The sequence below is a fragment of the Oryctolagus cuniculus genome, chromosome 6 (assembly GCF_051225735.1).
Source record: "Oryctolagus cuniculus isolate XC-2025 breed Fujian yellow rabbit chromosome 6, ASM5122573v1, whole genome shotgun sequence".
NCBI lineage: Eukaryota > Metazoa > Chordata > Mammalia > Lagomorpha > Leporidae > Oryctolagus > Oryctolagus cuniculus.
In genome coordinates this window covers 107,025,885-107,314,242 of record NC_142872.1, presented here as the reverse complement: position 1 = coordinate 107,314,242, position 288,358 = coordinate 107,025,885, and the positions used below count along the sequence as shown (strand labels likewise).

General features: G+C 42.9%; 1 protein-coding gene, 1 long non-coding RNA gene, 1 other non-coding gene and 1 pseudogene across 9 annotated transcripts; 2 read left to right on the top strand and 2 right to left on the bottom strand.

Moving 5' to 3' along the window:
• Positions 1 to 32,604: 32,604 nt before the first annotated feature.
• Positions 32,605 to 46,644, bottom strand: LOC108176579 (uncharacterized). 3 transcript variants are annotated; one of them, XR_011389490.2, is made up of 5 exons: positions 46,281 to 46,636; positions 39,295 to 39,454; positions 38,109 to 38,228; positions 36,971 to 37,056; positions 32,612 to 32,871 (listed from the first exon to the last, which is right to left on the bottom strand). It is a non-coding gene; the product is annotated as an uncharacterized LOC108176579 (long non-coding RNA). The 3 variants fall into 3 exon arrangements; XR_016234939.1 differs by lacking the exon at positions 38,109 to 38,228 and having other exon boundaries at positions 32,605 to 32,871; positions 46,281 to 46,644; XR_001793230.4 differs by lacking the exons at positions 32,612 to 32,871; positions 36,971 to 37,056 and having other exon boundaries at positions 37,168 to 38,228; positions 46,281 to 46,574.
• A 38,204-nt stretch (positions 46,645 to 84,848) lies between these two features.
• LOC100345487 (platelet-activating factor acetylhydrolase IB subunit alpha2-like) lies at positions 84,849 to 85,530 on the top strand (annotated as a pseudogene).
• Positions 85,531 to 100,957: 15,427 nt separating this feature from the next.
• On the top strand, positions 100,958 to 275,577 carry PAG1 (phosphoprotein membrane anchor with glycosphingolipid microdomains 1). 5 transcript variants are annotated; one of them, XM_089335461.1, is made up of 10 exons: positions 100,962 to 101,451; positions 162,098 to 162,167; positions 173,028 to 173,151; positions 204,075 to 204,170; positions 254,879 to 255,086; positions 256,587 to 256,638; positions 258,888 to 258,984; positions 260,248 to 260,852; positions 264,789 to 264,848; positions 266,752 to 275,577. In XM_089335461.1, the coding sequence occupies exons 5-10, from the start codon at positions 254,962 to 254,964 to the stop codon at positions 267,118 to 267,120; spliced, it is 1,308 nt and encodes a 435-aa protein (XP_089191587.1). In that variant the 5' UTR covers positions 100,962 to 101,451; positions 162,098 to 162,167; positions 173,028 to 173,151; positions 204,075 to 204,170; positions 254,879 to 254,961; the 3' UTR covers positions 267,121 to 275,577. The 5 variants fall into 5 exon arrangements, with proteins under 5 accessions (XP_089191589.1, XP_089191587.1, XP_089191588.1 ...); XM_089335462.1 differs by lacking the exon at positions 162,098 to 162,167; XM_089335460.1 differs by lacking the exon at positions 173,028 to 173,151.
• On the bottom strand, positions 107,450 to 107,577 carry LOC127490867 (small nucleolar RNA SNORA51). Its single transcript, XR_011390013.2, has one exon. It is a non-coding gene; the product is annotated as a small nucleolar RNA SNORA51 (small nucleolar RNA).
• Positions 275,578 to 288,358: the final 12,781 nt, after the last annotated feature.

Here is a 288,358-nt window from a genome sequence, read left to right as displayed (position 1 = left end):
GCCTCTAATGGAACATCTCTCTATCTCTCTGGCTTTCTCCTCTTCTCTCTCTCTGTCACTCTACCCTTCAAATAAATACATCTTTCAAAAAATATGTGATCAGTAAATATACTTTCAGAGTCAGCACTGTGGTATAGTGGGTAAAACCGCTGCCTGCAGTGCTGGCATTCCATATGAGTGCCAGTTCGAGTCCCAGTTGCTCCACTTCCAATCCCATTCTCTGCTATGGCCTGGGAAAGCAGTAGAAGATGACCCAAGTCCTTGGGCTCCTGCGTCCACATGGGAGACCTGGAGGAAGCCCCTCACTCCTGGCTCCGGATTAGCACAGCTCTGACCATTGCAGCCATATGGGGAGTGAACCAGTGGTTGGAAGACTTCTCTCTCTCTCCCCCTTCTCTGCCATTCAAAAAATGAATACATCTTTTTTAAAAAGCAAATATATTTCCTAATGAATTAATATTTTAAAATTAATCCAAGTGGGTTCAATTTATTTGAACCATAGAAATTTTGTAGCATAGTTTTTTGGTTTAAAACAAAATCTAGAGTGGAATTAATTATAATAGTTCAACATAGTCTCAATATTTCCTTTCAAAATCAAGTCCAAATGATTGTGTGAAAGAAATTGGAAGAGAGAGAAAACCCTATTCCATTTCTGGACTCTTTGAGTGTCTGAATCAGAGCAGGATTTTATTTTTACCTGTTTTTGTGGGGAAGGGTTGTTTTTAGTTAAAGTATTTTTTCAATTGCTTCAACTCCAAAATACACACTCTACAGAGAAATTTAAAAATTCTGTAGGTAGATTTTCTTATTTGTTTTCCTGCTAATAAGAATAAATTTAGAGCCGGCGCCGCGGCTCACTAGGCTAATCCTCCGCCTTGCGGCGCCGGCACACCGGGTTCTAGTCCCGGTCGGGGCGCCAGATTCTGTCCCGGTTGCCCCTCTTCCAGGCCAGCTCTCTGCTGTGGCCAGGGAGTGCAGTGGAGGATGGCCCAAGTCCTTGAGCCCTGCACCCCATGGGAGACCAGGATAAGTACCTGGCTCCTGCCATCGGATCAGCGTGGTGCACTGGCCGCAGCGCGCTGGCCGCAGCGGCCATTGGAATCTGAACCAATGGCAAAAGGAAGACCTTTCTCTCTGTCTCTCTCTCTCTCACTGTCCAGTCTGCCTGTCAAAAAATAAAGAAAGAAAGAAAGAAAGAAAGAATAAATTTAGAATGATCTGCAAAATTTGGACTGTTTTACACTGAGATCTGTCCTTGTCAGTAAGTTCCCTTCTAGACTTGGTCATTCTGAGAGAACCCAAAGCTATGAACCTAACTGACCATATCTGAAAACCAAAGAGAAAAAAAATCACATTTTTCATTTTGTGATTCTTTTGTTGTATCTTTCCCTCAAAAGTGTAGTGGGCATTAAAACAAAACAAGCATTTCCAACAGATAAAACTAAAGAGGGGTATTTGAAGTAATAAGCTGTGGCAGCCATAGGTGAAAAAGTGGTTAGGATGTAAAAATGTTTTCAGAGAAAATGACCTATTTTTCAAAATATTTTCAGAAAATTGTACATGCTCTCCAGATATAAGCCACAGTGATTGTTAGGAACAATGCCCTAAACAAATCGTTGGAACCTTAATTTTGTTTATGATACTTAGTGAACACTAATAAAATCAGAAAGGATTAATAGTTATATTTTTTGTTCTTGGGATAAAAATAACACTTTGAAATTTACTTTATTTGAATTAAAATATTTATGAAGTATATAAAGCTCAGAATGTATAAAATTTGTAAGATATAGTTGCATATCATAAAGCATGAAATATGTAAACACATTTGGTAAATTTCAGAGAGAAGATAAATTCTGGAGATAGGGCTTTCCTTGCAAGAAGACTTTACTGTAATAACTTAGAGGAGCAATAGTTATTATGAGGATGTGTTACCTGCTATCTTTCAAATCATCAATTTATGTAGTAGGTTCAAATTTAGGCTGAAGAAAAGTGTCCATCAAATCCATCCTCCCTCTCCCCAAATGCTGAGTATCTCACACTACAACCACAAGGCCACCAAGGAAAGCCACCCAGCTTACCTGCAGAGCCCCTTTAGGGTTCAAGACCTGGTTTGGGAGTCCTTGATGAAGGACTAAATTGAACGGGCAACAAATGAAAACATGCAATCTGTTAATGAGATAAAGGACTATGCCTTACCAATTCTAAGGCACAGCCTGATTTTGTGGTACATATGTGGGTTTTGTGGCTTCTTTCAAGAGAGACAATCTCTCTAAGACCTCCTCTAAGCCCAAGTAGCTTTTTCTTTTTTTATGATTAGTCATATTTTTAAAATTTATATAAAAAGAACAGATTTCAAGTATTTCAGATATACAGTTTTAAGCACATAATGATACTTCCCTCCCTCCCTTCCACTCACCTTTCTTCTTTTTTTCTTTGAATTTTTGTGATAACATACATTCAATTTACTTTATAATCACAGGCCTATGCCTCCACTAACTAAAGAATTCAATAAGTAGAAAGCAGAAAGACCACTAGCCCAAAGGAGTGTAGATAAGCAGCCCACATGCTTCTATGTTCCATATGGAATAGAATCAAGGAAGAGGAACTGTGCCCAAACGGTTGAATGCGCGAACCCTGACCTCTGGGATCCCCTCTTGGGATGGATTTCTACTTCCACATGAAGAGTTTCGTTCTTTCTCTAACTCACACTCATATTCTAGACCCAATTCCACTACCACTGAAAATGAGAATTCTGTTGTATTTCCCCACGTTAGTCCAGTTCCTATTAGTAATATCTAACATATCTAAGACTAGGGAATGTATAAAGAAGAGATGCTTATTCAGTTCAAAGTTTGGGGGTCCAAAAGCATGGCCTGGGGTCCTGGAGAGAGCCTTTGACTCCATCATAATGCGGTGGATGGCATCATGGGGGTGGGGGGTGGGAGTGTGCAAGAGAGAGACCACAGGGTGAGACAGGAAGTGTGAGGGATTCAGGAACCAGGCTTATTCTTTTTATAACTCGTCCTTGCAGGAATAGACTGGGGTCCCAGGAGACCTACAGTAATCATTTCCAAGGGCAGTGTTTCCAGGGACTTAGCCACCCTCCACTAGGGCCCCACTTCTTAAACATCCCAGCGCTTCCACACCACCACATTGGGGACCAACATGAACCTATGGGGGGCACACTCAAACCAGAGCCAAACCATAGTACCCCCAACACAAACACACAAGCAGAGATGTAGATCAGCACTAGAATTCTGGGTGTTCCCAGAAGGCCAAAGTCAGTCTTCTATCCTAAAGAGCAATAAGCAATATTTCAGATTCCCATGAGGCCTTCAGAGATCATATCCTTGTCCTCATTACTGTGCCTTATCTTTATTTTCCTGTCAGCTGAGATAACCTAAAATTGGAATAAGCCCAACCAGCATGAGTTGACATGCTTCAACAATTTTTCTTTCTTCATGTCGTTTCAAACATTTCCTGATTTTTTTCACTGGATTTTTTCTTTCTTTATAAATAAAATTATGGTCCCAGTTGATCAATGTTTTAATCTTTTCATTTCACCTTCTACTCATGTGCACATTTAATTTTTCAGTGAACCAATAACATAGATTGACTTTTATGGTCCATAAATTGTACCTATTTTTTTCAGTGTACTATGGACTTAAAGCTTTATTTCTCACTCTTTCTGCATTTATTTCCTCCTACTTCAAACCTACCCACTGGCAACCTAATCTTTTCCCGTTTATGCAATTGTTTTCAAATATCTATGTGTCTATACTTATATATACAAACACTGATTTTCAAAACCATGTATATATATAAATATATACACACAGTGGCATAATTCCAAAAGCATTTCTCTGCATCTTAATTTCATCACTGAATAATGGAAATTTATCTTGATAGTAATAACTTTTACTTTTTTCCCATAATTGCATAAAAATTCATGCGTAGGTATAACACAGTATATGCAAGTATTTTCCTATTGATGAGAATTCACGTCCTGGCCTATTTATTGTTTTATTGTGTATTCTACAAACAATTCTGTAGGAAGAGATTTTCTGAGCAGATATTCTAGGTATCAAAACTTTGGTTTCTATGTGGTAAATTCACAGAAATAGAATTTCTGGGTTGAAGAGTAGTATCTGGAAATAGCCAGATTGTTTCCTCCAAAAAGGGTGTTACAATTCATGTTTCTGCCAGAAGTCTATAAGAATCCTGTTTTATCCAAATACTGATATGCACTAGGGGTTAGTAATTTTAAATTTTTCCTTATATTGGAAAATAATTAGTATTTCACAGCTAAAATCATCTTAACACATGTATATTGTTCAAATCACTTTGGTTTTTTTCAATGAATCTATGAAAATTTATAAGTTTTACTCATTCATATAATTTGGTCATGTTTTTTCTTGCAAATGAATAGAAGCCCCTTACATGCAATAAAATTATTATCTTATCAATGGTAATCAAATATTCTTTCTCAATAGCTTTCATTTTTGCTGTTAACATGCATTTTGCCAAATAAAATTTATTATTTATTTATTTATTTATTTATTTATTTTGGACAGGCAGAGTGGACAGTGAGAGAGAGACAGAGAAAAAGGTCTTCCTTTGCTGTTGGTTCACCCTCCAATGGCCGCCGCGGCAGGCGCTGCTGCCGGCACACTGCGCTGATCCGAAGGCAGGAGCCAGGTGCTTCTCCTGGTCTCCCATGGGGTGCAGGGCCCACTACACTCCTGGGCCATAGCAGAGAGCTGGCCTGGAAGAGGAGCAACCGGGACAGAATCCGGCGCCCAGACTGGGACTAGAACCGGTTGTGCCGGTGCCGCAAGGCGGAGGATTAGCCTGTTGAGCCACGGCGCCGGTCTGCCAAATAACATTTTAAAATTTTTGTGTCATCAAAATATTTTCCTCTTTCATTATTACTTTTCCAGATTTCCTGCCTTATTTCAATGTATCTATCTCAATTTTCCAAAAAGTTTCATTGTTTTATTATTTTAAATATTTAATCCATACAGATTGTATCCTTTCAGATACATCTAAGAATGATTCATACTCACATTTTAATTGGATTAGAATGAAACTTATATCGATCATTTGTTGTAATTGACAACCTAACAAATGTTGAAACTTCCCATTCAGATTTGAGGTGAATATTTTCATTTATTCAGTTTTATTTTATGTAATTAATGAGAGAAACATGTAATTTGCTCATATAAACCTTTCTTTCTTATTATATTTTTGCCAAAGTTATTTAAAATTCTGTTTGTATTGTAATTGAGTTTTCTATTATGCTTTCAAACTTAAAATTAAAGATAATCTCTTTCTCTGTCATCCTGCCTTTCAAATAAATAAAACAAATGTTTAAAATAATGAGCTGATAACCTTTCCATAATGCTTTATTGTCTAGAACCAACAATAAAATATGTGAATATTCTGTTCAAGTCCTGAAATAATTAATCATTTGTGAATTTTCATTATGATAATTTTTCCAATTTTATCACAATATTAATCTTCTTGACATCTGTGTTCCTTTTAAGTCAATTTGTGTAACTAACAGCTTACTCAAAAACCATCTGTTTCATTGATATTTCAATATATTATTATCAAATAGTCTTACTACTTTTCTATAATTGAGCCAATCAACTAGTAGTCTTGATTTATAAAGAAGCAGATTACCAATTTACTTATTAACTTGAACAATCTGTGGCTTCCATTTATCAACTTTTATCTTTACTGACTCCTCCTCAAAGCTTCTTAAGTTGGACACTCAACTCCATGTTTGCTAAACTGCTCAGATCAAGTAGTTTGGAAATATTGAATATTATATTGCCTCTTTCAGCCTCACAGGACTCCTTATTACGTTAATGATATGAGGAATCACCAACTAATAGTAAGTATTATTTTTAACACAGCATTTTCCAAATTACTTTTGCCCTAGGAGTACCCTCTGTGATATACTGTTCACGTGCTGTGACATGGTGTGAGGTAGTACATGAGTTTAGGAAATTCTACCTTCAGGTCATTTGAATCCCTCTTTACTTGTCTGTTAATGAAAGCTTTCAAGGCTGGGAGTTTGACTCTGGATACCTCTTTGAGTGCAGCTCATATGTATTACTATTTAATGCTTTCCATTGTCAGCTTCTTGAATTCTTTGATCCAAGAATATATCAGGGAGATTTTTAAAAAAATTTATTTATGTATTTTCATTTTATTTGAAAGGAAGAGAGAGAAGGGGAGAGAAAGAGAAAGAGAGAGAGAGAGAGAGAGAGAGAGAGAGAGAGAAAGACTCAACAACCAGGGCTGGGCTAGGCCAAAGCCAGGAGCTGGCAATTCAAGCCACATTCCCCTCATGGGTAGCAGAGGTCCAAGTACCTGAGCTGTCATCTGCTGCCTCCCAGGTGCACATTAGCAGGAAGGCACATGCAGAATAAGAGCTGGGACTCAAGTCCAGGCACTTTGGTGTGAGTTGCAGGCGTCCCAAGCAGTGACTTAACCGCTGTCCAAAATGCTCACCCTCTATCAGGGAGTTTTCGACATTCATACAATCTGATTTGGATTTATACTTTTGTTATTAATAAATGTTTTTAGTGCTTATATAGTCTATATTATTTTCACTATGGAGAACTTAGTGTAGCTTTTCATGACTTAATAGGTGATCAATTTTTTAAAAAATATTGTAGGAAAATATTTTTTCTTTGTAAAGTATAATGATTGTTCAAGTGCCTGGTAATAATAATAGCAGAATTAAAAAGGAGGGAATGTCCAATATGGGAAGCAGTCCACACAGCAGACTCCTAGAATGACATTCGCTGTAAATAACACTCTGACCTCAGAATCAACCCTTAAGGCTTCCTAATCGGGTTGAAAGACCTGTGAGAGCCTTTCAGGCTGGAAAGCCAAGACTCTATGGCAAAAAAAATATCCTACATGGAGAATCTCTGTAAAACCTCACTGGAAAGAAGGGGCCATCAAAGAAGGATGTACTTTTCTCTGAAGGGAGGAGAGAACTTCCACTTTGCTTATGACCTTGTCCAAATACTGATGGAGTTTGTGGCAGCTCATGGCAAGAGCCTCGGGTGATCACTGATGTCAAAAATAGGAGTGTTAATTGTTAAATGATCAACAGAAGTCACTGTGCACTTACTCCCCATGTAGGACCTCTGTCCTTAATGAGTTGTACTATGAGAATTAATTGCAAAACTTGTTTATATGTTGTGTGTGGGTGGGGTGCAAACTGTTGAAATCTGCACTTGAGTAGGCCTTCTGTATATAAAGTTAAACTAAAAACGAACCATAATGAAGAATGGGATGGGAGAGAGAGTAGGCGATAGGACAGGAGTGGGGGTGGAGGGCGGGTATGAGGGAAAGAACCACTGCATTCCTAAAGTTGTACCTATGGAAAATACATTCATTGAATAAAAGCTTTTAAAAAAAGAAAAATAAGTATAATGATTGTTTATATTATATACATATAGCGAGACCAGAAGGAGGCACTTGGCTCCTGGCTTCGGATCGGTGCAGCTCTGGTAGTAGTGGCCATTTTGGGGGGGGGTGAACCAATGGAAGGAAGATCTTTCTCTCTGTCTCTTTCTCTCTCACTGTCTATAACTCTACCTGTCAAATAAATAATAAAATAAAATTAATTATATACACATAGCTCAGTAAACCAACAGTATTAAAATCCCATGTTATTTTTTATATTCACCTACATAGTGAGTGAAATGGATTGAAGAAGAAATACAGTAGAACTGTATTCCTTATATTTCTATCATAGGATTTTCTCATATATTTCAATATGGCAAAAATAATTATTTACAAATATCATTTTTTAATTTGACAGATAGAGTTAGACAGTGAGAGAGAGAGACAGAGAGAAAGATCTTCCTTCCGTTGGTTCACCCCCCAAATGGCTGCTGTGGCCGTAGCTATGCTGATCCGAAGCCAGGAGCCAGGTGCTTCTCCTGGTCTCCCATGTGGGTGCAGGGGCCCAAGCACTTGGGCCATCCTCCACTGCACTCCTGGCCACAGCAGAGAGCTGGACTGGAAGAGGAGCAACCGGGACTAGAACCCGGTGCCCATATGGGATGCCGGCGCCGCAGGTGGATTAACTAAGTGAGCCACGGTGCCAGCTACAAATATCATTTTTCCATCTCCCTCATCTCAGCCTGCCATCATTCTCTGTGTCCTCAGCCCCTTTCAATTTTTAAAATATGTTTATATGTTTGATTCACCACTGTATCTTCAGCATCTTGAACGATATATGGCACATGGTGTGCAATAAACAAATGTTTAATAAATAATTTAAACTTTATGTCGAACAAAAATGGCCCTCTGCTCACTTTCATGCTGATTTGATGTCTTTATGCTAGTATTTTTTTCCTTGCTATCTTCTTACCTCCTGCTTTTATTCTAAATGAGTAGCTTTATTTTAGATCCTTTCATTATGAAATTTATTTGTAAACAGGATAGTCCAATTAAGTCAATTGATGTAATCTGGAAATAATTTTAATAGTCATTTAATCTTTAATTATCACAACCAAAAGCTTTCACATTATTTTTAGTCTAATTCTGTATTATTGCCACTAGCTACTTTAAAACTTTTAAGAACATACTTAACCATGTTTTCCTCATTATCAACTTCAAAAGTAAAATTTTTCTTTGATCAGCACACAGAACATCTTGCCTCATTCTACTGCTCTCTTCCTTATCTGCAGTATTAATGTGTGATTCTAGGCTAGTTTCTTCTTGCAATTAATTGTTCTGTATTATTATCTTCTCCTTAATAACTTTCGCTATTTTGTACTTGGTTATTTTCTTGGCCTGTGTGGTGAGAAATAGACATTTCATGATAAAATGCTCCCAAGAAGAAAATCTATAGGCAAAAATAAAAAAGGCAACACTCCCTTTTTCTGTAACTCTGCCTTTCTAATAAATAAAAAATAAATATTAAATCTATTTTTTTTAAAGACAGAAAGGTAACACATGCTGGTGAGAGCTTGGGAACTCAGGGAGATATAAGACAAGAGAGCTAGGGCTTGGTTGAAATACAACTATCCATTTGCAGAAAGTAGACACTATGGAACAAAGAGAAGATGTGGGAACCCCTAGTGGTTATGGTGATCTGAGTGTAGGTATTCGCCACTCAAATGTCACTTGGCTATCCTCGCAAAGTGAAGGAATATTGGTCAAGAACTGCCCCCTACACACAGCAGCCAAAGCCTAGCCAGGGAGTGTTTACTCTGAGGACACAGAGGCCATGTCTGGATATTCCAGCTAAGAATGTGCTATGATTGGAATATGGGTTTGATGTGTCCCCCAAAGGGTCAGAAAGTGGAAGCTTGGTCACCAGGGTGGCCATGCAGAGAGGTGGTGGGACCTTTGAAAGGTAGGTCCTAGTGGGTGGGAACTAGGTCACAGGGAGCATCCCCTATGGCCTCACGGCCTCTTGGCCTCACTGGTTTCATAGGGCGAGTAATTGTCACCAGAGTGAGTGTCACAATGCAAGGCCACCCCACACATACGCTTGATCTCTTTAGCATTCAGCTGCTTCCTCTCTGCTTCCCCCACTGTGTTGTGAGCCTGTCAAGACTGCTTGCTCCAGAGCCTACATAGGGCCGCCTGGTCTTGGAATCTGAGCCTCCAAAACTGTGAGCTACACAAAACTCTTTTCTTTATAAAGCACCCAGCCTAGGGCGTTTTGATACAGCAACAGAAGATGGACTAATAGGGAATGCACACTAGTTGTTACATTGCATGTCAAAAGTGAAACAACATGCAGCAAACACACTGTGCAATGCTGCGGACTCCTTTCTGTGGCCAGGTTATACATGACTCCACTGAGACCTAGGCACACACCAGATAGACCTCTACCAGCCCTGAGCCCCATCGGGAGGAAGACAGAGCTATCCCAAAAGACAAGACCCAAATGCCTTGTCCCCAGACTCACACTTCCAGCTTGGGAGAGAATTCTTTGACTTATCTAGGTAGTTCTGAGGAGGGAGACCTGCACTGGGCAGCCTACCTCAGGACAGAGACCCAGCCATCTGAGCTTACGACTGTTTCATCCTAGTATGCTGAGAAATTTGGAAGTAAATTTTATTTCCAGGATCCACAAAGAGTTCTTAGAGGGAAAATGGAGCAGCATGATTTATTGACATATTAATCTGTTAAATTAATAGACTATGTTTATATGAGAAAACTTCACTAGATAAAAGTTGCTTGATGATGATAATAATTTGTGATTAGGCCTAAGGAGCCCAACACAAATCTGGCATAGAGAAACCGAAAGATAGAGTGGGCTGGCTTTCTAGAATCTTTCAAAGGCTGCTTTCTGGAGAATCGATTGTGAAGAGTTTGATGTCAGCCTTATGTTGTGTGAAACTGAGTTTTCTCTCAGATTTGCGATGTGGAAAGATGCTAGTTTTGTCCCCCGGGGACATGATTAACATCAGGCTCTATTAGAAGCTTGTGCCCAATCAGGCTATTATATCCCAATGGAGGCATGATGAGGCATTTCCATACCCCATGCCACTCTTCTCCTGACATCATGTCAATACAAATCTTCCTGCATTCTTCCCTTAACTCAGTTAAGCCCTGGGTTGACATTAGGATAATTGACCTAGAAATTATAGATAATAGCAGCAAGAAGAGGCTTTAACAGGCTGGACAGCATTATTCAGTCTTTTGCTCTAATGCCCTTTTCATACTATTATTTCCCTCTACTTATTCTATTTGCCACCCATTGTCGAAGCACGGAGGCATCTGAGATGGCTATGCAGCACCCTTTTGCTCTAAAGACAAGCCGTCTTTAAAATGTCATCATTCCTTACAGTAACCTTCAAGGTCAGTTACTAATGACTTCGTGTTCCAAGAGGAAATGGAGACGGGGTAAGTGCCTGTCCTCTGCCAAATCGGATACACAGCTGGGGTCAGAACTCCTGCACTGCCGGCTCTCAGTCCTTTCAATTCTCATTGCTGCCAGGACTATTCATAAGGTGAAATGCGCTGTGTGGTTGCAGGGCTATAGTGTAACGTTCAGAAATGGGCACGCTTCTCATCCCTGGGTGGCCCATCAATGGGGTTTGGCTTTTCAACTCTGCTACACACTAAGGTTTACATCAGGAAAGGGTCCAAGGCACTACATGGGATTACAACTAGAAGCTTTTTGTCTGGAAGCATTCAAAATCAGCATCAATGTGGAAAAAACTCAGAAAGTACACTTCTCACCATATGTGGCACAGAATAACCTGGTTAATGAACGTGGAACCTGTCCCATTGGCATGTAAGTACCTTTGGCCATAGTCCCAACAAATCCTAGTGACTATCCAAGGTCAAGTTTTGTCAGCACTTGGTTGGAAGTCATCCTGAGAACACCCCAGGTGTGGCAAGAGCTATGTTGATGATTCATGAGTTGGCGGTCTCCCTTCTGAGTCAATAATTAACCCCAGCACGCTATTATCAGCATTCTGGCATTCTGAAAGCTCCTGTAATTTGCATAGCTTAAAAATTAAGCTCAGACTAAACCATTGGTCTTAAAGGTGGTCAGGAGAAAGCAATGAATCTGTTTGTAACTACAGGTCAGACTTGGTTACACAGGTTTTTTTTTGTTTTTTTGTTTTTTTTTTGCCAAGTTCTCTATGATTTTTCCGTAGAGAATTTTTTTAGCTTTGATCTCTCTACTAAGTTATTACTTCCTTGGAGAAGTTAGTGCAGACATTACAGCTGTAAAGTAGCCTCTTTGTGAGTGTGATGGGATAGCTTTCTCACAATGAATTGCTTGGGCTTCTCAAGGGAAAGAAAGCCACGTGTGCCTCATTAGCAAAAGGGCAATGAGGATCTGACACCATGGTCTCGGAGTGGCCCCAGAGACTTCTCCCCTGGGAGAGGCGCATTTCTGAAGAAATAGCAGCCACAGATACATATGCCGTTTGACACTGGCCCTTTTAGCTTGTGTTCAGTATGTCGATGCTTACATTTCTTAATGATACCGTCTTTTTATTGAACCATCAGTTCTTGAGTTTAGGACGACATTCTCATCACTCTGTCTGCTGAGGGTTGAATGGAGCAGTTGTATTGCGTAACAACAGTGAACACAGATGGATTTGTTCCTGGTTCATTGTCCAGATAAGATATTCCAGGTTAACATGTTCGTGGTGGCAAGATTTTCAGGCAGCTAGAGAAAAATCACTTTCAATAAAGTTTGGGGAGGAAAAGAGACCATTAGGCTGATCTAAAAGAAGAATTAGGAGAGTATAACTGATATAGAAATACTAGCCCTGTTTAGCTATATCCTTTATTTATTTTCTTATAAACAATTTTTTGTTATTAAAGATTTATTTGTTTATTTAAAAGGCAGAGTTACAAAGAGACAGAGGCAGAGGGAGAGAGAGAGATAGAAAGAGGGAGAGGGAGAGAGAGAGGTCTTCCATTTGCTGGTTCACTCCTCAAATGGCCGCAATGGCCGGAGCTGCACTGACCTGAAGCCAGGATCCAAGAGCTTCCTCCAGGTCTCCCATGCCAGTGCAGGGGCCCAAGCACTTGATCCATCTTGTACTACTTTCCCAGGCCGTAGCAAAGAGCTGGATTGGAAGTGGAGCAGCCGGGTCTCGAACTGGCGCCCATATGGAATGCTGGCACTTCAGGCAGTGGCTTTACCTGCTACGCCACAGTGCTGGCCCCATAAACCTATTTTTTATTCCATTTTTTATGAGCTTCTTCTTTTTAAAGATGTATTTATTTATTTGAAAAACAACAGAGAGAGGGAGAAACAGAGAGCAAGAAAGATGGAGAGAGATCTTCAATCCTCTGATTCACTTCCCAAATGTCTACAATAGGTGGAGCTACCAAGTCAAAGCCAGGAGCCAGGAACTCCACCTGGGTTTCCCATATGGTATCAGGGGCCCGAATATCATCTGCTGCCTTCCCAGGTACATTACGAGACAGCTGGATCAGAAGTAGAGGAGCCAGGACTGAAAGGGCACTCACATATAGGATACAACATCTCAAGCAGTAGTTTAACCTGCTACACTACAACACCTGCCTCACTATCTTTCTTTTAAAGGTTTATTTATTTATTTTAAAAACAGAGAAAGAGACAGAGAGAGAGAGAGAGAGAAAATCTTCCATTCACTGTTTCACTTACCCAAGCCAAGGCTGGACCAGGCCAAAGGCAGGAGCCAGGAGCTGCATCCAGGTCTCTCACATGGGTGGCAGGGACACAAGTACTTGAGCCATTATCTGCTGCTTCCCAGGGTGTTCATTAGCAGGAAGCTGGATTGGAAGTAGAGGGGGACTCGATCCCAGGCACTCCAACATGAGATGCTGGTGGCAGCCTAATGCTCTACCCTAATGGCCACCCAAATAGTATCTTTTCATGGAGCAACTAGGATCTGACAGAACTTGGAAACTGCTAAACTAAAAGACCATTCTGAAGCCAAAATTGTAAAAATATTCTCTACTTTTAAAAGCTCAATAACTTTTGCAATAAAAAAGCATTCATTTTTAATACTGGAAGGGGTCTTCGAGGTTCAGAGTTGAGCTTTCATGTGAAAAATCTGAGGTTTTGATTGCCCCTTCATCAAGATAGACCCTGGGAAACCATGAGGAGGCACAGTTTTTGGATTTCTCTACCTTCAATCATTCTCATGCTTCTTTTAAAGAAAGGAAGTAAGATGTTCAAATGCAAAGAGCATCTGTTAGTTTCTATGGCTGCTATAACACATCAACATGACTCTGAGGCTGAAAACTCACACAATTTTTCCATCGCATTTCTGCAAGTCAGAAATCTCAAGTGGGTTTTATGGGCCAAAGTCAAGGTGTTTGTAGGCCTTCCTTCTTTTTGGAGGCTCTGGAATAGCATCTGCTTCCTTGACTTTTTGGGATTTTCTCAAGGCCAGCTGTATCCACTGGCTGTGACCTCTCCCTCCATCGTCAAAGAGCATCACTGACCATGTCCAGCATCGTATCTCTATGCTTTGCCCTTTATGTCTTTCTCTCTCTTACATAGATCCGTTGATGGCATCAGACCCACTCAACCAAACTGTCCTTAATGTAATTACATCTGTGCAGTGTTCATTTTACCATTTAATAAACTCAGAGGTTCTGAGATTTGATGTGACTCCCTTTGTGTGGCCATTTATCCAGCCAACTACAGCACAGTACTTTAGGGGCTATTTATTCCTATGCCATCTCTGTAATTTGCAATTATTAAAGGAGTCACTTAAATTTCCCAGAATAAGCTTCTGACTCCTGCCTTCAGATTGGCTCAGCTCCAGCCATTGTGGCTATTTGAAGAGTGAACAAGCAGATAGAAGACTTCTCTCTCTCTCCCTGTCTCTACCTCTCTCTGCAACTCTGTGTTTCAAATAAATAAAATAAATCTTTTAAAAAAATTTCCTTTGTCTCAGATTCACAATCCATAAAGTAAGGGGCTTACACTAAATGACTTTAAAAATCCCTTCCTAGGCCAAAATTCTATTTCTAGGTTACCATGAATATCACATAAAATAACATCAAAGTATGAGCATAATGTTGGAGGTGATATTTTTCCTTAAGAATGTTTTACTAATTTTAACTCCTGGGTCTCTTAGTTTTGCACAAGCATTTAAGTGTTCCTTCTCACCTGCCAGAGCAGCATTCTGTTTCCCACCATATATAATTATTTTGTCCTTTCTTAATGACATTGTTCCTTATTCTTATACAATACTTCCTCTATTTTCCATTGCTTCTCCTCACCCTTCCCACTCACACTGTCACACCTCCTAACTCTCCTGCCAAAAAAATAAATGAAACAATAAAGGAAAAAAAGAAGAAAATTTGTACAACAACTAGCGTGCTGTGGCTTTTAAAGAAAGTCTCCATGGTTTTTTTCATTTATTTTTCAATAATTATGGAAGTAGAATCGAAGGCCTCCTTATCATCACCAGCTGTTACCTATTCCCTCCTCATGCTCTGCATCTCATAAGATGATATATCTCCGCTGACTCAATGATTCAAACCTTCTAGCAAAATTTGGTTTTCATAAAAATAACAGCTGTGAAAAATATTAGTATTTGCATCTACATGTTTCCCTCCCAGGAAGTTACTGAAAATTAGATGACATCCTGTAGTATCTTAAAAAGATTGGAAACTTGGGGCTGGCATTGTCACACAGAGGGTTAGGCCACTTGCCACATGGCCATCCCATATGAAAGCACCAGTTCAAGTCCCAGCTTCTATGCTTCTAATCTAGCTCCCTGCTAATGTGCCTGGGGAAGATGGCTCAAGTGCTTGGGCCCCTGGCATCCATGTGCAACATGCGGATGGAGCCCTAGGCTCCTGGCTTTGACCTGGACCAGCCCTGACCATTGCAGCTATTTGGGAAGTGAACCAGCAGATGAAAGATTCTCTCTCTCTCCCTCTCTTTTTCTCATGCTCTCCCCCTCCCTCTCCCCCGGCCTTCCAAATAATAAATCTTTAAAAATATATTTGAGGCCGGCGCCGCAGCTCAATAGGCTAATCCTCCGCCTGCGGCGCTGGCACACTGGGTTCTAGTCCCAGTCAGGGAGCCGGATTCTGTCCCGGTTGCTCCTCTTTGCTGTGGCCCGGGAGTGCAGTGGAGGATGGCCCAGGTCCTTGGGCCCTGCACCCACGTGGGAGACCAGGAGGAAGCACCTGGCTCCTGGCTTCGGATCAGCGCAGTGCGCCGGCCGCAGTGCGCCGGCCGCAGCGCGCCGGCCCCAGCGGCCATTGTGGGGTGAACCAACGGAAAAGGAAGACCTTTCTCTCTGTCTCTCTCTCTCTCACTGTCCACTCTGCCTGTCAAAAAAATTTTTTTGAAACTAGACTAGAAATGAATCCTTGATTTAACACAAGAAGATGAAGGAAATGGACCTGGTTACTATTTTAACTCTAGGTAGCAGAGCACCCAGTGTCCAAAGAAGCTGGAGATCAGAGATATGAGATGGACATCCAAAATGATAGTTTCTCCTGGAAGGGGCCTGATGGCCAGGTGCTAGGCAATAGGCAGAGTGTGAGGTCAATTGCAAGGTAGTTTCTGTCCTGGCATGCCCTGTGTAGTGGGAAGGGTAGAGGCAAGACATGCTCCCCAGGTGGCAGATACCAGGTCAGGCACAAGCTAGCTGCTGTTCTCCTGTGTTTCCCCTTCCTAACAGTAATCATACCTGTGTAGCGAGTGAAAAAAGCAAGGGATGACTCTTTTGTTCTCACCTCTCACCGACCTGATGAGACTGTTAATATATTTCTTCTTGGGACTGATCTGGGAGGTGAAAGTAGGTGATAGAAAAGCAAAGACTGACTTTCAGAACTAGCCCTTCTTCTGAGAACTGAGATCCTTTCTTTGGAGATGTGCATGTTAATTCTAAACCCTAAACATCACAGCCCCTGGAGAAGCCAGGAGTATTAAAGGGTCATCCAAGATTAAATAAAGGATGCATGCGGCAATATCCTGTAAGAAAGAAATGAGCTTATGTTGAGTGAATAATTTTTTGAATGCAGTTTTCTTAGCCCCTGCTATTGTTTGAATGGGTCTCCTTCAAAATTCAGGCTTGGCCAATGTGATAGTATTTAGAGGGAGGGCCTTTAATACGTGATTGGACCATGAGAGCTGGTTCTTCATCAGTGGGATAAAGGCCCTTACAAAAGAGCTCCAGGCAGCATCCTGCCAACTTGCTAGCTTGCCCTTTGCTTTCTACCATGTGAGGGCACAGGAAAAAGCCCAGCATCAAACCAAAAGCCAGGGCCTTGGTCTTGGACTTCCCAGTCTCCAGAACTGTGAAAAATAAATATCTGCTCTTTATAAATCACGTAGTCTCAATCATCTTAACTATAATAGCACTAACTGGACTAAGATTCTGTTACTAGTATATACCATTCCCAGTAACAAAAACTATCCCAGTTATTTCAAAATTAACAGGAGCTAAAATGGGCTAATTTCTCTGGCTTCCACCAGTACCTACTGAAAATACATGCCAATTAATGTCTAACACAAGGCAGCCTATCATGTGGTTATAGACTCCCGAGGGAACAGAATTAAACCATCAAACCCATTTTCTAAGTCTAGGGTGAAAGGTTAATGGATTTACTAAAATGCTAAACAAATTCAAAGCCATATTCCTTAGAGGGAGAGATAAAGGAAAACCTCAAATGCCAGTCTTTCCAATTTTTTTCTCTATTCTGTAAATCTTCTAAATAATGTCAAAAGAACAACAGAAAAACTGTCAAGGCTAAAATATTAAATAATGATTCCTTTGTTACTTCCTTCCCCTGAGAATTTCCTAGATTTCCTAGCAAAGTTGAGTTTCTCTTTCTCTTGGAAGACATAAAAGAATAAGTCAGCAGCAAATGTTATTTGCACTTTTCAGAAGGTAGAGATGAGACTTTCAAAAACAACTAATGTGTCCAGCTTGTCACAATGATAGAGAGGAAAATGACACCCAGAACCAAGAATCCAGCTATGTTACTCATTGCTGGGATCATCCTTTCTTTCTGAGGGTTAAAATATAATATTGTAGTTTAATATATGAAAGTTATATTCTTTGAGCAAAATCTAAGCTCAATTAAAGATGGTGTGGTAGGGTACTTTGTTGCTTAAACACACTCATTTTTTTCCTACCTACCTACCTACCTCCATAGGAGGAGTGTTCCACCCTGTCTTTAGACTTTGGACTTGCCCACACAGCTTTCTTTGGCCAGTGATCTGTTGACAGATATGACATCAGAAGAAGCTTGCAGTGTGTGCACAGCTGTCCTCTATGAAAAGGATCCCTCTGCATTCTTGTCTGCCCCAGAGTAAAGACCAGAAGCAAACCTGCAGCTCAAAGCAGAGCCACTCAGCTGAGTCCAGCCCAGATCAGGCAACTCATGCCAACCAACAGATGCATGAAAAATAAGCACAAACTGCTGGGTGGCACAACAACGTGGGTGTGTTATGGTGACACAGTAGGAACTGACCAAACAGATGAGAACAATGTGGTCTACAGTCTGGAGTCTGAAGACGGTTGATTTCCTCTTAGCTCTGCTTCCTAAGCTGTGTTCCCTAATTTTTAAAGAATTCTCTTTTATTTTTTATACTCTTCAAGAGTTTTATGCATTTTGATTAACATGTAATAATTATACATCTTTATGGGTTACAGTGTGATATTTCAGGACATTTGTAGAGTGCATCCCAATAAAATCACAGGGATTAGCCTTGCAATTTGAAGCCTTTGAGCTTCTCTCTCTCTCTCAGCCCTTCTGTACTGTGGAACACTGGAACATACTTCTCCTATCTAACTATTGCTTTTCCTCTCTTGAACTCATAAGCTTAATTCCCCCAGTTCCCAACCCTTTCTCTAATTTTGCAACTAAAGTTTCCAGCCATCTTTGCTACTGCTCCCATATTCACAACTGAAATTGTTATTTCACTATGTCCGTGTTGCTTGGCTTTTCCTGTTGGAGGAGCAGAGGAAATACCCATTCTCCAGAGTATACTATTTAGATTTCAAACTGAAAGCACTAGAGGAATAGCAAATGCAAAATGGACTCTTTCTGAACCTCTCTTATCTGTCTAAAGATACATCCTCCAAAAAGAACCCAACTGTCATGAATCCACTCCCCCACAATCTTCTAAGGGCCCATTCATCTTCCCAGAGATCAGGTTCTCTCCATAAGTTTCCGACAACCTTCTCCTCTTTTCTTTACAAAGAAGTATATCAGCTTCTAGATCTCACAGGACTTTGGGGTACTCTCTTTTCCTTCATGCAATGCCCTTGTCACATAATAAATCTGTACTCCTTTTCTCCTGTTAATCTGCCTGCTGTCAGTTTATTGCATAGACTCAGTTATTGAACCCTCGGAGGATTGGGGAAAGTCTTCCCTCCTCTACCCTGCTGTTGCACACAGCAATCTGTGAAATTCCCAGGGATGTAAGTGAATCTGAAGTATTTACAGATGTGGTGTCTGCATATTTTTGCTCTTCTATTCTATTTAGAGGAAAAGAGCTCTAAGGTCACTATTTGTTCATGATGCTTTATCACTGTGAAAATCTTATTGCCATGTCACATTTAGAAATTATTTTTATATTACAGAATCTGGATAGAATTCCAAATGAATGAAACTGATAGCATATAATAAGCTTTATTATGTTAGAAAACCACTAATGTAGGTATTCATTGATAAAATGTATTTGGGGATGTAATTTAGACTTTCAAATTGCACAGTGCTCAGTTTTAGCACTGCTGACATTTGATGCCAAATAACTCTCTGTTGCCCTGTGCATTGTAAAATGTTTGGCAACATCCCTAACCTCTACTCAGTAGGTAACAGTAGTACCACAGTTGCAACACCCAAAAATATTCCTTAACATTTCCAAATTCCCATAGTCAAAACTAGTCCAACTGAGAGCCACTGATGGTGTTTTAATTTATTACATTGGAAAGTGCTCCATTTCCCCCTTTTCTTCTTAGTGACTCTGTGAGTTTGCCTGATCTTTGTTTCCTTCTCAATATTTACAAATAGCTCTCAGATTAGAAAACATGCATCTCATGGCACTGAAGTTCAGTTATAATGTAATGAAAATGTCAAAGCAACATTTCTGAAGATAAATTTTTAGTATGTAGGGATCCATGAACACATCATGGGTTATCCTAAATTTTTATTTATTGATTGATTGATTTTAAAATTTTATTAAATAAATTTAAATTTCCAAAGTACAACTTTTGGATTATAGCAGCTTTTCCCCCATAATCTCTTTCCCACCTGCAAACATTCCATTTCCCACTCCCTCTCCCATCCCATTCTTCATCAAGATTAATTTTCAATTATCGTTATATACAGAAGATCAATTTAGTATATACTAAGGAAAGATTTCAACAGTTTGCACCCACACAAAAAAACTCAAAGTATAAAGCACTCATTGAGTACTAGTTATACTGTTAATTCACATAGTACCATACAATAAGGACAGAGATCCTACATGGGGAGTAAGTGCACAGTGACTCCTGTTGTTGATTTAACAATTGACACTCTTATTTATGATGTCAGTAATCACCCTAGGCTCTTGTCATGAGCTGCCAAGGCTATGAAAGCCTTTTGAGTTCGTGAACTCCGATCTTATTTAGACAAGGCCATAGTCAAAGTGGAAGTTCTCTCCTCCCTTAAGAGAAAGGTACCTCCTTCTTTGATGGTCCATTCTTCCTGCTGGGATCTCACTCGCAGAAATCTTTCATTTTTTCATTTAGGTGTGTGTGTGTGTGTGTGTGTGTGTGTGTGTTTCCAGAGTGTCTTGGCTTTCCATGCCTAAAATACTCTCATGGGCTCTTCAGCCAAATCTGAATGCCTTAAGGGCTGATTCTGAGGCCAGAGTGCTGTTTAGGACATCTGCCATTCTATGAGTCTGCTGTGTATCCCACTTCTCATGTTGGATCATTCTCTCCTTTTTAATTCTATCAGTTAGTATTAGCAGACACTAGCCTTGTTTATGTGATCCCTTTGACTCTTAATCCTATCATTATGATCAATTGTGAACTGAAACTGATCACCTGGACTAGTGAGATGGCATTGGTACATACTGCCCTGATGGGATTGAATTGGAATCCCCTGGAATGTTTGTTTGTTTCTTTTTTTTTTTTTTTTTTTTTTTTGGACAGGCAGAGTTAGACAGTGAGAGAGAGAGACAGAGAGAAAGATCTTCCTTCTGTTGCTTCACCCCCCAAATGGCCGCTACAGCCGGTGCACTGCGCTGATCCGAAGCCAGGAGCCAGGCGCTTCCTCCTGGTCTCCATGCAGGTGCAGGGCCCAAGCACTTGGGCCATCCTCCACTGCACTCCTGGGCCACAGCAGAGCGCTGGACTGGAAGAGGAGCAACCGGGACAGAATCCGGCACCCCAACTGGAACTAGAACCTGGGGTGCCAGCGCCGCAGGCAAAGGATTAGCCTAGTAAGCTGCGTTGCCAGTCCCCCTGGAATGTTTCTAACTCTATCATTAGGGGTAGGTCCGATCAAGCATGTGCCAAACTGTACATCTCCTCCCTCTCCTATTCAGAGATCATTTTTCAGTTAAATTTAAACACTTAAGAATAATTGTGTATTAATTAAAGACTTCAACCAATGGTATTAAGTAGAACAAAAAAATACTAAAAGGAATAAAGTAGTAAGTTGTTCCTCAACAGTCAGGACAAGGGCTGATCAAGTCATTGTTTCTCATAGTGTCTCATAAATTTTTGCTTCCCATGTTATATATTAAAGCCAAAATAGTACACATTAAAACTAGTCTGGATCCACACATAGCCTTATTACGTAGATCTAGACATTATAATGACATTCATTAAGAAGATTTTACCTATATCTCATTGTTACCAATTATGTAGAATAAGGAGTGGGACATTTCTCTTGATTTGTGGAAGTTTTGTACTCTGAAAGAGCTACCACTAGTCTGATTTTTATAATTAGACAGTATAAGATTTCTTGCATGTAAACACCATAATCATATTTTGCTTTCAACAAAGAACCATCTGTTTCCTAAGGGATGCACTTCCAGGCATGCAATATTTCATTTAGATATTATGGTGTTGTTATATTTTCCTTGCTATGTGAGCCTCAGTCAATGCAAGTGTAAAGTCTACAAGCGATGTGCTACAATGAGGTAGACTCCCTTTCTTATGTTAGTTTTGAGACTGTGTGTCAATATTTTATGCATAGGATGACATACAAAATATGATAGCATTTGGAACAGTTCATCCTAGAGCCAACTACACTGGCAGATGGTGAGCGCCCTTCACAGGCAACATTCGAGCAGAGGCTACAAGGTCACAACGTTTGCTTGGAGTGGGCAGTTGGCCAATCTAATCTCCACATTCCCTCTGAGCCGAGCACTCCATTATTCTTCTTTCTAAAACCGTAATTTCCACCAATTAACCCTTGGACTAGTCTTGGAAAGTAAATGTTACAAAAGATAATGCCTAATATTTACCACATACATTATCTCATTTATCCTCCATAAAGTCCCATAAATCAGATATCATAATCTTGGTCTTGTGAATGGAGTAAATGAGGCTTAGAAAAACAAAGTACAGAGTGGGTATCTGACGCAGTGGTTAAGATGTCTGTATCCTGTATCAGAGTGCTTGGGTTGGAGTCTTGGCTCCATTCACCATTGCAGCTTGCTGCTAATGTGCGTCCTGGATGGTAGTGGCTGATGGTCCAAATATCTGGGTAGGAGCCACCCATGTAGGAGACCCAGATGGAGTTCCAGGTTCCTGGTTTTGGCATGGTTCAACACTGGCTCTTGCAGGCATTTGGGTAGTAGACCAGCAGATGGGAAAATCTCTCTCTTGCTCTCTCTGTCTCTCAATATCCCTGTCTTTATGCCTTTCCAATAAAAATTAATTTTTTAAAAAAATGAAATCTATGGTACATCCTTCCAACTCAGTGTCAAAGCAGAGATGCAAGCCCAGGTCGAGTTGAATACACAGTCTCTACAGTGATCAGAGTACATGATAAATCTTTAGCCAAGCCATAATATAACAGCCACATATTTTTGCCACAAGAAGTACATCTTCATTAAAATTTTGTGGCTTTCATAATCATGACAAAGTTTTATACTAAACAAAACACCGATTAGGCAAATAAGAGAACAATATTAATAAGAGTATCCTGCTATAAATGTTCTCTAGTTCTTAATTGTATTGGTTCAGAAATATAATTAAATTTTCTACATACACAGAAAATCCTTTCAACTAAAAGGGAATAACAAAGCCATATAATTTTAATTTCATAATTTCTTTTAAAACTGCATATACCAATTTAGTGAAATGTGCATGTTTGTGTGCGTGTGGTTTTAAGAAGTACATTTTTATTCCTAGATTTCATATATTTATGCTGTTCGTTTTCCCATGTTCAGAAAGTTATAAAGAAACATAATTTAAAATAGATCAAAAATCTTGTTTATTGTACAAGTATTTTTCCTGATGGAAGTCAAAATACTATAAAATGAGATGGCTTGTTATATAAATGTATATTACTTGAGAGCAAGATGAGGAAATGTAATGTTAAATGCATGCACCCAAAATGCTGTTTCTGTATAGAAATAATGAAATGTCAGGATCAAGAGAAATCCCATAAATCACTATTATTTATTTCTGTTTTAGTTTATTACACGAAATGCATGAAGCTATGGATTGGAGACCTTTTCTCCTATTAAGTCCACAATTGACTAAATCAACACAATTCTACCCTGTTATTTAAAAAAATGTCATCCTACCTAAATTATGTGATTTCATTTTAGGCATTATTTGACCTTTCCTTTGCTCATATTTTTTATTTATCCTGTCAAGTGTTTGAAAGCTGGTTTGACTTATAATAGTATTTTCCTATGGCAAACAGAATTAAGCAAAAAAAAAAAAATCCCTTCAGAACACTTTATTCTGTTTATATCTCAAACAATATTCAAGAAGGCTTAACAAAATGATGTAAAATAATCTGATGATGCTTAAAAGAAATAAAAAATCAGAAACAAAAATGGTAATATAAAGAGGGAAAACCTTACAATGTGGTTTACATAAGAAGTAAATTTTTATGTAAAATTGGTTGACCGATTAGTCCATTTAGTCCCTACTTAGGGGACATGTAGTGGCTACTACTTCTGAAGATTATGAACAAAAATCTGCAACTCCAGACAAACATGCTCAACTGGTTTCATTTCACTAGGTCAGTTCTCTGTGCACACAAAATCTTTCTGGAAGGACTCCTGTATACAGGCAGTATTGAAGTGACAATGGATACCCTTTCTTCATGCATCTCCTCTGTTCTACCCAAAGCATCACATAGTAAATTTGGTCACATTTGAAGCTGAATTCCATTCAACCAGTAGACACTTATTCTATGTGATTTCATTTCTCCCTGCACATGTACTCTTATGCTTCTGTGAATGAAAGTTTTCTGAGGGCAAGGACAAGGTAATTGATTGCTTTATATTGCTCACAATACCAATCCCACCACCCACAGCTCCTTTTTAAAAAAATCTTATTATAAAAGCAGTCTGTAGGAAGAAGCAACCATTGCCCATCTTTCTAGTATGTGTCCTACTCCAAATCTACTTATTTTAGGGACCCTCCATCCAAATTCCCAAACCTATATTTATAATAAAACCTTGAAAGGAGAGTTGAAAGAAGTTAGTATCAGTCGAATTGTGTCCCTCCCCAAGTTCATATGTTGAGGTCTTTATCCCTTATAGCTTAGCCCTTACTTAGAGGTAGGCAACGTCCCTCACACCTTCAGGAAGCACAAACCCCACTGATACCTGGATCTTGGCTTTGCAGCCTCGAGTTCTGAGAAAGTCAACCTGGTGTGGGTGTGCTTTATTACAGCAGCTCTAAGAAAAAACATAGGAGAATTTGTTTGTTCGCTTCTTAACTTGAAGCAATCGGGTATTCTTTGAGAATGCCTGAACACATTGAAAGAATTATATAGCAGAAGAAAAGCTGAAGTGCATTCCCAGTGGTGAGTTAGAGAGAAGTTTGCAGTGCAAATTCTACAGAAAGCAGAGGACCACGGTGGAGCAGCGTGCAGGGACACCACCCTCGGTTCCTGTAGTTGGGAGCTGGAGGAGACACTAGCTTCTGAATGCTGGGTGAGAGCAGACTGCAGCAGCCTGGCTCACTGGTGATATTGTTTGAGAAAGAACCTTGCAGACCACACTGACTCTGAGTGTGGCCTGGAGCCCTAGCAGGTGGCAAGGTACCCACCTAATCCAGTGAAGGAAAAACACACTTCTTACTCCCGATTCCCCAACAAGTGCACCTGGCAACCAGTAGTAGTGGGGCAGGGAACTATCCTGACACCATTAGAGGCTGCAGTAGTTCTCATGAACACACAACCAGGGGATTTTATCAGAGGGAAGAATCCACATTCCCCATTGCTTTTGAGTCAGGCTGGGATGGTTGGCAGGGGTTTGGGCACCCATTTAGGACTCTGAGGTACTCCCATCCCCTCAACCCAATACAGGCTCCAGAGCTCAAATTGCCAAGGTGTGGCACCCACAGGCAGCTGGCTCTGGGAACATCTCTGCTCTCTCCATGGACAGGACAGGCTTGCAGGGCTAGGAGTGGATCCTCTGTACCCCATGACTATGAAAGCCTTCTGTGATGTAACATGGGAATTCTGTGACCATAGAATATGTGATGTAGCTGGGTCTCTGAGCAATCACAGTGTCTGGCATGAGAAGCTCAGAGCTCCCTGACTGCCTGGGGTAGGTCATTTCAGAGAGTTCCATGCTCACACTGAAGACCACACATTTTGTGTGGCTCATGAGCTTTCATGGCTGGGCGTTGTAGCCACTATGCGCTAACCCTGGGCATTGATCATCAGGGAACAGAGGAGGTGACGTCATGATTACACTTACAAGTGTGATTATAACCTCCCCTATTGTTGACAATAGAGGAAATCTACCACACCCAACTTGGGTGTCACCCTGGATTCTCACCCCACACTTCAGCACCAACCAGAGTTCCCTGCCCACATCCAGCACAAACTTCTGGATACCCACTGAAGGATCGGACACTCCACTAAGCCACAGAGGCATACTTCAAAGATAAAACTCATCAGAAAAGAAAATCAACAAGTGTTTCCACAAATACCTAAAAATAAATGCAAAAACACAAGAAACGAGAACAAGGAAGACAATTCCCCAAAAGGAACACAACACCTCAATACTATAATGTGAAGATGAAGAGATTAATAAAATACCTGAAAATTAATTCTAAATAATGATGATAAAATTATTCATAAACACAGAGAAACAAATTCATGAGAAAAAATCCATACAGGATATGGATGAAAAAATTTTGCAGAGACATTGAGATATTGAAATCAAACTGGAATATGAGAAATGAAGAACTCAATATGTCATATAGAAAATACAGTGGAAAGCCTCAACAACAGACCTGGTGAAGCAGAAGAAAAAGATACAAGCTAGAAGACAAAGCCTTAGAAAGAAATATCTCAGTCAGACATAAAAAAAGAAAAGAAAAGAAATCAGAAAAACTGAAAAGAGTGTATGAGATTTACGGATGCTATCAAACAACCAGACATATGTGTCTTAGGAGATCCTGAAGGCATGGAAAAAGAGGATGGATTAGAGGGCCTATTCAGTGAAATAATAGCAGAAAACTTCTCAAATTTGATGAAAGAAAAGGATATTCAAATATAGGAAGCACATAGAATTCCTACTAGATGTGATCAAAAATATCTTCACCATAATACAGTGTAGTCAAATTTTCAATAGTAAAATATGAAGAAAATATTCTTTTTTTTTTTTTTTTTTTGACAGGCAGAGTGGACAGTGAGAGAGACAGAGAGAGAAAGGTCTTCCTTTTGCCGTTGGTTCACCCTCCAATGGCCGCCGCTGCAGCCGGCGCATCGCGCTGATCCGATGGCAGGAGCCAGGATCCAGGTGCTTTTTCCTGGTCTCCCATGGGGTGCAGGGCCCAAGCACTTGGGCCATCCTCCACTGCACTCCCTGGCCATAGCAGAGAGCTGGCCTGGAAGAGGGGCAACCGGGACAGAATCCGGCGCCCCGACCGGGACTAGAACCCGGTGTGCCGGCGCCGCAAGGTGGAGGATTAGCCTATTGAGCCACGGCGCCGGCCCAGAAAATATTCTAAAATATGCATGAAAGAAACAGAGAACAAAAATCATAATTATGAAAGAATGTTAAGGCAGAAAATCTCCTAATAAAGGCACAAAAGGCAGAAAAATCTCCTAATAAAGGCACAAAGGAAACCCAAAGAAATCAATAGGAATATTTAAAGAAAATTGTAGGATAAAATCATTACTTATCAATAATAATATTGAATGTAAATGGCTTAAATTTTTCAGCTAAAAGACACAGATTGGTTGAGTGTATAAGAACACAAGATCCAACTATTTGCTGGCTACACGAAACACACCTCACCAAAATACATATATATATACACACACAGACTGAATGTGAAAGGATGGAAAAAGATATTCCTCAGTAACAGAAAGCAAAAATGAGCAAATGTAGCCACTGTAATATCAGTCAAAATGGATTTTACACAAAAAGAAACTGTTAAAAAAGACAAACAAGGGCATTATGTAATGAATAAGGAAAAGAAGACACACAAAAAAGGCTACTTCACTTCCAATCCAGCTCTGTTATGGCATGGGAAAGCAGTAAAAGATGGTCCAAGTGCTTGGATCCCTGCACTCACGTGGGAGACCCGGAAGAAGCTCCTGGCTCCTGGCTTCAGTTTTGTCCAGCTCTGGCCATTGCAGCCATTTGGGGAGTGAACCAGTAGATGGAACACTTTCTCTGTCTCTGCCTCTCTCTCTCTCTCTCTCTCTCTTTCTCTCTCTCCCCCTCCCTCTGTAACTGCTCTTTTCAAATAAATAAATAAATAAATAAATCATTTTAAAAAATGATGCTAAGGGCTGACAATGTGGCATGGCGGGCAAAGCCTCTGCCTGCAGTGCCAGCATCCCTTATGGGCACTGGTTAGAGTCCTGGCTGCTCCACTTCCAATCCAGCTCTCTGCTATGGCCTGATAAAGCAGTGGAAGATGGTCCAAGTCCTTGGGCCCCTGAACGTGCATGGGAGAACCTGAAGAAGCTCAAAGCTCCTGGCTTTGGATCAGTGCAGCTCTGACCATTGCAAACATGTGGGGAGTCAACCAGTGGATAGAAGACTTCCCTCTCTCTGCCTCTGTAACTCTGCATTTCAAATAATTTTCTTTTAAAAAGATGCTAAAATTTATATCAAAACACAAGAGAAACCAAATAGCTAAAGCAACGTTAAACAACAAAAACAAAGCTGGAAGCATCACAATACCAGATTTCAAGACATACTACAAGGAAGTTGCAATCAAAACAGTCTGTTAACTTGCACAAAAACAGATGTTTAAACCAATGGATCATAATAGAAATCAATCCATGCATCTACAACCAACTAATCTTTGACAAAGGAGCTAAAAATCAATCCCTGGAGCAAAGGACAGTCTCTTCATTGACTGGTACTTGGAAAATTGGATCTCCACATGCATAAGTAATAAACAAGACCATACTTTATGGTGGCATAGCAGGTAAAGCTGCTGCCTGCAGTGCCTGCAACCTATATGGGCGCCAGTTTGAGTCCCGGCTGCTACACTTCCAATCCAACTCTCTGCTATGTCTTGGGAAATCAGTGGAAGTTGGCCAAAGTCCTTGGGCCCCTGCATCTGTGTGGGAGACCTGGAGGAAGCTCCTGGCTCCTGGCTTCAGATCAGCAAGCTCCTGCTATTGTGGCCATCTGGGGAATGAATCAGCAGATGGAAGACCTCTTTCTCTCTCCCTTCCTCTCTTTCTCTCTGCCTCTCTGTAACTCTGCCTTTCAAATAAATAAGTAAATCTAAAAAAAAAAAAAACACTACCATAAACTTCATACAAAAATCAACTCAAAGTGGATTAAGGATCTAGATCCAACACCTGATACCATCAGATTCATAGAAGGGAACATTGAGAAAACTCTTCAAGACATTAGCACTGGCAAAAACTTCTTAGAAAAGACCCCAGAAGCACAGACATAAAAGCAAAAATAGACAAATGGATTACATCAAGCTAAGAAGCTTCTGCACTGCAAAGGAAACACTCAACAAAGTTAAGAAGCAATAAGCAGAATGAGAGAAAATATTTGCACACTATACAATTGATAAAGGATTAATATCCTGACTCTGTTAAGAGCTCAAGAGACTCAACAACAAAACAAACAATCCAGTTAAGAAATAGGCAAGAGACTTAAACAGGAATTTTTCAAAAGGTAAAATTCTAATTGACAATAAACACATTAAAAAATTCTCAGGATCACTAGCAATTAGGGATGTGCAAATCAAAACCGCAATGAGGTTTCACTTCACCCTAGTCAGAATGTGGGGAAAAGGTAGCCTAATCCACTGTTGGTGGGAATGTAAGCTAGTATAGCCATTGTGAAAGACAGTTCGGGGATTCCTCAGAAATCTGAAAATCGTTCTACCATATGTCCCAGCCATCCCACTCTTGGAAATTTACCTAAATTATGAAATCAGTATATGAAAGTTTTATCTGTATCTCATGTTCAATGCAGCTCAATTCACAATAGCTAAGATATGGAATCAATCCAGATGCCCATCAGCTGATGACTGGATAAATAAAATGTGGTATACTATGGAATATTATTCAACCATAAAAAGAATACAATCCCTTCTCTTGCAACAAAATGGATGCAATTGGAAACCATTATACTTAGTGATATAAGACAGTACCAAAAAGACAAATATCAAATGTTTTCTCTGATCTGTGGTTACTAATAGAGTATAAAAATATAATGTATATGAATGAAATTGGCATTTTGAGATTTGATTATTATTTACAGCCCTTGTCTCTACTTTTGAGGAATGGTGTTTTTTGCTTCCTGCTATTTGTTGAATTATTTTCTTAGTGGATGACTAAGCTTGGGATTATAAAATAAAGTATGTCATTGTATAAATTAAAAGAATAAAGAAGGAAAGAGGAGGGAATGTAGGAGGGTGTGAGAATGAATTGGAAAGAATCACTATGCTCCTAAATCTGTATACATTAAATATATAAAATTTGTTTAGTTTATAAAAATTTAAAAATTGGAAAAGAATTTTATATTTTGTATTTATATATAGCGAACTGTTCATACTATAAACACAGTGGGAACCAGTATCCACATTTAGCTCCAATTCACTAATCAAGGATCGTAACCTTTAACCAGTATTTCCAAGAGAATAGTATATGCTCTGGTAGAGTCTGAATTTTTGTAAAATTTATAGTTTCATCATATCCAATGGCAATGTTTTATTGAGATTGTACTAGGTGCCTATTACTCTTCCAAACATTTCATCCACGTTAAGCCATTAAATCCCCACAGTCAAGTGAGGCAGCAAATGTTATTACCTCAGTAACTAGCTGCTCTGTGTGGTAGCTTTTCCTTATTCACCATTTATTACTAACCAGACAAAGCTATAGTCTTCTCTTATATATTTGTCTAAAGAACGTTAAAGAATTAATGTTTAGTAGCTCCTTTTCTTAAAAAATCTTTCACTTCTCAAGTTATTCTCCAAGGTGCTGGATATCAACATATTAACATTAACATAATTTGTGAAAGTTTTGCAGGCAGCTTGCTATCACCTGTGGAGCACCTATGTCAGAGTGATCAACTATTTGTTCACAATTCTGGTTCTGAGGTCCTATTACCAGCCTAAATGAATTTGTTCCTGTGGATGGAACCCTGAAAACTGTATTTGTAAACAAACTTCTTAGGCAATTATTCTACTCATTCAAATTTGAGAATTGTGCCTATTTTGAAACTGTCATCATTGTTTTCACTAAATATTAGTCTAATTAATTCACTAATGGAGACCTTAGCTACTTATACCTAAAGAGACTGTAAAAACAATAAAAGGATAAACATAAAATTACAATTAAATTTTAACAACCAATGCCTCTTTAAAGCAGATACAGACATGCTGTTAAGAAGACAAGGAAAGCAAGCATTAATGCTCAACAAATGAGCCTGAAAACATCACTAATCCATCTGCTTTACATTAAATGTCTCATTAAGAAGGACAGTTTTGGCATATAGTTACTGACCCTGTGGATTTCTCCAATTATTTCATAATACTGCAATCCAAGTTACAACTTCCAGGGCTTGTATTGACAATGAAATCTAATGGACTGGAAAGAAGACAAGAATTCATTATAAAAGATATATTATTCTCGTTATCTCACGATATTTTCCATCAATTTGATTTCTTAGAAGTTGATCAACTTTTATAAAAAAGCCTAGATTTGTCTTAAATTCCTGACTGTCTGCAGGAAGAGGCATGCTGTGGGGGCAACCTCCCAGGGATAATCCTTACTTCCTGGTTTCCATACATTTATTCAGTCCCCTCCCCATATTGTAGCAGTAGGATATTGCAGAAATGATAGAATGATATTTCTTAGGTTAGGTCATAGAAGACATTGTTGTTTTTCTCCTGTTTTCTTGGATGATTTACCCTGGAAGAAGCCCACTACCTTGCTACAAGCACTTACGTGGCATAAGGAGAGACCCATGTGAGGAATAACCATGACCTAATACCAACAGCCAGCATCAACGTTCAGCAATTTCAAGTGTGTGATCCATCTTGGAAGCAAAGCCTCCAGCCCCACACAATCTTTCCAGTAACTCCAGCCTCAGCTGCCCCCTTGTTTGCAACCTCATGGAATACCCTGAACCAGAGCCATGTGGCTAACCCACTCCTGAATTCCTAATCCAAAGAAACTGTGTGATAGAGCAGATGTTTATTTTTGGCTTTGAATATTTATCATGTAGCAATACATGTAAATTAATACAGATATAATTGTGACAATTCCAAGGATGCTTGGAAAATGCTGGACAAGCGCTTGGCACTATTAAGTCATTTTTCCCCCACTTAACCCTCCAAATCCTGGTTCCATTTTCACTTTTCTACTATTTTTTCAGATAACTCTCTCAGGTTCCTTGTCCTTGTTCCTTCTCTGATCTGTTTATGCAGGTTCATTGTGCAGAATCTTTTCATTTCATTGGTATATCCACCCCATCTCAAATCATCTCTTCCATGGGAAAAGTTTTCAAATCTTTTTCTCAGGCCCTGGTTGTCTCCCCTGGGCTACAGTACACAAGTGGTAATTTAATATGTGTATTTCATTGCTCAGAGTCAATGTATCTGCAACTGGATTTATCTTGTCTTTAAAATTGATTGTCCTGAGTTCACATCTGTGAGTAGGATGAGTCTTCTCCCCAACCATCAGACTACTAATTCTCTAACTCTTCAATCATTTTCTCCTGACTTCCACATCCTATCTTTAAATTCTGGAAATTGATGATTCATAACATCTTGAAAATCCCCTGCTGCTTTTCACTTCCATTGCCTCCCTCACAGCCAGATTCTTGGGAAATGATTGACCATCATATCTACTCTTATCGACTTCAACATCTCTTCCTGTATCCAGCCTACACATGACTATCAAAGTTGTCTTTCCAGATACTTCTTTCATAGTTTTCTTTTTTTATTTTTTTGACAGGTAGAATTATAGACAGTGAGAGAGAGAGACAGAGAGAAAGGTCTTCCTTCCGTTGGTTCACCCTCCAAATGGCCACTATGGCCAGTACTGCACTGATCCAAAGCCAGGAGCCAGGTTCTTCCTCCCGGTCTCCCATGCAGGTGCAGGGGCCCAACCACCTGGGCCATCTTCCACTGCCCTCCCAGGCCACAGAAGAGAGCTGGACTGGAAGAGGAGCAACCAGGACTGGAACCCGGCGCCCATATGGGATGCCAGCGCAGCAAGCAGAGGATTAACCAAGTGAGCTACGGCGCCAGACCCCACAATTTTCTTTCACTCAGAAATTTTCAATAGAAATTCCTTTTCCTTAATTTTACCTTTCCCCACCCATTCTCCTGTTGTTGCATTATTTTAATACTCCTCAACTGAACTGGGATTTTACTATCATCCTAATATGCCAGACACACTTCCTCTCCCCTCCCCCTTGTTCAATATTCCCTACTCACTAATGACCTCATCACTCTGTATACATCCATAATATGCAAATCCTTGTCATGCTTCACAACTGAACTCAAGCCTCATATTTTTTTATAAAGATTTATTTATTATTTATTTGAAAGAGTCACACAAAAGAAGAGGCAGAGAGAGGTCTTCCATCCATTGGTTCACTCCCCAGTTGGCCACAATGGCCAGAGCTGAGCGGATCCAAAGCCAGGAGCCAGGAGCTTCTTCCAGGTCTCCAACATGGGTGCAGGGGCCCAAGGACTTGGGCCATCATCTACTGCTTTCCCAGGCCAAAGTGGAGAGCTGGATCGGAAGTGGAACAGCCAAGACTCAAACCTGTGCCAATATAGGATGCTGGCACTGTAGGAGGTGGCTTTATCTGCTACACCACAGCATTGGCCCCAAGCCTCATATTTCTAACAGATTTTCCCTGACCTCTATGGGCTCACAAAATGTTTCCAGCATATATATTCAAAAAGTACAATGAATAGAAAGGCAGTATCAATCTGGAATTAAGAAATTATTTATAAAATTTCTCTCAACTACTATTATACTTGCTGCTTCTTGCATTCATTTGATGATAAATAACATAGATATTTGTACTTTCAGTCAATGAAGATCTAACTCAACAGGAAGCAGCTGAAATAGAACGACTTTAGTGGAAACCTCTGGAAATGTTTTAACTCCATCTGTAATTTAGTAAATGTTGATCATTAATAAACCATCCTACTCAAATATATGCCTAGATGATTAGGTCAGAGTAAACTTACTGTAACTGAGAACAACAAATGACACTACTTTCACATATTTCATTTGCTTACCTTTTTCAATGTTGTCATAAGGCTAGATTGATTAGATTCTATTCTCTGTATAACATCTTATTAATAAGAGTGAATACTATCTTTATCTTAAAATTAAAATTATTTTTTGTCTCTAAAATCTCTTAAATGCAAGCCCTAAGGGCCAAGCCCACATAATGGTACTTCCCTCCCAGCACCAATGTAGCATTATGTGCTAAACCCTTAGAGCACCACGCAAAACTATTTCTGATTCATCCAATCCCCAAATTCACAACAGCATTGTAAAATGTTTTCTTGTATATAAGTCTCTTCTTTGTGCATAAATTGCTTGCCTCTTGAAGTCAGAAACTAGATTCAGAAGTGAGCATTGCAGTACAGTGTGTTAAGCTGCCATTTGGGACACCTGCACCCACATCAGAGAGCCGGTTCAAGTCTAAGCTTCTCCACTTCTGATCCAGCTCCATGCTAATGCACCTGGGAAAGCAGAGGAAGACAGCTCAAATCCTTGGGCCTCTGCACCAATGTGGGAGAACTGGTTGGAATTCCAGGCTCCTGGCCTTGACCAGAACCATCCCCAGTCATCGCAGCCATTTGGAGAATGACCGGAAGGTCTCTCTCTCTCTCTCTCTCTCTCTCTCTCTCTCTCCGTCTCCCTCTTTCCCTTTCTGTAACTCGGCCTTTAAAATTAGTTAATTAATTAATTAATTAATCTTAAAAAACTTTATTCTTTAAAAATCTTAATTCCAATTTTCTGTGAATTTTTTTAAAATATACTTGAACATTGCTGATGGAATTTCAAGGAGGAAACATCACATGGAAATTGGATATGAATCTAGAGAAAATAAGAGATGAAATGACCATCATAATAGTTAGTTCCACGGGCTATATGAGATCATCCAGCGTGATGTCATGCTGTCTCAGGCATAGGAAAATTTGATCACGTAAACCAATATTTAAGACATGAGTAGACAAAAAAAATTAGTGAAGGACATGTAAAGGAGCAGCCAGTGATGATTCAAGCAAATCCATTAATCATCTAAGAAGTCAAGGATGACCTTGGTGAAAGCTATTTGTACTTTGGGAGAATTAGTGTAGAAGCCAGATAATATGGATTGAGATGGGATGAGAAAGTACAGGGAAAAACACAATAAATTGACACATGTCTGAAAATATTTTCATATGACTACAAGCAAAAGACAGAGTAGAAACTGCGAGGTTTTTTTTCCCCAAAAGATGGAAAAGATGCCAGTATCTTTACAACAAGGTTTTTTTTTTTTGTTTTTTTTTTTTTTTTTTAACTTTTATTTAATGAATATACGTTTCCAAAGTACGAAAAATGGATTACTATGGCTTCCCCCCCATACCGTCCCTCCCACCCACAACCCTCCCCTTTCCCACTCCCTCTCCCCTTCCATTCACATCAAGATTCATTTTCGATTATCTTAATATACAGAAGATCAGCTTAGTATACATTAAGTAAGGATTTCAACAGTTTGCTCCCACACAGAAACATAAAGTGAAAAATAATAGATGATTTTTTTTAATGATGATGAAATCAGATCAGACCTATTGTCATTACAACAAGGTTTTTAAAAAGTCAGATGTTTCAGTGATGATGTAAGGTCCCTGAGGAAATAGTAGGGGAAATGATTAAGCAACAGGATGAAGGTATCAACTTTTTTCAGGAGGAGCTGCAAAGTCACTGAGCATGGATTGCAGAGGGGAAGAACAGGTATCAGAGCAGCTGATTTGGTGGAAATGAAGAAACACAATCTGTAATAAATCGTCAAGTGGGAGCAAGAAAGGGAAGTCATTTCTGCATAAGATCCTCTATTTTTCCTATCAAGTTACGTATCATATATCTTCCAACAGTGGACATACAGAAAGAGCTAGGGAAGTGGGAAAGAACAGGGAGTAGAAGAGAGTGTCTTTGATAGTTTAAATGTGTCCAAAAATTCTTTGCAATTCTTTGTGAAAGCTGGATTCTGTTTTCCCAGTCTTGAAATGAGCTTACCTTATGACTTGCTTTGACCAATAGGATGTGGCAGAAATAAATATGACTAGCAAGTGCAAGAAATCTGGATTCAATTTGTACTCATGTAATAAAACATGTGGGCATGAAATAGAGAAATGTAGGATCTCCTTTTGCAATTTAGTGACATTAAGTGAGTTCTTCTCTTTCTGAAAATGATCCAAAAAGCAGAAAGGAGTACAAGGGCATAAGAAACAAAACACCTGAAACTCAACTTGAGGTGGGCATTTGGCACAGTAAAGATGCCCCTTGGAACACCTGCATCCCATATCAGAGAGTCTGAGTTCCACTCAAGCCCCACTTCTGCTTCCAGCTTTCTGCTGATGTGCCTCCTGGGTGGAAACAGGTGATGGCCAAAATACTAGGGATTCTGTACCCACTTGGGAAACCCAGATTGAGTTCCTGCCTCCTCCCCTCAGGCTATCCCAGCCCTTCTGACTATTGCGAGCATTTGAGGATGCTCGCAGATGAAAAATCTCTCTCTCTCTCTCTCTCTCTCTCTCTCTCTCTCTGTCTCTCAAAGCTAGTCTTCTTTATGGCTTCTATTTCTGATTTTTCTTGACCATTCTTATTTTTTACATTTCCATTTGAACTTTATCATCAACTTAAATGATTCCAAAATAAAAACCGTTGATATTTTTATTGAAACTCATTTTTAATGATGCTGATTTTTCTCACCCAAGAAATGCTATACCTTTCCACTTATTTCAGTATTGTCTTTTTCAATAGTATTTAAAAATGTTCTTTATGTAGATCTTGCCCATTTCCCATACTTATCCCTAACCATTTTGTTTGTGTTGTTGAATTGTAAGTAGAGTTTTCTATTCCATTTATCACATTATAAAGTTCATTTCTGTAGATTGTGTAAGCACAGACGAAGTTCTCTTACTTTCACTGGCTTCTTTGAGTTTCTGTCATCAAATTTATCCAGTGTCTATGTGGAATCTTAGCTTTGCTGGGCTTAATATGTCAAGAGCTACAACAATCATTTGCACTGAAGAATTTTGCTATCTTCTATAAAAGCATATAGCAATTTAGGAGTATAAGTGGTGTGAGGTTGCTGTTGATAAGTTTGTTTTTCTTCAATATTGAAAGCAATATATTCAGCTGTTTTTTGTTAATCCATGGGTATCTTGGGAAAGCATTTACTATAATTTTTATTTTGATTGTTTTAAAGATTTATTTTTTTATTTGAAAGTCAGAGTTACAGAGGGAGAGACAAGCAGAGAGTTCTTCCATCTACTTATTCACTTTCCAGATGGCTGTAATGGCCAGGGCTGAAGCCAGGAGCCAGGAATTTCATCCAGATATCCCATATGAATAGAAGGGACCCAAGCACTTGGGTCACCCTCTGCTGCTTTTCCCAGGCCATTAGCAGGGATCAGGAAGCAGACAGGACATGAACCAGCTCCCATGTGGTACATTGGCATTGCAAGGCTTTCCTATGCCACAATGCCAGTATCCAATAATTTTTATTTTATCAAAAAAAAGAAATACGTGACTTTTATCTTTAAAACATTTCTGGAATATGTCTTTCCTCTTACTATGAAACATTCAATTCATTGCCCACCTGTGCTTCACACTGTAGCAAATGCTTGTGGAGCAGCATGGGATCAGAAGTTACTGGAAGCCATAAATGTGAATGTTGAAGGAAGCCTGAAAAAATCAAGCAATTATCATTGCTCAGACACGAAGTGAATAGGTGAATTGACACTAGCATACATACATAAATCACAATAGCCAGACACCAAGTAAATAGACAATAACTGGCAGGGGAGGGATATTTAATAGAAGATGGGAAAAATCAATTGCAGAAAGACAAGATGGAAATGTTACACGTAACTCATGAAAAATTAGAAGCAAATTGTCAAACTAAAAAGGGAGAAGTTATTGGAAATGATGACGGGCTATATGCAGTGATTTAAAAAACTGTGATCCTTATATAGAAACATTGTAAAATACAGTATTTATACAGTATTCTAAAGGAATAAAATCATAATTATTATTCTAATAAAAATAGCTAGAAATGCAGAACTATGAAGACAATACAAAAGATCAGTGATTACGGTGGTGGAGGGAAGGGGAGAATGAATAGGCAGAAAATTGGGGATTTTAGGAGCTGTGAAACTACCCTGAATAAAACCATCATGGTGGATACATGTCATCATACATTGTCCAAACCCACAGAAGATGCAACACCAAGGGTGAACCCATGTAAACTATGGGACTTTGGGTGATAGTGATGTGTAAGTATAAATTCATCAATTGTGACAAACCCATTGTAATGAGAATGTTGATAAGGGCACAACTATGCATGTGTGAAACAAGAAATATATAGGAAGCCTCTGTACCTTCATCTCAATTTTTCTGTGAATCTAAATCTGCTCTCAAAAGGTAATGTCTTTGTTTTTAAAAACTCAACAACACATCAACAAAAGTTACAAAAGAATATTGAGAAATATATATTACAGAGTTAGGCTTATGTTATGACTAAGAAAATATCCTTTTCATTGATTTGGTAAGTTCACATTCTGTTAACAAGTTATTAGTTTAGTGAGGCTGGGGCTGTGCTGTGGTAGTTTAAGCCTCTGCCTGTGGCACCAGTTGGCCACCAGTTGGAGTCCTGGCTGCTACATTTCCAATCCAGCTCCCTGCTAATGGCATCAGAAAGCAATGGAAGAGGGCCCAAGTGCTTGGGCCCCTGCTACCCATGTGAGAGACCCAGAAAATCTCCTGGATCCTGGCTTCGGATCAGTCCAGCTTCAGATGTTGCAGCCATTTGGGGAGTGAACCAGCAGATGGAAGACAGCTCTCTCTTTCTTTTCCACCTATCAAATAAATATTTTTAAAATATATGAATTTAGGAGAAATGGCAAAGTGATGGCTATGAGAAGACCAGCATTTACTCTAGTCAAGAAATGTTATAAGCCTCCTGTTATCAAAATAAAGGCATTTTCTGCTCTTCACTGTTGGACAAAGATATTCTGTGAGATAACCTCTGCCAAGAAGATCTCTGCAGCTTAGCTGGGGGAACTGTGCTTGAAATGAGTGCCGGAGAAAGGCTCTGTTTTCTGCACTTGCAACAGGTAACAACAAATTAAGATGGAAAAAAAAATACATAAGAGCAGCTCCACTGGTGAGTCTCGGTAGAGTTCTTCATTTGTGCAGCTCTATTCCATGCATTGAACACTGTTGACATCCCTGCCCCTGGCCTTTAAATGCCAGTTGTCCCCAGTAACTGTGTTATACAAAAACATTTAATTACATTTCAAATGCCCCCATATTAATTGACAAATGGAGATACATTAACTTAGAGCCTTTCAAAAATCCTAAGTGCTTTGATGTATTCTATTCAACTTCTCGACGTTGCAAACTACAGAAAAATAATGATGTTACCATGTATATCTGAAGCCCTTAGACAGTGTTGACTGTCTTTCTTGCATCCTCCATAACAGATCAATCAGCACAGCCTGAATATTCTAGCTTTAAGGTGACATGAAGTCCTAGCACTTCTGTCCTTCCCTACCACACCATGTCACCTGGACCATTGCAGTAGCCTCCTGTTACAGACCAAATGAATGTGACTCCTAAAATGCTCAAGTTCAAGCCCTAACCCCTGTTGTAGAGGTATTTGGAGATGGAGACTCTGGGAAGTAAATAGGATTCAAGGTGTTCCTGAGGGTGGGGAATAGGTACAATGCTCTTCTAAGAAGAGACACAGAGAGCTTGCACCTGTTCTCTCTGTCTCCCCACCCACCCACCCCCTGCCAACATTGCTTTCCCACTCTTCTCTCTTTCTCCCACCGCTACCCTCCATCCCCATGCACACCAACCAGGAAGAGGCCCTGTGAGTTACCTACAAGGGAAGAGAAGAAGGCTCTGCAGGAAGTTTACCTTGCTGACACCTGGGTATGATATCCTCGGCCTCCACAACTGTGAGAAACAAGAATCTGTTGTTGAAGCCATCCAGGCTGTGGTATTTCGTTTCCGAAGTTCAAGTAGACTGTCCCCTTTGCTTTGTACAAACCGTTCTCAGTGTAGTGGTGAGAACGACCTGGTAAAGATGTAAATCAGATTATAAAACAGGTCTTGAAAAAGCTCATAGAGGGGCCAGCGCTGTGGAGCAGCAGGTAAAGCTGCCACATGCAGCACTGGCATCCCTTGTGGCACCAGCTCGAGTTCCGGCTGATCCACTTCTGATTCAGCTCCCACACAGGACACCCAGATGTATCTCCTGGCTCCTGGCTTCAGCCTGGCTCAGCCCTGGCCGCTGCGGCCATTTGGAGAGTGAACCAGCAAGTGGAGGCTCTCTCTCACTATCTCTCTCTCTCTCTCTGCCTCCATTTCTCATTCTCTTTAACACTTTCAAATAAATAAATAAATGCTTAAAAGGAAAAAAAAAAGTTCTTAGAAGAGGGCCTAGCTGTTAAGATACATGAGTTAAGACGCTCTAGTTTCATACCAGGGTTTAGTGCCTGGCTCCAGCTCCTGACTCCAACTTCCTACTAATGCAGCTCCTGGGATACAGTGAGCAATGGAGCAAGTACTTGGGTCTCTGACACCCATGTGGGAGAACCAAACAGAGTTCCTGGCTCCTGGCTTCAGCATGGTCCAGCCCTAGCTATTGTGGGCACTGGGAGAGTGGACCAGTGGATGGGAGTTGACTTGCTTTCTCTGTTTGCCTGTACAGAAAATAAACAAGATCATTTTTTAAGTTCAAGGAAAATGCATATTATGAAAAAATTATGTGTGAACTTCAAAAGATTTTCAGCAAAATAAACTTTTTAAATTCCAGGAACAAATGAAGTATCCTCATCTCATTTTGTCCTCAGAGCACCCCAGTGACTTCTCATGAGAGTTAAAACCAAAGTCCTTGGAGGGCTGGTGCTGTAGCGCAGCAGGTTAACGCCCTGGCCTGAAGCACCAGCATCCCATATGGTTGCCAGTTCAAGTCCCAGCTGCTCCACTTCCAATCCAGCTCTCTGCTGTGGCCTGGAAAAACAGAAGAAGATGGACAAAGTCCTTGGGCCCCTGCACTTGTGTGGGGGACCTGGAAGAAGCTCCTGGCTCCTGGTTTTGGAATGGCACAGCTCCGGCCATTGCAGCAAATTGGGGAGTGAACCATCGGATGGAAGACCTCTCTCTCTCTCTTTCTCTCTGCCTCTCCTCTCTTTGTGTAACTCTGACTTTCAAATAAATAAATAAATCTTAAAAAAAAAAGTGCTTGGGGCTGGTGCAGTGTGGCACCAGCATCCCATATGGGCGCCAGTTCGAGTTCCAGCCACTCCACTTCTGATCCAGCTCCCTGATAATGCACCTGGGAAAGCAGTGGAAGGTGGCCCAAGTGCTTAGGCTCCTGCACCCAACGTGGGAGACCTGGAAGAGGCTCCCAGCTCCTGGCCTCGGATTGGCCCAGCTCTAGCCATTGCAGCCATTTGGGAAGTGAAAGAGCCAATGGAAGACTTTCTCTCTCTCTCTCTCTCTCTCTCTCTCTCAATCTCTCCCCCCATCTCTCTTTGCCTCTACCTCACTATAACTCTGTCTTTCAAATAAATAAATCTAAAAAAAAAAAAAAAAAAAGAGTCCTTACATGGCTCTTTCTGAGCTGGACCCTGTGAGCTCTATGGCACGGCCCTTGTCTCCTTCCTCCAGTCCTCTCCTTCCACTATGGCCTGCTGCTCCTCAGGTGAGCCAGCTCTGCTCTCTCCCCAGTGCCTTTGCACAGTCTGCTGATGAGCTCCTCCACACTCACTCCCTCACTCAGACGTCCATGGTTGCTTTGGCTAGTGTCAATGCTACCTCCTCCCGCATGTCGGCATCCTGTCTCCTTTCCTTAGTTTACTTTTCTCCTTGTCTGCACTGCTTTTTAAACCCATGATATGTTTTGCTTATTTGCCATGGTTATTGTGCGCTTACCTCCCCATGAGAATGTCAGCACTTTCTTCCCCAGGATGTTCACATCTGTTCACCCCACATCTGAAACAGTGCTCCTCAACCTTTTCTTATTATTTCTCATCTAAGAGTTGGCTGAAATATTTTTTTTACTAATAATCCCTCATGAAATTTTATCTCTCCCTCTCTCTCTATACACACACACACATATTTATATATACACACATACACAAACATATCTGTTTATGTTTGGAGGGCCATTGCAATATCTAAAATGTTTTTCCCTCAATAATCAATATTTGCCTCCTTGGCATAATATCACCAGATTGAGAATATACGATCTACACTAAAGCTTTGCATGTAGTAAACATGGTAAGTAACTATATGTTGGATGAAGAAATGATTTGATTCAAACATATACATCAAAGTTATCAAACTAAAAACCATTTTAACTTATGCCATGTAAAATCATTTTATGGAAATGTCCCAATGTTTTTCCTGTTGCTTCTGTTTAACATAAGAGAATTTTGAGATTGCAAGGTGAGCTGCTAAAGATTGTTAACATAATACAGCTATTTGATTGTATGAATCCTAATTTTCTTACTATTAAGTAACCAGAATAAAACACAGTGATATATTTTACTTTGAGGCTAAGAATAAGACCACCACATTCATCTATATACTCTGATTTTAAGCTGTACATTAATTGAAATAGCCTTGGTATCTTAAAAATTAAACCCTACAAATTCAGTTTTATGATATATATGAAATTTGTGTGAGAGATTTGCTTAAAAACGTTAAGAATTCATGCCTCTAACTGCTGAATCCCGGCCATAAGAGGGACTGTGATCATTTGCCTTTATAGCTCTACTGCTTTGTTGAGTATTTGGCACACAATATGCGTTTAGTACAGACTGAATGAATAAAGGCCAACTGTATTCAGGAGGAGTCTGTGAAGAACCTAGAACAAGAATAAAAACCTTTGCAGCATGCACTGAATTTGCACAGGGCAAATACTTTTCAGTTAAGATAGCATCAGGAAGAAATATTATAGTTATACACTGGAGAACAGAGAGAATCATATTGAATATATATACATGAATATATATATATATACATGTATATGAATCCAATTATGAAAAGACTTGAAAACAAATCTCGGAAGTTTGCACTAAAAACTGAAAGCAAAAAAGAAGCCATTATAAGAATTTATGAAGTAGAAGGACCTCTTGAAAATTGTCTTTCAGGAAACACACCTGACAACAGTACAAAAGACAAATTAGGAAGAGGAGAGAATGCGAGACTGCAGATTAGCCAGCCAACTCTCAGCAATTGCATGCGGATTAAAAGGATGCAATTGTAGTGGGGAAATGGCAAGACAGAGGCTGCTTTCAAAGGCAACAAGACAGAGCATTTTCTCACTAAGAGTCATTGACTGCCAGTAACAGGAACCATCAACAACAAGGAAAAATATTGACTCCCATTGCTGGCTATCCATAGACAGAACATCCTTTGGGGCAGCTGAAATCCAATTTTAATAATTCCATTTCCTTGAGAATCATGTGGCTCAGCACTGCTCCATTTGCTGGTCTCATTCTCAGGTGGTACTGACATAATGACTTCAGTCCCATCAAATCCATCTATGAATGCAACCTGAGAAACACAAGGAGAGAGAGACCTCCAGAGATATCCAGAGAGAATAGCAGAGAACAGTTTCTTCTGAATCACCAACAAATGGATGCCTTGAATCTCAGTGACCTGAACTGGTTTGTATGCCAATTGCTGAACCATTGTGGTAAGAAGAATGAGTTGCCCCTTAGTCTATTCTAATACTTCCCTAGACTTGGAAGGGAGTTCAACTTCTTCCAAGCCACATGAGTGCCTAGGAGAAGATTCAACATTATACCAAAAGTGGTATTTCTTTAAGAGAAGAAGAATGTTGAGTGCACAGCCAACAATGTCTTCCATAATAGTAAGCAATGAAAAAAATGTTAAAGATGAGTTCAAGGTTTCTAGCTATTGAACAATATGACAGGTAAGAGATACCTGTTGCATGGTGAGAGTTGAGCTTATGTGATTTTGAGAGAGGATTGTGAAGAGTGGCCCTGGGACTCAGGGATTCAGAACTAAAATCAGAAAATTAGATGCCATCCATATAGAAGTGAATGAGCTCAACCAACAAGTGAGTAGAGGAAAAGGACGGATGGTGAGTCTTGTCCTCAGACTGGAGGGAACAGGAATGTTAAGAGCGCAAAGAAAACAAAGAGCTGTTGGATGGCTGAAGAAGTAGTAAATGTTATATAATCAGAATTCAATGTCAAATTCACACGGGATCGTGCAGAAAGAGGGCTGACCAAGCCAGGTTTGGGACTTAAAAGGAAGGATGAGTATGTGAAGAAGGTGTTAAAAGATTCATGAAAGATTTCCAAACAGCAACAAAGGTTAAATGGAAATTCTCAGTGTAAATCTGCCACAGACCTGGTCAACCTGGCCCTTCGCTCGATCACTGAGGTTGTGTTAGTGGATTAGGACAAAGATAACTGTCGAGAGAATTGAGAGTCCTGATCAAGCAAGATTTAACATTCGCCCATGGAATTTAGAGTGCAGAGGGAATCCTCAGCCACAGGGTGTTCATGGACTGCCACTCAGTCTTTGGTTCTGTTACTTGGATTTACAATACAATACAGCAGACTTATTAACTTTGTATCTTAGTTTGAGTTCTCTTGAAAGCAGAGTCTAAAATAGGGGCTGAGGTACAGGTAGTTTATTCATGAGGCAAGGCTAGGAAGAAGAGAGAAAGAGTGGGGTACAAGATAAGGAAGGGATAAACACGAATCAAACAGACATTAGAGGTTTGGTTAGCTATGGTAGATGGTTTTCTGTAGTTGCCAGCTGCCCCTTCGAGCTCATGTGGTAGTGTCTCTCTGTTTTCCCATTCTGAAGCTCTCTTGAAAGCCCCAGCAACAGGCTCAGCCTGGGATTGCAGGAGGCCAAAAACCCTTGACCAGTGTGAGAAGGCAGTAAGCCCGTTGGTGCCAGCTGTGCCCATGGCTTACCACAGTACAAAACCAAGATTCAGTCCCTCTGGGGACGCACAGAAGCATTGTGGTAGAATGCCCACATGATGGCCCCATCTAAGAGCAAGGAGGTAGAAGGCTGTCTGAAGGTTACCCTCACCTCCAGGTGATAACCTCACACAAGCTCAGGCTGCACCTGCACAGGTGTTTCAGAGAAAGCCCTCAGGCCAAAAGCAAAGCCCTATTACACAGTGTTTTCACTGAGACCCTAGCAATCACACCCCATGGTCCCCACAGCTGTCCAACACAGCTGTCTGGCACAGCTGCTCTGAAATCCGTAGCCCAAAGGGTTGTGATGTGGGCATCACACACAGCTGCTGCACAACCATTCCTCATCCCCAGTACTGTTGATGCTTTGGACCGGATCCCTCTCTGTTGGGAGTGGGGGGAGTGGGGAGGCTGCCTTGTGCCTTGGAAGAAGTGAAGTCCCATCCCTGGCCTTCCCTCACTGTGTGCCAGCTGCCCCCAGCCCACTGTGACAAGGAAAACTCTTCCAAGCATTGCCAAATGGCCCCAAGGAGGTGAAATCGCCCTCAGTTGAGAACCGCTGCAGAGCACTGAATAACCTTGGGCAAGTTTGCTTCACTTCCCTAAATCTCATCTGTGAAACGAGGGTAATAAAATCCTGACCTCATAGGCTTTGAGGGAAGATGAAGTGAAATGGTGAACATTAAGCACTTAGCAGAACAGTGGACACTTAGAACATAGTATACGTTTAATAACAACAGTAATAATAGTAAAAGCAGTACTGTAGAAAATCTCTAATCGTGCTATACATTTAGGGTTAGATTCAAGGTTTAATTTTCCCTTCTTTGACTAAAAAATTAGTAATAAGGTACTCAGTCCTAATACGAATTTCAGCAAATGGATCAGAGGCTGAATCTCAATATGGATAAATCAAAGTTAAAAAGTGTGACATCAGTCCCTTTTGATCTTCTTTCATTACCAAACACCAATTAATGCTCTCCAGTTAAAAATGACCACGTGCTATTTTGTTGTAGCTAAGTGAATGTGGGGTGTGAAGTAGATTTTTTTAAAAAACTCTGCTTAAAAAAATGAATAGAAAATTAAAATATTGTATTTCCAGAATAATCTTGCAGTTTATACTTCAGTATTTTACAAAATACAAATTAAAAATGCATATTTTCTAAGACAATTTTTTGGACATCATCTGCAGTCTCAGAGTGAAAGCCATGAATATTTCAGATTTATTAGCATAAACTGAATACCAGCATGCAAACACTGAAAGGAATTTAAGGCAATTGTTAATGATTCATTACATAGAGTAATTAGATTTTTGTATGATTGGAGCAAACGCATTAGCAAAAACAATTATGCACTGATACAATGAAAAACCACTCTCAGGGAAAAAGCCATTAGTGTAATAAAAAGGACATTTTGCAGGGCTCCTCCTGTAGTTTCTTAGACTCAATCACAAACAGCTGTTGCCATCTGCCAGGGAGAGCCCTCAGCAGAACAAACGTGACAAACCTGTGCCAGACCCTGATCTGTCTAAAAGGCCTACCCAGAACTCCCAGAGACCAGGCATCTGCAAGAGAAGACAGCAAATGAATCTCCAGTGAGACTGGTTTACATCATTCTTAAAGGAGGACTGCACAGGGAAAAAAAAAAATCAAACAAGATAAGTAGAGAAATATGTCTGAGACAAATTGCTTTTGTGGCTTCTGCTTCCATCTCTTTGAAACTTTTAAAGGGTATATGCTTTTGACCACAATGGAATCACTGTTCAAACTTACTTCATTACATTGTACCTGCTTTTTAATGTGTCTTCTTTGCGCTCTTCAAGAGCCAGTGCCAAAACACAGTCACCCTCATAGCCTCAGGACTGAGCAAGCATGCAAATAATGAATGAGTGAACCAGTAAGTCAGCATGGCAGTTGTCCAGCTTACCGTGACTGCGTACCAGACCCCTAGATCAGTGAAGAACTTAAAATATCAGTCTCAGTCTTCATATATCTTAAGTACTGCATCTCAGAAGCAGCCAACCTCCCCGTCACGTCTGAGCCTTCCTAGAATAGACGCATTCTGAGGCAGCAGGAAATGAGGCAGCCATGTGACCCAGGCCAGCTCTTCACCTCCACTCCCACCCCCAAAAGAAAAGAAGTTGGGCAATCTTCCAGATCATTGAAACAGAAAAAGATGTTTGCCAGAAATCTCCAAGTAAGTCAAGCAGAGTGCTTTTTTTTTTTTTTTCCTGTCTTATGCTTGAATTAGTAATATAATTGCCTCGGTTCTCCCTTCATCTATTCAGGTTCAGACATAGCTTCAGATAAAATAATTTGAGGCAGAGAGTCCCAGGGGAATAAAAGAGAAGCCCAGAGACAAAGGAGGAACCTTGAAAATTAGCTCAAGTGTGTCAGAAACCCCCTGAACGCATCCAGGTGGCAGTCTGGAAATTATGAAGCGAAACTGGATCTACACAAATGATTAGGAAATGCTTATTTGAATTTTACAAACAAGAGTGTTAGCTACTTTCACAACGCGAAGCATTTGGCTTCAACTTATCAATATTTCAAAAGTGAATCCATGGAGATCAATCGTTTCTATTTCATTTCTTGGATGTTGACAGCAAAGAAGTTTTTCAATAAGAATTCCGTTTGGAAAAACTTGAAAGCAATCCTGGTAAAGATGACATACATGGTTTTAGCCACCAAACTTAAAGAGTAATATTGTCTCCCAGGAAATGATTGAGTCAGGAATACTCACATCCAATATAGTAGAGTCGCACACTGATGTTATCTCTAATGGTCTGGCTCTGAGATGGTGCTAGACAGCTAGTGAGAGCAAGTGCCTTCTCTGACTTCCATTACTGGCCTCTGTTCTGTTTCATCCAAGACAGCACACTCACCACTGCCCTAGTTGTGTTTATAGCCGGCCTTGAGCTTCAGCTCAGGATTGATCGCAAGGGAGCTCTCAAATCTGACAGAAAAATAGGCAGACACCCAACAAATTAAAATGAAATTATCTGTGAAAAAGCTTTGTAAACTGCAATACCCCATGCAAATCGGAGTTATGACAGCAGAAAAGTCTCCCCAGAGCTATTTTTTCTTCTCTTAACAAAATGATGTGCTTAATTCTGAGAATAAAACTCATTGAATCTTTTAACCCAGTTTTTTCTTTTTGATTTTGGAAGCTTGTCTATACTAGATCTCTTGCCTCTCCTTGCTTTGATTGGATTCAAGAGACCACTGGGATGGCCTGACTTCTAGAACTCTTTGATTCTAAGGAAGATAGGATTACTCTACCTGCATTACAGGACTCACCATGGAAACCACAGAACAGGAACAAAATGAGGAAGAGCAAAGCAAATCAAAATCACAGTGACTCTTGCACATAAGTAGTTAAAATGACAGTAAGGTTCCTCTGCTTACCTGGTATTCCATAATGAGTCTTGAAAAGAACCCACAGACTTATTTTGAGTCATATTTGGGGTACAAAGTGAAATGACCTTGTTATGCTGAAAAATAATTTTATTAGCTATAGATTTAATTCTCTTTTTTCCAGACCTAAAACACAGTGATTTGAAAAGCTGATACAAATTTTACAATAAAATAGGTTAACACTCAAGCATTTTTAGGAGTTCAATCAATTAAACTATTTGAGCGACACTAACAACCAAATTGTTAGTAATATTCTTGGCTACAAGTTTTTTTCATTCTCCAGGAAATAATTTTTTCATTCCGTGTTAGCTGCCTGTGGAGAGGAAAAAGTGTGTTTTTAGATGTCTCATCAGGTTATATAACTTTAATGTTAATATTTATTTCAAACTGGTCTCTAACCTTTTAATTGTGTCTGCTTTTAGTTTTTTTTTTTTTAAACTTTTATTTAATGCATATAATTTTCCAAAGTACGACTTATGGATTACAATGGCTTCCCCCCCATACCGTCCCTCCCACCCACAACCCTCCCCTTTCCCACTCCCTCTCCCCTTCCACTCACATCAAGATTCATTTTCGATTATCTTAATATACAGAAGATCAGCTTAGTATACATTAAGTATGGATTTTAACAGTTTGCTCCCACACAGAAACATAAAGTGAAAAATAATAGATGATTTTTTTTAAATGATGATGAAATCAGAGCAGACCTATTGTCATGTTTAATCCCAGTGAGAGTCAAGTTGGGAATTGATAATTTCTTTTTTTTTTTTTTTTTTACAGAGGAAAAGTTTGAGCATGTCACCAATAGATCGATATTAAGACTGTTAAAATATTTAAACTTATGGGGCCGGCGCTGCGGTGTAGCAGGTAAAGCCGCTGCCTGCAGTGCTGGCATCCCATTTGGGTGCCAGCTTGAGTCCCAGCTGCTCCACTTCTGATCTGGCTCTCTGCTATGACCTAGGAAAGCAGTAGAAGATGGCCCAAGTCCTTGGGCCTCTGCACCCACATGGGAGACCTGGAAGAAGCTCCTGGCTTTGGATAGGCCCAACACTGGCCATTGCAGCCGGTAGGAAGTGAACCAGTGGATGAAAGACCTCCCCCACCTCTGCCTTTCAAATAAATAAATAAATCTTTAAAAAAATATTTAAACTTGTTTTAATAAAACTTGTTTTAGGGGCCGGCGCTATGGTGCAACAGGTTAACGCCCTGGCCTAAAGTGCTGGCATCCCATATGGGCGCTGGTTCATGTCCCGGATGCTCTACTTCCAACCCAGCTCTCTGCTGCGGCTTGGGTCCTTGGGCCCCTGCATCCACATGGGAGACCTGGAAGAAGCTCCTGGTTCCTGGCTTCAGATTGGCACAACTCCGGCCATTGTGGCCAATTGGGGAGTGAACCATCGGATGGAAGACTTCTCTCTCTCTGCCTCTCCTCTCTCTGTGTAACTCTTTCAAATAAATAAATCTCTAAAAAATAAAACTTGTTTTAATAATAATATTTCATCCTAAGAAACTGTAATTGCCCTGTGTCCAAGATATCGTCATAATTACACTAGATGGACTTAACACTAATGCACACATACAGCCTTTGCTTCATTGTATGTGTTTTTCGAGCCCTTGGGCTTTCACACTCCTTAAATTTCTTCCAGATACCTGTATTGCCATCCTGAGTCCCACCCGGGAGATTCTCATATTTTGAACACATTACTACATCGTTTGCAGCAATTTTTTCTCATGAAAATCATTTTTCCTAAATAGAACCTAATCCAATTCAATTTGAATGCAATTTAGTGAGTTAATCAAATTTTCTTGACTAAAATTTTACAGATATAAGCATTTTATGAAGTGAATGGTTCATTATTACACACTTAAATTTCTTTATTCAGAAATTAGGGTCACAAGATTGCTCTACTAATGTAGAGCAAAAATTGGTGATATCCATTTTCATTCTTACCAAGTTTATCTTTTTATTTTAAATAAACAAGAAGATCAAAGAATTCATCATTGTATTGCAACTGGTGCTACAATTTTAGAAAAAGAAAATGTTCACCAATATTTCTTAAAGAAATACATTCAAAATAAGTATTAAGGAGGACCAGAATTAGAAACCTAATGTCTTATTTGTTGCTGCTGTTATTTAAAGTACTTTACATCACAGTTAATAAAATAAATGTACTGAAAAGCATTTACATGTATATATTATACATGCAACAGAAAATAGTATAAGAAAATTATATTTGAAATGATTCCAAGTGCTCACATGTACACACACATACACACACACACACACTCCACAGTATCTGTGATTCTTTTCCAGGACCTAGCTAAGATGGATAGTAGGCAGGGATTCCTACAACTACTTATTAAGTGCAAAGGATTGAAATATTTTCCAGTCACATGTGACTTAACCACACATGGTCCAACTTTCTGATGCATACTCTAAAAACATGTAATGCTCTTTTAAAATCAAATAAAAACAATTTTTAGGATTGTGCAGATATCACAATATTTGTCATACAAAGTCATATGCATCCCACACCCTTTTTTATTACTGTGGTTAACCAAGAGTTAGAAGGTGTTATATTTTTGACCACATATCTGATTAAATGCAGTTGGACATATTAGAGGACAGTTCAATTCATGCTTTTTAATACTTAGCTTTTTTCATTTAGCCAATCATTTTTTCTTTAAGCTTTTAGTACAGCTGATAGAGGGGAGAAGAGAGAAGGGTGGCCTTCAATGCTACTCTCATCAGGAGAGGAAGGAAATACACTCACTCTTTCAAACACTCACGTGTACCTATTCTTAGGTTAGATTCTAACTAATTGAACCACGTTAAAAATTAATCTTCTCTCCTCATTAGGAAAGTGAAAATTTTAGACAAATGATTGGAGAAAAGATTTATGTGCATATTTAGCTCTTTAATTATTTATGTCCATCATTGCCAGGAAAGCTGTAAGTCAGAGAAGATGAGGTTTGGTGCCTTGTGACAGCCGTGGGACATTTTCAACCTGGGATGGGTTATTATAAAGCAAAAGTATTGCCCAACCCCTTTATCATAAGCAATTTCCCAGGGCAAAGGGAAACCACCTTCCTAAGGACAGACTGTGGATTTCACATACTTTTGCTACAGCTGGTTTCATAATTTATTACACCAGCTTAGTTCCTAACACACCAAATATTTCCCTCTCTTGTTGCTAACAAACCTCTGCCGATAGGAGAACCACCAAGGGAAATCCCCACCTTTCTCAATGTCATCTGCTCCTCACCTTCCCCTTCTTGAAGACTTTGCCAACACTTCAAATTTCAGCATCCGTGGGAGACCTCAGACAGCCACCCACCTCTAACCTCATGCTTTTTAAGGTACAGTTAATAAGTGGCCACTCGGGTTCAAAATCACCCCTTGTGCACAAGAGTCACAAGATTAGGAACTGAATGACCCGTACCAGCTTTTTCTCTCCCCTCAAAAAGCCTTTCAGGACTTCAGTAAGAATGTTAAAGGCAAGTGAGGAAATCCAGAGTGGAAGGACCAGCCAGGGATTAAAAAGCAGAAGTACAAAATCTGGATTGGGAAGATTGGAGCTGCTGGCAGTCACGTGACCAAGTGCTCACCTGTCCTTGAGTAAATGGTGATAAGAAAAGGGCACAAAGATTAATCACTCCTGATCGCAAAGTGCAGCCAAACACGTGTGCAATTGCTCCCCCTCTCCCTTCCTCCACTTTCCTGCTCCAGAGTGGAAGCCTCAGAGAGAAAGGAGGGGCAGGGGACAGGACTCAGCACGGCGGTGCCTCCTTCTCCTCTCTGCCCATCGCTCCTGTTCCTGTCTGTTTCCCCTGAACAACTCCCTGTCTTTTCTGTAAGGCTGAAAGAATTGGAGCATTTTCTGGGGGAGCTTACCTATCTCGCAGGATCTCTAAGACTGTCTCCTCATCGTAACAATAAGAAGCAATGTGGTGATTATTTGTAAACAGGGACTTAAACTTGGTTGCTTCCCGGGGCTTCATAACACTCCCTCCAGTTGCCCTCCAGGATTTCACTTGATTTTTGTAAGGATGATGGTTGTTATTCATCAGAACAGAGGCATATGATCTACCATATTCACTATCCTCTGGAAAAAAATAGTGGAATGACCTATGTATCACTCAAAATTGTTGCCCTGTAGAGGAATGCAGAGGAGGAATCGTTCAGTATCAAGGCTCTGAACCTAACCAAGCAGGAGACTTGTGCCAGAGAATTCTGAAGGCTGCCTGATCAACCGCAGGACTCTGCCCCTAATTATCCTGACTCATTGGTTGTTCATTCTGACAGGCATTTTTGACACAAAAGCAACACATCAGAGACAAGATTGAATGTGCAGATTCTGGTCCTTTAAATCTAAAATATTAACAGAGCAACCAATCTAGGGGGAGGGGAGGGGAGGAGGAGGGATGATACCCAGCTGCACAATTGCGTGTTGTAATCACTGCTGTTATGTTCTGTGCTTTATATTCAATAGTTCTCTGATAGTTCTGTGTGCTGAGTGCTGCATATTGATTTAGAGAAAAGTAACTGAGTTTCTGAATACATAAGGCCTTTCTGGTAGAGTTAGAACAATTCACCCCCCGTTTTGCTTCTTTTCTGGTTAATTTTCTAACTTCAAATTTCATGTGACTCACTTATTTTAACTCAATTTTTCTTTTAATTTGTTAGGCAGATTATTTGATAAGGTAAGCGTGTCAAACACATCATATTAGAAAGGAATGTCTTCCTAGTAAGAGTCCAATTCAGCCACTTAGACTTAAATGTCTGTCACAGTGTGCTGAGTAGTTGTGGAGATCTTCCTACCTAGACACCTAGGAGGTAGAGAGAGCAGTGATTTTGTTAAAAAGGTGGCACTCTCATTCCATGCGAAGCTCTTTAGTTCTTGGAAACCTCAGCGCTCACTGATGAGAGACTTCTGGTTGAAGAGGTACCCCCAGTAAACGAGCATCCATACTGTCCACTGTGCCTGTCCCCTTGATGGTTTTACCTTGTGCCAGACATGAGCTGGGTGGTGGGTAGTGGGTGCATTCCCTTCCCACTCAGAGGGCTAAAGAGCAGGGAGCACCTGTCTTGGGAGCCTCTGCTCTTGTTGGGCCAACTCCACTTAAGCCCCGCCCTTCCAAACTGGGAGGATGCAATGAACTAGTGGATGGTGGCTCCCATTTATCAAGGGTCAAATATTCCAGGCGTGATGTTGGAGACTTGGTAGGCTCATAAGCAGCTCATTTACTCCTTAGATAACCCAGCAAAGTAGATTTTTTAAAAATTTTAGATTTATTGAGGTATTTAAAAGACAGACAGAGAAAGAAAGAGATTTTCCATCAGCTGATTCACTCCCCAAATGGCCACAACTGCTGGGACTGGGCCAGGCTGAGGCCAAGAGCCAGAAGCTTCTTCTGGGTCTCCCACACAGGTGCAGGGACCCAAGCACTTGGACCATCTTCTGTTGCTTTCCCAGGCGCATTAGCAGGGAGCTAGATCAGCAGTGGGACAGCTGGGACTCGAAACGGTGCCTATATGGGATGGTGACACTAGAGGCAGAGGCTTAACCTGCTACACCACAGCACTGGCCCTATTGGATTTTATTATTACAATGGCCCCTCAGTATCCATGGGGGATGGTTCTAGGACCCTCCATGGACACCAAAAATCCATGGATGCTCAAGTTCCTTAAATTAAGAAAGCATAGTATTTGCATATTAGCTATGACATGCTTTAAATCATCTCTGTCCAGATTACTGAGAAAACTTAATTCAATATAAATGCTACATAAATAGATGTTACAGTGTATTGTTTAAGGAATAATACTGCCAAGAAAAAATACATGTACACGTTCAGGACAGAGGCGATTTTTAAAAATTCATATTCTTCACTCTGGGTTGAGTCTATGGATGTGCAGTTCATGGATATGGAGGGATGACTGCATTCTCATTTTAGAGATCAGGATACTAAAGCATAGGAAGTTAGTTATTGGCCTAACCTCTCACAGCCTGAAAAAACTAACGTTGCTATTTACTGTGGTCTTGACCAGGCATAGCCAGAACACTGCTCTTGATGGCTCACCAGGCTGCTCCTGGTGTGCTGTAATATGCTGAGAAGAAAGCTGGTATCTCGTGGAGTGAGCCCAGGCTGTGTGCTCGGAAGACCTGCTCTCAAACCCTTGCTCGCCTTGTCCTGTATGAGATCCTTGTGCCAAATGGTTCCTTCACCCCTGCTGATTAAAAACAGGGGAAACTAAACTCATCACAAAGATCACTATGAGAATTAAATCTGTTTTTTAAACAGAGTACTTGGTATATTTTTAGTGCTCAATTAATGTTTGCTGTGTCTGATTCTTGGCTTGCTTCCTTCTATGAGTGAAAATATATGTGTATATTTGGTACAGCTTCACATTAAATAGCAACTTGATAACATCTCACATTGAATTTCTCCACTTTTCTCATATCTTGCATGTAGATACTCAGTACATTTGCTTCCAACTTCAGAGCTCACATTCTCAGCCAAATATGCATCCACAGGTTGAGATAAATGAAAGCATGTGGCCCGGGGCCCCCGCAGCAGGAAACTGGTGACAGTTGTTGAACTGAATCTAGGGTTTGGCAGTGAACTATGCTACACCCATTTCCTGATCCAACCTCCTCATTCAGACTGGCTTCCTGCTATTGGCTGTGTGGGGTTCCTCCTACTTATAGCCCGCTGCACTTCACTGCACCCACCTCAGAAGGAGAAGGTATTGCTGGCAGTGTAGTCTGGGTGGGAAGATAAGTGGTACAAGGTGACAGGAGGAGGAGGAAGAGTCAGGGAGCGAGAGGAGGTGTGTGAGCTTGGCTTTCTGTAAGGGGTGGCTGCCCTGTGGACATGACAGGGTGAGATGTGCTTGTGTGATGTGGAGTAGAGGTGCCATGAGCATCTCTCCAGCCTTTGCAACTCTAGAAAAAGTCACACTGAAATAGCAGGTCACTGGACCTTTGCAAACGCTGTGCAGGAAATGCTTTGCTCCAGGCTCCCCTTCAGGGGTCTCCTTCTTGAGAACTGTCTCTGACTTTCCTTTTTAAATGGTCACCATCACTTCCATGATATTGTGCCATCTTCTTAGCACCTATCATGACTACAGTTTATTTGACATACGAGCTTTCTGCTTTGTCTTCCCTTTGTAGAAGGCAAGCTCCTTACTACCATCTCCTCAATGTCCAGAATAATGGATGACTCAATTCATATTTCTTTCTTTGTTTAAAGATTTATTTATTCATTTGAAAGAGTTACAGAGAGGCAGAGAGAGAGAGAGAGGGAGAAAGAAAGAAAGTCTTCCATCCGCTGTTTCACTCCCCAGATGGTGCAACAGCTGAGATGGGCCGATCCAAAGCCAGGAACCAGCAGCTTCTTCCTGGTCTCCCACCAGGTGTTGGGGCCCAAGGACTTGGGCCATTTTCTATTGCTTTCCCAGGCTATAGCAGAGAGCTGGTCTGTGGGGAGCAACTCGGACTAGACTGTTACTGGAATTAAGACTTATTCTATGCATCTGCTCTCCCACAATATGGCGCTGAGAAGGGAGTAAACAGCTTCTACGCAGCTGCCTCTCTCCAACTTGAGTGATGACCAGCAGGAGCTGATCCTGCTCCTGATTGGAGGAGAGCAGCATACTTGGCGTGTGGGTAGCAGAGTTGGGATTGGTGGAAGAGGACTATAAAGGAGGAGAGAGACAACATGCACCAGGAACATCTAAGGGGAACACCTGAGGAACATCTGAGCAGCCCCCGAGAGAGCCGGCTGGCGGTGTGCCGCTCCCCCGCGGAAGTGGGGAAAGTGGCAGGGGGAACCGCCCTTCCACGGAGGTGGAAGGGTCGGTAGCCAACCCGGGGAGAACCAGCAGCAAACCCGGGGAGGGCCGAGCAGACAAAAGAACAGCGCAGGGTCCTGTGTTGTTCCTCTGTGAAGAGGAGGAGCGACACTGGTCAATCCATATTTCTCAAGGAATGAATATTGCCAGCGACATTTGATCCCCTTTTAACCTTGTAATCACCTCCTTATTCTAGAAGCTCTTCACTCAGAAGTCCCATTTTTTAAAAAGATTTATTTATTTATTTATTTATTTATTAGAAAGGCAGTTATAGAGAGAGAAAGGGAGAGAATCTTCTACCCACTGGTTCATTCCTCAAATGGCCGCAACAACCAGGGCTGGGTCAGGTCAAAGCCAGGAGACAGGAGCTTCATCTGGGTCTCCCACATGGATGTCAGGGGTCCAAGCACTTGAGTCATCTTCCTCTGCTTTCCCAGGTGCATTATCAGGGAGCTGTATCAGAAGTGGAGCAGCCGGACTCGAACTGGTGCTCATATGGGATGCCAGCACTGCAGGTGGTGGCTTACTCCACTATGTCACAACAGTGGTCCCAGTTGTCACATCTTTATTCACAGTCAAAATTTGAGCTAAAAATTCCCCTTTCAGGTCTCAAAAGAGCCCAGATATTCCCTACTTCATGGATTTTGCGTGCTATTCCCCCTGGCTGGAACATTAACCACTTGTCAATCAATTCAAGCTCAGAAACTCAGAGACAGGTTCAGATAGGTTTGAATTAGTGTTCCAAAAAAGACAGGAAAAGTGAGAGTTTATATGGACTGAATGTTGAGAAGGAACAGGAGCTATGTGAGATACAGAAGATAAGGGAAAAGATGTACAAACAGAATGGAAGTGTCCAGAAAGCAAGAGTCTGATAACCTCTTTTTTTTTTTTAAGATTTATTGATTCGTTTGAAAGAGTTACAGAGAAGGAGAAGCAGAGGCAGAGAGAAAGAGAGAGAGAGAGAGGGAGGGAGAGAGAGATCATCTAGATCATCTACCTGCTGGTTCACACCCCACATGGCCTTAAGGGCTGGAGCCATGCCGATCTGAAGCCAGGAACCAGGAGCCTCATCTGGGTCACCCATGTGGGTCTAGGGGCCCAAGTACTTGGGCCATGTTCCACTGCTTTCCCAAGCACATTAGCTGGGAGCTGGGTCAGAAGTGGAGCAGTCAGGACTTGAACTGGTGCCCATATGGGATGCCAGCATCGCAGGTGGTTGCCTCACCTGCTATGCCACAATGCCAGTCCTGTAAATGAATTATTGAATCAATGGATAGACCAATGGCCTTAAGTCAGTTGGTCCATGTTTATTTTTGGAAGCAAATCTTTTTAAGATGTCTGTCTGTCTTCTTTCTTTCATCTTTATTTGAGCAGAGTATCAGAAAGAGAGAGAGAGAGAGAGATTAATCACTATCTTCCATCAGGTAGTTCACTCCATAAATAATCACAATGGCCAGGGCTGGGCCAGGCTGAAGCCAGGAGCCAAGAATTCCATCCTAGTCTCCAACATGGGAGGCAGGGGACCATGTACTTGGCCCACCTTCCACTGCCTTCCCAGGTGCATTCATAGGAAGCCAGATTGAAGCAGTGCAGTCAGGAATCAAACTGGCACGTTGATATGGGATGCTGTTGTCACAGACAGTAGCTTAACCCACTGCACCACACCACCAGCCTCCGTGAGGCAAATTTGTTTAAGATTTATTTGAAAGGCAAAGTGAGAAGCAGGGAGAGGGAGAGGGAGAGGGAGAGGGAGAGGGAGAGGGAGAGAGAGAGAGAGAGAGAGAGAGAGAATCTTCCATCTGCTGGTTCACTTCTCAAATGGCCACAACAGCCAGGGTTGGGCCAGACCAAAGTCAAGAGCCTTGACCTTCATCCATGTCTCCTATGCCAGTGGCAAGGGGCCCAAGCACTTGGGCCATCTTCTATTGCTTTCCCAGGCTCATTAGCAGGGAGGTGTTTTGGAATTGCAGCATCCAGGACTGGAACTGGAGTTCTGATAGGGGATACTGGTGTTGCAGGCAGCAGTTTAACCCACTGGGCCACAACACCTGCCACTAGGAGGCAAATTTTATTCACAAATTTGTTAGTAGCTTTAATTTCTTGCCTCTTTCAGTTTCTATATAGATATGTTTTTGTTAACGGACAAGTTAATGTTTTACTTTCCCATGAGGCCTCCCCAATCTTGCAGCCGCTGTCCTATTTTCCTTCACCACAGCCTTCTTCAAGGATTCACAGTGTCTTCTGAGCACTTACTGGTGCCAAGTGCTGATTGAAAAGATGCACTGGATATGGTCCCTGACTTCATGGAGGTCTGAAGTTCTGTCACAGACTTTTAGACTTTACTATAAATCAAATGTGTCAAATGAATATATGAATGACATTAATTATGGTTTTGTTGACATCCCAACTCCTCCTTATTTTGGAGGTAAACATGAATTCACAGATTCTTCCCATAATCTTCTTGGGAAGCCTCAAGAAAGGCCATCCTGGTGCCAGCTCTGTGGTGCAGTAGGTTAATCCTCCGCCTGAAGCGCCAGCATCCCATATAGGTGCCGGTTCTAGTCCCAGCTGCTCCTCTTCCCATCCAGCTCTCTGCAGTGGCCTGGGAAAGCAGTACAAGATGGCCTAAGCCCTTGGGTCCCTGTACCCATATGGGAGACCTGGAGGAAGCTCCAGGATCCTGGCTTCAGAACGGTGCAGCTCCGGCAATTGCGGCCATTTGCAGAGTGAACCAGTAGATGCAAGACCTTTCTTTCTGTCTCTCCCTCTCACTATCTGTAATTCTACCTCTCAAATAAATAATATTTGAAAAGAAAAGAAAAGTCATCCTTCCAGAAGAATCAAGAGAGCAATAGATGCCCCATTCAGATGTGCTGAGAAATGAAGTGGCTTCCCAGCACCTCCTAGGATGGATTTGCTCTCTACTAATTCATTATGTGGACGTGAACTTCCTGAAAACCACACCCTCTGTATTCAAAGGTAACATGGAAACATTTCTTTTTAAGCTGAAGTAAAAGGATTTGAATTAGTTATCATAAGACATGTCTTCCTTTCATTGGCTTCAATAACTCTATTGCTCTCTTTCTCTCTGGTTTCTCAAGATCACACTTGACAGCATTGTAATTGTGGCTTCACTCACTTGAAACCAAATTTAAAATTAAATTCAGGGTTTTTTTTTTATTTTGTTTTTGCTTCATTCATGACTTCCAATCCTGGAAAATCATTTGGTGTAGGTCATATAAAAACAAGTAACTGACCAGCACTATGGCTCACTAGGCCAATCCTCCACCTGCGGCGCGGGCACGCCGGGTTCTAGTCCCAGGTGGGGCTCTGGATTCTGTCCCGGTTGCTCCTCTTCCAGTCCAGCTCTCTGCTGTGGCCCTGGAAGGCAGTGGAGGATGGCCCAAGTGCTTAGGCCCTGCACCCCATGGGAGACCAGGAGGAAGCACCTGGCTCCTAGCTTCGGATCTGTGCAGCATGCCAGCTGTAGCGGCCATTTGGTGGGTAAATCAACGGAAGGAAGACCTTTCTCTCTGTCTCTCTGTCTCTCACTGTCTATGTCTCTCTCTGTCTCTCTTTCTCACAGTCTACCTCTGCCTGGCAAAAAAAAAAGTAACTAAAATGTGGAAAATATAGTCTATCTATTGGCTGTTTTGTTTACATGATGCTCTACCCAAGTTCAAACAATTTTCTTCTGTATTTGATAAATGGAGTCTTTGTTTTGGCAGTGTCTGGACATAATCAAGGTGATACCCATTTTCTGTATCATTTCTAAGCTTTAGTCTTTCCAAAGCTGTTTTATCAACCACAACTACAAGCTTAATAGAACTGTCTTCTCTAGCGTCTTCTCTTTTCTGCTATGTCTATCTTAGCCACAATAATCAAATTCCAGTGCCATGTGTATAATCACTGGGCCAGTCCTCTTCATTTTGTTCATTGACTCGAAGTTCCAAAGAACAGACTTTAGGAAGCTCACCACCCTTCTTCATCTTCTCCAGCCTCCTCGTTGTATTTTCTACTCAACCAAGCGAATCACCCTCTGCCATTGACTCACCACTTCAGCTTCAAATAAAGCTGCTTCCCAGCAACTCTGACCAACTTGCTTGGTATTTTATTATATTAAAATGAGATTCCTGAAGACCACATCCTTTTTACTCAAATGTAAATGATTCAAAAGCCTCTTTATTAAATCTAGGATCAGGTCCTATCAGTTCTACCGCCATTATACCTAAGCTCCACGAACTTCTTGCCATCCTCACCACTACAGCTTTAATCGGAGCTGTGATCATATCTCCCCTGCTTCTCCATAACAGACCCCTCAAAGAGGCCTTCCTGAGCCTTGTCTCTAGGTCGTCTTGTGCACGGTAACCACAGGCAACTGTGCAAATATACTTTCCAAAACAGAAATCAGAACACGCCACTCATCTTCTTGAAATGATCTAGTGGCTTCCCTTTAAGACCACAATAAATTTCAAACCTCCTCCCCTGCCCTGCAATGCCCTACGTGGGGTGACGCTTCCCACCCCTCTGCTTCTGGCTTTGTCTACTTACTGTAGGCAGACAGACCCTCTTGGCCCTTCAGAAACACCAAGCTCTCAGTCCCTGTGTCTTAATCCATTGATGCCATTTGGTAACAAAATATCTGCAACTGGATGATTTATTAGAAACCAAAAAGTTATTCCTCACAGTTCTGGAGACTGGGAAGTCGAAGATGCAGGCGATGGCAGGTGCAGTTGTCTCGGCTCTTCGTTCTCAGATGGCAAAAGGGGGATAGGCAAGAGAGACGTGTCCTGCTGCACAAAGCCTCTCTTGCAAGGACCAAATCCCATTCTCAAGGGAATTTTCATGACCTAATCCCTTCTATAAGGTTCTGCCACTTCACACCATCACATTGGCCATCAATTCCAGCATCTGAATTTGGGAAGAGACAAATTCAAACCAAAGCAGCCTGTGGCTTGCCCTCTCTTCACATGATTTCCTCCTTTTCATGACCTAGGTTTCAATTCAAATGTCACCTTCTCAGAGAGGCTTCTCTCACCACCCTTGTCAAGCAAAACACCCTCGTCACACTCTGTAATGCATCCACTGCGGTGACAGTCTCAGCACTCATCAGTGGGAGCGACCATACTGCATTATCTTTCTCTCCCTGCTTGCAGTTTAAGCTGCTTAAGGTCTGGCTCACTGTGAGTACATTCACCATTCATTATCTCTCTAGCTAGCGCCGGATACAGAACCTAGCAAACAGTTGCCATTCCTTGCATTCATCCAACAAATACTGAGTTAGCAATATGTTACCCACTGTCCTAGACACTAGATAAAAGAAGGAGTAGAATCGAAAGGGTCCATAATATATCTGGGGTGGGGACGTTTTTGCATGTGCTTACAAAATTAATAAGCAAGTAAATATTACTATACCAAGGTATAATGTGTGTGCTTAAAAATAAAGCAGGAAGTGTGGGCATTTGGCACAGCAGGGATGCTGCACTTAGGACATCTGCATTCCAAATCAGGGGGCCTGGCTTTGAGTCCCAGCTCTGCTCTTGAGTATAGCTTCCTGCTAATAGGAGGTAGCATGTGGTAGCTCAAGTACTTGGGGCCCTGCTACCCATGTGGGTGACCTACATTGAATTTCTTGCTCCTGGCTTTGGCCAGGCCTAACCTGGCTGTTGCAAATATTTGTATAGTGAAATAGCAGACAGGAAATTGTACTCTCTCTCTCTCTCTCTCTCTCTCTTTCTCTCTCTCTCCCTTCCTCCCTCTCTCTCTCTTTCTCTCTCTCTGTGTGTGTGTGTTTCTAGCTCTCTGCCTCTTAAATAATACTGTTTTAAAAAAAGATCATGAGGGGCCGGCATTGTGGCATAGCAGGTTGAGCCACTGCCTGTGAGACCAGCATTCCCTGTGTGCCAGTTCAACTTCTGATCCAGCTCCCTGCTAATGCACCTGGGAAATCAGTGGAAGATGACTCACGTGGGAGATCCAAGTGAATGAAGCTCCTGGTTCCTGGTTTTGGTCTGACCCAGCCCTTGCCTTTCTTAGAGAAGTGTACAGTCAGTGCTACATTTGGTATTTCTTAGCATCAATACATGGAAGAAATACTCCATAAGTGCTGTGTGTTTTTAATTTACTAATCCAGCCTCTGAACCTCACTAAACTGAGGTGAAGGTGTGCCCTGCTTTCCAGCAGGCCCCAGGGTAGGGCTTCTGCTAGGTTGACTTTCATGTGACATACACTGTGTGTATGCACATAAAGCAGACATGTGGTACATGTTACGCACTAACTGGGTCCCTTTGTCCCACAGCAAACAGTGACAGAACAGATATTGGGCACCCAGCCACACATCAGGACCAAGTCCAATTTTCCTGCAGAAACAGTGCCATGCATTTGAAATCCTTCTCCACAATGACATTAACATACATGCCTAGATAAGCAAAGGCAACATCCTTTTCTTTTTCAGTTCCTCTAATGTATTTCAATATTAGAAGCAATAAAAAGCTACAAGCCAATTTTTATTTTAAAAGAACTCATTCCCAGGTTTCATCTATGATATGGCTAAGGAAACTACAGATAGAGAAAATAATGAAATTGGACACTATGGCCATATGAGAGATATTAAAATAAAATTAACTTTTTCTTGGGGAATTTGAATGGTGAGAAAAGCATCAAGAGAGCAAACACTTCAGTACCAGCCAAGCAGGCTATTTCTTTCTGAAGGATACCACATGTGCGCCTATGAACAAAGGAAACACAAAATGCCTATTTCTTTACTAAAAGCCAGAGTGTATAACAAGAATGACTACCATCAGAGGACGGAGAAGAGGAAGAGATGACTGTTGTACATTACACAGAATTTCAAAGCACATGTGGTTTCCTGCTAGAAACTTAATTTCTAGTCCTGCCTTCAGAACCGTGTAAGCTGGGCTGTCATCAACTTCCTGGGCCCCTCTCCGACAGTATACACATAGAATGCCACAAGAAAATGTTCATCAGCCACAATATGCCATTTGTGTTTCAAGTCATCAGGTAAGAGAAAGGAAGACTACACCTGCAGTTCAGTCTCTATTATGTAGAGATCTTGACTTTCTTTCATCCTGCAGGGCATCTGAGAGCTATTGTGTGGGGCGCCAGAGGCCTTTGGATGGAGCACCATTGGCCAAGTATAACATCAACACCTGGAGAAGGTCTACATTTTGTGAAACAGCTAGGGAAAAAAATCAATGCAAGAATGCAGACTACGTGAGAGTTTGCATGCAATGATTGCAATCATTGTTTCAGGCAACAAAAGAGCTACCATCTCATAAGGCCTGGAAATATATGTTTTGCATGCCAGTCCCAACAAATCATGCTTTTGCAGGCTCATAAATAGAGTCCTTTGGAATGCACAATGAATAAAGCTTCCATTACTCACCCATTTTTGATCAGCCATTGTACACAGTCTACATCTTGTTTGCTACGCCTATGAAAAGAAGTTATTAATGATGAACAATATTGTCAAGAATTTTTCCATATATTTGGGATTTTAATTAGTACAGGTGTTTGGAGAAAAAAGATCTTCTCAGATGTAGTCAATTATCTCTGCTATTCTGTAAATCAGATACAGATGCACACTTGCAGAATAAATTGCATCAGATCAGGTTGGAATGTTTTGACAGCAAAATATAGCAAAAGGTTAGACTGGTTAGTATAAAGCAGGAGTGCATAACAAGTGATTTAGGAATGGCAGCAGAGGCACAACCTTGAATTACAACGAAGAGAAAGAGCTGGCTATTAAAAATATACAGTGGTTAATAAAACTACATTTGATTAGAGTAAGATTTGGGGGATTACTTCTAATGGATCACAGATAATCGTTCTAATGCAGCCAAGCAGAGTTTTTTATTTTGATGTATAATACCCACTTGCTCATGGACCTCCAGGCACATGATCAACAGCCCAACAGAATTCAAGTAAATAAAATAGTCAAGACAGCTGGTGTCCACTTACATCAGGAAAATCCTGATTTAACAGATGGGCTTTCTATAACTCCCTGAGAAACTACAGGTTTGGATTTTTCTGAATCAAAAGAAAGCAACATTCCAGAGCTTTATATGTTTTATAGAACTCCATGACTTTGTCATTAACTCAAAACAACTTATTTTCACCATAAACAGATGTTAAATGTTTAAGGATATAGATATGGCTATCCTCATTGGGCATTATGAATGGTATATATGTTTAGGAACATTGCACAAAAATATGCAATTTTTATGCATCAGTTAAAATAAAGTTTAAAAGACAACCCTGATAATTCTCAATATTAAGAATAAGACATCTTTCCTTTAGTGGTTTTTTTTTTTTTTTTAGATTTCTTTATTTACATGAAGAACAGAGTTTACAGAGAAAGAGAGGGAGAGACAGACAGAAAAAGATCTTTCAGCCACTTCGCTTTTGATCCAGCTCTCTTGCTAATGCATCTGGGAAGCAGCAGACAATGGCCCAAGTATTTGAGGCCCTGATACTCATGTGGAAGACCCAGATCGAATTTCTGGCTCATGGCTTTGGTCTGGTCCAGCCTGGATTGCTTAAGAGTAGACCAGTAGCAGATGGAAGATCTCTCTCTCTCTCTCTCTCCCTCCCTCTGTCTATCTCCCTCTCTCTGTCACTCTGCTTTTTAAATAAATAAATATACATCCTTAGTCTCTTGCTTGTATCCCATGTTGGAGTTTTGGTTAGAATCCCAGCTGCTCTGCTTTGGATTCAGTTATTTGCTAATGTGCCTGGAAAGGTTGCAGAATATGACCCAAGTACTTGGGCCCATGGGAGACTTGGGTGGAATTCCAGGCTCTTGGCTTCAGCTTGGCCTTACCCTAACTGTTGCAGTTATTTGTGGAGTGAACCAATGGAAGGAAGATCTCTGCGTGTGTGTGTCCATCTGTCTATCTGTCTCTTTGTCACTCTAACTTTCAAATAAATAAACCATTTGAAAAAAGGATTAGAAATAGTGCTTTGAAAAGTTGTTTTACCATCATTCAGGCATTACCATTTCCTTCCATTGGCCTTGATCATGAAATATTTCTGAGACAATTTTATAGAGGTGTCAAAGTAACTCTTTCCCAAACACTCTTCATCCCTACTTCCTATATTACCTGCTATATACATGAGGGAAACTACAGATATGTGGAAAACATGGTTAAGAGAAGAAATACATTATGATAACATATTTAAGAAACATTTATATTAAGGTCAATAAAAATGAAAAGTGTCCACTGGAAAATGTTTATCTTCGATAACTCAAAACAGAGAAGACACATGAGCTAAAAAATTTCCCCACTATCCAAATTTTAAAAAATGTTAAGGTAAATGATAACCATTTGGCACAACATATAAAGAAGAGCTCTGGTGATACTTACTGGTGAATGTATAAATTGGTACAACCTCTTATTGTCAATACGTATCAAAATTTATATCTATGCATATGTGTATAAAAATATAATCTTGTAGCATCGCTTCTGTCAGAAGAAAAATGCACAAATATAAAAAGGTGTCACTGTTTTGAAGGATTGCTGTAATATATTTAATATAAAAGGTTACAGAAAACTATTTGTGTTTTTTTTTAAACTTTTATTTAATGAATGTAAATTTCCAAAGTACAGCTTATGGATTACAATGGCTTCCCCCCCATAACTTCCCTCCTACCCGCAACCCTCCCCTTTCCCACTCCCTCTCCCCTTCCATTCACATCAAGATTCATTTTCAATTCTCTTTATATACAGAAGATCAGTTTAGCATATATTAAGTAAAGATTTCAACAGTTTGCACCCACATAGAAACACAAAGTGAAAAATACTGTTTGAGTACTAGTTATAGCATTAAATCACAATGTACAGCACATTAAAGACAGAGATCCTACATGAGGAGTAAGTGCTCAGTGACTCCTGTTGTTGACTTAACAAATTGACACTCTTGTTTATGGCATCAGTAATCACCCTAGGCTCTTGTCATGAGTTGTCAAGGCTATGGAAGCCTCCTGAGTTCACCGACTCTGATCATATTTAGACAAGGTCGTAGTCAAAGTGGAAGTTCTCTCCTCCCTTCAGAGAAAGGTACCTCCTTCTTTGATGACCTGTTCTTTCCACTGGGATCTCACTCGTGGAGATCTTTCATTTAGGTCATTTTTTTTTTTTTCCAGAGTGTCTTGGCTTTCCATGCCTGAAATACTCTCATGGGCTTTTCAGCCAGATCAAAACTATTTGTAAGATGATTTACTCAAATAAAAGGTATATGTACACTAAACAAAAATTATATATATTTATATACAAGATACAAAAACTAAAGCAGTAACAGCACTTACCTTTCAGGATGGTGTTTGTGTGAAGAATTACATTATTTTTACATTCCAGAATTAAGTTTAATTTTAACTTCTGTTGTATGTTTACATTTTCAAATTAAATGAATACATATACAAACCATATTATGTCTTTGAGAAATATACATCACAGGTTTTAGGATCAGACAGGTGCCTGAACAAATTAGATTTCTTAACCCTGTGTTTCCTCAATTATAAAATAAAGGTGAGAATACTTCTTACCCCATGAAGTTATAAGGATTAATGAGATAACATAGGACAATTCATAAAAATGATTAGTATAGTAACTGGTGCATAAAAAGTACAATACTATTAGGTATTAATATTACTTTTGCATTCAAAGTCCTGATGTATCTAGTCTGTCCAATAAATCTTTTTTTTTTTTTTTGACAGGCAGAGTTAGACAATGAGAGAGACAGAGAGAAAGGTCTTCCTTTTCCGTTGGTTCACCCCCAAAGTGGCCGCCACGGCCGGCGCTCTGCACTGATCCAAAGCCAGGAGCCAGGTGCTTCCTCCTGGTCTCCCATGCGGGTGCAGGGCCCAAGCACTTGGGCCATCCTCCACTGCCCTCCGGGGCCACAGCAGAGAGCTGGCCTGGAAGAGGGGCAACCAGGACAGAACCGGTGCCCCAACTGGGACTAGAACCCTGAGTACCGACGCCGCAGGCAGAGGATTAGCCTAGTGAGCCGTGGCGCCGGACTCCAATAAATCTGAATTTCTGCCAGTTTCTAAACCAAGCAGAGTCCTTGTCTCCTTGTTGGCTCTTGTTTCCTTGTTTACATTTGCTCTTACATTCTCTGTGCCTCTCCACGCAAAAAGCTGTGTTTTTTTACCTTTGCGACTTCACTGGCAAACTCTTGCCTGGGACGCCATTGATTTAGATGGAAAGCAGTCCAAACCCTTTGATCATACATGTCAGCGTGTCAGCTCATCTCACTGGAATTCCATTCAGGCCAGAACTCAAAACCATGTCACCCCTTGTTACCTCTATCTGCCCTTTGCCTCCTAACTGATTTCCAATTCTTGCTTTTTTCTGGAAATGAGCCTGGATGTCCCACTATCTCTTAGGTGAAGGTTTTCTCTAGTGATGCCTATAATGTGGACAAATGGTCACCTTTTAAAAATTGCACAGGGCTGGCGCCGTGGCTCAATAAGCTAATCCTCCTCCTGCGGCACCGGCACACCGGGTTCTAGTCCCGGTCGGGGCCCTGGATTCTGTCCCGGTTGCTCCTCTTCCAGTCCAGCTCTCTGCTGTGGCCCAGGAGGGCAGTGGAGGATGGCCCAGGTTCTTGGGCCCTGCACCCGCATGGGAGACCAGGAGGAAACACCTGGCTCCTGGCTTCGGATCAGCGCGGTGCGCCAGCCACAGCGCACCAGCCGCAGCAGCCACTGGGGGGTGAACCAACATAAAAAGGAAAACCTTTCTCTCTGTCTCTCTCTCTCACTGTCCACTCTGCCTGTCCAAAAAAAAAAAAAAATTGCACAGAAATCCTCAATGTGACCACAGAAAGATCATGCAAAGGTACCATGATGGACCCAGCTATTTGCAAATGATAAGGGAGGAGATGGATTCCATTCTGGAAAATATTTCCAAGTTTTGAATATGTTCCTTAAAATCTTTAATGGGGCAATGTCACTGTTAATTGGAACACGAAAGTAAATTCTCCCATTTTTTGCTTCCCACTCTCGCAGTCTTAGGAGTTCCCTGACTCCGCTTGTAGACACTCTGTGCTGATGAAAGAAGAACCAAGTCGGGGGGTATGAAGAGCAAGAGTGTTTTAAAAAATAACTATTTATTTATCTGAAAGAGTGATAAGGGAAGAGAGAGAGAATCTTTCATCTGGAAGTTCACTTCCAGATACCTGAAACTCCTGGGGCGAGGAAGTCCATCCACACTTCCCACACGAGTGGCACAAACACAAGTACTTGGACCATCATTGCCTCCCAGGTACATTAGAAGCTGGATCAGAAGCATAGAGTAAGCAGGACTTGAACCGGCACTCCTACATGGGATGCAGGTGTCCCACACTGCGGCTTAGCCTGCTACACCACAAGGCACGGCCCCTGAGAAGCAAGTGCAGTTTTCAACACAGCCCTAATTCTTTGTGCGCCTGAACAAAGAATATGCTCTGTGACTGATTATTCTTCCAAGATTTGTCTCCGACGCCCATGGTCTTGTTAATTTCCTTAGAACCTGTAACTGGGCGAAGTGCAGGCAAACACACATATCCCCTCACTGTAGCAGAGAAGAATCTCCAGGTGTAGGGAAAGAGTTCCTCTGATTGCAATAAAAAGCCAGAAAATCAGAGTCATAAGACGATGCTGTCAGTAGTTTCTGTCCCTTAAGACCTTTAAAGGTAATAATCACTCCACCTTCCATTTCAGGAGCGTCTGAAGGTTTGGAAAGTGCTTTCACACCTATTATTTCATTCAAGAAGAAGAAATGCATATTCGATCAGGGCCATTCCTGAGAGAAAATAAAATGTCAAGTAAATGAAAACCATTCCTAGATTGAATAATTCAGAAAGCAGCTCTATCAAAATAGTGAACCACTTTATGGGAAACAGAGGAGTCAAAAAATAAAATAAAATCACCATCACTGGAATAAAGATGAAATCCATGGGACTGATCACTTTTTTTTATTATGTTCCTGATTCAGGGATTGTAATTTGTTCCATATGTCAAAATTGCAAATAAGATGATAAATAGCTATCCCAGCTCTTGGGTGCCCTGTGGAATTTCAATGCTTTGCCAACTATACCACCACATATATTTATGTGTACAAACACATATGAATGCACACAACAATATCTGGAAGTGCAGGCAACTCAATGACTTTCGTTTGCCCTCTGGTTCTATATGCATGTTGCCTGCCCCCACTTTTTTTCTGTTTACCTCCTGTTCTAGCCAGCCCAGTGTCACCTCTATGCTCCCCATCTTATTCTCTACAGAAAAGATAATCTTTCTGCTCCCGAGAACTTTCCTCAGCTGCTCGGACCTACAATCTATTTTCCTGATTTTCTGGTCTGCATTTGTTCCTTCAACAACGATTCACTGAGAACCAATTCTGCACATGGCTTTACGCCAGCCACTGGGAACAGAGATGAAAATGACCCACAAGAGCTCTCCTATCAAAGGTGGTTGCATTTTGGACAGACAATAAACACAAGTTTGCAAGTTAGTAAGTTAGTTTTTGAAAGGCAGAGCAACAGAAGGAGGGAGACTTTCCATCTACTGGTTCAATTGTCAAATGCCTGAATCAGGGCTGAGCCAGGCCAAAACCAGGAGCCCAAAACTGCATCCAGTCTCCTACATGGGTGGCTGAGACCCAGTACCTTTTACCAGCACCTTTTACCTTCCAGGGGACACAAAGCAGGAAGGAGGATCTGAAGTATGGATGAAACTAGATCCAACACACTCTAGAATGGGATGTGGGCATCCCAAGCAGCAGGTTAACCCACCGCTCCAATAAACACATTTTAGACACTGCTAAGAACTGTGAAGCTCTATAATAAGCTGACTTGAGAAGGTGACAGACAGGGTACTGATGCCATGGATTGGAGGGTCACCACAAAGGAGGCGGCATCTGAGCTGAGGCCCAAATGAAAAGAAGGAGCCAGCTGTACCAAGAAAATGCTCCTGGTCGAATAAACAGCATTGTTAGTGGCCCTAGGAAGCTACTGAGTGCGGCAGTTTCTAAGAACAGAGGGACAGATGGTGTGAGTAGAAGGGGGTGAGCAAAGAGACAGCCAGACTGAGACAGAGGTGAGAAGCAGGCAAGTGTAGATCCTGTAAGGATATTTCCTCCTACTCCCAGTGTAACCAGAATCCAGGGGAGCCTTCGGGTTGTAGAGTGGGCAAGACATGGTTTGTGGTTTTTGAAAGATCTCTCTGGCTGGTGGACAGAGAAAAGACCACCGGATACAGCGAGGGAGATCAATGAGGAAGTTATCTCAGGTTCAGGAGAGACCAGCAAGCTTTGGCTTGTGTGTTGAAGATGGGAGACCAGCTAATAGGTTTGGGGTCTATTTTGTACATTGGGCCTGAAGGACTTACGGGTAGATTAAATGTATATGGAGAAAAAACCTCAAATTTAAATTTAACTCTGCCACAATTAAACTATTTGTAATGTGTTTATACATATATTCCCAACTAAATTATAATCACTTTGCAACCAGGAATTAGTTATATCTTACCTTTAAAAAAAGATTTAAAAAAAAAAAGATTTATTTATTTGAGAGGCAGAGTTAGAGACAGAGAGGAAGAGACACAGAGAGAAGTCTTCCATTTGCTGATTCACTCCCCTAATTGGCTGCAATGGGCTGATCCGAAGCCAGAAACCAGGAACTTCATCTGGGTCTCCCAAATGGGTTCAGAAGCCCAAGCCCTTGGGCCATCTTCCACTGCCTTCCCAGGCCATTAGCAAGGAGCTGGATCAGAAGTGGAGCAGCCAGGACTCAAATCGGCGCCCTTATGGGAGGCCAGCGCCACAGGCAAAGTCTTAACCTACTATGCCACAGGGCCGGCCCCCTTACCTTTAAAAAAAAAAAAAACTTATTTACAGAAATGAAGATGATCCTTTGTAAAAATGGGAATACAAAAAAAGACTTGTTAACTTGAATTACATTAAAAATGCCTGCTTTTATTGCGGGGCCAAGAGTAGTCCAATCCAACGGATCAAAGCAAGGAGTCTCCCGTGTTTTCTGCATCCTGTCATCTGCATCTTCATCTCCTGCTACTACTTTATGGCCGCTGTAATTCTCTGTAATTTCTTGGCAATCACCTCCTGGTGATCAGATTTCTGCTTCTGTGCGAGCACCCACTTCCTCCATCACCACTCACCGCACCCGGTTTTGTGCCACTCACTCTAGCCACTTACTCCACACCTACTCTCTGCCAAGCCCTCTGCTAGGTGAGGGGACCCACAGGTAAACAGGAGCTGGCGTGAGAAATCTCACAGTCTGGTCTTCACATAAGCACTAGGTGGGGGGATTCTGGACAGTAAGAATGCATATAAGAAAGAGAGGGAAGAATTGCCCAGGAACAAACACACTTGTTTCCTTTAGAGCTGAGCTCTTGGAGGGTTGCATGACGAAGATCCACCTGCTTTCCTGTGCCTTATCTCTTCCAGTCTTCTGGCTACTATGTTTCCAGTTCCAGGAAAAGGACATCTGCAGTCTCTCCTTGAGAAGCAAAGAAGATGCAGGGAGCCTGTATGCAGGAATGTCGTTGAAGCTCCTGTGGTGTTCCATTTCATAGCCCACCCATTTCCCTCCCAAACAAATGTGCTTTCCTGCAGTTAGTGTAAACTACTTTCTACTTTCAATACACACTCATCAACTGACCATGATTGGAGTTGGCACTGTGGCACAGTAGGTTAAGCATCTACTTGCAGTGCCGGCATCCCATATGGGTGCTGGTTCGAGTCCCAGCTGTTCCACTTCTGATCCAGCTCCCTGCTGCTGTTGCAGTCATTTGGGGGAGTGAACCAGCAGTCAGAAAGGCCTCTCTGTCTCTCCCTCTCTGTGTCTGTAACTATGCCTCTCATGTAAATAATTGACCATGATCATCTACAAGACCTAAAAGGGTCCTGAAGATAGAGTTGCCGTCTTCTAAATCTTTTGAAGAAAAAAACATAAAGCAAAATAAAATGAGGGGCCGGCGCCATGGCTCACTTGGTTAATCCTCCGCCTGCGGTGCCAGCATCCCATATGGGCGCCGGGTTCTAGTCCCGGTTGCTCCTCTTCCAGTCCAGCCCTCTTCTGTGGCCCGGGATGGCAGTGGAGGATGGCCCAAGTGCTTGGGCCTCTGTACCCGCATGAGAGACCAGGAGGAAGCATCTGGCCCCTGGCTTCGGATTGGTGTAGCTATGGCCATGACAGCCACTTGGGGGGGGGGGGTGAACCAACGGAGAAAGGAAGACCTTTCTCTCTGTCTCTCTCTCACTGTCTAACTCTGTCAAATAAATAAAAATGAATGAAAAAAAATGAAATGAAATCCACGTCAAATAGATATGTGTATAATATGGTATTGACACTCAAAGGAAAAGTGATGCCTGCTGAATAAATGGCTGGAGGAAGATTCCTCAAAGGACAAGGTGTGTCCTTGCGTATCGACAAGAGAGCAGTATTGTAAGAGGCGGCGAGGCAGAATATGGAGGTGCAGGACTTAGCTGGAGCAGAAGTTCAGGGCCACGGCATCCCATGGGACCTCCAGGGTGGGATGTGAAGTGGCCACTGGAGAGCAGGAGTCAGGGAGAAACACACTGAGCACGGGTGCTGTAGATCCCCTTTTAGGGTTTCAGAACCCTCCGTGCCCCTTGGAACATTGTCCTGTCCTCAACGAGGAGCTCTCAGGGCTTTCGGAGAGGGGAGCTGCTTGACCTGATTGAGAAAAGGGAGATAAGGCAGGCACGCTCCCCTCGGCGGCGGTCCTTTCAAGATCCCGGGAGGGAGAACTGACTGGGTCTCCGGCAGGGGCCTGCGTGGTTCTCCGACCAAAGCCACCCTGTGTGACTACCAGGGAACTTCTTCGGTGGGAAACTTGCGTGTCTTCGGGGCTTCTCGCGGGCCAGGCTGAGGCTTCTCAGAACCGCACTGCCATGGGGCCTCTCTGCACCCATCCTTTCTCCTTCTGCTCCCAGTGGCTTCGGGGGCCATTTCTTCTCCTGCTCCCTCTCCTCAGATCCTCTGCAGATAATTCCCCAAATAGGCCTCATTCCTGCTGGGCACCAGCATTCCAGAGGATCAGGACCAACAGCTGGGAAAGCAGGAAAGATGATCATCCCTGACCTACTTTAGGGAAACAGCCGGGGCAGCGCACAGGGACTGCGCAGTACCAACAGGGCACGAGGGGAACGTGTGCGGGAAGAGAAAGAAGCGCTTTCTATGACAACAGAAAGAACAGATTTTGTTTGATCACGTCCAGTACTCTTCAGGGCAAAGGCATTGTACTCTTTGAAAGCGCTCAATCATCAGGGTGCTTTGCCGTGGATGGTGGGCAGGATTGTGGGTAAATACTGTGCTTGCGTCATTGCTGTCTGCGGTTTTGTTTCCTTCTGTGACTGTGTGGATGTGTTTACAGTACTTTAGCGTGGGATAGACCTGGTAACACATACCAAGCATTTGTAATGGAAAGCTTGAAATACTGATGCCCTCTTATTGCTGTCAATAGTAACGTGAAATAGCACTAAATGATCAAAAATTTCTAGTAAAACCATTTAATCATATACTGTGGGACATATTTGGGAAAATATGTTAGATTTATTATCTTTTTACTACTATTTCTACATAAGAAATCATAAGCTTTTTTATAATAGTGTTTTTTTTAAATACAGAGATTTATTTAGGAAGATAATATTTCCCTGTTATCCCCCCAAAAATGTCTTTAATGTTTAGAAGGATATTAATTATAACACAATAAGTCATGCCCATAATTTCCAAATGCGCTCTTTTAAGTTTTTTGTTTCTAAAGATTTTATTTAGTTATTTGAGAGGTAGAGTTACAGACCATAAGAGGGAGAGACAGAGAGAGAGGTCTTCCTTCCACAGATGGCTGGAGCTGCGCCGATCGGAAGCCAGCAGCCAGGAGCTTCTTCCTGGTCTCCCATGTGGGTGCAGAGGCCCAAGCACTTGGGTCATCCTCCACTGCTTTCCCAGGCCATAGCAGAGAGCTGGATTGGAAGAGGAGCAGCCAGGACTAGAACTGGCACCCATATGGGATGCCAGCACAGCAGGCAGAGGATTAACCTACTGTGCCACAGCGTTGGCCCCTCTCTTTAAGTTTTTAACAGGTTATTTTTAACATTTAACTTTTGTAAGATTTTTAGTGGATTTTGTATTCTGATATTCTATGCTCCTGTTTATTTCTCTACTGAACATAAATATATCAATGTATCACAATGAGCAAATATGAATTTATAGATAAACTAAATATGGAATACTTCTCAGTAATTCTTAGTTATTCTGATTGGGCAAAAAATGTTTTCTAAATACTGATTTCTTAAAAGAGTTATAGAGAGAGGGAGAGACAGAGAGAGACAAAGAGATCTTCCATTCTCTGGTTTATACCTAGAGTGGCCGAAATATCCCAAGTTAGACAGAGACAAAGTCAGGAGCCAGGCGCTTCATCTGGGTCTCCCATCATGGGTGTACTTGGGCACTTGGGCCATCTTCCCCTGCCCTTCCCAGGCCATTAGCACGGAGCTGGATCAGAAGCAGAGCATCTGGGACTTGAACTGGTGACCATATGAGATGCTGGTGTCACAGGCAGCAGCTTCACTCACCACATCAGAACATTGGCTGCAGATGAAAATTATTCTATATTTAACAAGAATTATGTACAGTCACAAGAACAATGGCATATTTGAGCTGACCCTATGATAAAATTAAACATGTGGTTGTCAGGGCTGTGGCACAGTGGGTAAAGCTGCTGCCTGCAGTGCTGGCATCCCATATGGGCACCAGTTCAAGTCCCAGATGCTCCACTTCCAATTCAGCTCTCTGCTATGGTCTGGGAAGGCAGTAGAAGACGGCCCAAGTCCTTGGGCCCCTGCACCCACATGGGAGACCTGGAGGAAGTTCCTGGCTCCTGGCTTCAGATCAGCTCAGCTCCAGCTGTTGCAGCCAGTGGGGAGTGAATAAGCAGATGGAAGACCTCTCTCTCTCTCTGCTTCTCCTTCTCTCTGTGTGTAACTCTGAGCTTCAAATAAATAAATAGATCTTTAAAAAAAATAAACGTGAATGTCAATGTGGAATTTTTTAACTAAAGAGTTTACTCATCTCATGATTCTTTCTAAGCTGCGGCATGTAAACTGATTTCATAGCTTTTTTTTATCTGCACATCCTGTGAAAAGCTTTTGTTTACAACATTCTGTTTGAAGTCAAGGGAAGCATCGCAGATGAAAGAGATAGTACAATCTTGTCCTCTCACAGTATGAAGTAAATAAGGAAAGTTGTTCATTTGATCAGTCGCTGTCACTCTACTATAACTTTCCATCCAGTCCTGAATTCTGGAATTATGTGGGAAAGAAAAGTCGCTACTAAAGAGCTTCATAAACCATATGGAAAATCGGGTGGTTGCCTTGGTGTACCAAGAAGGAGTTCACATTCCTCGGCACAGTGCACAAGGCCCTGCAAAAGCTAGTCCATGAGGAGGTAGCTGTCTTGGCTCCTACGGTCTCCACCCCTCTTCTTCTTGGCTATGAGAGCCTTGATCTGTTTGGAAATCTGTAAGTGCACTTCTGAGCAATGGTCCTGTCGAGAGTAGGCCAGTTATGGGAATCTGTTCTGCACACTTTCAGCTTCTGCAGCTCGTAGTTCCCAGTAAAATAACATAAATATGGTGTGGGGACTTCTGGGAAAGCTTTAGCCTCCCTGATCCCGGGGACTGGTGGACTGGCCTCCCCCTTCCTCCTCCTTGTTGACTTGAATGCAGATGTGAGACTAGAAACACAGACAGCCATTTTGTCACCTTGACAGAAATGCCAAGAGAACAGAGGACTCTGGCCCTGCACCAGTTAGCCGATGAACCAAGGTTTCTCCTTGTAGACTTTCTATTTGAGGAAAAATAATCCCCTGCTTGTTTAATCCAGGGTTACCTCCTTTTTGCCTGCAGTAGAAAATACACTTTTCTTTCTTTTTTCTTTTTTTTTCAAAAATTTATTTATTTATTTGAAAGGTAGAGTTATAGAGGGAGGGGACAGAGATCTTTCATCTGCTAGTTCACTCCCCAAATGGCCATAAAGGCCAGGGCTGGGCCAGGTCAAACCAGGAGCTTCATCAGGTCTCCCACATGGGTGATAGGGGTCCAAACACTTGGGCCATCTTCTGCTGCTTCCCAATCCATTAGCAGGGAGCTGGATAGGAAGTGGAAAAGCCAGGACACGAACTGGTGACTGTAGGGGATGCTGATGTCACAGGCAAAGGATTAACGCGCCGCGCCACAAGCCCAGGCCTGAAAGCACTCTTAACAGAAACAGAGATCACTCTTTCTCAAACTCATTTCCTGCACCCTGTTCATCAAGTTACAAAATGCTACTCACCACCGTGCAGACCTACTGGGCTATTTACTGACTGGCACAACAACTCTCTCCCTCCCAAATTCTGCTCACCAAAATGACTCAGCTTAAAGGGAAAATGTTCCCCAACAAATCGCCACTGCCCTTTGCCCATTTCCTTTAAACAACAAGGTGGCAAGATCTTTCAGAAAAAGACTCCTGTTCTTTAAACCACCCAACATCATGACACTGCTCCCCGTAGCTATACTCCACAATACTGGAGTGAAGCTAATGTGTTGTCTTTGCTAAGTCTTACATTTTTTAGACTACTTAATGAGATACTTTGTCCTCATCTTGGACTTTCCATTGATGAGTTTTCCTTTGGTTCTAAGTGAAGTCAAACTCTCCCTCCACCTGGCACACCTAGATTACGTGAAAGATAAGGCTGTCTTCTTAAAGGACAATTTTGTGATAACAATTAAAATGTTAAACATGTAAAATTGGTGATCCAGCAGTTTCAACTCTACCGAGTTATCCCTGCAATCTCACAAGGGGCCAGAGATATCTGTGTCTACCTGTTGATTAAAGCATTGTCTATAATAGCAAAAATATGTCTATTAATAAGAGACAGGTTAAATAAATTATAGCACATGCATTTTCAAACAGAATACCGTGCCACAGTTGACAAGAAAAAGCTATATCATAACATAAATGGTCAAAATACATCACTAAGGAAAGTAATGCAGTTATTAAAAATTATACTGGGGTTGGCGCTGTGGCAGTGGGTAAAGACACTGTCTGCAATGCCAGCATCCCATTTGGGTGCCAGTTTGAGTCCCAGCTGCTCTACTTCTGATTCAGCTCTCTGCTTTGGCCTGGGAAAGCAGTGGAAGATGGCCCAAGTGCTTAGGCCTCTGCTTCCATGTAGGAGACCCCAAGGAAGCTCCTGGCACCTGGCTTTGGACTGGCCCAGCTTCAGCAGTTGCAGCCATTTGGGGAATGAACCAGCGGATGGAAGAACTCTCTCTTTCTGCCTCTGTCTCTCTATAACTCTCCCTCTCCAATAAATAAATGAATCTTTTTTAAAAAATATATTCGCTCATATATCCAGTTTCTGTAAGAAAATTCATATACATTGAAAAAAATAAAGATGAATAAATCTGTTTAAAAACATTAGTTACTTCTGAGGTTGAGATTTTTATTCTCTGAGATTGAGAGTCCTTCGTTACATGGATTTCTATAATCCATATGTGGATAATACTTATCATCAGAAACCTATTACTAAAGAGACAGATTTTCTCTAGTACATGTTTCCAGAACAGGTAGGAGGCCAGGATCCTCTGCAGGGCTACTGCCTCTTTGTAGAAATAATGGAATGCAGAGACAAACTGACAGGCAGGATAGTGAGGGACTGGAAGTGGGGCAGTAGGACTGGAAATTCAAGAATGGATATCTGATAAGAACCATCCCAAAAGGGACCAAGATGCGTTGTGTGGTAGAGAGCTCCCCATTCATCCAACTGTGCAAGCAAGAGACCCAGGAGACTTCCTTTCCCCCTGTCTCTCCCTCCTTGCCCCACGATGCCTCAGACTCAGACGCTCCTCTGTTTCTCCTGTCACCATCCAAGTAACCCATCTTCCTGATGAGCTATTAGCGTAGCTGACTAATTGGTGTTCTTGTTCAACTGTGGTAGACAGAAGTTCAGCCCTCGTGACCTCAGCCCCCTGATGTCACACCTGTGAATAATTTATGTTACGTGGCCAAAGGGGTTTTCAGACACCAGTTGAATACTAATCGGTTTCACTTTAAAAATAGGGAGGGTATCCTCTACTACCCAAGTGAGCCCAGTGTAAGCACATGAACGGGTAGAAGCTGAGCTTTCTCCCAGCCACAGGCAGCAGAGGAAGTGAGAGAGAGGCAGCGGAAGAGGAAGTCTGAAGAATCAGAAGCATGAGTAGGCCTTGACCCAGAGTTGCTGGCTTAGTCATGGGAGAGGCAGCCTGGAAAGCGGGAGTAGATGAATTCTTCCAACAACCAGGGGCTTGACATGAGAACTGCAGCTTCGGACAATATCTTGCCCTCCACCTTGGGAGACGCTACACGGAGAACCCTGCTGAGCCATGCTGTGCCCAGAACTCTGGCCTACAGAAACCCTGAGGTTTGCAGTAATCTGCTTTAGCAGCCATGGAAAACTCATACATGAACCCTTCCCCATCCCTGGTCAGTTCTTGCAACCACTGGGAGAGTTGAGCAACCTTTGTCTTGCAGGGCGTTCAGCTGCCATGAACTTCTCCAGCCTCATCTTCCTGTCCAAGTCCCCACCTCTGCAATTCAGCCACTCTGGCTTTGTTTCACTTGCTCTTTCTACTGTGCTCTCTCCTGCCTCAGGGCCTTTGCACCTGCAGTGCCCTCTGCCTCAAATTTTCTTCTCCTCTTTCTTTACCTCTGGACATTACTACTTATCCTTTGGATTTAAATACCTGTACCTCCCTCTCAAAGAAGTTTTCCTGAGCTCTCTGACTAAGCCAAACATGGAAATTCTAGGCCTCCTGCCAAGCAGTTCTTATGTTTGCATTGGACTGTGTGATTCCCTGATAACAGACAGGTTCTCACACTATGCTATAAGCTCCACAGGGACAGGGAGTGCGTTTGTCTTTCCTCGCCATTTTATAAACCATTTCTATCAAAAGAAGATTTCAAAAAATGTGGAAAATGCATATTACAAAAAATACACATGGATTTCAAAACTTTTTGCACCAAAATGATCTTTTAGTTCCACTTTTTCACATGCTATTTGAAGTATCCTCATAGATTGTGTGAAACATAATCACTTTTTTTAAATTCAAGCCCCAGTAGTTTTTTTTTTTTTTTTTGATATCTTATTTATTTATTTGAAAGACAGAGTTACATAGAGGCTTAGGCACTCAGAGAGAAAGAAAGGTCTTCCATCTGCTGGTTCAGGCCATAGATGGCCACAATGGCCAGAGCTGCACTGATCTGAAGCCAGGAGTCAGGAGCTTCTTCCAGGTCTCTCACATGGGCACAGGGGTCCAAGAACTTGGGCCATCTTCTACTGCTTTCCCAGGCCATAGCAGAGAGCTGGATTGGAAGTGGAGCAGCCAGGACTCGAACTGGTGCCCATATGGGATGCCGGCGCTGCAGGTGGAGGCCTTGCCTGCTACACCACAGTGCCGGCCCCCATAACCACTTTTTAATAATATTTGCTGGCTAATTGGACCATGAGTCACGCTGACTCAGTTGAATCAATGAATTGGTGTTCTAAGAAAGAACAGATGAGGAAGTACCAACCACCAGCAGAAGGTTCATTAAATGACCACATGTTATCCAAGTTCTTAAAAAAAAAACATAGATTCATTTTTATTTATTTGAAAAGCAGAATGACACAGAGAGAGGGATGACACACACAAAGAGATAGAGAAAGAGAGAGAGAGAGAGAGAGATATCTCCCATCTTCCCACTGGTTCTCTCCCCAAATGGCCCCAATGGCCAGGGCTTGGTCAGGTGGAATCCAGGAGCCAGGAACTCCATCCAGGTCAGCCACGTGGGTGGCAGGGTCCCAGGTACTTGGACCATCTTCTGCTGTCTTCCCAGGTGCGTTAGCATGGAGCTGGATTGGAAGCACATTGGCCAAAATTTGAACCAGCTGACATCACAGGCAGCCATTTACTCAATCTGCTGCACCACAACCCAGGCCCCAAGTTATCCCAGTTCTCAGATCCATAGTGCCAAGTATACTAGCCTATGCAGGGTTTGATAACAGAGAAACTTGGTTTTTCTAATTAAAGCAGTTGCCAAAACATCACTGAATCACCAATAGGACTCATCTGACCAAATAAACGTAACACATGTTCAATGGATAATGATCAAGTTCAAGACACTGTATGATGAATCCCAAGGAATATAAACTCATTCTTGATTATTAATATCATCCCATTTATGTACTGTTTCACATTTTATTGTATATATGTGTACATATATACAATAATATCCCTTACTCCTCACAAAAACTACATTAAATACTTAGCGTAACTATTTTTCCTTTTTTTTTTTAATTTATTTGTTTTGACAGGCAGAGTTAGATAGTGAGAGAGAGAGACAGAGAGAAAGGCCTTCCTTTTCCGTTGGTTCACCCCCAAAATGGCTGCTGCGGCTGGTGCGCTGTGCTGATCCGAAGCCAGGAGCCTGGTGCCTCCTCCTGGTCTCCCATGCAGGTGCAGGGCCCAAGCACTTGGGCCATCTTCCACTGCCTTCCCGGGCCACAGCAGAGAGCTGGACTGGAAGAGGAGCAACCAGGACAGAATCCGGTGCCCCAACCAGGACTAGAACCCGGGGTGCCGGCGCCATAGGCAGAGGATTAGCCTATTAAGCCGCGGCGCCAGTGACCACCAGTCTTCCTGCCCAACGTTCGGAAAGTTTCAATAGCATCCTGGATTTTCTACTTAGAAACTAAGCCTCACGCTTCCCTTCAAGCCTTGCCCACTCCCTGGTCACCAGCACCAGTGGACTCTGTAGTCTGGCCAAGCATCCCTGACCCTGGGTAGTTTCCACACACATCTGCCAGTGCACCCTCCAAAGATGAGAAGAGGAAACATCGAATGCTTGCCCACCCACCAAGATCTAGTGGATAGGATCCTCACTCTTCACACACACACACACACACACACACACACACACACACGTGCTTATTCAAGATTTAAGCACCTGAGGCTTGAGAATATAAATTTATGAATAAGTTTTTCTATTCAGTTTTTATTATATTTTGATTGTCTTGAGAGTATACCTCTTTTTAATAGTTCATGGCTGGAGGGAGAAGTCCTGTAGAATTTCTGAGATGTGGGCTTTTTTTCTACAAAATTGCATCATGGCTCCACAGGTTAGTATGGCATGGGCCTTAGCCAGAATGAATGGCACATGCTTACTATGTAGCACTCAGTTCACAGTTAAGTTTCTGCTCATTAGGAGTGAGTCTAGTATTGCAATGATTTTGCTGCTGAATGCCCTGGAAAATCAAGAAGTTCCAAAAACCAGATTAAGCCTTACTGTACTTTAAATTCATCACCTTATTGTACTTTAAAAGAAATAATTTTCATTTGGGTTCTTCTGGTAAGCTTTATTTAAAAAAAAAATAAGAAGTGGAATTAGTGAGTCAAAGGGCACAAACATCTTTTTATGATTTCTTGATTCTTTCATTAAGGCATGGTACTGCAGACAATACAGATATGCATGAAAGTGTCCAGAGGCAGAGAAAAGATTTAACTGCCCTCTCATTATATAATCATGAGTCAAATGTTGCAAGCATCTTGACACTTTCATCTCCCCACTATTTTCCTGCTTCTTTTTTTGGTTGAACTGAAGTCTATTTTTCCACTTAACATTAAGTGGCTTTGCACTAGCAAAGCACCTGTTTCAGTGCCTTTAACTAAAAGGACGATTTCCTTGCATTGCAATTCAAAAGTTTGCCTGATTAATGTGCTTTCCTTACTTGTCCCTTTGTTAAACCAATATCTATGGTATTTGTATCAACACCATGGCTGTTATTGTTCTTTCTACAAAAATGGAATTATATACGTAATTTATTTTTCTTTCTTTTCTTTTTTAAAAATGTATTTATTAATTTTAAATGCAAAGTGAAAGAGAAGGGGAGAGAGAGAGAGATCTTCTATCCTCTGGTTCACTCCCCAAATGCCTGCAACATCCAAGGCTGGGCCAGGCAGAAGCCAGAAGCCAAGAACTCCATATGGGTCTCCCAGTCTGTGGCAGGGACCCAAGAACCTGGACCATCAAGTGCTGGATGGGAAGTGCAGAGCAGCCAGATTGGAACCAGCACTCTGATATACAATTCAGGCATCCCAAGTGGCAACTTAACCTGCAGCTCCATTTTTAAAGATTTATCTATCAGTCTGAAAGGCAGAGATGACAGAGAGAGAAAGACAGGGAGAATAATGACTCATTTTTTTCTTCATAATATATCAAATCCTTTTATAGATACCAGACCTCATTTTGTTAAATAATTACATAGTATCCCATAGACTGTAATTTCAATAATTTATGAACCTAACCTCAATTGTGGACATTCAAGATTGGTGTCTTTTTTATTTTTTCCTATTATAAGAAACATTATGGGCCAATGTTATGGCATAACAGGTTAAACTGCTGCCTGCAATGCTGGCATCCTCTATGGGCATCAGTTAGAATCCTGGCTGCTCCACTTCAGATCCAGCTCCCTGCTAATGCACATAGAAAAGCAGCAGAAGATGAACTGAGTCCTTGGGCACCCACATGGGAAACCTGGATGAAGTCCCTGGCTCCTGGCTTCATATTGGCCCAACCCCAGCCTTTGGGGCCGTTTAGGGAGTGAACTAGCAAATGGAAGATTCATCCGTCTCTCCCTAGCTCTCTGTAACTGCCTTTCCGTAGGTGGAGGTTTTATCCCCTATGCCACAATGCTAGCCCCAACATGCCTCATTTTAGTAAGCAGTTTATTCTTATCAGGCAGCTGAGAGTAACATAATTTAAGTTTCTTTGGCATTCAATAGATATATCTGTAATTACAAAGATATTCATTGATTTTTTGGCACATTTCATATTCAGAGGATGAGGTGATTATTACATTTTTCTTACACCTTGACTCAGCTTCAAAGTCTACAAAGTCTACATGGGAATTTGTTCCATTAGTCCAATCACCCTGAGAAATGCATGATGCCGACGGAGGAGTGGGGAAAGGAACCAGCACAGATGAATCAGTATAAACCCATCTGAGCAGGAAAACCAGAAGCCCACTTGGGTAGGTCAACAGTGTCCCCCCTGAATGTTGGAAATGGAGATGCTCACCAATTAACACTTTCGTTTTTCCTCATTTGAATTCCATATACATTAGTGACAAAACAGAGAAGTTAAGCAGAGAGAGGTCACGCTATAGCTTGGATCACCACCAAAGAGGCTACTGGAGGATGGGACTTAATCCTCCAGGATGGGCAGGCAACCCCCAAAGCACTGCAGAATTAGGTGCTGCCCCAGCACTCTTCTGCCTCTGTAGGAGCAGATCCTTGCCTGCAATACAAACAGGACCCAGGAAACAGCAGAAAAGAGAAGAGGAGGGCGTGGGCTTGCACACAGCCTGTTTTCTCCAGGCAACCTTACTGATCAGGTGAAGTCTCCCTCCCTTTCCTGATGGGAGTGAGTAAAGGAGAGAAGATAGCCCAGGCATTTTATGCCAGTGGGACCCGTTTTACCTGGAAGAAAGCATCAGGTATGGGAAAGAAGAGATAGTCCTCTTTTCTGCTCACTATTGAAGAACACATTTTGTTTATTTACTTTGCTTATATGCGTATTGCTGCCTGTTATAGGAAGTTGAGTTTTATTATAGTAACCTATCTGTGCATATCCTGGTCACCTCCGCCAAAGATGCACACACACCACACAGCTAAGCAGAAATGTATCTTCTACCAAAGCATACGGTGAGAGCATTTCTGCAGACTGAAGCCAGAAAAGGGCCAAATTGAAAATTTTGTTTGGAGACAATCTAGACTTTCAATCCTTAATCAGTTCATGGTGAATTTGAGAAAAATACTAGACACTTATTTGGGTTGTATTGAAAACAGAGCGAGGAACTTAATGTAGTCCATAATTCCATATACACTTCTAAATTCTTACACTATTAAGCATTTTTCCTGCTGATGTTCCTATATTTGTTCTTTTTAATAGTGTATTTCTTCAAAGCATTTATTGAACGCTTTTAGCAACTTTCATGGATATCAGCAATGATCCAAATCTTATGAGGGAAGTGTCATTGAGTCCATTTTGCAAAATGAGAAAATTTAAGGCTCAGATACTTTTTTCAGGTGATACTTATTTAAGAAACAAAAAATCGTGTTAGAACACAAGTTGACCCAATTCATCCATGCTGTCCATCATGGTTACTTATATAGTTATTTGTCACCATAGATCAAAATTTCTTTATGTTTGAGATCAGGGCTTTTATTTATTCCTTTTTTTTTCCTACAAAGCAGAGAACACAAAACTCTATACTCAGCAAGTATTCAGTAAATGTTTGTGAAGTTTAAGTAAATTGACTCTTTTTTGTGAAATTCTAGATATGAGAGATGCATCTAAATATTCCAAGTTGAATCTGCCGTTCTATAATACTGTGAATTAAGGCCCAAAGAGCTTCACATTCAGATGACCGGGTAGAGGCAGAATCAAACATAACACAGCTCCTCATACACAGAAGTTGACCCCTGCTGATCCCTTTCCTTTTCTGTTGTGGGACTGATGCACACGGTGAGGAACTGGGCCTTGGTTTCTGTGGCTCAGCCACAGGAGGAATCAGTTCTGGAACCTAAGACCTCAGGGACAGAGGCATGGCTGCGTCACACAGTGGGAAAGTGTCCTTATGAGTAGGAAAACAACAGTGATGAAATACGGGACAAACAGAGAAGAGTGGCTCAGTGCATGGACTCCAGGGCCACGGGGCCTGGGCTGCAATGCATGGTGGTAACTGTTATGTATTCACTGTGTGACCTCAGACAAGTCACTTAGCCTGCGTCTCCGATTCTTCATCTGCAGAAAGGTAGTGTGACATCGCTTACCGTCTCTGAACATTAAATGAGTTACATACAAAAAACACTCAGACAGAGCCTGGCACAGAGGAGAGCATTGTGTGATGGTGGTGATTTGGTTTCAGGGACTGTGCCAAATGTTTAGGCTTATCACCAGCACATTTATTTAGTATGATATTAAACTCAGGAAGCCAGGAGTGACACTCCAGAGCCTGCTAATGGGGACCTGGTGAGTGACAGACGCACCCCCCCCGCCACCGCCAGTGTCGCTGGGGGCCCACATAGAGCCTTTACCTGAATGTGGAATGAGCCAAGGAGACTCAAACCCAGCAGCTATCCCACATGCAGCAGAAGATACTCCAGGAGATGGCAGATGGATGGCTCAGCAGAGCAGATTAGTCCAGGGATTGTAAAGACAAACCGACGGATGTCCTGTTGGTGGGAGACGCCATGGTGCATCCGATGCAGCAGTGTGAGATATGGCAAGGAGTCTTTCCCCACTTCATGCACTCAATTTTGGAATTGGAGGAGATGCAACGAGATGTGTTTTGTGGAGACTAGAGAATTGAGAACTGGAGAATACTCAACCTAGGGTCACTGTTGTCTGGATAGGAAGAAACAACCATGAAAATGCAGCACAAGAAGTAGAAGATGGGATTGAGGCCATGGTTCACCCTATCAATACCGTGCAACCACAGATCAAAATTATTCTATTGGGTTTGTTACCTTGAAGTGAGAAGCCCAACCCCTTCAGGCAAAAGACTGCCAAGGTGAACCCACCTCTCAAGGTTTCTCTGCTTGCCAGTGTGCAACTACTGAACACGGGTCGGAGCTGCATACTCTCAGACATTTCCATCCCCTGCCACGACATGTTTGATTTTCTGCACCTCACAGCAAGAGGCTATGCAAAATCTACAAACCCTCCCTCAACCGATCATGCAGTTGTTGGAAGAAACACCTGAGTAGAAACAAACCACCGTTGCCTGACTGGCTCCCATCATTGTTAATAGATCCCCAACTTCCTGAGCTTGGTGATGTCGCTGGCGCTATAAAATCCTTCTCTTCCTTAAGGCGCTTTGCATTGCAGAATGTTCCTGAGTGTCTATACCTAGTGTTTGAAAGGGAGAGGGATTTGAACTTGTCCTGTACATAGAAGGTTTGTTTGACACAGGAGAAAAATTGGCCAAAATTGTTGTTGAAGTTCATTTGAAACAAGATGGGGATTTTTAGCTGTGTGTGTGACTCATTTATTGAATTATCACTGTTTTTCCTAGGACGATATCAGTCCTAAGTAGTGAACAATATGGTGATTCTTTTCTATGCCTTTTTTTTCCTATGGATTATGTCATATATAATAATTATCAGAGTCATATCTACTTGGCTTTCAAATGTGGTGTCTTTTGCTGGTTTTCAAGGTTCATAATTTTTAACCTGTTATTTTACTTTATTCCTAGGTATCCTCAGCAGTTTCCTAACTTATAACATCAGATTAAACATGCTTGTCATTCAAATCTGGGAGATTCTTCAGTGACAAGTGAAGGTGTTACACTCTTAATCTTTCCCATGTTTAGCAGTGAAAAATAGGCTTTTGCCCCAGGTGGAGCACTCTGGATCAGCAATATCGTGAGAGTAACTGGATCAGGACTTACACTTTCAGCATCAGAGCTCCAGGTCAGAAGATTAGGTTAGAAACTTGTGATGTTGGCCAGCGCCGCGGCTCACTAGGCTAATCCTCCAATCCTCTGCCTTGCGGCGCCGGCACACCAGGTTCTAGTCCCGGTCGGGGCAGCGGATTCTGTCCCGGTTGCCCCTCTTCCAGGCCAGCTCTCTGCTATGGCCCGGAAGTGCAGTGGAGGATGGCCCAAGTGCTTGGGCCCTGCACCCGCATGGGAGACCAGGATAAGTACCTGGCTCCTGCCATCGGATCAGCGCGGTGCGCCGGCCGCAGTGCTCTGGCCGCGGCGGCCATTGGAGGGTGAACCAACGACAAAGGAAGGCCTTTCTCTCTGTCTCTCTCTCTCACTGTCCACTCTGCCTTTCGAAAAAAAAAAAAGAAAAGAAAGAAAGAAACTTGTGATGTCAACAAACACCAAAAAAGAGATGGGAAAACAAGGAGAGACAGCATGCAGGGGTCTATTATAGACATGATAATTCAATGGCATAAAAATCACAGCCTTCAGAGAGTGATCAGAGTCTGGTTTTTCCCCCTTAAAACCTTTTACCATTTCCTTTTTTGGGAAAAGAAATCAGAATTCTGTTTCCCATTCTGTAATGTCTGGCATTATTTCAAGTTTTATAGAATCGTAAGGTATACATTTTTATTATTTTTAAAATTGGCTTAGTTTTAAAATCACATCAGCCCAAAAAACTTTTGCTTTTTCCATGGGGAAACAGTGAAACTGCTCTTCAGAATAAACATTCTACCTTTATCCCACCTTCTAGCATGAAAGAACAAGGTTCATTTAACTTTTAAGGTTTCTCACCAACATATCTTCATTGGGGGATTTCTTTCAATAGTGCTCTTACAGTCTTTAATGATTTGCTTGACCTTCAAGAATTGCCAATTTAAAAGCAGTGAGAGAATAGATGATCATTGTCTAATATACCCATGGGATATGTACAAACTGGGCCTACAAACTGGACCAAGTGGGTTTTGAAGTAACCCATCAAACTGCTCTGCAGTGTTCAAATTCAGTAACTGAATTATATGTTGCATGTTCTACTTGCAAGGCAAATGACGTGTGTTGTATGTTGGAGGAGGGTTACCAATTTAGGTTAAAACTTATTTCTAGTAAGGGATAGAACTTGAGCTGACTTTTTTTCTTGTTGAGTCTATAATTTTTTGTCTTTAAAAAGTTTAAACTTGTCTGAATGTATCATATCTTCATTAAAGGCAGAAAATACACCTGGTGTTTAGTAAAATAAATAAACAAACAAGGTAAGCTTCTGGTACATTTTACAGACATAAAATTTTGACACAAAGGGACTAATTTGACTAAGATGGTGGCACCTGTCTGAAGAGGCAGAATGTCATAATGCAAGTTACCTTCTCTCAGAATCCAGTGGCTTTTTGTTTGTTTGTTTGGTTGGTTGGTTGTTTTTTTTTTTTTTTTTTTTGAGAGGCTGAGTTAGAGAGTGAGAGAGAGAGACAGAGATTGAGAGAAAGGTCTTCCTTTCCATTGGTTCACCCCCCAAATGGCTGCTATGGCCGGTGTGCTTCGCCAATCCAAAGCCAGGAGCCAGGTGCTTCTTCCAGGTCTCCCACTCGGGTGCAGGGCCCAAGCACCTGGACCATCCTCTACTGCCTTCCCGGGCCACAGCAGAGAGCTATACTGGAAGAGGAGCAACCGGGACAGAATCCGGAGTACCAACCAGGACCAGAACCCGGGGTGCCGGCACGCAGGTAGAGGATCAGCCTAGTGAGCCGTGGTGCAGGCCAGAATCCAGTATTAATCACTGAGTGTCAGGCTTGACCCGCTCTCTTAACAAGAACAGAAAAGCTGCTTGGGGTCCCAATGACAGCAGTTTGAGAACTTTGGACCCAACCCTCCTTCACCTCTCCTGTGGCCCCAGGAGAACCATAGTCTACCTCATGCAGGACAGTCCAGATTAGCTAGCAAACTGCTCTGGAATTTGGAATTACTGTGGGTAGATCTCAAAAGAGAACTAATCTGGGCTCCCCTGAATTAAATGCACTAGAAAAAAATCAAAGTCAATCTCTGAGGTCTTCTCTTGAAAAGTCAGGTCACCCAGATGTCACTTAATCAATAAGAGATGTAAATAAGAGCTTGCAGGGCACAGACACACATCAGCATCTTGCCAGGTGTGTTCTGGCAAGACAGTATCAGCCAGAGGGAGACCAGGGTCGTGAACCTGTCCCTTACCTGCAAAATCATCTGATTTGCCTCAGACAGCATGCCACAAGTCTGTCTACACTCACGACTCTAAGAAACAATCATTTCTTTCAGTGTTTGCCATTTAGATAAAGCTTCTAGGGAAATGTGTCAAGAACCCATCTATCAACACGTATTTATTACTAGACCTGTTATGTATTCAGCACTGGGTTAAACAAACTTTGAAGTTTCCTATCACATGTTTGAGGGGAATTCGAATGTCTTAATGGGTGTGATTGTGTCAAATAGATTGTTACAGTAATCCCTGTTCCCTAACTCCAGTTGCTGTCAATTTCAGAGATTTTGTTGGTGATAAAGCAAAAGTGTAGTGTGTTAGGAAAGCAAGTAATTGATTCTGAAGAGTAACATTAAACAGATAAAATGAAATGAGATTTCACTCTCTTGTTTTCCCATCTGACATGAACTGTTGGCTGATATCCCTCACAATCTTTAAAAAATTTCTCTAGCTCCAAAGTTACTATTTCAATTCTGATTTGTAACATGCAGAAGACTCAAAGAGTAAATCCAGCTACAACTCAATAAAGCTAATTAAATTTTTTAACCTCCTCCATGAACAAGAGTTATTTTTATAATTGAGATTCCTTTTTGAAACAATGTTTCTTGTTTCTGTTTTTGTCAATGCTTGAAGTCTGTTTCTTTTCCTTTTCCATATCTTAAATTAAGCTAGATTCTTAATCTTTCTTATCAGTATAAATGATTCACTGACTGAATTTGGCAAGAAGATACTGGGTTTTGCTACTGGCATAAACATAAGGCTAAATGAGCAATTCTACAGTGAATGACAAAGGACTTCCACATGCACTGTGCATAATAGGATCTGATTCTGACATTAATGGCCTCTTTGCTGTCTGTCATCTTCCACTTAATGGTTGGAATAGACAAGACCTGCAGTTCTTACTACTTAAGAATGATGTGATAAGCTAAGTAACAGGCTTGGAAATTTAGGGCAACTGGACTTTTAATTTCAGATTTATCCTGACTTGAGTTCAGATTCTAAGCAAGACACTTGCTGATGGCTTAGTTTGTCCTATTTGTGAAATAAAGAGAGAGAAAAGATTACTAATGTAACATCCAGAGAGACACGACTATTAAATAGGCATGGAAGATATTATACTTAACAAGCACTAATTTGTGCATAATTGTATAAACAATATTAAGATTTTTAAGATAATTCACTTGACATGGTTTGAAATACAAAGATGTATATTATGCAGGCTTGGTTGCCAGAAGGTCAAAGTTCAGCTGGAGAAATGAGATGTTAAGTGTTAAAATGTGTTCATTATACCACTGATCATCAATCAATAAATAGAGATTGACTGATAATCCCCTGACATAATCGCTTCTTCCTTGATCTTGAGGTGTTTTTGTCAGTTCTGCTTTGAATTAATCAGCACTGTAAATAAGTGTCTCAGAAACGTGGTGTGTTTTTCAATGTACAAAGAATGCACTGGGTGTTCTGTGCCAGTTCTGTCACACCAACTGTCACATAGTACACTTCCATTCTGTCAGATGAGCATCAGATCCCAGCAGTTCAAGGGCAAGGGTCCCAACAAGACTACTTCCAATACTGGCTACAAGCAGGGTCCCCAGGCTACCTGCTCTTCTGCCAGACTTAACTACAAATCTGGGGGTCCCCATGACCCTTCCTCTGGTTCATTAATTCACTAGGGAACACAGCATTCAGGAAAGCACTACATTTATGATCACCATTTTATTTATTATAAAGGACACAGATGAACAGCCAGATGATCTTCCGGATTTTGCTCATCATCTAGACCTCACTCCCCTGATAGAAGCTTCCATCCCTACAGGATCAGGGTGCATCACCATGCCAGTACATCAGTATATTCCACAAACAGGAAGATCCCCGAGTCTCATCACACCTGCATATCTGGATAAATCATTGACTGTGTGACTGAACTTGATCTTCAACCCTGTTCCCTTCCCCAAAGACTGTGGATGGGACTGGGAGTGCCAGCCTTCTAATCACATGGTTGATTCTCCCTCATAGCTCATTAGCATAAACTCAAGTACCCAAAGGGTCAGTTATGAGTAATAAACACTGCTATTACTCAGGACATGCTATTACTCAGCTCTGTGCTAGGAACTTACTACACCCCAAATGTGTGTACATACTGTTTTATGAGCACTTGATAGTACTTACAACTTATTTCTCATCATTTGTTTTATAAACCTTTACTGAGCTGTATGTTAGATTTATTTTTGCCTTACAAAGTCCAGGCAATGAAAATGGAATTTTCTTGAAGGATATGGAGGGTCTGGAAAAACACAGCGTTGGCTGAGACATTCTGCCTTCCTTTGGATCTCTGCCTCTGCTTGTCTGTTCCGTTTCCCCCTAAGACTAGCCAACCCAGTCACCACTCCTGCGGCCATTATCTCGGAGGAACTGGTCCTAACTGTTCAGCTGGTTACTCCTGCCCCTTGAGTCCTTTGCTTCGGCCCCTCCTGAGCTCAGGTGACAGCCCTGCTCCAATCAGAAAGTACGTCCAGGCTCAGTGAAGGCTCAGGTCACTTCCTGAACAGGAAACTATAACAGGCACAGAGGAAAGGTAACATCGGGATGGGCAGACTCAGTGGATGCCCTTCTCATGCCAGGCAGGCTGTTGTGCAGCCAATAAGATGCACTGCTCGGTTTTCTGCTCATCTGTCCCTTCTAGTCCCGTAGATGCTCATATTTTCCCCAGTTTGCAGATTCAATCCTTCTCCAGGTACTGGGTTCAATCACAGCCATGGTCAACGAGAGGTAAATACCAAAGGACCCTTAACCTAGGATTCAGTATCAAGTAAACGTTGGTGTTAATATGGTTTACACCACCTAATCCAGTTCTAGTAGAGTTCATTTGCTACTTTCAGACTAACCAGCATTCTATTGTTTAGATACAGTGAGTGTATGACTGATTAAACCTTGATAAGCTTTACAGTTCCACAATTAAAATGGGCTTATGTGCAAAATTGCTCTTGGCTTTCTTCCTCTGTCTTCCCCCACAAGCCTTCACTTTCTCTTCCATCAGACATGCTCACAATCAACAGCATGAGCCTAGACATATAAAGAAGTCTTGCGCCTTTCCATAAAATAATTAGATAATTAATGAAGGAAAAAGAAGAAACAAATAAGTATGAAATATAGTGCCTGCTTCCAGATCTTTCTGTTGTGTTGAGCAGGTGAGATACATACACCGATTTCTACACAACAAGGTTGTTTAGGAGAAGTATGAGGTGAAAACAAAGGTATTAGGTGCTACGTTCACTGGAGAAGGAGATTCCTCCAGCTAGGATGATCAAGGCCAAGTTCATGGACATAATACGTGGTTTGGGCATTAGAGTATGACTAGTAAAGGAGAGGAGAGCTTGAATACAGAACAATAGCAGAGCACAAAGGCAAAAAACAATGAAGGCTAATGAAGAAAGGAAAGGAAACAGATTTAGCCAAAGAGTCAGGGTTGGGTTGAAAGAAAGAAAAAAAGAAAAATAGACTGAAATCACCTTCTGTACCATAGATTGCTTTTAAAAAAAAAAAAAATTTATTCATTCATTTATGTGAAAGGCAGAGTTACAGAGAGAGGGAGAGAGATCTATCTGCTGGTTCACTCCCCAAACAGCTGCAACAGCAGGGTTGGGCCAGGCCAAAGCCAGGTGTCTAGAACTCCATCCAGGTCTCCCACATGGGTGGCAGGAACCCAAGCACTTGGGCCGTCTTCCACTGCTTTTCCAGGAACATTAGCAGGAAGCTGAATCAGAAGTGGAGCAGCTGGGAATAGGATCAGCTCTCATTTAGAATGCTAGCATCAGCTTAATCCACTGTGCCACAACATAGCCTCTCTCCATAGCTTTTTTTTTTTAAGATTTTATTTATTTATTTGAGAGGTAGAGTTACAGACAGTGAGAGGGAGAGACAGAGAGAAAGGTCTCCCTTCCATTGGTTCACTCCCCAAATGGCCACAACAGCTGGAGCTGCACTGATCCAAAGCCAGGAGCCAGGAGCTTCTTCCAGGTCTCCCATGTGGGTGCAGGGACCCAAGCACTTAGGCCATCTTCTACTGCTTTCCCAGGCCACAGTGCAGAGCTGGATTGGAAGAGGGGCAGCCGAGACTAGAACTGGTATCCATATGAGATGCCAGTGCTGCAGGTGGAGGATTAACCTACTGTACCACGGAGCCAGCTCCTCCATAGCTTCTTTTAAACAAGAAATCCAACCTAGTATTTTCAGAAAAAAACAGAATTATGAATATGAACAAGGAAAACTACATGAGATGGCCTGTAATTGGTTTCAAAATAAAGTAGTCTAACATGTTCTGGAAAGAAAAAAACTTTACAATCTCACTGTATTTGGTTGGATACTGAACATTCCTCAAATCAGTTATTTGGACTAAGTAAGTCAAAGGAAGAGAATAAAAACTGTAAACGGCTGTTACTGGCTCTACAAAACCAAAGAACGTGTCTTGGACTCAGCTATCCCTTTCTGTCTGTAAACACAACAGCTCCGAGACTTCGTCTCTTTCCTAGCCAAGAGGAATTAGGCTCCCATGGCTTCAGACAGCTGTCATGCATTTCCCTGACTGCCGCCACATGCGTGTTGGTCTCTGCAAATCATTACCAACACCAACATCTGGCTCTGCTTGCTTGCTTTCAAACAGAGCTTAATTTCCCTCTAAGTTTCCAGAAACAGGAAATACCATGTGCACTTCAGTGGAATTTGGGATTAAATATTTCTAAAAGCAACTGCTGTTTTTACAAGGCATCTTGGAGTGATGGTTTATTTTACTTTTTTTTTTTTTTTTTTTGATGCCTCTGGGAATTTTCTCTATCTGAATTGCTGTGAAATCCCCAAGGTCACTTGCCTTTTTATCAGGCTGTTGCTGTGCTTTTTTTTTTTTTTTCATCCCTAGAATATGTTTGAGACTCCACTGAAGGTCTGACCATGAACCACACAAGTAACATTTCAAATACCAGGAGTTTTAGTCAGTTGTTCAGAACTGTAGGCATGACCACTGCCAAGTGTGTGGAAAGTTTAGTCCTCACTGGTACTGACTGTCGTCCCCTCTGGAGGGTTTCTCTTCTTTGGGAATGAGGAAGGAGAGAAGGAAGTTCAGCTGAAATGGAATGCTCCTACTCGAAGGGGAAATAGCAGTAGGTAAGTGGCTAACTCAGAAAACAAAAACTACTACTAGTATGCCTATTTTCTAGATAAGAAACCTTGTGCAGACTGAAGAAGAAAGCCAGGGTAGCAGTGGAAATTCCTTTACTTCTAAATCGGTTCCTGGGGTGGGTACTAGGCACAGCAGTTAAGTTGTGGCTGGGGATGCCCACAACCCATGTAGGAGTCCCTGGGTTTAAGTTTCAACCCCACTTCTAACCCCACTTCCAGCTAATGCACACTCTGGGAGGCAGCAGGTGATGGCTCAAGAACTTGTGTCTCTGCCACCCATAAAGGAGACCTAGATTGCAATCCAGCTTCCTAGGTCCAAGAGGGTCTAGCCCCAGCTGTTATGGTTATTTGGGGAGTGAATCAACAAATGAAAAACCTCTCTCTCTCTCTCTCTCTCTCTCTCTCTCTCTCTCTCTCCTCTCTCCCTCCCCCTCTCTCCCTCTCTCCCTCTCTTTCTCTCTCTGAAATAAATAAAAATAAATTTTAAAAAATTTAAAAATGGTTCCTGGTTAGAAGAGAAACCCACTACATTCTGAATTTCCTCTTCCTGTTATCTTTTTTTTTTCTTTTTTAAAACAGAATTTTTCATTTATTTGAAAGGCCAAGTGACGGTGGATGAGGCAGGGGAGAACAGAGCAAGAAATAGATCTTCCATGCACTGGTCACTCCCCAGATGGCTGCAATGGATTGGGGTTGTTCAGTCCAAAGGCTGGAGCCCAGAGTTCTATCCAGGTCTCCCACGTGGGTGGCAAGGGTCCAAGTACCTGGAACATCTTCTGCTGCTCTTCCAGGCTCATTAGCTGGGAGCTCAATCAGAAGCGGAGCAGCTGGGACTCAAGCTGGTGCTCCAATATGGGATGCCAGTGTTGCAGGTGGTGGCTTAACCCACAACATCGACCACATCGACCCCTATCTTTTGTCTCTATAAGAGATGGCCTCCACTACTGGGAGGAGGTAAGATAGAGATCTAGAAAGACTATTTGCTGAAAAAATCATTGAAAGAGTGAGAATGAAGGGGCCTGTATGACAGGGCAAGAAACGACAGCAATGCATTAGTCACTAGCATCTTTACATCATTCTGACAACACAAGTTGCTTCTCTTGGAATTGAATCTCCCATTTAGCTTCTCCACCATGAACTTTTGCTAATTGGCTGGAAAATAGTTTATATCTAATGAAACACACAGTTTTCTCTGATGCCTATACAACGTATGTTCACAAGAACTGTGTTCTACTGAAGTGATCATCTCTGCCCACCATTTGCATATGCACATCAGTTTTACAGCCACAAATCTCGAGTACTGATGGCAGGACAGATATTTAAGGAACGTTTAAGGTCAGGATGACAAAGGACAAGGGGAGTGTGTATTCTCTTATCTGTAATATAAAGACATTTCCTTTAGACATTCTCAGTTTTCCATTTTATAAGTACTGTCCCTCTGGCCACCATCATTTATGTCTCCCAGTAGAAAGATCTAGACATGTCAAATCCTTAAGCCCTGCCTTTTCCTCTGCAGTAAAGTGTGAGGCCACAGAGCTACATTTGCAGGCTTTAACCTGATCTCCCTGAAAACCTTTTCTACATGTTTTCCCTGTTCTCAAAGGAGACTTAAAGTCACTCTTAAGTCTTCTGTCAGAAAAGGAAAGTACTCTCTTAAAAACTACAATCATAGCATATGTTACAATGATAAAATGGACAACAGGAGACACCTGCAAATTTTAACTGTAGGAGAGATAAGGGGAAAAAAATAGTCCACCCACTAACAGCTAGCATTTATTAGATGCCTACTGTGTGCTGGAAGCTATTGTCACTTTGTGTTTAGGTTGATAAATGGCGATGGGGCTGGCGCTGTGGTGCAGCATGTTAAAGCCCTGGCCTGAAGCGCCAGCATCCCATATGGGTGCCGGTTCGAGTCCCGGCTGCTCCTCTTCCTATCCAGCTCTCTGCTATGGCCTGGGATAGCAATGGAAGATGGCTCAGGTCCTTGGGCCCCTGCACCTGCGCGGGAGACCTGGAAGAAGCTCCTGGCTCCTGGCTTCGGTTCAGCGCAGCTCTGGCTGTTGCAGCCATCTGGGGTGAACCAGCAGCTGGAAGACCTCTCTCCCTGTAACTCTGTCTTTCAAATAAATAAAATAAATCCTTTTTTAAAAAATGATAAATGGTGATGCTGGGGGTCCCGGCTGTAGAAGTCTGCGTGGTCCACACTGCAGCAGGCATGGCTCTCTCCTTCAGCCAGGACAACGAGGTCAGGAGGAAGGGATGAGTAATTCATAAACATTGAAATTGCATACACATTTCCCTAGGTGTTTTTTAAAGTGGTTATCAGTGGGCCAGCGCCATGGCTCACTTGTGGCACTATTATCCTATATGGGTGCTGGGTTCTAGTCCCGGTTGCTCCTCTTCCAGTCCAGCTCTCTGCTGTGGCCCGGGAGGGCAGTGGAGGATGGCCCAAGTGCTTGGGCTCCTGCATCTGCATGGGAGACCAGGAAGAGGCACCTGGCTCCTGGCTTCAGATTGGTGCAGCTCCGGCTGTAGTAGCCATTTGTGGAGTGAACCAAAGGAGGGAAGACCTTTCTGTCTCTCTCTCTCACTGTCTATAACTCTGCCTGTCAAATAAAAATAAAGTGATTATCATTGATATTAAGAGATTTACAATGTATTTAATAATCTATTACCATTCATTCTCTCCTATGGACCAAATCAAATGTGCATCACCTCAACACTTTAAGTACAGACAAACTATAAGTTGCCAGTATTATCTCAACAACTCCCCACCCACCGCCTCCTTGGCCACATGCTGTCTCCCAGCTTTAATTCAGAAGTTGCTGAAATTCACTCCCCTACAGTCTCTGCTTTGCAGCCACCAAAGGCCACTATGTTCCCTGTATCCCTTCCTCTCAGCCCCATGCCTATCTTGGGTCAGAATCCTTGCTTAAGATCGATTTCCCTTCAAGCTTGGGTTTATACTTAACATTCTTGTTAACTTAATGGTGGGCTTGAAAACCAATTTGTAACTAGCCTGCAAATGCACATTATCTATTATATTGGCTGCTATAAATTGTAAGTAAACTAATGTAGATGTGAACATTTGAAATACAGTCACTTTTTAAGTTTCCTGTGTTCAGGCAAAAAGAATTGGGTTTTCCAGTAGTTTTCAGTTTCTCAGGAAGAAAAGATGGAATACTAATCTCCCTGCTCCATCCCCACCCGCAGTTCACTTATGGTTTCCAGTGAAGTTATTCACTGTTGCCTGTATCAAACAAGGCAAGTTTTGTAATAAACTGTGCCCTCTAAATTGCAAATAACTTGTACAGATTTTCTTTAAAGATTTATTTCTTTGAAAGGCAGAGTGAGAGAGGAAGAAAAAGAGAGAAAGATCTTCCACCTTCCATCTGCTGGTGCACTCCCCAAATGCCCATATAAGCCAGGGTTGGGCCAGGCCAAAGCCAGAAGCCAGGAGCTTTTTCAGGGTCTCCTACTTGGGTGCAGGGCCCCAGGCATGGGGGACATCTTCTGTTGCTTTCCCAGGCACATTAGCAGGGAGCTGAATTGGAAGTGGAACAGCAGGGATTCAAACCAGTGCCCATATGAGATGCTGGCATTGCAGGCGGTGACTCAACCTGCTATGCCACAATGCCAACCCTACTTGCACAAATATTTGCAGCATTTATTTTTCACCAAATGACATCTAATTTGCTCTGAAGTCTGTTTCAGCCCTGACAGTCACCTTGGACTTCCCACAGTTCCCTCATCTGGACTGTGTCTATGAAGTAGGCAGAATTAGAAGATTTTTCATGTTAAAGAATCCCTTTGAGTAAGATAGATGAGAAACTGTAATGAATGAAAGTGGAGAATTTTTGAGCCGAAATTTCTCAGCTCAGTGATAAGCCTGTGATTCTTAGTAGAGAGAGTTTAATAAAAATCTATCCTCGGTTAAACTTCTTGAATGAGGGAGAGAATAGGTCAGGAGGTTTCGCCAGTGTCTGTATAATTGAAAAACCTCACTACTGGAGTTTTTAGAAGCATTGGCTAAAGAAATCCTCAGTTAAAGACAGGCTTTGCTGACCCATATGTAATACAAATCCCAGAGAAAAAAAATGTAGCTGCTATCACTACCAAACAACAATAGTAGCTAATGAGAAACAAATTCTAAACGCAGCCATGTCATTATTGAGACACAGTCAATATCAATAGAGCATTACACACTATGTGTGCTTAAGGCTAACAATAGTGACTCACAATACAAAAAAAACAATTTTCATATAATTAAAGTCTGACTGTCTTTTTTTAAAGAGGCAGAGAGACACAGATAGAGCTCCAAACTAGTGGTTCATTCTTCAACTGCCCACATCAGGGCTAGTTCAAGAGGAAGCCAGGAACCAAGTCCAGACCATGTGGGAGACCACAAGGGAGACCATGTGGGTGCCAGGAACACAACTACTTGAGCCATCCCTGTTGCCTCCCAGGGTGTGCATCAGCAGGAAGCTGGAATTGGGAGCCAGAGGCAGGTATCAAGCCCAAGTACTATGATGTGCAACGTCAGGATTTTAATTGGCATCTTAGCCGCAAGGCCAAACCTGCCCCTAAATTCTGGCCTTCTTAGAGTCAATATACAAATGAATTCCAATCTTATATAGGTAAATATTTTTACTGGAGTCTCTAGCACCTAAGAAAACTGAATGCCTGCTTTGAACTTTTCTCCTGAAAGTCTCACCATGACTATTCTGCTTCCTTCACGCTGTCTATTAATCAGTTTCTTAAAAAAAATGAACGAAGAGGGACAGTGCTGTGGTGTACCTGGAAAAGCAACCGCCTGCAGTGCCTGCATCCCATATGGGTGCCAGTTTGAGTCATGGCTGCTCCACTTCCCATCCAGCTCTCTACTGTGGTCTGGAAAGTAGTAGAAAATGGCCCAAGTCCTTGGGCCCCTGCACCTGCGTGGGAGACCTGGAAAAAGCTCATGGCTTCTGGCTTTGGATCAGCCCAACTCCAGCCACTGTAGCCATTTGGGAAGTGATCCAGTGGATGGAAGACTTCTCTCTCTCTCCCTCTCTGCCTCTGCCTCTCTAACTCTGCTTTTCCAATAGATAAATAAATCTTTTTAAAAAGATAAAAATTGAACTAAGTCCTACAACATATGCTGTAGCAGCTCCCTCATTCACAGTGAATTATCTTTTTATTAGGAGTTCATCTTTTCAGTTTCAGAATCTCCCATCAGAATAGCTTTGTGAGTTCTGTGGGAAGGAAGAACAAAGGCAGAGGGCATAGTTGGCACCTGCTGTTCCAAGGCCAACCTCTGGATTGGAAGATTGTGCATAAACAATACACACTCGCCTAGAAACTTTCCTCAGGTGCAGTGGACCTGAGCCCCAGCATTTACCACAACACAAGCCCAAGAACTGTTTCCAACACTTCTGTTCTGTAGTAAGGAGTGGCTTTGACATATATTTCGGGTTTTAATTTACTAATGGCAAACTCAGGTATGAAACATTTGGAAATTAAAAACAAATCTTCAGGATGTTATTTGGTGGGGGAAAAAATCTGGCAAGGTTTGAGTGCGGCCCTTGCCAAGGTTTGAGCATGGCCCCTGCTGGGATTAGCGATTTTATCTAATTCGCTTAGCTTCTGGGCCCGAGGGAAACCAAGGCAGGAACCCCACAAGTCTCCACAGGATGTGAGGGCCGCCCTCAGCACCTGCAACTCCAAGGGCCTGGGGCCGAGCTTGCTCTTGCAAAGCACATTACAGCCCTAGTACAGTTCAGCCTCCAAACTGGGGTGAAGGCACGAAACGCATTTCCTCCCAACCAAAGCCAAAGCCTGCCTAGCTCAGACTCCAGGCACAGCCTTTGAGAGCCGTGAACGGTACACACAGAAACCATTGTCCTGATAACATCTGAACCAAGGTTTTCCTCAGTTTCAGAAGCCACGCCAGGCTACGCATTCCACGAGAACCGTTGGCTGTTGTCCTATTTAAGGCATAGAGTGTGCATAATACTTTTTTTTGAAACCAATTTTCAAAGCTACCACTGTGAGGTTCCATTAAGGTGCTGAGTGAGAAACGCTGTCCCTTCCAGCTCAACATCTGTCCCCCAGCTCAACATCTGCAGGAAGCCACACCTAGCCCCTTTTCCCCAAAGCACCTTTTGAAGCTCTAGGTTGAGTCCCAAGTTTGTTTCCTCCAACAATGCCCTTTCCTGCGCATCGCCCTAACGTCTCTTACTCCATCACTCTTCCCCTACCCCTTCTAAATGGCCTGCTTCCCCGTCAACTTTAAGCCCCCTTTAATGATCCGTGAAACCAGTGTTCAATACCGAGTGTGTGTCGAATGTTTCACACCGCTTACAACTTTCTTTCCCTGATAAGTAACGTGTAACAGGCGCAGAGAATCTGGACTGAAAGAAAGCACCAGTTGCTTTAGAATGCACGAGGCTTAGCGTCAGTTCCAGATATGGCTGCGCTCTCTGTCATTGCACAAGTCCATCCCCACCCGGCTGGTGGCTGGACCTGAAGACTGGTCCAAACAAAGCTGCTATCAGATTGATCATGAGCGCTCAGGACTCCTGGAATTCCAGAGCCCCACCGTGGCACAGTGGCTGAACCAGGGCCACAGTGGGTAGGTAGGGCCCAGGAATTTGGTCTGCAATTTTAAAAAGGCCTTCGCGTGATTCGCGAGCAGGGCACCAGTTCCGGTGCAGGTGGTAGACCAGCCACACTTTGAAGAAGCAAGGATGGGGCGGTCGGGACCTACTGCGTGGGCATCCTCCCAGAGCTTGTAGGAAAAGCTGGGTCTCGCCGGCCCCTCCCTGACCTACTGAATCCCGAGATCTGGGCTTAGGAAGCACTGCTGTAACTTGGTATCTCTGGGCAAGCTTTACCACCTACTGATACCTGGGCTGATGCCAGCGGTCTGGCTTACTTATTCTAGGGTGCGGCCGGCGCAAAGGGCTCTCGTAAGCTCCCATGGTATTTTAATGGACTAAGGTCCATTGTCCCCCAAATTGCAGCCCTTTATGAATCAGCTATAACCTGAGTTCCACGGGCTTTTGTGGGCTCGCCTGGGATCTCAACGACTGCTTAGATAAACAGCGCTTCTGAAGAGACAATGGACTCTGGAGACAAACAAGTTCAACCACAGAGCTTCAGGTTTACAAAACCCCAGGCGGGAGACTTCCTGCACCTCGCCGCGAGCACGCCGAGCGCAGCACCCGCCGGGCCGCTCCGGGCGCCCCGCCCGACCCCGCCCGGCCCCGCCCGACTCGCGCCCTCCCCGCCCCTCCGGCCTCCCTCGCTCCCTCCCCCGTGACGTGCCGCAGCCGGCCGCGATCATGCGCACTCGCGCCCCGCGCCCCGCGCCGCCGCGCCGCCTCGGCGCCTGTCATTCTCCGCGGCGCGGCGGCGAGTGCGGACTGCGGTGCCCGGCCGCCGGCGCGCCCGCGATGTGACCGGCCGACTGGGGGCGGGCTGGCGGCACTGCCCGCAGCGGCTTTCCTCGTGCGCGGTTTCTAACTGAGCCAGGATTCCCTCGGAGCCCGAGACACGCACCCGGGGCTCGGAGCGCCGCAGTCCGGGGCCGGCGGCAGCTGCCGCACTCCGGTCCCTGCGGTCGGGTGCAGCCTCAGCCGCCGCCGCCGGGTGGTGCGCCCTGGCAAGTGCCCTAAGCCGGGCACGGCTCAGCCGAGGCGGCTGGTGCAGAGCCGCAGCGCCTTGGTCCTGCGCCCGCCGCCGCCGCCGGGCAGTGCGGGGGTCAGCGGCGCAGCGCACAGCCAGTTTGCGGGGGCTGCCACGGAGCGACGTCCCACGAGGAGATTCCCCGTGGCCCGCGTCCCGGTAAGTTGACTGCAGTTTGTGAAGTTGGAGGGAGCCTTGGGAAGGAGAGGATCGTTTTTATTATCAGCATCCCTGGGCTGGCCCCTCCTGTTAGCCTGGAGAGGGAGCGTTGGGTGCGAAGAAGGGGGACGAGAAAAGAGGCTGGAGTCCAAGACTGGCCAGCTCCAGTCTCTGACGCGGGTGGCAGTTGCAAACGTGCTAGGAGAGGACAGGTGCTCCGGGGGCATTTGCAGTCCTGTGGACTGCACATCTGCAGCTCCTTGGCCCTGTGCGTAAGGAGGGGACAGAGGCAGAGGACGTGCGCAGGGTCTTGTCACCTCTAGCCCTAGTCCTCGAGGGAGGGACTCCCCTGTGCCGCTCCTGGAGGACCCTCTATGCCAAGGATCTTGGGGAATGGGAGCTAAGCCGTTGCTTCTTCGACTTCCCGCGCATCCATCTCCCACTCTACTCTTGCGCTGGCAAAAGTTGCCAACGTTTCCATAATTGGAGCCCAGTCCTTTAGGGAAAAGGAGGTGGGAATAAAAAGACGAAAAAAAAAAAAAAAACCTCCACAGCTTATACGGCAATCCAGGGTTTTGTGCTCCAAAGCACATGAAATGAGAAAAACGTCCTGTGCGTGTGATTTTGTGCACCTGAAGCATGGGGACAGGTCTCAGAGGAATAGCATTCAGCTGATTAGACCTGGCTTTCCCCGGTAAGCGTCCTGCACCTCTTATGTAAGCCGCTCTGCGCTGGGCAACTTTGTGTCTGCAGTGGCTGCAGCTGCGGCTCCCTGTGCCGTTTGTTTAAAGTCCAGCTCGAACAGTATTTAATGAAAATGCTGACATGATATAGCGGCCTGCAGTCTGAAACAGAGTGCACTCCTCAAATTGAAGAGTCTCCTGATGGGGAGCATGGGAGGAAGAAGCCAGTATATTTTTCAAGGCAGCTCCAGGAATTGGCCACATACATCATGTTTTAAAATAGCATGCATTGTGCGGAGAGCCTTAAGAAGAACCCTTTTTGAACACATCCCTTTGTTTTAGAGAAAGTGGAAATTGTTCGTGCCAGACAATTGTTGAGACTGAAAGTTAAGTGTACCGATGATGGGCTTAATTATCTTCATAAACAAAGAGCATGATTTATAGGTAGCTGCAGTGTCCTACTTTGAAGGGTAGAAATCTTTAACCTTTCTTTCTCAGCTGTGCCCTAGAGATTGCTTTTAAGCAGAGCAATAGATTATCATCATTGATGTTTTAATACTTGTGCTGATTAAATTTGTAAAAGGTACACTTGGAAATGCCATACAGTGCTGCTGTGTGGCTGTTAGTGAGTAATATAGACATCAGTGGGATGTGTGGGGTGCTTGGTATAGAAGTCATTAGTTTAACAAAATAAATCACATGAAGACTGCCCTGGTGTGTGTGTGTGTGTGTGTGTGTGTGTGTGTGAGTGTGTATGTGTGTCTGTATAGATGCATATATAGGTACAGATCCATAGGCTGGGACTTCAGAAAGTTCATGGAAATGGAATAAAAAGACAAGTTTACTTTGGTGCAAGAATTTTTGAAATTCTACATGCAAGGGAAGGGGAAATGGATATTATGAGAAATATGATAACTGTGTTTCAAATCTTTTCAAACCAAATTAAACTTATCTTTTAATTTCATTTTCCCTTAACATTTTAAAATACTCTCCTATATATGATTTGGATTTGAAGTATCTATTTAAACCAAAACCAAGGGTGTGTATTAATGTGAGATTTATTGAGGCAGTCTTTAAAGATTGAAGTACATTTATTTATGTTATTCCAGCATAGAACATGTAAAATGTTATTTCAAAAGTTGGAAAGTTAGTTGCATGAACATACTGTGTTGGGAGGGGTTTTTGTTTGTTTTTGAAAGGCAGAGTGATGGAGAGAAGGGGAGACAGAGATCTCCCATCCACCAGTTCACTCCGGGGATATCCACAATGGTCTGGCCTGCACCAGTAGCCTGGAACTCCATCCAGGTCTTCCACATGGGTGCAGGGGCCCAAGCACTTGGACCATCTTCTGCTGCCTTCCCAGGTGCATTAGCAAGGAGCTGGATCAGAAGTGAAGCAGCCAGGACTCGAACTGGCACTCAGACAGGATCCCAGCAGCTTAATGCTGTGTGCCACAATGCTGGCCCCACACTGCGTGGTTTGTGAGAACATCCAGTGCTTATCTCTCAAAGAGGGTACAGCTAAAGCATGGAGCCTCAAACAGGTTGGCCCAGAAAACACTGCTGCCTCATAGTTAGGACAGACTGGGGAGCCAGGCTGCTAGCCTGGTATGTATCATTTGTTTGAATCCGGGCAAGTCACCTCAACTCTGTGCCTCAGTATCTTCATCCGGGGACAGCAGCAGTGCCTATGTCATGGGATGGGGATGAGAGTTAAACGTTTGGACGTGTGAAGCTGTTAAGCCAGGATCGGGCATATTAAGCTTGTTCTGGTCAGAATTATCGCAGTTCTGAGGGAGAATGCGTCTTTGGACACTTTGGACATGGGATGGCAGTGGAGGTCACCCTTGGCAACACACGTATGTGGTAGGAGAGAGCGGAAACAGTGCACGTGTATAGCTTGGGCACTTCTTGGAAACCCCTAATGACAGAAACACTGGCTGGCCTTTGACTTCCATCTCCCTTGGTTCTTCGCCGCAAGCCCCTGAGGAAGTTTGTCTCCACATGAGAGATGAGGAAATTCAAGTTCAGGGAGATGAGATAGTAGACCTCGGAGCTGGGATCCCAGCCCCACGCCCTGCTGACTGGAACCATGGTCTCTTTGACCCTGCTGCCTCAACTTGCTAATGCAATGGGAGCAACATTGTCCTCAATTTACGGATGAGGAAATTGAAGCTTCAGGTTTCAAGCATGCAGAATGCCGAACTGCACCCACAACATCAGTCTCCGTGACTGGGGGCTAGTATAACCACCATAATTAGTGTCAGATACACTGCCCAGCATACAACACCTCCTAGCGTGTGCCAGAGGTGCCAGCAGGTGAGCTTAGTTTTTCCCTTTGGAGCAGATCCTGTGGCTTGTTCCCTGGCTGTTGGTATGTTCAGTCAGAAAGGAAACATCGTACTGTGGGTACAGTTCACACAGGAGGTTGGTGCTCTCCACTGTTTCTTGCCTGCACATGAGGTTGCAGTGATCCATACCCAGCCCACTCTAGCACCACAAGCAGCGATAATCAATCCCCAGACAGCAGCGCCCTGCAGTGGGAACGCAGTCTCCGCTGAAAAACTCGCCTTCAGCAGAAAAAGGCCTTCCGCTTGCCTCATTTTATCCTGTGTGCTCGGAGGTGGGGATAGTGTCAATAAGCACACTTCCTTTAAGCTTTCGTACCGACGTCGTAGCAAGCAGTGTCAGGGCCCTGGGCGAGCAGTCCTTGGTTAAAGGTCTCTGTAGCCTGTAGAGGTTGGGAATGAAGGAGAGGCTATGGCGTGTTCGTGGCTTTCTTGGGTTATTACCCGAGTACCAGATAGGATTCTGACCTCAGTGCTCAATTTTGGCACAGAACCAACAGGCTGCTCACAGACAGATTTACTCATTTCATTTGTTTGAGAGGTGGAGAGAAGGAGCTCTTCTGTGTGCTGGTTCACTCCCCAAAGCCAGGATCTGGGAACTCAAGCTGAGTCTCCCACCTGGGTGGCAGGGACCCAATATGAACCATCACCTGCACATTTGCAGGAAGCTGGATAGGAAATGGAGGCACCAGGTCTCAACACAGGCCCTGTGATATGGGATGCATGTGTCCCATGCAGCGACTTAACACCACTGTACCCAGTGTCTGCCCCAGACTTAATGTTTAATTAAGTCTCTTAGCTAGCGTATCCCAGCACTGAAGGGTGCTTGGAGACAGATGTTCACTGTTGGCTTTCTTTTAAAAGAAATCCAGTCTCCCCGAGAGTGAGCTTCCAGGAGGCTCTCTCAATGTGCTTGGGAGATAGCCCCATACTTGCAGAGTGCCAGAAAGAGCCCTTGCCATCCACTGAGTCATCTCACATGTCTCTGAAATATCTTCCCTTTCAAAGCTAGCCCTCCTTTGCAGAGAGCAAGCACCAGCCCTCACTCCATCACTGGCTACATTCCAAATGTTCCTCTGTTTCAGGTTACTCTGTAGGAAAAGTCGCTGCTGATCTTTGTGGCTTGAGCCATGTCTGTTAACTACTTCTGCAGAATTTGTATACAGTTGCTTTATTTCCCGTCTGTGTCTTCTATTTAGTGGCTTATGTGTGGCCACTCGTAGGCCTCCAACTAGTGCTCATCTGACATCAGCTTCCTCTCTCTGTCAGAAGGTAACAGGCACAAGAAATGCAAAGTAATTTTAAGGTCGATGTAAGAAAAGGAAGCTGGTTTTCTCTGCCCAGTCGTGTCTACTATTTTGAATTTCTAGTTTGGGCGTGGGGAGTTGAAGGCTGATATTCCTGGAGCTTTGGCTTCATACATCGTGAGAGGTGTATTGGATGATTTAGGTTTTTGATTATGCAAGCAAGCAGTTCCTGTGCAAATGGCAGAAGCAGCCCCCTCCAGGGTGTTCACTGCTCTTTGGGGGTGTAGGGTGAGTATTAGGGGAGGACAGCTCCAGGCATGATTTATCTGACCACATTTCTAGTCCTTCCTGGTCATCCCTTCGGGGTAAGAATTGGAATGAATAGCCCCTGAGGAGCGCTCACCACCTGCTGGCTGCAATGTGCAGCATTTCCTTTAATCATCACGGTGACCGTGCAGGGCAGTTAACTTTATCCTCTTTTGCAGAAGTGGAAACTAAGGCCTAGAAAACTCAGGGCACTCATCCAAATTTCTCATCAGTGAGTTTTGGAGGGAAGAGTAGAGACTAGAGCCCAGAACTCTTTGACATGGTTAGAGCTTATAGAACATTCTGCTGCCTCTAAGTTTCAAGCCTTGACGTGAATTCACCTCTGTCGCAGAGGTGTTGTGCTTTTCAGAATCTCCCTGCCCACTGCCAGCAGCTGGAATGGACTGCATAGGAACTCTCATCCAGTCCCTCTGTAGAGGAAGAGCGTATGCTTGGTTCATGCAGTGTGCCCAAAACAGAAAACCACGTGTTCGCTTTGTGAAATAGGAAGCATACAGTCTTCAGCTGACATAGGACACAGTGGAGAGGCACACTAACTTTATCTGTGTTTGGGGTCAGATACTTGGCATCCTTCCATTAACAAAAAGGAGAAGTGGTGAGACCTGAGATTTTCTCCAGTGATTTTTAAAACAATAAGTTTACTTAGGGGCCAGTAGTGTGGCACAGCAAGTTAAGACATGGCTTGTGAGGCCCACATCCCATATTGCAGTGCTCATTCCAGTCCTGGCTGCTCCACTTCCATTCCAGATCCATGCTCATGTGCCTGGGAAGGCAGAAGATAATGGCCCAAGTGCTTGGGCCCTTACTACCCATGTGGGAGATTGAAATGAAGTTCATGGTTCCTAATTTCAGCTTGGCCCAACCCTGGCTGTTGTGGCCATTTGGAAAGTGAACCAATTGGTAGAAGAGTCTCTCTCTCTCTCTCTCATTCTCACTCTCACTCTCTCCTTCTCTCTCTCTCTCTCTCTGTGTGTGTGTGTGTGTGTGTGTCCCTCTCTCTATTGCTCTACTTTTCAAATAAATTAATAAATCTGTTTTAAAAATAAGTTTATTTAAATATCTAAAAATAGCAGTGTATTGATGGAAAATCACTTACCAGACCAGTGTTGTCTGTCACTCACACTGAGACTGTGTTTTTCAGAGGAAATGAATATATATGACAATACTTCAGAGATTTTATGGAAAAGTAGAAGAAAAGATCAGTTTATTGTGGTACAAAAAAGTTTGAATCTGTGCATAGTTTATTCATGATATGCATTTCCCGTGAACTTTTTGAAGACCCTTTATATGCATGGATTTTGATTTTTTTGCTCCAAAATAAGTGTGCCTTTTAGTTCCATTTTCCACCAACCCTATTTTAATTTGTTTTAAATTGTAATTATTTTTTTAAATTTCCATGTCCCCTTATGGCACAATACAGACCGCAAGGCCTGAGCTGGGTGTATAGGGGGGAGGTCTACTATGAGTCCTCTTTCTGTACAGTCAGTGTAAGAACATGGCCTGCAGTAAGCACCAGGAGGCCTCCACCCACCTTTGGAAGCACTGTTGGTCTAATAACTGAGGCTCAAGGGCGGTGGCTCTGAATAAGGATGTTGTGTCAGATCTCCTGTGTCGAGGGGGTGTTTGGTGCAGTGCTCAGGACACTGCTTGAGACACCTGTGTCGTGTATCAGAGTGCCTGGGTTCATGTTCCAGCTCTGCTCTGGCTCCAGCTTCCAGCTAATGCACAACTCAGCAGGCTGCATGTGCTGGCTCTGGTATAGGATCCCTGCCACCCATGTGTGAGAACTGGATGGAGTTCTGGGCTCAGTGAACCAACAAATGGAAGCTCACTCTTTCTCCCCCTCTCTCTGTCTCTTTTTTTCTCTGCCTTTCAAGTAAGTAAAAACATAAATAAATATTTTGTAAAAAGAAAAAAATCTTTCAAGTCTGTTTTAAAACCTTCCTAACTCCAGTTCAAATTTAGAGTGAAATGACAAAATTTAAAGCCATATTGTGGGGCCAACACTATGACTGCCTACAGTGCCAGTATCCCATGTGGGTGCTGGTTCGATTCCGGGCTGCTCCTCTTCCAATCCAGCTCTCTGCTATAACCTGGGATAGCAGTGGAAAATGGCCCAAGTGCTTGGGCCCTGCACCCGTGTGGGAGATCTGGAAGAAGCTCCTGGCTCCTGGCTTCAGATTGGCCCAGCACTGACAGTTGCAGCCATCTGGGGAGTGAACCGGCAGATGGAAGACCTTTCTCTCTGTCTCTCCTTCTTACTGTCTGTAACTCTACCTCTCAAATAAATAAATAAAAATCTTTTAAAAAAGCCATATTATAATATTTTTAAAACCCTTCCTGCATCCTCTGTTTTTTCTTTCTTTCACACAGAAACCTACATTTGCTTAGTAAGTTCTTCATATCCCCTGGAGTTTGAATTATAAAAAATTTACAGTTACAATATTTTGGCGTATCTTATTAATGTCTCTTCTATTCCCATGCTTGATGTTATAGGACTGTACAAATTTGAAACCAGTGAAGATTATAAATTTTATTTTTAAAAATTCCATATTCTAGATGTGGATTGTTTATTGCAGAAGAACAGGGAAATCTGGCCTGATTGATGGCCTTATTTAAGATATAGAGCACCAGGGGCCATATTTGGTACAACAGATTTACCTGCCACTTTGGATGACCACATTCTATATTGGAGTGCCTGGGATAGAGTCCTGCCTCTGTCTCCCACCTAGCTTCTACCAGTACACACCCTGGGAGCCAGTAGGGGATGCATGGAGTTCTTGAGTCCCTGCCCCCAACATGGGAGACCCAGATGGAATTCCTGGCTCCTGGCTTTGGCCTGGCCCAGCCTCAGCTATTGCAGGCATTTGGGGAGTAAGTCAGCAGATAGGATATTTTTTTTTAACTTTTATTTAATGAATATAAATTTCCAAAGTACAGCTTATGGATTACAATGGCTTCCCCCCCATAACGTCCCTCCCACCCACAACCCTCCCCTTTCCCACTCCCTCTCCCCTTCCATTCACATCGATTCATTTTTTATTCTCTTTATATACAGAAGATCAGTTTAGTATACATTAAGTAAAGATTTCAACAGTTTGCTCCCACACAGAAACATAAAGTGAAAAATAATAGATGATTTTTTTAAATGGTGATGAAATCAGATCAGACCTAATGTCATGTTTAATCCCAGTGAGAGTCAAGTTGGGAATTGATAATTTCTTCTTCTTCTTTTTTTTTTTTACAGAAAATCAGTTTAGTATACATTAAGTAAAGATTTCAACAGTTTGCACCCCCATAGAAACACAAAGTGAAATATACTGTTTGAGTACTCGTTATAGCATTAAATCTCAATGTACAGCACATTAAGGACAGAGATCCTACATGAGGAGTAAGTGCACAGTGACTCCTGTTGTTGACTTTACAAATTGACACTCCTGTTTATGGCATCAGTAATCTCCCTATGCTCCAGTCATGAGTTTCCAAGGCTATGGAAGCCCCTTGAGTTCTCCGACTCTTAAGCAGATAGGATATTGATCTCTTTCTCCCTCTCTTTCCTCTCACACGCTCTTGCTCTGCTTTTCAAATAAATAAAGATAAATAAACTTTTTTTTTGAAAAAAGATATAGCACACTTGAAACCCCATGAACCTTACAGAGCAGTTCGTTAAAATTGTGATTTAATGGATCACCAGCAGCTTTATATCTTCATTTCCAATTTGGTAAGTGTTCAACTGGCCCAAACCCTACGTGACATAGCATGTATTCATTTGCAAGTGATTGCTCACTTGATTTCCTAAAAGTGCCCAAATGTGTGACCACATCAGCATTGCAGTCACTTGCCATCTTCATGTTTGAGACCCCAGGATGCACATGTAACTTTATGAGAATTTATTCCCTGAAGAGTAAAGGGTGATCAGATAAGCCCTCAGGCATCTAATGTTTGTGTCTCTGTCTGTTGCTGGTAATGTTGCTTCCGTCCAGCCCCCTAACCATACCCATTCCTCTATAACTCCCGTTCTGGCCAAGCATGCTGAAGCTATTGGAAAACTTTAATATTGAGGCAGCACATGTTATCAGTCAGAGGCAAGAAAACCACTTAACACAATCCTTGTTTTTAATTATTTATTTTTTTAAAAAACCAATGCTAGAATAACTGTACATAAAAACAGTGTAGCCTCTACATTTAGCAATGAGGGATTCAATTAGAGGGGCCTTATTATTTGTTCCTTGACACTGTCTAAGGAGAACTGTGAACCTGTCATTCACCCAGAATCCATCCCCAGAAGCCTGGTTGTGGCTGAGTCAAATTGAGGCGGGTGATGTTTATTCATGTATGCATTCACCAGACATATAGCGATAGGGTGCCAGGCACTGTTAATTTTTGAGACCTCAGATAGAAGAAAATTGCATTGCTTTCAAGAGCCTCAGTCTCCTGAGGGGAGGAGATGCTGAACTGCAGTTGTAACCGGTGAGGAAGGGATGCTGGGCTGTGTTGGGGTCCCTGACTCCAAGCTTGATCTGAAAGCCTGAATAGGAGGGTAATGGGGGCTGAGGATGGGAGTGGGCTCACAGACATCACTAAGAACAGCAGGCACAGGAAACATGAAGGAAGGAGCCGGATAGAGCTGTATGTTGGTGCAACAGCTGTTCAGAGGTGTGGCCAGTACAACGTCAGGGTCGTAGATGAGGCTGGAGATGGAGACCAGACTGGAGTCATTTAGGAAGGATCTTGCGGCCATACTTGGTCTTACACATGATTCTGAGCACTTGTGGTTGTTGTTTTAGAGTAAGCGCTCTGGGTGTGTTGTACAGAACAGATAGGATAGGGGGCAGAACAGGGAAGCCATGAAAGAAGAAAGAAAAACCGATGTCTCCTAACACAGAGCTGAAGTCTGAACTCATAAGTGACAAGAGTGGTGATGACATGAGGGGCCCAGGGAGAAGTGAGGAGGAGCTGGAGACTGTAAGGGTGACTCAGGCTTTGTGGCTTGGATAATTGAATAGACACGGGTGTCACTGGTGATGATAGAAAATGCGGAAGAAGCAGCGGTTTGCAGGGGAGGATGACAAGATGTGGATTTGTGCAATGTGAGGCACCAGGGGGACGTCCAGGCCTGGAGGTTCAACTGACAGTTGCAAAGCATGGTTGGTTGTGGAATTCAAGACAGAGGCTGAGCTGGAAATGTAGGTTTGCAAGTCCTTCGTGTATTTGAAATTGTTGTTGAGGTTATGATCTCCTGGGGAGAATGTGTGGAATTAAAAAAGATGAAGGCCAAGGTGGCAGGCAGAAGAAAAGGAGATGTGAGGGCAGGATTAAGTGAGCGGAGGTTTTGACAAGTGCTTGGCCACAAAGTGGCAGAAGCCAGAGGCAAAGCAGAATGAGGTGCTTGATTGAATGGGAGCCCAGTGACAAAAGAAATGAAATTGAAAGGAAAAGCAAGAGGGGAGGGAAAGGTCTGTTAGTGCACTTGTTATCTATATAGATAATTATGGCTATTTCAGTTCCTGTCAAGAAGCGTGAAGACCTACTATGCGAAAAGTGAGTGGGTGGGGAGTGAGGAGCAGGATCCCAGATGAAGCCTGATCCTGGATGGCAGGCCCCTTGTCCTGTGGAATTGTCCTTTCTTATTTTCCCTGCCCATCCCTTCTCCTCCTTTCTTGTTAGCAGAGCACAGGCACTTGGGAAAGTGGGGAGAGTGAGGGAGTTACTTTGTTGGTTCTCCGTAGCAGACATATCTGCTCTGTCCAGGAATGAGCACCCTGAAGGGGAAAATGACAAATGGCAGTTTATACAAACGGTACTTTTATCATGGCCAGTTTATAAAAACTAAGCTATTGTCTGTGGAGGATCTGGACCTTGGAACCAATCCTTTTATAGTTACTAATGAGTCTTGCCTCCCTGGATTACTTGAATTATGCTGAATATAATATCCAGTAATTTTCACTGGTCTTATAAAAACAGGCCTCGTTATGTTTGTCTTATGTTTTAGTTAATATTGTGCATTCCAGTTCTCAAGTGTTTTGACCTTTAATTTTGACCTAAAGATGCTAAGTATTCCCACTGTAGAGATGAGAAAACTGAGCTTTAAGGTTCAAATGACTGGGTGAAGATAACACAAGTACTAAATAATGTAGCTCCAGGGACCCAAAATGAGGCATTCTGACTTCAAATAAAGGTCAAATTAAGTTTAGCCTATTGATTTCCCATTTGCAATATTCTCAAAGTCTCCACATGCATTAAATGGTGTAGTTTACTTTGTATCACCAAAACAGCTATTATGTTACCCATTTAATGCCAAAAACCTGAAGCGTTTGTCTTTTTCATAGGTGGTATAAAGTGATAGAGGGTAAATTTAAAGTTTATTTAGTTTTACAACTTGCATTTTGGTTCCTGACAGTCTAAAATTTCATTTGCCTATTTTTTCAGCTATTAAAACAGATATTAGCTTTTAATGTACAGCAATGGTAGAATCATGAAATATATTCCAAATGTTATGTTTCTGGGAAAAAAGTTTACGATGCCGCATTTTTTTTTAAATTTCACAAAAAATAGAAGGCTTGCTAAATGGCAGTTTCCAAATGAAAGCAATTTCTAGCAAGTAGCAAAACACCGCTGCCAAGTGCTTATCCCTAAATCTCAATTTCAAGCTTCATGGTACAATTTTACATTTTAGCTTTGGTAGGAAAAGTTGAATCCAAAGAAGCTTATGCCTTTGTGACATTGGGTGGATTGCTCTTTTGTTATTGGTACTGAATGAAAAATAACAATAAGTACATTTATGAATTTTTAAAAATTTGATGAAATGTTAGGCATCTATCTTAGTTCTGGTAATTATCAGTATGCATGGTGTATTGCAGTAGTCTTCCTCCAATGTAGTTGAGAAATTGCAGGACTTGTGTAGGCATAAGAAAATTTAAATAACAATATAAAGTAATCTGGTATTTTATATATGAGTTTTATTGCACCTTACATTTATAATAATATGTTAAGAAACACAAATGAAGTAAAATGAAGATTAATTTAGCCATTTCATGCCTCATGTATTCCAATTTTGTTCAAATGCAAATATGATAATCCAGAGCATAGAGTTAGGTTTCTGTTCAGGTGGTTTGACACTACTGTATTTATTGCTCACTTACCAAGATGAACGATTAAACTGCCTTTCTTCCTAATCTGTCTATGAGTATATATTTTAATATGATATACTAGGTGTTTTCATTTTCTAAAAAGAGCAATTAAATTTTTTATCTCTTTTCTTATTCCTATTGAATTTTATTTAGACGTTTTTATGTCTGCACACTTCACACAATAGAACATGTCTAAATTAGTGCTCTAATTTGAATACCATAATTATGTATATAGTCAGAGCCTGATTGAATGGAGTGCTTTTGTAGGAAATATTTGTTCTTTCTGTTAGTGGATGTAGGAATTAGATTCTTAATACTTCAGAGTCTTAAACTTGTTTGTGTTTACCAGTAGGAACACTGAGCAAACCATAAATATTTTTACAAATAAATTTGAAGATATGTTTCCTTTTCAAGTGTTAGGAATTGACACATCACTGAAATAAAGTTCTATTGTTACTTTTTCCTATACCCAACAGATTGATGAGATACAAAAGAGGTTGAAAACTAGAATGGTGTCCTCTCTAGTTGGAAATCATTGGTGTTCTGGTTAGAATCATAATCCTTTGTTTTTTAAGAAATAAAACATAAAGATACTTTGAAATGAAGTATTATCATGAATCAAGATAAATATTAGTCCATATTTGGATAATGTAAAGAATTTTTTTTGCTCTCTTATATATAGTGGTCAAAATGCATATTTAGAATTTTAACATTAGCATAAAATACTCCACATTTCCAAGTAGAATTGAAGCTAAAAAGTCTGAAGTCTTATTAAAAGGGTACAATATGGATAACAGCTTTTCAGGCTTTGTATTGAGATGTTGGGAACAGGATTGCTAAATACTGTGGTCGCTGAGAAAAATAGGAGACTGATGTATTCAACTAACACTTAATTTAATGGTTTCTACACCCCCAGTTCGTAACCTTTCCAACTGCCTGACTTATTTGCTAATAGTAGCATGTCAGGACCTGAATTATTGTAGATATTTCATTTTAATAAATATTCAATAGCATTTTTAAAATTGTTCTCCTAGATACAGTTCATAATAAACTGTGCAGTCCTGGCAGTGAGTAGACTTCTTTCAAGCTGTTTTATAGCCACAGGCCACTTGGCATTTGGACTCTTCTTGAATATATTTTCAGAGCTCCACATATCCTGAAGACTGCCAGTCTTGGATTAGAATAAGCGTTTGGTCTCTCCACAGTTATGGAGAGAATGAAAAGGAATTCTCTTCTTTTCATCCTCTCCATAATATGCCAAGGCCTGGGTTCAGAGTCATCACTTGCTAGTCATGTGCTTTTCATTCTACAATGTGCAAAGCAGCCTTCTGCAGCAAACAGTGTTCCAGCCCAAGATGTCTACAGTGCGAAGGCTGAGAACCCCTGATCTAGAAGGTAGAGAATATCTGTTTAATTTGCTTTATATTTTTCAGGAAAATGGAAATGTTATAGATGGCTCTGGTAAAAATATTCGTCATATTCAATGTAATTGTTTATTTGAAGACCTACTAGGTTCTGAGTATTCGATGGAGAATCTTGACACAGTTGCTGCCCTCAGGAGTGTGTGCTCTCTTTATAAGAATAAGTGGCAAATACAATATTGCTGTTCACTGTGATGTGTGCTGTAATTACAGGCTTGGCTGGCTTGTTAAAATGAAAATAATTTAGGTTTCATTGGGCTAAATATAGACGATTGTCTGAAAGGGATCATATTTGTTGTGTAGATGTAATATCAATCTCTTGTGGGTGAAATTTCATTTTCCCTTGATAATCACGAATAGGTCATGTTAATTGTCCTCTCTTCCCATTTCATGGAAAATGGAATTGAAAGGCAGATATATGTTGGTGCAAAAATTTTTGATGTCCCTGTATATATGAGGAGGCTTCAGAAGTTCATGGACAAAATATGCCCCAGTTTCAAAATGTTTAAAATGTCCAGATATTCATTTGAAATGTCAGGAGTTCTTTCACATCTACATTGAGGTATAATTTACATGCCATAAAAGTTGCCTATTCTAATTGTACAATTCACTGATTTTTTATTGAACTTACGGAGCTCAGGAACTATCACAATTCCATTTTATAACGTTTCTTTCACCCCAAGCAAAATCCCTCGTGTTTGTGTGCAGCCAGTCCTCATTCCCACTGCCAGCCCCAGACAATCGAGCTTGCTTGCTTGCTTGTTTGCATGCTTTTTTCTTTTTAAGATTTATTTATTTACTAGAAAGAGTGACAGGGAGAGAAGGGGGGAAACAGAGAGATCTTCCATTTGTTGGTTCACCTCCCACATGGCTGCAATGGCGACAGTCTATCGAGGCTGAAGCCAGGAACCAAGAACTTCATGGAGTCTTCCACATGAGTGAAGGGGCCCACATACTTGGAACATCCTTCACTGCTTTTCTCAGGTCATTAGCAGAGAGCTGGATGGGAAGTGGAGTAGCTGGGACATGATCCCACACCCATATGGGATGCCAGCACTGCAGATGGTGGTTTTACCCGCAAAGCCCCATGTCTCATTTTCAAACATTTGTCTTTTACCAAATGTCTAGTCATCTCATTTGGGATATTAATTTTTACCAGCAAAAGCATAGTTACATATTGTCTTCAAGATCAATTTTTAAAAATAATTTATTTATTTGAGAGGCAGAGTTACAGACAGAGAGAGAGAGGGAGATAGAGGTCTTCTATCTGCTGGTTCACTCCCCAAATGGTTGCAACAAATAGAACTGGGCCTATCTGAAGCCAGGAGCTAAGAGCTGCTTCTGGGTCTCCCACATGGATGCAAGGGCCCAAACACGTGGACCGTCTTCCACTGCCTTCCCAGGCCATTAGCAGAGAGCTGGATTGGAAGAGAAGCAGCCAGGATAAGAACTGGTATCCATATGGATGCTGGTGCTGCAGGTAGAGGCTTAACCTACTATGTCACAGTGCCAGCCCTTCAAGATCAACTTTATATAGTATCTGTACAATACATTTGCTGCAGCAAAGGCTTGGGTATAGTTATCAGAATAATAATAAAAAGTTCCACAAAAGAGAAGAGCAGTATGTGTGTTTAGTGTAGCATGTGCTGCATTAAAGAGGGGTGATGTGGGGCATTCATTTAGCCTAGCTGTCAGAACAGCAGTTAAGACACCCACATCCCGTATCAGAGTATCTGAGTTCAGTATCTGGCTCCAGCTCCTGGCTTCAGCTTCCTGTTAATGCAGAACCTGGGAGGCAGTGTTGATTGTTCATGTACTTGGGTTCTTTCCACCAGTGTGAGAAATCTGGATTGAGTCCCATACCCAGCCATTGCAGGTATTTTGGTGAGTGAACCAGTAAATGAGAGCTCTATTTCTCTGTTTATGTCTCCCTACCTCTTAACAAAAAAAACCTTTTTTTAAAGGAGTGGATAGTGTGCCTGTTTTTCAGCTTTAACCTGTTTGTATCAATGGTGGCTGTACTATACTGCTTACTCTTGTCAATCTGTTAAAATAATGCTATACAAATCATTGAAAAGCTGGATCAGATAGATACTTGCATGATGTGGTATTAAAGGCATTAAATCTGGAGAGCTCACCTGTCTTGGAGTTGGATGTGGGAGAGCCATCCTTTAGCCAAACTTCCTGGGGCCAAATGCCTTTGAATATTCATCTTTGATAAAGGTAGTACAGTTCAGATACTATGTGTTCATGTCCAGAAAACACACAGTAATTTCTGCAGCAAAGTGGGTGTCTATCTACATCTAGTTGCACAGAAAATGATTCAATAATGTCATGTCAGTTTAGACTATTTTAGGAGAAAATTCATCTGGTAGCAAAATAACAAACTCTGTTTTCAGAATTTTTTTTTTATTTCAAATTGTGGATGAAAGCCCAATGTATCCTAGAATGTGCCATTTCAAATAATTGGTCCATTCTCTTTCTCCTTCCTCAACCATGTCCTCTGCCAAGTCCACATTTCATGTCACTTAGCCATGGATATACTTGTCTTCCTTTTTCACATTAGCTTCCCATCACACTTGACAACATGCCAAGTGAGCTGTTCGATTTTGGTGGATAAAGGCCAGATATGGAAGTGTTGCAGCCAGCCAGGCTTGTGGTCTGTGGTTTCATCTCCTTGCCATAGGCCTGGAGTATAGCCATGTTTGTCTACTCCAGCCCAAGACCCAGGGAGAGTGAAAGAATTTTGTTGGGTCAAAAAGATATCCATGGAGAAAGATCCAAAGTAGCAATAGCAACTGTTATCCTAGGTAGCCCTACACCCTTCACAAAATCTTGGGCAGTAAAACCAGAGAAGAGAATGCACTTAGAGCTCATTTTCTTGAGGTAAAGATAAGAGTTCAAGAAAGATAAAGACATGATTAAAACCATATGGACTCACAACTCAGAAGGAGGACATTGACCCAAAGCGAGAGATTGAAGACTTGTTCCAAATTGTTACATTCTGTATGTCCATATAATTTGCTCAGTGCTACTTAACAAGCCTCATTAGTCTTTTAACCATGAAATTCACACTTGTGTCAAGTTCCAGATTACAGTGTGATACTCAGGAAACTGTATCTGTAAGGCAGCAAGTCGTTGGTGGTTTTGGATGGTCGTCCTGAGTTGCTATAGACCTATTGTGAATGTGAATAAATACTTTGATCAGTGTCTAAAATGTGTTTTTGTTTTTTTGGTTTTTTTTTTTTTTTTTTTGACAGGCAGAGTGGACAGTGAGAGAGACAGAGAGAAAGGTCTTCCTTTTTCTGTTGGTTCACCCTCCAATAGCTGCTGCGGCAGGCGCACTGTGGCCGGTGTACCGCGCTGATCCAAAGCCAGGAGCCAGGTGCTTCTCCTGGTCTCCCTTGCGGGTGCAGGGCACAAGCACTTGGGCCATCCTCCACTGCACTCCTGGGCCACAGCAGAGAGCTGGACTGAAGAGAAAGGACCGGGACAGAATCCGGTGCCCGGACCGGGACTACAACCCGGTGTGTAGGTGCTGCAGGTGGAGGATTAGCCTATTGAGCCATGGCGCCAGCCTAAAATTTGCTTTTGAAAAATATTTATTTATTTGGGGGCTGGCGCTGTGGCGCAGTGGGTTAACACCCTGGCCTGAAGTGCCAGCATCCCATATGGGCGCCAGTTCAAGACCCGTCTTCTCCACTTCCAGTCCAGCTCTCTGCTATCACCTGGGAAAGCAGTAGAAGATGGCCGAAGTCCTTGGGCCCCTGCACCCATGTGGGAGACCTGGAAGAAGCTCCTGGCTCCTGGCTTCGGATCGGTGCAGCTCTGGCCGTTGCAGCCATTTGGGGAGTGAACCATCAGATAGAAGACCTCTCTCTCTCTCTTTCTCTGCCTCTCCCCTCTCTGTGTAACTCTTTCAAATCTTTTTTTAAAGATTTATTTATTTGAAAGGCGGAGTTAGAGGAGAGACAGAGAGGGAGAAAGAGAGAGGGTGTTCACTCTTCCATCCACTGGCTCTCTTTCCAAATGGCCACAACAGCTAGGACTGGGCCAGGCCAAAGCCAAGAGCCAGGAACTCCATTTCAGTCTCCTGCATAGGTAGCAGGGGCCCAAGCATTTGGGCCATCCTCCACTGCTTTTGCAGATGCATTAGCAGAGAGCTGGATGGGAACTGGAGCAACTGAGACCTGAACTGGTGCTCATATGGGATGCTGACATCGTAGGTGGCAACTTAACCTACTGCACCACAATGCTGTCCTCAAAAATTTGCTTTTGTTACAAGTGAATATTCATGTTATTAAAGCAATATTATTTATGAACAAGGGTACCCAATTCTAAAAGAGCAGGCAGTTATGTTACACCAGCATCAGAGAAAAAATGACATTTATAGGAACATCGAAGGCAATAGTTGGTTCTCAAAGAGCAACATGGTGTTATAGGTCAGCCAAGGGAGCTGGTGACTCTGGATACTGTTAACAGCACTCAGATGTGTGTAGTAGAAACCTCAGTGCTACTGTCTTTTACCTGTGGGTTTTTTTCAAGTTCTTAATTACTTCAAGTGTGACACTAAAATATCTGACTGATGTGAGTCATCAAAACGGAGAGATGTTGAATCATCGCCATTTGGTTGTGGAAGAGTGAATCCGCCCTTCCTCTCTGCAGACTTCGTACCTGGGTGTATACCTACATACCATTCCAGCCTCAACCAATTGTTTCCTCATAGGTCTTGCAGCCTTTTTGCAACTATCATTGTCTCTCCTCCCTCTGAACGTTAAAGAGCTAAATTTGTCCTGCCTTGGTATTGCGCTTGCCTTTTCTCACCAAGTGTCTTCCTGCCCTTGCTGTCATTGCCCACCGATGAAAAGTTGACAGCCCCAAAGAGCCTCCTCTTGTCCCTGCTGCACTCCCTTGTACCACCATGTCCTTAGCTTCCCCCCTCTGTGATGGTGTCCCTCAGAGTTATAAATTAATAAATACACTTTTATAAAAAGTTGATATATGTATCCATTTAGCATGTGTGTATTGAGTACCTCCTCTGTGTTAGGCACTGTGATAGGTGGTAGATTCTGAAGCAAACAGGTTATCTGCCCTTATTTCCTAGTGGAAGAAAACCACCATTTAAAGAAAGGACTGTCAGCAGGTGTTAGGTTTTAGGTAGAGTGAAATATATTCATATCATTGAGATGACTAGGCTAGTAAGAAGGTTCCCCTTTGGGAAGTGACATTTAAGCTGAAGTAGGGTTGGTTGGAATTGGAACTGGCTTGGGCAGGGCAGAGGGCAGATAGTTGAGGACAGGTGCCTGTGTTCTGGAGCAGGGAGGAACATGGCCAGGCTTGTATCTTAAGAAGCTCACCCTGGAAGTAGCACAGAGGGTGAACTGGGACCTGGGTCAGGGAACCCAAGGCCTCTGACGCAGGTGCCTGCTAAGGGTAGAACAGATAATGTGCTGACCCGATGCTGAAATGGTGCTCCTGGGCTCCTCTTCTGTTCTTTGTCCCAAGCCTGCGTTGCGCTTTCTGGCCTGATAAGAACACCATCCTACATTCACTGATGTAAATGCTAATGAGAAAGGCTGGTTTGCAGACTCTGTCTTGTTCAGGTGACATGGAGTGAGAGCTAAGACTTCATTAAGCTTCAGGTGACGCCGGCACAGGGAGGCCAGGGACCCGTCTCTGAGAAACATTAACTGTAAGAGCTGTGCTGTCACTTTCATGTCCCATTGAATTCTCATAAAAACCCTGTAAGAGAAGCATATTTTTCCTAGGTTGCAGAGTGGGAAAAAGGCCTGGTGTGATGAGTGGCAAAGCCTCTTCTGTATTTAATCCTGCCTGGGTGATGATGGTAAGTACAGCCCTGCAAAAATTCAGCAACTTTTGCCAGTCAGTGTGTCTTGTGCGTGAATGTGACCCATCTCCCAAATCCAGGACTCCGTACAGCCGATCTTGGGATAGCACCAGAAATGTTCATGCTTCTCCCTTTTGTCTCTTTTTTAAAGGAAAAGCTTAATTTTGTTCCTCAAAGCTGGAATTTTAAGTCTTAGGATGAAAATATATACACAGGTACTTCAAAAACTTCATGGAAAAAATGGAGTTCAAAGGTCAGTTGATTTTAGTGCAAAATTTTTGAAATCAGATATACAAGGGGTCACCAAAACATCTGTGGATAATGCATATTAAGAAGAAGCCATTAATCCTCTGCCTTGCAGTGCCGGCACACCAGGTTCTAGTCCCGGTCGGGGCGCCGGATTCTGTCCCGGTTGCCCTCTTCCAGGCCAGCTCTCTGCTGTGGCCCAGGAGTGCAGTGGAGGATGGCCCAAGTGCTTGCGCCCTGCACCCGCAAGGGAGACCAGGAGAAGCACCTGGCTCCTGCCATCGGATCAGCGCAGTGCGCTGGCCGCGGCCGTGCCGGCCATTGGAGGGTGAACCAATGGCAAAAGGAAGACCTTTCTCTCTGTCTCTCTCTCTTGCTGTCCACTCTGCCTGTCCAAAAAAAAAAAAAAAAAAAAATTAAAAACAAAACAAAACAAAAAAAAGAAGCCATGCATGGACTTCAGATTTTTGGAGCAAAGTGATTTTTTTGTTTCTTATTTTCTTTTTTTAAAATTTTTTATTAACGTGAAATACTTGTAAATTTTTTTGGCATACAGTGCAATTTTTCAACACATATACATAGGATAAACCAATCAAACCTGGCACCAAGCCTACCATTTCCTTATCTTTGTGTTGGAGCCTCCCGGCCCCTCTCTTCCAGTCCTTGGTAGTGTGTAATGCAGGACTGTAAAAGATGGCCACTCCACTGTGCTGTGCTTCCATCTCACTCTGTTTTGGTACTGGTAGCCAACCTCCCTCTATTTCCCCTTCTCCTCCCCTTCCCAGCCTCTAGTAATCACCAGTCTAAGTTCAGATCAACTATTTTTTTAACTTCTGTCCTAAATCCATTTCCATGAACTCTCTGAAGTACCCGCATCTATTTTTGTACAGCGGAAACATTTGATCTTTATTGGTTTCTCTGGGTCCCTCTTTGCCTTCTTTTCACCTAAAAGAAGTTGAGAAGGTTAGAGGTAGCCTATTTTTTCCACCCATAGACTTAGAAACCCAACCATTATGCATTGCAGAAAACGATCATGCTTTAGGTTGCCATGAATCATTTATTCCTTAAGTGGCTCTTGAACCAAGAGTTGTAAAAATGATGCTGAAGAGGTGGAGGAGGGTTGCTGAGTAAAAAGCACACTGACAATTAGAACTCTTGTTTAAACGCTGGCTCATCTGCTTCGGTAATTACCTGCCCGCCTCCGTCTGACTGTGTGAGGAAGGTTCAGCTTAATTTTCTTCTGTGGATGGAGTATTGACTGTATTTACCTGGAAGATTTAATTTCAGAATAAAGTTTAGCCTAGCCTGACTTAAGAAGGGGTCCCTGCTGGGGAATAGGTAGAAAGGAAGAGCATAAAAATAAAGCACAGAAAAATTTTCCCAGAGCAGCCTTTCTGTGTGTCATGTGTTCTCTGGAGGGATGCATGTGTGGGCTTAGGGCGGAAGTGTGAGCTGTATCAGAGTAGGCTCTAGGTTGTAAATTGCCTGTCTCAGGCGTGAACCTAGTTTAAATGAGGTTCTAGGAACTGATGGAGGGGCTTCAAGGGATCCTCAAAATGTAAGGAGAAAATGTGTATTGTAAAAAAACTATGCATGAATTTCAAAATTTGTTTGCAGCAAAAGAATTTTTTTTAACCTGAGAAACAGAGAGAGAAAGAATTCCTAGTTGATGGTTCATTCTCCAAATGCCCATGAGGGTTAAGATTGGGCCAGGTCAAAGAAGGGAGCTGGGAACTCAATCCAGGTCCCCCACGTGGGTGGCAGGGAGCAAACTACTTGAGCCATCACTACTGCCTCCTGGGGTTTGCATTAGCAGGAAGCTGGTGGCGGGAGCCGGAGCTCTGATGTGAGACATGGATGTTTTAACCAACATCTTAACCACTAGGTTAAATGCTGGCCCACAGACTTAGTTTTTAATTCAGTTGTCCATGAACCTTTGGAAGTGCCCTCAAATATCTCCCCCTAGAGCCTTTCTGTTGTGTCCTGCAGAACTGGCTGGGGTGAGGCCAGCCTTTTTGTTTACAGACCACACCTGAGTGCCAGAGTAGATTGCTGCTTTGATTATTTCAGAGGTTAGATGAACACTCCTTCCTGAAGTTATTTTAATTAGCAGCAATCAAATTCAGCTGCCAGCTTCCCTGTAGGGTTGTTTGTCCAGAGAGGGTGATTTCTCATGCACAGGTTTTCCCAGAGGGACATTGAGCTCCTTGCTGTGGGTGGTCAGTCTCATCCCCATCATTTAGGGTGGGTTATGGGCCACCTCTAGGAGTATAGCCTGCAAGACAGGCAGACCACATCTTGAAAGCAACATGTCTCTCCATCTGTGCCTATATTTTTATCTAAGTCAAAGAGAGCTTCTGTGACAATCTGGAAGGGGAAAGAAAACTATAGATGGTTGACTGCTGTTTTCAGAACAGACGAGTTGTACAGAGAGAGACATTAACTTCATTATTTCAGTGAAAGCATTTAGTTTTGATATGTCTGGAAAATTTCTATGTGTGTCCTAGAACATATTGTATATTATAAGGTGATACACCATTTGTTATGAGTATTCACCTATTTCTGGACTTCAGGGCCAACTTCATGCCTTTTATAAAGTTACTGCACTATATAATATCCCCGTAGGCTACTGACTCATTTACTGAAGGTAGGCTGAGTAATCTGGGTCAGGTATATACAGGTATATAGACACTTCTGTATTTTTTTTTTTTTTTTGGTAGCTGGTTTTGGTGGTGCCAGTAGAGCTATGTCAGCATACTATTTTCTTTGGTGGTAGTTGTTTTCAGAACAGTAATCTCTCAGTATCCATGGGGGATTGGTTCTAGGATACCTCCCCCTCCCCTGGCCATGTCATGGATACCAAAATCTTCAGAAGCTCAAATTCCTTCTATAAAATGGCATAATATTTGCATATAACTTACACCCTCCTGTATACTTTAAATTAGCCCTAGATTACTTATGATACCTCATGCAATGTAAATGCTATGTAGAGTGTTGTTACATCATATTGTTTATGGAACAATGACAAGAATAGAAAGTCTGTATATGCTCAGTAAAGATGAGTTTTTTTTCCCGAATATTTTCAATCTACAGTTGATTGAATCCTTGGATGTGGAACCCATGTATATGGAAGACCAACTGTATACCGCTATGTCTTTGAGATCTCAATTGTTAAACATTTAAAAACCAAGTATTATTTTTCTAGTACATTAATGTATATCATTAAGGTCTGACAATTCACTTTGTAAGAGAGGAAAGCTAGTTGAAGTGCTGCATGTCTTGCCTACGTCATGGAGCTTGGAAGTGCTCGAGTTCAAATTTAAAAGAAGATCTGATAAAAGACACATTCTGTGCTTTACTCCTTCTGTTTTCTTTTTGTATAAAGATTTATTTATTTGAAAGGCAGGGTGGGGAGAGAGAGAGAAATAGAGAGCAGGTTCACTCTCCAATGCCCACAACAGCCAAAGCCAAGAACCCAGAATTCTTATTTGTGTCTCACACGTGGAAGGCAGAATCCCAAGTACTTGGGCCATTGTCCACTGAATGCATTCCAGGAAGCTGGGTCAGAAGTGGAGCATCTGGGACTCGAACCAGAACTCCTGTAAGGGATGCCAGCCTCACAAGTGGCAGCTTAACCTGCTGTGCCACAGTGAGGCCCCTCCCTCTATTTTCCTGTGATTTTTCCTGTTGAATCTCACAAAGAAATAGGCATTAGTTTTGAGATGAGTTTGGGATTAAAGAATGAATTTTTAAATCAGACCATCTGATGTAGGTAAACATGGTATGTACCACTGATATGATTTGAAATGATTTTCATTATTTTTTCTATATGACGTTGGAAAAAGCATGCTGATCAATGATGAACCTAATTTGCAAAGTTGTAATACCATTTCATTGGTCAAATCAGTTCCCTGGTAAGGGCTAAAATTTGGACCAAGGTAATATTGTTGAATCTGTAGAGAGACATCATCAACCCCTTCACTGTGAGATGCAAAAATTTTGTGGATTTGTCCTATTTAATGAGATGAAATCATGCTCAGAATGTGTTTCCCTGAAGCATCAATATAAAAGGTGATAGTGTGATTTTAATATTCATAAATAGAGTTATTTTTATCAGGCAGATACCCAAACTAAGTATTGTTAGGGTATTTTTTTTTCTGGTTTATTTCATGACCTGAGATGTAGATATTGAAAATGCCTTTGATAAAACTCATTGTAGACTGTTTGTTGAAGATTTCATAGGTTCCAGAATTTACCAAGACCTGCTGTGAATTGGTTATTTACATAGGTGTCTTCTCAACTACATCATACAGTAAAAGGATTTTGGTGTCTAGTGTGGTGTGTTTTTTTTTTTTCAAGTTTCCGTTTGGAGCTTGACACCATATGAGTATTTGCTATGTTCTAGTTGGATTCAACGTGTGCAAATGTCCCCATACACTTCCGTCTGCTCATCTTAACTCTTCCTGGAGTCTTTGTCTTACTTACTGTCACCCATGCAATAGATTCAGTAAATAAAACAGGAAATCACCCTTGATGCCTCTTCATTTTCAAGGTCTGTATACTCCATCCACGAAATACTGAAATCTGCTTTTTAATTCGAGTCCCTCTGCTACTCTCTTAGTTTAGATCCTTATCATCTGGACAACATATGGTCCTGTATTATTTTTAAACTCTCCTAGCTGGTCTCCATTCTGCCAGACTCTGCCAGAATGATGTTCTTTTCTACCCTGGTGCCAGGGAGAATTCTCTAACATGTAGATTTGCTAATGTCATTCTTTAAAATCTTTCCTTGGTTTTCCTGAGCATGATCTCCCGTAAAGAGTTCCAGCTCCATGGTACACCATACACAGTTGGTGATGGTCAGTCAACTTGCTTCCCATACTCCCCATGTGTTCTGTGTTCTAGTTCTACAGCAACTCAGAGCTCCTCAAATGTGGCTGAGACATTACATAAGCTGCTTGTCTGAGTCCCTTCACTGCCCACTTCCTGCTTCACTGTTAAGTGCCCCTTTGTCAGAGAAGCTGACCCTCAGTGTCCAATCACCTCCGCCTCGTCTGGTTTACTGGTTTCGATGTCCCTTATTTGCATTCCCATAATGCTCCTTATTATCCTCTGCTTTTAAGAAAGATTTTTTTAATGCTTTATTTATTTGAGAGGCCCAGAGACAGACAGAGAACTCTGTCTACTGGTTCATTCCCCCAAATTCCCAAAAAGGCTAAATTAGGAGCCTAGAACTCCACATGAGATGGCAGGGACCTAGCCACCTGAGTCATCACCTGCTGCCTCCCAGTATCTGCATTAGCAGGAAGCTGGGGTCAGGAGCAGAGCTGGGTACTGAACCCACGTGCTTTGATATGGGTCATGAGTATCCTAACTACTAGGCCAAGCACTCATCCTTATATCCCCTCTAAAGAGCTGTTTATAACTTTTATAATTGCCTGGTTAGTGGTCTCTCTGTCTTCCATTGGACTGTGAGTTCCTTGAAGACAGCAAGTATGTCTTAATGTCTTTTCCCCCAGCATCAAATATGGTTTGCAGTAACTGATCAAATATTTGTGATTTGGAGCAAAAGGAAAATCCTATCTATTTCCTTGTCCTTTTTAAAATTACAGATTATTCTCATAGGGATCTTTGAGAAATAAAAGGGCCACTATATAAAAGCAACAATGTAGTGCTTGGTACACAGTGAAAATTCTCTCTATATATTTTTCCTGTTTTAGTGTCTACCCCAAGGATATATGCTAAGGTACTCACTGAATTTTTGTGGCATGCTACTGAATGATAAATCAGAGAGGGAGTTCTACAAGTTACCAGGAAGAATTTAGAAGGATTGTGGGAAAAATCTTCATGTGTCTGTACACCAAGAGAACTATGTTCTTGTTCTTTTTTTTTTTTTTAAATACTGTTTGTTTGAAAGTTAGAACAAGAGAGTAAGAGAAAAATCAATCTTCATACATCCACTAGTTCACTCCCCAAATGCCTGCAATAGCTAGAGCTGGTCCAGGCCAAAGCCAAGAGCCAGGAACTCCATCCACATTTCCCACATGGATGGCAGGGGCCCAAGCACTTGAGCCATCATCCACTGTCCCCTAGGATGCATTAGCATGAAGCTGGATAGGAAGCAGATTAGCCAAGATGCAAACCCAACACTCTGATAGGAGATATTAGAGTCCCAAGCAACAGCTTAACCTGCTGCACCACAGTGCTTGCTCACAGATCCTTGTTTTCACCGTTTTAAAAATATATTTAAATACCTTTTACATTAGCAACAAAAATTACAAAAGACCCAGAAATAAATCTTACCTTCATGAAGAGAATTATAGAACTATTGAAACATATAAAAGAACTAGGGAAAAGGAAAGATAAACAGTATTCATGGATTGAAAGACTCAATAGAGAAAAGGTACAATTATTTGTTGTTATAACTATAATTTCTTTTTTAAAAAAGATTTATTTATTTATTTCAGAGGCAGAGTTACAGAGAGAGAGAGAGAGAACAATCTTCCATCTGCTGGTTCACTTCTCAAATGGCTGCAATAGCCAGAGCTGGGTTAGTCTGAAGCCAGGAACCAGGAGCTTCTTGAGTCTCCCACTTGGGTGCAGGGGCCCAAGCACTTGGGCCATCTTCCTCTGCTTTTTCCAGGTGCATTAGCAGGGAGCTGGATCTTAAGTGGAGCAGCCGAGACTCCAACTGGTACCCACATAGGATGCTGTTGTCACAGGCAGCGACTTTACACATTATACCACAGCGCCAGCCCCTACAATACAATTTCAGTCAAAGTGTTCATAGGTTTGTGTTTGTTTTAAAATGAGAATATTTAGGCCGGCGCCGCGGCTCACTAAGCTAATCCTCCGCCTAGCGGCGCCGGCACACCGGGTTCTAGTCCCGGTCAGGGCACTGGATTCTGTCCCGGTTGCCCCTCTTCCAGGCCAGCTCTCTGCTGTGGCCAGGGAGTGCAGTGGAGGATGGCCCAGGTGCTTGGGCCCTGCACCCCATGGGAGACCAGGAAAAGCACCTGGCTCCTGGCTCCTGCCATCGGATCAGCGCGGTGCGCCGGCCGCAGCGCGCCGGCCGCGGCGGCCATTGGAGGGTGAACCAACGGCAAAGGAAGACCTTTCTCTCTGTCTCTCTCTCTCACTGTCCACTCTGCCTGTCAAAAAAAAAAAAAAAAAAAAAAAAAAAAAAAAAAAAAAAAAGACCTTTCTCTGTCTCTCTCACTGTCTAACTCTGCCTATCCAAAAAAAAAAAAAAAAAGAATATTTAACAGCGATCACTTTTCAGTTACGTTTCAGCACTTAAGAAGAATTGTGTATTGATTACAGTATTCAACCAAAAGTATTAAGTAGAACAAACAAAAAAAAATACTAAGAGGGATAAGATATTAAGCTGCTCATCAACAGTCAGGGTGAGGGCTGATCAAGTCACCGTTTCTCATAGTGTTCATTTCACTTTAACAGGTGATTACTGATGCCATAAACAAGAGTGTCAATTTGTTAAGTCAACAACAGGAGTCACTGTGCACTTACTCCTCATGTAGGATCTTTGTCCTTAGTGTGCTGTACATTGAGATCTAATGCTATAACTAGTACTCAAACAGTATTTTTCACTTTATGTTTCTGTGTGGGAGAAAACTGTTGAAATCTTTACTTAATGTATGCTAAACTGATCTTCTGTATATAAAGAGAATCGAAAATGAATCTTGATATGAATGGAAGGGGAGAGGGAGTGGATAAGGGGAGGGTTGCGGGTTGGAGGGACGTTATGGGGGGAAGCCATTGTAATCAATATTCTGTACTTTGGAAATTTATATTCATTAAATAAAAGTTAAAAAAATATAAAATAAAAAATAAAAAGGAAAAATAAATAAATAAATAAATAAAATATTTTTCAGAAAAAAATAAAATAAAATAAAATGAGAATATTGAGAGACCATTCCCCATGACCTCTCACATTTCTGCATGTCCTGTAAATAGACACCAACAGTGTGCTGAACTTTCTTTTCAGGGATGTTTGTATGTAAACAGCTGTAGAAGACAATGTTTTCTGCAAAGCAAAGGGTAGATTTCTTTGCTGTCCAATACAATAAGGGCAAAATGAAGCTTTTGCCTCCCTGAACAATTCAGGTTATCTAAACTCAGGGTTCTGTAGGTGTGATGCCAACCTCCTGCATGCGCAGCATCCACCTGAGCTCCTCTGCAGTGTCCCCTGGCATTTGGGCACCAAGCACGGGTGACTAGACATGAAATTGAAGATGCTGGCTATGCTATGAGTAATGAACCTTTGTCTCAGACGCAGCAATCTTGTGTCTTCTTCCAGCCTCCATAAAAATGTATAAGCCACCTTGTTAGATGACAGTTTGGATGGAAGTGCAGATCCTAATGGTTCTTGACAGAAACGTGATAAGTCTCAACCTATCCTTCAGCATATTGAATTACAAGGGCGAGCAATAAGAATTTCCTATAATGCTTTCTCAAAAATCTAACAAAAAGTAGACCAACTATTATTACCAAAAAAGAAACTGTTCTTTGATAATTTCACTTTTCTTTTTCCCCTTGAGGATGACAAATGAACCTTTCCAACTTGTCTAAAGCCTTTCATTTTGCCATTTTATGAAACCACTTTCTTTAACCCTGTGAAAGCTTAGCATTTCTGGACCTTTCAAATGGCATGGTAAGCCAGATTTTCTTCTGAGTGTGTCTGTGGTAGGATTCGTTTGTTTAAGTATTTATTTGTATTAAATAAGCATGGCAGATTTCTTTGAACTCTTAAGAACTGACAATTTTTAACTGTCTTTCCAGATCTTCATATCCAGTTCTCTCCTTGTACACCTAAATATACCATAGTCGTTTTGCTACTTAGAAATAACAAGGATAAACACATTTTAGGGTTAAGGGCAGTAACAGAAAAAGAGAGAGGTGACAGAAATCCCCAGTGAATAATGATTGTAGCACTTACTTTAGTGATAGAAGTGGTTGTTTTGGAGGGCAAGAGATCTGGGGATGTTAAAGATCATAAAGACCACTGCTTTCAGTTGTAATTTTAATGAAACAGCAGTGCAGCAGCATGCCCCCACTTGTGTCTCCTGTTGTTTTCACAAACTTAGAGATCGCTCATGCTGCTTCAGATCCTTTTAGGAAAGAGCGGATTGTAAAGAATACAGAATCAGAGAAGCACACCTCGATCTGTAAACCTTTGTCGAGGTAATAAATATTGAGGTGGTTAATTCTGATGAAATGTGAAGTCATTAGGCCACATAAAATGTACCTTAAAATCAGGGTGAATGTTTGCTTTGAGGACTCTTAAGCTTTTTTTTTTTTTAATATTTATTTATTTATTTGAAAGAGTTACACAGAGAGAGGAGAGGCAGAGAGAGAGAGAGAGAGAGGATTCCATCTGATGATTCACTCCCCAGTTGGTTGCAACGGCCGGAGCTGCACCGATCCGAGCCAGGAGTCAGGAGCTTCTTCCAGGTCTCCCATGCAGGTGCAGGGGCCCAAAGACTTGGGCCGTCTTCTACTGCTTTCCCAGGCCATAGCAGGGAGCTGCATCAGAAGTGGAACAGCCGGGTCTTGAATCTACACCCATATGGGATGCTGGTGCTTCAGGCCAGAGCGTTAACCCACTGTGTCACAGTGCCGGACCCAAGGACTCTTACACTTTAACTCAGTGTGGGTTTGTTTGTTGTTTCCCACTGATCCTTATTATATATCTGGGAGAATCTCAGTGATACCTAGAATGCCTCCCCTTTCTTTAATTGTGAACAGTCTTTTTTTTTTTTTAATGTTTTATGTATTTGAGAGACAGCAAAACAGAGAGAGACAGCCAGCTAGCCAGAGAGCCCCTGGGTGCCTGGCCAGCCTGAGTGACCGACTGCAGGGATCAGCTGAGGGCTTGTTCTCCCCCAGCCACAGATCCACAAGTGCCTGGTCCTTGCAAGGCACTGGCCAGCTTCACTCTCTATGCACGTATATCCCGAGTATTAGCAGGGCTTGATCTGTAACTTCATGCAAGAAGAATCATACTACGTGTAACCTGTGACTTGCTGCTTTTGTTTGTTTGTTTTTGAGGTAAAAGTATGTTGCATCTAGCTACAGTTTCATTGCTGAACAGAATTCTGTTGTGTAAATATTCCACAATTAATTTATCCCGTTTTCTTTTTTTTTTTTTTTTAAACTTTTATTTAATGAATATAAATTTCCAAAGTACAGCTTATGGATTACAATGGCTTGCCCCCCATAACGTCCCTCCCACCCGCAACCCTCCCCTTTCCCACTCCCTTTCCCCTTCCATTCACATCAAGATTCATTTTCGATTCTCTTTATATACAGAAGATCAGTTTAGCATATATTAAGTAAAGATTTCAACAGTTTGCTCCCACACAGAAACATAAAGTGAAAAATACTATTTGAGTACTAGTTATAGCATTAAATCTCAATGTACAGCCCACTAAGGACAAAGATCCTACATGAGGAGTAAGTACACAGTGACTCCTGTTGTTGACTTAACAAATTGACACTCTTGTTTATGGCATCAGTAATCACCCTAGGCTCTTGTCATGAGTTTCCAAGGCTATGGAAGCCCCCTGAGTTCACTGACTCTGATAATATTTAGACAAGGCCATGGTCAAAGTGGAAGTTCTCTCCTCCCTTCAGAGAAAGGTACCTCCTTCTTTGATGACCCGTTCTTTCCACTGGGATCTCACTCGTGGAGATCTTTCATTTTTTTTTTCCCCAGAGTGTCTTGGCTTTCCATGCCTGAAATACTCTCATGGGCTTTTCAGCTGGATCCGCATGCCTTAAGGGCTGATTCTGAGGCCAGAGTGCTGTTTAGGACATCTGCCATTCTATGGGTCTGCTGTGTATCTCACTTCCCATGTTGGATCATTCTCTCCCTTTTTGATTCTATCAGCTAGTATTTGCAGACACTATTCTTGTTTATGTGATCCCTTTGGCTCTTAGTCCTATCATTATGATCAATTGTGAACAGAAATTGATCACTGGGACTAGTGAGATGGCATTGGTACATGCCACCTTGATGGGATTGAATTGGAATCCCCTGGTATGTTTCTAACTCTACCGTTTGAGGTAAGTCAGCTTGAGCATGTCCCGAATTGCACATCTCTTCTAATGAAGAACTGGATTAAGGATTCCTCTGGGTTGCCTTTAGAAATCTCTCTTTTTTTTAAATAATAGGTAAAATCCAACAATTTTATGTAGTACAAGCAAGTGGTATTTATCCCACGTAAGCAAGGCTGTCAGCATTTTAAAAAATCAATAAATTGGACATACTACACAAACTGCAAAAATGTTAAATGGTTACATCAACTTTTGTAAAAGATATTTGGCATAAAAAAACTGAGCAAACAAGAAACAGAAGAGAAATTCCTCATCTAGATAAAGAATATCTACCAAAACCAACTTTAATAGTGAAATTGGACAGTTTTCCCTTAAGTTGGGGAAAGGGGGAAGTGTCTTTTTCTCACCACTACTTTTCAATATTATGGTGGAATTACTAGACAGTGCAGTAACACAAAGAAAGGATACAAAATGCATACATATTGGGAAGGAAGACATAAAACTGCTAGCAAATGTCATTATTGCATGTATAGAAAATTCAAAAGTACATCATAAGTACCCCTGGAACAATGTTAGTGTAGCAAAGTGGCGAATTACATGTACAATTTAATTGTTGTTCCATGTATGGGTAAGAGCTAGGATTTGAAATTTAAAAACAAAATTAAGCATCATTTAAAATTGCATCAGGTTAAAAAGCAAATCCCAATCGGTGTCTTTTAACTGGACAGTTCAGGCCATTAACGTTCAATGTGACTAATGAAAAGTGGTAACTTTGCCCTGCCATTTGCCAAAGATAAGTTCTAATATATGCTTTGAATTCCCTGTGATCTTTTGCTGTGAGGTTTCCTTCCTTTATCTTCTTTCATACTGATGACCGTGTTTCTGTGTTTCTGTGTGTAACACATCTTTAAGCATCTGTTGCAGGGCTGGACGAGTGGCGACAAATTCTTTCAATTTCTGTTTGTTATGAAACGTCTTTATTTCACCTTCATTCACAAATGATAGCTTTGCAGGATATAATATTCTGGGCTGGCAGTTGTTCTCTCTTAGTACCTGGGCTATATCTCGCCATTCCCTTCTAGCTTGTAGAGTTTCTGATGAGAAGTCAGCAGTGAGTCTGATTGGCGATCCTCTGAAAGTAATCTGACGTTTCTCTCTTGCACATTTTAGGATCTTTTCTTTATGTTTCACTGTGGAGAGTTTAATTACAACGTGTCGTGGTGAGGATCTCTTTTGGTCGTGTTTATTAGGGGTTCTGTGAGCTTCCTGTACTAGGATTTCTCTGTCCTTCTCCAAACCTGGGAAATTTTCTGCTAATATCTCACTAAAAAGGCCTTCTAATCCTTTCTCCCTCTCCATGCCTTCAGGAACTCCTAGAACCCGAATGTTGGTTTTTTTAATAGTATCCTGAAGATTCCTGACAATATGTTTTAGATTTCTAATTTCCTCTTCTTTTCTTTGATCTGACTGTATCCTTTCCTGTTCTCTCTCTTCTAAGTCCGATATTCTCTCTTCTGCTTCACCCATTCTGTTTGTAAGGCTCTCTATTGTGTTTTTCATTTGATCTATTGAATTCTTCACTTCAGTCACTATCACAGTTTCCTGTTGTACTAATTGTTTCGTTTCATTTTGATTCCTCCTTAATATTTCATTTTCACGAGAGAGATTTTCTATCTTGTCCATTAAGGCTTTATGTAGTTCAAGAATTTGTTTTTGAGAACTTCTTAATGTTCTTATCAATTTTTTGAGATCTGCTTCTTGCATTTCTTCTATGTCATCATCTTCATAATCTTGAATTGGGGTGTCTTTTTCATTTGAGGGCGTCATGGTGACTTCCTTGTTTTTATTACCTCGGTTTTTGCATTTGTTATTTGGCATATTGGAGATATTTGGTTTCTTCACTGTGGTGCTTTTTCTTGTTATACTATGACTCTAGATTAAGTGGACTATCTGTTTTTGATGGAGCCTTAGGGCTTGAGATGGGTGTGGCCTGGGAGCTCTGTTTGGTGTCCCAAAGGTGACACTCCCAGGTTAGGAGTGGTAAATCTCTCTTTCTCTCTCTTTCTTTTTTTGATTCAAAAGGGAAGTAATTCCGCACAGCTGAACGAAGTTGGAGGTAGTTAGCAGGCAAATGATATACCCACAGGAGCCAGAGATCGGAAGCTCTTTCCCAAGGACCACACAGGGAATCTGTTTGGCCCTCAGAGTGGGTTCAAATTCTCCTTCAGTCTCCCACTGGGTTGCCAAAGTTACGGAATTGTAGCGTCTCTGGAGAGTACTCAGGTGAATTCCGTGAGTTCTCTCCCCCACCGTCTCTTTTTTCACAGTCTCAGTTCAGTAGCACCACAAATTTACTAGGTCCTAATCTCCTGTTAATTCGCCCTGCCCAGAGTCAGGGTTTTCTGCTAGGCTCAGGGCCGGTGCAGACCTGAGGTCGCTCTGCTTATGACGTATGTCCAAGATGGCGCCTGCTCTTTGTCTTGCTCGCCCTTGAGAGGTGAGTAGAGAGAGAGAAACCCGTGTCCGTACCAGTCACCTTTTTTTTTTTCTCTCTCTCTCTCTCTCTTCCAGTTAGCCTGGTGAACTTTTCCCCCCCGGGGGTCGTTCCCTCTAGTCTCCTCTCTCTGCTTGCCTGCCGGTGTCTCGGGCTATTGAGGTTCGGCTCACCTTGCGTTCCAGCGCTGGTGTGTTGAGTCTGCCGCTGGTGTCCCGAACTGTGGGCTCCCACGCTCTCCACACAGGTCCGCTGTGAATCACGCGTTCTGGAAGAGTTTCTTCTGCTGTTTCCTCCCCTACTCTTCCTTGAACCTGCAGTATCTCCACTTTTATTAAACTATCTCTCCCCGGACTATCAGTGTGCTCCCTTCCTATTCCGCCATCTTGCCTCTCCAATTTATCCCGTTTTCTATGAATGAACATTGGGTTTTGTTTTTCTGGTCTATTTTGAACACAGTGCTTAGAATATACAAGTTTCTTTGAAACAAGGCATGTCCAGTTGTAAATAGCCATGTGATAAAGACTAGATTTTGCCAAGCACATGTGGCCTGTATTGAATGTTCTTCCTCCCTTCTTAAAACTCTGAAGCTGGCTTAGCTTGTGGACCACGGCTTGCTGAGCCCTGCTCTCAGATATATACCAAAGAGTGGAATTGCTTATAATCTGTTAAAGACATGTTCATATTAGCAGTCAACAAGCAACCTTTTTCAATATGCTTGTATCAATTTACCCCCTTAAAGAAGCAAGGTGTATGGGCATTCCTGTGGTATCTCATCTATACCATAACCTAACATTACCATGGTTTCATGGTTTTTTAACTTGCTTGACCAGTGGATAAGAAATTATATCTTATTCTAGGGCTCAATTTGCATTTGCCCGATCACTTGTGAATTGGGGTCTCTTTTCCTACAGTCATGAGTAACTTGTGCTTCTTCTGTAAAGGGCTTGTTTGTGCCTTTTAACCTGTGTTTTGTTTGGGCTATTTGTGTTTCTCTTGTCAATATGTAATAGCTTTTCTTTTTTATTTTAAGATTTCTCTAGTTATATGAAAGGCAGAATGAGAGAGACAAAGGAAACAGAGAGAGAGGGGGAGAGACAGAGAGATCTTCATCCATTGGTTCAAATGGCCCCAAATGGCCACAACAGCCAGAGTTGGTTCAGGCTGAAACCAGGAGGCCAGAGCTCCATCTGGATCTCCCACACGAGTAGCAGGGATATAAGCACTTGTGTCATCAACCGCTGCCTTCCCAGGGACATTAGCTGGGAGACAGATAGGAGGCAGGGGAGCCAGGGCCCCAACTGGTGCTCTGCTAAGGGCTGCTGTGTGCAGGTGGCAGCTTACCCCACTGTGCCATGCTGTCCCTATGCAAGAGTTTTGATATATTACTGATACTGTCCCACTGCATTATGTTTTTCAAATATTTTCCCCTATATCTGTGGCCTGCTTTTGCATCCTCTTATGGGTGTTCTTTTCTGTTTTAATAACAGCTTTATTGAGATAAAATTCACGTATCGTAAAGTTCATGTATCATTTTGAAGTATACAATTCAGTGATTTTTAGTATGTTCACAAAGAACATTTTAACTATAATGTGGGTGAGTTTAATAGTCTGTTTGCTTATATTTTATATTTTTGTGTCTTAAGAAATTCCTTCTGACCCTAAGAAATCTTCCACACTGTCTGCTCAAAGTTGTATGGTTTTGGCTTTTATATTTAGATGTTTAATTTATATGAAGTTGGTATTTATGCACAGTGTTAGCTGAGATCTAGTAGTTATATTTGACTAGCCAGTTGCTCTTGTGTCTTTAATTAAACATTCAGGCATTGTAAAGGGAAGATATATTGATGATTTCTACTCAGATTTAGAGACATGGATATTTGGAAATAGGCTTAAGTTAGAGCAAATGGATTCAGAGTTAAACAGAAGTTCAATAAGTAAATAAACACATGCATACAAATGTATACACTCACACATGTTTTTTTCTTTCTTCCCTAACAATGAAAGTAAGAATTATTCATGTTGGGGCTTAACTACTTTATTGTGGTTCTTTCTGAAGGTAGGAAAGTAAATTAGATAGCTTTAAAAAAAAAATAGTACTCCTGGCTTTGAATTCTAATTTAGAGTATGTATTCAATGTTAAATAAGGCAAAATTTTGTTATTAAATAGCCTGTATAAACCAGCTAGATTAGGATTATGATGGCTTGCTGGAATGACTAGAATTTTATATGAAAAAGATCATCCATCAAAAAAATGATTGATCAAAATGCATAGCATAGTGTTAAGCGGTGAAAAACTTCAAATATTGACTATATCCTATTAACATTCCATTTTGCATATGAAAGACTTACTCTGACCAAACAGAACTCAGATTTATTTAATGTGTCTTCTGTGTCTCAGGTAGTTGGGGAAGAGAAAGGGAGCCTTTGCCACACCTCGGCTATGGAAAGATGTTCCATGTGTCTTTTTGCATAAAGGGAAAACAAGTCTTGCCACACTCCTGCGTAGCTTTCTGTTGGTAAATTCCCTTCTGTGGGGATAGGTAGGGTAGTGTACTGTTTTTTCTCCCTAAGCAGATTTCATGGTGGGCCAGTGGGCTATTTTGGACTTGCATATTGAGTAGAGAATGGACTCTTGTTCTAGTAATGGACTTGGCTGATCACAGAACACAATGCACCTTTTCATGAGTTTAGTGTCTCTGTGAGTTATTTAATTTGTGCGTGTATGTATGTGTGTGCCACTTGTCATTTCACTGTTAGTTTTCTTTCTAGGGATGCTTTTTGCTGGCTTGGCTGTGAGTCAAGCTGGTTGATGAAGCTTAATTTTGCTAAATCTCCAGAATGGCTTGTTAATCCTTATTTTACATTTCACTGGGTACTGTAGCATGCAGTTTCCTTCTGTTCACCCACGGAAGAGAAAATGGCTCTAAGAAGCAATAATGCAGTGAATTTAGAGTCTAGCCTGAGGAACTGCCATTTGCTTCTAATTGAAAAGCAGAGTCCTGATAGTCCAGAACTATTCTAAATAAAGGTCCAACAACCATCTTAACTCAGAGATACTCTTAGATTGTTTTAAGGTGCCTTTGCAATTTGAAGGTTATTCTCATTTACACATTCATTGCAATTTACTGTGTCTTATTTGCCTAAAACTTTCAACAAAATTTCTGCTTCAGAGTGACCTTTTATGTTGGACTACAAAAAAAGAATTTCTTTTGAAAACAGATTTCATCTCAGTATGTTTTAGACAGACTTCTGTTTGCTTTTAGCTGTGCTTTTGCCATTCTGTGCATGTCACTTAAAATAAAGATTTGTTTAAAGGAAAATAGGTTCAATATTAAAGCCTTGTCTGCTCTTTAATAACGACTCACACTCCTACTGTGCATCCTGTTCTCTTAAATCCTATAAATAAGTCAGGGAGAAAAGCTTTGAGATAATATAAATTAATCACCATACGTAAGACCTTTGTCAGTACTTAAAGTTTAAGAAAGAAAGACGTTTTTAAATATTTACCAAAAAAGGAAAAACCCCTAAGAAGTTCTGCATTTTAGATAACAATTGCAAAAACATCACCCACATAGAAAAAGTCCCTTCCTCCCTTTTTCTTGAAATATCTCAGAAATAAGAAACTAACTCGGGGGCAGAATTATAGCCTAGCAGGTAAGATGCCATGTACCACATAAGAGTGCCTGAGTTCAGCACCCACCTCTGGCTCCTGAGCCCTGCTTCCTGCTAGTGAAGAAGCAGCAAGTGATGACTCAAGTACTTTGGTTCCTGCCACCCACTTAGGAGACCTGGATTGAATTCTTGGCTCTCAGCTTCAGCTGCTCCTTTGAGCATTTTCTTTTTTAAGAATGTTTAAAATGTATTCTTTTTCAGTTGATTTCCTTACTAGTTAAATGCCATTGCACATTTTTGAAGTTTTCCTTAAGGCTTTTTTTTAAATTTTTTTTTAAATTTTTTCTTTTTTTTAAACTTTTATTTAGTAAATATAAATTTCCAAAGTACAGTTTATGGATTACAATGGCTTTTCCCCCCCATAACTTCCCTCCCACCCGCATCCCTCCCATCTCCCACTCATTCTCCCATTCCATTCACATCAAGATTCATTTTCAATTATCTTTATATACAGAAGATCGATTTAGTATATATTAAGTAAAGATTTCATCAGTTTGCACCCACACAGAACATGAAGTGTAAAATACTGTTTGAGTACTAGTTATAGCATTAATTCACATTGGACAACACATTAAGGACAGAGATCCCACATGAGGAGTAAGTACACAGTGTCTCCTGTTGTTGACGTAACAAATTGACACTCTTGTTTATGGCATCAGTAATCTCCCTAGGCACTAGTCATGAGTTGCCAAGGCTATGGAAGCCTTTTGAGTTCGCCGACTTCGATCTTATTCCAACAGGGTCATAGTCAAAGTGGAAGTTCTCTCCTCCCTTCAGAGAAAGGTACCTCCTTCTTTGAAGACCTGTTCTTTCCACTGGGATCTCACTTGTGGAGATCTTTCATTTAGGTTTTGGGTTTTTTTGTTTGTTTGTTTGTTTGTTTGTTTTTTTTTTTTCCCCAGAGTGTCTTGGCTTTCCATGCCTAAAAAACTCTCCTGGGCTCTTCAGCCAGATCCGAATGCCTTAAAGGCTGATTCTGAGGCCAGAGTGCTATTTAGGACATCTGCCATTCTATGAGTCTGCTGTGTATCTCACTTCCCATGTTGGATTGTTCTCTCCCTTTTTGATTCTATGAGTTAGTATTAGCAGACACTGGCCTTGTTTGTGTGATCCCTTTGACTCTTAATCCTTACATTATGATCAATTGTGAACTGAAATTGATCACTTGGACTAGTGAGATGGCATTGGTACATGCCACCTTGATGGGATTGAATTAGAATCCCCTGGTATGTTTCTAACTCTACCATTTGGGGCAAGTCAGCTTGAGCATGTCCCAAATTGCACATCTCCTCCCTCTCTTATTCCTACTCTTATATTTAACAGGGATCACTTTTCAGTTAAATTTAAACACCTAAGAATAATTGTGTGTTAATTACAGAGTTTAACCAATAGTATTAACTAGAACAAAAAAAAATACTGAAAGGGATAAAGTATTAAATTGTACATCAACAGTCAGGACAAGGGCTGATCAAGTCACTGTTTCTCATAGTGTCCCTTTCACTTCAAGAGGTTTCCATTTTTGTGCTTGGTTAGTTTTCACCGATCAGGGAGAACATACGATATTTGTCCCTTTGGGACTGGCTTAATTCACTCAGCATGATGTTTTCCAGATTCCTCTATTTTGTTGCAAATGACCAGATTTCATTGTTTTTGACTGCTGTATAGCATTCTATAGAATACATGTCCCATAATTTCTTCATCCAGTCTACTGTTGAGGGGCATTTGGGTTGATTCCAGGTCTTAGCTATTGTGAATTGAGCTTAAGGCTTTTTGATAAATTTTTAAATTGACTCCAGGTAAACTTTTGCTTCTACTTGATGTATCTTTTTCAATATAGCCAATACAATTTCATTGCTTAACAAGGTTTCTGTTTTTAACCTTAAAATGAAAGGAAGGACTTGTTCTGCTTCCAAGAAGATAGAGTAGACACTATTGTGTCTTCCTCCCACCAAGAACAACTCAAATCCCTGCCCGTTGTATATAAAACAAATGTTAAGAAGCCTTTGAAAGGTGGAGAAAGAAGGCAAACTGTCTCTGGACCTCCAGACCCCAGAATGACACAATAGGGACTTCCCTGGGTTTTCATTGTGCCTCATCTGTCCCATATTTGGAACTGAAGAAACCATGAAGCAGGAAAAACCAACAGACCCATACAAAAATAGAGAGATAGATATGCAAGCCACAAGGTGGGAGTTTAGAGGGGGAACTCAAACAATGAAAATCTATTCTCAGTACCCCAAGGGCCAGAATCGGGGCAACCCAGAAAGACTGAAATCTTTTAGACAATAACTGTCATACCGCAGCCAACAAATGTCATAGAACAAGTCTGCAGGGAGGCACTCCAGCCCTCCCCACTGGATGGTGTCACAGAAGGCAGAATGGGGAGCCAAGGTGTTCATTTCTGGTGACTGCCAACAAAGGCCTCTACCCTCCAGCCCCATGGAAATGGAAACTACATGAGATATTTGGATTTCTACTCTCCTCATCAATCCCCAGACAGTTATGAGGACTCTTTTTCCTCTCCCACTGTAGCAATGTCAGTTGACATGATGGTTGAATGCAGTATTGCTGCTCCTTCCAGGCAGGAGAGTATCAATGAAAGCCTGGGGTCAAAATTCCTACAGAACCCACCATCAATAAGGAATCTCCCTGGGGTGTCAGTGGAGGGATGGTGTAGAAGCTGGTTCTACCCTGACTTGACTGCAATGGAGCAGTCACCCTCTTCCCATGCTGGAATTGTGTCAGAGAAAAGACAACCAAAGTAGAAGGTGTAAGTAGATCTAGAGCTTCATAGTACAATACTCTGCATGTCTATGTTTTGATGAAAAAAATCATTATTCCAAGAACCAGGAAGATCCCAAACTGAATAGGGGATAAACTATCAATACCAGCCAACACCCAGACGATAGAGATGCCAGTATTCTCTGCTGAAGATTTTAAAGCAGCATCATAAAAATGTCTCACAGAACAATTATGAACATACTGAATACAGCTGAAAAAAGAGAAGCCTCAGCAAATAAGTAGGAAATATAATGAAGAACCTAGTGGGCATTGTAGAATGGAAACCAGAAGGATGGAAGGAGCCGAGGAAAGAATCCATGAACTGAACAGCAGAACCATAGAAATTACCCAGTCTGAACAAAAAGAGAAGATAGCCGCAGGGACTTGTGGGACTGTACTAAGGATCTGTCATTGGTGTCATTGGGGTTCCATACGAACAGTGGTAAGAGGCAAGGCTGAAAAAGTACTTGAGGGAATAACAGCTGAAATTTTGTCATTGGACAAAAGATAAAAAGGTAAAGAATATAGGAAGCTGACTGTAGTCAACTGAATAATGGCTCCTCTCACAAAGATGACCATGTCCTGATCTCCAGTGCCTGTGAATTATATTACCTTACATGGTAAAGGGACTTAACAGTGGGAATTACTGGGGCCAGCGCCGTGGCGCACTAGGTTAATCCTCCACCTGCGGTGCCGGCATCCCATATGGGCGCCAGTTCTAGTCCCAGTTGCTCCTTTTCCAGTCTAGCTCTCTGCTGTGGCCTGGGAAGGTGGAGGGATGGCCCAAGTCCTTGGGCCCCTGCACCTGCATGGGAGACCCAGAAGAAGCACCCTGGCTCCTGGCTTCAGATCGCCACAGCTCCGGCCATTGCAGCCATTTGGGGAATGAACCAATGGAAGGGAGACCTGTCTCTCTGTCTCTCTGTCCCACTGTCTATAATTCTACCTGTCAAATAAATAAATAAAATCTTAAAAAAATAAACAGTGGGAGTTACTGAGATTATTCTGGATTATCTGAGTGGGCCCAATGAAATCAAATGAGTTTTGTTTTTAAGATTTATTTATTTATTTATTTGAAAGGCAGAATTACAGAGAGAGAAAAGGAGGAAGGGAGATAGAGAGGAAGAGAGAGAGAGATCTTCTGTCTCCTGATTCACTCTTCAAATGGCCACAACAGCCAGAGCTGGGCCAGTCTGAAGCCAGGAGCCAGCAGCTTCTTCCAGGTCTCCTTCACCGCTGCAGGGGCCCAAGCACCTGGGCCATCTTCCACTACTTTCCTAGGCCATCAGCAGGGAGCTGGGTTGAAAGTGATACAGCCAGGACAAGAACCGGCACCTCTGCCAGTGCCACAGGCAGAGGCTTAACCTCCTATGCCTTCCTTAGCGCCATTCCCTCACTTGAGTTCTTGTAGGAAGTAGACAGGAGGATCAGAGAAGAGAATATCATGATGAAACAGAGAGAAGAGGGACTATGACACAGGTCACATCCAGGGTTTACCAGCAGCCTCTAAAAACTGAAGAAGTCCAGTAAACTAATTCTCAGAGTTTCCAGATGGAGTATAGTAGGTCTTCTGACCTCCAGATCTGTAAGATAATTGACTGGGGAAATTTTAGGCTACCAAGTTTGTGGTGATTTATTATAGTTGCAGTAGGAAACTAAACCTCAATAAGACAAACCTAAGGAAATTCAAATAAGACAAACCCAAGGAAATCCATACCAATGTACATCAGAAACAAACTTCTGAAAACTAAAGACAAAGGAAAAATCTTGAAAGCAAAGAGAAAACACTTTACATAAACAGGGGCAAAAAACTAATTTGAATGACAACAGATTTTTCATCAGAAACTATGGAGATCAGAAGGATTTGAAGGATTTCACTTAAATCTAGTGGAAGTGTCCTTCAGGAATGAAGAGGATTTTAAGACATTCTTTGATGGAGAAAAGCATAAGAAGTTTATCACCAGCAGACTTACCTAAATGGATGACTAAAGGAAGCCCTCTGTACAGAAAGGAAACAGTCTTGAAAGATCAGGAAAGACGAAAGTTCACAATGGACATGAAAAGAGTTGAGGTGATAGACTTTCCTTCTGCTTGACTTTTTTGAGTTTTCCTTTAGGGTTTACACACTCAAAAACTATCTGATGTGATTGTAAACATATATAGAAGTGTTTAAAACAAAAATATAGGAGTGGATAAAGGGAAATAAAAGGGGTTAAGATATCTGTACTATACTCAAAGTTGTAAAGTGAGGATACTCGTAGACTTGTGTGTATTATAAGTAACATCGTTTTAGAGACTCTAAAGCAGCCACTTAAAAAGCTAAACAAGGAAATAAAATCTTTATGGATGAATAAAAATTGAATTCTAGAAAATATTTGTGACCTATCAGAAGACAAAAAACATTGAAGTGAACAAGAGCCAACAGAAAAAAAAGTATGAAATGTTAGACCTAAGCCCTACCATATCAATAGTAACATTAAGTATAAATGGTTTAAATATACCTATTAAAGATCGATTGGCAGAGTGGATTGGAACACATGACTCATCTATATCAAATAATGATACAGGCAGATTGAAAGTAAAAGGTGGAGAAACACACATCCTGAAAAATTATTGAAAAGAGCATGGTTATATTAACATCAGATTAAGTGGACAAGACAAAGAAAATTACCACAAACAGAGAGGGGCATAGTAAAATTACCACAAACAGAAAGGGACCAACCCTTCAAGAAGACATGGCAATCTTATATGTGCATGTACCAAACAGTGGATTGATGAAATATATGACACAAACACTGATAGAAATGAAAAAAGAAATATGCAGTTTTATAATTGGATACTGCAGCTCCTCTCAACTGTTGATGGAAAAAAATAGACAAAAAAACAGCAAGGATATGGAAGAGATCACCACAAACAACAACCAAAAGGATCTGACATTTATGGAATACTTACCCAACAACAGAAATGTGTGCATTATTTTCAAGTCCCTATGGTACATATGCCAGAGTAGACCCTGTCTCTGGCCAAAGAGCAAACCTGAGCATTTTTAAAAGAATCGAAAGCATATAGAATGTGTTATCTGACCACAATGGAATCAAACTAAAACTTAGAAAAGTTACAAAAGAATGTCCACTCAGAGAGTGACATATCTCAAAGTGATCCATGAATCAAAGAAAAAAACTCAAGGAAATTTAAAAAACATTTAACTTAATGAAAATTAAAATATACCAACACTTGTAAAACACAAAGCAGTGCTAAAGGAAATTTATACCGAATGCATACATTTAAAAAGGGAAAATGTCTAAAATCAGTAATCTAAGCTTCTACTTATTTAAGAACTGAGAAAAATAAATAAATTCAAAGCAAAAAAGAGGAAAGAAATAAAGAGCAGCTATCAATAAGATAAATTTGACAAATTACTAGCACAACTGACAAAGAAAAGACAAAAATTACCAATATCATGAACAAACAGGATATTTATTACTACAGGTCTTGTGGATATCAAAAGGACAATTAAACAAATAATATGTTGAATTCTACACAAAATTAATTTTGTTTAAATGGATAAATTCCTCATAGGGGTAAAATCCTCATACTACTACAACTCACCCAATGAGAGAGAGATGACTTGAGTAATTCTACAACTATTAAGGAAATTAGCTTTTTGTTTTACAACATTTCTCTCCCGCTAAAATCTGTAGGTCCAGATTATTTCACTTGAGAATTGCAGCATTTAGAGAAGTAGCAACACCAATTCTACACAGCCTCTTCCAGAAAAAAGAAAGAAGAGACACTTCTCAATCCTGTTTATAAAGCTAGTATTACCCTAGCACCAAAACCAGTTAAGGGCAGTGCAGATAAAGAAAATGATGTATCAGTATCCCTTATGAACATGTGGAAGCTCTTAGCAGAGATCCTTAACACTATGTTGGTAAGTAGACTTCAACAACATGAATATATAAAAAGACCAGATGAGATTTATTCTTGAGATGTGCAGCCTGTTTAATATTTGGAAATTAGTGTAATCTACCACTAAAACTCAGTGTAATCTACTAACCAGGCTAAAGAAGAAAATCAAGTGATCATATCAATGGTACAGAAAAGGCTTTTGACAAAATTCAACTCGTCTTCATGATAAGAACTCAGAAAAATAGGAGTGGAGGGGAGATCCCTTATCTTGAAAAAGCATCTGCAAAAACCTGGCAGCTGGTTCTGTGGACTTAGTGGTGAAACTGTGTTCAGGCTGAAGCTGGGAAGAAGGTGGTGGTGTCCACTCATCACTCAGAATATAGTGCTGGGAATTCTACCCAATGAAATATGGTTAGAAAAGGAAATGAAAAGCACAAAGATTGGAAAGGAAAAAATAAAACTCATGTTGGCTGGTAACACATTGCCTAAGTGAAATACCTCAAGGACTTTAGAATAGAAAAGAAACCTTCTAGACCTAATAAGTGAATTCAGGGAGATTAGAAGATGCAAGATAAACAGAAAAATCAGTTGCATTCTTACATACTCTTAATGAATACATAAGTACCAAATTTAAGATACAATGCCAGCACCAAGATTGAGTCTTAATGTTAACCATGACCTTCTGGTCTGACAGTTTCTTTAAAAACTAAACATGCAACTACCATGTGACCCAGCAGTTGCACTCCTGAGAGTGCTCACAAAAACCTGTCTGTTAGTATTTAGTTCTGTTGTTGCTAATGGCCCAACCTGGAAACAACCCAGATGTCTGTCAGTGAACAAATGGGTTAACACATTGTGGTACATGTTGTAGAATATTATCCAGTAATGAAAAGAAATGAGTTATTGATACATTCAGCATATAGCATTAATCTTCCTAAAGGGATGGTGCCAAAAAGGCTGGTGTTGTGGTGCAGCAGTTCAGTCACCTCCTGCAATGTTGGCATCCCATGAGGATGCCGGCTACATCACTTCTATCCAGCTCCCTCCTAATGTGCCTAGGAAAGCAGCAGAAGATGGCCCAAGTGCCTGGGCTCCCGCCACCCAAGTGGGAGTCCCAGATGGAATTCCGGGTTCCTGGCTTTGGCCAGACCCAGCCCTGGCCCTTTTATCCATCTAGGGAGTGAACTAGCAAATGGAAGATTCTGTCTGTCTTTCCTTCTCTCTCTCTCTCTAACTCTACCTTTCAAATAAATAAAATAGGGGCCAGCATTGTGGCATAGCTTGTAAAGCTGCTGCTTGCAGTGAGCATATCCCATATGTGCGCTGGGTCATGTCCCTGCTGTCCCACTTATGGTCCAGCTCCTCGCTAAATGGCATGGGAAAAGCAGCGGAAGATGGCCCAAATGTTTGGGACCCTACCGCCAGTGTGAGATACCCAGATGAAGCTCCTGGCTTTGGCCTGCCCCAACCCTGGCCTTTGCAGCCATCTGGGGAGTGAACCAATGGATGGAGATCTCTCCCTCTCTCTCTGTAATTCCAACTTTCAAATAAATAATCTTTTAAAAAAATAAAATACAGTCTTAAAACAAGGAATTATGTGAATGAATAAAGCCAAATGGTTACATTTTACATGATTGCATTTATGTAGCATTTTTTGAAATGGAAGATTATACAAATAGATACAAGATTAGTGCTCGCAGGGCTTAAGCATATGGTGGGGACAGGAGGGAGGTGTGTGTGGGTAGCTACAGAAGGGCAATGCTAGTAGTCCTTATGGTGATAGAAATGTTCTGTGTGGTCGCTGTATCAATATGAGTATCCCAGCTGTAAAATATTGCTGTAGTGTTCAGCAGTTACCACTGGGAGAACCTCCAAGCAGCTGGTACGTGGGATCTAACTGAATTTGAATCCATAGTAAAAATTTATATAAAAAGGATCAAATGAAGTTTATAAAAAATTTCCTGTACTTAACATTGATTTGAACATGTGATTCAAATTCAGAAAGATGTTAGTACAAAGCTGCCTCTTCAGAAGTATAATTATTCTTTCTTTGGGAAGGAAGGTGAAGGACTCTGTTGTATTGATTATTGGTATCAAAAAAATAGTTGGTGGTTGGCGTTGTGGTGCAGCAAGTTAAGCCTGGCAACATTGGCATCCCACATGGGTGCTGGTTTGAGTCCCAGCTGCTCATCCAGTTCGCTGCTAATGTGCCTGGGAAGGCTGCAGAAGACAGCCCGAGTCCTTGGGCTCTTGCACCCACGTGGGAAACCAAATGAAGCTCCTGATTCCTGGATTCAGCCTGGCCCAACTCTGGCTGTTTGCCATTATTTGGGGAGTGAACCACTGGATAGAAGATTTCTCTCTCTCTCTCTCTCTCTCTCTCAAATCTGTCTTTCAAATAAAATAAAAATCTTTAAAAATATTTATTTGTTGACTCCCCAGCATCTCTGAGATCAGCACAATGTTTTTTTATTTTAAGACTTATTTATTTTATTTGAAAGGCAGAGTTATGGAGTGAGAGAGGAAGAGACAGAAAGAGATCTTCCACCCACTGGTTCACTCCCTAAATGGCCTATCCTAAGCAAGGAGTCAAGAGCTTCCAGGTCTCCCACATGGATGCAGGGGCCCATGCACTAGAACCATCCTCCATTGCTTTCCCAGGCACATTAGCAGGGAGCTGGTTCAGAAGTGGAGCAGCCAGGATTTGAACCAACACCCATATGGGATGCCAGCATCTCAGGTGGCAACTTTGCCCACAGTGCCAGCTTGGTCAGCACCATTTTAAAGAAGACACAGGAACACAGAAAGGCACAATCGTGTGTCATGATGTAGTGAGGACCAATATATTTGGACTGGGGGGTCTGGTTGCAAAGCCTGTGTTCCTTTTCTGATGACAGCACTCTGATGCCTACTTGCATAGACTGCTAGTCCTTATGTATCTTTCCAACGCAAGAGACTGACCTTAAGAAGCTTAAGCATTTGTCCTAGATCATAGCTTGGTGGATCTGGGATTAAAATTCTAGACCTTTCTGTCCAGGTGCCATCCTGCTACCACTGAGCAGAGCTGTGTTCCAGAGGGCTTTTAGACCTGATGCTCAAGCGTATTTTCTTGATTGGGCCACTTGGTGGTGGGCAGTAGAGTGTTGTTTTTTTTTTTAATTTACATTATAAGCGTGTATTTAGACATTGAGAGATAGCATATAGAAATCAATTTCTGGCAGGGAGTGAAGGAACGGAAATGCTGCTTGTAATGGAATCTTGTGGACCCATCCTGTCTGATTTCTGGCTGCTAACCTATTATCTCTATTGGAAGGAGAGGCTAGGAACTCACCAGACCAGCAGATTTGTGGCTTCTAGCTTTCAATGCCACCATGGCTGAGACTCAAGCATTTGCAGGCAAAAAAGAAGATAAATAAGGGAGTAAACAAAAGGGTGCAAAAAGGCTGAGAGGGAGCCGGACTCTGTGTTCAGTTTCTGCTTTGCTCCTCTGCCCTTTAAAAAAGAATTACCCTCTATGTTCTTATGTGAAATGGGAATGAGAACAGTATTTGCCTCATAGGGTTGTTACCATGTGCAAAGTGCACATAAAGGTGACAGTGGTTGCTGCTGTAGCACGAAAGGCTCACAGGACAAGCACAGGCAAGGCTGGCTGTCCCCTTATCAATCAGCAGCCACATCTCTGCACTGTACATGTTTTTCTTCTTTTTCAATTGCCTCTTGTATTCTGCACCTACAAGGCCAGCTGAAACAGCCTCTTAGTGTAGAGGACTCTAGAGCCTGAAAGTCATTAGATAAAATAAGGAAGGATAGAGACTGCAGTCAGAGCCTCTCAGTGTGGGAGTTCTCTCAGACATCTCCGCAGAAAACCTATTTGCACCTTGGGTGTCTTTTCCAATTCAGTCTGCGCACTAAACCCAAATATCTGCCCATTTCCCAAATATGCCTGTTGTGACTTCTGTTATATTAGGGAGATCTTTAGTCCTGGTGGAGAAGACCTTAGCTCATATCCCCAGATCCCTAAGGGCTAGCAAAGAGAAGTCTTCAAATTACCATGAAATTGATCAGATTTAATTATTTTTAGAGGTTTGTTTTAAACTTTCTTTAGCAATAGATTTAAATGTTTTTGCATTTGATTTTATTAAACAGGTCAAAATTTAAGCCATTTTATCTCAATAAACAAGTATATGAGAAATAGAATATACAACTGAGTAATTTGAACTCAAACTGTGGTATCAAAAACATAAACTAGTAGACACTGTATTTTTTCCACTTCTCTGTGTGTATATAGGTTTCCTAAGTACATTTCCTTAAAAAAAAAAGATTTTATTTATTCATTTGAGAGGTAGAGTTACAGAGAGAGAGAGAGAGAGAGAGAAAGGTCTTGCATCCACTGGTTCACTCCCTAAATGGCTGTAATGGCCAGAGCTGAGCTGATCCAAAGCCAGGATCCAGGAGCTTCTTCCAGGTCTCCCACACGAGTGCAGGGTCCCAAGCACTTGGGCCATCTTGTACTGCTTTCCCAGGACATGGCAGAGAGCTGGATTGGAAATGGAGCAGCCAGGACTCAAGCCAGTGCCCATATGGGATGCTAGCACTGCAAGCGGCAGATTAACCAACTTAATTAACCATATCCAGTTCCCCTAAGTACATTTCTAACCATGATTATGTAAGGGAAAATATTTTTGAGATCAGAAGTTTGGGGTTTTTAGATTTATTTAGTTTTTGTCTTTTTATTGGAGAGGGAAGGGGAGGGGGAGAAGGAGAGCTCTCATTTCTGGTTCCTTCCCTAAATATCCACAACAGCTGAGGCTTCTCTGTGACTAGAATGAGGGCCAAAGCCAGGAATCTGTAAATCAATGCAGGATTCCCACATGTGTGGCGGGAACCCAAGCACTTGAGCCATCATTGCTGCCTTCCAGGGTCTGCACTAGCAGGAAGCTGGAGTCAGAAGCAGAAGGCAGATACGGAATCCAGGTACTCTGATGTGGGTTGTAGGCATCTGAATGACCAGGTTAAAAGTCTGCCTCAAGGTCAGCAGTTTTCCTTGGTGTATTTCCATTCACGTGGGCTAGATTGCTGTGGGCCAGGGAGCAGTGGACACGGTAATCCTCAGGTTGAACAAGGTGCAGGTCCTGTATTCAAAGAGCAGCTCTTCCAGTCCCCTAACCTGGCCCTTTTGAATGAATTTAGGGATGTAAGAGGAGGAACAGAGTGGATTGGGGGAAGAAAGATTCATGTAGCTAAGGGAGAGTTTGCAGCCAAGAATGAGGCAAAGGAGAGAAAGGGTAAAAGATGCTTATTTGAAAAATAATGATTAGAGAGAGAGAGAAACTTGCATTCTCTGGTTTATTCCCCAAATGCCCTCAACAGCTGAAGCCCATGAAGCCAAGGCGCTCAGTTTGGATCTTCCACATGTGGGCAGGGACTCAAGCACTTGAGATGCCAGCTGCTGCCTTCCAGGGTGCCCATTAGCAGGAAGCTGGATTGGAAGAACCGGAACTCAAACCAGACACTCTGATATAGGATGCAAGCATCCTCAACAGCATCTTGACTGCCGTGCCAAACACCCGCCCCCATTAAAGGCATTTGAAATGGTAGAGTGTGTGAGGAATTTGCCTGTCCCTTATTCTCCGATGCCTCCTTCCTTTCCCACTCGTTTGGCAGCTGTTGACTTTTTACCTCTGACGTGGAGGAGGATGGCAAGTGGGTCAGGAAGTGAGGAGGAGCAAAGGTGGAGTGGTTCGTTCTGGCTCCTTTTGCCCCCCCTCACTGCTGATCCTCCTTTGTCACATGGACTTGACTTCCTCACTGCATTCCAGAGAGAAGCCGAGGGGCAGAGTTTCGTAATTTCAGGAAGAAAGTGAGACAGCTTTTCTGCCTCACTTCTTCTGAGCTCCCTTAGTGTGTATGCCATTTCCTCGTAGGTGCTGTGGGGATGGGAGATCCACACAAGGAAGGAGTAGGTGCTGTGGGGATGGGAGATCCACACAAGGAAGGAGTAGGTGCTTCTCACTTCTCCCTTTGACCTTCTCCCTCCTTTCCATCTCTCCCACCAACAGGACCACCTTGGTGAGCTGCGTGCATGTGCGTGTGCATGTGCCTGTGTGTGTTTGTGTTCGTGTGTGTGGGCATGTGTGCAGGTGGGGGGGGGCAATGGTAATTAGGACACCAATAGAAAGAACTGAGTTGGGAGTGATAGAGGCTTAAAATTATGAGCAAGGTCAGAGGATTCATGTATTCATTGAAGGTAACCTGTGGTCCAGAGAAGTAATTCCAAAGTTTTTGTGTAATTGACCCCCTTTATGCCTGGGTGGAGGACATCCAAGACCTCCAGTGTATGCCTCAAACTAAAGACACTACCAAACCCTACATATTTGATATTCTCTCTTATACCTGTACCTGCAAACCTATGATAAAACTTAATTTATAAATTAGTCACTGTAAGAGATTAACAATATAGAACAATTTTAACAATATACTGTAATAAAAAGTATGTAAGTGTGGTCTCCCTCTGCCTCCTTTCTCAAGAGTGGAGACAAAGGGTAATATTTTTTGATCACAGTTGATCTTGGGTATATGAAACTGCAGAGAGTGAAACTTCAGATAAGGAGGTAGTGGTGTACACACAGGAATAAAACAGTGGATTCTGATGGAAGAGGTCAGAAGGGCTGTGTAAGCCTTGAGAATGACTTCAGGTTGGGCACATGGGAAGGAGAGAAAAATCAAGTTCCCAGCAGAGGTAACAGCTTGGGAACATCCAGGGCAAGAGCCACAGACACAGGTTGGTGCTGTGAGTGAAACAGATGATCTCCAAAGAGGTGGCTAAAACTACATCCCTTTCTTTTAAAACTAAGAAAAACGCACAGCTATGCAATAATCAAAGACAGCTGGTGCTTGTCTCCCAGCTGGAACCTGGGCAACCCTAGGGAACAGTGAAGACTGTGGCAAGAAGGAACCAGATGCTTCAGAGAGGGGCAACAGTTAAATAGTTTCATTCAGTTGTTGCTTTGGGGGAATCTGGGAATGTGAGGCCAGTGCTGGTGGATTGTACATTCCACTCAATAATTTGTTATACTCTATTCTGGTGAAGCCACCGCATGCAGTGCCAGCATCCCATATGGGCACTGGTTCAAGTCCTGGCTGTTCCACTTCCCATGTAGCTCTCTGCTATGGCCTGGGAAAGCAGTACAAAATGGCCCAAGTCCTTGCGCCCCTGTACCTACGTGGGAGACCCAGAAGAAGCTTCTGGCTCCTGGCTTCTGATCAGCCCAGCTCCAGCTGTTGTGGCCATTTAGGGAGTGAACCAACAGATGGAAGACCTCTCTCTCTCTGCCTCTCCTTCTCTCTCTGTGTAACTCTTTCAAATAAATAAATAAATAAATGAAACCTATTCTAAGTGCTTAATCCCAAAGACACAGTGAAGGTTAGTGAATTCATGAGAATGTGCAGTTGAGCAGTGTTTTCACTTTCTGCTCTCCCCAGATGATGGGGTGAGGCTCTTTTACGGAGGACCTTGCCTTGACAGAGAGGAGAGTGCTCTTAAGTAAGCCTGTGCTCCTTTGACTAGCATGGATATGGTGATCTCTCCCAAGCTTTATTTAGGAAGTGGTGGAACATAGGTCAATCTGTTCTCAATTCCAACAAATCTAAACCTTCTATTTTTGAAAAATATTTATTTATTTATTATTTGAGAAGCAGAGTTACAGAGAGATAGAGTCTTCCTCCACTGGTTCACTTCCCGAGTGGCTGCAATGGGAAAATCTGAGCCAGGCTGAAGCCAGGCATCCAGAACTCCATCCAGGTCTCCCACATGTGCCACAGGGGCCCAAGCACTTGGGCCATCCTTGATTCCTTCTTAGGAGCGTTAGCAGGGAGCTGGATCAGAATCAAAGCTGCTGGAACCAGTGCTCCAGTATGGGATGCCAGAGTCACAGGCAGCAGCTTAACCTACTGCACCACATGCCAACTCCAATCTAAACATTTTAGCTTCAGCAAAATCTTTATATTCTTTCCAAAACTTAAGACAAGGCTTGAACTGTTGATTCAATTCATTTTTTGTGTTTCCAAGACATGTCTTTTTCAATGCAGTGCTTTTATATCCAACAAATTCCTTTCTGACTTCTAAATATGCAGAAAAATAGCTCATTTTTTGGTGGACAAAAGTAGAGCTAATCTTGTCACACTTGGAGAAATTAATTCTTTTTATAGAATAGTCACCATATGTTGAACTGGTGCCATTTGATGTTCAAATGTGAGTCAAGACACATGTCTACCATGGACAGACTCTGTTGAAATGTGTGTCTGTCCTTTTCAGTCCTAGAAAAGAATAGTGGCACAGCAGGGCTGTGATCTGAAAATTCTTGAATATTCTTTGTTAACTACTTTTCATGGCCGCAGTTTAGAGAATAATGCCCATAACATGATTCTCCTCATTAGAAATTAATGGGTGGCAGATGTTGGATATAGCCATTAAGCCGCCAGCTAGAATGCCCACAACCCATCTCAGAGTGTCTGGGTCTGGGTCCTGCCTCCACTTCTGATTTCAGCTTCCTGCTCTGTGTACCCTGGGTGGCTCAAATACTTGGGTCCCTGCTATCCACAGGGGAGACCCAGATTGAGTTCCTGGCTCTGGGCTCCGGCCTGTCCCAGCCCTGGCCATTACAGACATGTGAGGAGTGAGCCAGCAGATGGGAAATTCTCTCTCTCTCTCAAATAAATAAATACAGTTTTTAAAAAGAAACTAGTAACTCCTAATCTGTTACAAGATATACATAGTGTGGCCAAACTGGCAACTGGCAACATATGGAGGAAACTGATTTTAAAAATGCTTTGAAAAGTCAGCATATCAGTAGCCACTCAAAAATGCTTTTAGGAATGTTTAAATGTTTCTGTTTTTTTCCTTGGAATACATATCCCTGAGAACTTGAATTATCTTCATTCTGCTGAACTCTAGAACTCCAAGGCAGAGCCAGCTGTGTGTAAGCCGGAAATTGGGAACATGCAATGAAGTAGGGAAAGGGAGGTCTGAGCTGAGTGCCTGCTGGGGTTCACATCACAGGACGTGAACTGTGCAAAAATGTTGGGCTCCAGAGCTCAATGACAAAGTGTGGCATCCAACTCCACACACCCACACAGCGGGATGGCAGTGTGGCAGTGCAGTAAGCAAGCTCACTCTTCTGGTTTCCTGTTTCCAGCACCTTGTAAGTGTATTCAAAGCACAGGAAGAATAAAGAGCTCTGTGGCAAACAAATATAGCCAGGGCTGTGGAATTCCCTGCAAGTTATAGGTTGCCATTTGTTTGCACTTTAATTCTCGTGGACCTACAGAAGGTCCTGCAGAGGAGGGCCAGAGCCTGTGTAGCATTGGAGTCAAGAGGTCCAAGTCCCAGATCTGGACTGGAACCCTTTTACAAGTCACTCAGCCTTTCTGCGTCTCCTAACTTCCCCAGCTGTAAAACTCGAACTTGATGATTCTCAGGCAGTGCTGCTCAGACTTTCCTGTGCATTCAGATTACCTGGGCACCCTGTTGCCTTGCAGGTTGCTTCCCAGTGGGTCTGGGAGGTGGGGCCTGCAGTTTGCCTTCCTAACAAACTCCCAGGTGTTGGTTCCCGCTTGGTTTCCTTGGTTCCTGGACCACACACTGTTTAACAAGCCCTGCACGACCTCTAAGCACAAGCTTCCATGAACGCTACAATTTTATGAAACTGCATTATTTGACCTTTCAGAAGAGACGGAAGGTCTCATGAAACATGCCTACCGTGCTATTAACTGTTCTCATTCTTCATAATTGTCTTTATCTTAAAGCCTTTACGTGCCTAATTATGCATAAGAATTTCACATGCTTTACAAAATGAACTAAACAGATTTGGCCCCTGTTTCATCAAACTTGACAACCTAGGACAGAGACATATGCATAAAGACCATAATAAATATTAAGCAATAAATATTGGTGATAAATGTTCATGCAGATATAAAACACATTTAAATAAAAAGGACATGCATTTAGCATGGGCCTTAGGGCATTTATGCTCTTAGAGCTTTTGTTTCTCTGGAAATCTGGGAAACTGAAAGGTTGGTCTGTTTTGCAGAAGGGGGCTGAGGAAGGGAAATCAGTTTCTGAGGCTGCTTTTGTGGTTGCTGATGTTTGATTTATTTTGGCCTCAGCGGCTTCAAAAAAAATCCTCTGTCAGCCCCACTTGCCTCACCCTGAGCACCATGTGCAGGTGACCTGGCCTGTGTTGTGCGGCACTGAGTGTGTATACGGTCTGGCTCGGTTAACCTCACCTCTTCTTATGCAGGGACCCTAGGTCTATCAGGTCATTGCCATACTGTCGTTGGGAGCAGAGAGGGCAGGCCAGACAATCTTATCTCTGAATTATGGGCTGCCAGGCGATGCAGAGAAGGAAGCAGATGTGTCTAAAACTTTGGTAATGAACTCACAGGAGAAGGTTTGGATTACCTTCTCTTTCTTTTGTACACACTTGCATTTGCTGAATTGACTTGAAGTCATGGCTGCCTTGTTTAGGGGAAAGATGAAACAGATGACCATTACCGGCATTTCCTCTTGACTGGAGAACTGGTCTTATTCCTGAATGTGTGGCCCCGCTCTCCCAAAACTGTGCTCGTGTACCCAGGGAGATGAGCTGGTTTGTTCTAACCATGTCCCAAGTTACCAGAACGGTGCCAGAATGACCCAGTTTATTGACTTACTTTAGCTCAGCAAGAGCTGCTAGAACAATCACATACCTGGAAAATGGCTGCATCCTACCAAAGGTTCCTGTATCAAGTCTTACTGATGAGATTAGCAGCCGCTGGTTTCTACCTTGTGGATGCAAGTTGGCACATATAATATTTATTGATGCCTGTGTATGTGTTCAGGGATATGCATAGGAGAGGCAACTAGGAGTGTTTTCCAAAGGTTTGTGGAAAAATGGAATTTCATGGTAAGTTTACTTTGGTGCTAAAAACATTTGTATTCTGTATTTTTTAATAATATGCAACTTCTGTGAACTCTTTGAAGTACTCTTGTATATGTCATGCTCTTAGGATACAGCTGTTTTATCTAACATGCTGTGTTGTAATTTGGCTCTACTACCCATGGGGTATGTGTCTTCCCCTTTCTAAGCCTCAATTTCCCCATCTGTAGAAACAGCATGGCTTTTTATTTGAAAGGCAGCATTACAGAGAGAGGGGGTCAGGTAGAGAGAGAGAGAGAGAGATCTTCCATCTGCTGGTTCACTTCTCCAAATGGCCACAATGGGCCAGGAGCCAGGAGCCAGGAGCTTCTTCTGGGTCTCTCACATGGATGCATCCTCCACTGCTTTCCCAGGTGCATTAGCAGGGAGCTGAATTAGAAGTGGAGCAGCCGGGACTCAACTGGTGCCCATATGGGATGCCAGCACTACAGGTAGAGGCTGAACCTCTTATGCCACAGCACCAGCCCCAGATGCCATGGAATTCTTGCAAGCATTACATATGATGAAATGTGTGGAGTATGTGGCACATTGTTGGCTAATAGTAAGGTCTTATAGCTGATAATTGTTAGTAACCATAATGAAACTGTCATTTGTGACAGCATATGAAATCATTTGTCTTGGGGCCAGTACTGTGGTGCAGCAGGTTAACATCCTGGCCTGAAGCGCTGGCATCCCATATGGGCCCCAGTTTGACCCAGCTGCTCCACTTCCGATCCAGCTCTCTGCTGTGGCCTGGGAAAGCAGTGGAAGATGGCCCAAGTGCTTGGGCCCCTGTGCCTAAGTGAGAGACCTGGAAGAACCTCCTGGCTCCTGGTTTCGGATCGGCGCAGCTCCAGCCTTTGCAGCCAATTGGGGAGTGAGCCATCGGCTGGAAGACTTTCTCTCTCTCCCTTCCTCCCTCCCTCCCTCCCTCCATCCCTCCATCCCTCCATCCCTCTCCTCTCCTCTCTCTGTGTAACTCTGACTTTTGAATAAATAAATCAATCTTGAAAAAAAATCATTTGTCTTGAAAGTGCTAGTGATTTTAAATTTGGTATTTATGTTATTTCATGTGCCGGTATTTGTACAGGAGGTAGTGTCTGGGTGAAAGAAAATGTCTTGTTCTGTTTATTAGCAATAAAGTGTAGACACAAAGCCTCCGTTAATTAGGTTCAACCTTATCTTTCATTCTGTGATGTCATCTACAGCTATTTTTTTGTTGTTGTTGTATTTGTTATTTGTGTGAGAGGCAGACACACACACACACACACACACAAGCACTCCTACTGCTGGTTCACTCCCCAAATGCCCACACAGTGGGAATTGCGTGGTACCTGGAGCCAGAAGCCAGGAACTCAATCCAGGTCTCCCACATGGGTGGTAGGAATCCAATTACTTGAACCATCACTGCTGTCTTCCATGGTGTGCATTAGTGGAAAGCAAGCGTCAGGAATCATAGCTGGGAATCTAATCTGGGCACTCTGATCTGGGTCACAAGCATGTTAACAGCAAGTATAAATACTCTTTGCCTCCTTTTTCCTTCTTTTAAATGGAATTAATTATTTAAAAAGTGGAGTTTACAGAATTGACTACAAAGAGTGATGATACAAAACCCTGAATAATTATTATAGCAGGAAGCTAACTTACAAAAAGCCAGAGATGGTAATACTATATATCTCATGTTAGTGTTTCATAGACGAGCTCTGTGGGGGTGCAGAATAATGCAGGCTGACTTGAGGACGCTAAGTGCCTGCTGGCCCCTCTCAGGCTAATGGGAGTGGTGGGAGCATCCGGAGCCTGGTCTCAGAAAGGAACGTGATACTCTGCCTTCATACAAGGAAGGGAGGCAGCCAGCACTCAGACAGGCAGTGTTCCTTGGTCAATAGAATCAAAAGTTTGCATAATGATATTGTGAGGCTGCAAGGCCCAGCAGAGCAAGGGCCGGAGGCAGCTGGATGAAAACTCAAAAAAAAATCAAAATGACCTGATTACAGTGGAGCAGTTGAAATGGGAAACAGAGCCCTAGGGAAGGTCCTAACCTCAGAAACCTATTCAGGAACACCTTTTTATAGGGTGCCTGTGGCTTCTGTGTGAGTGGAGATTAAGCCAACTTGGCTCAGTGTAGCAGTTGCTTAAGCCAGGTTTTCCTCAAATTCATTGTGCAAGTGAATCACCTGGGGATCTTATTAAAATACAGCTTTAGATTCAGTAGAACTGAGGTGAGATCTGAGATTCTGCATATTTTTCTCTTTTTTTCAATTTTTTAAAAATTTATTTGACAGATGAAGAGAGAGAAATAGAGAGCCAGCTTCCATCTACTTAGTCACTCCCCAAATGAGATCAGGCCAAGGCTGTAGCTGGGAGCCAAGAACTCAGTCAAGACCTCCCCTGTGGGTGGCAAGGACCCAAGGACCTGAGCCAACATCCACTGCCTCCCAGCGTCTGTCTTAGCAGGGATCTTGAGTCAGGCACCGGAGCTGGGGCTCCAACCCAGGCAGTAGGACATGGGACGTGCGTATCTTCACTGGTATCTTAATCACTAGACTAACCCCCTGCCTGATTCTGAATCTCTAACAAGTCTCTGGATATTGCTGAGACTGCTGGCCCAGGTACCATACCCTGAGTCTCACATGTCTAATCCACTTCCTCCTGGAGCTTCCCGTTCTCTGATCACCATCTCCCCCTTTCTGTCCCCTGCGCCTCCACTCCAATACTCACAATCCATTAAGCCTTCTTATTTTTTGTCACTTCTTGTAGTTATCTTTCTCTGTTTTCCCCGCTCATATCCCACGATCTCTCTTTATAATCACTCTGCATCCCCCCTCAATTTCCTTGCTTCACTATATTCCTGGGATGGGGGGGCAGCCCTGCACTGCCCCACTCCACCTGTTGGGAAGTGGCTGAAGGAGCACCCAGCACTATGCCAGCAGGTCTCACCCTCGGGTTGGAGGGTCCCCAAGGCCACCCTCATCTATCCACCCCTCCTTCCCCTCTCTCAGGACTTCCTGCTCTCCCCTCAACCCTTGAATCCTTCCTGTACCATCCTCATGTTCAACTGATGACCTTGCTTCCTATCTTCTTTGTATCCTAACTTAAAAAAGGACTTCCCACTGTTCCTTCTGCCCACATGATACATGTGTGCCCACAGCCAGCTGACCTCTCACAGAAAGGATGGCCTCCTGATGGGCATGAGGAGGGCCATCTGGCCGTCCCTTTTCAGACCTGCCTCCCCACCACCTCTGGGTCTCACCCAAGCTGCATTCTCTCAGGGACATCCTTCCTTCTCCCTCTGTGATTCCCCACATGGCAGCCCTTAGCCCCACATGGGCCTCGGTTGTTTTCCTCAATGAGTTTCACAGCTGTTCTGCCACAGTCTGTTTGTCAGCCCAACTCTTTCCAAGCAGGCTACAACTGGTTTCTAACCTAAAAGCAAGTGGTTTAGGACAGGTGTTCAGTGCAGAGTTTGATCACTGCTGGGGGTGCCCACATTCCTATTGGTGTGCCTGGTTTGAGTCCCAGTCCCTTTGCTTCCATCCTGCTCCCTGCTGATGAACGCCCTGGGAGGCAGCAGATAATGGCTCTAGTACTTGAGTCTCTGCCACCCATGTGGGAGACTCAGACTGAGTTCCCAGCTCCTGGCTTTAACCTGACCTAACCCTGGCTGTTGTAGGCATTTGGGAAGGGAGCCAATGGATAGAAACTCTCTGTCTCTCTCTCTCTCTCTGCTTTACAAATTAAATGAAAATAAAGAAAGAAAAATAAGAACAAGAACACAAAGGTTTATTAGATAATATTTTATGGGTTAGTTATTTAGCCTCTGTAAAAACAAACAAAAAACAATGCAGCATAAGCTGGAGAACTCAGGATGGGGCTGTGAGGATGATCAGAGATAACATATTGGACAAGTGCAGGCACCGTGACACAGAGATCACCACGCTGTGCCAGGGGGCTTGGGTTTCATACCAAGAGCAAAGGAGAACTGTATGGATAGGACCCTCCAGAACTAATTATCATGCTCTTTCCTGTCCTGTGTTCACAGCCTATATGCACTTCTAATACAGTGTCTCTCTGTGTTGTGTGTTTGTGACATGGTCCTCTATCCTCGGCCTTGCCATCTTTGCCTTTCTATATCCTTTGTGCATAGCACTGAGATTTATCAGTACATGTTTATTAAGCAGACTCAGTGATGTGTTAAAACCACTAGGAGCATCTCAAATGGTTATTTCTCTACTTTTGAACAGATGGCTCCCCCACATTCTTGTTCAGAGCTTGAAATGCGTCTTTCTGGTTCTATGGATAGATGGGTTTTCAGGCAGGCCTGCAAACCTTCCAGAACTCACAGTGTTGCTGAAACATAATGTGTAGTAGTTCAAGATGTGGGGTTTCCCAGCAAATGACCAAGAAGGGAGAATTTCCACTGCCTTTTGTTGTTGCAAGTAGGCACCCAGCGAATGTGATCTTTAACCCTTCTCCTGCCTCTCCTGGCGTGGAGCCTGCTCTCAGCTTCTACTGCAGTTTCTCTGGGTGCTCAGAGCTAAGAGGCCGGAGACCACACAGGCAGGGCGCCCAGGAGGCAGGAGCTCTTCCTTGCTGGACATTGCAGAGGTTGCCCCTGGCAGCTCATGGCAGGACCTTTGCCTTGCTCACTGAGAGCTTCACTGTTTCTCTTTGGACTTTGTAGCATGCCTTTGCTTTGCCTTTCCTTTCTTTCTAAGAAATAGCTCTTTCTTTTCCCTTTGGATATTTCTTCTGAGAAAATTTGGTCTTGTCATTGGGTTATTCTGTCACTACCTATGTGTCTTACTTCCTCTTAGCATATGTAAAGATGCCTACCCAAATCCACAGTTCTACAAACAGAAGACTTTTAGATTTGATATTACATTCCTCCAAGTTGAATCACACTTCCTCTTGCGGGAAGTGATCTTTACAAGTGGTAGAGTTTTCTTTCTAAGCCTAAGAAACCATGCCGGGGCCAGCACTGTGGTGTAGCGGGTTAAGCCGCCACCTGCAGTGCCAAGCATCCTATATGGGCACCAGTTCAAATCTTGGTTTCTTTACTTCCTAACCAGCTCCCTGCTAATGTACCTGAGAAAGCAGCAGAAGATGGCCCAAATCTTTGTACCCACCTGGGAGACCTGGCTCCTGATTGGCACAGCTCTAGGCATTGCAGCTGTTTGGGGAGTGAATCAACAGGAGGAAGATCTCTCTCTCTCTCTCTCTCTCTCTCTCTGTCTCTCTCTCTCTCCTTATCTCTCTGTTTCTCTGTCTCTTCTCTTTAACTCTGCCTTTCAAATAAATAAATAAATCTTTAAAAAAAAAGAGAGAAACCATGCCAATAAAAATAAAGCCAATTTCAAGAAGAAGGTGTAAAATCATATGACCTGATCTATTACAACAATTATGGCTCTATACAGTTTTGCTTCACCATTTTTTTTTTTTTTGTCTGACTGGGCAGTCATCTTCTGGAGACAGCAGCTGGTTTTGACAACTTGATGGGCTCGTGTCTGCAGTGTTTTGAAGCAGTGCTGGTGATAACTCAGTCACCATCAGTTTCCATGAGCAAGTCACTGTTTCTCATAGTGTCCATTTCACTTCAACAGGTTTCTTTCCCCTTTGCTGCTCAGTTAGTTGTCACCAATCAGGGAGACCATATGATATTTGTCCCTTTGGGACTGGCTTAGTTCACTCAGCATGATGTTTTCCAGACTCCTCCATCTTGTTGCAAATGACTGGGTTTCATTGTTTTTGACTGCTGTATAGTATTCTATAGAGTACATGTCCCATAATTTCTTTATCCAGTCTACTGTTGATGGGCATTTGGGTTGGTTCCAGGTCTTAGCTATTGTGAATTGAGCTGCAATAAACATTAAGGTGGAGACAGCTTTTTTGTTTGCCAATTTCATTTCCTTTGTGTAAATTCCAAGGAGTGGTATGGCTGGGTTGTATGACAGGGTTATATTCAGGTTTCTGAGGAATCTCCAGACTGACTTCCATAGTGGCTTAACCAGTTTGCATTCCCACCAACAGTGGGTTATGGTTTTAAGAAGGTATGGTGAGTGTTGTGGAGCAGCAAGGTGCTGTTTTGGACACCTGAATCCCATATTGGAGCACTGGCTTGAATCCTGGCTGCCCTATTTCCAATCTAGTTTCTAACTAATATGCCTGGAAAGGTAGTGGATGGTGGCCCAAGTGTCTGGATCTCTGACATCCACATGGGAGACCCAGGTGGAGTTACTGGCTCCTGGCTTCTGCCTGGCCCAGCTCTACCTTTTGAGAAAATTTATGGAGTGAACCAGTGGATGTAAGAGCTCTCTTTTTTCTCTTCTTGCTTTTAAATAAATAGATAAATCTTAAAAAAAAAAAAAAGAGCTAAAGGTTAAACGATTTTTTGAACTTGCTTCCTTTATTGCCCAAAATGTAAGTGAAAAGATAATCATTTTACCCATAGTTGCAGTTTTAACCCAGTTCCGAATTTTGAAATTATTTCCTCTTGTGTTTTGTTTCTAGAAATCACGAGGTCATTCTCTTATTTCGTCAGTTGAGTGCAACTTCGGAGCTGAGAAAGGGCGATTTCAAGGTATTCGTGTACCTGGTTTATTCTACACTGTTGCTGTTTCAAGCTGGTTTTTAGCTTAACTTTGTGTCCAGGCATCAGTTTTTCATGTGGGGAATCTGGGTTGTATATCTGCAGACACACAACTTCCAAGCTGAAAACCTCCAGGGTAGGAAGCAATCTGATTTTGAATTTAGCACTGTGGGTCTTAAACTATACAGGCTAAGATCCCTACTAATGGGTATGCTTCCTACAATATGATTTTTCTACTTGGTCAGTGCTGGCGCAGCCTTGGCTCTACTTTGTAATCCCTCTGTGATATTGAGCAAGAGCCTGTCATCTCTCAATGTCTTTACTCATCATTGAGATGAGGACAATAATTGAATAGCCTCATGGGTTTGATAGAGAGCTTTTAATAGGATACACACTGTTCACTGCCACCAGCACCATCATAAAAAATATATGAGGCTGTGTTTGCTGTTATCATTATTTGGTGCTAATAATAAAGTTACACCAAAAGTTTCTTAATGATCTGAATCAACTTCTGTTAGCAGAGGCAAATTCAGAAAAAAAAAATCCAACCTAAGTGAATGAGAAATTAACACAAAGACATTCCATATTTTATTTTAGCAATTAGTTTACTACGTGACAATCAAATTTTATAATGAGTCCTGGACTTTGTGGTGCTATGCTCACCCATTTAGAAGATTTACAGATCTCGAGTGCACAGCCCCCTGACCCATATCCATTAAATATCATTATCCAATTCCTCTATGGCCTGGACAGGAAGGAGTCCATCTGGTCTGAATTTTCCCAATCTCATCACACAAAGAACCTTGCAAAATAGGCCCCTCTCTTGCAATTAACCTTCTCCTTTAACATTTTGAGAAATTCTTTGTCTTGCCAGAGTACCCTTTTTCTCTTAGGAGAGCAGGGAGCTATTTCAGGGTCAGTTTAGTTCCCCCTCTGAGGCCCCAGTCTCTCTAAATATAACTGTAGATCCTGTAAAACAGCCTGCCTTTTGTCAGTTAACTCAGGCTACAGAATGTGTGCTTTAAGAGCTTTGATTATCCACACTCCAAAAACGCCTCCCTCTGATCTCCTGATCTTTGACAAGAATCCTGATTCAGGGATTAAGCGTTGTTTTCTCTAACGCACTACCAGTGCCTGTAGAGCTGCTCACCTTCCATATTTCAGTTGTGCTCCGAAGCTTATTTTCCAGTTAGGAGAATCCATGTACTTCAGAACAGGGTGAGGTGCATCTGTAGTGAAGTGACAGCCTCCTTCAGTTTCTGGAACATGATACATCTGTGCTACTTTTTTTTTTTTAACAGGCAGAGTGGACAGTGAGAGAGAAAGAGAGAGAGAAAGGTCTTCCTTTGCCGTTGGTTCACCCTCCAATGGCCACCACGGCCAGTGCGCTGCCGCCGGTGCACCGCGCTAATCCGAAGCCAGGAGCCAGGTGCTTCTCCTGGTCTCCCATGGGGTGCAGGGCCCAAGCACCTGGGCCATCCTCCACTGCACTCCCTGGCCACAGCAGAGAGCTGGCCTGGAAGAGGGGCAACCGGGACAGAATCCGGCGCCCCAACTGGGACTAGAACCCGGTGTGCCAGCGCTGCAGGCGGAGGATTAGCCTATTAAGCCGTGGTGCCGGCCAATGTGCTACATTTTTATACATGAATGCTTCAACTTTACTATCAAATTTTTCTACCTTTTTAAAATTTAACCTGGATTTCCCATGTGTTCTCTGCCAAACTCCTTTTCCCAACATTTCAATAACCCAGGGAACTCCGATGACCGGTAGATACACAGTAAACCTGCTTCTCACTGCCCCGCTCACCCCACCCCTTTACTTTCATCTGATTCCTTCTTCTGGAATCAATATTTCAATTAATGGCATCCCTGTTGACCCATAACTCAAGCCAGAAATCTCTGTCGTGACATTGCTCCCCCATCCTCATTCATCCACACTGGGGTCCAGATCTAAGATAACAGATGAAAGTTCTGAGAACAGTGATTGGCTCTTGGTGAGGTCAGATAGTCACTGCCGCTGTCACAAATGTTCTTTGTAAGTATCTTCCCAACCTTCCTCTCCTCTGCCTCCCACAGTCAGTCACTGCCTGGATGCTGACTTCATCCGCTCTGACCCCATCATCGGCTAGGGCTCACTGATGTAGCTCTCTTCCCACACACAACCCCCACTCTAGGTACTCTGCTCTCCAGTTTATAACATGATTTCCTGCTTAGTGGCTTCTGTGGGCCCTTATAACCTTAACAATAGATCCACGCACCTTGGTGTAGGCCCCTGGGATCTGGCCCGGGGCATCCCTCCAGTGCACCGTCACCCTTTCCACACTGCAATTTCTGTTGCATCAGGACCAAATTTGTCAAGAGTTCCAACTCATCATGCCCCTCTCAGCCACACACCGCTTTCTTTTTACGTGCTGTAGTTGTTTTTGAGAATACCATTGCTTCCTCTTCATAAATTCCATGCATCGTTTTCAGTCCGCCTACATTTCTGTATCCTCTGCGAAGCCGTCTGGGATTCCCCCAGATGAAGCTGGGTACCTGGATTTCCTCCATTGCATCTCTAAGCCCACCGTTTTTTAATGATGCACTTAGATTTCTCACCCACCTGTGGCTGCCACACTGGAGGACAAGGCTCCGGTCTGGTTTTTGTACCTAAACCTCATCAACACCTGGCCCAGTAACACACAGTGAATGCTCCAGTTTCTTTAAATGGAAGGATCTGTGACACTGTCATAAAGAAAAAAATCAGTATTCCTGAAAGTAATTGATCTCAAGCTGTGATTTTTTTTTTTCTGGTCAAGTCCAAGCATTTTTCTCAGCAATAATGCTTTGCTTTCCGTTTTGCTTTTAGTAACCACACCCATTAAAGAGCCACCAAGACCACTGTGTGGCGCCTTTCCCTCTTCTGCTGTCAGCACTCATTCAGGGGCTAGGTACTTTTGCAATTTGTGACTGTGTATCATCTCCACCTTGGAAGTAGATCCAGCCAGGATCCACACACTAGTGTCGGTGAGGACAATAGTGACTTTTGAGATGTTTTAATTTGGATTCAGAAATAAAGATTACCCCAACCCATGTCCAGGCCTCTAGCGCACCTGTGCCTTGGAAGTATGTTTCAAGTGCCCAGCATTGCTCTTGCCAGTTATTAGAAAGACAAGCAGTGAGTACAGAGAATCCTGGGCAGTGAGATGGGAGATCCTCAGCCAAATCAACAAGAGGTGTGTTTCTTGAGAGGCCACAGGCAACACAATTAGCGATGAGCTGCATCTTCGAGGAGCCAGGGGAAAATATGGGATTCATTTTTCATTCAAATCAATTCTGAGCAAGAGCCTTGGCTTTCTGGGTGGCTTTATAATCACAGGTTACCGCAGGGCATGTCAGAACTTTCCACTGTGAAAACAGGCTTAGGTGCTAAGGTGTTTGCGAGAGCTGAGGAAACAATGTCTTTACCCAGCTCTTGTGTTGAGTTTGATCTTTGGCTCACAAAGATGAGGTTCGTTTCAGCATAAGCTGTTAGCTTTATTTCTTAAATCAGTCTACTTTAATAGCAACCCTGAAAAACATCCAAGAGCAATCATAAGGAGTTGACTGGAACTGAAATAGGTGTTATGATGTAGATCTTAGCTGTCTCCAGGGCAGTAGACAACACAATACTTAGCAGTCAGTCAAATTAATCTTTTTTCTCTTTTTGCTCTTCTGCCCTACATTTGTTGTGTGTGTGTGTGTGTTACCTGAATTATAAAAGCAATATACATATTTACTACAAATAGTTGAAAATATAAAATTCCCAAGGAAGAAAAAAATATCCGTATGAGTAGGTTGTCCAAAGAGAACCATTGTTGGCAGCTTGCTTGGTGTTGCTGACAGCACTTTCCCCAAGCAGACTCACTGTTATGGTGTGGAGGTCGCCTGTCCCCCCAGCCCCTGTCATCCATGTGAACAGAGGTTTGGTCCCAACACTGGTAGCACTGGTCCCCTGGTCCCCAGGGAAGTGGTGGAAACTTTTAGAAGTGGGTCCTTAGGTCACTAGGGGAGTAGGGCAGTTCTTGTGTCATTCGTGATAGTTTTCCACAGAAGGCTGTAAGAGATACAAGATTGGTGCCTCCCACTCTCTGCTTCTGATGTGAGATGTGATCCCTCAGCCCTCCTGCACTCTCGCTGTGATGTGACCCCATCTGCAGGTAGGCCCTCATCAGAGGCCAAACCAGTGGGGTTACCTGCCACCTACCCACCTCCCGGCTTCCCCTACCCACCTGATATTGAACTTTGAACCTCCAAAACTGTGAGCTAGACAAACTTCTTTTTCTTCATAATTTAATCTGTCTTGAGTATTAATAATGTTTTAGTAATGAAAAGCTGACTAATTCATATACATAATGTTTAAATTCCTGTGATGAAACATTTCACACACAGGAGAGAATGAGTCCTCATATTCTGAATCTAGATCCAGAAATTACCAAGATTTTCCCTCTGTGGCTTCATCCATCCCTTTTTTCTCTTTCCCTTTTTCCTTCTTCTTTTAAAATATCAATAAGTACTTTTAAGAGGATAAGAGGGGGCGGGTGTTTGGTCCAGTGGTTAAGATGCTAGTTAGGAGCCCTTCCTCTCATATCAGGGTGTCTGGGTTGAAGTCCCAGCTGTGAATCCTGATTCCGGCTTCTTGCTGGTATACATCCTGGGAGGTAGGGGTGGTGGTCCAAGTAGAGACCTGGATTGAGTTCCCACATAGGAGACCTGGATTGAGTTCCACATGGGAGACCTGGATTGAGTTCCCCATAGGAGACCTGGATTGAGTTCCCCATAGGAGACCTGGATTGAGTTCCCCATAGGAGACCTGGATTGAGTTCCCCATAGGAGACCTGGATTGAGTTCCCAGCTTCTGCCTTCCACCCTGGCCCAGTCCCAGCTGTTACAGGTATTTAAGACATGAACCAGTAGGGAGAAGTGTGGGTGTGGTGTGTATGTCTCAGATAAACAATTTTTTAAAGGCAAAGATGAATCCTAGTATTCTGAGGCCTGTGGAAAGTGTATATTTGCCTGTCAGTTTCACATATTCTCACTTACGTCTTATTAGGAAGCACGAAATTTGATTTTATACTCACTATTGCATCACGCTTTGGAGATTAGCAGTCTTAAAACCGGGGTCTGTCACATGCTAGATGGGTATTGATTTTTGCTCTTAAATCAGTGTTTCCCTAGAGCATCATTTTATTTATTCATAAAGCTGAGATGATGTCTGACAGGAGTTACAGCAGTGTAAATCAGTACTGCCGGCACAATAAGAAGAGCTTTTATAAGACTCTCAAAAATCAATGTTCCCACGCTAGAGGGTAACCTCAGAAACTGAAAACGTCCGTTTGCCATGCTTCCAAGTGTAAGATGAAAATTTCAGCGTCTGGTTATGTTTCAGTCCTCTGTTCACTCTGCCACTTTGCAAGTGGACCTAAATGCAGTGAGTCAAAAGCCAGATAAATATACTCCATTAAGTCACAGCTGGTTGCTGGAACCAGGGGCTGGATAGAACCCAAGATTCAGCATTGACCCCTGTTGATAGCAAGGCTGTCATCTCACTCAAATGCTGCACTGGCCCTGCTGAGGTGTTCCTATAATTCTGCCTCACGTGGGCTCTTGTGCCCAATGGACAGTTAATAGGAGTATGTTCACTCTGTGATTCTTTACTCACTTTGTAACACTTCTGTGTACTTGCGGATGTGTTAAAGGCCGTGTAATAGCTATCTGCACCACTAGGCCAAATAAATCAATTGCAATCCTAAAAGTGTTCACCTTTTGTTGATATACATATACATATCTATTATGGATATTCTGCTCTCTTTTAGGAGTGTTTATGATATGGAAATTACTATTAGACATTTTATCTTAAAGAATGTTCTAGATTTTTTCCCCTTAAAGTTAACCTAATTTTCTAATGATTAAAAAATGCACCTAGTGGCTAGAATGTCACCACTTGGAATTTTAAATGTCCAATTTTCTATTAGCTGTTGGGGCCTTAACACAGCAGAGCTGACTGGGGTGTCAGACGACCTGGATGTACGTTTCATTATCTTGTCTTGGCTGCTGTGCAACCTAAGGCTATTTCCTGAACTTCTCTGGGACATAGGTTCATGTTAATATTTTTCATTGATTGCTTGTTTAAGTTCAGCAAGTTGGGGGGGGGGTGAAATTAGTGGGCATTCCCCTTGCCCTTTTTTTTTTTTTTTTTTTTTGACAGGCAGAGTGGACAGTGAGAGAGAGAGACAGAGAGAAAGGTCTTCCTTTGCAGTTGGTTCACCCTCCAATGGCCGCTGCGGCCGGTGCCCCACGCTGATCCGAAGCCAGGAGCCAGGTGCTTCTCCTGGTCTCCCATGGGGTGCAGGGCCCAAGCACTTGGGCCATCCTTCACTGCACTCCCTGGCCACAGCAGAGAGCTGGCCTGGAAGAGGGGCAACCAGGACAGAATCCGGCGCCCTGACCGGGACTAGAACCCAGTGTGCTGGCGCCGCAAGGTGGAGGATTAGCCTATTGAGCCACGGCGCTGGCACCCCTTGCTTTCAGTAGTGTTCTATACAACAGGACTCTTCTTATCCATTTAAAAGTAACTAACTGATATTTTTAAACAAGGAGGAAAATAAATTAAAAAAGGAAAAAAAAGAGATAGAGAAGTGAGGACTATTTCCTCATGAAGAACAAGGATTCTGCAAGTTTTAAACTCCCACGGTTTTCTGTGCAAAGATTTCAGATCATTGGCTTGGCAACCAATAGCCACAATTTTCTTGGAAACTTTGGGGCCAGCAAAGACCACTTGGGTTTAGAGACTAGGATTTTCAGTGGTTGGTTCTCTTGCTGCCAAGAGAAGTTGGGTGCTCCGCCAGGCTTGTGACCCCCAGGGGCCCAAAGCCTTCACTGGCGGCTTGAGAGAAGTCTTTAAGGTACGGTCCCTTTGGATCTTGGCCATTTCTTCTCTTCTGGTAGCAACCACGGGATGCTCTTCAGAGGAGGGATCTGGGAAGTAGAAGGGAAAGAGTGTAGACAGCGATCTCCATGGTAACTGTCGCTGCCAGTCACACTCGCTTTGCTGCTTCAGCCTTGGGCAGCGAGACAAGCCGGTGGTGTGTGGATGTTTTAGAGTTGTTCCCATTCAGCTCCAAGAATGTTGCTATTCATTTCATGAATGGATGCCTTACTTGGCAAAAATGAGAAGATTCTAAGAGCTGCTTTTTGGAGGCCCAAGGCTGAGGCCTCGGCTTCAGGGCAAACCTGAGTTGCCTGCCGTGGAAGGCACGCTGGCAGCCTGTTGGAGAACACAGAGCGGCTGTTTGAAGTCTATTTTGTGAAGGGTATTTGTTATGTTTCCTAACCCGTTGTAGCTAAGTCTCCGAAGTCCTTTCAACATTCCTCCAATGTGATCCACTTTCTATTCTTCAACACTCCCCTTTTACTTTGCTTTTTTACATTAATTGAATACACTCCTCTAGGATGCTGGTGAGAAAATTGTTCTCCTTGACCAAGTGCTTGGTTCTGTTCAAGGCCCTGTTTGTTCCTCAAATCAACTCTGGTCATCAGTAAAATGGCAGGTGTCACAGTTGCACAGCTGTCACACCCAGATTACTATCATGTGATGATTTTGAACACGGGGTTTCTTCGGTCCACCACAATTTCTAGTTCTCAGTTGTGTGAGGGCCTCTCCTTTTCTGCATATGCCTCACTTACCTCTGCAGGCAACAGGGACTTCTTATCCAACTGGCATGGGGAAGTGGGCAATGCCCACCCACCCCCACATGCACCTGAGCCTCATAAATGATGGGTTGGGACGTGTAAGGCCCTCCCTCCTCAGCGCTGTCTCTGATTCTCTCAAACCAAACACTACAGTGTTAGATATTGAGATGATTGCATGGAATTTGGACAGATGAGTTTAGCACCGTGTCTAGACCACATGCAGCCCCAAGAAGGACAAGTTCACATCTAGAATTGCAGAGTCAGCTTTTTGTTGCTTCAACTGAAATACCTGAGGGGAGCAATTCAGGAGGGAAGAAGATTAATTTTGGCTCACAGGTTGGAGCGTCACCATCTTGGATCAGGCAACTCGACTAGTCTGGTAGAGGCTGGTAGTGGTAGAGCTGGTGCAGAGGAATGATTATAGGACAAGCCAGGAAGCAAGGGGGGACACTCGGCCAAGCACAGCTTACGTGATTGTAATCAACCCTCTTGTGAGAATTTCTTCAGAGGGCAAGTCTCTGATGACTTCCCACTGAGGCCATAATTAGATCGAGTCTCCACCTTAATCCATTAACATTAGCCCGTGAACACAAGACTTTGGGGATAGACCCCTGTGTGAGTTTGGGAGTCAACTCCTGTTCAAGCCATAACACGGCTATTGTCAGGAAGATCCTACCCCATGTTCCCTCCTCTCATGTTCACTTTCTCTTCCTGGTCCCATCTCCAGTCCCTTTCTCTTATTCCTTGGACTGATGCTTCCTCTCCATCTCCTTACTAACAGGGAAAGCATTTCCCTGTGGGTCTCTGTGACTTCCCTGTGGATTGCTGTGGCTTGCAGATGACCAGGGACCCTCCCCTGTTCAGCCACAGAGCACTCAGATCAGTCTCGTGAGCAAGGAGGGAAGGGATGCTCCCTTCCCCACCAGAGACAGTGGGTGCTGCTTTCCACATTCCTTCATGATGTGGGATTAGACACTTCTGATAGAAGTCCACCACTTTGGGCGTAAAGACCCTCCCAAGCCCCTTGCCAGTGTTGTAGCAAGAAGGAAGCATGAGCCTTGACTACAAAAGGCCACACCGAAGTACATGGCTGTGCCCAGACTCACAGAACAGATGGCCCAACTATAGATAACATTGAGATTTTTAATTTATTTATTTTCATTTGAAAGGCAGAGAGGTGGGGGTTGGAAGATGGGGAAGAAGAGAGAAATTGAGAGAGCTAAATCTTTGATCTACTGGTTCACTCCCAATATCCCTGCAACAGCCAAGGAGAGGCCAGACCAAAGCCAGGAACCAGAAATTCCATCTGACTCTCCCACAGGCCTGGAGTAATTGGGTTCCTATGGGTCTTAGCTCAGCCCCAGCTATTGTTGTGGGCATTTGGGAAGTGAACCAGCTGATGGGAGCTCTCTAAAGGAATTTTTCAAAAGCAAAAGGACAAAGTTAACCTTGCCTGTAGTGGCTTTCACTATGAAAAATTAGCCAACAATGAAATAAAGTAAAGAATTAGAAACCTCTTCTAATATTTCATATAGGGAAGGAGCAAAAAGTGGTAATTCTATTAAAAAGGAAAGGAAAGGAGGAAGGAAGGAAGAAAGAAAAAGAGGGAGGGAGGGAGAGAGAGAGAGAAAGAGAGAGAGAAAAGAAAGGGAGGGAGGAAGACAGACATCATAATGGAACAGCCAGAAAACTTAGAAATTGAGAGTAGGAGTCCAGGGTTCAGCACAGCATTGCTGACCTAATACCATGCCAAATGTTAATTATGAAAATGTGTTTTTCCATAGATGAATATATGTATATGAGGCTACTCCAGAACATGCACAGAAGGTGGAATTAAAAGATAGGTTTATTTGAATGTATAGCATTTAGAAATTCATGCATAATTTTTATAGTATGCATTTTCCATGAACTTTTTGAAGTCCCCTTGAATCTAATTTACAAAGAGAATATATATAGTTAAGGTTGTATTAGACAATTATTAAGCTAACCAGGTTATATTTTCAGAGAACAAGAATATGCAGGGAGTTTAGTGTGCTTTTGAGTGTCTGCTAATAAAAACTGTCCCTTTGACTTTAACGTGGAGACAAGTCCAGTCTTGCATGTATGAGAGTGGGTTGCAGGCTACAGATGGAGACTCAGCATTGAGGCAAATTGGTGACCACGGGGATGACTGTGGGTGCTTTTATAGATAACTGAGGTGTTTGTTATTTCCTGAAGTGTGTGAGTGACTGCATTGGAATTATTGTTGGTTCATTTTGAATTCTTACACTTCATATAATCTGACATATATTCTAATATTTGAAAGTGTACTTCAAACACACAAAAAATAGTTCCACTGAATTTTGAGCTAAATCACTTCTCTGCAGTTAGCTACCAGTCACCCTCTTCTTGTCAAGAAATGGTTTTTATAGGTTACAGATCTTGTCATTCATATACCAACATAAAGGTCACCTCCTCTGAGTGGACTTCCCCAAGTACCCGTGGCTTAGGAAACCTCCCCAGACATTCTGTCATGTTCTTCTCTTTCCTTGTTTTGACTCACTTTCCCTGTCTGACACTTTGGTATTCATTCCTGTTTTGCTGCTGTTCACCCATGTGTAGCTTTCTGCTACTGTAACTCAATACCTGACACAAGCTGCTTATGAAGGAAGGAGGTTTATGTTGGCTCATGATTTTAGAAGTTCATACCAAAGGCTTAGTAGGGCCCCAGTGGTTTGTCCATCTGCAGAGAACAGAGGATGGCATTGGTGGAGTACATACTGAGCAAGGGTCACAGGGTAACCAGGAAGCAGAGAGTGACTAGGCCCAACCTCAGGCTTTTAGAGCCAACTCTCTCCCTAGAACTAACTTCCAAGGCAGACACCCATGACCCAAGAACATCCCACTGGGCCTGCTTCCTAAACATCATAGTTGTATCAAACTTCTCAACACCACCAGTTTGTGACTTTGAGGATTAAACATTTACATGAATTCAGGAGCCAAGTCATGTTCAAACCCTAGCAACACACAAGGAATTGATCTGAGACCTCCTCTTACTTGGTGACTTTATACCCTCAGTACAGGATTTGGTGGGCATTTGTTAGATGATCCCTCCTTTCACATGCTTTCTTCTCTGGGTCTTCCCCTGTGTCCATCTTTCAGGCCATTTCATTATCACTGCCTAGAATCAGGCATTCCTATCACTCCCACTTGCTGTGGAATCCGTGGCACTCTACGCTGCCGTTAATCAACAGCTTCTTCCTGGATCTGGCATCTGATTGATGTGGTGAGTGCATCTTACTGTGTGTTGACAGGCATTTGGAGTTAAATGTGTTCTTTTGTTCTTTTCAATTTTCTGATCACAAGATAGCATCAGGAAGATGGGGGAGATGGGGCTGGCATTGTGGCACAGCAGGTTAAGCTGTAGCCTGCAGCACTGGCATCCAATATGGGTGCCAGTTCATGTCCCATCTGTTCCACTTCCAATCTACGTCCCTGCTAATGCACTTGGAAAGCAGTAAAGATGGCCCAAGTGCTTGGTCCCCTGCCACCCATGTAGGAGACCTGGATGGAGCTGCAGGCTGCTGGCTTTGGCCTGGCCCAGCCCTGGCTGTTGTGGCCATTGGGGAGTGAATAGAAGATTCTCTCTCCCTCTCTCTCCCTCCCTCCCTCCCTTCCTCCCTCCCTTCTTTCCTCTGTAATTCTGCCTTTCAAGTAAATAAATAAGCCTTTAAAAAGAAAAAGAAGAAGAAGAAAAACAAGAAAAATAAAGGTTGGGGAGAGCAGCATACACATTTAAGAATTACCTACACTGGTGTTAGGCTAACAGCCACGTGGACTGACTGTTGCAAGTGCTTCAGGAATTACTTGCTGTAACTCCCTTTTTTGGTACTGCTGTTTACCCCTTGAACAACTATTTGAGAAGGAAGACTCTCTTTTTTTAGTAACACTCTACTTCTCTTCCCCCACCGCTATCCCAGTGTAGCCTAAGAGTCTGATCTTGTTATGTCTGGGAATATAATTACTAGATTTTCTGCTAATGGCTGTATTTTACATGATAATGAATGCAGGATTTTTCTACAAAGCCTACTTCATTTATGCAAAACAGATATAATTGGAATGTGTATGAATCAATCTATTCTTTCAGGGAACAGAGAAGCTGCTGGGGAGTGAGGAGAATACAGTTTTGTAGGCCTCATGTCAGGTGAACACAAGGAAATGTTGGCTCTGTGGTCATCATAGATAATGTTCATTGATCTGTGTCAGGTAAAGCAGCAAACAGCTCTTGAATCTCAGGGCCTTTGCTGCATCTTTATTTAGCAGGGTCAACTCATTGTCGACCATCATTATACTTTAAAGGGGGGACCACTTGTACATTTAGTGGCCTGAAAGCCCAGATGAAGCTCCTGATCCCTGATTTTCAGTAACATGGGAAAGGGATTCTAAACTGGTCCTGACTATTAAAGGAGAAAAAATTAAATTAGCAGGGGAATATATCAAAAGCCTTTTGTAAGTACCAGAAAGTCTCTAAAAATGTAATCCTTGAGAGAAATATATTTTGTTCAAGAAAGAATGAGGTTTTCTCCCAAGAGGTGCTAAAATTCCTTTCACTTATTGAGAGACTAGAATGAATGGAATAGCGGGAATTCTCAGTTCTTACTTTAATTTTGCCATCAACTTGCTGTGACTTCTCTCAAAAAATAATGAACTGTAAGAAAAACATTCTTACACTGCTGGGATCTCTGACTCTTAAATAGGATCAATTCTACAGATTAACTTAAAGGTAAGGTGCATGTGTTCATAGTTAAGCATTTCAAAAGTGGGGTATTTATTGATTTTTCTCTTTTATTCAAGCTTTGTAAAAAAAATAAAATAAAAACTGCCTAGATCCTGAAAACACTGAACTGTTTAAAAAGTCTAAGTTAAGGGTAAGTTGGCCCGGGTAAGCAGTAGGAGTGGAACTTGCCTTCCTACTAATGGACACAGTTTTCAGTTTGGACCTCATGCCAGTGGTCTGGTGCATAAATTCAAATATTTCCTTGCTTCATTTGGACTTACATGACTCTATTCTTTTCAAAAAGTAGGTGGTTGAACAAAAAGCTTAGGCTTTTAAAGCAGTGTAAATTTGCTTCTGGGAGGCCTTGAAGAGCCTGATTTAGACTTGGGGAAGTAACTGAGTCCTTCAAGAATCTAATGTCAATTCTAGACTATCTGAAGAAAGGCGTAGCCACAGAAGGTTTTTGCATACAATTGTTGGCACTGTAAAGACCTCCCCAAAGCTGGCTGTAAGATACTAATTTATGTCTTCCAAGTAGGGGCTAGGCTTACATTTTTGTGCTATAAATACTGTCTTTAAATCCATTGCATTAGCATAGCATCCAAGGCATATTTGAATTTGTGCTGTGCTCTAATATCTTTATTAAATAGAAATGATGTTTGTGTAGTCATTTCACAATGAGGTATATATTTAAGATGCTGACAGTTATTAAAGAAATAGTTTTCTAGAACATTTATTATAAAAATAAGCAGGTACTTTTTAAAATACTATGAATGCTATTTGCCCTTATAAAACCCAATCTTTGTATTTTCTCTTGCTACACCTTACGTAGCATCCCCCTACAATAGAAATGCTTATTCATTTCATAATTAAGTATAATTCATCCCATCATTCATATTCTTTTGGAAACATTAATAACTGATTTAAGCTCCACTTTTACAATTGAGAGTTTAATACTTTTAAGTAACAGTTGAGTTTCATGTGAACAATTCATGTTTCATGTGATTATTAAACTTTTCAAAAATGTTTAGAAAATTAGTATCATTGGTAAAATAAAATATGGAAAGTTCATTATTTTTACTTTTTACTTAAATCCCATTTTCCTTTTGGGTTAATGATTTTTCCTGTACTGCATGCTACTGTACATGTAAATCCCTTTACTAGCCATTGTTCTAGCAACAAAAAAACTCCATCAGTCAGGGAACTCCTTATTTAGAAGAAGGAAGGAAATAAGTGGGTAACAGTAAACAGTGCCTCAAGAGAGGTACTGAGACATGCCCGAAGTGGAACAGAAGGGATCCTTGGAGGGAATTGGGGAACTCATTGAAGATGAGGGGAACTTGAACTGGGCCTTATTTTTTTTTTAAGGGAAAGAGTTTATTGGGGGAAATCTGACAGACTGGAGGGAAGGGGCAAAGAAGGAAAAGAGGGAGAAGGAGAGCATAAGAGAGAGAGACAGAGACAGAGATCAAGGGAGAGAGAGGGAGCCACATGTTCAGGAACAGGCCCTTTTAAAACTTTTCCAGGGGGCGGGCAGAAGTAAGAGCAGCGAATCCCATTAGGATGGGGGTAGGGCTGACACCAGTGTCTGGGCCATGTGGCCACTTGGCTTGCAGCAATGGTGGCAGGGGCTAGAGCCTAGGATGGTGTCAAGGTGTAGATCGCACCATAGATAAGACTGTGGAACTGGTCCTTATTGATAAATAGGAAGTGGCTGAACAAAGATGTCTTCAGAGAAGCTTATTTTTTTTTCTGAACTCTAATCCTTGTTTCTGACGAGATAAAATGCCTGTAAAAAGAATCCACCACACACTGCCCAAAAAAGGATCTGTGGGTTCTTACAGCAAATTTGAATGCCAGTAGCACAGAAAAAAAAATTTCTGGGAGTTCTGATATCTGTACAATATGAATAAGCCAAAATATTAGGAATGCTTGGTAAAAACAAACAAAATAATGCAAGGCAGGTAGTAACTACAGCGAGACTGTTTCTTTTCCTAGTACTCCTTCTTCAGGGGGAAGGCAGATTGAAAATTGGTAACAGAGTGGCTATGGGGATCCTGTTAAAGATTCAGTAACAATAGTATGTTGGGCAAAATTCACCTTGTTTTGATCCTCATCGTATCCTTAGATAGAAACATCGCCCTAGGTTATAATAGCAACAATAACTACACCGGGTTTTCTCCCAATCCCTGTGTATTAACAACAGAGGTGCCTTCCCATCCTTCTACTCTTCACTTTGACCTTTTGAGGGGTGGGTGTGATCCACATCGAGGAACCAAAGGAATCAGCCCTCATGCAGGGCTTCCTAGCTGTCAGCATGTTTGTAGCCACTCTGTGCCTTAGTATCCTCTTTATAAAAGCAAGACATAGTAGATCTAATTCTGAGGATCTGTATAAATAGCACTATGTTTTTATCACTGTGCTCAGTGTTAGCTGTCATCATCTTTTTCCTCATTTTCCTGTCAAGACAACTGAATCAGAAGTTAACTAGCACCATTTCATACACGCTTAACATGAACCAGAGACAGGGTTCTGGAACCATCTATCCCATAGCAAGCCTTGCAGATGGTAGACTCATGCATCCTTTTTGAACTGTATAGGAATTTGGAATAACCCATTTTCAAATTTTATGGCCCACAAATTTGCTTTCCATAGGTTCTTCTCAGGTGATCTTATCTGTTCACAGAGTTTCATTTGCTATTTAATACAGGGGTTGGCAAACTATGACCTGCAGGCCAAATACCTCTGGCCCCTGTTTTTGTAAATAAAGATTTATTGGAACACTAGCACACTGATCCTATTTTTTTTTTCAAAATTTTTTTAATTATTTGAAAGGCAGAGTTACAGAGAGAGGTAGATACAAAGAGAGGTCCTCCATCTGCTGGTTCACTCCCTAAATAGCCACAACGGCAGGAGCTGGGCCAGACTGAAACCAAGAGCCAGGAGCTTCCTCTGGGTCTCCCATATGGGTGCAGGGGCCCAAGCACTTGGGCCATCTTATGCTGCTTTCCCAGGCCATAGCAGAGAGTTGGATCAGAAGTGGAGCAGCCAGAACTGGAACCAATGCCCATATAGAATGCCAGCACTGAAGGCAGGGGCTTTAACTGGCTGCGCCACAGCACTGGCCCCACACACTAATTCTTGAGCTGCTATCTATGGCTACTTTTGTGCTGCAATAACAAAGTTGAGATATTGTGAGAGATCCTATGGGCAACATATTTAAAACATTGACTTTCTGGCCCTCTGCAGAAAACATTTTCATACCCTGCTGTTGCTCACTACTTTCAACATTTCTTTCAAAATCTTGACTCCTGTATTGGGCCACCCACTGAAATCCTCTACTTCCATGATCCACATTCACCTTAAATCAACATTCATCAGGGGCCAGTGTTGTGGCACAGCAGGTAAAGCCACCACCTGCAGTGCCAGCATCCCGTATGAGCACCGGTTCAAGTCCTGGCTCCTCCATTTCTGATCCAGCTCCCTACTAATGGCCTGGGAAAAGCAATAGGAGGTGGCCTAAGTGTTTGGGCCCCATCACCCATGTGAGAGATCCAGATGAAGTACTTGGCTCCTGGCTTCTGCCTGGCTCAGCCCTGGTCATTATGGCCACTTGGAGTGAACCAGTGGATTGAAGACTGATCTTTCTCTCTCCCTCCCCCGACACTGTGTAACTCTTTCTAAATAAATATTTTTAAAAAAATCAACATTCATCAAATGTTTTAAATTCTTCCTGAGTTTTCTACCCTGAAGTCAGTTCTTCCTCCTGAGTTGCCTGTTAATGAACATCAAGCCGCTTCTTTGCTTTCTGCTTCTCATACCTGATCTGTGGCCAAGGACTGCCGGTCAGTTATCCTAAATACATGAAATCCTTGAGGACAGGAGTCCTCCTGCTAATTATTCAGGCATTCTCAGGTCTCAACTACAGTTAGCCCAGGAAGACCCTTTGCAGACCTTCAGTATTTGCCACAAAACATAGTGAGCAAGAACTATTGGTATGTTTCCATCAAGTAAGATGCATGCAGAGATGAGTCTGTTTCTCAGCATTATTTATTTGTTTTATTAAAAGATTTATTCCTTTATTTGAAAGGCAGAACAAAAGAGAGAGAGGAAGAGACAGAGATCTCTTCAGACAGCTGGTTCACTCCTCAAATGGCCGAAATGGCTGGGGTTGGACCAGGCCAATGCCAGAAGCCTAGAACTCCATCCAGGTCTCCCATATGAGGGGAGATATTGTGAGAGATCCTATGGGCAAGTAGGGGCCCAAGTCCCTGGGCTATCTTCCACTGCCTTCCCAGGCATGTTAGTGGGCAGCTAGATTAGAAGTGGAGCAGCTGTGACTGAAACCCCACACTCATACAGGATTCTGGGATCACAGGTGGTAGTTTAGCCCCTTGTGCCACCACACTGCCCCCAATTTGTCAGCTTTAGACACTACATCACAAGTAACCATTCAGGAATGCTAGAAAGTCAGAATATTAAAGAATTTGTACTTTTGCTATTGGAATGTACTGAAAAGAACATGGCTATCTGATTTATTGAGTTGTTACATTAAATCTATTCACGTTAAATCTCTGCTCTTTATGCAAAACCTCATTGGCTAGGAGGTAGGGAGTTAAAACTCACTGTTAGATTATCATTTTTTTCTTGTTCATCCAAAGAACATATTCAGATAATGAATACATTTTCACCCTTATCAGTATTACTTGAATATTATTCTAAAGTGCATGATATTATTAATTCTACATTCTCCTTTATGAATTTTAAATTATGCTATAATAACTGATGAAGAGCATAGAAAAGCATTATAAAATAAATAAACTTTGAAATACAAAAGGATTAGTCAGGATAATAAATATCCACTCAATGTCTTAGCATCTTTGATCTTGGCATTTGTTTTATCCAGCAAATGTTTTCATAGTACTTTCATTTCAGCTTCTCCATCTGAAAAATTATGCAAAAGCAGCCTTTGTGTTCCAAGAACAGCAGAGATGTTTATAGCATTTAAGTCAAAAGCAGAGGTCATAAATTAATTCTCATCCTCTGAACAAAGACATTAGTAACAAAAAGAGTTCAGTTTGTTCATACAAAATAATCCCAATAATAGTTTCCATGCTCAACTATGATCTTAAAGATTAATATTTATCTTTCATTAACAATTATGTAAGACATTAATAAGGTTCTCCAAATACTTCCTGAAATTTTAATTATCTGTAGACTTTCAAAGCTATGTTTTGATCAGACTTGTAAAGAAATGATATAGTTCAATTACCATCAAATTAAGAGTGATTGTACATTCTGATTTATAGCAAAACGCCACCCACCTTCTGACTCCAAAATAGCTGCACTGCTTAAAGAAGAAAAGTGAGTGATTAAAGCAAAAACAAAACATTATCTCATTGCCATTTTTGTCAGATGGCCTCCTGCAGCTCCTGGTGGCTGCCATTGTGACTGTGTGCTGGTGTCCTGCTGCCCTCTTATGGCACTGGGGTCCCTGGAGGACCTCCCACCTAACTAGAGCATGACCTGTAAATTTCACGCCAAGGTCTCACAGGAAAATCAGTTTCAGGCCTTTAGTGGATAGGTTTTAGCAGATCAGTAGACTTCATGCACTGATCCTTTTCCAAGAACTGAGCAGTTCAGGGATGTACAAAGAGATGGAGACTTCTGTTATGGGTGGCTTTACTAGAGATTGTATACTCTTAGATGAATCACTGAACCCTCTTCATATTTAAAATGGAAATAATACCACCTACTTCATAAAACTTATTGTAGAAGAGTAGGATTAATGTTGGAAAAGCACCTGACAGGATGCCTGGGAATTGTGATGGTAGTGGTTTGCTGATATCATCATCACCACCACCACTACCACCTCCACCACCATCATTACCACCACCACCACCTCCACTATCATCACCATCACTACCACCACCTCCACTATCATCACCATCACCACCACCACCATCATCACCACCACTACCACCTCCACCACCATCATCATCACCACCACCACCATCATCATCACCACCACCACCACTACATTGAAGCATTGGGCTCATGAATTATACACCAACCATGTGGTTTTCTAATGTCCTCTTTGTCACTCCCAGGTGCTCTAGATAGCTGAGTACGAGGAGAGCAATCTCAATCTTGACAATAAATGACTCTTCTCCAGGATGCTAAGTTTTCAGTCATAATGGTCATGACGGTGCCATTGAAGAAAGTGTAAAAGTTACTGCTCGAGTATTTACAATGTCCTATTTTTTTAAAATACCCGAAAAAATTGGAAAACTGCCTCAACAGTGAGGTGTAAAACCATGTAATAGTTAATATTTTTAAAACAGCACATGCAGGGAACGGGTGTTTAGCCTAGAAGTTAAGATGCCCACATCCCACAAGAGAGTGCCTGGATTTGCTTCCCAGCTGTGGCTCCTGACTCCAACTTCCTGCTATTGCAGAGCCTGGGAGGTGGCAGATGATGGCCCAAGTAGCTGGGGACCTGGATTGAGTCCCCAGCCTCTGGCTTCAGCAACAGTCCAACCCCAGATAATGGGGGCACTTGGGGAGTAAGTCAATGTATGGAAGCTCACTTGCCTTCTCTCTCTCTCTCTCTCTCTCTCTCTCAAATAAATAAACTTTTTAAGAAATAACATATTCAAACTATTCTGAAACATGGAGTTGCATTTTTTACATCATAACTAAAAATGACATATAATGGTATTTATTTGCTGAGAGTAACTTGGTAAATATTTCTATAAAATTAAAGATTGAAAAAAAATATGAATACAATAGGGCATAACATTCTTTGAGTTCTGTTTTCTCTTGCTTACCTTTATACCAGTTGTTATGCAATGCTTGCCTTAGTAATGTAATACAACCTTAAAATTTTCATCATTCTAATGCAAAAGTACACTCAGTGTTAGGGATGACATATTTAAAAGTGAGGCTCTGGGTAAAGTCATTGTTTAAATTGGCCTTTTCTGCTGCTGGGTTTTTGTTTTGTTTTTAAGATTTTGTTTTATTTATTTGAAAGACAGTTACAGAAAGAGGTAGAAATAGAGTGAGATATGGACAGAGAGGGAGGTCTTCCATCTGTTGGTTCACTCCCCAAAAGGTCGCAACGGCCAGAGCTAAGCCAATCTGAAGCCAGGAGCCGGGAGCTTCTTCTGAGTCTTCCATGTGGGTGCAGGGGCCCAAGGACTTGGGCCATCTTCTCCTGCTTTTCCAGGCCATATCAGAGAGCTGGATCAGAAGTGGAGCAGCTGGGACTCGAACTAGTACCCATATAGGATGCCAACACTGCAAGCCAGGGCTTTAACCCGCTGTGCCACAGCACTGGCCCCATGTTTTATTTTGTTTTGTTCTTCCTTTTCTGGATGTCCAGAATCTTACCTATGGACAAAAAGCCAAAGAAGGTAAGAAAGTTAAGCAGAAGATTTAATTTCTAATCAATTCAACACAAATAGAGAAATACTGAAGTAGGTGTATCTTTCCATTGTAATTTATGTGGCACTTTGGGGCCAACTGGCTTCAAAACCTTAAGCAGTTCTTAAAGGCTTCTAGTGAAGATTTATATAGGTCAGGTCCTTCTGGATTCTCATTTTATTTCTTATTATATCTAACAGGGACTCAAATACAGGAGTGTTCATTGTACACAAGACATCAGGCACTGGGGATGAGGTAAACTTGGGCATGTGCTCGAGTGGGCATCACCTTGTCCATCCAGCACTCAGACCTGCTCAGGGTCTGCCTCCAGACTGACACAGGAAGGTACTCTACATGAGAAATCATGCTGTGTTCATCAGGAGGCGCTTTAAAAAAAATATTTATTTATTTATTTGAAAGGCAGCATTACAGAGAGAGAGAGAGAGAGAGAGAGAGAGAGAGAGAGATGGAGAGACAGAGGAATCTTCCATTGGCTGGTTCACTCCCCAAGATGGCTGCAACAATCAGGGCTGGACCAGGCTGAAGCCAGGATTTAGGAGCTTCATCTGGGTCTCCCACTTGGGTGGCAGGGACCCAAGCACTTGGGCCATCTCCTGCTGCTTTCCCATGCGCATTAGCAGGGAGCTGGATTGGAAGTGAAGCAGGACTCAAACCAGCATGCATATAGGATGCCCACGTCCCAAGCAGTGGCTTTACCTGCTACGCCGCAATGCCAGCCCAATTGGGAGGCTTCTTAAGATACAAATGCTCAACAAGAGTCAATCTGCAGTGACAAATATAAAGTTACCATCCTAACAGAGAAAAGAGTGGTGAAAGGATATGGACAACTGAAATTCACTTTGACATTCTGTTCTACTTGTTCAGTTCCAGAAGATGATCGCTGTGGCAGGTGCAGGCAGTGGGTTTGCCTCTCATTTGTGACAGGCACGTGTTCTGCTGACCTCCAAGGGCTTATCAGCAGGAGTGTGAGGATGTGGTTGTGGAGCTGACTCACTGGCTGATCGACTTGCGCACCTGCTTTTCTACTTTCAGTGCCTCATTGGGTTTTCCTACATCATGTTTGCTTGTCTGTTTTCATACCTGGAGGGAAACCTGCCTTGAATCAAAATGTATTTACTATTCATGAGTTCACCAGTGGGCAAAGTGAAATAAAAAAGTAGTGTAAGCACTATTCCTTCTCATGCCAGGCCTCGACATCAGTCCTTTCTTCAATATTTGATGGCATTTTGTGACAGATGTAGTGTGAGAACCAGAGTGATCCTGAGACCTTGGATCCCAGTGAGTTTAAATGCAGAAACTCAAACTGAATCTTAACAGGGCATCTTCCCCAGCAGCAGTCTCATAGCTTTTCCTATGAATGTTTAAGTTGGTTTCACTCAATAAATTCTGACATTTGGTATATGAATGAGGTAGACCAATTTATGTGATTAAACTCTCACTCATTTCATAGAAGATTAAGTGCTTCATTGCAGAATGCCAAAGGACATTTTTAATTTGAAGTTCTGATTTTAATTGAAACACTATTATTCTATTTTGAGCACTGAGGAGTAACGATGAACATGCTGAAGGTGAATAATTGAGACTTAGTAATTTTAAGGCCGTTTTTCCAGTTTTTTTTTAAGATATATTTATTTAGTTGGAAGGCAGAGTTACAGTGAGAGAGGGGGAGACAGGGAGAGATCTACCATCCTCCAGTTCACTCCCCAAATGGCTACAACAACCAAAGCTGGGTGGATCCGAAGCTAGGAGCCAGTAGCCAGGAGCTTCTTCCAGGTTTCCCAAATTGTGTACAAGGCCCAAGGACTTGAGCCATCTTCCACTGCTTTCCAGCACATAGGCAGGCAGCTGGATTGGAAATGGAGCTGCTAAGACACAAACCAGCACCCATATAGAATGCCAGTACCACAGGTGGCGGCTTAACCTGCCATGCCATGGTGCTGGACCCTCCATGTTTTTTAACAAGAAAGATATTTGCAATTTATTTCTGCTGTACCTATATATAAAATAAGAACAGTATATAGAATGTCTGATATGCATGATGATGATTGGATCTGTGTCAAGGAGGGTGATCCAGGGAGACACAAGGAGAGCAGGGACCTTCTCTTATTCCAGGCCAACATGGAGTTTGTTACATAGTAGGTGCTCAGTAATTACTTGCTGATCTCCAAATGAATGATTCATTACTGTGAGTAAGCAGTCTTGACTGGTGAACCAGCCCTGTCAACTTCACGGTTTACTTCTGAACCTCTGAGCCTCGGTTTCCCCATTTGTAAAGCATAAATGGTAATGTTTGCTCAGGTGTTTTAATGAGAGTGACAGTCAAAGGAAAGCTGTGTCACACATCCTTGAAAACTAGGTCATGATTGTATGTAAGGAATCACTACTAGCATTGTTATGTTGTGGTTGCCTATTTGTTAGTACCGGATATTTGTTAGTAGAGCCGGTGCTGTGGCATAGAGGGTTAAGCCTTCATCAGCAGTGCCAGCATCCCATATGGGCACCGGTTTGAGTCATGGCTGCTCCACTTCCAATCCAGATCTCTGCCTATGTGCCTGGGAAAGCAGCAGAAGATGCCCAAGTACTTGGTCCCCTGAACCCACATGGGGGACCCCGAAGAGGGTCCTGGTTCCTGGCTCCTGGCTCCTGGCTCCTGGCTCCTGGCTCCTGGCTTTGGCTGCAGCCATTAGGGGAATGAACCAGCAGATGGAATAATTCTGTCTGTCCCTCTCTTCCCCTGCCTTTAAAAATAAATAAATAAATAAATAAATCTTGTGGAAAAAAGATATTTGTTAGTATTAGCATATAGTTTGCATTTAATAAATATACATTTAGGTTAAAACGGTGCTAGTATGTAGACAATAGAATTCGGGAAAAATTAATAATATGTCATAAATTTGACTTAATGACATTTTTAAAACACTTGCATTTATTTATTTATTTTTCCCATGGGAAAACATTAAAAAACATATACACTTACACAACTAAATCAGTATTTCTCAGTAACATTGTACATGAATTACTTGTTATTTGTGTATGACTAAGAGTCAGCAAAGGATAATGATGTGTATAATGTGGAGGTCTAAGAGGTAGGTAAATGCAAACTTGATTTTTGATGAATTGCCCACTCCTTTGGAAGTTAGATTAGGACATATATCACAAAATTTACTCTTAGATATGCTGTAATTTAATGACACAATTTTGTTGAAAAAAGATCTTGCACATCTTATTGGTTTTGATGAAGAAAATCAATCAATATATCCCATATTTTTTATTCTTCTTCTTGCCCAATGTGCAGTTAGATTGGTTCTGCAGGATCACAGTGTGTGGTACATATTAATTTTATCTTCTCCATGCTTATATGAATTTTATATGAACACTACTGATAAGTGATACCAAAAATGCATTAATAAAATCATAAGCATTAGCAGGAATCACAGTGCTGTAGTCCTAAGTTTTGTATCATTCAACCTGTGTAAACTTAATTAGATGATACACTAGTGATTGAACCCATCTGAGTTGTTTTGTTGTGTGTATGGTGTCTTGTGAAGAACTGGACACCAGAGACTTGTGAGACAGGATACCAGCCTTGGCAAAGGCAAGGAGATGGGGCCTGGTTTTGCATAAGTTGTTAAAGCCATCCATTTTGTCATCCCATGCATACCTGCTAGCATGAGGAGCCTTCAAAAAGTTGGTGGAAAAATGAAATTAAAATCTGAGTTTATTTTGGTACAAAAACAATTTGTAAATCCTTGCATGATTTCTCACAATGTGCATTTTTCATATATTATAGGGGAAAAAATTTGTACCAAAATATACCCAATCTTTAAATTCCATTTTCCCACAGACTCTTGGTAGTGCTCTTATATGTATGCATGATTCTGGAATTTTAATGAAAACTGCAATAATGGTATTACTCTGACTTCCCTAAATTCTGAGAAAAACTAAGGGCTAGGATAAAATCATTGGCATGTAAGACTCAGACAGCATTCCATGACTAGTAAAGTCCAGCTTAGGGTACTGAGTTGATTTGTTCTGCTATTATGGGACCCCAGAATAAAGCATAGGCCACAGTGGCTAGGAGGTACCTCCCTGTGGGACGTAAGGCTCAACTTAAATGAAGACTTGGAGGGTTAGAGAACTCAGATTCTTAGAGGGAAGCCCCACTGTCCAGAGAGAGAAGGGAGAAATGGAGCCCAGGATCAGCCCCTTCAAATTACACACTCTGAGATGGAGCAGTGCAGAGAGAGAAAGAGCCAGAAGTCAATATGCTCGAAATACATAAGGGGAAAGAATTCACTCCAGATGGGACAGGTCATGTAATATTTGATTTCAAATGACTTGTATAGAATCAAGGACAGAAGGAGACAAATCTTGCTAAGAAGGATGATCAGGACTAGGAGCTAGGTGGTCAGGGCAGAAGGGAGAGGACCATTCCAGGCGTGACTAGTATCAGCAAAGGCATAGGCCAGGGAGGTGAGTCAGTGCTGGAGTAGAAGGGCTGGTGGATCAGGTTAGAGGACTGACCAGTCCTGACCATGGGAACCAGGGAGCTACCCCATTACCCAGGAGCTTTCGCAAGTGGCACATTGGAGTGTTTCTTTGTGAGTATGTCTAAGAGAGAAGTTTACTTTTTCTTTTTTGTATCCTTAGCACACTGAACTCTCAAAATGTTTTTTATATATTTGCGTGGCTCTCTCTATAATTTATCTTGACTAATTACATTTAACTATAGGCTTTCCAATTATATATTAAACTCAGTGACTAATCATCAGATTTCAATAGCAAAGAGCCTATAATTTTTGGAGTGTGTGATCTATTTAAGGACATGTTAAAGAGAGAAATTATTTCCTCCCTTTCCATGATAAAAATCGTATTTGCAGTTACATTAAAGATTACATCTAAAAGAGATGTAGTGCTTTTTTTTTTTAGATTGATTTATTTATTTTGAAAGGCATAATGTGGTGGCTGGGGAGAGAGAAAGAGAGAGAGAGAGGATCTTTCACCCTTATACCTCTGGTTCAACTTCCAAATGGTCACAACAGCCAAGGCTGGCAAAGTCTGGAGCCAGGAACCTTAAACTCCAAACTGGTGTTTTACATTGGCGGCAGGGACCCAAGTACTTGGACCATCTTCTGCTGCCTTCCCAGGAGCATTTGCAGGAAGCTGGATTAGAAGCAGAGCAGCTGGGACTCAAATAAGCACTGCTGGTGTCACAAGCAGGAGCTTAACTAACTGCATCACAACACTGGCCCCTAAAGGAGATTTCGTTAACAATCTTCAAAATTGAAGTTTGTGGGGCTGGCGCTGTGATGCAGTGGATTAAAGCCCTGGCCTGAAGTGCCAGCATCCCATATGGGTGCTGGTTCTAGTCCTGGCTGCTCCTCTTCCGATCCATCTCTCTGCTATGGCCTGAGATAGCAGTAGAAGATGGCACAAGTCTTTGGGCCCCTGAACCTGCATGGGAGACCTGGAAGAAGCTCCTGGCTCCTGGCTTCCATCTGGGAAGTGAACCAGCAGATGGAAGACCTCTCTCTCTGTCTCTACCCCTCTCTGTAACTCTTTCAAATAAATAAAATAAATCTTTTAAAAAAATTGACCTTTGTAGCATCTGTCAATCTGGGTGGATACTGGGTCATTCCCAGGTATATTTGTGACCCAAGACCCTACTGATTTTGAGAACTTCTGCTTAAGTGATTATAGTACACATTTCTCTAAAATCAAATCCTTAGAAATGGAGCTTCAAAGAGCAGAAACAGTTAATTGTGGGGTGATTCATTATGCAGATCTTGTTATTCCATGCACAAAATCATGTTTACCCTAAACCAGTATTACTAAGAAGAAAAAAAAATCCCTGTAATACAATGAAGCTGTAAGGTCAGTCTATCCTGTACTCCATAAAGCAGGACACCAGTCATCTTGGATTGGAACCACTTTAAAAGCCCCATTTGAATTTGGTTACCTTGATAAAGATCGTATTTCCAGATGAGATCACATTGTGAGGTAGTAGGGGTTAGAACTTCAGCATATATTTTTAGGGGCGAAAATTCAGCCCAAAGCAGCCACCAAGCATTAGGAAGTTACTGCAGCAGAGCCAAGAGTTACTATTTGCATTCAAGTAAGTCATTAGGACTACTGTATAGAGGATGAGAAGGCACGAGTTCATAGGGGACTATTGGCCATGTCAAAATGAGAAGTCTTGTGGGGGTGGCGCTGTGGCGAAGCAGGTTAATGCCCTGGCCTGGGGCGCCCGCATCCCATATGGGCACCGGTTTGAGACCCGGCTGCTCCACTTCCGATCCAGCTCTCTGCTATGGTCTGGGAAAGCAGTAGAAGGTGGACAAGTCCTTGGGCCCCTGGACCCACGTGGGAGACCCAGAAGAAGCTGCTGGCTTCTGGCTTCAGATCGGCGCAGCTCCAGCTGTTGTAGCCAACTGGGGAGTGAACCAGCGGATGGAAGACCTCTCTCTCTCTGCCTCTCCTCTCTCTCTCTGTGTAACTCCAACTTTCAAATAAATAAATAAATCTCTTTGAAAAAAGAAGAAGAAGTCTTGTGGGTCTGGTATGGCTGACCAAGAATATGAGCTATTGCTTAATCTTTCACCAACTGAATTATTTCAATTGAATGAAAAAATAAAGAAAAAGAAAGGAAATCTGTAAATCCATGGCAGCACTAGAAAAATAGAGACAAATACCATCAGCAGATACGGATACTGAAAAATTCCAGGGGCTTGCATTGTAGCACAGTGGATCCAGCTATACCAACTGCAACACTGGCATCCCACATGAGCACCAGTTCAACTCCCTGCTGCTTCACTTCTGAGTCAGCTCCCTGCTAGTGCACCTGGGAAAGCAACAGACTATGGCCCAAATTTTGGGCTCCTACACCCACATGGGAGAGCCTGATGGAGTTCCAGGCTCCTAGCTTCAGCTTAGCACAGAAATGAATCTAGCTGGTGATGAAACCCAACCAAACCAAGGAGTGTATACGCTGTTACAGTTGTATATTATATAGTATTGTCAACAAGGAGACAGAAAAAATGTGATGAAAACTGCATGCGCATGGTCTTTGAACCAACAATTCATATCTAGATGTCCATCTCCTCAGTATACTCATGCATGTGCTCAGATATATATATATATATATAAAAGGATATATGTAATATATATTATATATAAAAAAGGATCATGTATCTTCTGTATATTAAGATAATCGAAAATGAATCTTGATGTGAATGGAAGGGGAGAGGGAGTGGGAAAGGGGAGGGTTGTGGGTGGGAGGGATGGTATGGGGGGGGAAGCCATTGTAATCCATGAGTCGTACTTTGGAAATTTATATTCATTAAATAAAAGAAAAAAAAAGGATCAAATTTGGTGCAAGGACCAGGATGGTAAAAAAAAAAAAAAAAAGGATCATGTAGCATTGTTTGTAATTGAAGAAAATCAAAAGCTACCTAAATTATCAGCATGGAAATACTCAAATACATTATATCCATTCTCTTCATTGAATGCTCTATAGTTATTAAAAGGAAAGCAATAACTCTCTATGTTGTATTGGCATGGAAAGTTCTCTAAGATGTAATACTTGAATACAGTGAAACTGTTGGACAATACCTGGTATTTGTTACTCTTTGTAACAAAGAAAGAAAAATAGTTACTTTGGATTTTGTATCTTTAGATCTTTAAGTGTTGTACTCATCTCTAACAGTGCTTAACTGTAGGAAAGGGATTGGGCACTATGGTGACAACAAACTTTGTCTTTTTATACTATCTCCTTGTATAGTCCATAGACTTTTGAATACGTATGTACTATATCAAACTGGAAATGAACTGTAATGATCATCTAAGAAGATAGAATCCATGAGACTTGACCAAGAATTGACTCTGGTGAATCTCATAGTGGTAAGGAGAGAGAAGAAATGAAAGGGGGGCTTGAATTCAAAACACTCAGAAGTAAAAGAACAACATTCTGGAGGGACCTACTTGTAAAAATTAAAACAAGTGAAAAAGACAGAGGGGTGTGTCTTGCTGTAAGGCAGATCCAGGGGTTTCAGTTTGAGAACCAGAGGATTTGAGCAGCGTCCACTGCCCTGGAGAGCCCAGCAGCATGAGAAGGGGGAAGGGTACCATGAGATGAGAGTCAGAGGCAGAATCGCTTCTGCAGAGGGCCATCTGGTGTCTTATTCCTAGTGATCTACAAATTGCAAATAAGGAACAAAATTAGGGCTAGGTGCCTCTCTCTGAAGTAGAAGGGGAAGCCCTTGACCCTCCTTGTCGGTGACTGTCACTTATTCTTGTTTTCCTTCCCTGGTTGGCCTTCTTGCCCCTACCAGCACCTTTACCCACCTTCCTCTTTTGCACACATACCCCTTCCCATCCCTGTGATACACATCTACCAGCTTGAAAATAAAAAGTGAAAAAAAAAAAGGGGGGGAGGAACTCAGAAAAAAGTGACATCTAAATCAGATATGTGGCTCCAAATGATAACAAGGGGAAAGACCTGCCAAAATCATCGTGTGAAAAGTTTCATAGCTTATTTAGTCATCAAAAACATAAATCAGGTGTTATCAACATAGCAGAAAGCTGGAGAATCAGGTGACACTGGTGTTCCCAACACCAGCTTTTCTGTGCTGAATGTTTTACTGTTGCTGAACAAAACACACACATGTTCTCATTTGGGCCTCACACCAACCCTTGGAAGGAGGCAATCAGTTCTTTGTGGAAGGGAACACAAGGCCCAGAATTAGGCACAGGAGGTGAGTTAGGTCTTAGAGCCGTGACTGGTGTCACCTCAGCCTTGTTCTTGTAATGACACTTAGATGCCTGCTGGCTTTCACACAGTCTGCTTGATGCCCTGTGGATTTGTGTCTCAGACTAAAGCTTCAGAATTTGTCTTCCAGATTTTCTCTTGTCAGTTGTCTTCACTTTGAGGGATCACAGAAGTTAGTCAACTATATTAACCCATGTTGTTTATCTATGAAATGGCTTGGCCTTTTGAATAACAAGAAGTTTGGTTAAATAATGGGGATACAAAGTGCCCTTTTGGGAGGATCACCACCAATGCCCTAAAAAATCCAGATTCAACTTCAGAAATAGTAATAATTATTTCCTGATTCACGATGCTCAGTCTCTGAATACCGTCATAAGCTGTAAGCCCTGGAGGAAGGAACAAACATAAGGTTTTTGCTCCTAGCCAGGCTCTGAGCATTGTCTGTGACCTGGCCTAAAAACTCTGGTCATCCTTGTTTATGAGAAGAAATAGCTGTTAGTTACATCACCAATTCATGGCATGCAAACCCCAGCTTCTCCATCTGAAGCAAGAAAACAAAGAATTTGTTGTAAAATATCCTGCCATTAAGAAGTAGTAGTAGATAGGTCCACTTTCTGGAAGTTTCCAGACATTACATTGTATCTCTGCAACCTTCCCCACTGAAGTCATCAAAGAGCAGAAGTGTACAGACAAGGGAGGGATATAGAGTAGCACCTCAGACAGCCAGGTGTTCCCTGGCCTTGGTTACTCCATGGACCATGCTCCTAGCCAACACCTCAAATAACCAAAGCCCTGATCAACAGCAATCAAGCCTCTGGTTGCTCATTCAGTCTGATCTGAGGTTACTTTTCCTACATCCTTATGTGATGGCTTTGTATAGATTTTCCTACCTCTACTACTACTTAACAACAGGATAGTTGTTGATGGCAGACCAAAAAAAAAAAAGTGATTCTGCCGTGAGAACGCTGCTGTGCTGTGTTTCCTGCTCTTCTCTGTTATGGGTTTCTTCTCTAGTCTTGTGGGTGACACCAGTTCCTCCATTTTGCAGTCACCTGGAAACTGCTCTCTGTCATTTCAGTTTTGCATCCTGAGATGCAGCCACATTACCGTCTGGGCATTTGTTAAAACTTTCATAAGCTGTCATAGAACTGGTGGTGTCTTTGCCCAATGGAATTCAGAATCTCCAAAGAATCATTCTTCTCTTTCTTTCTTCCCTTCACCTGGTCCATTAGGGGGGCTCGTGTTCCTTCTCTGACCAGAGGACTGAGTAGTGGAATCCAGAGGTGAAAACCTCTCACTGAAAATGCCATTCAGCTGGACACCAAAACAACTAAGAAAATAAAATCTTAGGTGTGTGTAATGCCAGTTATTTCTATGAACAGATCACAAGAGATATATTCTACAAATAAAATGAATGACATTTGAAAAATAACTGTCTACTAAAAAATAGGCCTAGACTATCAGTTGCTAGTCTTTTATTATAGAAGCTTAGCCATCCCATATAATCCTTATAATAATTAGCCATCACAAATAAGCCTTATTGATTGAATGATCTGAAAAGAAGAGAGACAGAGAGAGAGATCTTCCATCCAATGGTTCATTCTCCAAATGCTCATAACAGTAGGAGCTGGGCCATGCCAAAGCCAAGAACTCAGAACTCTGTATGGGTCTCCTGTCTGGGTGGCAGGGATCCAAGCAGTAGAGCCCACACTGCTGCCTCCCAGGGTACACAGTAGCAGGGATCTGAACTCAGAAGCAGAGGTGGGACTCAACCCCAGCACTCTAGTATGGGATGTAAGTATCCCAAGCAGTGTCTTAACCACCGTGCCAAACCCCACCCCAACAATCCACGTTTAAACAAGCATTTCAATGTGCCTGATTTAGATGGGCTATTTCAGGAGAATCTTGAGAACACTTTTCTTTTTTTTTTTTTGATTTTTGTTTTTAAGATGAGGTTTTTGTTCTTAAGATTTTTGTTTTTATGAGAGAGAGAGCACTTCCATCTGCTCCCCAGATGCCCTCAGCAAACAAGGCTGAGCCAGGCCAAAACCAGAAGCCAAGAGCTTCATCTTGGTCTCCTATGTGGGTGGCAGAGGCCCACACAGGGGCTGCTTTTCCCAGGTCATTAACAGGGAGCTGCATCAGAAGTGGCGCAGCCAGGACATGAACAGGTGCCCATATGGGATGCTGGAGCCTCAGGTGGCAGCTTAACTTACTGTGCCACAACACCAGCCCCTTTGTTTTTCTTTAAAAGACAAACAACCCCGAAGCCAAATTACCTGATTAAGGAGAAGTACAGTTAGCATACATGGAAGATGAAATCACTACCATATAGTTGAGGTCATGAACAAGAGGTTGTTGTATTTGTGGCTCAGACCCCAAGTTGCTGTATGATTACAGCTGGGCCTCAGTTTCTTTCTTGCTAGAATCAGGGGTTGAACTGAAATATTGTGGAGTTTGTTTTTAATTATGCAAATATATTCATCAGGGTGGACCTTTAGCCCAGCAGTTTGATACTGGTTAAGGCACCTGCATCTGCATCTCATGTCACAGTATTTGAGTATCATTCCTGGCTCCAGCTCTTGACTCCAGCTTCCTGCCAGTGCAGACTCTGGGAGGCATCAGGGATGGCTCAAGTATTTGGGCTCCTGCCATCTACATAAGAGAACTAGATTGAGTCCCTGGCTCCCAGCTTCTGCCTGGCCCAGCCCCTCACATTGCAAGTATTTGAGGAATGGAGCAAGGAACAAGAGCTGGCTCTCTGTGTCTCTCTGCTTCTCAAATAAATAGATATTAAAAATTAAAAATATATTGAGGCTAGTTTTGTGGCATAGCAGGTAAAGCTGCCACCTGCAATACTGCATCCCATATGGGTGCCAGTTCATGTCTCATCTGCTCCACTTTCAATCCTGCTCCTGGCTAATGGCCAGAGAAAACTAGTGGAAGATGGCCCAAGTGTTTAAGATCCTGCTACCAATGCGGGAAAGAAGCTCCTGGCTCCTAGCATCCACCTCTGGGGAATGAAACAGTGGATAGAAGATCTCTCTCTATTTCTGTAATTCTGACTTTCCAAATAAATAAATCTTTTAAAATATGTGATGTATATTAATATAATTCTAAAATATGCACAAGTGCTAAATAATAGAACAGAAAGGCTCTTATACACTAAGGGCTGAGAAAATGCAGAAGGAGAATCATGGTCAGCCCTTAAGCATGAATTTTCAGTGACTTTTCAAGACAAGGCAAAGCACAAATTAACCAAGAGGAGGGGTCAAAGAAAATAAATCATCTAATATATCAATCGTAATACACACAGTGTATCCCAAGAAAGTAAACACATTCCCTAGGGAATTCTTTCAAAACTTTCCTCACAACTAAAAAAGTTCCTGAAAGTTTTCTCATTAACTCTGCTGCATGTTGCGTTGGTAATTAGTCCCTCGAGCTGTTACTGAAAACAATATTTCAAAATACAAACTCCCTCTTCAAAACTGTATAATGAGCTATGGTGAACCTGCCAGTTATTTCAGTGTTCATTTGAATTATTTGTATAATTAGGAAATAGCTTCAGTGTAGCAGCTGGGTTGATGTGTAAACCTTCCTGATAGGGGAGATGTAAAGTAATGAGAGTTGCCATCCTTACCCTCATCTCTGTGACTTTGCTTATTGTTTTTTAAATTTATGTATGTATTTATAAGACAGAGACAGACACACACACACACACACACAGGAAAGAGAGAGATCTTCCATCTGCTGGTTCACTCCCAAATGGCTGCAACAGCCAAGGCTGGGCCAGTTGAAACCAGGTGCCAAGATCCCCATCCTGATCTCCATGTAGGTGACAGGAGTGCAAGTACTTGCGTCATCTTCCACTGCTTTTGAGGTACATTAGTAGAGAGCTGGGTCGGAAGCAGGGCAGCCAGGACTCAAATCAGCACTCCAATATGGGATGCAGCTTAATCCACTGTGCCACAACCTCCACCCCATCTCTGTGCCTTTAATGAGGACTAGCACATGAGGAAATGGGACAGGTTCTCATGTTCTGGCTCTGAGTTAGTTGCCTGGGGCTTCCATCATCAAGTACCACAAACTGAGAGGCTTCAGGGGCAGAAGTGGATTATCTCATTGTTGTGGAGGCCAGAGGTCAGCCACCAGGTGTTGCCCAAGCCACACTCCCTCCTATGACTCTAGTGAGGGTCTGCTCCAGGCCTCCCTTACCTACTCTAGTGTGACTCCATCTTAAGTAATTATATCTGTGTTTTCTAAACAGTGTCCCATTCTGAGGTCCTGGGAGTCAGGGCTTCAACATGTGACTTTGAGGGACTCAGTTCAGCAGGCTCACAGAGGTGGTGTCCAGCCCATGAATTTGACAATAGTAATATTGTAAGTGTAACCACTGCTGAGATGCAGCATGCCTGATTATATCCAGACACGTTCAGTTCTGCTAGATGAACCATGTTTCTAAGTCGTAATATAGCTCATTTACTGAGCTCTTACTGTCGCAAGGCTTACTTAGAGGCTTAGGCGTGCCTTAGTCCATGCATTATTTCCCCCCACATGAGTGCTTGATACTGAGTGTCTGATAATTTCTCTGAAGTTCAGCTTAGGTCATCTAGTGGTTATTTTCCTTCAGAGAAATGGTTGAAATGTCATAACATATGACAGCAACTCACAAGACTAGCTCTAGGTCACTGGAGAATGGCCACGTGGACATGTTATCAGTGGCAGAATTCTGGTGGGCTGTTTGCAGGCAGAAACAATTCTGGTGGGCTATATGCAGGCAGTGTTCACGGTCCAAGATTGAAGTGGCTGTGTGTGTGTGTGTGTGAGAGAGAGAGAGAGATCAACATAGAAGCCCCCCTTTATCCACAGTTTCATGATCAACCATAATTTGAAAATGTTAAATGGGAAATTCCAGAAATAATCAATTCATACATTTTAAACAGATTTTATCACAGGATTTTGATATGATCACTCTATTGTTGTTAATCTCATCTAATTTATAAATTAAATATTAGCATTGATATGTATGTATAGGAGGAACCATAGTGTATATGGGGTGGAGTGCTCTCTGTAGTTTCAGGCATCCACCAGGGACCCTAGAATGCATGTCCTGTGGGATAATAGGGAACTGTCATATACAATCCATCTGTACATGTTTAGAGAAAGAAACTATAAGGTTACTTGGTCCCATATGGGCCATCTACAAAATGCCAAACTAACCTAGCCCCCATTCACCCCCAGCCCCACTCAGCCCCTCTGAAGCTCACTCAGCAAACAGCAATCTTGCAAAATGTGGGATTCTGCCAGGCAGATTCCTGGGGCTCACATGCACTTCCTTTTGCCATACTGTAGGCAGAACCAGGTCCACACAGATGGCTCAGCCAGTTCTGTAGGACCTCTGGGATGGAGGGAATGACCCTTTCTATGCTGAGCTGACTCTGTGGCTGGGGCTTCTGGGAGGAAGTAGACTCCCATGGACTTGGAGGGCTCTTGGGCTCTGTGATGGGCACAACAGTGCACCAGCTGGCTACCCTGAAGTGCCCCTCATGAGACAGAGGTGGTGTGGGCCATCTGCATGAGGTAAGAACATATGTTGACTCTCCAAATGGCAGCAAAAGTCCCAGGCCAAGAGTCAGCTTCCCAAGGATGTGAAGTGGAAGAGACTGGAATAATCTCACTTTTTGATCTTATTTCATGAGTAAGGAAATAACACCGACAAGTGACTAAGAAAGTAAGTGAATGAATTTCTTTGGTTGGGCCACTTATTATTCTATGTATGTTTACATCATCTGAAGAAAAATATGTTTAAATATTTCATTTACTACCAATCTACAAAGTCGTAATGGAAGGAATCAATGTATATATTTTCTGTTCACCAAAGCAACATTTAAGTAATGAAATTAATCTTTTTATTATTTGTATATATGCCACCTTGCTTTATGTTCAGGTGTCTGAGAAGCATATCATAAAACTTTCCTTAAATATATTGAATGTGCATATTATAAATTATTCTTTGCCCACGAGAAAGGGATTGTGTGTGGGTGGGTGTGTGTGTATCCTGTTAAGGCATTTGGTATTTTGATTATTTCCCTGCTTATAGTAAAACTGTAAGAAATTCATATCCAAGCCATACTTGGGATGCATGCTACAGATAAGGCTGTACTAAGTCGTGTCATTTTAAGCTTCTTTCCAGGTAACATACTTATAAATCGAAGATTTTCATAAGAAAATGTCATTGTTAATAACTTAATATATGTATTCTAATGGTATCTATTTTCCACAAGTCGTGTATACTGTAGATAGTCTGAGGTTACATGTTTAGGGATTTTCATCATCGGCTCCCTAAAATTGAAGGAAAATATGCTCCTCTTGGAAGGGGGATTATTTTCATTAAACCGTACCATTTAAGAGGATTTTCCAAAGGAACTATTTTCCCAGTGTCATATTTATAATCTTTTTGATGACTTTAAAAAATCTGATTATTTTCCCCTCCTTTCATCTTATCTTCCCAGTGGCCTCTCTTTGGCACTTCTCTGAACTATCACTTCTTGCCTTTTCCATTTTTCTGTTTTCCACGCAGAGAATAAAACCCAGAAAGCATTTTTCTCTTAATGGACTGTTGCTTTGGGTCCACCGGGGAGTTCAGCTGTTCAAGTGTGTGAGAAATGAAGCAGGAGACATCAGATGGCACGAAGACTAGAACTGTTAACACAGTAAATACCAGCACGGCTGGAATTGTGAGCCATAGCAGCTGGGGTTGGGGGCCAGGGAGACGGGGGAAGGCACAGCTGGGAGAATCAGCCAAAAGAACTGGCCAGAAAACACAAGGGAGCTTTAGCAAGGGAAGAAGAGCCGCCCAGGAAAAAAGCCTACTCGGATGAGGGAGAGAAACACATTGTTAGCTATGTTTTTCCAACACTTCACAGTGGATCATAGCCCATATGCACTGTCTTTAGCTACTTCTTCCATTGCTGTACCAGAAGCATGTTTAATATAGCTTTCTTTCATGCTTCCTATGAGGGCTGAATATTGAAATTTTAATGAAAGGAAGTATCTGTGCTTTGAGGTTGATCTCTAGTGTACTGATAATTTGTTAAACCCATCATGGAATTTAGGTAGATGAATGAGAAATACCACGCATTCATTTGTGGATATTGTTTTGGGTATCAGAAGTAGATCATCAAATATTCACTGCTTAGACAAACAGGAGGTGTGTATAATTAGCTGGGTTAACAACTGGTGTGGTAGTTACACCCAGAGGGAACTGGCTAATAAATTGCTGCCTTCCTGGAAGAAGGTGTTTGGTGTTTCATCCTGCTCCTGTCTCAGTCAACATTAGGTCTCACTGGGGTAAAACTCTGTAAATGCATGGCCCAACGCTGGGAGAGATGGCTAATGTCACAGATGACAGAAAGAGAATTTAGGACTTTCAGTGCAGTGACCCAAATCCAAGAAGCAGAAATGGCACAGAGATCACTGTAAACACCCTTCTCTCCCTGTTAAATTGCAAAAGGGCAGTGAGTAGAGATGTGACTTAGCAACGCTGCACTGAAATGAAATCAAGATTGCATTTTGGTCAAGTATAGGATCCATATGAGTCAACAGGGTACCCCAGCTGGTTGAAAAAAAAAAAAAAAAACCTCTGGGGGAATTGCATGTGATCTTGGTCACTTAGAACCAGAAAATGAAACTGTCAGCCCCAAGCCCCCAGGATATCTCCTGCCTTCCCTGTTTTTTAACTGTCTGTTCCTTTTACATGCCTCATCTTGGCCTCCCTGAGTCTGAATTTGTTGTGATGAGAGCAGGAACCCCTGAAGATCCTTAAACCTACCCTGCAGTCCAATGGAGCGTGCCACTGACCAGGCTGCATCTGTGCCTGACCATGGTAGAGTCTTGCCCAGTGCTGGCTGAATGTGTGTTGCACTTCAGCTTCCCATGCTGAGATGGTATGGCCTAGTGCTGACCACTAGGATGACCGCCTGTGTGTTCCAGGTGGCCCTTATTCCCCTCTAGATGCAGGACCTGGTATCCTAGGAATGACTCCCAACCTCCCATGATACTTAGACCTGACCTTCCCAGTTTCATTCGTTGTGCTCCTGTGTATGCAAGTACTGAGCCCTGAATGAATCCCAGCAACCAGAGTCTAGTAATCACTGAGCACCTGTTTGCTGAGTGAGTGAATTAATTTTTAAAATTGAGGGTGAATGTGCGAGTATTGCTATAATAAAGCTACTCCGCCTTACAGTCCCTGAAGATGGAGAGGGGAATAGGCTGGCAGGTGCCTGGTGATGGACAAAGGGATACTTCACACCTGCAAATGTCATCTAATTAGATACCTTCCTTTATCCATGTTGCAATGTGAAGAACCCAGTAAACAAAACTTAGAACTACTACTGTAGTCTATGTTGAATTCCCTTCCATAATGGAGGGCTTCCCCCACATGAAGGAGTCCTTTCTCTTTTTAAAAAATTTTTTATTTAACGTATACAAATTTCATGTATTTCATACATATAGATTCAGAAACATAGTGATACTTTCCATCCTACCCTCCCTCCTGCCCAAGCCCCCACTCTTCTTCCTTCTCCCTCTCCTAGGCCGACTCCTAATTTTTACAAAGATCTATTTTCAATTTACTTTATGCTCATAGGATTAACCCTACACTAAGTAAAGAGTCCAACAACTAGTATGAGGGAAAAAAACACTGTTGCTCAACAGTAGAGACAAGGGCTGTGAACAATGATCGACTCTCAAAATGTCAATTTCATCTCTACACATTGTATTTTTGGTAGTCTATTACTTACCATAGATCAGGGAGAACATGATATCTGTCTTTTTGGGACTGGCTTATTTCACTAAAGTTTCCAGTTGCATCTATTTTGTTGAAAAAGACAGAATTTCATTTTGTTTTTACCATCATGTAGTATTCCATAGTGTGTATATATACCATAATTTCTTTTTTTTAAGATTTATTTATTTGAAAGTCAGAGTAACACACAGAGAGAAGGAGAGGCAGAGAGAGAGAGGTCTTCCATCCGCTGTTCACTCCCCAATTGGCTGCAACAGCCGGAGCTGGACCAATCCAAAGCCAGGAGCCAGGAGCTTCCTCTGGGCCTCACACACAAGTGCAGGGGCCCATGGACTTGGACCATCTTCTACTACTTTCGTAGGCCATATCAGAGAGCTGGATCAGAAGTGGAGCAGCTGGGACTTGAACCGGTGCCCATATGGGATGCCGGCACCACAGGCAGCAGCTTTACCTGCTATGCCACAGCACAGGCCCCACCATAATTTCTTTATCCAGTCACCATTTGATGGACATCTGGGTTGATTCCATATCTTAGTGGCTGTGAATTTAGCTGCAGTGAACATGGGAGTACAGGTAGCTCTTTCATCTGCTGATTTCATCTTGTTTTGGTAAATCCTTTCTGATTCTGGGCAGCCCTGTTGTGAGCTGGAAACAAGGAAGTGATGCCAATGGGGACCCCAACCAAGTCGTTGATCAGGTGCATATCTCGTCCCTCAGAGTCCCAGGGCCCCAGAAATTGGATTCCATTTCAGTTACTCTGAGGGGCTTTAGCTGAAACAAGCCTTCAAGTTACTTGGCAAAACACATCATGAACTTCCAGAGTTGACTTGTTTGGGTCTTCTCATGAATGTCATTATCAGTGTGAAGAACCTGCTAACAGTCCTCACAAAAACTGCACAAAAAGTAGGAAAAAAAAAGGACTCTGGATATGCTAAAATCCACCACATTGGACGTGTTAAATGGGTGAATAGTATGGTATGTGAATTGTATCCCAAGAAAACTGGTAACCACCACCACCACCACCACCGGATAAAATCACTTATTGAAGTAAACAGTGTCCAGCGTTGTGGCAGAATGGGTTAAACCACTGCTTTCAATGCCAAAATCCATATCAGAGTGACAGTTCAAGTTCTGGCTGCTCTGCTTCTGATCTAGCTTCCTGTGGATGCACCTGGGAAGGCAGTGGTTGATGGGCCAAGTGTCCCTGAGACCCATGAGACAGACCCTGATTCCTGGTTCCTGGCCTCCGCCTGGCTCAGCCCTAGCATCGTGGCCATTTGGGAAATGAAGCCATTTGGGGAGTGGATGAAAATCTATTTGTCTCTCCTTCTCTCTGTTGCTCTACCTTTCAAATATATCTTTTTAAAAAGTATACAATGTAGTGGTTTTAGCATATTTTCAGAGTTGTGCAGTCATCAATCTTAGAAGCTTTGCATTACTACTTAGCTGTGATCTCCTTTCCACTTCCTATCTCCTCCAGGCCTAAGCAACCATTAGTCTACTCTGTGCTATGCATTTGCCCAATTTAGGCATTTCTTATAAATGGGATGATATAATAAAAGATGGAGGTGGAATAATCATTTCAACAGCTAGAGGGCCCTATGCAAAAAAAGCAAAAGTGGAGCTTAACTCCTGCTGTAGGAAAAACTTAGCACAAATTGTAAGAAGCACGTAAATATAAGAGTTAAAACTGCAGAACTCTTATATGAAAACATTGAATTGCCTTGGCATCCCTGTCAAAAAAATCAATTGGCTGCATTATTGAAGGAATTTATATGAGCTTATTTCTGGATGCTAAGTTCTATCTCATTGATCCATATGTCTGTCTTTTTGGTGGTACTACTCTGTCTTTATATTTTTGTTTCCTTGGAATATTTTTAATTCATGAAGTGTCTATTCTGAAGATACAAAATTCTGCATCAATTTTATGTTACTAAATTTACTGTCATGTTCAATTTTCAAATCCAACTCTACTCGTATCTACTAATAGAAAAAGTAGATCAACATATTGCTGGGGCTGGTGCTGTGGCATAGTGGGTAAAGCCGCCACCTACTGTGCCAACATCCCATATGGGCATCAGTTCGAGTCCCAGCTACTCCACTTCTAATATAGCTCCCTGTTAATAGCTTGGGAAAAGCAGGAGAAGATGGCCCAAGTGTTAAGGCCCCTGCTACCCAAATGGAAGACCCAGATAAAGCTCAGGGCTCTGGCTTCAGCCTGGCCCAGCATGGGCCTTGCAGTCATCTTTGGAGTGAACCAGCAAATTTAAGGTCTCTCTGTCTCTCCCCCTCTCTCTGTAATGCTTTCAAAATAAATACATCTTTAAAAAATGCATTATTGCTAAAACACATTTATAGGATTTGGCATTTCAAGAAAAATGTTGTATTTTTTACTGTAGCATTTTAATTTAGATAATCAAATCTTGCTCATATTTCTAACTTGGAGGGTCTATGAAGACATGGAGAAGTGGCATTTATGGTTGAAATTCACGTCTAAATATATCTGTGTGGCAGGGGGTTGGAAGCAGATTTGACATGAAATCTAATGAAAGAGTAGAATGATAGCTGGGAACTCAGTTGTCTGCCGAGCCCTGCACCTAGTCACATGCTCTTCTCTTAGTTTGTATGATTGACAGTGGAAAGACCTGGAGTCAGGTTGAAGGAAGACAGCCCACGACAGTGTGTGTGTTGTTCTGATCTTTTTAGATTTATTTTAAATAGAAAAAAAAAGGAGAACATAATAAAGTAGTTGAATGTAGTAACAAACAAAAAGCAGCCGTTTCTCAACTGTCAGGGAAGCACTAGATGTCCTCAAGATAAAGTAAATAACGTGCTGACTCCACTGTGCAAGAAAGCAACACTCCAGCTAAGACGATAATGTATGGTCTTGACAAAGCTTCGGCACATGTAAATCTGGAAGGCTCATGTTCTATTGAGTTTTTAATACTGAAGATCGAGTATTGTCCCTTGATCTGTTAAAATAATTGGAGGATTCTAAATCTTACTCAACAGTCAGGATATTCTTGTTAAATTGTAAACGTGTTCATTCATTCTTGCCATCCATCTCTCCTCCTCCCTCTCACACTACACCTATCATAGTGTCTTCAATTAATTCAGGAGATAGTAGTTTAAAGATGCAAGGGATCTAGTGAGAAAAGGGGGTCAAGGAAGGACCAAAGGCAGAGCAGAACCACAGACAGGATTGGCCTTGGATGAGTCGGGAGTGAGAATAAGGGAAGGGGGCCAGCGCCTTGGTTCACTTGGTTAATCCTCCGCCTGCGGCGCCGCATCCCATATAGGCACTGGGTTCTAGTCCCGGTTGCTCCTCTTCCAGTCCAGTTCTCTGCTGGGGCCTGGGAAGGCAGAGGAGGATGGCCCAAGTGCTTGGGCCCCTGCACCTCCGTGGGAGACCAGGAGGAAGCACCTGGCTCCTAGCTTCGGATCAGCACAGCGTGCCAGCTATATTGGACATTTGGGGGGTGAACCAATGGAAGGAAGACCTTTCTCTCTGTCTCTCTCTCTAACTCTATCTGTCAAATAAATTAAAAATTTTTTAAATGAGAATAAGGGAAGTCATCTCTGTGGTTTCCTCTGTCTCCAAGCCTCATCTCCATTTCCCCAGTGGAATGAGTGAAGGAAGAACTTGGGGTTAGAGCTGCATGCAACGTGGATGACTGTTCACCTGCATCAAAGAGTCTCCTCTTAAAAAGAAATCTTCAGAATGAATCTCACCTATACCTTACCACAAAGCATAGATGCTCTTTTCATTTTTTTTTTAATTTTTTTAACAGGCAGAGTGGACAGTGAGAGAGAGAGACAGAGAGAAAGGTCTTCCTTTTGCCGTTGGTTCACCCTCCAATGGCCGCCGCGGCCGGCGCACCACACTGGTCTGATGGCAGGAGCCAGGTACTTCTCCTGGTCTCCCATGGGGTGCAGGGCCCAAGGACTTGGGCCATCCTCCACTGCACTCCCTGGCCACAGCAGAGAGCTGGCCTGGAAGAGAGGCAACCGGGACAGAATCCGGCACCCCGACCAGGACTAGAACCCGGTGTGCTGGTGCTGCAGGGCGGAGGATTAGCCTAGTGAGCCGCGGCGCCAGCCCAGATGCTCTTTTCAATTAAGTCTTGTGCTTTACCTCAAATCTGGGTAACAGTTATTTGCATTTTAATATAAAGACACAGTTCCATTTGTCATAAATTAGGAAAAGCGTGAAAAGAGAAATTTTATTTATTATTATTGGTGGTTTTGCCTCTACCTTGTAGTTTGCTTTGTCCAGGAAGGAGTTAAAAATTCAACATCTGGCAAAAAGACACTGTCATTTTACAGTGGACCAGGCAGGTATCTTTCACAGTCTCTGTCCATTCTGCCTTTTTCCTAAACTTTCTTTCTTTTTTTTTTTTTTTTTGATTCCAGGCCAAGAAAGAAAGGAGAACTCTCAGCGCAACAAGATTCCAAAGGGAAGACATTGCCAGAATTTAGAATACTCTTTTGGCCAAACATTTCATCGAGGTAAATATTACCATCGTAGCAAGAAGGGGGCACATTGATCGAGTTTGCGAATGGCAGTGATACACAAAGGTTTAATTGTTTTGTTGGAGTCAGACATAGAGTGGAGGAAGAGGGAGAGGGAAGGGAGAGAAGAAAGCCGGGCGGGGGGTATCCCGCAGCCTCTTCTAAATGTGTTACCAGGAGGAGACCATCAGAATCTGGCACTCAACTGAGCTCCCCTAGACATGTGTGGGAAAAAGGGAGGCGAGAGGAAGCTCCCGGGACTTCTCCCCTCGGGTTTCAGATTCTCGTGAAAACAAAAGCCTGAGTGGTTTGCTTAGAGATACAGCACCGCTTCTCTTATGAGCAAAGAGTTGGGTAATCCCCCCTAAAGGTTAAACTGACATACATGCTATAGTCATGTCACAAGGAAGGAGGGGAAACCCTGACTTAAAATATTTTACACCAGGCCTTACATCTCCAGAAGATTTTAGTAAATCCATATTCTACTAATGAAAATATTTAAGTAAGCTTTTCCATGGTTCATGAGAAAATCATTTTTGGGAACTTGTTTCCTTAATGCCTCTTTTAGGGATGGGAGGGGTGTGTGTGAGACACACACACACACACACACACACACAGAGGAAGAAAAGGTATCTGTGTGCATCATACTCCGTCTCAGAGGAGGAACTCTAGGCTCTTTCTTTAGGAATCGTGGGCTTAGCAGGAATAAAGGCTGAACAGAAGCAGCCGTCTGCCTGCTCAGCCTCAGCGTTCATGAATTAGCTGCCAATATTTGAACACAAATCGCTGCGTCGTTTCCATGAAGTTGCCCCGTCGCTTCTCGGTTTGTAGCTAAAAGCTGTTTTTGCCAAGCCCTGAGATTGTATCTGCTGAAACACACCTCCTCCTCTTCTTGTAAAGATATTTGTGTACCTGCACAAAGAGAAATGCAAAAATATATGCTCTGAGTGAAAAGAAAATACACTTGCCAGCTTTCTCTGTTTCGAAATGTATGTGTGATTGGCACTGCTTAGCTCCCAGCCTTCTCGAAGGAGATTTCAGAGGGGCGAGGGGGAGAGTCATGTTTTCCTCCTCTGTTCTTACCCTGGTTATTCTCTTGTGAAGGGGCTGGGGGGAGAATGTAGGCTGTACATTAGAGAAGAATTTGGGATACTATTCATTCGCTGTTCTGACAGAGAGGACATTGTTTGTTCACTGTAATAGTCTTGGCAAGAATCTGCGCTGTGCATACAGAGTAAGAAAATAGCAGAGCAGTGGGGAATCTGAAAATCTAAGCACTAGAACAGCGTGGCAAGTTTTTAAAATATATATTTTAATAGCTTCTCCTTACTGTGGATGCAAATCATACTTGAGTGAAATAGCGTCCTTACAGTGATGATTGAATTATGCATGTATGGCATCGGGGTCGGGGGACGTCTCTAAGAGAGCAGTGTGTGCTCAGCTAAGTAACACTGTAAGAGGAATTAAAATCATGGAAGTTTAGGAGTACTTCCTGGACACCTCCAAACCTGCTTTGATATTGCTCCTGATACATCCACACTCAGCGTTGGTGTAGATGAAAACCTATGCGTATCTTCTGTTGGTTCTCAGAAGTAAGAATGTGCAGCTTAGGATAAGCGGGGGAAAGACACATGTGAAGACTGCATGCAGGCAGGAGTGCCCACTTGGAACAGTGTGAGAGGATCCTGGGTCCAAATACTGAGAACTTCAAAGGCAACAACGGGGAAAGGAAGGGATTAAAGCACCGTGCAGACCCTGTGTTGGGGCCTGAAGAGGCGCAACATACAGCATAGTGAGGTGTGTGTTCCTGCCTCTCATCGAGCACACAGACCTCACCTCACACTGGTTCCTGATAGCCTCAGGTGTCTGGGCACTGTGTGTGTGTGTGTGTGTGTGTTTTCCTTACCAAAACAGAAAATGCTGCCAAGGCTGCAGGCTGCTGTGTTCACAGGCGGGGCGCGTGGACTAGAGCCCAGGAGAGCCTGCTCAGAGCAGCCTGACAGCAGGTGTACAAGGGCTATTACCAACCCCGAGTTTAAGGGCCCCTCATTCTTGTGCTGAAAGAGAGCTTTATCCTTACTCCCCAAACCTGGCTTGTATTGTGTTTGTAATGATGATACTCTGGGTATTCTTACAAAAATTTTGTAATATAAACGAAGTGATTTCTAAAATTATTATTGTGATAGTTTCTGTAAAAGATAGTTCTTTAGCTTATTGCAAACCTTTCTGAGCTATTTATGTAGTTTCTGTAAGGGTTAATTTTATGCAACTAAACTGATCTTTTCTTCCATCCCTATGACACAATTCCTGTATATTATCTGCTTTGTGGTTGTCAAATTTCTCACTCTTTTAAAATTACTTGACAACATTTTTAAAGATGTATTTGTATATTTTTATTTTTTAAGATATATTTATGTGAAAGAGTTATAGAAAGAGACGAGGAAACACACACACACACACATACACTCAGAGAGAGAGAGAGAGATCTTCCACCTACTGGTTCATTCCCCAGATGGCTGCAACAGCCATGGCTGTGCCAGGCCTAAACCAGGGGCCAGGAGCTTCATCCAGGTCTCCTGCATGGGTGCAGGGACCCAAGCACTTGAGCCATCCTCCACTGCTTTCCCAAGCACATTAGCAGGAAGCTGGATTGGAAGTGGTGCTGCCAGGACTCAAACTGGCATGCATATGGGATGCCAGCACTGCAGATGACAGCTTAACTCGCTATGCCACCTGTCTTTGGTATGTCTTTTTAAAAATAGACATGGTAATATAAGTGTCTGATGGAAAATTCAGATAAATAACAAAGAACCCAAGAAAAATCAATCACACTTCACCAAACTCTTTCCTATTGTTGTTTCTACTGGGTACATCTTTGTCTAGTTTATTTTTTAAAGATTTATTTATTTATTTACTTGAAAGAGTTACACAGAGAAGGAAAGACACAGAGAGAGAGAGGTCTTCCATCCGATGGTTCACTCCCCAATTGGCCGCAACAGCCAGAGCTGCGCTGATCCAAAGCCAGGAGCCAGGGTCTCCCACGCCGGTGCAGGGGCCCAGGGACTTGCGCCATCTTCTGCTGCTTTCCCAGGCCACAGCAGAGAGCTGTATAGGAAGAGGAGCAGCCAGAACTCAATCCGGCACCCATATGGGATGCCAGCACTGCAGGTGGCGGTTTCACTGACTGTGCCACAGCGCCAGCTTTGTCTATTTTAAAAGTAATTTTTATTCAATTGTTTTCAACACCTGAGTTAAGAGTCACTGAAGGAGGGAAAGCAGAGGCAGAGCCAGCGTCTCCAGCCTTCACCAGGGACTCCTTGGAGGCACCGCCTCTGGCAGCCAGACTAGGGAGCAGGGGAGACACTACCACTTGCAGGGTAATTCCTGGCCCATCTGTGACTCTGGCAGCCACGTCTCTCATCCTGTCGCCTTGTTCCTGTTCTGCTGGAGTCCCCAGTAACCACTCTACACAGGGCCTGGGCACTAGCATGAGCTAGTGACAGTCTGGCTGTCGGTAGCAGGTGACCACAGCTCACCTAAAAGCCACAGGGGCTGGGAGGCAGCTGAGTCAGCATGTCCACTGGCCTCCTAAGTATCCTTGTCAAGAGAGGCTGCTTGGCCAGTGCCACGGCTCACTAGGCTAATCCTCCGCCTGCAGCGCCTGCACACCAAGTTATAGTCCCGGTCGGGGCGCTGGATTCTGTCCCGGTTGCCCCTCTTCCAGGCCAGCTCTCCGCTGTGGCCCGGGAGTGCAGTGGAGGATGGCCCAGGTGCTTGGGCCCTGCACCCCATGGGAGACCAGGAAAAGTACCTGGCTCCTGCCTTCGGATCAGCATAGTGTGCCGGCTGCATGGCCATTGAGGGAAGGAAGACCTTTCTCTCTGTCTCTCTCTCTCTCTCTCACTGTCCACTCTGCCTGTCCAAAAAAAAAAAAAAAAGGAAGCTGTGTGAGAATCTCATTTTTCCTATGTTATATGTCAGTGCTGTCTGTTATGAGCAGCAATGTGTATCATTTGCAGAAAACCGGAGTAAACATTTAATGATGCTGTCTGGTTTAACAGCCACATATATTGCAGCTACCATGACCCAAGCCCTGTTTTGAAGTGCTTGCAAATATTAAACATTTAGTCCGCCTGACTACCCTGACTACCATTGTTGTTAGTTTTCCCACTTTACTTAAGAGGAAACTAATGCACAGAGAGGATCTGGAACTTGCCGAGTGAATGTAGAGTCAGCACTGGCATCCAGCCATCTGCTCTGGGGTCGGGGCATTCTGGCCCCAACTCCAGCGGCGCCTCCTGGGCCGCACCAGAGCTTGCTCCTCTGTCACATCCCTTTGTGATCTATAAATGCACATACTTCCCCCTCAGAGGCACATACACCATGGCACATTGTCATCATTTTTTTAGAAGTGTATACCCTTTTCCTGGTGGTGTTTACTGTAGAGAGGAAGCATTTGTGAATCCTGTTCTTCCAGTGTGCAGAGTGGGCTCAGTGAAGTACAACTTGCCAATGCCACAGGCTCCTGGGCCGCGTGGTGGGGGTCTAATCATCCCTCTCCATCTGCCATCAGGACACGCATAGGCTTCTGCAGGCTTTGCCTTGACCCAGCACTTCCCACAGTGTGCACCTGCTAACAGGTGCAGCAGGCGGCCACATCGTCCTCCTTCACCGAGCCATGACCTGTGGGAGACCTGCTCTGCTTTGGCATAGGTGGGGGTCTTCCAAAGCTTCACGGAGAGATGCATATTATGAGGAAACTACACATGCATTCCATAACAGCTTTTTGCACTAAAATTATCTTTTAATTTCATCTTTCCATGAACGTTTTGAAGTTCTCTCTTATGTGGCGATGTTTGGTTCTCGACTCTCTGGGCTCAAAAGCTTTCTGCAGAACCTGCAGGGTTGTGTGATGGGAGGCCCAGCGTCTCAGTTGTTGTCCCCAGGTGAAGGTGTCTGGGGAAGAGGTTGTTGGCATGACTCCCTTCCTGCATCCTCCTGCCTGCTCTGTGTTCTCACAATCCTGAGTTCCTTTTCCACCACTCATCTCCAGTTTCCTACCATCTGTCAGAGTATGGGTCAGTTTCCCAACAGCCACTTCACCAGATTCTTGGGATTCACAGGCCTCCCAGGGATTTTTACACCATTCAGGACAATAAAGGTCCAAATCCAAGTTCTATTTTTAAACTATTGATTCATAAAATGATTACTGAGCTATGTTTTAGAAAACAGTTAATAACTGAAGATCTCTTTGAGTATGTGAGGCTGTCGGTGACAAGTGCATTTGGGACTCATATCACACTGCAGACTCCCAGGGTAGTTTTAATTAGTTTTTGTAATTTGTCATTTGTACAGTTCCTTTGTACATGTAATGGGTAACTGATTAAAGACCATTAACACAGCAAGCACAAGAACTAGTACTGTTACAGTGCTAAACACTGCTGTTGTCTGGTTTAAATTCTTGCATACTTTTCATGGCATTGACAATGTTTATTTCCTAAACTGGGTGGTGTGTGCGTGGCTATTGTATTTTTTTTTTTAGCAAATCTTAAATATCTTAATATATTTGTAAAATGTTAGCCTATGAGGATATCTGCACTATACAGAATTAAAAGTAAAAAGTATTAATCATCATGTACAATTTGGCTTTTATTGATTAGAAACATAATATGAAGATATTTCCAAAAATTTTTAATCCATGCATTTTTTCATAATAACTGTCTTGCACATATTATTTAAAAAAAAACCTCATACTTACATTGATTTATTTATTTAAGAGGCAGAGAGAGAACAAGAGAGCTCCCATCATCTGGGTTGCACTCCAGATACCTTCAACACCCAAAGCTTGGCCAAGGCCACAACCAAGAATTGGAACTTAATCCAATCATGTGAGTAGTAGGATCCCAATTACTTGACCTATCACCAGTCATTTGCAGAGTTTGCCTTAGCAGGAAGTTGGAGTTAGCCTCTGGAGCCAGGAACTACACCCAGGTACTCTGATGTGGGATGCAGGAGTCTTAATTGATAGGCTAAATACCTACTCCCAAACTCATAGTTTTACTTCTCCATGAAATTTCCTCACATTCCTCCAGATAAGCTGATAATATAGTACTCTGAAAAACTATATACACACACACACACACACACACACACATTATATATTAATTGCAGAGAAATTAAAACAGTAGCCTGCAATTTTTTGTATTATTTTATAATTAAACAAAAAATTATAAGTTGATTTATTTTTAATTCAATGTAAAATGCCCAAACATTAAATAATAAAAGCAACATTGTCTATTTTGATATGATGATGTCTTGAACATAGCTTGAAACTTATATAATTTATCCCTAAATCAAGAATATACTAGTATTCCATTTCAAAACATGTCTCCCAGACAGACATTTCATTATATAAGTGATTTAAGATAAGTAAAATGACACATCATTTGTTAGGTAGGAAAAAATTCACAGTATAATTATGAAAGCTTTTATTTAAGTAATATAAAATTTAACAATAATTTACCTAAATTCAAATATTTTCACTTGAGTGACTCCTTATATACTGTAAAAATTTTAAGTGTCTCTGTGAAGGCTGGCAATGTCAAAACAGGTGAAGCTTTGATTGAAATCAGGAAATAATGTTGCAGTAATTCTTTGTGTTTAGTAAAGGGAACTTTGCCATTCTCCACCAGATGATTGGTAATTGGATAATGTGAGGCCTGGTCAGTGCAGAAGGAAGATTAAAGACCCAAGGGAGGTCAGCTGATTAGAGGAAAATGTTATGAAGCCATTCTTGCTCTGCCTTGCTCTATCCACATCATAGAAGCAGCTCCTACAGATTCCTGCCCTAGGGTCACCTCATCAGATGTTGATAACTTTCAATATTGCAGTCCCCATGCTACTCATATTCTCTTTACTTATTTCAAGATATATATTTACACTTCATAAAATATCAGTAATAAATCAATACTATTTCTCATGTACTTTGATCACAAAAAATGATTTTCCTCAAGAAATCCTGTTTTACTACTTAATCAGATAAAATTTCCAAGAATTTGATTTCCTTGCATTCTTATATATTTAGGCAATATTTGTATCATCCCTTACTTGGTGGGCTTATTAGTTCTCAAGTTCTGACTTTACCATTCAAATTTGACATCTGTCATTATATCCAAATACAGCTAACATGATTTGAAGTAATTAGATCAGCATCATGCTTTTCCAACAATACTGATGTTGCTATGCCAATTTTTTTCCCAGAAACCTTTTATTTAAGGAATACAACTTGATGCATTTCATAAAGACAACTTTAGGAATATAGTGATTCTTCCCACCATACTCACCCTCCCACCCCTCTTCCTCCTCCCTCTCCTATTCCCATTCTTATTTTTTACTAACATTTATTTTCAGTTAACTTTATACCCATACAATTACACTATAGAGTTCAACAAATTGTATGAAAAAAAAAAAAAACTGTCTGAGACCAGGACCGTTCAAAGCCATTGCCTCTCAAAGTGTTAATCTCACTTCTATAGATTATCTTTTAGGTGCTCTATTAGTTATCACAGATCAGGGAGAACATATGATATTTGTCCTATTGGGACTGTCTGCCAGTTGTTAACTAAAAACCCAGTTGTCATCAGGCTAATTACTGCAAAATAAAACTAGTAACTGCATAAAGAACCGTTTCAATGGATATGATCTAAGAAATATATATATATAAAGGAAATATCTTTTACACTTAAATTTTGATGTGAGCAACATCACTTCTCTGAATCGTAATTAGCTTTCACTTTCAAACTCTGGAAGAACAGTCATTCATACTAGGAAGTAGATGCTAAAGAACTATGTTTGGCAACTTGGAAAACATTTTTAGCATTTGAATTTCCCTATTTATAGTACAGCATCAGGCAGAGTAAAATGTTTGGCATTTCTATAAGGGATGCAAACGCTTTAACATTCTCTGTTGTGATCTAACAATTCATTTCAAAGTAAGATGAATCTGTCTTGTTTGGAAAATGTTTTACACAAATATTGGCAAAGGGAATATCATTACATGTATGTGTATTTTTTAAAAATGCAAACTCCCCTGAAGTAAATGATGACAAATGGCACAACCATTGCATGTTTCCTCTGCATCAACTGTGGTTCTATGTGAACTGCCTTTTGTTAACTTTGAATTCTCACACTGCTCTACCTTGCTCCTTGCTTTCCAGGTTTTGTTAATTCATGTTCAAATCAGAGACCAGGTTTCCAGATACATCCACCCAAATGTCAACTGTTTTAACCTGACCTTTCTCTTATCCAGTGTTTTTCTCATAATTAAAACTCCAGATTACTCCATTAACATAAGCCCCTTTCTTTTACATTAGAGAACATGCAAATAGGAATTCATAGAGTATGGCCCTTAGTAGGTTGAACAGAAGAGAAATATTTCTCCCTCTCTCTCTCTCTCTCACACACACACACATCACATTCTCCCTCTTCTTCCCATCTTCTCCCTCTCCCTCCCTATATACACACACTTGAAATAATAAAAAATGGTGCAAAATACATGTTGTCCTGGATGGGATCCTGGAATAGGAAAAGAGACATCAAGTAAAAACCAAAGAAATCTGAACTATGTGTGAATGTTAGGTAATCATAGTGTACCAATATTGGCTCATTAATTGTAACAGGTGTTCCATGCTAACATATGATGTTAAATATAGGGAAAATCAGCAAATGTATTTATAACTTACATAATAAATGACTGTGGTTGTGATGAGAATTAGAAAGCAATCATTTCTCCTGTTGCCAGGGTCCCCTGCTGAACACAGCGAGCTATAGCAGAGTTGGCAAAATCCAAGTATTTGGAGAAAGCTGGAGACCAAATGCAATCCAGCCACCTGTTTTTGTAGGGGTTGAACACGCTTTGCTATTTGCTTCCATATGACACCGGGGAGGTGAGAGGACACAGGTTCAAATGCCCTGGGCAAGATTTCCAGCCATTTGGTGTTGGGGCCAGAGTTTAACTGGTTCAACCTCTCTTGACCTTATTTTTCCCATCTGTGAAATCAGAGGGTCAAACCAACTTTTTCTCTTGGAGAGCCTGTGACTTAAGAAGTTCTGACTCTGAATTTGTGTGTCAGAGGTCTGTTTATGATTACAGCTGTGGATTTTATTTTTTTTATTTTTATTTTTTTTCTCATGCAACCAGCAAGGGGAAGTTTTATTGATTATCCAGCATGCCGGGGCTGTCTGATCATACAAGAGCAGAGCAGCCCCAAATAACCAAAGGTTAGGATTTTATTGAGGATGAAATATGGGTGCCCAAGAAAATTTGCATGTGTTACATAGGTTCTAACATAAGATCATTCATCATTTTTTAGCACTTTTGAAGTCTCCCATAGAAGAATTGCTGAAAAGAGCATTGTTGCTATGTGAAAGTCACTTACATACTATGACGATGAGGCCACAGTTTTTAGACATAACTGTATTGAATCTGACCTCGAAAATCACATTGTGCCTTTATTTATAACAAAGTGTAACAACCTATATGATCATGTACATCTCAAAGAGATTTTAGGCTCATATACTTTCAGATTGCAAAAAAATTGTAAATGTGATTTAGCGTCAATGGTTTATTTAATGTGGTCTATAGTGCTACATGTTATTTAATTAGGCCAATAAAATTTTGAATATCTAATTATATTTAAGACATTTAAGGCTCTGCCAAGTGTCTAGATTATGCTTGTTGAGTTAATCATCAGGAAGTTCTTCATTTAATAATCATTTCTTAATCCCTTTCGAGCCAGTCATTGTCTATTACAAGAAATTATTTTCCAGCTGTAGTATTTCAGTGCTGGGTTTTGATCATAGGCATATAAAAAAGGTTAATTTAGAACTACCTTTACAGTTAAGGCTGATAACAACCATTTGACTGGTGGAAGCACTCAGAAAAATTGAGTAGTAGTTCTCAACTTTTGACTATTCAGTAAAATTACCCTAAGGGCTTTTAAAAGTTCCCACATGCAGGCTGCACCCCAGACTAATTAAATCACTCTCTGGATGCTTCCAATATACAACCAAAGCTGAGAACTGCCGGTCTTGAGGCAGAGCAAGGAAAGTCTGCTGGCTGCTCTTTATAATTGGGTGGTTTGAAACAGCGTGAAATCATTTAAAGGAGTATACAAAGGTAAATCAAAAAGTTCATGGAAAATGGAGTTAATAGGTAACATTAAATTGGGTGAAAAACCTTTCGAACTTATGCATATGAAGGCTCTTCAAACAGTTCCTGAAAAATAGGCACTATGGAAAAAACTTTGTATGGAATTGAAAATTTGGGGACCAAAAAAATCTTATCTTTTAATTTCATTTTTCCATGAACATTTTGAAGTTCCCTGATATTTTCAAAGCGAAATAAGCTTACCAATATCTGAGAAAAGGAAAAAAGAAAACAAAACCCCAAATCAGCGTGTGGCTTGCCCTAAATCTCCCTCCTACAAATACCAGGAGAGTTTGTCCTGATTTTGAAAGCATTTAGGAAAAGCACCCCGCGTGTCTCTATGCGCGATGTTTGCTTTGGCTTTTGTTTTGTTTGGCATCTCATTTCACATTCAGGATCAATGGTAGATAACAGTCATTGAGCACACCTGCTAAGTGTCAGGCCCTGCACTAAACATTGCTGAATCTCTCAGCCAGGAAAGATAGAAGTTACCCACTACAAAGTAAAAATAAAAAAGAGTTCTGTTTTGCTAGAGAAATCTTATCTCTTTGCAATTGAATATTTAGTCATTTATTCATTCATTCAATGCCATTTAGTGAATATGGTTCTATTCCAACAATAAGTCTAAAAATGCCTGAGGAGGACAAAGGAGCACTTGTACAAAGAGGACATAGCAATGCATGATGTGTGACTTCAGAACAAGCTGAGCCCCTTTAAATGACCATTTATTTAGCTCTTCATTCTATGGCTGGCAGTCCAGGGCTGGGCTCAGCACGGCAAGTCCTCTCATCTCAGCCAGGCTTCCTCTTGCAACAATACTCAGCTGTGGTTCAGCTTTGCTCTCTTAACAGAGCTATCTCACATTTCTGGGGCATCAGCTGAGACAAGCTGGCTAAGCTATCCTTGGTCTGTGTGGTCTCTCCTCCCTCAGTGGGGCTAGCCTGGGATTGTTGGCATAATGGAGTTAGGGTTCCCAAGAGAATGAATAAAAGCATTCAGGACACCTGGGCCTAACCTCAGAGCTGGCACACCGTCCCTCCTGCCACTTGTTTTGGCCAGTGCAGGTCAGAAGGCCAGTCTAGATTCAGGGCATGGGGAAATAGATTTCCTCTCTTGATGAAGTTACCAAAAGGTCCCATTGCAAAGGGCGAGGATAAAAGAAGAAGTGAGAAATTCTGGCTGTTTTTCCCAGGAGGAAAAAATTTAATTTTGGCTTGTAATGTTAAGGAGCATTCCTGAGAGGTGGTTATATCTGAGCAGGTTTCAAAGGTGGAAAATATGTGAAAATGCATTTTAGGTGTAGGCGATAGTATGAGAAAAACCATTAAATTGCGATTTCCTTAGTGAAGAAACAGAGATTGTATTCTCCTTAGGTGTAGGGGATATATCTAGCCCAGTGCTAACCATGTAGAAGGCACCCAGTGTGTGCTTTCTCCTTTGCCTCAAAAGGAGTGAATATAGGGCAGTGACTGGAGTGTGGGCCCTTAAAGACTGAGAGCTTTACTCTTTGCCAGCTGCTCAATCTTGGACAGCTTACTGTGTTGCTGTTGAGTACAGTGAGGACAGTAATACCTTCTGTGTCAGGCAGCTTTTGCCGTATAGCAAACCACCCCACAATATAAAACTATAGCCATTTACTTAGCTCCTGATGCTGGTGTTTTGTAGTTTGGGCTGGCTTAGCTGACAAGTTGCTCTGGTCTCAGTTGCACTCAAACATGAGCCTACAGTTACAGGTAGTCAGCCAGGTGTTGCCACTTCTAGGGATTGACTGTGTTGAGGGACAATGAGGAAAACTGGCCCACATGTCTCTCAACATCCAGCAGGCCAGCTGGACCTGTTCATTTATCAGGAACAGCAGGACTCCAAGGCTAAGAGTGGAGCATGCAAAGCTTGTTCATCATCTACATACTGGTACTTCCATTGAGTTCCAAGAGCCAGTGTGATTAACAACACCAGCTTAGAATTAAGAGTAGAGAAATAGACTGCATATGCTAGAAGGAGCTACAAAGCCACATTGCAAGAACTAAGAATACTTCAATACCATCTATACAAGCTTCTACACCTACCTATAGTTTATAGCAATCGTATGATGAAACAAGTAAATGCATCTTGATTTTCATAGGTGAGGTTCCAAGTATTGTTATGAGGAAGCTATTAATTTTTTCTTACATATATCAGGAATCTAATTTTCAGGCACATTCTTTAATTGCTTATTTTTAAAAAGTATCAGATGAGCCTCCAAGTGCTCTTCACAAAGGTTGAATGTTATCCATGCTTTCCTTTTTCAGAAAGATAGTGTATGTAGGGAACGCTCATTGTGAGTTCAAGTATATCTTGGCACAGAGTGTGGGTACCTTCAACTAATGGGGCTGGGACAGAGGCTGGCCATGGCCGTGTGTAAAATGTCCTCACTCAAATCTAAATGGCGTACAGACACATGAAAAAATGTTCAGGATCACTAGCAATCAGGGAAATGCAAATCAAAACCACAATGAGGTTTCACCTCACCCCGGTTAGAATGGCTCACATACAGAAATCTACCAACAACAGATGCTGGCGAGGATGTGGGGGAAAAGGGACACTAACCCACTGTTGGTGGGAATGCAAACTGGAATTTCCTTTGGAATTTACCCAAAAGAAATTAAATTGGCAAATAAAAAAGCTGTCTGCCCCTTAATGTTTATTGCAGTTCAATTCACAATAACTAAGACCTAGAATCAGCCTAAATGCCTATCAACAGTAGACTGGATAAAGAAATTATGGGACATGTACTCTATAAAATACTATACAGCAATAAAAAAAAATGAAATCCAGTCATTTGCAACAAAATGGAGGAATCTGGAAAGCATCATTTGAGTGAAATAAACCAGTCCCAAAGGGACGAATATCATACGGTCTCCCTGATTGGTGACAACTAACCGAGCACCAAAAAGGAAACCTGTTGAAGTAAAATGGACACTGTGAAAAACAATGGCATGATCAGCCCTTGCCGTGACTGTTGATGAACAACTTAACATTTTATCCCTTTTAGTATTTTTTTGTTCTACTTAATACTATTGGTTGAACTCTTTAATTAACACACAATTATTCTTAGGTGTTTAAATTTAACTGAAGAGTGATCCCTGTTAAATATAAGAGTAGGAATAAGAGAGCAGGGGAGATGTACAGTTCGGCACATGCTCAATCTGACTTGCCCCAAACGGTAAAGTTAGAAACAGACCAGGGGATTCCAATTCAATCCCATCAAGATTGCATGTACCAAGGCCATCTCACTAGTCAAAGTGATCAGTTTCAGTTCACAATTGATCATAATGTAAGGATTAAGAGTCAAAGGGATCACATAAACAAAACTAGTGTCTGCTAATAATAACTGATAAAAAGGAGAGAATGATCCAACATGGGGGGGCAGGATACACAGCAGACTCATAGAATGGCAGATGTCCTAAACAGCACTCTGGCCTCAGAATCAGCCCTTAAGGCATGCGGATCTGGCTGAAGAGCCCATGAGAGTATTTTAGGCATTGAAAGCCAAGACACTCTGGGGAAAAAAAAGAAAAACCGTAAATGAAAATTGTCTGCAAGTGAGATCCTAATGGAAAGAACGGGTCATCAAAGAAGGAGGTACCTTTCTCTGAAGGGAGAAGAAAACTTCCACTTTGACTATGACCTTGTCTAAATAAGATTGATGTCCGTGAACTCAAAAGGCTTCCATAGCCTTGGCAACTCATGACAAGAGCCTAGGGTAATTACTGGTGCCATAAACAAGATTGTCAATTGTTAAGTCAACAACAGGAGTCACTGTGCACTTATTCCCCATGTAGGATCTCTGTCCTTAATATGTTGTACAATGTGAATTAATGCTATAACTAGGACTCAAACAGTATTTTACACTTTGTGTTTCTGTGTGGGTGCAAACTGTTGAAATCTATACTAAATTGATCTTCTGTATATAAAGATAATTGAAAATGAATCTTGATGTGAATGGAATGGGAGAGGGAGCGGGAGATGGGAGGGTTGCTGGTGAGACGGAAGTTATAGGGGGGAAAAGCCATGGTAATCCAAAAGCTGTACTTTGCAAATTTATATTTATTAAGTAAAAGTTAAAAAAATAAAAAATAAAAAATAAAAAAAATGCCCTCACTTAACACAAAGGGTCAACTCAAGAAAATAAGCTGATATGGAAAGTATAGTATTTGAATTCCAAAAAAAAGCATTAAAGGCCTTTAATAAGAGGTAAGAACCCATTTCAAAACCCATGCAAAGAATGAAAACCTTAATAAATCTTTATTGATTTCTTTCACTCTTATAAGTAGTTTTACAAAGCCAGCTAAGCCACATATAGTTCTAAATTGATCCATAAATTGCTCTTGTATCCCATAAATTGCATTCAGTGGAGATTTATTTATCTGGCAAATAGAACAGCTCTAATCAGTGATGTGAACTGGGTCAAAAAATGCCTGTCTTCTGTGAACTAGAGCATCAAAGGTTGTTCGGAATTGTACAGTGCTGAATTGCGGCAAATGCACCTTGAGAATGGTATCTGCTTTTCACAACTGTGGAACATTCAAGTTCCCTAAAGGGCTCTCAAGTGCATGTTGGATTCTGCCTCCTGACTCCAGCCTGCCTCACCTCATTCACCACCTTCCTGAGCCTCAAGGTCATCAAAAGGGGCTTGCCCACCGTTTGCAGCTGGTTTCCTTTGTGCTGTGGTTCCTTTTATTTATTTATTTTATTTTTTTTTTTTTGACAGGCAGAGTGGACAGTGAGAGAGAGAGACAGAGAGAAAGGTCTTCCTTTGCCGTTGGTTCACCCTCCAATGGCCGCCGCGGCCGGCACGCTGCAGCCGGCGCACCGCGCTGATCCGATGGCAGGAGCCAGGAGCCAGGTGCTTTTCCTGGTCTCCCATGGGGTGCAGGGCCCAAGCACCTGGGCCATCCTCCACTGCACTCCCTGGCCACAGCAGAGGGCTGGCCTGGAAGAGGGGCAACCGGGACAGAATCCGGCGCCCCGACCGGGACTAGAACCCGGTGTGCCGGCGCCGCTAGGCGGAGGATTAGCCTATTGAGCCGCGGCGCCGGCCTTGTGGTTCCTTTTATGGTTTTACAAAGTCTGTGCCGTAGAGGAAATGGAGATTATCAGAACCTGCACTCCCTGGCCACAGCAGAGAGCTGGCCTGGAAGAGGGGCAACCGGGACAGAATCCGGCGCCCCAACCGGGACTAGAACCCGGTGTGCCAGCGCCGCAAGGTGGAGGATTAGCCTAGTGAGCCGCGGCGCCGGCCGCTGCTGCTTTTAAAAATGACTTCAGTAATTGCTGCCCCATCTCCCTGGAAAACTGGAGAGTATTGGTCCCTCTTCCTTGGAAAGGCTTTGGTGCCTTTGCTGTAAGGAGTACTCAGTTTGTGTTTAAAGCAGTGCTTTATGGGCCGTGTAATGAAGTCCCTCACATAGTGCCAAGCTTATTGTTAGAAGTATCTGTAGACTTGATATGTCTGTCTTTGTAAGCCCGAAAATGATTTCTGGTTTAGGAGATTTGTGTTGGCAGGGAAAATTGTGTTTGTTGATACTTATAGACCATCTGGGGCTTGATATTCTAAATTTGAGGACTTTCTATTTATACATAATATGAGGGGAATTCCGTATTTTTTGATATGCATTTGCCAAACTAGAAGTTATGTGCAGATTCATGAGCCCAAGGTAAGATAATTTTGCTCTTGCAAACCCTGCAAATATTTTTAATCACTACAATTATTTTTTAATGAATACAAATGTAGATATTTGAGACTACATCTCAAAAATCCCAGAACATTCTCAGGTTCTAATATTAATACTGTAAAGAATTTTCACTGGGGACAGTGCTATGGCATAGCAGGTAAAGCCGCTGCCTGCAACAGCAGCATCCCATATGGGTGGAGTCCCTGCTGCTCCACTTCTCAGTCAGCTCCCTGCTAATGGCTGGGAAAAGCAGTGGCTACAGCCCAAATATTGGGCCCCTGCCATCCGTGTGGGAGACCAGGGTGGAGTTCCTGGATCCTGGCTTCAGCCTGGTCCAGCCCTGATTGTTGTGACCATTTAGGACGCGAACCAGCAAATGTAAGATGTCTCTCTGTATCTCTCTTTGTCACTCTGCCTTTCAAATAAATACATAAATCTTTTCTAAAATGTTTAAATAAAAAGTAAATAAAGCTACAGAACTTTGTCCCTTTTAGAAGATGTGACATTTGGGGACCAGAGCTGTGGCGTAGAAGATTAAGCCTCTGTCTGCAGTGCTGGCATCCTATGTAAGTGCCAGTTTGGGTCTTGGCTGCTCCTCTTCTGAGCTAGCTCCCTGCTAGTGCACCTGGGAAAGCAGTGGAAGATGGCCCAAGTCCTTGGACCCCTGCACCCATGTAAGAGACCCAGAAGAAGCTCCTTGTTCCTGGCTTTGGCCTGGCCCAGCTGTAATGGCCATTTGGGGAGTGAATTAGCAGAAGAGCATCTCTCTCTCTCTCTCTCTCTCTCTCTCTCTCTCTCTCTCCTCTCTGTATCTCTGCCTCTCAAATAAATAAATCTTAAAAAAAAAAAAAAAGTGACTTTTGAAAGAATCGCCACTAACACCCAACATGGGTGGAATAGAATAAGTTTGCCCCATTCCCACCTTGCTCTATCATTCCCCAACCATCAAACTGAGTGTGAGTACCATTTTTCACAATAGGTGTGCTTTGGTGTTCTTAAGGTGGTGTTAAGATGAAAGCAAACTGCAAAAAGCAAAAGATAGAGTGGGCGGACCCTGTCTTTCCAGCACAGTGGAAGGGGCAGTGTTTGCAAGAGGGCCAGCAGCCACACATGGTGAGTATTCGTCCCAGCTGCCTCGCTCGCAGCTGCACCTGCCAATCCAACGGCCTTGGAGTTTGTGGTTATGGACGCTGTGGTTTTGGTGTCTGCCTGGCTTTTGGGTAAGAGCCTCATGTTATAGGGACCCATGTTCTCTATCATACAAATTTGAGGGTATTTCAAAAAGTGTATGGCAAAAATGGAATTCAAAGATAAGTTTATTTGCATGCAAACAATTTTTTGAAAAGTCCATACAGAGTTTTTCCATAAAATGCATTTCACATAACTTTTTGAAGACCCCTGAACTTAGTGAGAAAAGAATCTAGAATGGAAAACGAAGGCAGACAGGGCTCTGCTGTTTCCTGGGTTAGGTTCTCAGGCAGCCCCTCCTCCCGCCTCCCCCCAGCTTATTGTATCCTCATCTGTAAAACCCCAATAATGATTTTTTAGAAACCAAATCCAGGGGCCAGCATCGCAGCACAGTGACTGGATGCAATGCTGCCATCCCAAATGGGTGCCATTTTGAATTCTGGCTGCTCCACTTCCCATCCAACTCCCTGCAAATGTGTCTGGAAAAGCAGTGGAAGATGGCCCAGCGTAGGCCCATGCCACCCATGTAGGAGACCCAGAGGAAGCTCCAGGCTCCTAGTTTGGATTGGCCCCTCGCCAGCTGTTGTGGCCATTTGGGGAGTGAACCAACAAATAGAAAGTCAGCCTCTCTCTCTCTTTCTCCCTCCCTCCCTCCCTCTCTCTCTCTTTCTCTCTCTAATTCTGCCTTTCAAATAAGTAAATAAGTCTTTTAAAAAAAATAAATAACCAACTCCACAAACCTGCCTTATACCTCTCACAAGATTTTTAGGCAAAAAAAATAAAATCTATGAAAATATTTGATTAGCTCTTACAAAAAAAAAAAAACAGCAGTAACACACGTTCTGAAAGAGAGGGATGGGGAAGATGAAGAAGGCTCTTGGGTCTTCATTAATGAGTGAGAGACTCAGGAAGCTCGCGCTGGTGTGGCAGTGATGTATCAGCCACACACATTCGCCACCCCGTGTCGTCATCCTGATGTTGGCAGTAGTGTCGTCACTGTTGTCTTTGTCCTGTGGTCTGCCATGGAGAGCATGAAGTCACTCTGATGTCATATGCTTTATGTAAATCCACTGTAGCTTGAGGGAACCTTTTGTGCTCTTACACTTCTGTAAAACTTTGAATTTGAAAGCTGATAAAAATCATTAAACGCTTTATTACTAGAAAAATCAAAACACGATGTGATAATTTGTAATAGTGGACTTTTGAAAAAGCAAATAATGCAAATGGGCCTTCTTTTAAAATCTGACCTCATGCTTTTGAAACTCTGAAAACAAAAACAAACAAAACCCAAATGCAGACAAAATCTCCAGATGCATCGAGACTAACCAGATAGACTGGAAGAGAGAGTGCCTTGTGCAGCGATCCCTTCCTTATCAATCGGGGACACGTTTCAAGACCCCCGGGGGATACCTGAAACTGGGGATAGTAGCAAATCTTAGGCGTATACTCTGGTTTTCTTTTCCTATATATGCAAACCTATGAAAAAGTTTAATTCATAAATTAGGCACAAGAAGAGATGAACAATAATAACTAATAATAAAGTAGAAAAATCACAACAGTGTATTATAATAAATGGCTAGCTTCACTCCTCTTGTGCTTTGGGGCCATCATTAAGTAAAACGCTGTGGTGCTGTGACAGTGGATCTGATAACCGAAATGGCTATCAGGTGACTAATGGATGGGCAGTGTGGGCAACGTGAATATTCTGGACAGAGGGCTGATTGATGCGGTGAGTGGGTCAGAGTGAGATGCTGTAATATTTCACCACATTACTCAGTAGCTGCAGTATCTAAAATGTACAGATTGTTTATTTCTGGAATTCTCCATTTAATATTTTTGGGCCCTGGTTGACAATAGGTGATTGAAACTGCGAAGGGAAAACCTGAGGCAAGGGGGAGGCCCAGTACTTCCAGATGAAAGAATCCAGTGTCTCAGGTTTGGTTTCAGAGTGAGCTTTCTGCAAAGTCTGTGGCATGGTACGCTTGAGTCAAGCATATCACACCATGAAGCAGACTTAAGAAAAAGGGGGAGACACGTGTAGCAGTGAGCAGTGACCTTGTGCATGGGAAGGCTTCCTGGCATCTGATGGAGGGTGGTGCTTAATGAGGGGAGAGCAGGCAGGGGTGGGTGGGTGCTGAAGAAGCTCCTGGTAAGGAAGAAGCAGACAGGAGGGCAGACTTGAGAGTGTGAGGAGGTGAGGAGGACGGCACACAAGAGCCAGAACTACTTTATATTTCAGGCTGCTTTACTTGATTTCATTTTCTTTATCCTTTGATCAATGGAAAGCTTTTAAAGGTTTTAAGCAGGGAGCTTGGTGTCATCAAATTTTTTCTCTAGTCACATTTTTTTTTATTTCTGGGGGGCTTTTTAAAAAATTTGATTTAAAGTATACAATTTCATGTATTTCATATATACAGATTCAGGAACACAGTGATACTTCCCACCCTACCCTCCCTCCCACGCTCACACCCTCATTTCTCCTCCATCTCCTATTCCCATTCTTATTTTTCACAAAGATCTATTTTTCAGTTAACTTTATATTCGTAAAATTAACTGTACACTAAATAAAGAGTTCAACAAATAGTATGAGGAAAAAACACTATCCCTCCACAGTTGAGACATGGGCTGTTAAAAATCATAGCATCTCAAAGTGTCAGTTTCACTCCTATAGATTACCTTTTGGATACAGATTTTCGTTTTTGAAAAGATCTCTCTGGGATTTGGAGAGAGGGATGAGAGAGAATCCCCTGGGGGTGCAGGGAGACCGGAAGGCTCCTGCCATAGCTGAGGTGAGAGATGTAGTCATTTGCATAGAGGGCTGGCCCTGGGAATGTCAAGACAAGCTTGAGTCAAAGAGGTAGATTTGAAAGTCATTTAAGAGGTAACATTGAGAATTAGATATGGGGGGAACTGCGAGAGGGTGGTTAAAAGGACCTGGAATTCAACCTTATGCTACTAACAGAAGGTGGCACCATTCACACAGAGAGCCCTGGAAGATGATGTGGCCAGACTTGTATACTGCCGCAGAGGTTCTGGGAGACACCCAGTGGAGGGGCCCAGGTGCTAGCTGGGTATGGGTCCTGCAGCTTAGAATCCAGGCTTTGGCAGGAGATACAAATTTGGAAGGCTGCCCTGTGGGAATTGAAGCCCTGGGGAGATAATGTGCAGCATAATTAGGGAAAGGGCCCAAGACCGCACCGTGCACAGCTGGAGAGGAGCCAGATTCGGAGGGTGTCTTTGTATGATGACTACAATTAGTCATTCTCTTTTTTTTTTTTTTTTTTTTTTTTGCCAAGACCTCTGCTTTTTTAAGCAACACGTGGATAATACTCATTATGGAGAGTTTTCCAAAGTCCATGTCTAAAATGTGGTCTGATACTTTTACCCTTCAAAACCTCCAGAAATTTATGCACAGATGTCACAGTCTTGTCGATGTGAGTTGACTGTTCCTGATAGACAAAATCTTTGCTTGTTATGTAATCATTTAAGGAAGGGGTTGGGAGCCTTTTCTTTTCTGCCAAGGGTCATTTAGATATTAATAACATCATTTGTGGGCCATATAAAATGGTCAGCTTAAAAATCAGCCTGCTGTAGGCTGATTGAATTTTGAGTCCCGCCTGCAGTTGCCTTGGAAGAGTCAGACCAGATGATGTCACAGACCTTGTATGACCTGCAGGCCTGACGTTCCTCACCCCTGATTTAAGGGACAGAGGAAATAAAATAATGATAGAAGTCTGCTGGTTAGATCTGGAATCTTGAAGGGTCTAGAATCTTTATGTAACAGTTAGGCCTGGGCGCTAGCTACAAGATCTTTCTGTGGGGCTGGTGCTGTGGCGCAGCAGGTTAAGCCTCTACCTGCAGCACAGGCATCCCATATGGACTCGCTGGTTCTAGTCCCAGCAGCTCCTCTTTTTATTTTTTTTTTAAGATTTATTTATTTGAAAGTCAAAGTTACACAGAGAAAAGGAGAGGCAGAGGGAGAGAGGTCTTCCATCTGCTGGTTCACTCCCAGTTGGCCGCAATGGCTGGAGCTGTACTGATCCAAAGCCAGGAGCCAGGATCTTCTTCTGGGTTTCCCAGGCATGTTTGGGCAATAGCAGAGAGCTGGATCAGATGTGGAGCAGCCAGGACTAGAACTGGTGCCCATATGGGATGCCGGCACTGCAGGTGGAGGCCTTACCCGCTACACCACAGCGCCACCCCACTCCTTTTCTGATCCAGCTCTCTGCTATGGCCTGGGAAAGAAGTAAAAGATAGCCCAAGTCTTTGGGCCCCTGCCCTGCTTGGAGACCTGGAAGAAGCTCCTGGCTCCTGGATTCAGTTTGGCGCAGCTCCAGCTGGTTCTTGTGGCCATTTAGAGAGTGAACCAGTGGATGGAAGACTTTTCTCTCTCTGTCTCTACCTCTCTGTCTGTAACTCTACTTCTTAAATAAATAAATAAAATCTTTTTAAAAAAGAAAGAAATTTCTGGTGTATTGCAAAAGACAGAGTCTAGTTGTATCTCTTTTCATACAGTTCAGGTTCATCACTGAGGAGGGGGAGAGCATTTGGCCCAGTGATCAGGACACCCATGCTCTGATACCTGCTGCAGCTCCTCATGTCAGCTCCCTGCTGATGCCCAACCTGGGAGTGAATGAAAATGGCTCAAGTGATTGGGTTCCTTCCACCTGACTGGGAAACCTGGATTGAGTTCCTGGTTCCCAGCTTCAGCTGCAATGGGGGCCACTGCAGGCACTTAAGGAGGGAACCAGCAGTGTACCTAATATATATATCGCTTTCTCTCTTCCTCTCAGATAAGTAAAAATTTTAAAGCCATTTTAAGATTCATCACTGGATTCAAAAGAATCTGCTTTTTTTAGAACCTCAGTGTTTATGAAATATTCGATTGTGCGTTTATTTCACTTTGTTAGTGACTTAGAGCTGTGTTAAATTACAGTGATAAATTATAAAGCCCAATATCAGAAGCAGCTGCTTTGCATCCAGTGAGGCACAGGGGTTTTTTTTTAGGTATATTTTTTAATAAAATAAGATTTTGTTAAACCACCAAGAAAAGCCACAGAAATAATTAATACTGATCGTGTGCCTCCTTTGGACGAAGGCACTGAACCATACATGTTTCACCAGATACGACTGTAGCTGATTTTGATAGTGATATCAAATAGACTTCTGTACTGGATGAAAAGCTGGAATACTGAGGACTCTGGAGGGAGCTGACGTGCTCCAGGCCTGCGTCTGGGAGCCTGGCAGAGTGTGTTGTCGGTACAGCTCAAAGTCTAGACCAAACAGAAGTGCCTCAAAATCATGACAGTGCCCAACTGTTTATTCCATATGTCAGTGGACTTGTCCTAAGATATTACAGCTGACTTCCTGGCCCATACTCCTAGTTTCATGTGTTAATCGCAGAAGGATAAGGTTACTGAAAAAAGATCCCAGGCTGCCATGCGTTCACTAGTCTGAAATGGCTGTCTTTTGCATGTAACAGCCACCTCAAGTCAAGGGTATGTGAGGATGAACAATAGCAAGAAACTAAAAAATTCCCATGGCAGACTGAGGGCCCCATGCCAATGAGACACGCTGTTACTCTCAACAGAGCGGTCTAAAGAACCCCCTGCAGAAGAATGGAATTGGAGATTCAAACATGAATGTCTAGCTGTTCTCTGCAGAGAATTGAAGGGAGCAGCCAGGATCACAAGAGGTACGGGTGGGGAGATGCTTTCTGGCACAGGTTGAGAACCAGCCAGAGGTCGGCAGGGCACAGGATGCAAATTGCCTGTTCTGCAAAAGGAGCGGGCTCTGTGGAACTAATTAAACTCCCAACATGCACACATTGCATGGAGCCCTGCAGGTGAAAATTACAGTTGCCCGCAGTCATCTATTATCTGTTAACCATCAGTGGTTCCAGTCTGCAAGAACATGGCACTGCCTTCAGTCCTTTTCTTGGTAAGAATGCAAAGATATGCATTCATTTATTCTACTGATATTTGCTAGGTGTCTCCTACTGTTTTAGGTGGCAGGGTGATGGCTGCAGAGACAAATGTATTTTAGGGCACACCCTTGCAACAAACAGTAAGCACAGAGACTCATAAATAAGATGCTTTCAGATAGTCTTGCCTGGGAGACAGGGTACAGGATGCAGGCTAAGCTGGAGGTGGGCAGCAGGCTATAGAATAGTTGGTTTAGAGGAGACGTCTCTGAGAACATGATGTTAAAGAAAAACGAGGAGGCACCAGCTGTCCGATGCTCTGAAGGGTGGTGACCATTCCAGAAAGGAAACAGCTACTATGAAATTTCCAGGGGAGGGTAAGCTTGATATGGTCAAGGGCTACAAGAAAAAGCCCATGGAAGATCATGGCCAAAGAGATTAGGGAACCAGCTGAGGCTGGAGGAGGTGGACCCAGCTGGCCCACGATGACACACCAATGTGTCAAACTGAGCTGAATAAAATGTATTGTGTTCATGAAAGCAATGAAAATCAATAAAAAAAAAAAGCTACAATAGTCTAAAGCATAAAGTTATGGTCATAATAATGGATTGATTTCTAGTACACTTGTCCTCTAGGAATTATGGATTGCTTTTTAAGTAGATAGATAATAAATGTGCTTTAGATCAGTTGTGACACAGCCAGAAAACAGTGGTAGGTAGGCCTCAAACCAGTAAAGGGCCAGGGGATTTCACATATTTCTTGTTGAAACTATTATATTTGAAAATACTTTAAAAGTATACTATTTTATTTCTCTAATAAACTATGAATATGACTTCCAGGTTAGTATTTTCAGAGGTGCAGAAAAAAATACCAAGAAATAATTTAGTAAGCAATGAAAAATTATAGCTCAAAATCCATGTCTGCTGAATCTTGAGCCTTTATGTTGCAAGCTCAGATCCCACTTTCTGGAATAGACTGTACACAGGCTCTGTTTTGGTCTGGGGTCCCAAAATACACAGGTGGTCCCCAACTTTCAATGATTCAGTTTAAAGTTGTTTAATTTTACAATGGTAAGAAAGTGAAACACACTCAGTAGAAGCTGTATTTGGATTTTGAATTTGGATCTTTTCCTAGCAATATGCATTATGATCCTCTCTTGCTGTATCGGTCAGCAGCCCCCTCTCCCAATCAGCCACTAATCACAAGGAGAAACTGTGTGCTGTGTTGCTAAGCTGTGATGTTCACTAGTTTAGGTGCATTGAAGACATTTTCAACCTACAGCATTTTCAGCTTACAATGGGCTTGATGGGAAGGAAGCACCATTGTAAGTCAAGGAGCATCTCTACCAATCAAACAAAAAGTTTATGTGACTCCCTGTGTAGATTCATGTGGAGAGAGGGACAATGAGATGTATCTGTATCATATTGTCACTACTAAGTAAGGCAGGCTCTGCTACTGCAGAGAAATGAGAAAGGTGAAATTCAGTTGCTAGTTAAGAGTTTAGAACTATGAATGGGAGCAGCCAGTTAGTATAGCAGTTGAGATGCCTGCATTCCTTATTTGAATACCTGGGCTTGATTCCCAGCTCCAGGTCCTAACTCCAGCTTCCCACCAATGCAGACCCTGGGAGGCAGCAGTGATGGCTCAAGTAATTGGGTTCCTGCCACCCAAGTAGGAGACCTAGCACCTGGGTTTGGCCCAAGCCAGCCTAGCTACCGTTGTAAGTATTTGGGGAGTGAGCCAGCAGTTGAGTGCTTCTCTCTCTTTCCCTGTTTGTCTATGCCTCTCTGTCTCTCTACCTCTGAAATAAATTGACTTTTTAAAAATATACTTACCTTTTAAAAAGAGAAATATGGGTACAAATTCAAGTCTCAGCTGTTCTGCATCCGATTCAGCTCTTTGTTAATGCACCTGGAAAAGCACCAGAAGATGGCCCAAATGCTTGAACCCCTGCCACTCATGTGGGAACCCTGATGGAGTTCCTGGCTCCTGGTTTTGTCCCATCCAAGCCAATCCATTGCAACCATTTGGGGAATGAACCATGGGATGGACGAACTCTCTCTTTCTCTCTCCCTTCCTGCCTCTCTCCCTCCCTCTCTCTCTCACTCTTTATGTAACTCTACCTGTCAAATAAATAAATAAATAAATCTTTTTTTAGAAAAAGAGAAATATGGGGTCAGCATTGTGGTGTGTAAGTTAAGCCTCCACCTGTGACTATTCAAGACCTGGCTGCTCCATTTCCTATCCAGCTCACTGCTCAAAACAAAAGCAGGGGAAGATGGCCCAAGGTGTTGGGCCCCTGCACTCACATGGGAGACCCAGAGGAAGCTCCTGGCTCCTGGCTTTGGCTTGGCCCAGCCCTTGCTGTTGCAGCCATTTGGGGAATCAACCACTGGATGGAAGGGCTCTCTTCGTCCTCTGTAACTCTGCCATTCAAATAAATTAAAAAAAAAAAAAAAAAACAGAAATATGAATGGTCTTGCTCAGTGATTCTCAACTGCAGCTATTTTTTCCAATGCTCTGGGGACACGTCTGCAGACCCCATTCCTGATCAATTAAGCCAATTTGAGGGGTTAGGCCTGGGCATTGGCATATATAATAGAACTTAATAGCTCCCCTTAACCTTTAGGATAAAATTGGTTTGATTTTAATTACTATAGTCTTTGCACCTCATATCACATCATCGAGATACATCCTTCATTATTTCCCTAAACTTACGGCCCCAAAAGTTAATTTAATGAGAAAGTCTTCTTTTCATTCCTTCCTCCTTTTCATTTTCCTGCTTTCATTCCTTGCTGTTTTGAAACTGTTTTTCCTTATAAAACTTATCTTCCTTATAAAATCTAATCTGGACATTGAGAACTTTTAAATTCTATAAAGGAATAAATCCATGGTAATTAAATTTAAAGCCTCATGTATGCACTATGCAGAAATTAAGATCTGCTTCTAGAAAGTATTAAAGCTGTTATAATAAAGACACATATAAGATTCTTCAAAACATGAAATTAAAAAAAAAACTTGTAATTGAGGTCGGTGTAGAGAGAGAGCAAAGAAAGAGCTAGACAGAGATAATTATGATAATTGAAGATAATTACAGCTTTGAGCTTCCAGCCAGCCATGTGAGGCGATCAGAAAAAAGGAAATATGATTTTTGTATGTATCATTTCATTTTGAAAATGAAGCAAGCGAATTCATCAGAACAGAAAATCTTCTTTTAAGAACTAAAATCTCTAAGAGTGAATCACACAGAGGCATAAAGCTTTATGCATCACGCCATAGAACAGTATCATGAATAGTTTTACAGAGACTGCAGATAAACAAATGACAGTTTCTTATATTAATATTTTATAAAAGCCATTTTTATGACATTAATTAGTCGATAGGTTCAGCTGTTTCCTAATTCAGTTCCCAGCTAATGACAATGCAACTGTGCCAACTGCTGTACCAGAGGATTTTGGTATTCCAGTTAGTTAGCAGTGGCAGCACAGCCTGCAGCCCACATAGGAAACTACAAGAGAGGTGTCAGTGCACCACTCTGGTAGGGAGGATGAAGCCTTGGAGTTCCATCTGTCAGCCTACCCCTGCCCTTTTGAATTCTTGTGGTACTAGTGCTGTGATACAATTTTTGAGAGAGTATTAGTAGTTTGGGAACCATACAGAAATCACACAGCTTGGTACCGTAGATGGATGCTGCCTGTGGAATTGAAGACCCAGGATGGATCAGTGAATGCTGCCGACTTAGACTGTTCCTAATCATGTTCTCAGTAAGTGAAATGGACTGTGTCTGTGACTGCTCATGGACCACTTATTCCTGACATTTCTTTGTTCCTGATATAATACTCCAGTTTATTAAGAAGTAAGAATGAGAGGCCAGCACTATGGCATAGCACGTTAAGCTGTCACCTGTGACGCCAGCATCCCATATGAGTGCCAGTTCGAATCCTGGCTGCACCACTTCCAGTCCATCTCCCTGCTAATGCTCACGGAAAAGCAGCAGAAGATGGCCCAAGCCCTTGGGCCCCTGCATCCATGTGGGAGACCCAAAAGAAGTTTCTGGCTCCTGGCTTTGGTCTGGCCCAGCCCTGGCCATTGCAGCCATTTGGGGAGTGAAACAGCAAATAAATTTTCTCTCTCTCTTTCTCTGTCTCTCTTTCTTCCCTCCTCCTTCCCTCCCTCCCTCTCTCTGTAACATTGCCTTTCAAATAAATAAATCTTTTTTTTAAAAAAAAGGAGAAGAAATAAAGAAAAAGAGAGAGAGAGAGAAAGAAGTAGCATTGTAAAGAGTTTGGAGATAGGCCTAAGAAATGTAGCATGAGGGGCTGGCATTGTGGTGGTGTGGGTTAAGCTACTGACTGTGATGCCAGCATCCCATGTGGGTACCTATTCGAGTCCCAGCTGCTCTACTTCCTATCCAGCTCTCTGCTAAGGCATCTAGGAAAGCAATGGAAGATGATTCAAGTCCTTGGGCCCCTGTCACCCATGTGGGAGACCCAGAAGAAGCTCCTGGCTTTGGCCTGGCCCAGTGCTGGCCGTTGTAGAATCAGTGGATAGAAGATTGAGCTCTCTCTTTTGTCTCTGCCCCTCTCTCTGTAACTCTAACTTTCAAATAAATAAATCTTAAAGAAAAAGGGAGAAAAGGAATGTAACATGAAAAAAAGACCAAATCATTCTCATTTAAAGTATAATAATATTTTATAATTACTGTTGATAAATCATAGCTATTACAAATAATTATTCTAAAAAGAATTAGAATGAAGCCTCTTAGCTTAGGTTATTTAATGCAGTGAGTAAAAATGATAAATACTAACTTCTGTTTGCATAGCAGTTGTATCATGACTATCTTGATCTTCCTAGATGAGTTTTCTTTTTGTCCTGAAAACACATTTTCTTATCTCATTTGCAAACATTTTATTTGATATCCTCCTGTACCAGAAGCATACATAAGTGCACAGTGGTCCTCCCAGGATCAAATTCCACTGTTCTGCTTCCCCTAGTGTGCATTGGCAGAGGTCACCATGGCCACGTGGTGCTGACCTCCCACCCCCAGGATGCACTGCTTACACACGGCACACAGCTCAGCCAGACCTCCACAGAGCCTCAGTGACAGAGAAAAGTGAGCTAACATTCCTGATTCCGTGTGCAAAATTTCCTTTAGTTCTCATTTTTTGTTTGTTTATTTTTGAGATTTATTTTATTCTTTGAAAGGCAGGATGACAGAAAGAGGGAGAGAAAGAGATCTTCTGTTCCCTGGTTCACTTTCCAAATGGACACAACAATCAGGGCTAGGTCAGGCCAAAGCCAGGAGCCTGCAGCTCCATCCAGGTCTCCTACATGGGTGGCAGGGGCCCAAGCTCTCCAACCAGCACTCTGATATGGGATGCAGTGTCATAGGCTGTGGCTTAACCCACTACACCACAGTGCCAACCCCGCATGTTTTATTTGTAAAGTAATTAATAGAATCTTGTATTCCATAATTATCCATATTTCCTTTTTTTTTTTACCTAGGAACCTTTCATTTAAGTTATAAAATCTTCATGCGTTTCATATATACAAATTTAGGAACACGTGATTTATTTTTAAATTAACAAAGTTAAAATCCAGTAATGCTGACACTTCAGGAAAATGTGGTGAGCTCCTTTTTCCTCAGCTTATGACCACCTTCTTAAGCTAAGCCTCTCACAGTCTGCAAAGCTTTCACTTAGCCTGGTGCCGTTCCTCTCTCCATAGAATGCCTTTTCAATGCCCCTTCCAAAAATGTAGTGAAAGCTTAGCACAGAGACAGACAGGCAGGTGTATCAAAGCCGCCCTGTGATATTAGCTCTCATTGTGCAATCAGAAGACTTTTTTCTTTCTTTCCAAAGAAAATGGAAATTGGAATAAAGCAACCATGTTGACTGCCTGCATTCAAAGTGCTGTGAACCCAGCATGGAGAAAAGGCTGCCTTGGAAAATGTTCATTTACTGAATCCCTATTCTAGGGTCTCTGAGTTCTTCATATGGTGGCAGAAAATATATGATCCTTCAACGTGGAAACCACTGTGACATTCAAAATATAAAACTTTGCCCATTCTACTCTAAGACTCTTCATAGGCTTCATTTTATTCATAATTTACAAACAGAGAAAATGGAAAGTCTTGAGGGAGAAGATATGATTTCCAAGAGCTATGAAGATGTTCCAAATTGTATTCGTTTCAGTTCATTAAGTCTTATAATCACATTAGCACCATGGCCTCGTAACAAGAGCCAGCCTTTGGAGTTCTCCCCGTGGACTTGCTGGACTTTCACTGTCTCTGCCTGTGGGGACCAGCAGTGGAATTAGATTTTCCTTCACAGGATGAACCAATGACAATACTGCATGTAGAAACCAGGTTTGCAAAACCTTCCTCTCCCTCTCTGTAAGGATTCCTCTAGCTGGGCCATATGTCAGCTTTGAGTAATTCTGAACTTAAAAAGTCTATTTTTTAATCTGAATGTCAGAGTTGGTGGGGGTAGTAGACAAAGAGAATCTTCCACCTGCTAGTTCACTCCCCAAATGCTCACAATGGCTGGGGCTGAGGCAGGCTAAAGCCAGAAGCCAGGAGCTTCATTTGGGTCTCACACATGGGTAGCAGGGGCCCAAGTAATTGAGTCATCTTCTGCTGCTTTTTTCAGGCCATTAGCAGTGAGCTGGATCAGAAGTGGAGCAGCCAGGACACAACCAGAGCCCATATGGAATGCCGGCATTACACATTACACCGCAACACCAGTCCCCAGACCCGTATAGTCTTGATGAATGATACCCACTTCACTGGGATTTCTACTGTATTTGTAACAAGTTAGCAGAATATTTATCATTTGTGTTATCTAGGCTAGAAGACAGAGCCTTTCAGAAGCAGCTAAGGGATCTGTATTTGTCCCCAGCTACCTTCTGTCCAGTCCATAGTAATATGGACTGGGGACGATTTTGTTGGCTTGGACAGGAGCTCGAAGCCTGCCCTGCAGACCCAGATAAAGTGAGGCTGTATCCAGAGCCAGTAAGAGGGATAGGGATGAAGGAGGTGATGGCGCTTCAGCTGCTCACCTGGGCATGAGCAGTGAACAAAGTCAAGGGTGTGTTGTACATGGGGCAGGTGTTGTGGTGCAGTGGGTTAAGCCACCACCTGGATGCCCATGTCACATGTTACAGTGCCTAGAATTGTGTCCCACCTCTGCTTCTAATCCAGCTTCCTACTGTTGTACCTGGATGGCCGTGGATGATGGCCCTAGTACTTGGGTTCTTGCCACCCATGTGAGAGACCCAGAGGAAGTGCCTGCCTCTTGGCTTTGGCCTGGCCCAGCCCCAGCTGTGGCAGGTAGTTAGGTACTGAACTAGTGAATGGATGATCTCTATCTCTCTCCATCTCTCTCTCTCTCTCTCTCTCTCACTTTGCCTTTCAAATAAATAAATAAATTTTGAATTAATTAGTTAATTCAAAATTGGGTAGTGGAGGACCCACAAGCTCTAGATATGTTCTTCAAAGGTTCATCAGCAAAGAGCCTACTTTGGACTCACTTAAGGTGCATGTAAAAACCACAGATTCTTGCGCCCTACTCCAAATCTGTTCTTATCAGATGATCTGAGGGCCAGGCCTGAACATAAGCAATTTAACAAATGGCCTGCGTATTGCAAAGCAGGACTGGGGAGATGTCAAGGAGTTGGGGGGGGGGGGGATTCTGGAGAGCAGATCTGCCTGGGAAGGAAGGCAAGTGAAACAGATGGGGCCAATCGATGGAGGGGCAGGTGGCAATGGTAGGACCTGCTGGCCAGGCCCTCAGACACAAATCCAGACTAGTTGCTGGGTAGGATCTTGGTCAACACACTCATCCACTTATTATTTGCATGCTCATGGGTGAAATACTGTTCTGTTTTACTTTCATGCCTCTTCTTGAGGCCCTGTAGTTTATTCCATGTTGCTTTCCATATATACCCAAAGTCTTGGTATTAGCCTTTGAAATGAGCAAAGAACACGACTGATTCTAATCCCTGAGTTCCATATCCAGTGATGTCAGACTAGGTAGGAACAGGGGGATCGCTGTGGGTGCTGCGACTCTGTTCTACCTGTGTTCCCCAGCTTTGATTGGTGTAGTTTTATCTTCCCTAAAGTGAGCAAAGGAGAAGAGAGAAGTCAGTGTACTGAAATATTTAGACATCATACATACATGACACAGTGTCACTCTTAAATTCACAGGGTTCCTCATGGATGACAGCCGGCTGTAGGCAAAGTGGTAAACCAGAAAAAAATAAAAGACCTGAAAAGCCCCCAAGCACAGTGCCCACATGCTGCCTACCTCAGACACACAATTGCCCTGCATCCCAGCCCTCTCGTCCTCTGTCCCCTCCTCCTTCCTCTCCCTTTTCGTCACCAGGTGGCTTGGTCTGTTGCCAGCTGTCTGTGTCCTAGTGTGATTTTCAATGCATGTGCTACGTCTTCCATGATCATTTGCTTTTTTAAAAAGATTTAGCCTTAACCATCAAGCGAAAGCAGCTTTCTTCAACACAGAATAGGAGAGGGGGTGGGCTCTCCGCAGGTAGCTCCCTGCTCCTTGGAATCCAGCCCGGCCTCCGAGGCCAGCTGACCCTGCTGTGATGGAGTGCACGTGTGGGAGGTGGGCCTTTCCGCCCTGTGAACATACACAGGCTGGCTGTGGAATCCTCCAGACACATTGAGGACACTTCTCAGCTGGAAACATCAGTCCAAGGGCACTGCAGCTGCACCAATCCCATGGAGCCTGTGGCGCCAAGCCGAAGAGAATCAAGCTGTAGTTATTGTGATGGAGCGCTGGCCCTAATGCAATATGGTAGAAGTGGGAGGATTTGTAGCTTCTTTTTTCTCATCTCACATACTTGGAATTAAGCACTAAATTGTTTTTCACAAAATATATCTTTGCATCAAGAACTTAATTCTAAACATTCTTCGCCTGTCATAAAGTTTAATTGCAGGGGACAAGTGCAGTCTCATATTCAAGGTATGATCAGAAATGGCATCATGCTTGGCACATAGCAAGTGCTTGGGAACTTTGTGTTTCATGAATGACACTGTCATGGGGTAAGGAATAGAAGAGGAATCAGACGAGACACCAGTCAGACAAGAAAGTACTGTCATCACATTTGGAACCTCCTCATGCTTATCAAGTGTGAAATTAGAATTTTTCCAGAATTTGGACATCTGCCTTTAAAAAGGCTCAGAATGGGCCAGACATTTTCATTTCATGGTTTAGAAACTACTTGGGACTCCTGCATTGTAGATTTGAGTACCTGACTTCGAATTGTAGCTGCATTCTTATCCAGCTTGCTACTAATGCACACTGTGGGAGGCTGCAGATGATGGCTCAAGTACTTGGGTTCCTAACACCACATGGGAGACATGGATTGAATTCCTGGCTTTGGACTGGCCTGGCCCTGGCTGTTGTGGGCATTTGGGAGTGAATCCACAAATGGAAGAATGTCTCTTTCTCCCACCCCTCCTCGCCTTTCAAATAAATAAATAAAGTTTTTAGAAGGCATCAGAGGGGCTGGTGCTGTGGCATAGTGGGTTAAGCCGCCACCTGCAGCACCAGCATCCCATATGAGTGCCAGTTCACGTCCTGGCTGCTCCACTTCCAGTCCAGCTTCCTGCTAACATGCCAGGGAAAGCAGCGGAAGACCGCCCAAGTGTTAGCGCCCCTGCATGCATGTGGGAGAGCCAGAAGAATTTCCTGGCTCCTGATTTCAGCCTGGCCCAGTCCCGGCTGTTGTGGCCATTTGGGGAGTAAACCAGCAGATAGAAGACCTCTCTCTCTCTCTCTAACTCTCTCTAACTCTGCTTTTCAAATAAATAAAACAAATCTTTAAAATTGTGTAGATGGCATCAGAAACTTTCCTGCAGAAGTGTTTTCTTCCAACATTAGCTACATGTGCATCGCTTGCATACTTTGCTTTTGTCCTTGCATTTTGTGGAAAGACAGTTATAGATCTCAATCATAAAGGTGCAAATATTCCAACCACACATTAATGAAAAAATAAAAAGGCTCGTAAGCCAGTCCTGCAGCCAGCACAGGCCAGTGGTGCTGTCAGAGAGCACTTGGTATTTCAGAAAGGCCCCTGGCGTGGACTCCTGGCACTGTGCGCTGATTGAAATGGCTGCCCTTGATTTCTCTGCCTGATGTCCCTTTAAGTGGCACCGCTACAGCAGGCTTTCCCATGAATTACTGAGGCTGCCATCTGTGGAGCCCGTTGAGAATGTAAGGTTCTTGCTGGGCAGCATTTGCCCAGGTGTGGAAAGTCCTGCATTTTTGCTTTAGGTGTTAGGAGGCACTGGCTGCTTTTGTTGAATAATGGAAGAGATCTGGGATGAAATCTAAAAATCTAAGAAATGACTGCATTGGGAAGGGAAACTGAGGCACGGGGTTTTTGTTTGTTTTTTGGTTCAGCCACACAGCAGTTTGGTAGGAAAGAACAGAACCTGAATCTGGTTTGTTGTTGTTGTTGTTGTTGTTTTTTTTAACACATTTTGTTTATTTAAAAGGCAGAGTTACAGAGAAAGGGAGTGACACAGAGAGAGAGAGACATCTTTCATTAGCTGGCTCACTCCCCAAATGACCACAACAATTAGGGCTGGGCCAGACCAAAGCTAGGAGCCTGGAACTCTGTCAGGATCTCCCATGTGGGTACAAAGGCATTAGCAGGGAACTAGATTGGAAGTGGAGCAGCCGGGACTCAAACTGACACCCATTTGGGTGTGGACCCCTTCTGGCTGTTGACCCAGAAGGCAGCTTGACCTGCTTTGCCACACAGCAGCCCCCAGGGTCTGTGTTTTCACTGAGTGCTGTGTTAGTAGACTCTGGGTTGAGAAAGGGCTGCTTTGTGTTTCAGTCCCTGTGTGGGAATCCAAAGAGCTTCTGGGAGACAGAGCTCTGTCCCTGTCTTCTCTTAAACTTGGAGTGAGTGACGACCATGTGCCAGCCCCAGGAACCCTTCAACCCTCACTGGAAGGAGCCTGAACACCGGCACTGTCACTACCACACCACAGTCCACAGCAGACAGCCAGACAGCAGCTGGGGCCAGACACAAGGGCAGAATCCCGGCCGCACCCCAGACTGGCTGAGTCAGATCCCACACCCTCACAGGGTCCTCGGTCATCTGTAGTCACATTCGGGTTTGAGAGGCACTGTTCTAGGGCAGTCTTGCTGCGTTTCAGGTGCGTCACCATCACCTGGAGTGTTCGTGTAAACAGAGTGCATCATCCCACGCTACAGTGTCTGGCTCACAAGCCTGGTGCAAGCTGCACAATTCTGCCTTTCCAACAAGTTCCCAGGGCCACCCCTTGAGAGGCCTCGCTCTACCAGAGCCATGACGCAGGGAGCCGGGAGTCATACTTGGAGCATCTGCCTTCCCTGCCCTCTCCTGGCAGAAGCTGGTGAGGACACGTCCTGCGATCCCACACTGTTGGATACAAGCTCTGACTTACTCTTAATCAAGCCAGTCAGTGTTGAGGTATCGCCCCAGCCCTAGGCAGTTCACAGTCACAGCGGTGAATAACAGAGGGATGTGGTTTGAGGATTCACGTCCTAGTGTTGAAGAATCAAGAAGTATTTTATTATATTTATAACATAAATAATTATTTTTTAAAATCTCTATGGACTACTTATTTGAAAAGCACACCAACAGAGAAAGGAGGAGAGACAGAAACAGAGGGATGCCAGCTGCTCCGCTTCTGGTCCAGCGCCCTGCTCACCCAAAAAGCCACAACAGACAGGGCTGGGCCTGGTAGAAGCCCAGAGCCTGGAACTCCATCCAGATCTCCCACATGGGTGCAGGAGCCCAAGGACTTGGGCCATCTTCCACTGCTGTCCCAGGCCATAGCAGAGAGCTGGATCAGAAGTGGAGCAGCCAGGTAAATCCCACTCTCCAATAAGGGATGCCATTGTTACAAGTGGCAACTTACCCCACCACTGCACCACAATGCCAGCCCCGAAATAATTCTTGATATTTTTAAATATTAGATGAAGATCAAAGATAAGCATGATGGAGGAAGCACTAGGTAATGATTAATAAGTTGAGTGACATTGTTTCCACTCCCTGGGTAGATTACTAACTCTGTTCAATCAGCAGCCCTTGCAATGGAAGTCCAGCTAACGCAGGGGAGACACAGCAGTTGGTAGACACATCAGACTCAGCTCTGGGTCCCAGTGTTACAGACCCGAACACCTCTGCTGACATCCCTGTTATGCGACTTAGACCGTCATGTGCTCTTCAGTTCTGCTTCTCCAGCCTGGAGGGTTTACTGTTCCCAGCATCAGCATCTTTTGATGTGCCGTCTCTGTGAAGCAGCGTGGTGGGGGCAAGGGCTTGGGTTGGGGATGGAGTGGAGCATTGGAGATCGGCCCCATCTAAGCAAGTGTTCAACTGAATCTGGTCTTTTAAGTGTAATGAGCCATGCGTATCATGGTAGGATTGAGGGGCACGTATGTCCAAGAGTACAGTTCTGAACTTCTCAGCAAAGAAGTCAAAGTTTGATTTTGGTTAAGTCTTTTATATTATGGAGAGAAGGGAGGGGGCTGGGTCACTGAGCCTCCGAAGTCACGTGAACAGACTGCAAAGCATTGCTTCACCAGTGTGACTGCAAATGGTGCTGGCGATAGACCCGTGTGGTCTCCCCACGCATGTCACAGTGCGGTGGACGGCCTGAAAGACTGCAGTCCCTTGGAAAGGAAGCCTGTTACTAAGGCCCAGCTGGGAATGACAAGAAGGCAGCCCAGGCGGGAGTGAACTTCCTGCTCTCTGGTGTCGGAAGCAGAACCTGAGAGGGGCCAGGTCAGATGGGCAGGTCCTCACCTGCCTGCTGCTGTCCCCAGACACCTGCCAGTCAGGAAGGCACAGGGATGAGACGGCACTCCAGGGCAGAGCATTGGAACAGAAAGTGCTGGGGACACTGGTTGGGACACCTGCCTTGCGCAGTCCTAGACAAGGCACTTAGCTTGGGCTGTAGTGTTTTCATCCATCAAATAGACAAATACCACATCAAAGGGCCATAAGGATTAAATAAAATAATGTGTGGAAAGTTGGCCGGCACATAGTATATACTCCTTTAGGTTTTTGATGTCAAACCTAGGAGTCAAACTAGATGAGTAGTGGGCCTTCTCAGGGCTGTAGAGGGACCCTGGGTCAAGCCAGGCTGACTGATGGTATGTAGGAAGGCATCATGGAGCTGCCCCCAGCCGGTGGCCAGGAGCTCGGCAAGCAGACTTCCCTAACTCCTGGTGTCCCCAGAGAGTTCCAGGATCACTTGAGAATACCGAGGAGAGTTTCCTCCTCAAGTTGGTACCATCATTGGCAGGTCTGCTCAGTGCGCACCTCCTCCTCCTGGAATAGCACAAAAGGTGCTGCTCATTCATTCAGTAAATATTCATGAAGTACCTACTGTGTGCTGCGCACAGAGGGCTACAGCTGCGAGTCACCGAGGTCTGTTCAGAGCCACACCTTCTTAGGGATTTGACCAGTGGAGGGGACACCTGGATGGCTTCACAGTTTCAATTTTTTTCCATTCTTTCATGCCAGGAAGGAAAACCTTTTAAAAGAGGGACCTCGGGCCGGCGCCACGGCTCACTAGGCTAATCCTCCGCCTTGCAGCGCCGGCACACAGGGTTCTAGTCCCGGTTGGGGTGCCGGATTCTGTCCCAGTTGCCCCTCTTCCAGGCCAGCTCTCTGCTATGGCCAGGGAGTGCAGTGGAGGATGGCCCAAGTGCTTGGGCCCTGCACCCCATGGGAGACCAGGATAAGTACCTGGCTCCTGCCATCGGATCAGCGTGGTGCAGCGGCCATTGGAGGGTGAACCAACGGCAAAAGGAAGACCTTTCTCTCTGTCTCTCTCTCACTGTCCACTCTGCCTGTCAAAAAAAAGAAAAAAAAAGAGGGACCTTGACTAGACTTAGGGATGGGAGGGTTGCAGCTTCTTGGCAAGGCTGGCACAGCAGGTTAAGCCACCACCTGCAGTGCTGGCTTCCCACATTGGAGACCCAGCTCAGATGCCAGCTGCTCCGCTTCTGGTCCAGCGCCCTGCTCATGCACCTGGGGAGGCAACAGTGATGGCCCACGTGCTTGGGCTACCACTCGCGTGGGAGGCCTGAGTGGAGTTCCAGGGTCCTGGCTTCAGCCTGGCCCAGCCTGACTGGTGTGGCCATTTGAGGAGTGAATCAGCAGGTGGAAGATTGTATGTGTGTGCATGCGTGTGTGTGTGTGTGTGTGTCCCCACCTCTCTCTGTCATTCTGCCTTTCATATAAATAAATAAATCTTTAAAAAGGGAAATGGAGAAAGAAAGGAAGGAAGAGAAAAGAAGAAGAAAGGGAAGAAAGAAAGCGAGTTGCTCCAGGGAGCGACATTTAAGCTGAGGCCTAGAGACTGGTGTGGCTCTCATCAGATGAGGGACTGAGAACAGCCAGGAACATTCAAGGCTCCCTGTTCCTCAGAGAAATGCAAGGCGCAGCCCCTAGTGAAGGAAGAAGAGGATGGCCAGCGTCAGGTTCCCCCAGAAATGGAGAGGGGTGAAACTGTCATCACTGAGGACCCGGGAGCACAGAGCCTGGGGACCCAGTGAGATCACCCGTGCTGCAAGGCCCACCAAGGCCAGTGATGGCTCATGTGCAGCCAAGCTGACATTGCTGTTGTCTGTGACTTTTGCCAAGAGCAGTTCTACTGCTTCAGTGACAGAGCAGAGAATCCAGGGGGCTGTGTTCATTCCAGAGTTAATGTTTGGCCTGAAGATGTACCTGGCTGATTTTGTATTTTGAATAGATAGAGACAGAGGGAAAGAGAGAGAGAGGGAAGCCATTTGCTGGTTAATTCCCAAATTCCCTCACTAACCGAGCTGGGCCAGGCTGAAGGCAAGAGCCTGGAGCTCAACCTAGGTGTCCCATGTGAGTAGCAGGGACTCAAGAACTGGAGTCATGATTTGCTGCCTCCCAGGGTGTGCATTATTAGCAGGTCGCTGGAGTCAGAAGCAGACACTCCAGTGTGATAGGGGGTGCAGGCATCCTCAGCAGTGTGTCACCTGCTGCACCAAATGCCTGCCCCTTGTCTGGTCTCTCAGTTGTTTACTTAATGTGCTCCTCTTTCATTCCCCTTTTATCCTTTACTGCATAGATTATGAATGAGCGTTATGAGAGTCTGCTTGGGAATCTACTCACCATTCTTTCTGTACAGAAGCACATATTTCATTAAAAGGCCCTGAATGGGTCATAGTTTTCAGGTCATGTAGATGCTGAGAATATGGTGGGAAAGGAGGTGACTCCATGCCTGCCCTCAAGGAGCTTTTAAATTGGATCGGATGAGCAGACATGCAGTGCAGGGCGGTATAAAACTTAAAGTCCATGCTTCGTGCTTTCTAAGCAATTCCATGAAGATTTCTTACACAAAATAAGAATTGTGCTCCTCACTTATGCTTCATAGAATACATCATATTAACCTAAATAAAAACAAGCCTTAGGGGCCTGTCTAGGAAGCCTAGAATAGAAACCTCTAGAAATATCTAAATCTTTCTCTTTCTCTCTAAATTTGCCCTCCAAAAGAACCATAGCAATTGGCTTTGAAGTCAGGATGCAAATAAAAGCAACATTCGAGTCTTTCCTGACTCATCAAAAGTGCTGGCCTTATCTTACTAGTTAAAGTGATCATTTTAAGTGCATAACTGATCATAAAGTTAGGAATAAGTGTCAAAGGGATCACATAAATAAGACCAGGTGTCTGCTAGTAATGATAGAATTAAAAAGGAGAGAATGATCCAACATGGGAAGCAGGCCACACAGCAGACTCATGGAATGACAAATGCCCTAAACAGCACTCTGGCCTCAGAATCAGCCCATACGGCATTCAGATCTGGCTTAAAAGCCCATGAGAGTATTTCAGGCATGGAAAGCCAAGACACTGTGGCAAAAAATGGCCTACATGAAAAATCTCTGTGAGATCCCAGTGGAAAGAAGGGACCATCAAAGAATGAAGTACCTTTCTCTGAAGGGAGGACAGAACTTCCACTTTGCTTATGGCCCTGTCTAAATACTGACAGTTTGTGGACTCAATAGGCTTCCATAGACTTGGCAGCTCATGACAGGAGCCTCAGGTGATCACTGATGTCATAAATAAGAGTGTCAATTGTTAAACCAACAACAGGAGTCACTGTGCACTTGCTCCACATGTAGGACCTCCTTAATGTGTTACACTATGAGAATTAATGGTAAATTTGTCTTCAAACAGTACTTTATACTTTGTGTGTCTGTGTGGGTGCAAACTGTTGAAATCTTTACTTAGTATAGAGTTGATCTTCTGTATATAAAAATAATTAAAATGAATCTTAATGAAGAATGGGATGGTAGAGGGAGTAGGAGGTAAGAAGGGAGTGGAGGTGAGAGGGCAGGTATGGGAGGGAAGAACCGCTGCATTCCAAAAGTTGTACCTATGAAATTTATATTTACTAAATAAAAGCTTTCTTTTTTAAATTTTTATTTAATGAATGCATTTTATATAGATATAACTATAAGAATATAGTGGCTCAGGGCTGGCGCAGTGGCTCACTTGGTTAATCCTCTGCCTGCAGCGCAGGCATCCCACATGGGCACCAGGCTCTAGTCCCGGCTGCTCCTCTTCCAGTCCAGCTCTCTTCTGTGGCCCAGGGAAGCAGTGGAGGATGGCCCAAGTGCTTGGGCCCTGCACCCACATGGGAGACCAGGAGGAAGCACCTGGCTCCTGGCTTCGGATCGGCGTAGCTCCGGCTGTGGTGGCCATTTGGGTGGTGAACCAATGGAAAAGGAAGACCTTTCTCTCTGTCTCTCTCACTGTCTAACTCTATCTGTCAAAGAAAAAGAAAAGAATATAGTGGTTCTTTTCCCCCAAACTCCCCCCAGCTCCCATCCCACCTCCCTCTCCTTCTCCCATCTCCTTCTTCATTATGGAACTTTTTTAGTATGACTTTATATACAGAGGACCAACTCTATGCTAATCATAGACTTCAACAATTTGTACCCACGCCCACATACAACATATAGAGTACAGTTTGGGGAGAGAATTTGCAGTCGACTCTCATATTACAATTCAATAGGGACAGAGGTCCTACATGGGGAGCAAGTGCACAATAACTACTGTTGTTCCTTTAACAATTAACACTTTTTGATCATCCGAGGCTCTTGCCATGGGCTGCCAAGGCTATGGAAGCCTTTTGTGACTATAGACTCCATCGGTATTTGGACACAGCCATAAGCAAAGTGGATGTTCTCTTCTCCCTTCAGAGAAGAGAGTCTCCTTCTTTGATGACCCTTTTTTCCTCTGAGGTCTCACAGACATCCTCCATGTAGGATATTTTTTTGTCACAGAGTCTTGGCTTTCCATGCCTGAAATGCTCTCCCAGGCCTTTCAGCCTGACCAGGAAGCCTTAAGGATTGATTCTGAGGTCAGAGTGTTATTTACTGTGAATGTCATTCTAGGAGTCTGCTGTGTGGACTGCTTCCCATGTTGGTCCTTCCTTTTTAATTCTATTATTTTTACCAGGTACTTGATGCTATTTATATCATCCCTTTTAAACTTAGACCAGTCTATCTGTTGCCTTTAACATTTAATATGATCATTGTAACAGTGAAGATGGCGTTTATACCACTGATTCTTATGGGTTTGGAGCCCCATGACTAGTTCCTAGGCTGTACCCTGAGAGGTAAGTCTGTATGATTGTATGCAGAACTAGACTGTTTTACAGTTTTAGACTACCTCCTCCATCTCTTATTGCCCCTCTAAATAAAAGCTTTCTTAAAGAAAAAAAAATGCTGGCCTTTTGGCATTCCTGGCCAGGCTTTTATCACCAATAAGCTACCCTAAATAAACTCCTATTTCTGTGATGCTGCTGTAATGTATTCTGGAAGACAAGTGTCAACCACATGCAGCCCATCCCCCCAAAGAGGGTCAGCATTCCGGTTTCCTGTGTGGATCAATAGGTTTGGTCTGTACAGAAAGTAATGAAGTTATGCTGACAGAGGGCCGTAAGGATTTATAACCTGCTCTTAGAGGCATGCCGGCTCTTCCTCGTCAGCAGCACGGCGTGACAGCAGGGTCCCTGTGGGCAGGAGGTTGCCAGGCTGCCTGGGTTTCTGCCCTGGTTCACAGGTGCTGCGCACACCTCACAGTGTTCCTCTGCAGAGACAAGAAACTCAGGATCCCTCACCACGTTCCGCCCTGTGCATGCGTCGGAGAGAGGGCGATGTTGGTGGCAGTCTCAGATGGGCAGAGAGCCTTTCCCAAGCGGGGTGCAGCAGGGGCTGTGTGTGCCACCGACCTGCCTGTCAGTCACAGCGCTGGGTAGAGCAGCCCGCCTGCACCACAGCCCCTTCAGTCTGAAGAGGAACCTGCAAGGCTCTAGGTACCTGTGCTGAGAATGCTCTCAGGAGCCTCGGGGATTCCTCGGGTGCTCGGAGGGCAGGGGCTCACCACTGGGTCTGGCGCTTCAACCTCGTTCAATTTGTTTGGTTAATTTGTAGCCCGTAAAGCATCGTGGTACCACATGGTTTTCATCCCTGGTCACAAGCAGGAAGGAGGGATTCCCATGGGACTGGGACCTTGCCCTCCTTATTTTGTCCATCAGAGAGGCTATTGGTGGAAGTGGTTTCTCTCATGCTTAATGACAAGTCAACCACAGCTATGAAATGGTAATGACTGTCATTACCAACCCAAGCCTGCTTCAAAGGAACTATAAAGTGTCTGCCTCTGCAGCTAATCTCGCTGGCCATCCCAGCGCCACCCAATTATTATTTGTAGAATTTGCTGTGACCAGAGAACCTACCTGTTAAGGAGTTTGGCTGAATGACCAGTTGCTGTTTGCTGCAATTGATCTTGGTGGCTGATAATCCAAGTTATTGAAGATAATTAAAACGCCACATATGAGGCACGAGAATCATTGAACGTCTTTCCTCTAGGAGCCCACTGACTAAGGCTCTGAATAGGATTATGCTGCCACCTTGTGTTTAAAACTGGCATCTGCTTTTAAAATTAACAGGTTTTTTTGTTTGCTGGTAATTGAATCACTTACTAAAATCATGGAATTAGTGGATATAAAAGGATGATAAGAGATTATGGAATGTTTAGTCCAAAATAATAGGAGTGGTGTTTCGCCTCTCAGTTACAATGCCTGCCTCCCACTTCAGAGTGCCTAAGTTCAATTTCCAACTCTAGGTCCTGCCTGCAGCTTCCTGCCAGTGCAGCCCTGGGAGGCAGCAGTGATGGTGCAGGTACTTGGGTTCCTGACACTCACATGAGAGTCTTGGACTGAGTTTGCCCAATCCTGGCTTCAGCCCCAGTCATCGCAGGCATTTTGAGAGTGAATCAGTGAGTGGGAGCTCTTGAGATCTCCTTCCTCCCCCCCCCCCCCCCCCGTCCCTCAGCTAAATAAAAAAATAATTAACCAGACCAACTTCTGAAAGGATCCCCAGCAGAGGTCCTATAACTCCTGACCTTTCTCAGGCCAAATGTCACGTTCCCGTGAGAGTCCAACATTATATAGAATTAGGAGATGGGAGGGGGGAGTTTCACTGCCTCTTTTACATATGTTTGCCTTAAATGACAGTGTCCAGCCATGACTTGATGTCAGTGCAGCAAATAGTACAGCCTATTTGAAAGCGAAAGGAATTGGTGTGCAATTATTATGCTGCATCTACAATCTCATTAACATCACCATCTTCTGCAGTCTACCATAGTGAGACATGCAGGTGCCACAACAAATGTTAAGTGAAGTACAATAAAAAATTAAGGGTCCTCCTTGCCCTGCATTGAAGCTCTCAAAACATATTGACACGTGGGATCTGAAAACGAATTTTTGACAGCAAAATTTAAAAAAAAAAAAAATGAGGAGATCCTGTTCTGGAGTCAAGTGCAAGTTCAAGTGTGTTGAATGAGGCAAGAACAGAACTGAGAAGAACAGACCATGAATCCCTGACCCTCATGCAGTACACTTCTTAAACCATTGTATTTCTGCTGGTATCGATGGATTCTAGAGAGTCGGAAAATGGGTCCTTTGATGCAGGAAACAGCATGGCCCTCATGGACCCATGATGTGCCCAGAGCACTGTAGCCTTGGATTGCTTTTCCATGTGGAGCTGGTTGGTTTAGGGCAGTGGTGGTGTCTGGAAGGTGGTGCGATTACAGCAGGGCCCTTCCTTCTGAAGGTCACCTCTTACCTCCCAGACACTATGTCCTGTCTCCTCTTATTTGCTCCCTCTGTGACTAGTCCTGAGGTGAGCCTCTGCTACAGGGGATCACCACTCAAAGCAAACTAAACTAAAGAAGGACCCCCCGGAACACTGCATTTAGGTGCAATAGAACCAGCATGTGAGGATGTAGCCTTAAGAGGAGAGCCCTGGACCATCCACACATGGCTGCCACCCTCATTCCTGCCAAGGAAGCAAATCCAAAAAGTCATTGGCATGTGTGATGGGGGGGTGGGGGGTGTAGATTTTGTGAATGGGATAGCTGACAGAGGCTGGGCTGCAGTCGAAGTGAATGCCCTCAGGAATAGATGGGGACATCCAGTGGAAGGGGCAGTCCACACACACACGTGGACAGGGTAGTGAGGCAGAGGAGTTCTGGCTCAATGGGATTGACCCACCAGAATTTAAGATGACAGCCAGAGAAGGACAGGGCAGGAGAATTATAGAAAGAAACCCAGACAGAAAGACCAGGAGAGAAGAGTAGCAGGGACACAGATGTCCTCTAAAATGGGCATGATCCTCCTGGGAGGTCTCACCTGGGTTTCGAGCCCCGCCCTGCCCCCACACGCTGCCGGGCCACAATGGGGGTCTCAGAGGTGGCAGCCACTGCCTTGCCCTTGCCGCCTTCAGCACTGCCCGGCACCCCTGCTTCTGCCCATGCTGCTGGCCCTGTGGACTGGCCCTGAAAGCTTCTGGGAGTTGGATGCTGCCCGCCTGGGGGAGCGTCTTCTCTCACGAGTTAGAGTATCTGTCTCAGGAACATGTGCCGGGTGACCCACCATTCTTTTCATTGCAAGATTTTTTCTGTCCACAATGAGAACTTTTTAGGAAAATGTATTTTATCCCATAGCTTTTCAGAACTTTCTAGCTGAAGGGGAGCGAGCCGCAAGTTTTCACACATCTCCTTCGTTCCATCCTTTAATCAGTAACTTGTACTGATCCCTTTCCAACCCCTTCTCCCTGCACTTTATGGTGGCCTGGGCACCTCCCATATTTCGTTACACTCTATCGGCTTCTCTCTGTTGAGAGAGAAAAGCAGAGAAACCCCTACAAGAATGGGGAGATGTGATGGAACTCCCACACTAGGCTTGCTGGAAAAACCTCTGCTTTTGAATAATTCACACAGCAAACTATTTTCCAAGAAGCTAGCACTTTATAAATAGGCACTGATTAATCTGTTGTGTGGATGAAGGACAAGCAAATGTCTTCACAAGACAGATATTTTGTCTGTGTTTCCTAGGCTGTTTCATCGCTTGGACCTGCACCTAAAAATTTATTTCATAGATTTCTGTAGGTCAACATGATTTAAGTGCTTGCTCTGAATGTATTTTAATAACCTATTGTGGTGCCAATTTGTAGGCCCAGTTTAAAGTGAATTATTCTTTGCATCCACAAAGCATAAAAGAAAGTGATGGTTATTTTCATCCAGTTATAGCTATCTGGGGGCAAGCAGGCAAAAGTAATTTAACTTTTTATTACTGTGTGCCTGTAGTGTTTATAGGAATAATATATAACCAAACATCGCAAAGAAGAAGTCTTATATTACACAGGAACTTCTGCATTTACATTCTTTCTTTTTAAAATATTTATTTTATTATTTGAAAGGCAGACCAACAGAGAGAGAGGGAGAATTAGAGAGACAGAGAGAGATGTCTTGCATCCATTGGTTCACTTCCTAAGCCAGGAGTCAGGAACCCCATCCAGGTCTCTCACATGGATGCCAGGGGCCCAGATATTTGAACCATCATCTGCTTTCTAGATAAACCAGTGCTATTATGAGATACCAGTGTCATAGTTGCCTAAACCTGCTGCATCAAAACACCAGGCCCCTACGTTTATATTCTTTTTTTTTTTTCAGATTTATTTATTTATTTGAAAGGCAGAGTCATGAGGTTAGTGGGTAGGGGGGGACAGACAGAAAAAAGAGATTTTCCATCTGCTGGTCCATTCCCCAGATGGCAATGGTGAGGGCTGGGCCGAGGCAAAGCCAGGAAGCAGGAGCTTCATGCAGGTCTCCTATGTGGGTCCATGGATCCAAACACTTGAGCTATCCTCTGCTGCCTTCCCAGGTCATTAGCAGGGAGTTGGATTGGAAGTGGAGAAGCGGGGACAGGAACTGGTGCCCACGTGGGATGCTACAGGCAGCTGCTTTACCTGCTATACCACAACGCCAGCTCCCGTTTATATTCTTACAGAGCATTAGAAGGTGTTTGTGCTGAGTCAGAGACTGAGGAAAACAATCCACTTCAACTCCCAGAATTCTCTTTCCTTGTAGATGTGATCATGTTGTACCTGGAGAAAACTGCATGCTGTGGAACTACGTTGGCTGAAATGGCTTTGCATTTATTCCTTCATACACTCTGGTTTGCCACTGGGACACCCTGGTGCTGCCTTGCTGTGAGCATTCTGGTGAGGGCTAAATATAGTTACAGTTCCATCACTGGAGCAAATGAAAGTACAAACATCAGCAGTATTTTTTAAGAAACATATTGTGTGGAGTTCTCATTCATTAAGACAAAAATATTTGTTTATTGATGACACTTGATTAAGTTCCTTTTAACTTAGAATGTTCTAGAATTGACTAAGCAAATGTTCTTTAAGGGGAAGGTGTTATGGTGCAGCAAGTGTAGTTCCTCTTGGCAAGCCTGCATTCCATATCAGAGTGCCAGTTCAAGTCCAGCTACTCCAGGTCCAATCCAGCTTCCTACTAATGCATCCTGGGAGGCAGCAGATAATGGCTCAAGTCATTGAGACCCTGCCATCCACATGGGAGACCCAAATGCAGTTCCTGACTCCTGGCTTCAGCCTGATCCAGCCCTGGCTGTTGAGGGCATTTGGGGACTGAACCAGCAGATGAAAATAAGTAAATAAACAGTTTTTAAATTTTTTCTTCAAACAAGGCCTCCATAATAGCAGATAATTGTTACTCTTTTTCCATTTATTTTGTTACGATTTTTAAATTTTTGATTAACATGTAAACCTGTACATTTTCATGTTGCATGGTGCAGTATTTCAACACACATACACAGCATAAACCAATCAGTGTTGGTAACCAGCCTTCCCATTGCCTTATCTATTCATTGTATTTGGACCCTACTAGCTCCTCTCTTCCAGTGATAAAATGCAGTATTGTTCACTGTAGTCATCCCACTGTGCTATGGGACCCTAGAACTTGGTACTTCTATCTGACTGTGTTTTAGTACCTAGACCCAATCTTCTGCTGTCCACCATGCCACCTTTTCCCAGCCCGTAGCAGTCTCTATTCTAAGTTCAGATCAATTTTTTTTTTTTTTTTTTTTTGACAGGCAGAGTGGACAGTGAGAGAGAGAGACAGAGAGAAAGGTCTTCCTTTTGCCATTGGTTCACCCTCCAATGGCCGCCGCGGCCGGCGCGCTGCAGCGGGTGCACTGCGCTGATCCAATGGCAGGAGGCAGGTACTTATCCTGGTCTCCCATGGGGTGCAGGGCCCAAGCACTTGGGCCATCCTCCATTGCACTCCCTGGCCACACCAGAGAGCTGGCCTGGAAGAGGGGCAACCGGGACAGAATCCAGTGCCCCGACCAGGACTAGAACCCTGTGTGCCGGCGCCGCAAGGCGGAGGATTAGCCTAGTGAGCCGCAGCGCCGGCCAAATCAACTTTTCTTTAGCTTCCACATGTCAGAAAGAACACACAGTGTTTGTCTTTCTGTGTCTGGTTTATTTCACTTAGCGTAGTGATCTCTAGATCCATCCACTGTGTGCATATGACAGAATTTATTGTTTATATGGCTAAAGAATGCCCCATTATGTATGTCTGCCTCTTTTCTGTATCCATTCATCCACTGGTGGTACTTAGGTAGAATCTGTATCTCGGCTGTTGTGAATAGCACTGCGGTGAACATACAGTGCAGGTGTCTCTTTCATACACTGACTTCATTTCCTTTGGATATAAATCTAGAAGTGGGATAGCTGCATCCTGTGTCAGTCCATTTATAGTGTTTTGAAGAATTCTGTCCTTTCTCTATAGTGGATATACTGCTGTGTATCCCCACCAATGATGTATAAGAGTTCTTTTTTCTTCACATCCTCTCCAGTATTTTTTTTTTTTAGCCATTTTGATCCTAGCCATTGTAATTAGAATGAGAGGGTACTTCATTGTGGTTTTAATTTGCATTTTCCCCAGTGGCTAGTAGTATTGAATATGTCTTCATGTATTTGTTGACCTTTTGTATTTCTTCTTCTGAAAAATGTCTATTCAAATCCTTTAGCCACTTCTTAACTGAATTTTTTTTGTCATTTTTGAGGGTTTTTTTTAGCTACTTATATATTCTACATATTAATTCCTTATCAAAGCCATAGTTTCTAAATATTTTATCCCTTTCTGTCAGTTGTGTCTTCACTGTTGATTGTTTCTTTTGCTTTGCAGGAGCTTCTCGGTTTAATATGATCCCATTTGTCTGTTTTTGCCTTTATTGTTTTTGGGATCTTACCCAAAACATCGTTGCCTATGCCAGTGCCTTAAACTATTTCCCCTACATATTCTTCTACTAGTTCCGTAGTTTCAGGTCTAATATTTAGATCTTTGATCCATTTTGAGTTGATTTTTGTGTGGGGTGAGAAATAGGGGTCCCGGATCAATCCACTGCTTGTGGATAGCCAGTTTTCCCATCACCATTTATTGACGAGTCGGCCCCTTTTCCAGTGTATGTTTGTGGTATGTTTGTCAAGTATTAGTTGCCTATAGAAGTATGGATTAATTTCGGAGTTCTCTATTCTGTTCTGCTGGCCTGTTTTTATGCCAGTACCAAGAGTTTGTAGTAATGTTTTCAGAACCAGTATTGTGATGCTTCCAGCTTTGTTCTTTTTGTTCTTTATTGCTTTGGTTAGTCAGTCTTTTGTGCTTCTGTATGAATTATAGGATTGCTTTCTCTAGTGATGTGAAGAATGTCATTGGTATTTTGATGAGAATTACATTGAATCTGTAAATCACTCTGGGTAATATGGACATTCTAATAATACTAATTCTTCCCTGAATGTGGAACTTTGTATTTAACTTCAGTTTCTTTTATCGGTGTTTTGTAATTTTCATTTAGAAGTTCTTCACATCCTTGGTAAAATTTTTTCCATTGTATTTTTGTTGTTATTGCTATTGTGAATAGGATTGCTCTTAAAATCTCTTTCTCAGCCAGCGCCGTGGCTCAATAGGCTAATCCTCCGCCTTGCGGCGCCGGATTCTGTCCCGGTTGCCCCTCTTCCAGGCCAGCTCTCTGCTGTGGCCCGGGAAGGCAGTGGAGGATGGCCCAAGTGCTTGGGCCCTGCACCCCATGGGAGAGCAGGAAAAGCACCTGGCTCCTGGCTACAGATCAGCGCGATGCGGGCCGCAGCGCGCCGGCCGCGGCGACCATTGGAGGGTGAACCAACAGCAAAAGGAAGACCTTTCTCTCTGTCTCTCTCTCTCTCACTGTCCACTCTGCCTGTCAAAAATTAAAAAAAAAAATCTCTTTCTCGGTGCCTTTGTTATTGGTATAGAAAAATGCTACTGATTTTTGTATGCTGCTTTTCTATGCTGTGAGGTAACTGAATTTGTTTATATGTTCTAATAGTCCCTTAGCAGAGTCTTTAGGTTTCTCTATATGTAGCATCCTCTGATCTGCAAACAAGAATAATTTGACTTTATCTTTTCCTATTTGTATTCATTTTATCTCTTGCTTTTGCCTAATAGCACTGCATAAAACTTGAAGAGAAGAGCAGTGAGATTGGACATACTTGTCTACTTGCTGCCTCCCGGGCTATGCATTAGCAGGAAGCTGAATCAGAGGCAGGGTATCTGGGACTTGAACGAGTCATCCAGTGTGGGATGCAGGCATCACAAGCAGCATTTTAACCTGCAGTTATGATTTTTATCCTTCGTTCTTTTGCTGTGATGTCTTAGGCTTATCGCTTTGCATGTTGAACCATTGCTGTGTTCCTGAGGTAAATCTCACTTGACCATGATGCATGACCTTTTTGATGTGTTGTGTTGGATTTGATTTACGAGTATTTTGTTGAGAATTTTTGCATCTGTGTTCATGGTGGATACTGGGCTATAATTTTTTTGTGGTAATCTTGCCTGGTTTTGGAATCACAGCAAAGCTGGCCTCTTAGAATGAATTTGAAAGGATATCCTCTTTTTAAATTTTTTGGAATAGTTTGAGAAGAACTGCTATTAGTTCTTCCTAACAGTTTGGTAGAATTCAGCAGTAAAGCCATCTGGTCCTGGGCTTTTTCTTTGTGGGGAGACTTTTGATCAGTGATTCGATCTCATTACTCATTATGTAAGGCTCCCTTCAGCATCTTTTGTAAGGCTGGACTAGTAGTGATGAAGGCACTCAGCTTTAGCTTGTCTTGCAAAGTCTTTCTTCTTCATTTAGGAAAATGACTTCACTAGATAAAAGATTCCTTGTTGGCAATTATTTCCTTTCAGAACTTGGAGGTTTTCATTCCATTCTCTCTCCCCTGTAGGGTTTCTTATGAAAAACCTGTTATTGGGCTGTCTATTAAAAGTGATCTGGTGCTTTTCTCACACAAATTTTAGAATTGTCTCTCTTATTGTGCTTTGGAGAGTTTGAACATTATGTGTCTCCCTGAGGCTGTTTTCTGGTTGTGTCTACTTGGGGATCCTTTGGGCCTCCTATACTCAGATGACTCACTTGGTTAATCCTCCGCCTGTGGCACCGGCATCCCATAGGGGCGCCGGGTTCTAGTCCCGGTTGCTCCTCTTCCAGTCCAGCTCTCTGCTGTGGCCTGGGAGGGCAGTGGAGGATGGCCCAGGTGCTTGGGCCCTGCACCCGCGTAGGAAACCAGGAGGAAGCACCGGGCTCCAGGCTTCGGATCAGCATGGTTCCGGCCGTAGCGGCCATTTGTGGGGTGAACCAACGGAAGGAAGACCTTTCTCTCTGTCTCTCTCTGTCTCAATGTCTAACTCTACCTGTCAAATAAAAAAAAAAAAAAAAAAAAAAAAAAAAAAAAACCACTCCAGCCTCTCTTCATTGCTACAGCACCTCCCTAACATTGCTCCCAGGCCTTGCTTTTGACAGGAGCCTCATTATAGGTTGAAGCTCCCTTACCAAAAATCCATGGGACCAGATGTGTTTGCATTGGGATGTTTTTCAGACTTTCAAGTATTTGCATATACATAGTGGGATGTCCTGGGAAGTGACCCAAGACTAAACAGGAAATTCACCAATGTTTCATATGCACCTTCCACACAGAGCCTGAAGATAATTTTGTATGATATTCTTAGTGTGCCTGTTCTGGCCATGACCTCTCCTATGAGGTCAGAGGTGGAATTGTTATCTTGTGGTGTCAGTGCCCAGATGGTTTCAGATTTGGGATTTCAGATTTTCAGAATAGGGATGCCCAACCTGAACAAGATTCTGGAACTTTACACAAGAAGTAGTTTTCAACTGCATTGGTTTCTCTACAGGAGGACACAGCCCACTGCCTCCTATGAGGCCACCTTTGAAGGACTGACGGAATCCACCTGTTTGTGTCATTTTGACTCCCACCATGGGACCCGTGGAGAGCCTGCTGAGTGGTGGACAGACACAGATCATCCTGTGGGGAACTCTGGCCGCTGTCGCCACCTTCTTCCTCATCAGCTTCCTCATCTTTCTGTGCTCAACTTGTGACAGGTGAGAACCAGCGCACGTATACTAGAACCTGAAAATAGCGTGTCACCATAGGCAGGAGAGGCCTTAGATAGAAAACCTGGTCTGAATAGAACCGCACTGCATAGATGTTCACAGACACTCACGTGTTAAGGTTAACTTACATCTCCGTGCTGCAAAGGGTCCCAGGACAGTCTTTGTTCATTGAATGAAAGCCCATATTTGATTCTGTTGGACAGCAACTGGAAGAGCCCTTGTCATTGAAGTGCCCCAGAATGAAATTCTTCCTGATGTTTTAAGCACTTTCCTTATCAAAATGTACATTGTCTTTTTCCACCTACTGTCACTTGAACTCTAAGTGTGAGGTACACTATACCTTTTTGCCACTGCTTGAGAAGTTCTTGTTGTGATGTAGCTCTGGAGGGCTCATTGATTACTGAAGATTTGTAATGGCTTTCTTGAGGACACATCCATTATCCTTGAAGAGAGACATGAAATAGTCATCAGTGTCTTTCTGTAGAATCGTACCTCGGCCTCTCCTCTGTCTTTTGTAAAATGTCGCCACCCACAAAGGAGATCTTTACCCAGAAAGAAGGAAAGTTTATCAAGTTTACCAAGACCTGTCAGCACACAGGGGACCTGGAATGAGGTCCAAACTCCTGGCTTTAGCCTAGCTCAGCCCCAGTTGTTGCATGTATTTGATGAGTGAAGTTGCAAATGGAAGACACTTTCTCTCCCCCCACCCCCATACACACACACACACACACACACACACACACACTGCCTTTCAGATTAATAAAATAACTTAAAAAAAAAACCCACAGGCATTCAGCTTGCTGGGGTAAGAGATTCTGCTGGGAGCCAGCCTAGACCAGACAATGGCTGGCCAGCCCTATTCCAGACTTTCTTGTCAACCTCAGCAGAAACTGAAAGAGTGTCACAGTGTCACTTAAAAGTCTTATATGGCGTCCTACTCTAGAATCTGTTAGCAGAGGAAAAGCCAGACCCTCTGATCCTAAGAAGACTGGCCAGGTAATAGAGGCCACAAGGTGTGAGGGCCGGCCTCTGTATTACTAAGTCTACCACTAGGTGTCACTCTCACTTTATACAAGATGGGAAATGGCTTCTCTACAACTGACGGCTTTCTTTAGACCGTCCTGAGTGAAAACAAATTCTATTTGTAGTCCTCAGACTTTTCCAGAGACTGGAAGTGGATAGAACCCATCCCGAGAGCATGTACTTCCTGATGTGCCAAAATTCATATTTTCTTTAGTTTCTCCATTCCATTGCAGTGTGACTCTGCAAAGATTCTCAGGGAGTAGATGAGAACACTGGGTTTTCCAAGCAAAGTGGGGTACTCCTTCCAGGGTCCCAGGCATAACCCATTTCCACTCAGAACTCTGCCTCAGCTGGCCCTTTCACAATCAAGACTTAAATGTTGATAAGAATTGGGATGGGAACAGGTAGTGTAAGTTGATTTAGGGGGAAACATTTGACATTAGAACGTTTTATTTTCTGTTTCAGAGAAAAGAAGCCGAGACAACACAGTGGAGACCATGAGAACCTGATGAACGTGGTGAGTCCATGTGTGTGTGTTTGTGTGTGTGTATACATGCACACATGTGCACGTCTGCCCATATGTATACTTTAAAACATCAGCTACTTAGCCAGGTGTGTTCCCACGTGCTTATGACCCAAATGGAACCTAGGGCACAACTCAGCTGGCACTGGCCATGGCTGCACTCTCTGTGAGTAGGTTTATACTCGCCATGGCGAGAGGCCTGTGCAGTTACACAGGCTTGCTAGGGGAGTTTCTGAAGTGGAGGCAATTGTGCTGCTTCCAGAAAGATCCTTGGTGGTTCTACCCTATCCTACAGCGTGAATGCTTTGCCTCAGCCCAGCTCCAGCTACTGCATGAGTCTGCTGGGCCCGTCCCAACAGAGACACACAGACTAAGTGGCCTACATAACCAGTGTGTCATCTCTCAGTTCTGGAGGCCAGAAGTCCAGAACCAAGACGGTGGCAGAGTTGGTTCCTTCTGGGGGACTTTCAGAGTGAGTCTTCCACAAGCCTTGCTCCTGGCCGGTGAGGGCTCACCAGCCAGCTTTGTCATCCTTTGGTTTGTAAGTGGGTCATCTCCAGCTTTGCCTTCATCATCATGTGGTGTTCTCCCTCTGTCTTCTTCATCATCTTCTCTCCATATCTACATCAAGTTTCTGCTTTCTATAAACATACCTGATGTATGGGACAAGGACCCATTGACTCTAGTATGACCTCATGTTCATTCTGCAGTGACGCCAATTCCAAATAAGGTCATGTCCTGAGGCCCTGGGACCGAGGACCTTGACATGTGAATCATGGGAGAACACAGTTAGTCATCAAGCTAACCAGGCCCTGGACCCACACCACCCTCAAGAGAGCCTACCCTTGCTGGACTTTCCCCAGCCCTCAGTATCTTAGGGGTCCTGATGATCCCCAGGGCTCCACCAATGTGAGCAGCAGCCTAAGACTGTCCCCATCCAGCCTTGTCCTTTAACTCAGGGTCATGCCCATCAGTGGCTGAGCAATGCCAGCAGCTGAGGATGCCTGCACCCTCATGTTTGCCAGGCTGAGTCATAGAGTCCTGCCTGAGCCCCATGGTCTTGCTAGAAACAGAAGGTGCGTCCTCTTCAGGACTTTAGTTCGCGGGGTCAAGCAAAAACTGGATGGGGGAAGAATCCAGAAAAAGAAGCACAGAGGAGTGAAATGGGTGCCGTGAGATCAGGCATCAGACATATAGCCATGGTCTGAGCTCATGCAGGACCACCCTGCCTGACCTAGAAACTCACAGGGTTCTTCTAGCCCAAGCAGGCAGGAAGTTGTCAGGACCCCCTGTTCCTCCTGGAGACCCCATGGTTTTCCTTCACTCCCTGTCTGCATATACACAAGCACCCAACCCAACCCTGCTGTCTGGGGCCCTTTAGTACCACGCCTCCCTTAATGCTTTTTCCCACCCCATTCCTGCCTCTGGTTGTCCACATCACTCACGTCCCCACTGCCACCTGCTGCCAGTGATTGCTGATCTAGGGCACCAGGATGGGTGGTGGGAGGGATGGGGAATCCCGCCTCTGTGGCTTCTCCCAGCCACCAGAAAAGACAAAGCCAGCTCTCTGTGTGTTCTTCCTCACACATCACAGCCTTAACCACCCCCCCCCCCCCGCCTCACTCATAGGATTATGTATATGTGAGAGAGAGGGGGCCACACACACAGATGCAAGCCTACAGTGGCATTGCTGCAGACACACAGACACACAGGCCCCTCACTGCTGAGAGCTTCTCAGATCTGGAATCTCAACAGCCTGAAGATTGCCCATCTCGGAAAAGCTGAGATTAGAAATGGTGGTTATGGATCGGCACTGTGGCATGGCAAGTTAAGGCGCCACCTGCAGTGCCAACATCCCATATGGGCATCAGTTCACAACCCTACTGCTCCACTTCTGATTCAGCTCCCTGCTAACACACCAGGGAAAAGCAGCAGAAGATGGCCCAAATGCTTGGGCCCCTACACCCACGTGGGAGACCTGGAAAAAGCTCCTGGCTCCTAGCTTTGGCCTGGCCACAGCACTGGCTAGTATGGCATCTGGGGAATGAACTAGCAGACAGAAGATCTTTCTTTCTCCCTGTCTCTCTGTAACTCTGACTTTCAAATAAATAAATAAATCTTAAAAAAAAAAAAAGGGGGCAAAAAGAAATGGTGGTTAGAACCTAGAGTGTGGTCACTGGTGTTTGCTTTGCTCTTTTAAGTGTAGAGTCTTAACAATGGAATGCATCTGTTTTTTTTTTCAGCCTTCAGACAAGGAGATGTTCAGCCGATCAGTTACCAGCCTGGCAACAGACGCTCTTGCTAGCAGTGAACAGAACGGGGCACTCACCAATGGGGACAGTAAGTTCTACAAAAACACCAGCTCTCCATGCAAGCCTCACCACCTACAAAAACATGTGGTTTCAACAAATGTAGCCCCAAAATTAGGAAGCACATTCTTATTGACTTTTAGTATTACTACCAGTTTTAGGGGGGGAAAGTCTCATTCAGATGAATGCTATCTATTGTCTATTAATTGGCTGCTGTGTGCCAGGCGTCGTTCTAGGATTTGCATGTGTCCTGACTCATTTACTCCCACCCTTCAAGGGTACCGTTGTTAGTAACAGTTACCACCCTGTGAGATAGCCATCTCACTCTCCAGACTTTCTAGGTAAGGAAACTCTGGCACATAACAGATTGCTACAAACTTAAAGCCTTAAAACAGCACAGATTTATTGAGTTACAATTCTAGAGGTCAGAAGTCTGGGATAAACCTCACAGAGCTACAGTCACGCCTCCAAGGAGAGTCCACTTCCTTGCCATTTATACCTTCTAGAGGCTGCTAGTACTCCTTGACCCCTGGCTTCTCCCTCCACCTGCACGTCTTTGACTCCCCTGCCTGCCCCTATCACTCAGAAGGATCCTTGTACTGTCACTACTGGATCCATCTGGATAACCCTGAATACTCTCCCAGTCTCCAGGGCAGCTGATCTGGATGTAAACAAATTTTAAGGGCCAGGGTTGTGGCGCAGTGGGTAAAGCCATGGCCTGTGACGTTGGTGCCCATCCCATACTGGAGCACTGGTTCATGCCCAGGCTGCTCTGCTTCTGATCTAGCTCCTTGCTAGTGCAACTGGGAAGGCAACAGAAGATAGCCCAAAGGCTTCAGCCTCTGCCAACCACCTGGGAGATCCACATGGGAGAGCCACATGGGAGATCCAGATGGTGTTCTGGGCTCCTACCTCCTTCTACCTTGCCTATATCTGACCTTTGGAGCCATATGGGGAGTGAATCAGCAGATGGAAGCTCTCTCTCTCTCTCCCCCTCTCTCTCTCCCCCTTTCAAATAAATAAATCTTTTAAAGAGCACAGATTTTAAAATCTATGCCAAGTTTTCTCATAATACACATTTTTCATGAAGTTTTAGGAAACCTCTCACAGACTAGATGGCACTAGCTTAGACTATGATTGAAGCAAGATATCAGCTGACAGCCGTAACTAAGTTGCAGCCACAGGCCAAGTAAAGCAAGCGTGGTAGTTTCATCCAACCCCAGGCTACCTGACACACTGTTGTCCTTACTGCCGGGGTTGTCTTGCTCCCCTTGTAACACCTGCACTGCTTTAGTTCTTTCAGAAGACAGCACTCTGACCTGCATGCAACATTACGAGGAAGTGCAAACGTCAGCCTCAGATCTGCTGGACTCCCAGGACAGCACAGGGAAACCCAAATGCCATCAGAGTCGCGAGCTGCCCAGAATCCCTCCCGAGAGCGCGGTGGACACGATGCTCAACACCAGAAGTGCAGACGGGGACCAGGGGCTGGGGCTGGAGGGGCCGTACGAAGTGCTCAAAGACAGCTCCTCCCAGGAGAACATGGTGGAGGACTGCTTGTATGAGACTGTGAAGGAGATCAAGGACGTGGTGGCCGCCACGCCCCTGGAGAAAGGCCACAGCAGCAAGTCGAGGTCTCATTCAGCCTTGAAGGAGCTGCCGGGGCCCCAGGCCGAGGTCAAGGCAGAGTTCGCTGAGTACGCCTCCGTGGACAGGAACAAGAAGTGCCGGCAGAGCGCTAACGCTGAGAGCATTCTTGGAAGTGGGGGTGATGTGGAGGAGGAGGCACCACCGCCTGTCCCCATTAAACTTCTGGATGAGAACGAAAACGTTCAGGAGAAGGAAGAGCGAGAGACTGGAGAAGAGCGAGCCCCAGAGGGGACCCCTGAAACCAACAAGGTAGGCACCCGCACTTTCGTTCTGTGGGCTTTTGTCCTCACAAGGAGGCTAGCTCATCCCGGGCTTTTTCCTTGCACACTTTTTAAGTTTGTTGACTGCTGAAAGCTGTTTGAGCACAAGAGGTGTTTGACCCTGTCCTCCCGTCCAAAGAATAAAATGCAGAACTCTCAAGGTTATAAAATATGTCTCTCTCAGCACCTATCTTGGATATTGTCCAGTTTTTGCATCATGTGTAATTAGGGCCAATTATTAATTTTCTTCATTTTAAAGACCAAGAATTAAATAGACCAGACTCTTTGTCACACACTTTGCCTCCTCCGCTTCCTCCCCATGCAGCATGGTGACCTTAAGCCTTGGAGGATTGGAGGAATCAAAACACGCCATGACGAGCCTTGTGGGAACAGCTCACATGCACTGCTGGTTATATCTCATTGTGTAGATGGTCCTCTTTCAGTATGCACAGGGGATTCCCTTACATAAAATGTTGTAATATTTGAATGTAGTCTGTGCATAGTCTCCCATATAACTTAAAAAATTTTTTTACCTTGTTTATTTGAGAAGCAGACAGCCAGAGTCTCCATCTCCTGAGCATTCCCCAAATGCCCAGGAGCCAGGAATTTGGTCAAGTCTCCCCAGAGGTGGCAGCAGGGACCCAAGTACTTAGCCATCACTAATGTCCCTTCAGGGTCTGCATCAGCAGGAAGCTAGAACTAGGAGCAGACCCAGAAACCCAAACCCAGGCACTCCAGTATGGGGTGTAAGCAACCAAATGGTGTTTTATTACTGCTCCAAATGACTGCTTCCTCTTCTACAGTTCAAATTATCTCTAGATTACTTATAATACCTAATATACTATGAATACTATGTAAATAATTAGTACTAGATTGTTTCAGGAATAATGACAAGGGAATAAAAAGTGCATGCCCAGTACACATGCTTCTGATCCAAAATCGATTCAGTCTGTGGTTGAAGAACCTGAACACACAGAGGGCCAGCTGTACTTTCATATGATTCAGTTGAGAGATCCTATTTTGTGACAGTTTCTAAGAAGCAGCCTGTAACTCTTAAGTTTAGCTACTCACCCAAGCTCTAAAATATGTTCACAATCCACAGCCTCCTCTGGGTGTGTCTAATAAGTTGATGGCTGAGCCACAGTGAACTTTGCATCTCCAGTTGTCCAAATCTTCTTGGGGATTAACCAGGCCTACTGTGCGTCAGGCAGCTAATATCTATTTTCTATTCCCTACAATGAGGAAAAGCAAAAAAAAAAAAAAAGTTTACTTAGGCTTAGGTCTTGGTAGAAAGGACAGGTAGGGTTAAGCAGTCAACAGTAGCCTTACAATACTTCTAGAGTTCATGGACAGAAGGTGAACCAGTCATTCAGATGTGTTTCAGGTTTTCATATTAATTTGTGAAATAAGCAGAATGAGAGGGTCAATGAAGATGTTTATGAACATGTTTGTAAGATGCAAAAATGCAGACTAATGTTTTGCCTTTCATTTCATCAAAATAATAAAACCAGCCTATAGTTCATGTATCCTAAACCAGGTAAAGCTCTTTACTTAAAAGTATGTGAAAGATAGGAGGGTCAGTTGTCTAACCACTGCTAATAAGCAATTCAGAATTCATATTCAAATTGGGAACCAAATGATCTACAGTATAATAAACAGGTGAGGAGAGTGGGCACCTGCCGATTGGTATGCCCACAGCCCATGTGAGAGTATTTGGGTTCCAGTCCCAGGACCATGTCAGGATCCAGCTTCCTGCAAATGTGTACCCTAGGAGGGAACAGGTGACAGCTCAAGAGGTTAGGTCCCTGCTACCCACATGGAAGACTTAGATTGAGTTCCCTGCTTCAGCCCCAGCCACGACAGGCATTTGGAGAGTGAACCAGTGGATGGGACCACTCTGTCTCTCTGTCTCTCAAATAAATTTTTTTAGTAAACAAGTGATTTGAGAATTTGAAACGCTTAGTGTTCATTCATTCAACAAAGATTCTGATGAGTACCTACTCTGCCACATGATCTTCTAAGTGCTGGGAATACATCAGTGAACAAAACATAAAAAGAACCAAATTCCTACTACCATGGAGCTTACATTTTAGTGGGAAGAGACAGACATAAAGCTTGAAGTTTATCAGAAAAAAAAATAGAATACAGGGTATTGGAAAAATGGGGTTGGGAGTATAATTTCAGATAAAGTAATCAGGATTTCCCTAGCTTTAAAAGTCACATTTAAGCAGAATCAGAGGAGATGAGGGAGTGAGATACACACTTTTGGGGGAATGAGCAGGAGAGGCAGTGGAGTGGCCAAATGAAGCCTTGAGCTTGCCAGACCTGTCCAGGAAGGAGCTGGGGGATGTTGTAGCTGGAGAAGGAGCGGTAAGGACAAGAGTGGTGGAGAGGAGGGTAACCAGGCTCCATCCTGATGGCCTTGGCTTATAGTCAGAATTCTAACAAGATCATTAGAGAGTCTTGAGCAAAATGACACATTGACACATGCCAACCTGTATTTTGGAGTGTCCCTCTGACTACAGCTGGGAAATAAACTGTAAGGGATGGAAGCAAGGAGACCAGTGGGTGACCATTCTAATAAACCAAGAGGTGGTGATGGCTTGGCCCGGGACAGAGGCAGCAGAAGGAAGGGGAGGAACAGAGCTGGAGGCAAGATGCTTGCTGATGATCACGTCTGTAGCAAGGAAAAGCAAATATTGAGTCCAGGGAGGTTAGGCTGAGCCACTGGAAAGAAGGTTGGATGAAGTCATAGGATGAGTGAATATGGACTGGGACTAGAAGGTTCCAAGAATAGAGCTGGGACTGGCATTGTGGAGCTGCTTGTTAAGCCACCGCTACGAACACTGGAATCCCATATCAGAGTTCAAGTCCTTGGTACTCTACTTCTAGTCCGTCTTCCTGCTAATGTGCTGAGAAGGCAGCAGATGATTGCTCAAGTGCTTGCACCCCTGCCACCCATGTGGGGGACCAGGATGGAGTTCCTGGCTCCTGGCTTCAACCTGGCCCATCCTGGCTGCTGCACTTATTTGGAGAGAGAACCAGTGAATGGATCTCTCTCTCTCTCTCTCTCTCTCTCTCTCTCTCTCTCTCTGTCTCTCTGCATTTTATATAAATAAATAAGTAGATAAATCTTAAAAAAAAAAAAAAAGGAATAGAGGGAACCAGCAGGAACGAGCAAATTAGGAAAGAAAACCAGGCTTCAACTAGAAACCAAGTGAGGAAAGTGTTTGGGGATAGTTAAAAGGGAGTTGGACATAGGGGGTTCTGAGACCGAGGGTGTGGAAGGTCTGGGGGTGCAGTGCTGAGAGAGGTGATGAGGGCAGGTGGAGCACAGACCAGTGGAGGGAGAGGACGCCAAGGGACTGGAGGGCTGGGTTTGGAAGGATATGTGTTGGTTGAGTCGCTGAGAATCAAGACAGGAGATGTGTGTGTTAGAGGAAGAATCTGTGAACATGAGACAAAATTATTGAGATAACAGCAGAGGGAAAGCCACAAAATGTGCTGATTTCCTCCACTAGTTTTGAAAAGTTTCCAGATGACTTAAGGCTCTTCTTGATAATGCCTGCAAACTGTGGAAATACAAAATTTGGTGTTTGATAAAAACAAAACAAAATGTTTTGTTAATGATCATTCATTGAAAGTTAGAAATTGAAACTAGTCTAATTATTCTGGCTTTTTTCATCTCTTTACATTTAAATATAAATCAGAAGAAATTTCTCCACATGGGATATTAAGTAAATATCTAAGAATATCATATAATAGATTATGTAAGCTTGTGTTTCTCAGGTGCTTTCCATAATTTCTTTGTGCTCCCATAGAAATCATTTGAAAACATTTTTGTAGATCGGAGAAACCCTCTGTATAACAAAGCTTGGATCGTTGACTTCACACTACTTTCTTTTGGTTGTGTTTCTTCTGATAGAGATTTAGTGCACTGTCATACAAATCCCGAGAAGAAGATCCAACTCTCACTGAAGAAGAGGTAAGTTTCGTTTCTTTTTAATTAACCAGAAAGCTCGTATAATAAAGGGTAGAACTTCTGCTTTGTAGCGTTACCCTTTGTCTGAAAGAGCTGAAATACTCTCTTGGCCTGTGTTTGGAGATCAAGATTTGAGGAGGTAGGTGCAATGCCCTGGAGAGAGTGGCAGGCAGTAAGATTGACAGATAAATAGATCAGCTAGGCAAAAGAATCTGAGCAGGGAAAAGGATCAGAAAAAAAGGAAAAAGAAGAGGCAGGGGGAAGAAGGAAGAAGAGGAGAAGGAGGAAGAGGAAAAGAAATGGTATGGAGGGGAGTAAGTGTAAGAGAAATTTCAGTGTGGGAGCTTTAGCCATAGTTAGGAAGATCACATGGAAGGAAATGAATAGTGAGTTGGAAAATTCAGGACATTAGAACAGGAATTTGATCCAGCCTGGAGATGGAGGGAGAATGTCTCAGAGAGGAACTTTGGATGCAAAAGCAGGTAACTTCAGGAAGTGCAATTCCAGGCTGGAGCTAGGGGCAGATATAACATTAAGAACACACTGTGTATTTCCAAGCACCAAGCTACAAATTCGCTGGTTGAGTTTCAATGAAACCGTAAAATTGTGATATACAGTGTATGTGTTAGTGTGTCAAACTGAGCTTAGACAAAGAGCTAAACACCTTGGCTGATGTAGCTGCATATAGCTCTTCTCTGGATTCCATAGCAGTGAATGTTGTACATGTGCAAGACCAGTGTTTGTGTGCTGCTACATCGCAGAAGTGCTTCCTTTAGGAGATACTGTCCACCCCCCTGCTTGCCCCCTTCCTCAGGGAATGTATCCACCTGGTTGCAGAAGCCAAAACCCTGGGAATCATCTTGGTACCTCCTTTCCCTCTCTGTCTTCAGCCATAGTCAAATGCCAAGTCCCTTCATGTGCACTTCCAAGCAAGTATGATTTCTTACAGTGACATGCTGCTCCCCAAAGGCCTTTGCAGCGGGACAGCTCACCTGTCCTTACCTGATGTCCCTCTTGATGTTAGGAGGTTGCACAGGAGATCCGAATGCATGAGCTTGCAAAGGTGTGCTTGGAGCACAGCCGGCTCTTGACATGGGAAAGAGCATCCATGGGATGCCTCCAGATGTCATTGCTGAGCTGCCTGGTGGCAGATTTTCCCCCTAATCTCAGACTGTAAATGTCTGTTGAACCACTAATGTGCAACTGTATCAGCAACTACTGGAAAGCAGTTACCCTTGGAGATGTGAGCTGCCCAGCAGAACCCGGCAGCCAGTCTTCACAGAGAGGCAGGAGGCCTGGGATAGCGTAACACAGAAACTCTCACCCTCCAGGGGCTTCAGAACCAGCACGTGGCTCGGTCCCACTGCCAGAGTTTCTGGCTCGGTGACTCTGGGACGGAACCTGACACTCTCAGTGTGCCTTTCTGTTGGATTCCCAGATCCTGCTGCTGTTGCCCCTGGATCTGGAGAATCTTTGATCTAAAACGCGTACATATATTCTACCCTTTGCTGTAAAGCATTGGAGCCCCTTTTCAGATAAACCATCATTCCAATATGGAAATTAGAGAAAACGCAGGGCTGTGGTCAGGTCCTGGGGGGTTCTTCCGCTTCCCGTTCTTCCTGCTGGCCTCAAACCCTCGGCAGACCTGGAGAGAGCTCGTTTTCCACAAATTAAGTGAATTTGATGGATGTGCTCACCCCGTGGAACGTATTGTGTATTGTACACCAGTAATGTGTACAATAGCTTGGGAAAGCTAAGACAGACAAGTGCTACAGGGACACACACCCAGAGATGCCCCTCTCGGGGTGGGGGTGGGGCGATTCTGAGTACGAAGCTTCTCGCTGGAAGGGGCCCTGGGAAGTCACAGCTTGCAGCTGGCTTATTCCATTCACGCTTTGTTTCCTAGATCTCAGCCATGTACTCCTCAGTGAACAAAGCGGGACAGGCAGGGAACAAAGTGGCACAGTCCCCAAAAGCGCCGGAGGCCACCGCCCCCGCCAGTCAAGGGACGCCTCAGAGGTCCACCTCGTCCTGCAATGATCTCTATGCCACCGTCAAAGACTTTGAGAAAACCCCCAGCAGGGTCAGCACACTGCCCCCAGCAGGGAGAGCCCGCGAGGAGCCAGAGCCCGACTATGAAGCCATACAGACTCTCAACCGAGAGGAAGAAAAGGGCCCCCTGGAGACTAATGGCCACCAGGGCCTCGGTTCCAAGGAGAATGACTATGAGAGCATCGGGGACTTGCAGCAATGCCGAGACATCACCAGGCTCTAGCGACGCAGAAGACAGCTCCCGAGAGCCCGTGAGCAGCGCGTGGGCACGTGTCTTCTGGGAAAGCTAGCGAGTCCTACAAACCCACACTTCACGTGCTGCTTTCATAGACAGGAGACAACTGGAGAAGCCGGGGCGGTTTCTCCAGTGTCTGAAACAGTGAGGTTCAGACCTGGCACACCTGCCCCCCTGGGGCGGAGGGTGGGGGGACACACGCACACTGCAACACATTTCCCTCATGCACCTTCGCCCTCTGCAAAAGATCCCAGCTGCCAGGACCTTCATCCCCACGTGAGGAAAGCCAGGCTAGAAGGAAGAGCTGCACTCACAGAGAATTACAGCCACATGCACCTGAAATACTGCCATGCAGAGCCAAGAGTTCTTCCTCTCTGCTACTGACTTTAAATGGATGGCTTTTTCTCCTTAATTTTTTTTTCTTTCTTTCTATGGTTCAGTCCAAGGAAATTCTCCTGGAAGGCTTAGCCCTTGCCTTCCAGGTAGGTGTTTTAAGTGAGTGAGCAACAGTGTGTGCCCGGAACCCTCCGGCTCTTAGGAGAGCTGCATGTCAGCCCCTGGGATGCCAAACCCTGCAGGGCAGTAGGATTGAGGAGGGACATCCCTGAGGTCTTTGTGATTTCTAACTTCAGTGTTCTACATCAGCAGCCTCTCCCACAAAGTGCTTGCAAGCAGTTATAGATCCTTTATTTCTTTTTCTAGTCCACATGTTTTTGTCCCCCCAGTATCGGACGGCTCATCGGAGCCTTTTCAGTATTTTCAGTGAATATTCTGGTACTGCTATACTTGCTTACGCCCAGAGCTCATTCCTTCAAAACAGTGAGCCTTAATCTTTGTGTTGGGATGTGGATGGCAAACAAGGACAGCAGCCATGGGGTCCATCTCTGAAGGGCTGTCGTGTGTTTCCCATGATCGACACCAACCAAACCACCAGTGTGGAGTTTCATAAGTTAACTGCTACCTTAAGGTAATCTGAGATTAAAATGTAAACATTTATTTTTCTTATATGAATTTATAAGAGGTTTTATGTTCAATGCCTAATTTCTAGAAAGTGCCAGAAAAAATGTATATTAACTATTTTGATTTTATGTACAATGATTTATACTCTCATTTTGAAAAGACACCATGAAGCACATAAGCTAGATAATGATAAGTAGTTGTTACCTTTTTTCTAACCAAGTGTTTAAAACATTGAAGGTTTTTAAAGACTCAGCTTTTCAAATGGTACTTGGAGCTCCTGGTCCAAATCACCTAGACCACTGGAGAAATAAATGGAATAGACACAAATCATTATTTTCAGTGGTTTGTGCTGGGCAATCTTGCAATACTTGAGATGCTAAAAATGGACAGAATGAGAGATGACTGGGATGACTGTGAATTGTGAACCTCATGAAAGTATCATAATTCCATTAAGATTTAGCTACGTGTTTAAAGAAAATGCTGATGAATTCTGTGGGCCAGTGCTTGCCAATGCAAGTTGCCTGCTGGAATCATATTCCCCTTCTTGATACCAAAATCGGTGACTGAAGTGACTCCCATTTAGAGCTCAGCCTAGTTTGAATTTAATCCCCTCTTTAGGTCTTATAAGGCCATCATTGGAAAAACTGGCCAGTTTTCATTTAAGAGGAGCCTAGTTGAAGAGCGATTATGATGTGTAGGCTACAGAGAGGGAGTTTTTCCTACTCTGAAAGAAGAAAAAAAAAAAAATGAGGCAATTATTCTTACACCGCTGTGGTATCTGCGAGTTTAAAGGTTTAACGACCTTGCTGTTTTCCCTCACGATGACAAGGAATGCTATTGGGAGGATGAAGCGTCTCGCAAATTGTAGAGACCAGCTTGCGGGCATGTTCTCCCATCCGCGTGCTCAGAGCTCTGCTTTGTGACTGCTCTCTATTACACTCCTGAAACTGTAACGTGAGCCGTGCTGGAGTAAACCGGCTGTGGTCCCGATTCTCAAGTCAGCCTCGTCTCTCCCGTGAAGCCTCGCGTGCATGTGCACCGTCCTCACCGATTAGAAGATAATGGCAGAACACCCTGGAGTCCCTGGAGAGAAATTTATCAGGAAAGTGCCAGGTGCTTCCTCCCAGAATTCCGAGCTCTCTGGAGCACTGCCTTGTGATTTTCACTGCTTGGTACTAAGGAGTTTGACCCAAAGATCTCTTCCTCAGTGGGGCTCCTTTAGCTCATGGTAATAGCCGTGTCACCTTGCACTCCTAGCACTGTGCGTGCTCTGGTAACATCCTTCCTGGGCAGCCGACAGCTCAACCGTTTTACTGCATTTTGCCGTGTCTGATTTGTCACCAAGGAAATAGATCTGATCTCTAAAGTCTAAAGCCCCTTCTGGGGAGAGAAGTTCATTATAAATAATTGTGTCATCTAGAAATTTCGTCATCAGAATTTCCCCCAGAAATTTTCAAATACAGGTTATGCAGTAGAGTAGGAAAATTTGTACTGGGCTCTGTCTTCAGCTGAGAGTCAGTGATAAGACTATGTTGTGCTAGAAAGTTTTGAAGTATAATTTTTAACAGGAACTGGCTGGCCCTCCAGGAAGAGCCCTAAAAGAATGAACTGATAGCACGGTGTTGAGGGCCAGGGGAGAGAGATGCAGAGTGAACTTGGAGACCCTGGCTATGCTCTGGAGAGCACCCGGTTCTTTACTGAAGTGTACCTGTTGATGCATCATCCCTGTCTTGACCTCCTAGTACAGTTTTTCATGAGTTTCATCATGCTTTGTTCAGACTCTTTTCTTGAACCTTGGAGTTGGACAAAAGATGATGATGGCTCCTTTTAAATAGTTCCATCTTGGGCTAAATACTACAGAGTTTAAATATATCAAAGGTTAATTGTCAAAAACAGCATTTGCTATATATTTAAATTTCAACTTTGACATTCATACTATGTATCCAATTATAAAAACCTAGGTTCTTTGAAGTTACATTAAAAGCTTAAAAGCAAATTTTAGGAATTTTTTGCAATATCAGTCAGAATTGTACATCTATCTAGGTTAAAAAGAAGAATTTTTTGTTTTTTTCAGGTAGTTTGAAGCCTTAGAATCATTTTTAATGATTTTAATATTAATATTTAATGTTTTTAATATTTCTCAAAAATCATCATCAGGAACATCTTTTAAGTGTTTAAGGAAAAAAATTCTAGAAGAAAGTAATGTTTACCAATATGTTTTCTGCATATGTATTTTCCCCCTCCTAAACTTAATTACATCATTAAGTCTCTAACTGATTTATCTATCTTAAAATCCCAGAGTTCATTCTCTGTGAGTGCTAAATGAACAGTCAGTAGTCAACACAAATAACTAAAATTTAACCTCAGTATGTCACTATTGTCTTGTTCCCTTATTTAATTTTTCTAGAAAAATGAAAGCATTTCTTACCTTAACCAATAATAAACTCTATGTATGTGTGTACAAATACACATACACACAAGGTATTTTAAAACGTTTGTGGGAAAATGGAATTAAAAGATAGATTTTATTTCAGTGCAAACATTTTTAAATTCATGCATAGTTTTTCATAATAGGCATTTTCATGAACTTTTTGAATACTCCTCATGTATTGCATGGATTTCAGATTTTTTGCAATAAAATAAGCTTACCTTTTAATTCCATTTTTCCACAAATATTTTAAAGTACTTTGTGTGTGTGTGTGTGTGTGTGTGTTTCACTCTGGCACAACCTCTGGTGCTTAATTAATTAGAATGTGTTCTTTTATGTACTTTGAAATGCTTATCCTACTGGTGTGATGAACTCTTGTCACAAAAGCAGAATTAGAAGCAATAGTTCTACAGACATTTTCATTTGATGATTACAGGAAAACCTTGAGTTGCCTTCATCTAATTTTTCTGATTAATACATTCGGATTTTAAATTGTGTCCAAAATTCCCTTGGCTGATATTAACGGTGGTATCTTCACATCATTTTGTTATATGTTCATGGAAAAATGGAATTAAAAAATAATGAGTATTTCCCGTGAACTTTTTGAAGTCCCCTGGTACATATGGCTTGCTACAGATTTAACCAAAGAGGAGGAAATGTTAAAGAGGTGTATTTCTCATATAAGTATTTGAGAAGAGATTTGACCTAAAGCAACAGAATAGCCAACCGTGGGCCAAGGCAAGGTGCCACCCCCTCCTACCCCAGCCTTGAGTCTGTAGTAGCAGAAACCAGTTACCACTTGGTGGCATTTTACTTCATTCCCTTTTAAAACCATAAGGTTTAACAGCAGAATCAATGGGCAGTGATGTCATGAGACGTGCAAAAAAACTGCTCTGAGACCAGGCCATGCTATCATTGTAGAGCTCCAGTTTTAGACTGAATTAGGATTTTGTAAATGAGTAAATGACATTTTGTCAATGTTCCTTGTAATGGTTAATATGAGTCTGTGTAATGTACTGGGGCCATTCTCTGAAAGTGTTGATTTTTGGTACCCAGCCAGCATAGCTCTGGCTGCTAGAAGCACAGTAGGTACTGGTGGTCATTTCCTGGAAATCTTGACAGGCTTATTGTACTGTGGAATTGAGCAAAGTTAAAGTGTAATGTTTGGTGTTAATAAGTGACTGATGTGAAAATAGGAACATGTGTCTATAATATCAAATGTGGTCTTACTTGCTGTGAAATCTAAATTCCTTATCTTGTAGTAGTATTTTCCTACTCTGTATTATACTTTTCCTTAAATACATTATTCCTGACAGTGGCATTAGACAGATAAAACTGACTTAGACTAAAAGTGTTTGACTTAAAGGGATCACTCCAGAAACCATGACAAATTAGAATCTGCATCTGGAATCCTCAAATCAAATATTTAAATCTTGGTCCAGAAGAGAACAAGCATTTATATTTTTTTAATCCCACTGCTCTTTTTTTTAAGTCCCTATTTATCTCTGGTTTTGATATTTGCAAAATAGCTTATTTTTTTCCAATTTCTGCTTTGTTTTTACTGAGAAATAGTCACTGAAATTTTTCTTCATGTCAGATGTAAAGAGAAGTACAATTTTTTAAAAAGGCAATTTTGAAAACCATTCCCTTTAGTCATGAATGATGTTTAATGCAGTAGCATTTTTCTTTGCTTGTGTTGTCCTCTGGTTGTCTCCTATTACCTTGTATAATGTAGTAGGCAGCCTGGTAATTGCCATTTCTCAGGCTTCTGTATGTAAAATGGCACCATTTTTAATGTGATTATGTTTTAAACAATGTGTTGTATGCCTCATCTTTTCTGAGTGAAGTTCGAACAAAGTCTCTTATAAATAGGAATTGGCATTTCATTGTTTGTGCATTTTCTCCTCATAAAAATGGTTACCCCTAAAGTGACCTATTCTCTATTAGGTGACCCCAGTCAGTTTGAAAGCGCTCCCCTTGCTAGAAGTATATTCAGAAATAATTCATGACACTTGGAGGCATTTTCATTCCTGTCTCAGAGGGTCCTTGTAATAGACACACTGTCCAGTTCCAAAAAGAATGGGAAAGTCATTTTCAATAGTGGGAACTTTTAAACTTATTTTTATGTCAAAAAATATCTCTTGCTAGCTCCAACATCTTATAATATTGCTCCCCTCCATGACATCTAAAGAATGAGGGCATGACATCACTTTTGCTTCCCACCTGTGTAGATGACCACCTGTCATTCTGTAGCGTACCACCACAGGTCTCTGTCCTACCCACTCGTGACATGCATTGTCACTACCGGGACTGATCACCATCCCCCAACACGACAGACCCTGCCAGCCAGCAAAGAGCCATTCCTCATCACACCAGGTGAGCAGACAGCTATGCCCAGCTCACACGTTCCTGTTTCACAGGCTGCCGGGATTCGCCAGGCAAGCAGATGCTTGGTGTCAGTTGTCACGAGTTTGGCTAAACTACATACACTCTTACCCACTTCTGTCATGAGGAAGGTTGACACCCAAGGGTCGTGGAGAAGAACTTTTAGTGCATCCCATGGAGAAATCCAGCTCTCAAGTGCAAGTAGATTAGCACCATGCTCTAGCCAAGTAACAGCTAAGTTCCCTGTGCCCTATCATACTTTGCCTGTGTCACGTCCAGTCCCAGGTCAGCTTCACTGACCAACCTGCAGCAAGTGGAGCCTGTAGCTGCAGCAGGCCAAGAGTTTCCAGTGATGTAGGAGGAAACTAATAATCCTGAGAGAAAAAAATCCTTCATGTAAAAACTCATCACTTTTAAAGCAATTTAGTGTAAAATGTTTTAACCACGTAGCTCTTACACGCCTTCCCGACTGGGAAATGATGTTTGTGAATTATGTTAGTTACAACCAGTTCACTCTGCTTTCCTGGGTCTCAAGAAAACCAGGAATGCGTAAGCATCTAACCATGGAGGGCCAGATATTGAGAGTAACTTGCCCGTTTGTAGGCAATCTGACTTTCTGAGTGAGGGACCAAGCAGTGAGCTAAATAACTTTTAACTGCTGGTACAAGTGAACGGTGTTACAGTAGTTGAGATTGTGTTTGATTTTGATTTTTTAAGCTTCGCTCTAAGCCATCATAGTCAAATTTTTGCATGAATATTCTATAATCTTTTTTAATTAACAGAAAAGTTATCTGGTCATTCTCTTTATACTTTTTAATTTTAAAAATTCACCTAATGTGCCAGTTATGCACCCTAAAGAGGACCCACTGAAGGCTAATGTAGAAGTTAAGTCTTGGTGCTGGGAGCCTGTAGTTCAGATGTTTTGTTGTAATGTCCCAGTTTGGTTTGGTTTCATTTGTTTTGTGACTCAACAAGTTGGGAACCATGAATTTAAAGCATTCTCTATTTCCTGTCATAGCTTAAGGAGAGCCCTTTTATTTTTTTAGCTTCTCTGAAAGACAGAGGTGCCCAGACGAAGGCAAAGAGGCCGAGTCCACGTGGAAAGGATTTGATTGCTCCGTTGACAAGTCTGGGTGTTTCTCATGTGAGACCCATAAATGAACCTGACCTACATTTACAACCTCTCCCTTAAGCTTGCTTGCCTTTCTACAATGTAGTTCTTGAATATAGACTTCTCTTGTTTTTCCTGGAGTCACACTAGGACCTTAATTCCCACTGCTGCTGCACACCTTCTTGCCTGCCGATATCCTCAATGGTGGCAGCACATTTAACAGAGCTTGTCTCCTGGGGAGAAGCAATGTGCAGAATGCCAGAAAAGCTGCATTATCAGTTCCAGTCAATAACTATTTGAGAGCATTCTATATGCTTCAGATTTTGACAGCTTTAAACCTGGCTTCACCTTTTTTTTTTTTTTTTCCTGAGTACCGACTATGTATTTAACTCTGGAGCCAAGGAGAGGTGGGGATTAGAAGCAAAATTTGAGCTAAATGAAGTAGGCAGCTTCTCACCCCCACGTGTCTTGGGTAGTGTGTCTCTCTGAAAGATGTAGTATCCCAGCTTCTGTCTATAGCTCTGAGTCTCTTAATAACCAGTAAGTGTATGTAAGTGTGGCAGATTGTCTCAAAAGATTGACTGTTTAGATATTTCTTTTTTTAACCCAGGAATAACATAATTTTTTGTGGATAACATAATATGGCCATGAAATATATAATCTGTAGCTATTTAAAAGCATCCTTTCAAACATAGTTCTGAGTTTATTTTAACTGGAAGAGGGAACTCTTCATATTAAAAAAGCAAAAACAAATGTTTAAACTTACATAAGTCTTTCTAGAAGAGTGTAGCATCAGTCTACCACCCATCCCAGAGTGTTTGTTCTTGTCTGTAGTGCTTCAACAATTTTTATGGGAGAAAAAAGTGCACTTTTTTTTATTTCTTGGAAAAGTGAATTAAATTCTCCAATGGGACAGTTTAATCTCAAGAGAAGCATTGGTTTTGGAGACCAGAGCACAGGGGTATGGTTCCTGTTCCAGCATTGACTTGACCATGTGACCTCGAGCAAATGATTTAACTTCTCTGTGCCTCAGTTTCTCCATCTATAAAATGGGGATAATGATACCAACCATTGCCTACCTCATAGAAATGTTATGGGGACAAATGAGATAATATAGATAAGTACGAATGCTTTGACCTATTTGAAGAAAGGTGCTATATAAATTGAAGTTGTATTGTTTTTAGTGATCCAATTATTAATTATGTTTAGGGTTTAAATAATAGCAATACTGTTATTCAGGTTAAAAATAGGCTTCAAGTTGATGCATGTTTCCAATTCTCTTCTGTGGCCAGATTTTGATCATTTATCCAGTAATGGTACCTAAGGAACTGAAATGGGCATTGTTTCTGTGTGTTTCTGCCGGTAGTATTTCAATTCTGAATACTCAGAAAAGGCTGGAGTTTAACTTGTCATATCGTATAGTTTACATGTAATGAACCTTATTCAAGCTGTATATAAAAGTATAATTCCATGTAAATAGCAGGTACATTGTAATTAAAGGCACTTATCACATTGTCTTTGTTCTTTTTTTAATTGTAATAAAAGTCAGTTTTGTATAAAAGCTTGTTAATATTCATTTGGTATTTGGAAAGGTCAAGAACAGCTAATTTGTATGCCCTGTACAAAACCAGGGTGTGGAGGATTCTAACAGTCAACTCACTGGCATAAGTAGGAAAATAGGCCTGATGATCAGACCAAAGAGTGCAGCAGTGGGAGTCAGAATCTCTGCGGAAAAGGACTTGAGTTTGAATGCCAGCTCCACACTGCTTTGAGAAAGCTGTTGGACTTCCCTGTGCCCTTGCTGCCACATCAGAAAATGAGGAATGATAACACAGTACCTACTAGCAGGGATTAAATGAGGCATTGAGCATGGTACCTGGCAAATGCTCGGTGCTCTGTAAATGCTAACAGACCATCTTCACAGCAAGCCTAGGACATCTTTGATGACATCTACTCAGACTTGCCAGGCACTCCTAGGAAGGTTTGCAACCTGAGTGCAAAGCATGCCCCAGGCCAGGGAGAAAACCCAGCTCCCAGTCGGAGGGAGTGCAAGCATGGCAGGAAAGCTGGAACAAGTGTCTTCAAGCTGCACCCTCCATGCCCCCTCCTTGGGGCTGCAAGAGGAAGCAGTAAGGGCTTTCTTTGGCATGCTCCCATCTCCTTTCTGTCTCTGCCTCTTACTTAACTCCAGGACAGCCCTAAAACCACAGATTGCCTCATACAGAACCCACCCACCCCCAACCTGGCCTCACTTACTGAGCCTTCTCCCATGCTCCTTCCTTCTCCTCTGCATGTGCACAATTGTAAATATCCTCTTCCCTATTTCTCCTGGGACTTATTTCTAACCAAATAATTCCCTCCTGTGCAAGGGGTTAATATTACCCTTCTTGTAAAACTGTTTGCAATTTTAGCAGCTGGTTGCTGGTGCCATCTTGAGCCAAAACCACCCTTCACTCTCATGATGGGTATTGCAAATCCATGAGAGGCCACTGGGAGTATTGGGGGTGGAAGAGGCAGAATGCAAAGAGCAGAGCACTTCAGCAAATACCCACTATGCATGTGATACCGTGCCTGTGGGTCCTGGGGCCACAGGGCTCCAGCTTGCACCAAGACTTCACTTTCGCACACATGATGAAGAGCAGGGATAGCAACACAGAGGCAGACGTGAGCAAGAGCCTGGCCATCTTGGTTTCAATCCCTGGCTTCATTTCTTACCACTTGAGGAGAACTTCCTCTCCTTTCCCAGAGCTGTTAGTCACAACACCATCCTGTGTGCAAAGACTCAGGGCTAGCAAATGTTGCATTTGAGGCTCTGGATCACAGAACCAGGTTTTCCAATCGGGCTACCTGGAGAAGTTGAAGCCCTGAAGCTCAGCAATTTGTTAGGTGTTCTGTCACCCGGGAAATGTATCAATCTTTGCAGTTCTGTCAGAGGTGCACTGCCAATCCTAGGATGTGGCAGCCACTAAGCAAGTGGAGTGGCAAATGCTGATGCTCCAGTTAAGGTGAGCAAAACATACTCCACGCTTTTTGGTTGTTGCTTTAAAAAATTGTTTAGTTGTTCAATACAAATAAATATTGCATATTATCCCACTTAGTGCTTTCCTAAGGACCATAGTGTATGCTAACAATCTTATTGTGACTTACATATTTCGCTTACTGGATGCCCATAATCATACTGCCATCATGAGATCCTAGCTTACCTTACTATACACATCACTACCTTTCTCCCACTGTAAGTACCACCTGCACTAGGATTCTTTTCGTTTAAAAAAACTTTTGATTCTGGACCTTAGTCCACCTTTGAAGTTGCCATTCTGAATATTTACTGTCATCCTAGAGGCTTCTTAAATCAAAAATCTCAAGGCTGGACCTCAGTTATTCCAAAGCCAACTCTACCCGGTATCACATCTGTTTCCAAGATGTCTCCATCTGCATATCCTTATGTCATCTCAAAATGTGACCAGTCTGGAGTGGAGTCATCTTTCCCAGCTGCCCCATTTGCCCTTTGGAGCACATTTCAGCTTTGCAGTATCCCGCAGCATGTATTCTACAGTTTCCTACCCCCAGCAGGCACTAAAGACATGTTTTTAACCCATGCACAGTTTCAACATGGGTTGAATTCTCACAACTCTGTCATCCATATCCCTTCCAGCCTGTCTTGGACAAGTGTTTATCAAAACTTAGGAGTTTATACTTCAGTTTTTCCACTATCAAAAGCTTCACTATGACAGTGAACTTTTGGGGAGAAGGCAGGGTAACAAGGTAGGGATGGCCTCCAACTTAAACCAGCCCAAAAAGTGATGGCAAGGGAAGAAGGGAAGCATCTGATGCGGAGATAAACAGCATCACTGCCAGGCAGAGCGGTCGTCTAGAACAGACCAGTCATTCAAAGCCAGCAGCTTTCGATGCTCCAGCTTCGCAGAGAAAAATAAACCATTACCACATCAAAGTAGAAAAACATGTTAACAGGAAAACAAAAGATCACCAAAAAAACCACTTAACCATTTCATTCCATAAATATTTACTGAGCACTTCTTACAGGCAAGGTACAGAAAGACTGATAGAAGAGAGAGAAGACCCCGGCCTCAGATGTCACATTCTAGCACACTTAGTGCCTTCCTTTAAATGTTTGACATGCACAATTAAATTCTCAGAATACTTAGTGTCATGGTATCTCAGCTGACTACCAAGTACCTGGAGATCCACTTTAGATAGAAGCATTGGAAAGGCCTCTGTAAGCAAATTGCAGTTAATCTGAGACCAACCATAAGCTAGAGAAAGTATTGCGGGTGTGAGTCAGGAAACCGCATGCCTCTCACATGAGTCTACGTAGGTCAGTGTAGGCTTGGCCTGCAAGGCCTCCTAATGTCCCCCTCTCCACCTCGTCTTCATCCGGTCGGTCCCCACCCTGGTATTTCCTGAGGCCGTGTAAGTCAACCTTCCAGCCTGAAACCACAGTTACCCTTCAAAAGCAAGGGTTGCTTTCGGCTGGGTTCCCTGCATGGGTTGGGAGAAAGGAGAAAGGAACGACCACTCAGTGACGCAGTCATTAAGTATTTCCCAGGCACTGTTGCAGACCCTGAAGATGCAACAGGAAATACAACAGGCAGGGGTTTCTGTCCCCAAGGTCTGGTGAAGAAAAAGAAATGACATGAAAACTAACTTCTGCTCAGTGAGTGTGATAAGTAGAACAAGATGGAATAAAACAAACCAAAGGGTGATGAAAGAGTGACGGCTTGGTTTCTGAAGGGCAGGAAGAGCGACACCTTTTTATTTGGTGGTCACGGAAGGCCTGAGCAATCTGGAGCAGCCAATAAAACTTGGGAACAAAACATTCCAGGCAGAGAAAATGGCAAGCACACAGGCCCTCGGAGGAAAGTAGGAGCTATGTTCTAGGACTGCGGAGGAAACCAGAGCAATGAAGGGGGGCAGAAATGAGAAGATCCAAAAAGCAGGCCAGAGCCCACAGAGCAGAGTGGACCAAGATAAGGAATCGTTCTGTGATTCCAGCGGCAAAGAGAAGCTACTGGAAGATTTTAACCAGGTTTGGCAACAACGGTCTTTGAGTGTGGGGAAAAAAACCATTAAATTGGATTTCCAATTTACGCTATAAATGAAAATAAATTTCAGCTTGATTAGAGAGCTAATCGTAAAGAACAAAGATAATGGAATTGCTGAAACAATGCAAGCTTATTATTTATGAGGCATCGTTCTCCAGGCATTTAATTGCATTAGCTCATTTAATCTTCAAAACAATCCTCTGAGTTAAGTACTCATTTTGTTCTCATGGTACAGATGATCAACTGAAGCAGAGTAGTTAACCAAGTTGCCCAGTTTTTAGTGTAAAGATGAGCTCGTGTAATTTCATTCCAGGCCTGAGTTCTTAATCAAAACTGTGCAATGGGAGACTTTATTACACTAGAAATGAAAGATCTCTTAAGTAATATACAAAAGCATAAATCCTAAAGACACTAATTTTTAAAGGATTTATTTTTAAAGATTTATTTATTTATTTGAAATAGTTACAAAGAGAGAGAGAGAGAGAGGTCTTCCATCCACTGGCTCATTCCCCAGTTGGCCACAATGGCCAGAGCTATGCCAATCTGAAGCCAGGAGACAAGAGCTTCTTCCAGGCCTCCCACAGGGGTACAGCGACCCAAGGACTTTTGGGCCATCTTCTGCTGTTTTCCAAGGAGCTGGATTGGAAGTGGAGCACCTGGGACTCAAACCAGCGCCCATATGGGATGCCAGCTCTGCAGGCAGTGACTTTACCCACTACTCCACAGAGCTGGCCCTTTATCTATCTATTTGTTTGTTTGTTTATGTGAAAGGCAGAGTTAGTGAGAGAGAAAAAGAGATGTGTCATCCACCGGTCCACCCCCCGAAATGGCCACAACAGCCAGGGCTGGACCAGACTGAAGCCAGGAGCCTGGAACTCCATCTGGGCCTCACACATGGGTAGCAGATACTCAAGCACTCAGGCCATGCTCTGTTGCTTTTACAGGCACGTTAGCCAGCAACTTGATCAGAAATGGGGCAGCTGGGACTCAAACCTGAGCCCATATGCAAAGCCAGTGTCATAGGTGGCAGCTTAACCTGTTGCACCATGCTGGCCCTTGATGCCATAAATCCATAAAACTTCTTTATAAAGGCTTAAATGAATGCACTAGCATAAGAAGTATCCCATCTAAGGACAATAAAATCTGTGTTCACTGACTTTCTCATTCACCTGTGAGTGTGCCTGCACATAGTAGGAGTTCACTAAATAAATGTTGAGAGAGGAGTGATGGATGAGTGGGTTGATAAATAGCATCTAAGTTTACATGCAGATGCCACAAAGGTCAATCAGATAGATTCCTCCCATCCCGCTGGAGCTAATAGCCTTGTATACAACACATTCACTATTTGCAGATGCGATGGCAAGGACTTGAAGGGCTTCAGTATGAGTCTGTACCAGAGTGTGCTGAGACCAAAGGCAGGTAGACCAATTTTGGGAGGGGCACATTCTGTTAGGTTTCTGTTACCTTAACTAAAATGCCAGAGAGAAGTTAACTTATAAAGGAAAAGGTATATTTCTGCTAACAGTTTTGGAGATTCACAATACAGGGTCAGGTGTCCACACCAGTCTGGCAGTAGATGTCTGATAAGGGTGGTAAACGGTGCAACACATGTGGAGGAAGCATCACACGGAAAGCCAGGAAGCAGAGGGATGGCTGGCGCCGCAGCTCACTAGGCTAATCCTCCGCCTTGCGGCGCCAGCACACCGGGTTCTAGTCCCGGTCGGGGCGCCGGATTCTGTCCCCGTTGCCCCTCTTCCAGGCCAGCTCTCTGCTGTGGCCAGGGAGTGCAGTGGAGGATGGCCCAAGTGCTTGGGCCCTGCACCCCATGGGAGACCAGGAGAAGTAGCTGGCTCCTGCCTTCGGATCAGTGTGGTGCGCTGGAGGGTGAACCAACGGCAAAGGAAGACCTTTCTCTCTGTCTCTCTCTCTCACTCTCACTGTCCACTCTGCCTGTCAAAAAAAAAAAAAAAAAAGGAAGCAGAGGGAGAGGCTGGTCCTCACCCAGCTTCTATAACCACTCCTCTCACCAGAACTACCTTCCAAGGTCATACTCCCAGTGACCTGAAGACACCACACACACCACAATGAGATCAAGTCTCTGCCCTTAATACATTAACCACTAATTTAAGACTTTGGGAACCAAGCCCTCAATACATAGGAGCTTGGGGGATACCCAAACTATTCACCAAGCCATAACAGATGTAATGAGGCTTCCCCTGGACAAGAATAAGAAAAAACAATAGTAATTCTAGATGTAAGTAGGTGGTAGAACAGAAGAGATTTGGGAACTGAACTGATACAGGGGTTGGGAGCACAGAGAGAAAGAGAGAAATCCTCACAGGATGATGATGAAGATGATGATGATGGTATTCATGAACTGCAGACATAGGAGAAGGTCTGAAGAGAGAGTAGATAATGATTTCTCCCATTCAGACTTAGGCTAGCACCTCTCTATTTCCACAACTAGTAATACTGTGTTTACCAGCTTCCTGTTGATTTCATAATGATTCAACAATACTGCTTTGATCTTCTTGGTGAAAGATAGAATGTAATATCATGACATGTGGCTGCGGAAGGAGAGGTCAAGTCTCCAATTATAACAAATTGAAAAACTATGGAGTTCCTGCTGAATCATGAGACTACCCAGACAGCCAAATCAGCAGGTCCTTCCAACGAGGGCTTCAGTAATGCATTTCTCAAAGACCCATAGTTACCTTCCATTAACTTGGTTCATCTTTCATTAACTCTAACTCCCATGAACAAGTGTTGTGTTATATTATGATCCCAGGACAGGATGGAAAAATTTACAGTCATTTGATTGAATACCAGCTTAGTAATTGAATAGAAGCTCAATAAAGTAGAGAGGTAGCAAAGGAAAGGGAGGAAAGAATGAAGAAAATTCAACTGTATCTACTGATCAGCCCAGGAACAGGCAAATTTCCTAAAATGAAGTGAAGATGATTTTCCCACATACACACACACACAAAACACATTCTCTATTCTCTTATTAATTAACAACTGGGAAGCTTTTGAAGATAAAACATTCTGGGGCCAGCACTCTGGCGTAGCAGGTAAAGCTACTGCCTGTGACACCAGCATCCCATTTGGGCAGCAGTTCAAGGTCTGGCTGCACCATTTCTGATCCAGTTCCCTGCTAATGGCCTGGGAAAAGCAGCAGAAGATAGCCCAAGTGCTTGGGCCTCTGCCACTCACATGGGAGACCCAGATGAAGCTCCAGGCTCCTGGCTTCAGCCTGGCCCAGCACTGGCCATTGCAGCCAACTGTGGAGTGGAACCAGCAGATGGATAATCTCTCTCGCTCGCTCGCTCACTATCTCTCTCTCTGTAACTGACTTTCAAAATAAATAAAATCTTTAAAACAAAACTGAAAAGTTTTAAGGTCTAAGATTTGTATTGTCAATTATAGTTAGATAGTTAGTGTTACTATTCTGTCTGGCCTGCAGTCCTCTGCTGCTTCTCCCAATTCATTCTTTTTCATAACTAGTTGGATCCAGTGACCTTGAGTTGTCTTGTCTTTCCCTTGCTTACATCTTGTTCTGTGCAGAGGGTACAACTGGCAGATTGGCTGTTTCCTTAGGAGAACATTAAATATTCATATCTCTTGGCAACAGGAGCTTCCCTCTGAGTCCTGAAGTAAAGCAGCCATGTGCATGCCACATCCTGTTTTTGTGGTGGCTTCCAGGCCAGCACCCCTCTGTCTGTGGCACCATTGATTAGGAGCCCTGGACTTCACCACACCTCAGCTGCCCAAGACTCTCATACCCATATGGCACAGATTTTGCTGGGCTTGAGACCTATTTATTTATTTGAGATGCAGGGAGACAGAGAGTTCCTTTCCTCTGGTTCACTCTCCAAATGCCTGCAATAACTGTGTATGAGCTGGTCCAGGATGAAGCCAGGAGACAGAAACACAATCCAGGTCTCCCACATGGGTGCCAGGGACCCAGCTACTTGAACCACTTCACCTGCTGCCTCCCAGGGTCTGCATAGGCAGGAAGCTGGAGTCAGAAGCCAGAGCTAGCAATGGAACCCAGGTATTCCAACGTGGGACACAGGCATCCCAATCGCTAGGCTAAATGCCCAGCCTCTATTAGGTATTCTAACATTGATTAAGGACTCCTCTGATACAAATATCAGCAGCTCTGGGTCTCCCTCTTTGCAGCAAAGATAAACAGGCTTAAAAGTTTCACTTCTTTTCTTTTCCTCCACAAAACAGCAGGTGTTAAATTGTGAGTCTGGGCCAACAAAGTAACCACATCAAAGTAAAGTCATTTAAGCCACCCACAAAAACTGAGTATTTGATTGTTTGCTATGAAAAGTAAAACCCCAGGCAGCAGCACACAAAGAAGTACCTCTCTCCACTCTGCCATGTGCAGATGGCTGCATGGGTTCTTGTGTGCACAGTTCCCTTGCTTTTCCTCAACCAGAAATGCATGGCCAACCAAGCCTTGCACTCCAATTGATCTTTCATTCATTCATCGAATAATTGCTGAACATGTTCTGCGTCAGGCATTATATTTCTTCCTCCAAACAGTAGGTCTGCTGTTGAAGAGAGCAGAGGCTTGTGTCCGACTCCAAGTCAGCTGTACAGAAACTAGATGCCTCATGAGCATCTGGAACTGACGATGAGGTAAGTTCCCCTCACCAGTAACTTTTTCCAGAGTCTGGGTTATCCCCAGCCCCAGAAACCCCCCAGGCTTCACAAACCTAATATTGGAGGCAGAAGAAATCCTTCTTGAGTTCATCTGACTCAAATCCTTGTTTTATAGATACCTACAAAAGCAAAGGGATTTGGCCAGCGCCGCAGCTCACTAGGCTAATCCTCCAACTGCGGCGCCGGCACACCGGGTTCTAGTCCCAGTCGGGGCACTGGTTCTGTCCCGGTTGCTCCTCTTCCAGGCCAGCTCTCTGCTGTGGCCAGGGAGTGCTTGGGCCCTGCTCCCACATGGGAGATCAGGAGGAAGCACCTGGCTCCTGGCTTTGGATCGGCGCAGCGCGCCAGCTGTAGCAACAATTTGGGGGGCGAAACGGAAGGAAGACCTTTCTCTCTGTCTCTCTCTCTCACTAACTCTGCCTGTCCAAAAAAAAAAAAAAAAAAGCAAAGGGGTTAATTCCAGAGTTCACTTTACTAAGTCACCAAGGTACACATGTAGGGAGAGTGCCTTGGATGTTGAAGTCCAGGATGCAGATCCCAGTGAGGCCACTTATCCACCATTTAGCCTCAGTAAGGGTCACCAGACACTCTCTGCATCAGTGTACTTATCCGTGAAGATGGGACAATGCTTACCTCAAAGAGTCATGTAAAATAACATATGGAAGTACCTGACATCTTCCTCCACACCTATAGTTCCCTTCCTTCCTTGAGAAACCCTGTCACTTGAAACTGGGGAAAAGAAAAGATGCCTGTTTATCATCATCGTGACTCTTTGTTATTGTTCCTCTCCCCTCCTCCTCCTCTGCCCAGGTCCCAAACAAGCACAAGCATTCACAGGCACACACACACACACACACACACACACACACTTGACATTGATTCCCTCCCAAACTGTCACCTGCGTTAACAGCGGTGACAGCCACAGATCCCATGAATTCTCTGTTGATGTCCAGGTTTGGCTCCGTTTCCCAACAACCACCTGCCACATTGCCCCCTCCTTGGTGGTGCCTGCAGGATCCAAGACAGGGTACAAAGCCAGATGTCACTCTGGAAACACTTCCTGCCTGGCTTTAATTAAATTTCTTTGTTTCACTTGAAAAGACATCTTTAGTTGTCTTATCCACACTGTGTTTTGGCTGAAGAACAAGACTCTAATTCAGCTGTGGAAAGTGGCTAAATTCTAATTTAGCAATCGAGAGGTGAGACAATGAGCCCCCTTCTCCCAGGGATTTAAGGCAGGAAAGCTGTGGTGAGCGTTGTTCCTAATTTTGAAGCTATCAGTCAGGATTGGTGGGGATTAACGTTTCACCACTTTCTGAGTGCTTGACTCATCTAGTAATATTTGGAAAATAAATTTACTGGAGCACAAGAAGAAAATACCCTCCCCTCCATATGGAACTGCTCATATAATTTATGGCATGTGCATTTTAGATTAAACAATGCCAGGAATGATGAGAAAGGACACATTAGCATCTTCAGAGAGATGGATCTCTCAGTCACAAAGGGAATCTCAGAAACAGCTGTGGAAAGTCAAGAAGAGTCTGACCCTTTCCCACGCTAAGGAGAGAAAGGCTAGCTCTGTACCGTGAGCCAGCACCTGCTAGGCATTTGATAAATGTATTAATAAATGAACAGAAATGGTTTGATCACATCTCACCATTATCATTCCAGTGATATATAGTCTCACAGTCCTGCTGTGGGAAGACCCTGTTCCCAGGCCTGAGTTAATGATTCCCAGTCTCTCTAACTCAGGCCACTGTCTCCTAACCTGTACATCAGCTAGTCTCTGAGTTGCTCCCAAGCTCTCCAGTGGCCTCCACCCCTTGGCCATTGTTTCTGCAAGGCCCAGAAGGGATGGAGGCAGAATGTAGTGTCGGTTCTTGCCCTCTGCTTCTCCTACTTCTGCTTCTCTTGTCTTACCCCTGCTTTGTACTTCAAGCCCCTCTTTGGGGAGTATGAACTCATGAGAAAGGAAGGTAAAATGAGAAGTAAAACAGCTTTAACCTTGCTGCCCAGTTCCTCTCTCGTTGAAGATGTCTAAACACTGCCTTTGATAGAGAGAATCAATGGGAACCTCTCAAGGCAGCCAGAGGGGACGTCTGTACTTCTTCAGCAATGTGCTCTCGTCCCAGCCTCAGTCCTCCTGCCCCTGGTGCTACCTCTCAGCCCTGCACGGCGTGGGTGAGGGCCTCAGCAGGCTGGGTTCTTTGAAGACGGTGCTCTTGGGTGGCTGTGGGATGCCCATGTCCCCGTCCTACCAAACGGTGCAAGTGTAGCCCCTGCCAGACTCAATGCTTAACACCCTCCCTCACCAAGCTTTGGGTTGTATACAAGAAAGCCAAGGAAATCCAAACCCTTATCCTCCCAAGGGGTCCTTCTCAAGGACTGTAACAAGTGCATCATTTTTTTATTTATTCATTTATTAATTTACTTAAGTGAGCCCTTTATGATTTTTTTCTCTTAACAGATCCTCATGGAAAATAACTTTTCCTAAGTAATTTCCTAGTAATTTTTTATTTAAGGAATACAAACTTCATGCATTTCCTAAGTACAGTTTTAGGAATATAGTAATTCTTCCCAACATACCTGTCCTCCCACCCACACTCCCACCCCTCTTCCACCTCCCTCTCCCATTCCCAGTCCCAGCAAATGCATCTCTGTACTCCCAGCCTTCTCTTTTATAGGCTGCTGGAGGTGACAGACTGAGCTGGTTTTGCTGTCCTTTTAATGAGTTCTCTATGGATCTGCCCTATCATCCTTGTCTTCAATGATGGTGTCCCCTCCAAATTCCATGTTGAAACTTAATCCCTAATGCAACAGTATTAGGAGGTATGGCCTGATCAAAGGGCCTGGAGTTGAATGGAACCCCTTGTTGCCCTTCCATGTCTGCCACCATGTAAGGACACAGTGCTTCTCCCCTTGGAAGGGCACAGCCACGTGGCACTGTCTTGTAAGCAGAGTGCAGCTCTCACCAGACACAAGTGCTGGCACCTTGACCACAACTATGAGAAACAAATTTCTGTTGTTTATAAAGTCCCCAGGCTTTGGTCGGTTGTCATAGCACAAACAGATCGGCACAGGGCTGGTCTCAGGTTTCCTGTTAGTACAGAAATAAACTGCTACAAGCTGAGTGGCTGAAAACAACACAAATGCATTCCCTCACACTCGCTTTGGACTACCCTGCTACCCCTGGTTCCTCCTGCAGGGCCATGTTGCTTCTTGAAGACAGGCTCCGGGACAGCAGAAAGGTGCTGGGGTCCAAATGGGAGGGGTGCCTGCAATAGGAGCTGCTCCATCTACATAAGTGGGCACATCTCTTCAGTAGACGGAACCAGGGCAATTAAAGGAGGGGACAGACTGCTGTTCTGAATCATGGCCACAGCTTGGCAGGCTGGGCCCAGTAAAGTTTCTGGACTATTTCTTCTTAGAAAGACACCCCTCTGGCGGCCAGAGCCATGGAGTATTGGGTAAAACCACCTCCTGAGGCACAGGCATCCCACATGAATGCCGCTCAGAGTCCCAGCTGCTCCACTTCCAAACCAGATCCCTGTTAATGGCCTGAGAAAGCAGCAGAGGATGGCCGAAGTGCTTGGGCCCCTGCACCCACAAGGGAGACCTGGAAAATGCTCCTGGCTTTGGATCAGTCACAGCTCCAGCTATTGCAGCCATTTGGGGAATGAACCAGTGACTGGAAGATCCTCTCTCTCTCTCTCTCTCTCTTTCTCCCTCTCTGCCCTTCAAATAAATAAATCTTTTTTTTTTTAACTTTTTGACAGGCAGAGTGGACAGTGAGAGAGAGAGACAGAGAGAAAGCTCTTCCTTTGCCGTTGGTTCACCCTCCAATGGCCACCTCCAATGGCCACCGTGGCCGGCGCGCTGCGGCCGGCGCACCACGCTGATCCGATGGCAGGAGCCAGGTACTTCTCCTGGTATCCCATGGGGTGCAGGGCCCAAGCACTTGGGCCATCCTCCACTGCACTCCCGGGCCACAGCAGAGAGCTGGCCTGGAAGAGGGGCAACCGGGACAGAATCCGGCGTCCCGATCGGGACTAGAACCTGGTATGCTGGCGCCGCAAGGCGATAAATAAATCTTAATATAAAAAGAAAAGGAAGACACCCCCTCTGCCTGTACTTGTCATGGTCTAATGTGGTAAACCATCTAAGTGTTTTTAAAGGATGGAATTTAATATAGGAACTTGATTAGCCAGGTGAAGGAATTGGCTGAGAAGTCAGATAGAGGATAATTGATGGTGAGGAAAGCACTGGCATCTCTTTCAGTGTTGGAAGGAAAGAGGGGAGAGACAATTGCCAGAGCCCGAGGACTGGGTACCTGGTGGCAGCTGGAACCCAGCAGGCCTGGGGAGGGGGTTTGAGCCACCACAGAAGAGTCACAGCAGCAGTAAAGGTGACACCCGAAGCAGGGAGACACAGGGCGGACAATAGTTCTTGCCTTCCTCCTGCCCTGCAGGCTCTTGCCTACATCCCCTGTGGTCCTGCCCAGGCAGAGACTAGAGGACAAAGGAATCTGGAAACAGCATCCCTCCTCACCCCCAACTTCCACACAAAGCAGAGCAGCAGGAAAGGGCCAGTGATGAAGGTGAAGGA

Bases quoted from the DNA above. Each gene is read 5' to 3' on its own strand.
- PAG1 (XM_089335463.1), top strand. From the start codon at position 254,962: ATGGGACCCGTGGAGAGCCTGCTGAGTGGTGGACAGACACAGATCATC. The intron at 260,853-264,788 runs GTAGGCACCCGC...TTCTTCTGATAG, and splicing joins GGACCCCTGAAACCAACAAG to AGATTTAGTGCACTGTCATA. The intron at 264,849-266,751 runs GTAAGTTTCGTT...TTTGTTTCCTAG, and splicing joins CAACTCTCACTGAAGAAGAG to ATCTCAGCCATGTACTCCTC.